Below are 288358 nucleotides of genomic sequence, written 5' to 3'. Positions count from 1 at the left end.
TTTTGGAATCAACAGTGGTTTTTTTTGTAATTTTAATAATTTTCATAAATCAGATGTAGCAAATCTCAAATGCCAGGAAGCTAATGATAACCAATAGAAGATGCAGAATCTTGTAACTTTTCCTTTTTATTGGAAATGTGCTGCTTTCCCACCTCTGCTCTTGCTGTTGGCTACAGATAGGTGGACAAGTGTTCTTTCTGATTCCTTATGGAATTCCAAATTTGAGTTAGACTTCCTCAATGTTCCTGAAAGGAGCTTTTAAAATTCTGTTCCACAATTGACTAGAATGTAGTTTTTGAAGTCTCCTTAATTTTACATCTTATTCATTTTTTTTTCATCTGAAATTTTAAATAAAAATAAAATTTCTAGTTCCAGTCTTTTTATTTGGTGGTAAAAAAGTTTGGACTGATGAACTTATTGACTTACATGAAAAAAATTAAACCTCTTGAAATGTTCCTGTGCCTGTTTTTACCCACAGTTGATCATCTTCATCCAATCTTAGCATTCAGGACTTGATTCTAAAAGTAGTGTTTCCAGAAAACCTGGTGTCTGGATGGTAATGAGACTGGTCAGTGACATTTAATAATTGGAATTTTACCCTTTAGTTTTCTGTTTTAGTCACACCCATGTGGTTTCATTGGTCAATCTAATAATCTGGTCCATTTATATTTTTTTCTCCAAGACAGAAAATTGTCTGTGTTAGCAAATGCTGTAAGTAGCCTTAGGATCTGAGCTCCCTGCTGCCATTTGAGTAAATAATGCATTTTAAATAAAAAGATTGTGTAATTTAAAGGTCACACTATAACCACTCACCTTCGTATTTAATATGACTTGTCATCCGAGATAGAGTTAGCAGTGAGATCTGGACAAAAAAAGATCCACAATTCGGATTTTCATCTGTTCTCCCTGGCAACACTTCCTGAGAACAGTGTGAACGAAATTCCAAGACTTAATAGCTAACTCCATAATATATTTTCCAGCACACTGAGAACTAGTGAGTGAAGAAAATTAAAATTCTCCTGGCTTTCTATGAAAGATTTAATAAATAATTTTCTAGTACAAAATTGAATTTGAAAATAGCCTTCATGACATTTAAAAAAAAAAATACTGGTACCAGGTTTAGAGTTAGGAAGAAAAAAACACCAAAATTATAATGGTGTTGCCACTGACATAATACATTTAAATATGAGTGAATTAATTTTAATTGCAACTAATATGTGTTATAATATTTACTGTTGGCCAGGTCCAGGGGTGAGTGCATTATAGGAGTTAGCTTCTTCCTTTCATATAATAGCCCAACTACAGAGGATATTGTGAGCTCCATTTTATAGATGACAAACTGAGGCAATAGAGGCTGTGATTTGTGTAACCCAGGAGCCAGAGTTCCAGTCCAGCTATTCTGACTTCAGAAATCGGGCTCCTGATGATGCTGGTCAATGAAAATATTAAGTTTATTTATTTTTTGTCTACATATTTGTCACTCCACATATTTATCACTTTCCACAATTAAACACATTTTCCCCAATTTTCATGTATATGCACACATGGCTTTTATTTTTAACCTTTATTCTGAAACAATTATAGATACACAGAAAATTGCTGTTATAAAACTCATAAGGCACTGTGTACACTTCACCAGCCTCTAATAAAAACATCTTGCATAACTAAGGCCCCCTCACAAAATGAAGAAATTGACATTTGTGCATTTTCACATTTTTAAAAAAAATTTCACCAGTTATATAAGAACTCTTTGTGTGGCATGGTTTGTGATAGTTTGGTAATGCCTTCCAACAATGGGAGTTCCTTGTTTATTTTGACAAAATTTTGCTCTCTTTTTCATTCTCTCTCTTCTTTTTTCCTATTATTCTGAATTTTATGAGTCGTACACACAGACTTTTTCCCACCCTCATTTTATCAAAATATCTTTTAGTATTCTCTTAGTTGTTTATTTTTTAGAATTTACTTTTATGTATGGTATGAGGCAGAACTTCATTTAGGTTTTCCCCCAAATGTTCACGTATTCATGATAATGCCATTCATTAAGAGCCAGCTCTTGCCTACTAATTCAAGTGCCACTTGTGTTATTATGAATTATATTATTATCATATAATATATAATTATATTATTATCATATAATTCATATAATATATTATGAATTATATATATAATATATATGCATATTATATATTATTATCATGAATGCCAAATGTTCAGGTATTCACGATAATGCCATTCATTAAGAGCGAGCTCTTGCCTACTAATTCAAGTACCACTTGTGTTATATACATTCATTTGTTTTTATACTCATTATTTTGTTATATTTTTCTTTTAGTCTAGTACTACAATAAGACTGTGAAATTTAGATGTGATTTTCAAAAGTATATAAATATTGCACTTTTAACATGGAAATAACACTGATGGGGGCTATGGAGAAGAAAGGTTCAGCACCCTCCTGCACAGGGCCCCAACTTAAGTGTTTCTGGAGACCAGGCAAGTGTCAGAAATGTAATAAGGTCAGTGGTAAGTACATAGAGATTGGTTTATACCATCAAAGGGCAAATGGATGTCTTTCTTAAAAGTACTCCCATTGAATGTTTTGTGTTTGAACCAAAAACCTCCTCAAGCTTTATCATTTATTAACTGTGAGACCTTGAGGAAAATTACTTAACCTTTCTGAACTGGTTTCCTCGTTCTAAAAAATAAATAATACTTACCCACTGAATTATTTGGACTAATTATCACATGAAATTTTGCACATAAAAATACTATGTATAGTGCCTTGTGCATGATTTTCATTTACTGGATGCTAGTGGATTTTAAGCAATGATTTATTAAGGAGAGAAACATGTCTTTTGATCTAGATAAAGGCCACTTTTGACATGTTAAATCCAGGCAGCTAGGTAATTTGTTAAGTACAAATTCTTGAGCTTTCCAGTGTAGCACTGTTTGGGATACTATGTGGGGAAGGAAAATGAAAATTATATGTAACTCTTGTTAGTCTGATGAAGACCCAGATATTATATAGTAGGGAATATCTTTTGCTTGCTTACCTTTTGTTTTAGTCAGCTTTTTCATCATTGTGACTAAAAGACCTGACAAGAACAATTAGAGGAGGAAAAGTTTATTTCCATGCTCACAGTTTCAGAGGTGTTAAGTCCAAGCCAACTCCATAGCTCTGGGCCTGAGGTGAGGCAGAACATCATGGCAGAAGTGCATGGTGGAGGAAAGCATCTCTGAGCATGGCATCCAGAAAGCAGAGAGAGCTCCACTCACCAGGGACAAAATATATACCCCAAAGGCATACTCCTACTGCCCTGCCTACTCCAGATACATCCTACCTGCCTATGGTTATCACCCCATTAATCCATATCAATGGATTAATCCACTGACCAAGTTACAACTCCAATAATCTAATCATTTCATCTGTGAATGTTCTTGCATTGTCTCACAATGAACTTTTGGGGGACGTCATTATGCAAACCATAACACCTTTGGAGGACTTGCCCACCCAACTCTCAATTTATATATTGGGCTGAGTTTCACCTGAAGGAAGGCATATATGTCATAACCTTGGCTTTTGGACACATCTGCTTTCTAGCTTTTGTAATTGTTCCCAATCTGGGCCCAGGAACCAAATCAACTGCATGGGTTCTGAGACTCTTGCCAGAGCTATTAAGAAAGAAAACCTTTCCGATAATTGTTATGCTAACACAACTTAAACCTAAAGCTTCCCATCAGTCCAAAAAGTAAGTAAAGCCAATAAATAAAGTGTGAGAAGGAAGACTAACATGGAAGTTGCAGAGTTGGAGGGCGGGGGAGGCCAAGGCTACTGCCGTCACTGGAACTTCCACATTCATCTGTGCCTGTGTTCATCACTTGAACTTCCCATTTACCTTTCTGGTCTATGTTAATTTGTGCTGTATTTCAGTTACTTTCAACTAAGAGTCCTAATCAATATAGCAATTCAATACAGATGTAAAAAAGCCTTCAAGGAAGCTCACAAAGCTGCATAAACATTCCATCCTTGAGGAATCTGGGGTTCCATGATCTTTCAAGGCAGGACTGTTCCAAATCTGGTTCACACACATTTCAAGATGATAAGCATTGGTGTCATTTAAAAATATCCTTAGAGATTGCAGTTCCATTAACCCTCAAAGATAATGGAACCAAGATTTAATATAGGGAATGTTTGACTTATAACCAGCCTGTATTCTGCACCCTGCAGTTTCAGCTTATTTCCTGAACACTTTCAGCATATTTCCTTGGGGGAAAGAAACAGAAACAAAATTGAACAAAAATTGGAGTAGGACAATTTTGGTGCAAGGATTAAGATTGTGTGGGGTGTTGGAATTAACTTTCAGTCACAGCTAGCAGCTACAAGCAGCTTGGATTGCTTGAAGAATCCACCTTAGTTCAGGCCTGACAGGAACACAGGAACACCTGCAGGATGGATGCTCTGCTCTAGGGAGCCGTCAGTGAAACCACATCCTCAGCACTTGTGGTCAGGGTTACCAAACTACTGGGCCAGAAAACTGAGAGTCAGGGACTTCAGGGCATGAAATCCCTGACACAGTAAGCCTCCTCCCTTAGGGACAAAGACCCTTCCAGATTGCTTTCCACTATGACAGCCGTATTTAGAGTTTCCTCACAGTGCAGTTACATTAGGCAGAAGATGATTGGCTTATGGATATTATCTTGCTTATGTATGATTGATGGGCACGCCCCACTCAAACCCTGTAACAGTCCTGTGCAATCCAAAAATAAACTGAGCTACTGGACGTCAGCTAGGTTGCCACCAGCCAGTTCTCACCAGCTCCCAGAGTCTGTGTGTTGATTTCCGTGTCTCTACCTTCCACAACTGAGGTAGCCTAGTGAGTAATTGAAGACACCAGCGACAGGAACGGTGAGGCAGTTGTAGAACACTGCAGAAGAGTGACCAGCAGAGAGGGCTTCTTTCTCCTAACCACCAAGGCTTCCTGTCATCTCCCTGGGAATATCTCTTGGGTGCTGAAAAATCTCTTCCTGCCCAACATAGTTCCCTGCCATAGAGTTGAAATCTCAGTGTCAGATCACTTTTTCATGTCACTACGAGACTTTACGTGGAGACAATGATATCAGACATGTGTAATTGTGTTTAAAATGAACAGTAGAATCCCCTAGCCAAATAGATTTTTTTTTTTTGGTCTGTGAAATCCATTAATAAAACTTCCCAGCCCAGATCTAAGCCAAGTTCTTAATCAGGTGAGGTAAAAGGGACAAAAGTGTCTGAAACAGAGAAGGATAAACCATTGTGGCCTCTGGCCTCTCTTGGGCAATATAAGAGGGCATTAAGACTCCAGTCATGACCTCATGCTTAGATTGGAAGTTATTAGGAACTCAGTATTCTCTTTTGTAAAATGGGAGTTTAATAATAACTATGTCATATGATGTTAAGAACATTTAATAAGGTGATGGCCACAGAACCAGGGCTCCTAGGTACAAATACAGATGCTCAGAATATGTCAGCTAATGTTATCATTGTCATCATCACCACCATCATAATTCTTGTTGATGTTGGATTTATTACAACAGAAACTACAGCTCTTTGAACAAGCTTCTGCTCTGGAAGCAAGTTCCATGTAGTCTAAGGACATTCATAGCCTTTTTTTCCCCCCTTGTTTCTATGAGAACATAATACATGATAAGTATCAACAATATCTGCCTTTGTTTTCTGGCTCAAGGAAACATACATTTTGGTTGCTAGCAGTTTGTCTCCTGTTTGAATTACAAGTGCCACAGTTAACAGAAGCCTCTCACTGTGAGAACACTATGTGCTGAATCTCATTCTTTTGGTCTCCACAGTTTCCATACGTCCAGATGAAGTGTAAACTATTCAGTTCATGGCTTGTTACAGAAATCCAAATGTCCAGATATTTGGAAGCACTGACTTGTGTTATTACAAACCCAGAATGTTTAGAAGACATAGTGGGGATTTCTCCCTTTGCTCTTATTTAGAAAATAGCACAAATACTACCAGAGTCAGACCCTGAGTTTCCCAGAAGACCGTTAGTTTCCATATTCAGGTGGTTTTCAAGATAGACCATATTCATGTGTGTATAATTTGTATACACACAGAAGCACAGCATAGCAAAATAAATGTGGCTTTTGAATATAAGCTTAGATTTGACTTTCATATATGAAATCTGTCAGGTTACCATATCTTTTGACACTCATTTGTCTCCTTTTCAAGATAGAGATGGTCTCTGTTTTGGCTGTGGAACATGCGGGTCATGTTAAAGCACTGTGATTTCCATGTGGAAATCAGGGAGAAGTGGGGTAAGATTTTCCTTGCAGGAAGGGGTGGAGTGCAGACATGGCAACTAGGAGAATCAAGGTATCTGCCCAATTTATGTGTCTTATATCTTATGGCCTAGCAATCGCTCTGGCTTTTGCCTATATAGTTTTGACTCACATGCATACAGAAATACTTATGCAAGGATGATGGTTAATGTATTCTTATTTTAAAAATTCTGAAACAACTCCAATGTCTTTATGTTGGGTATTGGTTAAACAAATCACAGCAAAATCGTTCAATGAATTGTCGTGCTACAGCCAATGAAAAGAATGAGGTAAGCCTGTATGTAGCAGCATGGAAAAATGTCCAAGGATACAAAGTTATACTAGTAAAGTAATTTGTAGAAGAATATTATATTATGAATGTTATATTATGACACTGTAAAAAATACATCCATACCAAACTGTCAACAATAGTTTTTTCTTTTTTCCCTAGGAAGAGGAAGTTCCTTGGAAATTTCACTGTATTATCCATTTTAGGAATGATGGAATTCATTACTATGGGTATGTATACATTTTGCTGTAAGGATATGTAAAGATTTAAATTTTCCCATCAGTAAAGAAGAAAAAGCTAATGGAGGACATTGCATGGCAGTGACATAGCACATTTAACAAAATCTCTGTGGCTGCTGTGTTGAGAGAAGACTGAGGGAGGAAAAGTGGTAGCAGTGAGACCAGTTATGGGGTTATTGAAAAAATTGAGAGAGGAAATGCTAGTTGCTTAGACTAGAGTTACAAAAGAGGGATGGACATACATCACAATGACTAGATGACCTGTGTTTTGGAGGTAGAGTCAACTGGGTCCAGCAATGAACTGTTATCTTTCATGTGAGAAAAAGAGAGGCATCAGGGATAATTGCAAGTATTTTTTGGTTTGAGCAACTGGAAGGAAGCAGTTTTTCCATAAGACTCTTCTGCCTTCCATGCACTATATTCTCCTGGTTTTCCTCCTTCTCCTGAGCACATTTTTTAGTATTTGACAAAACTGACTATGATGCACAGCCAATCAGCATATAAAATACATTATTGGATCGAATGTGTAAATTGCCATCAGAGGGAAGAGGAAAGAGGAAGTCTGAGCCAAGAACAACCACATCTTAAAGGTTTAATACCTTTGATATGAAAATCAAAGGATAACTTCATAGGCCTCAGCAAGACTGAGAAAACCCATAAAGGGCATGAAACATTCATGTGAATACTCAGAGAAGATTACCCAAGAAAACAGGTGGTTATCATAAGCTTTAGATATTTCACCAACCTGAATGTGTGTAATTGGAACTTTTTTTTTTTTTTTTTTTTTTTTTTTTTTTGTATCTGGGCACTGTGAGTTTCTTAGCTTTTGTTGTGACTCGTGTATTTCAGTAACTTTCCTTTGGATCAATTAGATTTTGAGCTTAACTATTTGTTGATGCTCCATAGAGTTTCACTTTAAGTGAGCACTTTTGAATTGTAATATTTATTTGTGCACATAACTTGTTTCTACAGTTACAAACATATGGGGAAAGATGTTGGTTTTTAGCATCGATTGGGGGATTAGAATGAGTTTTACTCCAAGTATTTAGTTCTTGACTCATTCATATAACTTAAAAATTTACTCCTGTGAACAGGTTATCAGGCTACAAAAACCAAAAAGATAAAATTTGGCGCCATCAAGTGGTAGCATTGTAAATTGCAGCATAAACCCCGCTGTGAACAAATGACTTGAGATTGGAACTGAAATTCACAGCAATATCAATAATTATAAAAAAGTATAAATTTGGAATTACATCTAATGAAAACATAGGTAATGCAACTGAAAAAGCAAGAAATTAAGAGAATGTTGACACATTCTGGAGTCCTTCATTTATAAAATGTCAATATGTTACCTACATGATGGCAAAAGCTGGAAAATTAAATGTTTTAAAGATCTAAATACCAATAATCTGGATTCTCTTCAGATTGTATAAATCTTTCACTTTTTACTAAATACCAAGTACATGTAACATTTAATAGTACTATAATAGACAGATAATATTTTTATATCACACTATGTTAAGTACCATCTTTTTGTGTATATTTGTAAATTTTTTTTTTTTTTTTTTTAGTGTTTAGTTCAACTTGCAGAGCCTTGAAAAGCCTAATTTTTCTGGAAAGTCATTCACAGGGCAAAATATGGGACATGTCTCCTTAGGTGCCAAAATTAGGGGTGAAGATCTTCACTAGGTAGAAACTCTTAGTCTGCACACAGAAACATTTTATTGAAATACCACGAAGCTCTTGACTGCCCATGTAGAATGAGAAATATACATATTAGAAACTTTTTGATGAAGAGACAACCTTTAACAAGACTACCTGGTTAGGATTTGTATTAATTAGGTTATGGGTCATTGTGCTTTAAACAGAATAGAAGCCTAGTTCCCTCTCATGTTACTATCTGGGCAGGCAATTCAGGTTTGTGGTACTGTAGCTCCGACATTGCCTGGGACCTAGGCCCCTTCTACCTGTGACTTTGAACATGCAGCTTCCATCTCAAGCCCCGTGATGGCTGCTCTGTTGCTCTATTCATCTACAGCTCTCTCTACACTTAACCACTCTCCAATACAACATGAGGAAAATGAATAGAGGAGGGTGCTCGGGAGTTGGTTGCTAGGAGTCATCTTACCGTGCCTCATATTTGTGCCACTATTCTATGAAAAGTTCTGTCCCTGATGAAATATCTGATACCAAACAATACCAATAAAATCTTTTATTAGGAAAACATTAATTGATACATTATCTAATTTACTTACACTCATGGTAAGAAGGAAAGTGAACTAACATGATTACGCCCACGGAGCCCATGGCTGAAGGTAGTGGTTCTCAACCTTGGCTGTACATTGCTGTCTCTTCGGGAAGTTTAAAAAAACAGGTGCTTGGATCTAGTAATCCAAGATTCTAGGGTGGACCGTGGTGTGGTTTGGACCTTAATATACACCTCTTCATGTGAGGTTGCGAGTCATTGTCCTAGACACTTGTAGACATCAGGATCCCCTGAGGAACTTCCAAAAGCACATCTGTACTCTCTTACCACCTTCTTCCTCAATTCATTACACCACAATTAATCTGGGCTGGAGTACAGGCTTCTGTATATATTTTTTTTAAATTCCCCCAAATAATTCTAATTATATGTTGGCGGGTGAGAACCTCTATTACATAAGACAAAGAATTTCTCTCATGAATTTTTTTTTTTTTTGGTTACTCTATGTATTGGCCTTATTCTTGAATTTATATAGCTGTTCTGTTGGATTAAATGGTAATTTTGACAAGGCAAATTGCAACCATATTAAAATTTAGCCCTCCTTATGGGAGCATCAATTCAAATCTCAAACTTCCCCCAAATTTAACTAGAATGTTAAAGTAGTGTCAAAAATAAAATTATCATTCTACACGGCTGTGTTTAGATATTATTTCCTAACATTCTTGATTGTTAGGTATCTTTTTTTTTAAAGAGAGAGTGAGAGAGAGGTAGAGAGAGAGAGAGAATTTTAATATTTATTTTTTAGTATTTGGCGGACACAACATCTTTGTTTGCATGTGGTGCTGAGGATCGAACCTGGGCCGCACGCATGCCAGGCAAGTGTGCTACCGCTTGAGCCACATCCCCAGCCCTGTTAGGTATCTTAAAACATCTTGGTTACCTTTACATGGCAAAAATGTTTCTTCATCATTTGAAAATCTCCTAGACTGACCATTTTATTGCTGGAAGCACTCTTTGGAAATCATAACCCTCAGTACACTTGGAATATTCTAGGTTGAGCTAGGAGTTCAATATACTTCCAAAGAAACTTTTTTACCCCTCACATTTCCTCTTTCCATAGTCTTACGTACCAGATAGCCCAGAGAGTGTTATCTGATTTTTGCAAAGCCAGGTGTACTGGGAACCTCAGAAGAAATGTGATCCAATTAGAAGTTTAGCCAAGAAGCCATTAGTTGGTGTCATTTGTCTACCCCATATGGGATTTCCTTACAGGGTTGTGCTTCCCAATCATACATGCAGACTGACTCATGGATTACCTGGAACACTTTTAATTTGGGGACTGAATCACAGACCTGTTGGTCCAAGCCTCCTTTAACTCTAGCTACAGCTCTATGTGCTAACTCCATATTCAAGAGCATGGCTGACAAAACATCTGAGGGTGGAGCTCTACCAAGGGAAGGTCCTGCACATGACCTTCAAGTCATGTTACTTCAACTGAGTAAAACAAAACAGCGATTCAGAAATATCTTTAGAAAATACCTATTAAAATCTGTAACTAACACTACATCTAAACACACACAACTGCCGTCATCTGCTTGAAGATGAACAGCGTATGATCCTGTACAAGACCACCCTCTGCTCTGTGCTCTGGATCCCTTCCAAGAGCAATACTGTATTGATCTCCTGTTCTAAAATCATTTTTTATTGATCTATTTGATCCTTTACATCTTGCTATAATATTTCTCATCTAAACTCAAAAAGTCTGTCTTTATACCATATCTTCTTTTTTTTATTATTAGTTGTTCAAAACATTACAAAGCTCTTGACATATCATATTTCATACATTTGATTCAAGTGGGTTATGAACTCCCATTTTTACCCCGTATACAGATTGCAGAATCACATCAGTTACACATCCACGTTTTTACATACTGCCATACTAGTGTCCGTTGTATTCTGCTGCCTTTCCTATCCTCTACTATCCCCCCTCCCCTCCCATCCCCTCCCATCTTCTCTCTCTACCCCATCTACTGTACTTCATTTCTCTCTCTTATTTTTTTCCTTTTCCCCACTTCCTCTTATATGTAATTTTGTATAACAATGAGGGTCTCCTTCCATTTCCATGCAATTTCCCTTCTCTCTCCCTTTCCCTCCCACCTCTCATGCCTGTTTAATGGTACTCTTCTTCTCATGCTCTTCCTCCCTGCTCTGTTCTTAGTTGCTCTCCTTATATCAAAGAAGACATTTGGCATTTGTTTTTTAGGAATTGGCTAGCTTCACTTAGCATAATCTGCTCTAATGCCATCCATTTCCCTGCAAATGCCATGATTTTGTCATTTCTTAGTGCTGAGTAATACTCCATTGAGTACAAATGCCACATTTTTTAAATCCATTCATCTATTGAAGAGCATCTAGGTTGGTTCCACAATCTAGCTATTGTGAATTGAAATAACCCAATCAACAAATGGGCCAAGGACCTGAACAGACACTTCTCAGAGGAAGACATACAATCAATCAGCAAGTACACAAAAAAATGCTCACCATCTCTAGCAGTCAGAGAAATGCAAATCAAAACCATCCTAAACTATCATCTCACTCCAGTAAGATTGGCAGCCATTATGAAGTCAAACAACAACAAGTGCTGGCGAGGATGTGGGGAAAAGGGTACACTTGTACATTGCTGATGGGAATGCAAATTGGTGCGGCCAATTTGGAAAGCAGTATGGAGATTCCTTGGAAAGCTGGAAATGGAACCACCATTTGACCCAGCTATTCCCCTTCTCGGACTATACCATATCTTCAACCAGCTTTTTCCATTCTTCTGCTCCTCTTGATGGCTAAATTTCTTAGAGAAGTGGACTGCTATATGTCTTCACTTTCCCTCTCTTTCCATTCTGTATTGAATCTGCTTTGTAAGTTTTTTGCCTCCATCACTTAATTTTTTTCAGTCAAAGTTAGAAATGACCTCTCCACCATTATATTTAATGGCTTATTTCAAGTCTTCCTTATCTATAAAATTGTTTTTAATATTTATTTTTAACTGACAAATAATAATTGTGTATGTTTATGGGGTACAATTTGATGTTTTATCTATGCCCACATTATGGAAAGTTTCAACCAAGATAGTTAACACATCCATCATCACATTAATTTATCTTTGTGTGTGTGCGTGTGTGTGTGTGTGTGTGTGTGTGTGTGTGTGTGGCAACACACTATCAATCTGTTTTAGCCATTTAGTAATATGCAGTATATTAATAACTGTGGCCACCATGCAGTGCAATAGTTTATTAAAGCTTACTCCTCCAGATGAACTGAAACTTTTACTCTTTAATCAAGATCTTCTCTTTTCCCACCTCTGTCCTTCCTCCTTAGCTCCTGGTACCTTTCTACACTCTGCTTCTAAGTCTTCATTGATCTTGATCTATCAGAAGCATCTGGCACATGAGACAAAGAATTTCTCTCATGATTTTTTTTGTTACTCTATGTATTGATATTTATTCTTGAATTTATATAGCTATTCTGTTGGATTAAATAGTAATTTTGATATAGGTAAATTGAAACCTTATTAAAATTTAGCCTTCCTTATGGAAGCATCATATTCTTTGTCTTATTGGTTGGGCCTTCTCAACTTCCTTTGGTGGATCTTATTCATCTTTGCAGTTCTTTTTTATTCTTCTATTCCTAACCACTTCTCCCACATTCACTCCCTAAGTGACCTCATCCTTTCTTATGGCTTAAGTACTATTTGGGACGACATCCAGATGTTTTTTCAGTTAGGCCCTTCACCTGTAGACTTGTAAATCCAGGTTCATTACTGGATTCCCCTATCAAATTTTTTTAAAAAAATATTTGTTTATTCTAATTTGTTATATATGAGAGCAGAATGCATTTCAATTCATAGGACACATGTAGAACACAATTTTTCATGTCTCTGATTGTATACAAAGTAGAGTCACATCTTTCGTGTCTTCATACATGTACCTGGGGTAATGATGTCCATCTCACTCCACCAATTTACTTAATCTCTGTCCCCTCTCTTCCTCACCCTCTCCTTTCTTCTATCTAAATTTCCTCCATTGCTCCCATGCCCCTACCCTCCATCTCCATTATGAATCAGCATCCTCATATCAGAAAAAAAAACATTCAGCATTTTTTTGGGGGGATTGGCTTAGTTCACTTAGCATAATATTCTCCAACTCCATCCATTTACCTGTAAATGCCATGATTTTATTCTTTTTTAATGCTAAGTAATATTACTGGATACCCACAGCTAATTTTAATTCTTTATAAAGTGTTTTCTTGTTTCATATAACGTAAGTAAGGTTGTCACAAAGTATGTTGTGCAGAGAAGGAAGTGATTGGGGAGGGAAAAAAGGCACAGCAAGAGCAGTCTTTTGCATTCATCCTGTAAAGCATTGACTGTATCTAAAATATTTTGTACTCGTTTTCCAGTTATGCACATACCTTCTGCTTTCAGAATAATTTGACAATTATAATTAGAGAGACAGAAAGAATGGAAGTTCTAAAATAAAATTGCGTTTATAAATCATTTGTATCAGAACATAAGAAATCTCCACCAAAGTCATTTTTTATTTGCATTGTTTCAAAAGCAACTGCATATTTTAATTGCTGACAAATGATACAACTGAAAAAAAGGTCATCAAATGCAACCTAAATTCCTTTCAAGAGCAAGAAAATAGAATAGGAAAACTGTTCACCTTGTAGCCATTATTGCATATTCAGTACTGAGATTGCTGGTTTGGTTGCCACTAAGCGATTTTTTTCCTTTGAAAATGTGAAAATCACGGTAACGGTTTATTGTCAGACTTTTGTTGCTATGGAAGTATTCATTATCTTGGAACATCTAATACAAAGGAAACAAATAGAATTAGTGGAAGCATAAATGGAATATGAACTTGTGACCCCCTTCACTGCTGCTAGAATGAGTCCTCTCCTTTGCTTTTCCTAATAGATGGTCCAAAACTGCTCTGCGAGGATATAGGATGTCTGTCAGCACAGCCTGGAGGGAGCTAAGCCAGGATTCGACTACTTCAAACCATGCTCACACAGGTTTTCAGTCTAGACAGTGGGGAAGGCAGACAAAAACAGTGAAAAGTTTAAATGTTTGGATTATTAGAATCTACATGAACAGGGGTTAGCCTTCCAGTCTTCAGGAACTTCAGGTGAAATGTCCCTGCCCCAGTTTTCCTCATTTTCTTGGTCCTTGAGTCGAATCTAGGCAACAAATGAGACATGTCATAATGATTCCATGAAAGCTTGATTGCTATCATTAGCAGCTGCCTGTGAAATGCTTCAGACAACATCCCTTCACTTCTACTAACCACGTCCACACTATCATTCTATCTGACTCCTGGTCACTGGCTGCAGATACCTATCTCACTACAAATCTTAGGTCTTACTTCCTGATTCTGAGGAGCCATTTTGGTCATGTTTTTGGGTCTCTCTGTTGATCAAAATTTTGGAATTCAATGTTTAGCCAGTGCAGCTCCAGAATTTCTATATAAGAAAGAATATGAGTAGAAAGTGGGTTGGGCAAGCAGGGCTTTCCCAGGCTTCCCTGCAAATAACATGTAAGCAGTTTGTCTTGTTACACCTGTGAAGAAGTTGCATGCCCAGGTAAATGCAATGTTTGTAATCAGCTTGTTTGTTGTAGGGTAATTAAACCATAAAGTTTTAGAAACATGATTTAATCAAAGCGAAAATAAAGTTGAGAAGATACCCTAGCCAAAGAATTTTATTTGCCTTTCTTTATATTTATGAGGACTTAGGAAGTAAAGAGTTAATGAGGATTATATGCAGTGGAGGTGAAGAATAAAGTCTTCGCATTGCCCCAAACCTCCATTTTTAACCACCACAACTTCTAGTAACTTTTTCTCCAGCCTGATATCCTTAATTGACCATCTGTTATGGTTGGGATGTGAAATGTCCCCCAAAAGCTCATGTGTGAGACATCACAATAAAGTTCAGAGGAGAAATGATTGGGTTGTGAGAGTCTTATCCCAATCAGTGAATTAATCCCCTGATAAAAATTAACTGAGGGGCTGGGGATGTGGCTTAAGTGGTAGCGCGCTCGCCTGGCATGTGTGCGGCCCAGGTTCGATCCTCAGCACCACATACAAAGATGTTATGTCCGCCAAGAACTAAAAAATAAATATTAAAAATTCACACAAAAAAAGATTAACTGAGTGGTAACTGAAGTAGTAGGGTATGGCTGGAGGAGGTGGAAATTGGGGGTGTGGCTTTGAGATACATATTTGTATCTGGCAAGTAGGGACTTCTCTATGCTTTCTGATTATCATGTGAGTTACTTCCCTCTGCCATGATGTTCTGCCTCACCTCAAGCCCTGAGAAATGGGAACCTTTGAAACTCTGAGCCCTCAAATAAACTTTCCCATCTTTATAATTGTATTGGTGGGGTCCTTTAGTCACAGCAGCAAAAAAGCTGACTAAAACAGAAAATTGTACTGAGAAGTAGGGTCATTGGTGTGACCAACCTGACTATGGGTTAAAAAGCTATTGGAGCTTTTTTTTTTTAATACTTATTTTTTAGTTATAGGAGAACACAATATCTCCATTTTACTTTTATGTCGTTCTGAGGATTGAAGCCAGTGTCTCACACATGCTAGGTGAGCACTCTACTTCTGAGCCACAATCCGAGGTCCTTATTGGAGCTTTTTGGAGTTTGTTGGAGAAATTTTGAGATATGTATCATTGCAAACTGGAAATGCTTTAGATTGGTGTAAATAGAGCTTAGGGTCAATTCTGGTGGAAGCTCAGAAGACCAGAATGCCAATAGGGTTTAGAGAAGGAGAACTTTATTGGAATTTCGAGTAGAGGCCATTTTGTGTTATGTTCTGGCTAAGAAGTGATCTGCATTTTGCCCATGTCCTGAGGCTTTCTGTGAGGCTGATTTTAAAATCGACAGACTTCTGAATCTGGTGGAAGTGATTTCTAAGCAGCACAGCATTCAGGAAGTGGCATAGATATTGCTGGTGGTTTTTAGGCAAATTTATTGTAGTAATCAGAAGGAGAAAGCAGAGCAGAGCAAAATTATTTGGAAAACCTGGACCTGAAAGACCAGAATAAAACTAGGGCTAAGGAAGTTGTACTTGTTAAAGACATTACCACCACTAAAGAAATGCTAAAGACTTGGCACAAAAACATTAAGAGAGATGGCTTAAGGGCATTTCAGGAGCTGCCAAGACCGCACCCATCTCAAGCTCAAGGGAGTAAAAGTGAAATTTCTCTTGAGAAGAGACAGACAGAGAATCCTTTTTGCACAAAGAGGCTTAGGAAGTTTTTTCAATCTGTTCAGCTGCCCAGACACTCAGTGTCTGCTGCAACCAGGGTCCTTGGAGGCTTGGCTATTGCTCAACATAGCAGCAGAGTTTGATGGTGCTGGTTCTGCAGGAATGCAGGATGCTGAAGGTGGGGGGGGGGGGCTACAGGGGTTTCTATCAAAGTTTCAGAGAAAGGCCTTGGAAGCCAGACAACATGCAGCAGGGTCAGAGTCCCTGTGGGCACTCTCTGAGAAGGCAAAGTGTGCAGATTTGAGGAGGAAGCCAAAGCTGCAGTGGAGACCCCTGAGATTAAAAAATGTCAGTAATGTGGGGGCATTGTCCTAGAAAGCTGCAGGAATTGAGCAGAGGCAAGCCAACAGAGAGGCCACTTGGGCTGCAACCAACATGGCCACAGGGTGGAGCTACAGAAGCCCTTTGGAGAGGACATCATACCCTGTGTTCCAAATGCCAGATACAAACTACAAGACCTGTATGCCCAGCTGGATATCCATCTTGCTTTGGTCCCATCACTTTTTTTTTCTGTGCCCCTATTTTTGTGACTGGAAATGTTTACTCTTTACCTTTATATATCGGATACTTGTAAATTGGTTTTAATTTTATGGAAACTCACATTGGGAGATTGCCTTGAGCCTCAGAGAAGGCTTTAGACTTGAACTTTGAGCAATTCTTGGAACTGTTGAGACTATGAAGACTCTTGAAAATGGACAAAATATATTTTGCATCATCAAATGAGTGTGTGCTTTTGGGGGCCAAGGGCAGAATTTTATTTGTTTGTATGTGAGGTGTCCCCCAAAAGCTCATGTGTGAGATAATTCAAGAAAGTTCAGAGGAGAAATGATTGGGTTGCCAGAGTCTGTTTTTTTTTTTTTTTTTTTTTTTTTTGTACCAGGGATTAAACCCAGGGGTGCTTAACCACTGAGCCACATCCCCAGCTCCTTTTTATATTTTATTAGAGACAGGGTCTCACTGAGTTGCTTAGGGCCTCACTGAATTGCTGAGACTGGGTTTGAACTTTCGATCTTCCTGCTTTACCCGAGTCGCTGAGATTACATCATGGGCCACTGCATCCTGTCAGGTTGTAAGAGTCTTAACTCAATCAGTGAATTAATACCCTGATAGGGATTAACTGAAGTGGTAGGTTGTGGCTGAAGGAGTTGGGAATTAGGGGTGTGGCTTTGGGGTATATATTTGTATCTGGCAAGTGGAGACCTCTCTCTCTCTCTGCTTCCTGATCATTTTGTGAGGGTCTTCCCTCTGGCACCCTCTCCTGCCATGATGTTCAGCCTTACCTGGAGCCCCAAGGAATGGAGCTGGCCTTTTATGGACTGAGACCTCTGAAACCGTGAGCCCTCAAATAAAATTTCCTCCTCTACAACTGTACTGGTTAAATCCTTTAGTCACAGCAGTGCAAAAGCTGACTAAAACACCATCAGAGGATCTGATGCTTAGACCTACTAGCTGTACTGGAAATGGTAGGGTATGTTACCTATGCCACAAAACCTGTGATGTGTGAGTTAGAGCTCTTATAGTTATGGGTGAAAGAAAGCCAAAACCAAGTTGGCATAAGAGAGGAGGAAAATATCTACTACAGGACAAATATAATGGAGCAGTCTTAGCTTCAGACTCACTTGACTTGAAGGGCTGGGTGAGCTCTATCCCTGTCCTGTGGCATCTCTGCATTCCACAGGTTAATGTCACTTTTACACAGACCATCACTGCAGAAGTGAGATGACTGTGGTCCTAACTTCACTTCTCCTGAAGAGTCCAGGGATGATTCTTTCCCACGGTGGTAGAATCTGGGCTCATCAGGTGTAATTGAGGTACAGAATGGGGAATGAGTTTTGATGGCAAAACAGCAACTGTCACCTCCTAGGACTCAAAGAAACTCCTATGCTGATTTTTTCCTACCTTATACTTCCACCTTGGTCTCAATTTATAAGTCATGTTTTCTGTTGTTTCCCTATCCTTCTAAATAGCTATGATGCATGAAATAGAGTGTATATGGTGTTGAATGTGGAGTCTTGAACATTAGTCTTTACCTGTCATTAAGACTTGGTAAATGTGTACTCAGTTCCTTTATGTAGGGCATTATTAGACAATACTATCCAGAAATGCCTCCTTTTTACAGACAATGGGATTATTCTCTTGGTGACATAAAATTTTGAGGAAGCTGCTCCTTGTTGACTCTCACCCATATAATACATTGGGAAGCCAGTCTCCTTCCATTTTTTTATGTCGCCATCCCAGGGACTTGTAGCTATTAGAAAGGAAAGAAGAGATTGAGAAGGCACATGTCTTTTTTTTTTTTTCATTTCCTTTTCTTTCTTTCTTTCCTTCTGTCTTTTGTTACATACTGAATGGTCTTATTTACATGAAACCCATTTATGAAAAAGATAAAATTATAAGGTCAGAAAACACCCGTGGTTAGCAGGGGGAGAGTATGGACAAGGGGGATGGACTTGAGTTTTTCTTTCCCTAACTGCAATACTGAGACTGGAAAAAGGCACCCATGAAGATAGAGTCCCCAGTATCCTAAGTAAGGGTAGAAGCACAGAAAACAACAGGCCTCCAAGGACAAGGGTACTTTTCCTGACATTTTTACTAAGAAGGTATAGGTGTTTCTTAGGAGACTTGACTCCAGAGGAGGACTTTTCCACTCACATTTCATAGATGAGATCTAGTCTCATGGCCATGTGTAAGTGCAAGTGGGTTGGGAAATAGTGTTCCTATCCACTTCTGCACAGGCTCTGTGCATGTCACAGTGTGCAGGAAAGTGCAAAGCACACACTGTTTCATTAGAAGCAAAGGTGACTTGTGTAGACACGTCACATAACACTTAGCAGACAACAAGAGTTTGTGTTCATAATAATTATGGGAACTCATGAGAGGGAGCTACCACACATTCTGAAAAGCACAGCATTATGGTGTGGTTTCAATATTAACCTGAAGGCTGGGTGCATAGTGTGTTGGAACCCCTTGACATACTGCCAGTCCTCAAACCAGGCACAGGCTGAAGCTTAGCAATTTCTGCTTACAGGTCATGTTATTCCTTTCTTCTCAGGGAATGTTCTGCTTCCTTTGAACCTCCTGGTGTGCTTCATAGAAAGGCCTGCTCACAGCACGTCTATAAGAATTGTCAGCCGGTGCTTCTGAAACAGGTCTGCCTCCAAGGTCTGAATCTCCTTCTGACCTTTTCCTTTCTCTCCTACTAACACTCATCATGAGCTTTATTCCCACTACTGTCACTCTGACTCTGGTTTACTTCTTCTCAGAGAAACCATTCAATGACCACATAGTGCCACACTCAGATGGGTCATTCTTTTCAATAAACCTTAGCAGTGAGACTACATTGCACGAGCATTATTTACAATGAGATACTGAACTATGGCATTGCACCTATCCCATAATATTAGTACAAATTAAACATTTTCAGTTTTGTAATCTGTTAACTACTTCACCCTCTCCACCTTTAGGATCACACTTAAAAAAAACAAAGAACAAAAATAAAGAATATATCATTTCAGATTTTTATGTATAGTAGAAAGTTTTCTTTTTTTTTTTTTGAGTAGGACTCAGCAGCTATCCATTTTAATGCTTTTATGTCCTTCTCTAAAGATGCCACTTACTCAAAGCAAGTTTATTCTTAGAAGAATCTCATAATTCTAAAATAAGGGCAGAGAGTCATATCCATCCAAGGTGAACTGTTTGCAATATTATGTGAACACAGCAAACACTAAGGTATATTTAATTTTAAGCCCTAAGCTCAAATTACTTAATAATCTCTAGCAGAGAAAGTAACCTGAAATTAATGCATACTGAAATAAAGAACAGGCTCTTTCTAATTGTGGAAATATCAAGGTTGGAAAATCCTTTCATGTGACACCAACCAAAGCACCTTAGTCAATGCTAGATCCCTTGATTGCTTGGCTTTCCCTTGTAACTCTTCTTTGAGTTATAGCCATTTGTTACCAAGAGGTTTGTGACAGTGGCATGAACAGAACAAAGGAGGTGAGGGCATGTTCTCTGTGAGAAGCTCTGGGACATGCTCAATGTGACACAGCAGAGAAAAGGGTGAGATACATATACACACACACACACAAACAAAAAGCACACTCACGGGGCTGGGGATGTGGCTCAAGCAGTAGCGCGTTCGCCTGGCATGCGTGCGGCCCAGGTTCGATCCTCAGCACCACATGCAAACAAAGATGTTGTGTCTGCCAAAAACTAAAAAATAAATATTAAAATTCTCTCTCTCTTTCTCTTAAAAACAACAACAACAACAAAAAAAAACACTCACCAAAGTGGTTTGAGAAGATCTTGACTATGAGAACTGAAGATTGGTATATAATTTGAAGGACCTTCCTTAAAAGAAGAATACAAAATTATTAGTGCATAAATATATATTCACCAAAGTGAATATTTTTATGAATGAGAAAAGAAATCACAAGTTGCAAATATAAAAGATGGTAAATACCAAAATTTAATATATCAAGAAAATAATGTTAATATTAATTATCAGACATTTTTCTTAAATACTTCTTTGCCTGTACTTTCAATCTTGTGATCATGTCTTCATGTAAATGACATTTGATATACAAAGAATAGAAAGATGATTCTGTATTTTCCCCTAAAATGATTCATTGAAATTTATTTTTTATTAACCATTGATAGGCATAACATATGTAGCTTAATAATGTTTTGGTGTTACTATAAGTTTATACTAAATAATCATAGAGATTGCAAGACTTTCTATTTAAGAGATTTCCATCAAAAAATACAAAAAATGTACTATGCATTTATAATTGTACAGTCAATATATTGTCAGAGAAGAGCTTCCATCACTATGTTGATGCAAAACACAATTCTTTACTTAAATTGTACTTGTGTTACAACGGGAAGTATTTTACACTGACTGTCTCTGCCCCCAAACACTTCAAACTTAAAACAAAGTCTACTACCCACATCTGGTCTTAGAAGCTGAAGGACATGTTCATGTGTGGATACGGTTCCCAGCCCTGTATTTGTGTGTCAGAACTCAGATGTTTTCACAGTGGTAAAAGGAATATTTCTGGAAGGTGTAGCTAAAAAATAATTATTTATGAAAATACTTGTGAAACACAGACACATTAAACTCAAACTAAATATATCTCTAATTCCACTTTCCCTTAGCAATATCCCCCAAATGCCTGTGGCTATTGCAATGCTGCAGTGTGGCGAGGGGCAAGTCAGGCTGGAAAGAAAAAGCTGTCTGGATTCACTGAAATTAAAATATCTACCTGTTTGAATTAAGAAAACACACATGCACACACATGCACACACACATTACTAGGGTCTATATCAGGTAGCATTCAGGAAGAGAAACAGGATCAGAAAGATATATGTATATTAAATTTATTGTACAAATGTAGTGAGTTTGAAATGTCAAGGGCAAGCTGGTAGGCAGAAACAGCAAAATATGCTGCACCCAGGTAGAATATCTTCATGACAGAGGCCTCAAGTCTGCTCTGAAAGCCTTTCAATTGATTGATCAGATCTACACAAGTGTTATCGTTTAGATGTGGGTGTCCCCCAAAAGCTCATGTGTGAGACAATGCAAGATTTTTCAAAGGTGAAATGGATTATGAGAGGTGTAAACTAATCAGTGGATTAATCCATTGGTATGAATTAACTGGGCAGTAAGTCTGGAGAGGTAGGGTGTGGTTAGAGAAGTGGGTCACTGGGAGGTGTGCCTTTGGGGTTTATATTTTGTCCCTGGTGAGGACAGGGACAATTATCAGTTCAGAATTTATATTTATTATGGTTTCAGTCTTTGTAGGTTATATTTTCCTGAAATTTATCCATTTCCAGAGTGTCCAATTTGTTGGACTGCAATTGTTCATGATAATCCTTTATGACCTTTTTCATATTTATGAGATTAGTTATAATATGTCATCTTTTATTTCTGATATTTTATTTATTTTAGTCACTTCACTTTTCTTGTCTGAGTGTTTGTTGATTTTGTTAATCTCTTTAGAGAATGAATTCTTAGTTTGATTTTTGAAGATCATTTTTCTTTGTGGCTTAGTTTTTCCCTAATCTTTTACTTCTTTTCTTTTGCTAACTTTAAGTTTATTCTTGTTATAGCTCCTCAAGGTGTAAAGTTCAGTTGTGTTTTTCAGAATGTTCTTTTTTAGTGTAGTCATTTATCACTGAACACTTCTTTCTTAGTACCCACTTGCTGCATGTCATGAGTTTTGATATGTTGTGTTTTTGCTTTCATTTGTCTCAAGATATTTTCTAATGTCTCTTTCTGTTTCTCCTCTGATTCAGGTCTTATTCAAGAGTATATTGTTTAATTTCCAGGTATTTGTGAATTTTCCCTTTTCCCTTTTGCTATTAATTTATAGTTCCATTATAATTTGTTTGGGAAAGATTCTTGGGATGATTTCACTTTCTGAGATATATTGAGACTTCCACTGTGAATAGTAGGTGACTGTCCTGGAGAAGCTCTCCTGTGCTTGAGGAGGATGTGCACCAGCTGTGGCTGACACATGTTCTGTAGGTCTATCTCACATCCATTTTATCAATAATTGTGAGAAGCTACCCATGAATTACTTGAGGGTCTTCACTAGGTATGGAAGCCAGGGAGGTTTAGGTTTAACTTTGGGAGCTATTTGTGGCTCCTCCAGGCACATGATCTTCATCTCCACTCTACTAGGGAGTCCCTCACAGTAGCTCTGGAGATGGGCATAACCCACTAGGAAATGAACAGCCCACCTTCTACCTTTTTTGGCAAAGAATATTCCATGGAAAACTTTTGATGTTCCCTGATGTAAATAAAGCAAGCATGGGCTCCGTTTTGCTCTTTTTAGTGTGGAAGCTTGATCCCTGTAATCGGCTGGCCTGTCTTGCCCCTGCTCTTTAAAAAATATCTATCCTGTGTTTTGAGGGTTTTTTCATCACTCTATTTTTCTTAGCCTTTATTCCGCAGCCAGCCCACTCCATGGAGAGGAACCCTTAATTTGACCAGTAAACTTTCAACATCTTCCAAAGCCATTTTATTGATGAACTAGTTTTTAATGTCCCTTTTTATGGATGGACTAGTTTTTTTTTTTTTTTTTTTTTTTTTGCGATTTATCAGTGCAAAGAATTCTTTTTTTTAATTTGTTCTAGTTAGTTATACATGACAGCAGAATGCATTTTGACTCATTGTACACAAATGAAGCACAACTTTTTGTTTCTCTGGTTGTACATGATGCAGAGTCACGCCATTCGTGCAATCATACATGTATATAGGTTAATGATGGCCATCTCATTCTACCATATTTCCCCCAGTACCCCCTCCCTTCCCCTCACGCCTCTCTGCCTAGTCCAAATCTCTGCCATTCTTCCCTGACTCTCCCCACCCCCATTATGGATTAACATCTACTTATTAGAGAAAACATTTGGTGTTTGTTTTTTAGGGATCGGCTATCTTCACTTAGCAGGATATTCTCCAACTCCATCCATTTACCTGCAAATGCCATAACTGATTCTCCTTTAAGGCTGAGTAATATTCCATTGTGTATATATACCACAGTTTCTTTATCCATTCATCTATTGAAGGGCATGTAGGTTGTTGGTTCCACCATTTAGCTATTGTGAATTGAGCTGCTATAAACATTGATGTGGCTATGTCACTGCAGTATGCTGACTTTGGTATATTATGGAAGTACCTCTTAATATTTTTATATATAATGTATGTTATTATTGACTATAAATCATAAATTAAAAAATTGATCATAAATATGACTTACAGTATCTTTTGCTATAAACCAAGGAGTGGGATAGCTGGGTCAAATAGTGGCTCCATTTCAAGTTTTCTAAGGAATCTTCAATTTTAATGTCCCTTTTTAATGTTTTCTATTTTTGACATTCTTATTTCAAGTCTTCAAAAAAAATCTCTTCTGGTTTCATTTGTCTCCTTAACCAGAGTAATATCAGAGTAAACTCTTAAAGAAATAAAATGACATTTAGTTCTTGTTTTTTTTTTTTTTTTGTGCCATTGACAAAAGTTAACTCTTGTAAAACCTATCCATTTGTAAGCCTTATGCAAGTTTTTAGGCTCCAATGAATCTTCTGATCATACTGATGATGTCAATATGCCTTCTTGGGCTTGCATTGCTGCTACACTTGTTCTGCATTTCTAAGTAACCCCTCATTGCTCTCATTATAGCAATAATTTCTGTTTTTATTCCCTGTAGTTTTCTTTTTTTTTTTAAAGAGAAAGTGAGAGAGGAGAGAGAGAGAGAGAGAGAGAGAGAGAGAGAGAGAGAGAGAGAGAGAGAGAGAGAGAGAATTTTTTAATATTTATTTTTTAGTTCTCGGCGGACACAACATCTTTGTTGGTATGTGGTGCTGAGGATCGAACCCCGGCCGCACGCATGCCAGACGGGCGCGCTACCGCTTGAGCCACATCCCCAGCCCTCCCTGTAGTTTTCTAACCCAACTGTTCTCTCCCTTCCTGCCACTAAATTGTCTCTTTCCTCCCTAAAGAGATTGACTAGGAGCCATGTCAGTATATTCCTGTATGTTTTAACTAGGTAATTTATTCCTCCTCAGTAGGTGTTTCCTCTTCCATTTTAAGTTTCTTCTCCATTCTCAGTCCTGTCACTTTGAATTTACTCTTGGACTCTACTAAGCCAATTTTCTACTTTTGTAAAAACTTCATTCACTTCCTCTTAATCATGTTTCTCCTGAACTTATAAATATTCTCCGGTGCAGAGTAAGAGTTCTGCTCAAGTTCCAGCCTGATGGAGATTCCTTAGAAAACTTGAAATGGAGCCACTATTTGACCCAGCTATCCCACTCCTTGGTCTATACCAAAAGATGCTATAAGTCATATTTATGATCAATTTTTTAATTTATGATTTATAGTCAATAATAACATACATTATATATAAAAATATTAAGAGGTACTTCCATAATATACCAAAGTCAGCATACTGCAGTGACATAGCCACATCAATGTTTATAGCAGCTCAATTCCAGCCTGCACTCCATTCTCACGGCACATAGCTTTAAGTCTGGACAGAGTGCAAAGACGGCCATTTGCAGATTCTGAATGGTAAATAGTAGAAGGTGGCTTGAGGAGAAACCGAATTTGAAGTATGATGGGATCACCAATAGTTCTTTTTTTCTAATCTCTTCTACTCCTGGCCTGTAATCCAGGCCACCTGAAACCTAGAAATGAGCAGAGAAATGGTGAGAGGGACCTCTCTAGGGGAAACCCTCTAGTTCAGGCATGAGGAACAGGAGTAAGGATCTTTTTGTTGGCTCTCCTCCTAAGTGACTCACTCTGAGGGGGAGGAAACTTCTTTGATTAAAGCAGTGGTGCTACCAGGAGCATGGGCTAACACTTATTTTTTTTCCTTTTTTTTTTTTTTCTGTCTTGTTGCTTGGTCCTATATAGTTACAGGAAATGTGTGGCAGAGAGGGGTGACTACAACTCCAGATTTCTGACTTGAGTGCTAAAACAATGGGGACCTAGGGAAGTAGAAAATACTGGGAAGATGCCCAAAAAGTTGTTTGTGAACTGCTGAGCTCAGACCTGAATTGCAGGCGAATAAACAGGATCCCAGATAGCATGCCAGACTTTTAAGAACTGGTCTAAGTATGTCCCAGACTGGCCACTGGGTGGCATACATGTGACTTTGGAAAAATAGAACTGACATTGAAACCATGACACATGGAAAGACTAACCTGAACTTGTTTTATCTGGATCATTTGCCAGATAAAACAAAAGTGTGAACATTCTCCCCAACATTTAAACCAGACCCAGACTATGAAAGCTTAGTATTCAGATATCTAGATTTCAATCCAAAATCACTTGTCCTACAAAAAATTAGAAAAATCTAATTGCACCGTAAAAGAAAATCAATAGATGCCAAAGCTGAGATGACACAGATGTTGGAATTATCTGACTTGAAGTTAAAGTAGTTATTATAAAAGGTGCTCAGAGATAATGAGGAAACTCTCTCTAAAAGAACAGGAGCCAGGTGTAGTGCTCACGCCTGTTATTCCAGCTATCTGGGTAGCTAAGGCAGGCTATTGCAAGGTTAAGGCCAGTCTTGGCAATTTAGAAAGAACCTGTCTCAAAAGAAAATTTTAGAAAAGACTAGGAGTCTATCTCAATGATAGAAAGCTTGTCTATCATGTGTGAGTGCCTGGGTTTGATATCCAGCATTGGAGAGAGAGAGAGAGAGAGAGAGAGAGAGAGAGAGAGAGAGAGAGAGAGAGAGAGAATATGAATATGCAGAATCTCACCAAAGAATATGATATAAAGAAGAACCAAATAGAAATTCTAGAATGAAAAATACAATAACTTAAAAGAAAGTCCTCGCTAGAGAAGATCAATAACAGAGTGGAGATGACAGAAGAGAGTATGTGAACCTAAAGCCAAGTCAATAGAAATAATCCTTCCTGAGCAACAGGAAAAAATAAGATTGAAGAAAAATGAGCAAAGCAGTAGGGGCCCATGGAACAATATCAAAAATAACTAACGTTATGTCATTGGAGTAGCAGGAAGAGAAAGTGTGGATGAGGAAAGAAACAGTTGAAGAAATGATGGCTGAAAGCTTTCCAAACTTGACAAAAGACACAAAAGTGTGCAGATTCAAGATAGTTCTTCAGTTAACTCAGAGGATAAACTCAAATTCATACTCCAACATCTAATTAAACTGCTGAAAACTAAAGTCAAGATCTTGAAATTATCATATATTATTTTCAAGGAACAGTGATTCCAATAACTGAATCAGAATCTATAGAAGGAAGAAAGAAATGGCAAAACACACTTGAACTACTGAAAGAAAAGACTTGTCAACCCAGAATTTTATCTCCTGTAAAATTATCCTGCAGAGACTAGAGGATACAACTTAGTGTAAAGTTTAACATGCCCAAGGCCCTTGGTGTGGTCCCCATCATGTATGCATCTACACAGTACATGCCTTAAAATGAAGGTGAAATAAAGACATTTTCACAGGAAGAGACATCAAGAGGGTTTGTTGCTAGCAAACCTGCTCTGAAATAGACTTTTCAGATAGAAGAAAAATTACAGCAGAACAAAACATGGGATATTGGAAATGAAGGAAAGGCAACAGAATTGGTAAAGAGATATAGAAACATAACAGAAAGTTCACCTCTTTTTGAGTTCTGTAAAGTATGTTTGATAGTTGAAAGTAAGATATAAGAACAACACACAAAATTGCTCATGTTTCTATGGATTAGTAATAAAATGTTGAAAATTGACATTTAAGATGCATTTTTAGTAACTTCCAAACTTTATACTTGAGAATGAAGCTAACAGAAACTCTACAGGATCACTAAGAGCTGTAATTGCTGATGAAGGAAATAAAAAAGGATCTAAATAAATAGCGAAATACAATGTTCTTAAAGTAGAGTACTTAAAATGGTAAGCATTCAGTTCTCCCCAAATTCCACTCCAAATCACAACAGGCTTTTTGGGACATAAATATTTATGTATAAAGTCTAAAGAAGTATAATAGAAAACATTTTGAAATAAGAATAAAGCTTGGGCTGGAGATGTGGCTCAGCGGTAGCGCGCTCGCCTGGCATGCGTGCGGCCCGGGTTCGATCCTCAGCACCAAATACCAACAAAGATGTTGTGTCCGCCGAGAACTAAAAAATAAATATTAAAAATTCTCTCTCTCTCTCTCTCTCTCTCTCTCTCTCTCTCTCTCTCTCTCTCTCTCCCCTCTCTCACTCTCTCTTTTAAAAAAGAATAAAGCTAGAAGAATCACAATATTAAAACTTATTTTAAAGCTACAGCAATAAAACTGATAGGGTATCATTAAAGAAAGAGAACCCTAAATGAATGGAACCAAGTAAACCAGAATAGCTCCACATAAATGCTATCAATTTATTTTTGACAAAGTTGCAAAGGTAATTCAATAGTGAAAGGATGGTATTTTCAACAAATACCATCCTTTCACTACTGGAAATAATTAGACAACCACACCACATATGGAGTAAAAAAAACAAAAAAAAAAAAAAGAAAGAAAAACACTGACACAAATCATGCATGTTATGCAATAACTTAAAACAAATTGTAAGTTTAAATGCAAAACAAAGAGTTCTTGGACAAGATATTAAGAGCACAGTCAACAAAAGAAAGAAAAATAATAAATCCTAATTCATCAAAATTAAAATTGTATTCTATGGAAGATATTGTTCAGAGAATAAAAAGACAAATTAGAGACTGAAAAAAAGTATTTGCAATTCAGATCCTTCAAATGTCTTGTATCTGGGTGTGTAGGATCTCTTGAAACTCAAGAGAAAAATTAACAATTAAAATGCATAAAATACTTGAAAAGACGTCTCACTGAAGAGGCTATATGGAAGGCAAATAAGCACATGGAAGTGTGTTCTAAGTCATTGGCCCTTGGAAAACACAAACTAATACTACAGTGATATTCTATAAATATCTGCTAGAATATCTAAAATGAAAATGAATGAGTATTCAAGTACTGGAACTCTTCTATACTGTCAACAGGAATGAAATGTGGTGAAATCACTCTGGAAAATAGATTTTCTTTATAAGAAAATAGTTGCTTATAAAGTTAAACTTCCCGTCTGACCCAGAAATTCCACTTCTAGGTAGAATTTTGAAAATATAACAATGTATATACATGTTTGCAGTAAGCTCTGTCCCTAATAGGCAAAGACTGAAGATAATCTAAACCTCTTATATATCTATCTATCTACCTATCTATCTATCCATCTCTCTGTTTATTTTGTGGTGCTAGGGATCAAACCAAGGACCTTCTTGTGGTAGGTAAGTACTCTACCACTGAGCTCTTCAGCACCTCCCAAATGTCTTTTTGCAAATGAATGGATAAACAAATTGTGTAATAGCCACACTATGGACTATTACTCAATAATAAAAAGGAATGAACTATCAATATGTGCAACAAACTGGATGAATTTCAAAGCCATTAATTATGTTCAGTGAAAAATTACAAACACTATGAGTACATTTGTGTGTCATTCTTGAGGACACAAAAACCATAGCAACTGCTATAGTTTGGATCTGAAAAGCTTCCTAAAGACCTTTGTGTTGAAGGCTTTGTCCCCAGCCCCTGGTGCTATTGGGTGGTGGTAGAAACTTTAGGAGGTGGGGCCTAGTGGAATAAAGTTACACTGGGGGTGTTTTAGTCAGCTTTGCATTGCTGTGACTGAAAAGACCTGATCAAAAAAAAAAAAAAAAAAAAGACGTAGAGGAGGAAAAGTTTATTTTGGCTTACTGTTCAGAGGTTCAGTTCATGGTTAGTCATCTCTATAGCTCGAGGCCCAAATGAGGAAGAACATCATGGCAGAAGAAAGCAGCTCAGGATGTTATAGCCAAGAAGTGAAGAGAAAAAGAGCTCTGTGCACCAAAGACAAATTATACACCCCCAAGCCATGCCCCCAGTGAACTACTTCTTCCACCCACACCCTGCCTTTCTATAGTTACCTCCCAGTTAATCCATACCCATGAATTAATCCACTGATTAGATCAAAACTCTCATGATCTGATCATTTCATGAACCTTCTTGCATTGTCTCACACTGGAGCTAATGGGGGCACCACATATCTACCATAATAGGGGACATGTCCTTGGAGAGGATTTGGGGATCCCAGGCCTTTCCTGTCTGTTTTTGCTTCCTGGTAGCCATGAGTTGAACAGGATTCTTTTACCATGTGCTTCTGCCATTGTGTACTGTGCTGCTGCAGGGGCAAAGCAACAGAGTCAAGATACTATGAGCTGAAACATCTGAGACTATCAGCCAAAATAAAACTTCCCTCTTTTTAAGTTGATTATCTCAGGTATTTTGTCACACTTACAGGAGACTGATTAACGCAGCAATAGAGAAGAGATCAGTGGTAGCCAGGCATTAGGGATGTGAGCAGGGTGTTACTAGCCTGAGGAAAATTTAGGAAAGATGTAAGTTTTCTGTTTCTTTGTAGTGGTGGTTGTATGAACCCTTACGTATGTTAAAATTAGTAGAAATAGAAAGAAGGTAAAATTTTCATATGTTTGTTTAAAAAAATAAAAGTCTGATTATAAGAAAAATTTCTTACACAACCAGATGGCAGATTCATTGACTTCTCAAAAGAATGTAGGACACCAGAACTTCCCAAACTGGTTTATTCAGGGAATGGGTTCCAAGAGGAATTAATAGTTGTGATGAGAAAAAGCCTTTTCAGTTTAGTTTTCCTTTTTGTTTCAACCAGATATTTTCCAGATTCTTTAATATGTTTTTGTTTATTGTTAACTCCAAGAGAGTAATCTACTATACCACATTACCCAACATTTTATAACCAAATCACCTTCTATTCTTGGATTATTGATTAATACCTCCTTGAGGTGCCAGACATCAGCTCTGGCCATTATAACAGAATACCACAGACTTTGTGGCTTAAATGACAGAAGTTTATTTATGAACAGCTCTGCAAGGATGGTCCAGGTACTGCAGATTTGGGTTCTAGTGAGGATTCTTCTTTTCCTGGCTTGCAGTCAGCATCCTCTCCCCATGACCTTTGTAGTGAGCATCCTCTCCTCATGGTGGAGGAAAGCAGCTCAGGATGTTACAGACAGGAAGCAAAAAGAAAGAGAGCTCTGTGCACCAAAGACAAGTTATACACCCCCAAGCCATGCCCCCAGTGAATTACTTCTTCCACCCACACCCCGCCTTTCTATAGTTACCTCCCAGTTAACCCATATTAATGGCCTTTTCCCCATGTGTGCTCATGGACTCTTCCTCTTCCTCTTCTTACAAGGGCCCTAATCTCATCTAAAACAAAGGCCCTGCATGGAAATACCACCACACTGGGAGCTAGGACTTCAATGTATGAACTTGGGGGTAACACAAACATTAAGTACATAATCCCAATGTTCCTTGGAACATTGGAACCACAACTTGGAAATAGCCTCTGTTTATTTTTATGGAAATCATCTTTATTGGCATGTAATTTACAAATGATTGAAAGTATAAAACTGAATGAATTTTACAAATGAATCCAGTCAAGGAACCTCAACCAAACTTAGGATATGAAATAGCTCCTTCAACTCAAAAGTTTCCTGAAATCCTTTGTAGTCAATCACTTTTCCCCAACCCTGGGCTCCTGGCAAAAACTGATTTGCACTCTGTCGACTATAGTTTTTCCTGTTTTAGAGTCTCATACTGATAGCTCTCTCTCTCTCTCTCTCTCTCTCTCTCTCTCTCTCTCTCTCTCTCTCTTCTTTTTTAATGTTTGACTTCTTTCACTTGAAATATAACAATTCCTGATATTGTTATATAGTTAAATATTTCCCTTCCTGCTCCTCCACCCCTGCATGTTTTGGTTCTTATACCACAGTTTGTTAATCCATTCACTAATTTATGGATATTTGAGTGGATTCTAATTTATGGATATTTGAGTGATTTCTTTTTTTATTTTTTAACTACAGACCTTACACATTCTAGGCAAACACTCTACCACTGAGATTTTATTTTATTTTGAGATACGGTCTTGCTAAATTGCCCAGTCTGGCCTCAAATTTGAAATCCTCTTGCCTCAACCTCCCAAGTAGTTGGGATTACAGGGGCAGTCCTCTCTGTCTGTCTTTGGTTTTGCCTCTTATGAATAAATCTCCTAAAAGTCTTAAAGTCTTTTTAGGAACATAGATTTTTATGTTTCTTGGGTAAACATTCAGGTGTGGGATTTCTGGCTTGTAATATGGAATATGTTTAATGTTGTAAGAAATTACCACATTGCTTTCTAAAATGGTTGTCCTTTATATATTCTAGAGTCCTTTATATATTCTAGATACCATTCCTTTGTCAGACATGTGATCCACAAACATTTTCTCGCCATCTATGGCTTGCCTTTTCATTTTCTTTAAGTCTCTCCAAGAGAAAATGCTTTAAATTTGATTATATCCAGTTTATCAATTTTTTCTTTGATGATTTTAATTTTATTTTTATTCTATGAAATATTTACTTGACTGAAGATCACAAAATTTTCTCTTATGTTTCTTCTGGTTTCATAGTTTTATTTCATATATTTTGCCATTTTGTACCTTATCCCTTAATGTCAGGAAAGGCCCCACTTTATCTCTGGTATTGCTAATATTCCTGCCTCTGAAATCTACATTTTCTGACATTAGTAATTCTATGTCAGAGTTCTTTTTATTAGTGTTTCCATAGCATATTTTTTTTCCATTCATTATTGTAACCTGAGTTCTTACATTTAAAGTAGATTTCTTTTTATATAGCATGGAGTTAGGTCTTGCTCTGTAGTCAAATCTGACAATCACTGACGTTTCATTGGAAGCTTCAAACATTAACATCTCATATAATTATTAACAGATTACTGTTAGAATTTACCAGTTTGGTGTTTATTTTCTATTTATCCAGTTTGATTTTTCTTTCATTTTTTCTCAAATTTTCTGCTTCTTTTGAATTCTTTTTAATAATTTTTCCCATCTATTGGTCTATTTGTTGATTTTATTATTCATTATTTCATTTTAGTGATTGCTCTAGAGTTTACCATATGTATCTCCAACTAATTGGTTTTTCTTCAAATAATGTGATACCATTTCACAATAATGTAAATACTAGTACCTTATGATAATACACTTCCATCCTCTCTATCTTTTGTGTTGGGACTCATATCAGAAGGGCTGTTGCCTGTATAAGATAAAAGCTTTCAAGGTTCAGGACCCTTTGTATCAGGCAGCTTCTACAAATGGATAAGAAATTTTGTAGAAAAGCAATTGTCTCACTAAACCAAAACAACAGACTAATCTAATCTATGAGTTACTTTTTAATGATCAAGAACATGAGCTCTGGAGTGCCCCAGGGAGTGGACCCCAGGGACTGGACCCCAGGGTACCTTCTTAGCAGGGCAGTGATTATTATTACTGAATCTCTTTTAAGCTTCATTTCCTCTTATAAATGGAATTATATGTATCCACTCATTTGGTTGTATGGACTTCATGAGATTTTGTAGAATTAACACTCAAATTTCACACATAGGCATTTAAATGTTTTTTCTTCTTATTTTATTAGTATGCAATACATTTTGTTTGTATTTTTGCCATCATATTACTTCACTCACTTATACTTTTAAATTTATTTCTTAGAATTTTCAAAAATATTCATTATGTTGGGCATGTTGGCCTATTCCTAGAATCCCAATTACTGAGGAAGGAGGACCTCAAATTTGAGGTCAATGTAGGCAACTGAGCAAGGTCTTGTCTGAAAATAAAATAAAAATGGCTGGGGATGTAGTTCAGTGGTAGAGTATTTATCCAGTATGTGTGAGGGTTTGGATTCAGTCCTCAAGTACTACAAATATTACATATGTGTGGACACACACACATACACACTCACATTCACATAATATTCTTAGATTCTGACGTATATTTTTACCACCCCCCATTTTTTAACTATTCTTTGTTAGTCATGTTTCTTTTTTCTTCCATAGCAACTGTTAGAATTTGAATTTTAGGTTACTTTCTGACTATTTGCAGAATATTTTCCACTGATGTTCTATGAAAACACTTAGAAACTCATTTATTTTCTATAAAATTTTTGCATATACATATATATGGATATCCATATATATACACATATGTACATATACATGTCTGTATATCTATATGTATTCACACATATGCATATATTCATATTATATGCACATATATACATACATACATATACATGTCTGTAAATCCATATATATTCACACATATGCATATATATGCATATATAATTCTTATATTAAAGACAGTGTAGCTTAGTGGTAGAATGCTTGCCTTGTGTACATGAGATTGATCCTGGCTTCAAGTCCTAGTACTGCAAGAAAACAATATAGATGTAATTTATAAAATGTACAAATAATACATCTCTGCTTTAGAAACTCCAACACATAAATTAATCTTCCCCATGGGATGAAGATAACATAAACTACTGGCAAAATATTATTAGGAATACTATGTTAAGAATTAAAGTAAAATAATGCAAATTCAGTTTTTATGGAGGCATTTCTACAAGTTTACATATGCCCCATCATGTTTGAATCCCTAAAAGCATATTTTGAAACTGATGAAAGATGAAAGTCTACCAGGTAAAGCCTTTCAGTTGAAAAGTGATTACTAGCAGGATGCTGAGCTCACTACAATCCTACCTTGGTGCTCACATAGCTCACATAATCTTTTGTTTTCTCAACATTCCCCTTTCCATGCCTTTTCTTCCCTCACTCCCCACACTCCATTTAAAAAATTTTTTTAAATTGTCAATGGACCTTTATTTTATTTACTTGTATGTGGTGCTGAGAACCAAATCCTGTGCCTCACACATGCTAGGCAAACACTCTACCACTGAGATACAATACCCTCCTCACTCCATTTTTGTGCTAAATAGAATCATGTTGTTAAACTTGATCTCCAGCCATGAGTAGCAGAGCTCTATAAGCTGTTCAGATAGAACTTATTAGCATCCATAAATATTCTTTCATGTTACCAACACAGTGTATTTTTGTTCCAGGGTCTGTGTTAATTACATCAATAACCTACCCAGTGGTTCCCAATTTTGCTCACCATCATTATAGGTCCCCAAAAAATTTACACAAAAGAACAACATTCAAGGGTTTTAGGGAGGGGGAAGTGAAAGATTACTAATATAATATATAAAACATCATATATAATGTACATCATGTATTGTGTTTTATATTAATATATAATATATGTTGTGTTGTATATGTATTGTATATATAAAAATATTAAGAGGATAGGTCTCATGTTACATATTCTTACAAAGTAAAAAGATGGTTCTGACTAATGCAAGAAGGCAAAAAAAATAAAAAGCATAAAGATTGGAAAGAAACATAAACAAAGGAACAATGTAAATCTCAAGGCATGTTACTGATAAAAGGAAAAAAAATAAGTACTCAACAGTGTCAGGAAATAAAAAGTCTACATATGATCTGGCAATTTTGTTTGCTCCCAATGATATTAGCAAACATATACATTATTACCAAAGATGATTTCTACTTATAATTATATTACACATAATTTATAATAAAGTGTATTCTAAAATTGATAATATTCACTTTACCAGATTTGCATAAGCAAATTATTTGAACTCATTAAATCTCAATGGGAAAATATAATCAAAGTAAAATAATTATAAGGCAGGTTGGGCTTTGCTGAGGAATCTTACCTTTAGAAGAGGACCCAGTTAGTGGAGTCTTAGGCCTACACAATGCAGAATCTTACCTATACATGTTTTTATATAGTTTTTCATATTAATTAATTTAGAGGGGTAAATAGTGTTGTTTTTATTCTGTAAAGAAGATTTATGTCTTCTCAACCTGAAAGTATGTATAATTCAGGAATTATAAACTAACCACAAATTTTTAAAAAAATTTCAGTGTATCCAAGTGTGTGCTGGCTATTATCTGAGTGTTCCATGAAGTTTCTTCTCCTAAGTTTGTTTGCTTTTTTTTTTTTTGTCCTGGGAGCTGACCTCCATGGATTACAGACTCAGAATTTCCCCTAGGATTAAGAAATCAATGGATCGATAGGATTTCCTGTTGAGTTGGGAAATCAGTGGATCTAAAGGAGTTCCTGATGAGTATCAGTGACCAAAGTTCCAAATAGAGGAATAAAAAGTGTGAATGGATCCTTTGAATGAACCATCTTTTTCCTGCTGAGATCCTGGGTGATAATGGTTCTCCAAGTGGCCTTAGCTGGGATTCTAGTCTTGGGGAGCTCACTTTGGGTACATGGATAACCTCCTTGCTGAGAGTTAGGGTGCACTGTGTTATACAATAGCTTCACCTTACCGCATTACCCTTGAAGATATCATGCAATGGAGTGCAAGGGGAAGAGACAGTGGTGAGAGCAAAAACAGCTGTGTCATCAGTTGTCATGGCAACAATGAGGCAGATTGTTGTAGATCGACACAATACTTTTACTTTATTTATTTTTATGTGGTGCTGAGAATTGAATCTAGTGCCTCACATGTGGTAGACAAGTGCTCTGCCACTGAGCTACAGTCCCATCACAGGAAAGAATAAATTTAAAGAGGATAAATTCAAAGCACTAGTTAATGGAAAATGTTAATAGTTGAATAAAGTCAGTAATGCCAAGGACTTATACTATATTTAGGAAAGAAGCTCTGAATAGCTCCACAAGATAAAAATTCTGTTCTGCCACTGTGCTGGTAGAGAGGGTAAGGACATGGATGTGGAAGGGAAACAATTATTGTTTTCAGTTTAGGCCTTGTGACAAGTTGCAGAGCACCTAGTTTTAAGTTAATTAATTCCTCTCTTTCCATCTTCTGTTTTATAATGAGGACTAATGGTGGCTGACATCATCATTTAGGTGCTAGTAGGAAGTACAAAGGAGCCAATATCACTCAGCAATGCTACTGTGGCTGATGAGACTCCATGTTTCTCCTGTGTTGAGATGGAACGTTCCTTACCCAGGCAAAAAGGTCAAGAGTGCTGCTGAGTGGCAAAGTGGTAGATTGCGCTGGATATTCTGTTTGCTCTCTTACCCATGCTTTGATCTATAGTAGGCCCTTTATCTTGAGTGCTCCAGAAGACTAACCTCTAGGAATTCCTTTACCAGGGTTCTCTTGTCCTTTGGCTTCTAGCTGGGTTTGATCAAAGGGAGTCAGCCACAAGGGACACAGAGGTGGGAGGAGGAAGATGCTGGGCATTTCCACCTCTCCCTATCTTTGCTTGGTGACAGTTTTTGGCAGTGGCTGCATTATATGGTTACAAATCTGTCCAGCAATGCCTCTTCTGTAGCTCCAAACTTTTTCCAGGTTGTGGAAACACTATTCACCATTCTTGCCTCCTTCCTTGATCCTGGGGCCACAATGATTGCCTGCTATTGCTGGTCTTTGGGTGTTATATCAAAACATTTTGCATCCTTAACCTGGCCTGCACAGTCTTTGGACAATGCTTTCACTGAACTCAATTACAGGCTTTGTGCTTGTCATTTCTGCTGACTGGTACTGCAGGGAAGGAAGAAGGAAGGAGAAAATGGAAGGGACCAGCTGAGGGTGGCCAATGACATTGAGATTCAGCTGCAAGTGGATCTGTATCTGTGCAGATACAGCTAGGGAGGTAGAACAAATAATTCATTCCATGGAAAAGCTTCAGTCTACGTGATTCAGTTTCTGAATGAATTAATAAACACTGGTTCATCTACTTCATATATTTGTTTATTCATTCATTTATCAAATGTTTAATGAGCCCTTTCTGTATTTTGAGTCCTGGGCTAAGCACCAAGGATTAAAAAGGTGCATAAAATGTATTCTCTGATTTCACATGGCTCACAACCTACCAACAGGTGAAGACAGGTTTGGATGTAATGGCAATCCATTGTGACTTGACATCTTTTTCTGGACACAATTTGCAGATACCTCAGACCAAATATGTATAAACTAAACTCATTATTTCCTCTAGAAAGTATCTCTTTTCTACTTTTCACCTGATGAGTAGCATGGCTATGATCTTTTCTCAGGGAAAAATGATATGACTCCTTTTAACTAATGGTACTGGGTTGTTCCTTAACCCAATGGAGTAGATCATCCCTCTTTCCACCTATTTTTAAAGTTCATCCTTATTAAAGCATTTCTCTTATTTGTGATTCTGATATGTAGCCAAGGCTGGGACGTACTGTATTAGATAAAAATTCATCCTAATTCGAGGTCATAGTTTGTCCTTAGAGAATGAAGTGAACTGTATTGTGTGTGTGTGATTTTTTTTTTTTTTTTTTTTTTTGCTAAGTGGATATGTGGAGCGGTGTGGTCCTTGTTGGAGATGTCAAATTTATAGTGTGACTGGCTATTCAATGAGGTATCTAAGGATACTCCCCTACTGTTAGTAACACTTTTGTTTCTTAGGGGGCTGACTTATGCAGACTGAACAAGGGGGGAGGACGCCAAATGTCACTTTGTTATAAATTTTCGATAAGAAGTACATGCCCAGTTTGCAATGTATTCTAATCTGTGCAGGATACGCCTCTGTTGGTCATGCACAACCCTCTTTGCAGATGTAGATGAAGTAAAAAAGCTTCAACTTTGGCCCATCTTTTGCAAGTGAGAGTGTGTCTGGGTATCAGAATATTCTAGTGGATAAGGAAAGCCAGAATTATAACCAGGAAGCATTTCAATGTAAGCATTTGGGTAAATGCCCTAAAGAGACATCAGAAGAATAGGGCATGATCTTTAATATCTCAAACAAGCAATTGATATTTATTTTTCTATAAAATTTTGAATTCACATTTTTTTCACATTTTGTTAAAGAGATAACCTAGAGAGTATTTTAGGCCCCCTAAATTGGATCTGCATTAGTGTCTGACACAGGGTTATGCATACTCTGCTATCCTGGATAGTGATCCTCTCTCCTCAGCAGGACTCTTTTCACTTTTTTATAAATTCCAGGAATGTCACTAGTCTTCTGTTACTGTATCATTGCTTTTGGCAGAAAATAAGCAACCAAGTTACAGTTTCTTTTAATGGAGACCTAGAAAATTCCTCAGTATCTGGAAGGAGTCATTTAAAAACAATGTCTAAAGTTAACACTTGCCCTTTATTTTGCTGCTGTCCATCTGTTTCATTTGATAGTGATATTTTCTGACTTTTTCGTACATTCTGGAAGTTACTGTACCCATTGTATCTTGTATAACAATAACATTGATGCCTTTTCTGAGGTAGGATCCAGCAATTCTCTATGAAATTTTGTAAGCCTACCAAATGAGGGAGCATGAATTACAGACTTGCCAGGGATCAGGCAGTTAAAAACAAACATGTCTCCACCCATTCTTTTCTTTTCTCTCCTTCCTTCCTTCCTTCCTTCCTTCCTTCCTTCCTTCCTTCCTTCCTTCCTTCCTTCCTTCCTTTCTTTCTCTCTTTATTTTTTGTGAGTGAGATATTCTTGCCAAATAGGTCTTGTAGAAATTGCAGGCTGCTTCTCCAAAACCCATAAGCAAATTCTGAAGTTATGAGAAGCCACTATTCAGAGCATAGATCCTGTAAAAGTAAAACCTAATGGCTATGGTCTATCTGTATTTCAAATTGATTTAAGAGCTCACAGTGAAGCTGTAGCTTGGCTTCGATTTCTCTAGGCATTAGGAATGAACAATTGTTTGAAGGTTAACCTAGCAACGTGATCTTGATTTTAAATTCCAACCTGTGTATTTACTTTACGTTTCCACTTCTTTGTTCATTCTGTAAGTTATTTAGTTGTGTGTCCTCAGATAGTAATACATGAACTATGACCCCAGATTAACAGACAAACTGGACCCTGGGTATCTTGAGGCCACATTAGTTCCCCAGGGCTGCTATAGTAAAGTACCACAATTTGGGTGGCTTGAAGTAACAGAAATGTATTGTATCATAATTCTGGACACCAGAAATCTAAAATCAAGATGTTGACAGGGCTATGCTCCTTCCAAAGGCAACAAGGAAGAATCTTTCTTTGCCTCTTCTAGTTCCTGGTGCTCCTGGAATCCCTTGGCTAGTGGCAGAGTACCTTCAATCCCTATGTCTGTCTTTACATGGCCTTTTCCTTCATATCTCTGTGTGTCCTTACCTCTCTTATAAGAACACTTTCAATGGATTTAGAACTCATTCAAATTCAGCATAACCTCATCTCAATTCTTAATTATATCTGTTAAGATCCAATTTCCAAATACATTCCAAAAGCTCTGGGTGGGCATGTATTTTGGAGGAACACTATTAAGCAGTTACAAAGCTGTTGAAGTTCTATAGATCCTAGGGACCCAGCCCTCTTCCCATCTTGGGAACTGATATTTCAGTGTTGAGTGTTGTGGGCTCAGCAGAGAGCACAGCCAGACCCTCAGGGGTCACAGATTCCAAAAGCAGAGAAGAAGCAGAGGACTTGAGCAGCAAGGGCAGCCTGTGCCCAAGAAAATCAGAAGAAACAGGAAGGTTGTTTTTAGCTGGGAACAATTTCCTGAACTTAACTCTATTCTTAAAATAGAACAGAAATATTAAAAGATTTGGGTGTTTGACTTCTTTATTTATTTTGAAAGACTTTATTTTCTCTGTGGCAGCTCATTCTCCTTGTATCTCTCCCTGGATGCAAGACTCCATCTCAATACATGAAAACGATGGCTATTTTCTCAGTCACATCCCTTACACCACAAGGAATTAATGGGCCAGAGGCATGTCTTATTTGCTCTGCTTGATGCTCCCAAATCCAAATCATCCTCTTCCTAGAAAACACTCAGCTTTTAATCACATATCATCGGATCTTAGCATTTACTTAATCCAAGTCACTCTCCTGAGTCTGAAGAATTTAGCTCCTGTTTCACCATTATTCTTTACAATAATATTACTTTCATAATTATTGACTATTTTAATATCCATGCAGATGATTCTCCTATCATCCTCACCGCTCACTTCCTTGACCTTTCCTCCATGTAACACAGCCACTCACATCCATGATCTTGTCCTTGCCCCAAATTGCAACTCCTCCATTATATTCCTTAAATATATCACTCTCCAATGCTATAGTCTACTTTTTTCTCAATACTTTAGCCCCAACAATTCCGGGGTGGGGGAAGGCCATTGCTTTTATTAACTTTTATCCATCTCTTGATGGAGAAAAGAAAGATCAGGTCCATATTTCCTTCTGTGTCTGATTTCAATTACACAGTCAGCCATTAAAATCTTCCCCTTGCATGCATACACTTGTGTTCTGCTTTTAGTTGATATAAACAATCCAAGTTGACTTTCATCTTCTCCTATTCTGTTCTTACACCTGAGATGCTAATATGGCTGGAAAAAAGCACACTGTCATGACTGGTCTAACCTTAATATCTCACCAGTACCTACAATGGGCCTCAGAAAACTTGCTTGCTTTCTTGATTTCTCTCTCTCTCTCTCTCATTGCACATTTAACTCAGGAGTCCTTTCGTACTGAGCTACACTCAGTCCTTTATATTTTGAGATAAGGTCTCACTAAGTTGCTGAGGCTTGCCTTAAACTTGCAATCCTCCTGCCTTAGCCTCCAGAGTATTGTAAGTGTGGGATTATAGCTGTGGTGTGCTGAACTGCCAGCTCCCATGAAGTTTTCCAGCAATTTTGTTACACTTTATTAATTCAATCATTCTGCTACACTTCTAGATTATTGATTCTCAGGCTATGAGGCCTTACTGGTAGCATAGCTTTACCTGGGGAAAATGTTAGAAATGTAAATTCTTGTGCCCTCCCCTAGATCTACCTCTTAGAGATTCTGCTGCACACTCAGGCAGTACATGCCAAGTTCTAGCTCTTGCTGGAATTAAATCTGGATCATTGTTTTGTCTGTTAGTTTTTAAACAGCTAAAATGAGACCTCATTCATACACTATGCAATGAGTTTATTTAAAGTATACATTTTAACAGCTTCTATTACATTCACAGATTTGTCTAATCATCACCACAACAAACTTTAGAATATTTTCATCAACACAAAAAGAAACTCTGTACCTCTTTGCTATCATCTGTCAATTCCCTCATTTCTCCCATCATTTGACAAATTTTGCTCTACTTTTTTTTATCACTTTTTTTATTAGTTGTTCAAAACATTGCATAGCTCTAAACATATCATATTTCATACATTTGATTCAAGTAGATTATGAACTCCCATTTTTCCCCCATATACAGATTGCAGAATCACATCGGTTACACATCCACGTTTTTACATACTGCCATACTAGTATCTGTTGTATTCTGCTGTCTTTCCTATCCTCTACTAACCCCCCTCCCCTCCCTTCCCCTCCCATCTTCTCTCTCTACCCCATCTACTGTACTTCATTTCTCTCCCTTGTTTTTTCCCCCCTTTCCCTTCACCTCCTCTTATATGTAATTTTGTATAATGATGAGGGTCTCCTTCCATTTCCATGCAATTTCCCTTCTGTCTCCCTTTCCCTCCCAACTCTCATCCCTCTTTAATGTTAATCTTCTTTTTATGCTCTTCCTCCTTGCTCGGTTCGTAGTTGCTCTCCTTATATCAAAGAAGACATTTGACATTTGTTTTTTAGGGATTGGCTAGATACACAACAAAATGAAACTGAATCCCTTTCTCTAGCCATGCACAAAAGTTAACTCAAAATGGATCAAAGAGCTTGATATCATGTCAGAGGCTCTGCGTCTGACAGAAGAAAAAGTTGGCTCCGATCTACATATTGTGGGGCTGGGCTCCAAATTCCTTAATTGCTCTACATTTTTATGTATAGATTCACTCATTCTGTGCATTTTATATAAGCTAAACAATACAATATATCATATGTTTTTTGTATGCTTCATTTCACTTAGTAAATATTTTCATGTTCATTCATGTTGTAGCATGTGTCAGTACTTCATTTATTTATATTGTTGAAAAATAAACCATTTTTATGAACATTTTGTTTGTCTGCTTATAAGTTGACAGATATTGACATTGTTTCCACTTTTGGAATTAGGATATTTTGGGTATTAGGATATTTTGTTATGAATGTTTGTGTGCAATGTTTCTTTTTTGGCAGACGTGCATTTTGCATTTCTCTTGGGTACCTAGCTAGGAGCTGAACTATTGAATTGTATGATAACTCTGTTTAAGCATCTGAGGAATGCCAGTCTTTTTTTCCAAAGGGACTGAATTTTACTTTTCTACCTGCAACATATGAGGGCTCCAAATTCTCAACATCTTCACCAATAGTTGTATTATTATTATTATTGTTATTACCATTCTAATGAGTATGAGATGATATCTCATTGTAGTTTTGATTTGCAATTCTCTAATGGAAAATAATATTACATTCATTTTCATGTTCTTAATGACCGCTTGCATTTCTTCTTTAGAGAATGGTCAATTCAAACCTTTTGCCTATCTCATTTTTTATGATTGATATACAAAATTTCTGTATATATTATAAATATAAGACCTTTCCTTATTAGATATATGTGTAAATTACAGCACAGAAATGCCTATGCCTGCCATCTGGCAGGAGCATCCTCACTTGCTGTTCTTTTTCTGTCCCTTTCAAATTCAATTACATCTGTTTCTGAGGATCTATACAGACTGCAAGTAACGTAATAGTCAGTTTAATGTCTTGGGTACTCTCTCTACCTTAAGCTTTCTGTTATGAACTTGCCTTAGTTGTGATTATTTTCCTAACCTGCTACTTCTTACACTGAAAAAGTTTTTTTTTTTTTTTTAAATTTGTTTTTCCTTCCCATCTTAACAGAGAGATAAACTATTGTAAGGAGTTGATTTCATTTAGTTTATCCAGACTTGGACTAGAAGGACAAAATTCTGACTCTTCTTATCTCTTCCACCTGGCAGTTTAGCTATTCTCAACTTAATCTCCAAAGGTTTACATAAGTTTACACATCTTCTCTTCTGTCAGGAGAGACTGGGGGAGGAACACTGGTTTTCTTCCTTGATTTGAGACATTAGACCCATCATGTGTTACTGAGATTATAACAAAAATTGGCTTATATTACTACAGCATATACTTTTTATGTAACCCATTAAGTATAGTGACATGTAGCTGAAAATTTATATGTCCTTGTAGACTTATAAAAGCAGTTACTAAGCAAATGTTGATGAGCAGCAGGTTCGTTGAGTGATTTGCCCTGCCCAAGGAACTCTCAACTGAAGCCATGAGTCCTGGAGACAATAAAAATTGACCCTGGAAATTCAAATTAAGTTGGAAATTTCTTGCATTATTTTCCAGGCAGAGAAGGTGAACTAGAAATTAATATTCAATGCTTCTTTCATCTGAAGGTATTGGGTAGTGAAGTGGTGGTGGTGGTAGAATAATCTCTCAGGATATCAGTAACTCCACCCACAACCTTGGTACAGGAGTTCTAATTTAGATTTAACAGAGGGTAGTTCTGCTCTTGCCTCACCTAAATGGAGTTTCAAATTCCTTGAAAGGTGAAAAGATAGGCTTCATTCCCAACAGAACTTGGGAATTAGAGCAACAATAGTAGTTGTCTTTTAAAAACTACTCTTACCTAAACTACTTATTTTTGAAAAAAAAAATCATTTGAATTTGCACCTGTAGTCCAGAGAAAGTTTTCTTTATAAAAAGTGGAATAATTTTCTATTATGGATGGACAAGAGATGATGTTATAAAAATTGCTGTTCATATAAGAAGTAAAAAGTTTTGAGAAATAAATAGAAATATCTAGGAAATATCAAATTCCTGTCTATTTTCTCATTCTCCTGAATGCCCATGTCTTTTCTCTTATGACAAAGTTGTTTAAGAACGAGACTGGGTTGTGAGTGCAATGAAAGGTGAGGGGAAGATGAGACAGGAAAAAATACTAAACCTGCTATGGTTTGGATATGAAGTGCTCCTCCAAAGAATCATGTGACAAAGACTTATTCCACAGTGCAACAATGTTCAGAGGTGGGGCTTTTGGGAAGTGATTGGATCATGAAGTCTCCAACCTTATTAGTGGATTAATCCATTGATAGCTGAATGGACTACTGGGAGGTGTTGGAAACTGTGGGTCAGGGAGCAAGGATGAAGAAAGTTGTTCATTGGGGGCATGCCCTGGAATAATGTATCTTGTCCTTGGACACATCCTCCTCTCACTCTGCTTCCTAGTTGCCACAAGCTGAGCAGCTTTCCTTCCCATGCCCTGCTTTAAGTGAGGCCCAAAGCAAAGCAACCAGTCAGCCATGAACTGACTCCCCCGAAACTGTGAGCCAAAATAAATTTTTCTTTCTCTCAATTGTTTTTCTCAGTGAGGAAAAGTTGACTAAACAAATGCCTCAACATTAGCTTTCATATACTGAGATCATGCATCATTTAATCTTGACAACCCTGTGAAGTTCTGCACTGTACTGATTATGGAAAATGAGGTTTAAAGAGGCTAAGTGACTTACTAGTGAGTGACAAAGGAGGGGATTAAGTCTAGGTTCCATTTACTCCATGCTTAAGTACCTTCAAGACCTCTCAGAGAGAAGAAAAGCAAGGAACAATAAAAGAAGAGGGAAAGCAAAGTGGTTAAAGAGAAAGAAAAGCAGTTTGAATGGCCTAGAATCAACCTTCCAATTCCAGGAACATTGAGTCAGCCCCCATTTGGGCAGCAGGCCTTTCATATTGAAGGAGTTTGAGGAGTTGACAATACAAGCTGAGTTGGGATATATTCAAGGTCTGTTTTTTTTTCACTCTCATCCATTGTTCCTTTACATTGCAAAGAAATTTCTGAGACCATCACCTGTTATAGCAAATATCACTGAGGAAAATACTCAAAATCTCCTATTTTAAAGAATGGTATTTCTCATGCACATATTTTTAAAAGAAAATTTCTGAGATACAAAGTAACCAAAAAGGGACTTGACAATAACTTTATTAGGTGCAATGATTCACAGGCAGTGGAGGGTCAACTGGAGGCATTTGAGGGTGGGCAGGTAATGCCACCCTACCTGGTAACTCTGTGTGCTTAGGACCTGCCTGAATTCTCCCTGTACCCACAAAAGTGGGAAGACTTCAGGAGATGGATTAGGAATTTGATTTTTGGATGTGTGAAACTAAAGACACAGAGGAACATTCCAACCTCATGTCTTTGGAAGAGAAGCGAATGGAAGACAGCAGTGGCGTTCCAAGAATGTTCTAGGATAGATGTAGCTAAACGCATCTGTTGCAGGCATAGAAAAGAGTAAGTGGTGGAGAAAGTTGTAAAAACAGGAGGGATGATGGCTATTTTCTCCTTGGGGAACAACGACTGGAATTCAGGTGGTTCTTCCCTAGTGCTGGGACTAGTCTTGGGAAATACATTAATAATAATCATCATCATCATCATCATCATCCTGCCAGTATTTTCAAGAGCACTGAACTTTTCCATTCACAAATTTCTATTCATTGAGTGGGGTTTCACCATATTGAGTGGGGGTTCACCACATTGAATTTCTGCTATTTGGATTCCAAAATTGTTCTAAGAACTGTCATCTGGCTCTATAGACTTGTTGCAGGCCGGAAAAATCCTCTGAAGAGTGTGTATCGGAAGGCACACGCGCGGGCAACTTTTTCCCAGGAGCTGTGCACATCTATTTCGCGGGTAACGCCCAGACTATTTTCGTCCTTCTCTGTACCCGCTTGCCTCCTTTTTACAAACCTGGTCAGTGACCGCCCAGGGATGATGGGATCCCCGCCGCTACGCACGCAGGTCAGAGATCTGAAAGGCTGACGGACTTTTGGGGAGGAGTAGGGGCAGGGCATGACCTAGTACCTGGCAGCGTCGCCGATTGGTGGAGGAGGAGGTTGTTCCCTCAGGGCGGCCTCTGATTGGCTGCAGGAAGAAGAGGCGTGACGTCTTCCAAAGTTAAGCAAACACCTCCTCCTTCCCAGCCCCCCAGCCCAATTTCTGCTGGGAACTCGCTGCCGATTCTGTCCCGACTTGGGAGCCCAGGACTGCAGGGGACCGGTTGGCGTCCCAGAGCGGACGGGGTGAGGAGGGGACCAGGGGAAGCTGATGGGTGGGTGCGTGTGTGGGGAGAGGGAGGTCAGTCGGCCAGATGCGTTTTGAGATCGCCGGAGCGATTCCAGCTGTTTGCCGGAGTCTCCCGGGAGCTGGACCTCCTGGTCCCAGAGCCCAGGGGCGACCTGGAGGGCTCAGCGGTGGCCCGGGGAAGCCAGAGAGAGCGGGTAGGGAGCATTTGAGGACTCCCTGCCAAGCCTTGTCCTGGACCATTTCCCTGCTCCAGAGGGAGGTCCGTGCCCGCGGCTCCGGAATTTCTAAATAGGAAGCGGGAAGGAGGGCGACTCGCAATTTTTTTTCCTTTCCTTTTTTTTTTTTTTTTTTTTGCGAGTGGTGATGGTGCTATTGCTGGGGAATAAAGAATTGGTTGATGTTGAAGTTGCGAAAAGAACACCTTGTTAATTCTTGCTTCTTGGGGGATGACCGCGGAGTCGTCACCACTGCAGTCTGTTTACCCACTGGGATGGTGAACTTCTCACGCCCTAGGACTAGGGCTGGTCTTTCTCCAAGACCGAGATCCCGCTGTGCTTCAGAGCCTTGTCCTTACACTAGGAAAGATAACGGGGGTGAGGCAGCGAGGCACTCCGGATGTTAGATCTCCTGAGCGCTTGAGACACTGTGCAGGCCAGGGTGTGATCACTTGCCCAGGGAGGGGGATCCAGAAGGACCTTGTTTGGGTTTGATGGTTCTGACTACTTCTCAAAGCAGAGACGTGCTTTTCAGGCATTGATTTCAGGGGCAGGGAGCGGGGTAGGGAATAGGGAGGGAGGGAAAGGAGGAGGGAGAGAAGGAAAAAAATTAATTAATTCAGTAACAGAACAAAGATTAACTTTATTTTCCCCTTTCTGTTAGGGTACTGGGGATTGAGCCCGGGGGCGCTCTACTACTGAGCTACATCCCCAGACCTTTTTATTTTTTACTTTGAGGGAGAATCTCACACTTAGGCTGGTCTCGAATTTAGGATTTCCCGGCCTTATACTTCAGAGTACCTGGGATTACCAACGTGAGCCCCTGAGTCCAGCAAGGAGCAACATTTTTTGATATTGTGGGTCATTAGTTACTGGAATGTAAGGAAGATGTATCTGTGATTATGCCCCATGTAAGCTATTGATTTGAGCAGTGACTTTTCAGTACTTTGTTAACAAAGAAAAAGAATATAAAACACAGGTGGCACTTAAATATGTCTTGGCTTGCCTATTTTGTTACCTATACTAACATCCTCCTTTTTCCCATGAAGATGAGCCATCCTAAATGATTTTAGGACTAAATGAGTTTAGGGCTATGTAATGTGCTTACCATTTTGCAAAGTGACTTAGGAGGACAAAGGTTGCAGGTGATTTATGGGGTTATTTCCCCACTCTTCTAGAAAGTCAAATTTCTTATCAATCTCATTTGTTATTCAGAACTTCACTTTAATTTGATCTATTTGCAATTGAATTATTTTTCTGGTGTCTTTTAAGTGTTAAAAGACCTTGGGTCAGGATTATCAAAGTAATTTTGCACTTTCGTTTTCACTTAACAAAAAAGATGTTATTTTTCCAAAATTTCTTTTATTAAATATCTCATAGACACAACATCACAAACAGTAATATTTCCTAGGTGAGGCCACCGAAAAATTCTTTGTAATTCATATAATCTAGAAACACTATATATTTGGCATGGGAACTAACCAAGAACATAGTTTACTGTATTCATTGAACCTAAAATGCCATCAATTGTAAGATGCATTCCTGTTTCAAAGATGCTATAATATGAAAACATGGGTCTTAAACATTTTATTAAATACAATATTACAAGGTAATTATTTTATCTTGAATATCCAAGCCTAAAGGGTGAAGTTGAAGAGTAGGCTTATCCAGCTCTAGTTTTTTCTTTTTTTTTTCCCCCTCTCCCAGAAAAACTTAAGGGAGTGAGTAAATTAATTACCACAGGTGACAGAATAGGAGAAGATAATATCTTCTGCTGGTGGTGAGGTTGTGCTCACATTTGAGCAATGAGCAGGCTTGGAGTCTTTTGGTTTTCTTAACATTTTTTTTTTTGAGTGTTTATGGCATGTAAAGTCATGCTCAGCACTTTATGCACATTAGCTCAATTAAACTTAACAGCAGCCTTGAGAGGTAGATGCTAATGTGACTTCCATTTGCAGATGAGGCTCAGACAGGTTGTTTTGGAATGAGTTCCCAGAACAAGTTTAGGTACTGCAGAACCAGGTCATTGGTATTCCTTTGAGATATCCAGTTCCTGTTATAAGCTCTGGCTCCTGGCTGCTGTAGACAGTGCAGGTAGCTTAGGCAAATGTCTATTTTTCTTCCATAATGTTTTTAGTGTTTTGTTTTCCTATTTAGTGTATGTTCATAGACAGAAAACTTATATATGTTCTAAAATTCTAATGTATTCATAATTCTAATGTTTGCAATCCACAGTGCTGAGTTAATACTAAGCTTAATAGAATAAAAATGTTAAAGAGGAAAGGGACTCAACTATCGTGTTCTAGTCTAGATGAGGAGACTGAAGTCAAGAGGAGGGACAGATGGCTAATTACATGTCTGAACTCCTAGAATTGGACTTTCCTTCATACTTAATGGTCATATGAGAAGCCACAACTATACTTATTAAAGAATACAAAAACAAATCAGCCCATTCCCAGAAACATACTGCGCTCCTCCAGAGGATGGACGCCTTGCGCCATCCACCTCAGTAGGGCCTTGCCATTGCCTGAGTCAGGGGAGGGGCGAAGCAGTTGTTGTTTTTGGTAGGAGAAGGAGGTTGTGGATCCCAATTTCATGTGTTTATTTTATTTTCTCTCTTGCCCTAGGTCTTCATGATATTTATTTAAATTTCATTATTTATTTTTTAATTACATAAGATCTTCTATTTTTAAATACATAAGGTCATAGAACATATATTAATGGGATATTATGTGTTATTTCATTATATGAATACATTATACAATGTTTAAGTCAGTTTAATCATATTTACCTTCTTAAACATTTATCATTTCTTTATGATGAAAGCATTCAAACTCCTTTTTTTTCCTAGTTTTTGGAAATATATAGTGCATTATCTATTGTGCAATATATTTATTCATCCTTTTAAAAATGTTTGATGTTTTCCTATGTGCTAGTTACTGGGAATACAGAAGTGAATAAATATCAATTCCTACCCACTTTCAGTTTAGCAAAGAGTTGGCCAAGCAAGCAGTAAGTAAGTAGTTTGGATTGATTCTAATTCAGAGCTAACTTTGTATTCCATCTCAGTGAAGCTAACTTTGTGGGTGAAAGTTCAAGAGAGTCATGGGTCTTTTGTCTTGGTCTGACACTGAGCAGCTGATGGGCTTGAGAAAATATAGATTGTCTTCTTTTGGGTATGTTTGCACTCAAATATTTAAGGTTTAGTTATATTTATTAGCTGATAATTCATCATCAGGTTTTGATTTGCATTATTTAAATAAATAAAATGACCCCGTCCTGTTCCTGTAAGACCCTATGAAAATGGGCAGGGCCTGGATTGCTGCTGCTTTATGTCTTTACCAAGTACTTATCATCATTACTACATACCCTATAAGGACCTCCAGAATATGTTGTGAGTTATGGAAAGCTAAAAGCATTCCTTCTGTGATCAATGGGTAAAATATTACATTTTGTTAACACTGTCAAGAAAATGTTCTGGGTTTTATTATATTTTATTTAAATATTAGATAATATGCATGCTAAAAATCAATGACTACCTACTTCATATTATTATATGGATTGTTAAAAACAATAGGCTGGCCAGGGCCGGTAACCCTAGAGATTCAGGAGGCTGAGGCAGAAGTATCACAAATTTGAGGCCAACCTCAGAAACTTAGCAAATTGCTATCTCAAAAACAAACAAACAAACAAACAAACAAATAAATAAATAAATAAAACAGCTCAGGATATAGCTCGGTGATAAAATTCCCCTGGGTTCCATCTCCAGTACTGCAAAACAAAACAAAACAAACAAAAAGCCCCAACCTGCTCACTATCTGAAAGGACCTTGTTAGCCACCTCTGTTCTGAGTGGTTTTTCTTGAGATATGCACTTTTATAAATGCACTTTACATACTGTGCTTTGATTTCTCCATATGACTTGGGATAATGATGCACTCAAGGGCCAGGAAATAGGGAATGGTCACTGAAAGCAAATGATGGGCTATATATGAAGTACTAACCTCTGTCTCTCCTATCTATCATCTATCATGTATCTATATCAGTAATGATTATTTTCCTCCTTGTTTTTCTTGAAAAGAAAATACTAAGAACTAAGAACATTTAAGTGTGTCTTCCCATACCCATGTGTGCAAAGTTAGGTTAAGCCCTGTATTAAATGGAACCCCTAAGCCTTTCCTCCTTGAGAATTGTAAAGACCACTACGACGGTATAATATAGAAAGTTGTCCTGTTCCTGCTGGGAGAACCTGCCCTCTGATTGTCTTCCTGACTCAGTATGTGTCTCTGTGTAGTTTTCTGTAATATTCCTTTGACTTTAGAGAGATCTCAAACTCTTGATCAGTTCTTGATAAGAAATGTACTAGATAAGAAACAGTGCTGTTCCCATTTTATAAAAACATAGAGAAGAAATATTTTAGATTTATTTTTATATTTGAAAATTTGACCTTTATGTGTAAGGGAAGACAGAGTTTGCAGGAAAAGGGATTCCCCCCTATCCCTGTATATGTCACACTATCTCCCTCTTGCTTTTCTACATCCTCCTTAACATACTGTACATTGAAATCAGGACTTAGCACTATCAATTAACCTCACTAGAGCCAGTGGACTTGCTTCCTTGAGAGCTCTGTGGAACTTATTTCCTGATATTCTTGTAAAAGACCACAAAATACAGGACAGGAAAAGCCAGAATAGCCCACAAGGATATTTCCACAAAATGCTAGGCACCTGATGTGCAACTGCAAAATTCTCACTGTTACCTGTTACCCACTTCTTGATGACCGTGGGTAACTGGAAAGTTCATTGCTGAGACCAAGTTTCAAGGTTCAAGAGGTCATGAACAGTCATACCTGCTACAATCAAACCTTTTTTCTAAGCACCCAGAAATCTGGAATTTACCTTGGCAGAGACTCAGGAAAGAATTTCAATGCAACAGAGAAAAAAGATATCAAGAGAAGCACTGCGTGCTTGGGAGGAAAACTGATAATTTAAGATGACTGTGAAGTCCATACCATATGGATCTGATTTTTTTTCCCCTTTTTGTTGCAAGAGCTGGCTAGAGTAACAGCATGTGTTAGATCTACATGGTAAGCTTCTGTAAGCTTCAGCAAAGAGAGTGTCCCAGGTGTTAAGCATTAACCTAGAAATCCTGCTTCTGTTGAAAAGCAACTGATCCAGAAGGGCTCCTTTTCAGTTTCTTCATCTGTAAAATGGGGATAATAATAGTATCTACCTAGTAAGATATTTGCAAGAGGGAAATGTGACAGTATTTAAAGTGCCTAGCATAATTAATGCAAACTATTGCTATATTTGTTTTAGAAGTGAAAGTCACAGAAATGGTCAGTTTACAATTCCTTACAAAAAATGAAAGTGAAAGTACTTTCCTAAATGAATCCCAGAAGCTCAGTCCCTGCCATTTCTTTTTTTAGTTCCCTTAGAAAGTGTGACTTTGCAAATACACATACACTGTATGTGTGTGTCTGTCTCTCTGTGTGGTCTGCTTCCTGCTGCCTCCAACCTGACCCCAGAGAAGGGAGGAGGAGGGGCTGTCAAGGGAATGAGGTGTGGCTCTGGTTATAAATCAAGATTGGGCTGTGTGTGTGTGTGTGTGTGTGTGTGTGTGTGTGTGTGTGTTGGGGGAGGGGTCAATTTAGGGCCAAGAATTGCTACTCAGAATAGAAGATACAGGGTCGGTTCAGGAAATACAGCCCCTGCTGGGAAGGGGTGTGTGTGTGTGTGTGTGTGTGTGTGTGTGTTTAAAAGATTCACAGTCTTTGGAACTGGTTTTATTTGGGAACAAAGGCATTCAGATTCCATGAGACATTGCAGGTTCTCCTTTAACTTGGGGGACACTATATATTATGGGCTTGGGTTTGAGTATAATCATCTCTCCTAAGAACAAAACCATGTGAATTAACCAAAAATTAGATGTAGTCTGCAACAGTTTTTGGTTAAAATGTTAATCATCTATTTTGGTATCTCCATTTTAGTCCAGTTGAAGCCTGAACTAATCATTAACAATTTTTCCTTCTGTCAGCAGCTTTCTCTGATTTTGACCTTTTCTTTCTAAAGCCTTTTCAGCTGAATTCCTTACTGTTTTGCTCTATTCTCTGATTCTGTTGTGAAATATTCTATAAATTGACCATTATAGGGAGCAGGCAGTTGTTTGTCCCCAGGGAATGCACTTCTATGCTTAAATGTTTGGTCAGAATTTCCTCATCTATATGGGTGCTTTTAGAGATTGAAATCTGATGTATTGGAAAAATATTTCATAAAAGTTTTGCTATGTGATGACGATAATGGGTAGGACATTTCTAGAAGATGTAAAATTATGGGTATAGAATTTCTAGAGAATATGCCATTTACATTTTCCTGCTCACCTTACATAGAAAACAGTTTTAAACTTTAAATGATCCAGCAAATCACCATCTGCAATGACGTTTGACTATAGAATATATGAAACACTTTGAGGACAGAGAGAATAAACACTACTAGATCTAAATATGTATGTGTAAAATCTTATACAAAATTTACTCTGTATAGGATGCAGATTTACTATGTATAGGATGTTTTGAATTTTTTTAATTTGTTCTTTTTAGTTATACATGACAGTAGAATGTATTTTGACACATCATGCATACATGGAGTATAACTTGTCATCCTTGTGGTTGTACATGATATGGAGTTACACTGGGTGTGTATTCATATATGAACACAGAAAAGTTATGTCCTATTAATTTCTGCTGTCTTTCCTATTCCCAGTCTCCCTCTATTCCCTTCATTCCCTTTGTCTCTCCTAGTGAACTTCTATCGCCTCCCCGGCTTATTATGAGTTAGCTTATCAAAGAGAACTTCATTAGGCCTTTGATTTTTTTATTGGCTTATTTCACTTGGCATGATAGTTTCCAGTTCCAACCAATTACCAGCAAATGCCATAATTTCATATGTCTTTACAGCTCAGTAATATTCCATTGTGTATATGTACCACATTTTCTTTATCCATTCATCTGTTGAAGGTTGATTCCATAGCTTAGCTATTGTGAATTGAGCTGCTATAAACATTGATGTGGCTGTGTCACTATAGTACACTGATTTTAAGTCCTTTGGGTATATGCCAAGGAATGGGATAACTGGGTCAAATGGTGGTTCCATTTCAAGTTTTCTGAGGAAAATCGTACTGCTTTGCAGAATGGTTGAACCAATTTACAGTCCCACCAGCAGTGGGAAAACCTTTCTGCCCACATCTATAGGATTTTTTTTTTTTGAGAGAGAGAGAGAGAGAGAGAGAGAGAGAGAGAGAGAGAGAGAGAGAGAATTTTAATAATATTTTTCAGTTTTCGGTGGACACAACATCTTTATTTTATTTTTATGTGGTGCTGAGGACTGAACCCATCGCCTCGAGCATGCCAGGTGAGCACGTTACCGCTTGAGCCACATCCCCAGCCCACAAATATAGGATATTTTTGATTGATCAGTCAGTGGAATTATGCTATCTGGGAGACAGTTGGAAAGGTGAGGTGGGCTGGGCTTAAATTCAAAGGCTGGACAACATGGTATGGAGAGATAAAGCCAGGAAAGGGGATTATGTTGAGGGCAACAAGAGGGAACAGTGAGGTTGAAGCAGGAAGCCCAAGGTAGGGGTGGATGGGAGCAGGGTGACAGTCTAACCTGGTAATGGAGGAACTGGTTTGGTTAGCTGGTTGCTTTCCTTGAATTTACAACCTGTTCAGGATGATGCTTTTGTAAAATTCAGTAACAAGGAATAACTAGGAAAATGATCATGTGATACTGCAGCTTATAAAATGCTTACTTTCTAGTTCTTCTTGCATCTCATTTCTGACCAGTAAAAATAGTCCACTGACCGACACAAGTTAGTAGAACATACCAAGTAGTGCATGTCCAGGAAATGGCCTGAGATGAAGCTGAAGGCACATTGGCGTTAAGTTGTCAAGAATCTTATATCATTATCAGAATTTGAAGCTTTATGCCATCAAAATTTGGACCACTCTATTAAGAGATGCTTTCTGTCATCTTCCTGGCTTTACATGGTAGTACTCAACTTTTGTGTTGAGTACATGTTTGGTAAAACATATTTAGAAAGGTATGTTGACTTGGTTACTGATCAGTGTCACCTAAGTAGCTCTGTACTTACTTTGGAATTAAGTAACTTCATGTTTGGGAATTTGGGTCTGTTTGGGTAAAGGTACACTTCACATGGAGGTTGCCCCTCCCTTCTTGTGTATCTTCTTGTCCCTATCTCTTCTTGTCACATTTTATCCTCATTTGGGTTGGCTGTGTTTTTCAGCAGATTTCTAAGGAGACCAGAACTGACCCATAAGCCCTCCTGTCCTTTGTTGTTCTGTTTTCTCACATTGCCTTCACAGTCATCAGGTTTCAAGATGCTTCAAATACACAGGAGCAACCTGACCCCACTAAGGGTCAGCCTCTCCAGAGCCCTTCACCACAAAGCTGTCATGGCTCTCAGACGGGAGGATGTCAACGCCTGGGAGAGAAGAGCGCCTCTGGCCCCCAAGCACATCAAAGGGATCACCAGTCTGGGCTACAAGGTCTTGATACAGCCTTCCAATCGGCGGGCCATTCATGATAAGGTGACTGTTTTCAATTTTTAAAATGTGTGCAAATGAAATGAACCTGTGTATGAAAAATAAGAAGCATCCGAGGAAAAATAAATGTGCTAGTGTCACTTTAATTCCTTTTCTTTTTGCTTAAAAGTGTTATTTTTACTCTACTCCATACTTTCTTCAGCTAAAGGTTAAAGGGTCTGCTTTTAGATGTTGATGGTTTTCATTCTTTCTGTCCTTCATGTACAACCCTAGTTTGCAGTAGAGAGCCCAAGGTTGATTAAGACACCATCCTTGAAGCCAGGGAATGCTTCTTTGAGGAGAGTTTTATCACAAGAGTGTGTCCCCAGCCCAAGAGTGTGTCCTGTCAGGCACTTTGAGAAGCCCTTTATGTTCAGAATTCTGCTGGACATAAACATTTCACAATAATATTATGATATGGGTTAGATTCTTATTCTCACTTTAGGAATATGCAAAATATATATATATTTTCCTTTCCTAAATCATTTGCAAGTACTGAATGATGCTTTAGCATGCACCTCTAAGGAGTAAATAATTTTGCTACATAACCAGTATATAATTTTCATACCTAAGAAATTAATAATTCCTTGAGAACATCTCATATGGTTGATGTTCAGATTCCCTATTTCAAATATATTTTAGTTTAATTCAAGGATTAATTGAGGGTCATTGCATGTCATGGCTATGTCTCTTTAGTGCTTTTGATCTATAACAGCACCTTCATTTCTGTTTTCTGGAGGAATCCAAGCTAGTTGATTTGTAGAATGTTCTGCTTCTGGGTAGAACTAGTTTGGTTGTTTCTTATGATTACATTCAGGCTAACCACTTGTGTCATACATATAAGCAATGTATGTTTTACACATTGTAACACATTAAAGGTATAAAATATCAGATTATCTCCTAGGAATGCATGATCATGGGCAGGGAATGTGACTCAGTGGAAAAGCACTTGCCCAGCATGCCTGAGGCCCTGCCTGAGATTGATATCCAGTACTGCAATAAATAAATAAACAAATTTAATTTTTAGAAAAGCACCCAGGGGTGCTTAACCACTGAGACACATCCCCAGCCCTTTTTTTGTTTTTATTTTGAGACCCGTCTTGCTAAGATGCTGAGGCTGATTTTGAACTTGTCATCCTCCCACTTCAGCTTCCAAGTCACTGTCACACACCTGGCTAAACTGTTCTTAAATATTAGTATGTGCTGAATTTTTAAATTGTTTTTTGTTATAACAGTTAAACATAATAGATCTATCTTTAGCTGGAGAGTTCAGGTATTAAAAGTTGCTGTCCTATTAGTTCTAATCCATACAAGTTTTTACTGCTTCAAAAAGTTGTGCTTTTATTTGCTCTACTTTTTATTAGAGAAAATATGACTACCACAAGTCAGAGGAATAATCTTTAACCAAATCGCATTTCCAGGAATACGTCAAAGCTGGTGGCATTCTTCAGGAGGACATTTCCGAAGCTTGTCTAATTTTGGGAGTTAAAAGACCTCCAGAGGATAAACTAATGCCCAAGAAAACTTATGCATTCTTCTCCCACACAATAAAAGCTCAAGAGGCCAATATGAACTTGTTGGATGAGATTCTAAAACAGGTAATTAGTGACCGATATGCATAAGTGTTAACACAGGAAAATAATATTTTAATTTAACTTCAAAGTGGGGCTTTGGTTTTCTTTAGCATCTAGTGAATCTGTCATGCTGCTTTAAATACATTCTAATGAAAGGAGACAGAGGACAAATGACATCTTATATGTCACTTGTCAACATGTGTTGAGAGAAACAATGCTGAAGGAGAATAGGAATGTGGGCCCTGGCGGAGGTGACACTACTGGATCATACAGGATGGTCATGGGGGGGGCCTCATTATGAAGGTGACATTTGAAGGCAGCAAAGGACTAAGCCATACTCTTCTGGAAAGAGTCTTCCAAGTAGTAATAGTAATGCAAAGGCTCCAGGGTCTATTTGAGTGGACAGAATGGGTCATGTAATAAAATGCATTTTTTGTCTACTCTGTGATAATAGTTGCAGATGGGAGGAGGAGAGCCAAAGTGATTAGAAGCTTGTTAGTCAGTGATAGTCTAGACTAGACTGCAAATGATGGTGCCTTTTACCTGGGTGGTGGAAGTGGAGTTGTGACATATGGAGAGTCCTGTCACATCCTGCGTTCTAAAGCTGAGTCCTACAAAATTCACTGGTGAAATGAAGGTGGACTATGAGAAAGGAGAGGAGTCAGGAATGACTAAGGTTTTGGCATGTGCAACTTGTAGGGGCCCTACAGAGGGAGATGGTGCTACTGTAAGAAGAGCAGGCATGGATGGAGAAGTCAACAGTTGAGTTTGGGACCTCAAGTTAAGTGGACTGGGGACACCAGTCCAGAGCTCAGGTGGGCAGCTCCTCCCAACATAGATTGGGAAGTTGTCAGAAAGTATCTATAATCATGGGGTTGGGAAAGTATAATGAGTGAATGGAAATAAATGAGTCATCCAAAGTCCCTGTGCTAAAGGAAGGATGTTAGAGAATTAGAAATAGACTAACTTCTGAGGATGGGAGAGGATGGGAGAGCTCACAACTAGGAAAAGCAATAGGGACAATGTATTTTATACAAGAGAATTGAATTATTTCCTATTAATTTCAAATACACTAGACCTGGGTTGTAGTTAATTTGCAATGTTTCTGAAGAACAGATTCAAAAGTAATTAATGGAAATCATATTAGAAAATGAATATTCCATTTCAAACAAATCAACCTTTAGAAAATACTTTAAAGACTTTCTGTTATAAGACTTTTGTTCATTACAAAAAAAATTAATAAAAACAGAACCAGCGGGGCTACTTCTTGGCAGTCCTTTGTAACCAGTTAGAGTTGGATGCATGTAAAATGTTCTTAAATATATAGACATAATTAAAATTATATGGTTTTTTTTCAGTGATATGAGTGGAACTCAGGGCCTATGCATGCTAGATAAGTGTGCTTTGTCTCTGTGTTTGGCCACTGAGCTTAACCCCAGCTATTAAATCATTTGATGTTTGAGAAAATAAAATAAGTGTTCAAAACATTCTATGATTAGAATGGATCAATAGCTTTTAAGCATAAATTAATAAATCTTTTCCGCAGAGATAGAAGATCCCAAGGAAAGTGGAGGAATAGCTTTTTAGAAAAGGTGAGAAAAGATACACAGGCAGTATGCACTATTTAATTAATAATTAATTCATTATAGTGGTGCAGAAATTGAACCTAGGGCTTTGCACATGCTAGGCAAATGCTCTATCACTGAACTCCATCCCCAGCATGCCTTCAGCCCCACACCCCCAAGAAAATAACTTTATTTTGAGAGAATGCTCAACTTCTTAAAGAAAGCTTACCTGTAAAAGGGTAGAAAAAGAAAGAATGAGGAGAGGAGGAAAGGGAGGAAGGAAGAGAGACACAGTTGTGTATGAACTTGGGAGGGGCCATTCTTATTACTTTTCAGGTAGAAGAGACCTGGGAGTATTTAGAATAACTGAGGAGCAGTCATTCTAATAAAAAGGAATGATGCTGGAAAGAGGTAATAATAATTTAAGAAGTATGGTCTTTGAAGACTTAGAAAAAACTTGAGATTGGCTCACAGTAATGAGTCTCAGGAGGGATTCATTTTCTTTAGGACCAAAAGGAAGAATGGGAGGATGAATAGAGGCTGTAAACGTATTTATAGATGGTGCTGGTTGGGTTGGGCTGTATGTTTGTCAAAAACAGAAAATCCTATTTTGGTCATCTCATTGTCCAGCAACAAGGCCATTTAGCAATCTCTAGGACTATTCTTTCATCTCCAATTGTAAACCTGCAGTTATCTTTTTAGTCTAACCTTTTCTAAATATTTCATGGTGCACTTCATGGAAATTTAGGTTAGCAAGTCAAGACATATATTGAAAGAAGAAAACATGGAGAATACTTGTTCATATATGTACTTTACTCATTGCAATTGAACTTAATAGGTCTGGTTGAGAAATTTTTTACCCTTTCTTCAGGAAATCCGACTTATTGATTATGAAAAAATGGTGGATCATAGAGGGGTACGAATAGTGGCATTTGGACAGTGGGCCGGTGTGGCAGGTAGGTATGCCAGGCTTTTATGTCACTTTCTAAATTGCCTGAGGAGTAACTGTGTTTTCTCTTTTCTGTGAAGAGGGAATATGAGTGTTTATTTTCACTGATAAAATTAAAATGGGAGTATGCTGAAGGCTGGTGAATATTGGAGGAATTGGGAAGAAGATAAATTATTAAAATATTTTAGTATAAATGTTGGAAAAGAAAGTAGGGGGAGGATAACACCTGTGAACAGACTGGGACATTTCAGACCTGTTTGGAGAGCTCAGTTTGGTGATGGGACATTGGGAAGTAGAAAATAGGGGAAAAGGATAAGGGGGAAAAAAAGGTCCAGGGGCACGAACCAACAGAGGAGCTTCCTTGAAAGGATGAGAGCTGGAGTCTGGGAGAAACTTCTGCTTGACTTTTATCTCTGCTAGTACTTTGAACTAGGTTTAGCTGAGAAACACCATGATATTATGACTCCATCAGAGTAGACTACTCGAAGATCTAATGGGAAAGTCATGACCTGGATATTTGTTTGACCTTGTTATATAAAATGGAAGACTTCTCATTGTGGTTTATGTCACTGCTGTTTCATCTGGACAGGTCTGTCTTTGCTCCTTGAGGTCAAACTCTTTTAAAACTGCATTTCTCAAAAAAATATGTCTAATAGTACATTATTTAATTGTGTAAAATGGAATCCTGATATGCTTCTATAAATTATATTCTCTGTCATTCATTCAAGTGATTCTCACTCAAATATGCTGGAAAACTTCTGAAGATTATATACTTTAAAAAAGTAATGATTTCAGAAAATTCATTTTTAATCTATTAGTATACCCTAATTCATACGCTTTTGAAATGGTAAAAGAAAAAAGAAAAAAAAACAAAGCGAATTTTGAAATTATAACATTCTTTTCACTTAAAAACCAATTCATTTGTATTCAATTTTAACTCCCACTTCTTTTCTTCCCTTACCCAACACACAAATAAGTTCTATTAAAGTAACACAAAATTAAATTTGATAATATAGAAGGAGTTGTAGGTGTTATGGGGAAACCTCCGTTGATTACTCATCTCAAATTTGAGATACAGATTACAGATGATAATCTCTATCTATCCTTGAAAGATACAGATTAGTGGGAGCTATCTGCATGTGTAAGGACTTGGTCTTGGCTTTGATTCCCCAAATTGTAACAACAACATCAAGATTACTAAAACCACCAAAAGAAAACAAAACATGACTAAAACTAAAAAAAAAAAAAAACAAACAAACAAAAAAAAACACTTGAATATCAGTGTACAAAGTAAATTCTACATGTAGGTGTTTAAGAAGAGAAATGCAGCATTTTATACAAATAATTTTTACATATGGATACCATCCAGAATAGGCTAGAAATAACACAAATATCTGTCAAGAGACAATGGATTAATACATTAATAATTATATAATACATAAAACTTCAGCAATAATGAGAAACAAAATACTGTTACAGATCTCAAACTATTATGCCAAGGGAAAGCAAACACCCAACAAGAGTATGTGCTTATTTTTTCATTGATATGAAGCAGTAGAAAAACCTAATGCACACAGTCAGAAAGAGCAATAGGGCCTTGATTATGGTGATAACACAGTTGAGCATATTTGTTAATAATTATCAAACTATACACTTGGTGCATTTTATTGTGTAGAGATTACTTCTTTAAAAGCTGACTTCAGAAAAAAAGGTGGAATAAAACTTGGTAGGAATGTGAGTGCATATGTGTGTGTTGGGGAGTGGTGCAGGGAAAGTTCTAGCCCTAAAAAGAAGGGGGAATGGATGCTAAGATCTTTGCTACAAGCCTGCTGAATTTTAGATGTCTGAAGGATTTCCAAATGGAGACATACAAAATATGACTGGCTAGGTGAGAAATTAAAAAGAAAAATTCTCATTGGAGGTACAGACTTGGGGTCATCCACTGGGATAAGATAAGTAGATAATACTTGAAGTTTAGGACTGGATGAGAATATTTATCAAGAAAACATAGTTATTGAGGAGCCCAGGATGTAATCCTGAGGGTGACAAGATGGGCATAGAAAGAAGAGCCCACAAAATAGCAGGCTGAAACATTTCAAGTAGGAATGCTGAAAAGAGAGAGAGAGAGAGAGAGAGAGAGAGAGAGAGAGAGAGAGAGAGAGAGTTAGTTTTTGACTGAAGAGGAGGTCTACAATGCCAAATACTTCTGGCAAGGAAGTTGAGAGATCTGAAAAGTGCCTACCAAATTTAGTGATTTAGTGATTTAAACAGCTGGTGGGAGCCCTAGGGTCAATGGCGACTTTGATTTTGGTATGGGAGAGATGGGAGCATGTTTACATGTTGATAAGAATGAACCAGTAGAGAGGGAATTCATCAAAATAGAGGAAAGATTAGTGGAGTAGACAAAGGGGATTGAGGAGGAGGAAGAAGGGACAGGAAAAGGGAAGAAGAGTAGATTGAATATGATCAAACTATCTTATGAGTACACAAGGACAGAGCGTGGTGGGTCCTGGCATTGAGTGTGTCCACAGGACATGAATTTGATAACAACAACAAAAAAGCAAACTGTAAATGGTTTGAAGAAGGATGGATGGAGTGGAGGGAGGGTGCTTAAGGATAAGTGGAGGTGGGGGAGAACACTGAGGACTAAATTGGAGTGGGTTGGGTTTCATGCTTTTGTGATTATTTCAGGGCATATCTTGGTGTTATATAAAAATAAAAAGAATAAATTTTTAAAAATGAATGAACTGGTAGAGAGGAATAGGTAGTGGTTCAAGATAAGGGAGTGGTTCTAGAGTAAATTCCCTGGGAAGAAGGGAAGGGATGGGATCTTTCGTCAAGGAGAGATTAACTCTAGGTGAGAAGAGGATACTCCACTTTATCAGGATCAACAGTAGAAGGGATAAATGATGCAGCTGGGTTAGGACATTGGATGGCAGAAAGCAGAAGAAATGGATAAGATCTACTGAGGCCCCTTCTGAATCTGAGCTACTATGTTATGCTTCCCCAGGCACTGAGCACATGGACAAATGGGCACAGAGAAAAATGTGTCCTTTCTCTTGATTAATGCCTATGAGTAGAATTTATTTTGTACATTGATATTCAGCGTCACTCAATTAATTGTCTTTCTGTTGGTCTGACTCTGCAATAGGGATGATCAACATTTTACATGGAATGGGTTTAAGGCTCCTTGCTTTGGGACATCACACACCTTTTATGGTGAGAGATATTTCTTTTGTTTATTTTTTTTGAAAGCATACATAACACTTTAAGAATAGAAAAAATATGTCAGCTACTAGACTAACTTGAATCATGTGTGCTTGCTTTCAGCATCTTGGCATGGCTCATAACTACAGGAATAGCAGCCAGGCTGTGCAAGCTGTCCGCGATGCTGGCTATGAAATATCTCTGGGTTTAATGCCAAAGTCTATAGGGCCCTTAACATTTGTATTCACAGGGACTGGTAATGTATCCAAGGTAAATTTCACCTGTCTTCCTTCTGTAAAGCAATTGGAGACATGATGTTGGGCCATTCTGTGCCTATTTCCAATAGAGAATGGACATTCTATCTTCAGTATTTTAATTACCTACAAATTTTTCTTATAGCAAAGAACAATAATGGTCCAAACATTTTCTTTGCTTTTAGTGAATTCTGCGCTATCAGAGGTTTGAAACACTCTTTCTTTCTCTTTCTCTCCTTTCTTTCTCCTCCTTCATTTCCCCCTCCCTTTCTTCCTTTCTCTGTTTCTGTCTTTCTTGAGATACTAATTGTGAAGTATGTAACATTGTCCTTAGGGTGATTTATTTTTCCTTCATTGCTGACATGTCCAAAAGTTTGGAAGTAACTCCAGTATATACATTTTTCAAGACTACTTGGAGTTTTGCCAGTAAGATATTAGAGTAATTCAAGAAAGTATTTAATACTTCCTCTTGAGGTAGTTTTAGAATACATTTGTAATCTCCCTCAGAAACTTATAATTGAAAAATAGACCTTTAATGAAAATATCTTACAAAGAGGACATCTCTGCTACTATTATATTGTGAGGTAGCCATTTGATTTTTTCTTCTGCAATGAATAAAAAAAAGAAATAGATAGATTGTATTGTATCTATATTTCTAAACACTATTGTTGCTTTTCTGAGTAACTTTAGTAAAAAAATAAAAAGTCTAAAGCCCCTTCTAATGCATGCTTTTAAAAACTGGAATAGAGCTGGTTTTCAGGCTGTGTGCAAGAAGCTCATCTGCACTTCTATGCTGCAGCTCTGGTTGCAGGGCCAGGCAAGTTCAATTATAAAATTGTGGGGAAAACAATTGGAATCTTTACCGGAAACTGCTTTGGCTCTTTTTAAAAATTGATTTTTAGATGTTTACTTGAAACATTTTTTTTACAGGGAGCCCAAGAAGTCTTTAATGAACTGCCCTGTGAATATGTGGAGCCCCATGAATTAAAAGAAGTTTCCCAAACTGGAGGTAAGGGGAGGGGGAAGACTGTCTGTACCATTTTACAGTATCTGTGTTATAGTGTTTTGTCACCATGCATCGTTATCATTTGTCACCCAGTTTGTTAATTTCTTTTTCCTCTGCAAGACCTCAGGAAAGTGTATGGGACGGTGTTAAGTCGACATCATCATCTTGTCAGGAAAACAGATGGTGTGTATGACCCTGTAGAGTATGACAAACATCCTGAGCGGTACATAAGTCGTTTTAATACTGATGTGAGTATCACATTCAGCTTGGGAGTCACTGCTTATGGAGAGAGCACTGTAGTTAGTCTCTCTTCAAGGAGAGAAATTATAAGTGTGTACATGGGTTTTCACTTCTTCATATCTCTTGCTTGGAGTCCTTTGTGAATCATGAGTTGGTCTTAGGAGTTGCTGGCTTTTACTGGTATTTGGAGTGGCCCTTCCTTAGTGGTTTTGGGGTTTCTGTGGGTATGTTCTTTGGTTTGATATCTGTTTCTACGTTGGGTCTGCCTGTGCCCAAAAGCTCTAAACCATTTTCTATGGATTGTTGATTCTGTATAATCCTGGATTAGTTAGTGCTTTTGGCAAAGTACAATGTCTATGAGGTTTGATCTAACATGGGTTTATCCTTTCTCTGGCCACAAATTGCAATCATAAACTCAGCTGGTGTATTAGCTTTCCATTGCTATTTAAAAAACACCAAGGACAGAGTAATTTTATAAAGAAAAGTGGTTTATTTAGCACAGATTTGTAGTCTGGCAGACCAAACAGCATGGCTTACACTCTGGTGGTGGTCCCCCCTTAGCTATATCATGTTGTGGTGGGAGGGCATGTGTCCCACTCTCCATGCAGCCGCTTTCCCTCTCCTATAATACCACCAGGATTTAATTTGGGGGGCTCCACCCTGTTGGCCTAATCCAATCTACTCAATTGCTAAAAGCTCCACCTATAAACACCATGGATGGATTCAGTTTCCACTCTCTAAAAAGCATTAATATAAAACATTGGGGGAGGGGTCACACTTTTGCATGAGTTCAGAGGAACAAACCATGTTTAAACCATAGCATTTTATCTCTGGTCTGCTAAAACTCATGTCCTCACATTCAACATAAAGCATTCCATCCCCAGTGGTTGCAGAGGCTTAACTCAGCCAGCATTAATTCAAAGATCCTGAGTCTCATCTGGGAGAAAAGGCAAACTCCTCCAGCTACATATTTCCAAGATAAAATGGCAGGATAGGCACAGAGTATAACTTCTATTCCAAAAGCAGGCAACAGGCAAGTGAAAAGAGATAATTGACCCAAAGTAAGTGAAATCCAGCAGGCAGACATTAAATCCTAAAGCTCCAAAGTCCACCATGGCAGGCACACTGGGGCCTGAGTTGGGCCCCTAAGGCCTTGGGCAGCTCTACCCAGCCGGCTTTGTTGGCCCACATGGCTGCATTCATGGACTGCACACTGATGTGTGCAGCTCTCCATGGCTTATGTGGCATGCTGCTCATAGCTTTCCCTAGCAGCTGTTGCACATTTTGGGTTGCTCTATTATTCTGGGGTCCTCTCTTTGGCTCCATTCGCACAATTCCAGTAAGCATCATCTTATCAAAAGTCCCCACAGAGACTTCAGCCCTACATGAAACTTTTGTCTGGTTTCCCAGGCTTTCCTTTGAAATCTCAGTGGAAGCCACCATGGCCCCATAATGCTCCAATTGGAGTATTCTAGACTTTTTCTAGCCTGCTCCTCCAAACTCTTTCAACCACTGTCAGTCAATCAGTCCCAGAGCTTCCTAAACGTATCTAGGTATAGTTATAATAACACTTGCTACTCACAGTATCCTTTTTTCTTTCTTTTCTTTTCTTTCTCTCTCCTCCTCCTCCTCCTCCTCCTCCTCCTCCTCCTCCTCCTCCTCCTCCTCCTCCTTCTTCTTGGTATTAGTTAGCTTTATATTACTACAAAAAATACTTGAGTTGACTTACTTTAAAAGAGGAAAGATTTATTTGGCTCACAATTTTAATGGTTTAAGCCCAAGATAGGACAACCCTAATTGCTTTGGCTTCAGGTGAGGACAAATGACAGGAGACAATGGTAGAAACACGTGTCAGAGTGAGCACTAACATCTCGAATTGGAAAAGAAAGAGAGAGAGAGAGAGAAGGCAGAAGACACCAAAGTCTTCATATACCCTTTGAGGGCACAGTCCCAGGGACCTGAAGACCAGGCTCTACCTCTAAAAAGTTCTGTTCCCCTCCAACTAGTGCCATGGGCTGAGAATAAGCTTTTAACTTCAGGGACATTCTACATCCAAACCATACTAGCCAGTCATCTTAAAATGCATGTGATGCTTACAAGGGGTCACGGGGAGATAGTGTGGCTACATAATCTTGTACAAGAGAGCTATTTATGCAACAAGTACTTCTTATGGGGACACACTGGTCTCATCTTCTAAAAAACACTATTTATTTATTTATCTATTCATTTTTGGTATGGGGATTGAACCCAGAAGTGCTTAACCACTGAGTCACATCCCAAACCCTTTTTTATTTTGAGACAGAGCCTCACTAAATTGCTGAGATTGGCCTTGAACTTGCAATCTTCCTGCCTCAGCCTCCTGAGTTGCTGGAATTAAAGGCATGCACTACCATACCCAGCTTAAAAAACAAAATTTATTTGTGTGTTCTATAGTCATTAGTCATGCAAAAATCCTCTTCAAAATAAACTAACAAATGAAAAATTAAGCACACTAAAAATGTATATGTATATTGTGAAAAGGAATGCTCTACATAATTTAAAATGTTTGATTCTGGTACGAAATTTAAATAGTACAGCATGGACTGATGTTATATTTGTTTACCTTCAGAATGAGAGGCTTAAGTTTCATGCAAAAATGTATGAAACTAATTTTGAGCTGAAAAAATTTGAATGTAGTAAATTTCCCCCCACTCATATGCCCTGTCATGGAGGTATGGTGATTGGATGTCTCCTGAGACTGGTAGTGACCTGGTTACCATGTTTATGCAGTACATTTCTCCATGGAGCTTACAGAAGTTATCTGATTTGATCATATAACATTCTTTTGACGAATAGTGTGTACATTATCCCCATCTAAGAAAAACAGCTCAGTAAAGCTGAAGTAGTATGATTTAGGTCACACCTTACTGGTATCCTAGGTTACTTGATTCTCTCTTCTTTTCTTTGCTATGCAATAGACAAAAACAATAGTATATTTATTTTTATTTATTTAAAAATATTTTTAGTTGTAGATGAACACAATACCTTTATTTTGTTTATTTAGTTTTTTTATGTGGTGCTGGGTTTGAACCCAGTGCCTCATGCATGCCAGGCTCTACCACTGAGCCACAACCCCAACCCTATTAGTGTATTTATTATGTTCATATTTTCTTCCATAATGAGGGTAATTATATTTTGAAATCTGTAAGGGTATTTTTATTTTTGCTTCAAAAGGTAGCTATATTCATTAGAAGTAATATTATTTCTGTAGGATTTTATTGATAGGTAGCACATGGTATTGAAATAGGCTATCTCCTGTTTTGTTGAATGCGAACTTACTTTACAGATTGCACCTTATACAACTTGTTTAATTAATGGAATCTACTGGGAACAAAACACTCCTCGCCTATTAACCCGCCACGATGCTCAAAGTCTCTTGGCTCCAGTCAAGTCCTCAGTTGCTCCTGTTGAAGGCTGCCCTGCATTACCTCACAGGTAAGAATTTTACTTCAGCACTAATGGAAGTTTTTAGTAGCAGCATACATTGTTAGGGAAGTCAAACTTATAATGTTCCTACATATCAGAGAACTTGGTTGTTTATGACTGACTTGCCCTCTTAGCAACATATGGCACAGTTAACCCTCTCTCCTTAAACTGTTCTTCTGACTCCTGCAGGGATCTTGAGGAACCTCCTCAGAAGTCTTCTCTTGTGTCCCCATTCCCATCTCTCTCATTTTTTTCCTTCCTTTTCCCTCCTAAATTCATGATTATTTATTTTCTTGTGTTTAAAATTTTCTTTTTTCCTATTAGAACTTCATTTCCTTAAAGATAGGTATCATTTATCATGGCCACAAGCACTGGGTACATGGTCTGATATAGAATAGGCATTCAAATAATTATTAAATGTTGAATGAATGAGTCAATCAGCCAATATTTGTCAAACAACTTGTCTGTTAGCACTCTGCTAAACTAAGGGATAGATAAGAGGAAAACAACATTTGCTGCTCTCATGCATGCAGCTGATATCAGGCAAATGGCTAGGGAATGGTAGGAGCAACAATATCAGGGGTGTTTAAAGAAAGTGGGAGCACTAGTAACCAAACACAAGAGTTCTCCCTTTGATGAGTGCAAAGCCCACAAGCACAACCAGGAGATAGAGAGTGAAGAAAAGTTTCTTACCTGCAGTTAGTAAGGAGAACATTGGGAATAATTCTCTGAGCAAAGAAAGCAAGAGACATTTTTTTTTGAAATTCATGCATATTCATATAGGAAAGAGTTATCATCATCATATGTAGAGGCATGCTCAGTTTGAAGCCATGCTTCTTCCTACGTCGCATGTTCAAAAGATAGAATGGGAATGCCTCTGGGCAGAGAAGCTAATATTAAAACGAACAAAGTTTAGGTCACCTAAAATGCATGGGTCAGCATGATTTGGCAATTTTGGCTGGTTCCTTGGAATTTTGTCTGAAGGATCTTATCTGAAGCTAACAAAGAAATAAAAAACAACTTTGAAGTCGTGTTAACAGTCATTTAAAGGGTCAGCATCCCTCCAGGCCCTTCTAAGCATAGTGTCCCTAATAGTACCTGTTTTGTGGCTAACACACTGGGCCCCGCAAAGCCTTACTGGGGAGAAATGAGAAAAAGGAGAATTTCAAGTAATAATGTGTTCTATTGACAATTTGCCAGCACAACTTCCAATTAAAGCTGGTAAATATGGAGCTAATGTATAATTTAAGACACTGAGTGGAGCAGTCTATCCATAATATTTATGTAGGCATGTGGTAATTGGAGATTGTATAGGAAAATTACAACCAATCTCTGAAGGCTTTCAAATGTTGGATTGAAACTTTTGTTCACAATCCTAGATTTCCATGTAATTCCATGTAAAATTACATAGTATAGTCATTTGTATCTAGAGAGAATGTTTTTCTAGAACTCTGTGAATACCACTATCTGCAGACACTCTAGTCTCTTATATAAATAGTGAATGCTTGTATATAACCTATGCATATCTCCTGTACACTTAAATCATCTCTAGATCACTTATACTACCTAATACAATTAAATTGCTATGTAATAGTACAGTGTCTTAAAGACTGAACCATATCATCGCTTGCTGAATTGTTTGGTGAATAATGACAAAGAAAGATATTTGTACATGGTGAGCAGAGGTATAATTTTATTTTCAATTATTTTTTTGAGTCTTGTTTGGATTTACAGATGTGGAATTCATGATGTAGAGGGCCCATTGCACTAAGTAAGTGGAAATAGTGTAATTGAAACTTTACCAGTTATTTAGAGATGGTTAACTGGTTTAACTATAACCAGTCTGCTGTCAATGATTTTTCTAGGGAAGGTATTTTCCAATTTTATTTTGTTTTTCACTCCTTCCCTTTCTTCTTCTCTCCTTCCATTCTTTTATTTTTTTTTCTTGTAAAGACTAAACTGTATACTGGGATGATTTTTATATCTCAGATCCTCACAGTGTCTTAAAGACTGAACTATAAGAAAAAGAACCCAAGTGCCTGGAAAATATTTGGCACCCACATTGAACATTGTTCTAAGCATCTTTCATTGTTATTCATTGTTAGTCTTGTTGGAAGCTTCAGAATTCCATCCTCTTATCTAAGAACTGATATTGATTTCAGACTTGTGGCAATATGTGACATTTCAGCGGACACAGGAGGATCTATAGATTTCATGACGGAGTGTACTACAATAGAGCATCCTTTTTGCATGTATGACGCTGACCAGCATATTATTCATGATAGGTAAGTTTGTTAAAGCAGTTAGATGGTGAAAGATGCACAATAATACATCTCTTTCTTACCTTGATTATGAGTCTGAAGTACTCAGTTTTACTTCTTTATAAAGGCATGTGTATTTGGAAAGAGATGCTTAATCATGTTAAAATTTTTGATAGAAAAACCACATGCAAATTTGAATACTTCAATACACATGTACTATATTTAAGTGGGAGATGGGTTGCTAAAGAAGGAAAAAGTTTTGTTTATATTCTTATATAATTTTGTACAGAATTATGAAAACTAATGAAGCAAATATAGTGGAGGAGACATCAGGAGAAGTTAGAGCTTAGTAATAACATTTTGTACTTCTGAATAAAGCATATTGCTTTTCATAGTGTTGAAGGCTCTGGGATTCTGATGTGTTCTATTGACAATTTGCCAGCACAACTTCCAATTGAAGCTACAGAATACTTTGGAGACATGCTTTACCCTTATGTTGAAGAAATGGTAAGCAGACTGGTTTCCTCAGCAACAACTCTGACTTTAAATAAAATTATGGAGCAATCTCATGAATGTTCTGGTCTTCTGTGTCTAAGAAATCTGTTGTAAAATGAAATGCCAGCCCATCCCCCTGATACACTTTTATTTTACATATTCTGCTTACTTGGTTCACAGGGAATGTAAGTATATCATTGCCTTCAAGCTTAATTACAAATTACACTAGTCTCTCATTATACAGTTTGTTATAAAACTTGATTTGTTATTATTATTTTTTCAGTATTGGGGGTTAAATCCAGGGCTCTACCACTGGACAGTATCTCCAGTCCTTTTTACTTTTTTATTTTGAGACAGGGTCTTGCTAAGTTGCTCAGACTGGTCTCAAGTTTGTGATCCTCCTGCCTCGTCTTCCAGAGTAGCTGGAATTACTGCATGCACCACCATGCCCAGCAAGCCTTGCTTTATTTTAAAATTCTTGCTGTCTAGGTCAATTCACATTAGGGTTTGGATTGTGCTATGATTAACAGACTTGAAAAATAGAGAATACAGAAAATTTTATGGGTACTTAGGCAATAATGCTTAGTAAAGTGACAGCTTTTGTGGCAATCTTGAACTTTCTTATGTGATCAGTGATAGACTACTGAAATAATGTGTTTTCTAAATTCCATTTTTTTTCTTTTTTACTTTGGCATTTATCTTGGGCTTGGACAAAAGTAAAGCTGCACTTTACTTTTCTTGCTAGTGGCTGCCTGCCTGTGGTAAAGATTCCAGAGCTGGAAATGGTGGCTCTTGCTGTTCTCACATTCTCACTCAGGTGTTCTCAGGCCAAGATGGGGCCATAGTCAGTGGAGCCAGAGCAAGTCAAACCTCCAGTCTATCATTGCCATCTTTGAACAACTCATGGGTTAAGAAGAAATCACAGGAAAATTTACAAACACTTTTAGTTGAAAAAAAAATTAAACACAGCATATTTAAACTTCATGGAGCACAGATAAACAGTATTCCACTTTGACTCTTTGTTTCTTTTCTTGAAACAAGCCAGCAGGAAGAAGTAGCAGGCTCTGGAAAATGCAGACAGGCAGTGTTAACATGGTTGGGTGCAATATTGCATCTTCTATGTTCAAGGCAGTGTTCAAAGAACTGGTTCTGTTTTGACTTTAAACGCTCATGAGAACCTTGTCAGGAAGGTGCTATTGTAAAACCCATTTACAGATTAAGAAATAGAAGCAAAGAGAAGTTGAGACTGTGAAGAGTTTCTGATGGGTGCTGGACCTGCAATGTGTCTTGGAGCTGGTGTTGAGGGATTAAAGTAGCATAAGGAGAGTCCATATGCCAGGTTGTCTTGGAGACATCTGCTTGCTTTTATGGCCTTAAGCACTACCTTTCTAAGCCTCAGACATTTCCTCTGAAAATATGAGGTGCTGGTAATATATCACCTTAATGTCTCTGCAGTCCTAAAATTCTGAAATTGTAAATGTCTCAGTGCCTGTATAGTATGTGTATAGAAAAAAAATAGTAAATTTCTCCAGATACTTACTATTTTCGATGCTTTCCATTCATTTCCTTTTAGCCCTATTTTCTTGCAGACTGAACTTCTTAATTTAGCACTTTTTAAAGTACAGACTTGCTGTAACAGGTTCTTTTATCTTTTATCTGAAAATGTCTTCGTATTCTGTATTCTGCTAACAAGCCCCTCCTGTGATTTAAAAGAAAATTTGAATATTGTATTTTCAGTTCTAGAATTGCCATGTTTTGGCAGTTTTTGGTTTCCTTGTTAAAAATTTCTTTTAATATTTCATGAGTGCATTTTTGCTTATTATATGGAGCATAGTTATAAAAGCCACTTTATAGTCTTTATTTTTATTTCCTTAGCTGCAGGAGAAATATTCTAAGACCCTGAGTGGATACCTGAAACCATTGATATTTCTGTTATGTTCTATGCATTTAGCTATAGATGTGTTCCTATGATAAAGGGTTTTTTGTTGTTGTTGTTTTGAGATTGGTACTTGCTATTTTTTCTAGGCTAGACTTGCCTTAGCCTCCTGAGTAACTGGCATTATAGTTGGTGTGCACTACCATATCCAACTCTGATAAAGTTTAATTTCTAAATCAGACACAGTAAGAAATTAATAATAATAACTAATAATGTAATAGAATAATTATAAAAATATACTGTAATAAAGTTATGTCAGTGTGCTGTCTCTCAAAATTTCTTATTGCACTGTATATAGCCTTCTTCTTGTCGTGATGTGAGATGATACAATGCCCATGGGATGAGATGACGTGAGGTGTATTGCCTAGGTACAGATTCATAGCAATGGATTAATATATAATAATGATTACTTGAACATAAGCAATGCAATACCACCTCAAATGATCTGATAACCAAGACAAAGTGACTTTGGAGTGGGTAACATTCATAGTGGATACAATAGAAAATGGGATGAGTCCCATGCCTGGTAGAAGGAAGCAGGACTATGTAAAATTACATCATGGTACCCAGAATGGTATACAATTTAAAATGTATGCATTTTTTTATTTCAGGAATTTTCTATTTAATATTTTTGGGCTGTAATTGACTAAGGGTCATTGAAACCGTGGAGAGTAAAACCATGGCTAAGGAGGCAGTAATGTATATAACCTTGCAACATTCAGAGTGAATTTGGGATTGAACTTTGTTGATTGTTCTTCCTTTGAGAATGGATCATGGTTTTCTACTTGTCATATATTGAGTGATTTGGGCTTGTGTCCTGAATGACATGAATGTTTTGCTGTGAAGATTCTGGATTGTTATAATTTTATAAAAAGTATTAATTTTCTAAAGTAGAATATTATCTTGGTTAGAGGCTAGCTAAAAATTCTCTCACCTGTGGAAAGGAGTAGGTCAAATAAACCTTCAGCTCTTTTATTTTTACCTGGCAAGCCTATAATCTGGCCTTTTCTTGCTCAGTGTGGGAGTCCTTAGAGATGCAGAGTAGTTTACCTAGAAGTTGGGCGGTCCTTTTTTTGAATCTACCTTTCTTGGCATTTATCCTCTCACATTGGAGGCTTGCTATGGGCCCCATCACTGTGTCTTTAAGTCAGAAAGTTGGTGCATTTTCAACATGTTTCACCCACTCATGCTGCATGACTTTTCCTTAAAGCAATGCCCATAGAAAGGGCAACTCCACGGTTGCTCTGGTCTTCCTCCCTGTTTTCATACTTCTCCACAGGCTGCTGGCTATTCTTCATTCTCTGAAGTCCCCAATGTAGTTTGTTGTTGCTTGTGTTTTGCCCGGAGCTCATTTTGTTATCTGTAGGAGTGGTGGTTTGCAAGAGCTTAGTCTTTCCCTAAAATGAAACCCTCTGGTCCTGAGAAGTATATTCAAATCAACTTGGCTCTAGCAGAGTTTTATAGTAGCCAGAAGTGCTACTGGAGAATCTTAGCTATAAGTCATAATTTTGGATGCTAAAATTATGGATTTCAGCACAATTCTTACTTAATTAGGCTAAGTTATGGAAAATATTAAATATCAATGTGTCTTGTGGATGGCTTTGACTATTAATTCTTGAATTGTCCCATTTCATTAGAGTTGCTCTAACATTGTCTTCCATTCAAAGAACTTGTTATAAGTCATTGTAAATTTACAAATTATGTCTCAACATTCTAAATATGTTTATTTATTTTGTCCCTTAGAACACAAAATTTTATTCTTGTTTGTCTTTAGTAAAAATTGTCATTCACTCAGTACAGTTCACCTCAAATGGATGTTAGGAGAAAAACGAACCAGTTCAATGAATTTGCACTAAAGTATGATTGAGAGTTAGCCCATGTAACTTATTATAACAGTAAATGTATTAATAAATACAATTTTTATTAAAGACAAAATATAAATACAATATTTTATATTAAGTAAATACTTATAAAATAGTAAAGCATCCCTGATAAGTTATATATAAGAGTACAGCATGATAACTTATCACAAAGAGACCCCTGGGAATACTACATAAGTCAAAAGTAGAACACTATTAGCATCCCAGAAACCCCCTTCTTCTTCTCCCAGCACTATGGGAAGAAGGGGGGACTCTTCTTCCTAAAGGTACCCACTATCCTGACTTCTAACAGTGGAAAATTTTGGTGACTTTTGAAAGTTATATAGATGTCCTGTGTACCAATTCATTAATCTTCCCTTTAGCTGACTGAATTATTAACTTTAATTATTTTATTTTATAATCTAATGGGAATTTATATTTGATCATTTAAAAATTTATCCATTCTCTATTTAAGTTAGCTATCTTGTACTTTTGTTTTTTGAAGGTACTAATCACAGTTTAAATTTATTTTTTGATAATTTCAATTAACTTCTTGTGTCTGTTTATGTTATGCTCTTTTCTTAGGTTTTCAAAGTCAGTTCTTATCATTTCATATGCCTGTTTATTTTTGATTGAATGATAGATACTACATATATAAAGTTTTAGAGATGATTTGAGGCTCTGGATGTGGTGTGATTTTCCTCTAGAGATTTCCTTTGTTTTTGACAGGGAACAAATATCTATATTAGGAGAAAATCACCTCAATTCAGTTAGGGGTGTAAGTAACTCAAAGCTGTGCTCCAGTCCTTTGAGAACTAATGTTCTTCAATTTACTACTTATTTTAGAATAGAGTCTTTTAGTATCCTAAATGAAAATCTTGTGTTTATTAGGCTTTCTCTTCAACTGACCTCAAATTCCAGTTTTTGTTACTCTACTGTTAAAAGTCATACAAAATCTCTTCCCAGCTTTTCAGCCTTTCTGCTGTCTTCTGCTCAACCTCTCAGCATTTCAGACACTACTTTTCTGTTGGCAACTGCCTGAAGGAGACAAAGGATGTCAAATGTTGGACTCATCTCTTTGGGCTTTCTTTTCCAAGTTAAGGTACATCAAGTCTTCAATACTTTTTGAGCCTAAAATTTGAGGCTTTTTATGTTTAGCCATTTTTTTATGTTTAGCCATTTTTTTTCTCAGTAGAGATTGGTCTGAAACTAGATAATGACCATTGCTGGATAGAAAATATACATTTAAGAAGTTGATATATTTGCACCTGTGTAAATCCAATGGTTGATAGAATTTTAGGCAGTACAGCAATCTTAAAAATGTCAGATTTTGGGTTACATTGAGGCAGGAGATACTACTTGGGTATCTGATGATTAAACCAGCTTCTTCATATTATATGTACCTATAGTTCTCCAAATAGTAGCAGAGGTATCATCTTAGGGCCATCTGTCTCAGCATTATCTTTAAGCACTGGCCTTCTGTGAAAAACAGTGAATGTCTTTATTTCATAGTCTTGATATATGTATGTTTGCTTGCCACTAAAAAAATCACTATATTGTCTATGTAGTATTTCTGATACCCTCATTGAAACTAGATTTAGAGTATATGCACTTTCCTCTTTTCCTCTAGGTTACCTTTCTTTCTTTATTCTTTCCTTTCTCCTTTTTTTTTTTTTTTTTTGACTCAAGGTCCACCCAAGCTCTGTTGTATTGCAGGATACAGGCTATCACTTTGCAAGTAATTTGGCAATTTTGTTTCAGTTACATTTGGTAGATTTTTGTTGGAACAAAGCTTGCCTATAGAGAGAGATTAAAGTATGGCTTCTGACCTGTAGAAGCATGAGATTCAGAAAGAGGACAGGGCAACTGTACAACCCTGCCATAAGCTGGGATGTGATCGCCATCAAAAAGATGCTAGTGGAGTTGTGGAGGGAGAGGGAGCTTCTTGTTGAACCAACTTAGGAAAGAGATGACACTTAAGTTGGCTTGAGTGGGAGACATTTAATGCGAAGGAGATGAAACAAAGGTAGGAATTTTCTTAAGGGATGGGTTCTGTGAGTGGAGTTGTCAAGTCTGACTCAGTAAAGATAAATGTGTTACTTTTATATTGTAAAGAGTCATGTTTATTTTTAATTTTGTTTCTGTAAGACTTTTTAAACACTAAGATGAATAGCTTGCTATTAATTTAGGAAACAGTGATGGGCTATCAAAGGTCTTATATGTTAAAGTGACAAGAGATACCCTATGATTTAGGACCCTTGTGCTTGAATTTTGTTATGATCACATTCTAGAAAGGGAGACAGTTAAATGCAGTAATTGAGCAGATTTTTGTTGTCTTCTACATTCATCTTTCTTGCCAACTATTTGGTTCTCTGTTTGGAAAAAAAAATCTATTTAGTTTTAAATAATTTATTATTTCATGTATCCAATCATTTATTTGTTGAATATTTGCCATCGTATCATGTGGCAGACACATGGTAAGATGCTATGTGCAGTTCTTACCTTGAAGATGTACTTGGAGGCAGATTTTGGTAAAGGATTCAGAGAAGAGATGGTTCTTCAGTTATATCTTGGAGGAAGAAGAGAGGGAGTTAGTTCCAGGTAGGCAAGGGCAAGCTGTTTAATAGGAATGAGTGTTTGGTAGAAGACCCAAAAGAGCTGAGGGTGTAGAGAGTCTAGTAACCATCTAGGAAGCTAGAGAATTCATATTAAAGGCAGCAGAGAGCCAGCTACTTGGTTATTTTAAACAGACATAGAATAATCAAACTGGCATTTTAGACTGGGGAGAGATGGAAGAGTTTGAGGTAGGAGGCAGTTCTCTTGGTAACAGTGAGGCCCAGATAAGGCTGTGGAATTAGAGACAAAAAAGAGCAAACAGAGGGAATTGCACAAGTTGAGTCACTGACCACATGCCAAATGACATTAGAACCTCACATTATTATTTATTAGCATCTTCTAGTCTGTGGTCACGTTGGGAGGAATCTTCTTAGAAATCTTTCCAAGAAGGGAATCCTGCAGAGGTGACTGAGAGGGAATCACTGGGAGGACCCCAGTTTTGTTGACTCCGTGAGCTTCTCACAGTATCTCTTGTCTTACAGATACACATCTTTTGTCTTTTAGAAAAAAGTGTCTGTATTCCAATAGATAGCCTGTACGTCTTATGGGATGATACATGAAAATAATTTCTATTTGTCTTAGTACAGTAAGTAAACCCTCTGTTGCTGCTAGGTACATCTTCTCCTTTTCACTTGGGTAAGGGCTCTAGAAATTGGCTTCCCTGCCAATCAGATGTAACACTGACTTATATACCCTCTATTGCTTGGCAGTATATATAAGGCTGGATATCTAGGAAGAAGGGAGGAGGACTAGAAGAACGCTTAGATGTTAATATGAGAGATGTGACTTTTGTCATTGTGTGACTCAATATTGGGAGACCGTGGGAGGAGAGTGTGTGTGACTTTTGTGTTCTGTTTCTTCAAGTCACTCTCTCCACCACTTTCAAGATGCCAATATGCCTACACATAGAGCTCATACTGTGTGTGTGTGGGGGGGGGGGCTTGCTGAGTGCAAACCCCATTCTCTACTTCCAAAGGATCAGCTTAAACCTTTGGAATGGAGGATCTCTGTAACAGAGGTCTAAAGCTTGAGGTTATTTATAATCTACTCAATATGATGCATCTAAGTAGGTGGGAAAGATCAGCTTTTGTGTGTGTTCTTAGCAAGCAATGATTGCCGTCAAAATTTAGTTTTAAAATTGGATGGAAATACCACACACTATTAGGAGCAGACTTGATTACTTGTAGAAGATTTCTATTGCCAAGTATTTATATTTAATGATCTTCAATAAATTCTAATATTTTTTTTTCAGTTTTTTGACTAATATTTTAGTATGGATACAAAGACCAAGAAGTCACCTTCTCAATATAACTTATCTCTCCTGAATCTCTTTTCTTTCAGTTATTATCGGATGCATCACAGCCTCTTGAAAGTCAAAATTTTTCTCCTGTGGTGCGAGACGTAAGTTATAAGAATTTCTTTACATGAATGTATTTTCTGAATACCATCCTCACTCCCCTCTGTCCTTTGTTCATTCTCTCTCCCTCTTTCTTTCTCTCTGGAAATTTAGGAAGAAGGGAGGAAGGCTAGAAGGATGCTGGGATGTTAATATGAGAGATGTGACTTTTGTCATTGTCTGACTCAATTTTGGGAGACAGCAGGAGGAGAGTGTGGGTGACTTTTGACTTCTGCCTCTCTGCCTCTTTTCTATTGGCCACCAGCCCATGTTTGTAGGACTGAATTAGTTGGATGCTAAAAGAAATTTCTTGTGTCATATACATTTAGGCAGTGATCACATCCAACGGTACATTGACTGATAAATACAAATATATCCAGAAACTTCGAGAGAGTAGGTAAGTACTGTTTAGATTCTCCTGTTTTATATACATTTGTTCTTGGATTTGATGAGTATTTTTTTAAAAATTCAATGGGAGTTCTTAATTTTAGGCTTTTATAGCCTGCTAATTTTGATCCTGTCGTCTCTGTAAATGTAGAACATCCAAGCGAAGTGACTGGACTTAAATAAGCAAAAGTCCAAAAGGGCTGTCATTTGAGTAGCCCCTTGTTCTTCCCCTAGCATTTCATGTGTTTTGATTCCTCAGTCATTTTTTTTCAAAGGAAACTGAGAATATTAACTCCACTGTGGTGTTTTCCATTTGGATTTTAGATGAAGGTTGGGACTCTCTTTTGTCTAGTGTGTGGTTCTGGAAAATGGGCTCTTAGAAAGACATTAAGGGAAATAGTGAACAAAGCAAATAGTGACAGGTAATTTTCCCTAGGGATTCTCATTTGAAAGAAGGCACCACATAATGTTTTAGCAAATCTACCTAAGATAACAGTTCTCTTAGGTACTCAGCTGAGACTCCTGTTTCTTTCTTCTTGGATTCTGAAAACCTTGACACTTCTTTGGAATATTCTGATTTGCTCCAGCTGATTACACTTAGTTTGTATTTATATCTGCTCCACTGGTCTCTTCACATTTAAAAACATAGCTTGTGACTGAATTCTCAGGAGAAACTAGAGTGAAAAAACTAAAATATGTCTTACTCAGTGGTTCTCCCTATAAGAAGTGAGTAAAAAATCTTCCCAGATCAAGTATTTCAAAGTTATGTCTTTCCCACATGGGTTTGCTTTATTTAATGAGGCAATGAAGCATTCTGGCAAAAGAGTGTTTAATTATTTTTTTTAAAAGAAGCTAGCTCTATAATGCCATCAGAGAATTTCCTAGAGGGGCAACTGCACTTGGTGTATCCTACAGCTTCCTCTGTCTTTTTATTCTCATTATCTGATTATCTCTTTCACTACTTATACCAGTCACATAGCTAATATGACCAATGACAATAGTATCTTCACAATGTACCATATTTCATGTAGTAGCAGGTCTCCTTGGTTCCAACTATTAGGACTTCCCCTTCTGCCTTCCCCAATGAATTCTTGTGCTAGGAGACTGATAACGAAGATTGGATTTTTTTTTGTTGTTTTTTTCTATGTTCAGTGTCTCACTAACATTAGTTCCTTTAATCCTCATGACTCTAGTTTAAAGATATGAAAACTGAATCTTGGTGGGTGTGGGGTATGGGGTGGGGTTACTTAGCTTGCTCCAAGCCACACAGTAAGAGGTACCACAGGGGTGTGAAACAGGTTCATATAAATTTAGAATATTTGGTCATATTCTAATTTCAATAATTTTTTATGAGCAGCAACTCCTTAACAAATGATTATTAATCATTTGTTATAAATACATATGCCAGTGTATTATGCAGACATTATAAAATACACATAGAATACTTTGAAGTTGGAATTTATGGTAAACAGTTTTTTAACAGTCTTGCTAATCAGAACAACTAGATGCTATCATTAGATAACATTTTGAGACCCAGTATGCATTTAGAGCATTTACTGATAAAGAAAATAGATGTAGATCTTCATTTTAAATCTTGGTAATTTTAACTTTTGGGGACCAAAGTCTCACCTGATTATATTGTTATTATTCATAAGCTCATAATGCAACCAAGAAGAAGTTTGTACTAAGAGTAAAAGAATGATCTTCAATCCTTGATTTCTTTGCAGTGATCTTTTAGTCACTTTCCATTTGTGAAAGTAAATTTAGTTTAAAGTAGGAAATACAACTCATAAATCCTCTTAACCAAGCAAATGGAAACTGTAATATGTTGCAAAATACACAAACAAAATAGGTGCTCTGTTGACCTCTCTCCCTGCAGAAACCCCACTCCTCTCTCAGGAACGAAGATTGCATTTTGAAAGGAAAATTTACCTTAGTTTGAATCCTGTCTGATTCTTGTGTTCTTTTCATCACTTGGCCCAGGGATCGTTCACCTGGAACCAGGGGCTTGGGGATCCTGAAGAAGTGAACAGGGTTAGAATCTAGGAATGAGTGCTTTAAAACATATTTTGAACATTTTATATTTATACACCAAAAAGTTTTAATTACACAAAATTTAGAAAATTTTATAGAAAGATTATACAGTAACCAATTAATGGTGATTCTTTGGAAGGTGAAATGGGATGGGAATAGCAGTTAGGGAGATCTTTTCTCATTAGTGATATGCATATGTTGTGAGTGAAGAGAGGCAGGGACATGTTATATTTATATTTATCATTTGTTAATAATGAAAAGATTCATGGTTTATAATTTGAGAGACATCCTGGCCTAAAGATTAAAACAGCTTCTGGCACTAGGCCAGCTCTATGGTTTCATGTTGATATTTGGGAATTTGATTCAAAAGACACTTAATGAGGGCTGGGGATGTGGCTCAAGCAATAGCGTGCTCGCCTGGCATGCGTGTGGCGCTGGGTCCGATCCTCAGCACCACATACAAATAAAAGATGTTGTGTCCACCAAAAAAAAAAAAAAAAAAAAACCTAAAAAATAAATATTAAAAAATTTTTTCTCTCTCTCTTAAAAAAAAGACACTTTATGAGTACCTTCCATATTCAAAGCATTAATGGGTTTATAAGGATGTCTTCATCACTGTTTGTAGGAAAGAAAGGCTTTTTCCCAGAATAACGTTTGAATTCTAACAGAACAAACTGTTCGAAAATGAAACTCCATCCTGGAATTAGCCTCAAGTTTCTACAGTAAAGCCATTGCATTTGTAATTTTAGAGCTATGATTTTGACTGCTCTCATATGACACTAAAGATACTTAGCAAAACAACTTCTAATGTGTATAATAGTGATCTCAGATTATTGTCTCTTTGCACTGTTGTGAGGATTCAAATCAAGTCCCAAAGGAAAGCCCTTAGCATGACTGAATCACATCCCCCGGAAGGAAAAACTGTAAAGCCAATTTAGAGTTATGAGTAAACCAAGAAGTGGTCCAGTGTCTGTATGGGAGGTCTACACACACAGGACATCTCAGTGATGTGAGGCTCCTGTCTTCATCCTACAAAATCTAAAATGGAAATGAAAGATCATGGTATAGGGAATTTCTGTTCAGGTTCTTATTTAAGTAGTGTGGGAGAAATTATTTCCTCATAGTCTAGGTTTTGCTTTGTTTTGGGGACAGCAAGATTCTGCTATATATAATGCATAAGATTTTAAATGATACCCCCCACCTATTTTTTCCCCCCACAGAGAACGTGTTCAATCAATTTCAATGAGTACCAAGAAAAAGGTCTTGGTTCTTGGATCTGGCTACGTGTCTGAACCTGTGTTAGAATACCTGTCAAGAGACAGAAACATAGAAATAACAGTAGGTAAATAAGCCCTTTTTTTTTTTAGGAAGAAGAAAAACTGATGTAAATTTTAGATAACAATTTTCTTTCTAAAATTATTTTTTTGAGATGTTGTATGTTACTCTTTGTCCAGTGGCAAGAAATCTAAAAATTGGACTTTTTAATTCTTGAAATAGGCTCTGACATGATGAATCAAATTAAACAGTTAAGCAAGAAATATAATATCAATCCTGTTAGCATGAACATTTGTACACAAGAAGAAAAGTTGGGCTCCTTGGTGGCAACACAGGATCTTGTCATCAGGTATTTGGAAAGAATGAGTTCTATATTTCTTTTTGGTTGTTATTTCTCTTCCCTTATTTTCTCTTGGTCTTTCTCCTTCTCCCCTTCTCTCCTCTGCTTCTCTGTTCTCTTTTCAATTGAAATATGCATCCAGTAAGGTGCATAAAACTTGTAGCTCAGTGAATTTTTAGAATGAACATATCCAAATCAAGAAACAAATGTGAGTGGTACCCCAGGAATTCTTTGTGTCACTTCCCATTCATCAACTTTGTCCTCTAGTGTAAATGCTCTTCTGGCTTCTAACATACAGATTAGGTTTTGTCTGTTTCCAACCTTGATGTACTTGGGTTCAACCAGTAATCCTTCCTTCATTCAACATTGTGATTGTGAGAAATGTTTGTTATTGTCTGGAATTGTAGTTTATTTATTTTCATGACTCTGTAGAATTCTTTTGTATGAATATACAATTGCTATTTATTTGACTGTTGGTAGATATTTAGGTTGTTTCTGGATTTTGAATTTATGCATTATGCTGTTATAAACATTTTAGTGTTTGTTTCTTGGTGACCATATAGACTACGTTCTGATGATTTTAAACCTGAAGTAGAATTCCTGGATCATTAGGTATTCATATTTCATGTTTTTGTCTATTTTTTCTTCTGGACTTGTAAGGCTTAAATGGAAAGGAGATTCTCCTATAAACATTTTAAGTCTTACATGGGAACATATCTTCCAATATAGTGATTATTGCTGCTTAAAAAAGCAGATCGAACTTTATAGATCTAACATTGATTGATAAATATACATGAGGTCAGTGTTAGATTTGAATGTCAAAGTCATGAGAATAGTGATTTATTATTAGAATACAATTTTTCCAAAGTAGGAGAAAAAAAAAACTACCTGCTTACTAATAGTGATTGCTTAATGTCCATAGTTAGATCAGATTCAAATTGTATCTTTGGAGGAAGTTTTGTAATGTCCATTTAAAAAAGTAGACTTGGAAAACAGATTGAATGAAACGTGAGTCTAATTATAGGTGGGAAGTTATGCATTGCCTCTTGATATCTTTGAATATAGGCTCACCTTGGGCACTTAAAAGTTTACTCATATTAGACATATTTTATATAAATTAATTTTTATTTAGCAAAAATTGGCTAAAGATAAATAGATCTTGTCTGGTAATGATATGACTATGATAAATAATTCTGATTCAAACTTGAGTAGTCTAACCTTAGTAAAGCAAAAATAATTTATCTTATCACACATGGATACTTAAATATGCCATTTTTCTGATAAAACAAAAAGAAAATAACATAATAAAACACACTTCGAAGGAAATCTGAAGCAAAATATGACAAGATAATGGATAAAAGCAATTTATTAATGTTCAAAATTCAAAATTAAGCAAACTAGTAGCCTTCAATAGCAGTTAGCCTTAGTAAAATCTGTTTTGTGTTTAACTTTTTTGTACATGGTGAATTTTATATGCTGAATAGTGATGATTTTATTAGACATTATTATTCTGCATTATTCCTTAAATAACTTTATTATTTTTTAAGTTGGAAAAGTTATTTTGATATAAATACAGTGTTAGGGGTTTAAGAACTAAAATGGGCAAAAATGTTTTACAAATAAATATAATAATATATTAAATTTTAATGGTTTAATTTTTAAAATTTTAGTTTTTAATGATTTAATATAAAATAGTAATCAAATTTGGTTAGTTTCTTTGAAAATCCATTTGCATTTTGAGTGTGTTTTTTACAACTGATACTTTTAATCCTTTTGGATTAATTGGGTTGAAGTCAAATGACTCAAGTTATGTCCCACTGAGTGCCCATTATATCACCTTCAAAAAGAGAGGTCAGCTCTAATCCCATTTTCCAAAAATCAAAACAATATCAACTGAAGTCCTTCCATCTAGACCTTGAGTGAAGAATGACAATTGCTCCTTTGTTTCCACATAACATATGAACAGACTGAGGGAAGAGATGGAGGTTAAGTGAGCGTCACTAAGGAGGCTTTTAGATGTGCCAACAGGATGAATTTATTCTATGAACTTCAGGGAGTCCTTGGTCATTTCTGAGAGAAGTGCCTTGGGACTGAATGTTAGTACAGATAAAGGTGCCTCAGAAGGGGGTGTGTGTTAGTCAGCTTTTTGCAACAGTGACAAACACCTGAGGAAAGTAACTTTGGGAAAAATTTGTTTTGGCTCAGGGTTCAGGAGATTTTGGTCCATAGTAGACTGGGCCCATTGCTTTGGCTCTGAGATGAGGCAGGAAAACCTGGTGAAAGGGCAGGACAGAGAAAGCTCATGACAGCCAGGAAACAGAGAGATGGTAGGGGCAGGGACAAGACATAATCCCCAGGGCATGCTCTCAGGTACCCACTTCCTCCAACTGTGCCCCACTTGCCTACAGTTTTCACTACTTCCCAGCAGTCTATTCAGCTATCAATGGACTAATCCACTGAAGAGGTCAGAGTCCATCCAATTACTTCCCCAAAGCCCTTCCTCTGTACATTGCTGATTAGGGGGGACATTCCAGATCCAATCCATAATGAAAAGAGAGTTTCTTATTCGTTTTTGCCTCTGTTTTTAAGCCTGTTGCCTTATGTGTTGCATCCTATCGTGGCCAAGGCATGTGTCGAAAGCAAAGTTAACATGATCACTGCAAGCTACATCACACCAGCCCTAAAAGAACTGGAAAAGAGGTTCGTTCCAACCATTTCCAACAAATTAAGTGGCTCTGTGGCTTTGTTTTCACTTTATATCCAACTTTTTGTTGTTCCTCTTTCCACCTGTTTGCAGTGTGGAGGATGCTGGAATCACTGTCATTGGTGAATTGGGATTGGACCCTGGGCTGGATCACATGTTGGCAATGGAAACAATTGATAAGGCCAAAGAAGTGGGAGCCACGGTGAGCCTAGTTTAATCCCAAAGTCCATTTAGAAAGACATTAAGAGGTCGTTTCTCGTGTACACAATCTTTCTATAATTGTCACGAATGATGCTGCTGCATTATAGCTCAGTCTTTGCCGGGGAATTTCAAATAAAATTTTGTGCCGTCAGTCAAAAATATCAAACAATGTCTGAGTCTTGGGTAGCAAATAATGTTTAGAAAAAATGGACATTACTACAATATTTTAGCTTCATAAAGAATTTAGACTGCTTTGGAGGTTCTGTAATATAGTCTGACTTTTGAAAGTGAGAAAAGGGTCTTTGGAATATCATCATTATGTTGGAGTATGAGATATTTGCACATAACAAAGTACTATTGAATATGTTAACTGTTTCAATTTTTGGAATATACAAATACATGTAAATTTTAATATGAACTGGAATTGATAAGAAGTAATTGATAAGAAGTTCATTTTTAAATGAACAAAATGTTAGTTACTCTCTCTAGACATCCCTTTTATTTTTAATGTTTATCAAATACAACTGAGTTAATCAAGTAGTGTCTGATGTTAAGGACATATATTTAAAAGCTTTAATACTTCAAAAGAAGAAAAATGTTACAGCAGATTTACCCCATGAATATCATTGCCCTCAATTGATGATTTAAATTCATTATTCTCCCTAGCTTATTTTTTATTCTCCCTCATCCATTAATGTTTTTATTTACAGATTGAATCTTACATTTCCTACTGTGGTGGGATCCCAGCCCCTGAACATTCAGACAACCCTTTGAGATACAAATTTAGCTGGAGTCCAGTGGGCGTTTTGATGAATATCATGCAGCCTGCCACCTATCTGCTCAATGGAAAGGTAAAGAAATAAAAAGCTTTAGAGATACAAACCTGCAATAACTGCCTAACAAAGTCCAAACTCTCTCTCCCTGAGTTGCTGCTGAGGTCCTCTAACAATGGCTCTCCTGCCTCCCCCCACCCCCATTGTCACTTCCTTCCCAGCATACATCTCCTGTACCATTTAGTGTTGTCTTACCTTCCAGCAAAGCCTGTGAGCATTCTTCTCTCTTTGCCTTCTTGCAAATTGCTTTTGGAAATTCACATCCCATCTCTACACTCATACATTCCGGTCATCTTTGCATTTATTTCAGCATTTACTAAGTAGCTACTGTTGTTGGCTGTGGGATGAGGCACCAAAGGCTGCCACACTGAATGCAGTGCCCATCCTCAGAGAACTCACCATTGGATGGGGGTGGCTACCGGTACAATTTCATCCCTAGCCGCTGTGTAACAGAACATAAGAACTCTCCATATTTAGTATTATTTTTACCAATTTATGTAAGGAAACTGGCTCAGAGAGGATGTTCAAGGTCATCATCAGGGACTCAAATTCAGTTCTAAATGACTCCAAAACCTTTCCTTTCCCCTTTTCCTAGATTGCTTCCTATTAGTGAAACAATAGACACTGGAATAAATAACTATAATATAAGAAGAAGAATTTCTAAAGTATACTAACATGCCACAGAAATACACAGAGGGCAGCTGATCTGACCTAGGTGAAGTGGTCAGTGGAGAGAGAGAAGGAAAAGCAATGGAGAGAAGGCTGAGCCCAGCCTGGAAGGATAAGAAGGTGCCATTCAGGCAGGGCGCTGCCCTTTATGAAGCAGACCTATGAAGGAGAAGTCAATTGTAGACAGTTAGGCTCAAGTGGCTGAGCCAGTATTAAATCACATGACTTGGGAGGTGGCTCCCACTTGTGTGGCCTAATTGATTGTTTCCATTGCCCATCAGCCAGGTCTTTCATGCCTATGATGTAAATCTTGGTCATAAGCTTGGCTGCATGTCAGATACCTGGGTCCTATCCTTAAAGTTCTGATTCACCAGAGTTTTGGGATTTAAAAAAAATCTTCCCAACTGATTCTAGTGTCCATCTACATTCTAGTGTGATCAGCAGACTATAGCTTCATTTAGAACCCTACTAAACAAGCAGGGCACTTTAGGCGAATGTGGGAAAGATACTGAATGCTTCAGAATAAGAAACCAAGTGCTGGCTTCCTTCACAGTGTCACCAAAGGCTAGGTAATAGTTAAGTCCATTGCATATCAGTCTCTGCATGTGTTATATAAACACTGAAATTTCATCCAATTCTCCAGTTCCATGAATCATTACGGTTTGGGCCAGAACCTCAGACCGATGTTCTCCTAAGTGCACATCCTTTCATGTGCTGCTTACTGTCTGCCTCCTGTTGCATTTCAGCAGCTCCTTCCACCTCTTGCATTCTGGAAGGACATTGGCCTGTGTTTCTTACAAATGCTAAGGCTGGCTGGAAAAATTTTTGCTTCAATTATGCAAAATGCTTATTTTCAGGAGGCTATCTAAATGCTAGGGAAGATCCAATGAAAGGCTCAGCAGAATGCCTAGTGGAAGGAGCAAGGGATTGGACGCCCATGGACCTGGTTTTGTTCTGCCATGAGCTGGGTGGACTTTGGGCTTCTTGTCTAAAAAGGACAATAATATCAGCTTCACAGGGTTTCCACAATAAGACTCAGTGAAATCCTAGAGATTGCAATCTGCTTAACAACTGATTGACAGGCATGTCATCAATCTTTAGCAGATATCAGCAAAATAAAGAAATTAATGGTCATGAGAAACAGGAAAAGCAAGAGGTTATTCTCGGGCAGCAGAAGTCATATTTGTTGAATTTGAAAGGAGTGCTTTTTCACATTTTCCTGACACTGTGAGGAATTTGAAAAAGAAAACATGATGCTTTTCTTTCTTTGCATTTTTTTCAAGGTCCTGCTTAAGTTTCTTGCGGACAGCTTTGCCTGACACTCTGTCTTCCATTCACTCTTTTGTCTGAATTCAATCACATGTCAGATGCTTAACACTCCATTGTCTGCATTTTCCTGGGCATTGTATTAGTCACTCAGTAACTCAAGTGTATCCAGTCTGTCTCCCGAGCCAGACTGTTAAACTTCTTAAAACCTCTCTTGTATTCTTGTCCTTCCACCCACTCTGCTCCCATCACCTCCACCACAGAGCCAGCCTTAAATGACATGCAGAATCTTACTGAGGGAGCCAAGTGACCTCTCTGGCTTCTATTTAAAATTGAAGTGTCAAACTTTTCCAGCAATTAGAAAATGAGTTAGGACATATTATCTCACGTCCTTGTGGTAAGTTCCAGCCACTGGTACTATTTCTAAATTCTAATCAGGTTTCTAACAAGTCTGATTGCCTTCCACCTATTTGGAGACAGTGATTCATCTTCTCCTAGTTCCTTTTCCTCCTCAGGTGGTGCTTTGCTTTCCTGCCTTGGGGAGGAAGACTGTCTTACTACGTTTGGGCAGGACATGGCAAAGTTTTGCCATGGTCTCTTTCAGCTTCCTCTCAGTCTACCCCAGATAAACACATACTTCAAGTAAAAACTGCTTCCTCTGCAACCGTAGCTTCAAGGTTAAGTTTTCTAGGGGCCCACTTTTCCTCTGCCTGCCAGCACCTGACTTCAACAGCCTTTAGGAAGTCAGGACAATTATGGCTCTCCCACTGCCCACAGCAATCCATACTTTTCAGATGCTCCACTGGTGGCACAATCAGAGGCGATATACTGTGTCAATATCTTTTCAAAATACTCATTCATAAATAAGAACAATTAAGAGGGCTGTGTGACGAAGTAGAAAGCACATGGGCATTAGAGTTGGTTAGACCTGGCTTCAAGTTTGCTCCTGAGTGACTCTCTGAGCCTCAGTTTCTACCTCTGTCAAATATGTTATTGCCTAGATGAAAGAGAAGGTACCCAAGGCACTTGAAATACTATGGGCCTGGAATAAATGACTCTGTTTCCTGTGTCAAATTCCTCGTTGTATCACTTGAGCAATTTTCATACCACATCAGTTGTCAGTCAGGATTTCCAGGATTTTAGAGTAGAAGTAGGTGACTTTCTGAAAACCTATAAGGATAAGATATACTCTCTGTGGTTATAAACATGTCAAAATATACTCTACTGTCATGTATTTCTAAAAAGATCAAATAAAAACTAAAAACTAATTACATAGGGAAAAATTTCTTGTTGCTTACTGATGAAGCAGATTGTGGTTATTTGAATGTTTGATATAAAACATTTGACAATGATTCTTAATGACTAGGAGATGTATTTGTGTGTGTGTGTGTGTGTGTGTGTGTGTGTGTGTGTGTGTAAAAAACATTTGGACTTAGAGTGGCCTGCAACATCAATGAGAGATGAGCCAGATTCTGCTGAGAGTAGGTCTTGGATGTTAGTATCATCAGAGAATAAAGAAATGAAATGCATACTCTCTGTGAAGTAGATACATCTTTCTGTCTTCATTCAAGTCATTACTTAAATATTAAACATGACAGGGTTTATTGAACCCATGGTATGTCGCTAGAAATACAACTCTGAATTGATACAAGTGGTAATGATTACCCTGTAATTTTCTGGATCTGGTTGCTTAGCCAACTGTCAGTCTCTCTAAATGAATCAATACCATTCAGTTTACAGTTCCTGATTTTCTTCCCCAGAATTCATGATGGACTTACGAACTAGCTGATTTATTTCTCATTGGTAAGATGCTGGACTTTCATCTTTCATCATTTTTATTCAGTTTTTCTTTTTTAAAAATTTCCTAACCTTTAAATAAGTAAACAGAACTTTGGAATTGCCATAGGTTATAGAAGGGAAATGGATGTGGAGACCCTAAACGTCAACATTTACCTTCTTTATTTGATTTTCAAAAAACTTTGGAATCATATCAGAAGATTTATTTTAAACAAATAGTACAGAAATGGTCTCTCTGGAAATGTTAGTGGTGCATCGCAGAAGGGGTTACAAGAAAATTAAATGGAAGGCATTCCTCACAGCAGCACAGCGTTTTAACCAGAGAGATTCTGCCAATCCTGACACTGCAGTCTGGGCAGGCCTTTTCCTCCTGGTCTTCCGCCATATTGGGATGAGATGTTGATTGCTCATGTTAAGGCACATGTGGAGCCCATCTGCAAATAACTATGGGAATAATTAAGTGTAGCCAAAGCATTGCCTTTGGGAAAATTCCTTTGAGTTCGTCCTGAGGCCCCCTGGAAACCTCTTTGTGCCTTGTCCAGTGTACAGTTTTAGAGATGTGGTCAGAGATGGTGGCTTGCTGTGCAGCCAGGACAAAATCCAGCTCACTAGGATCCCTGACCCAAAGTCTCAGCCCTGATTTTATCACTTCAGAATTCTTTCCATTATCTCTCAGATAACCACAAACCTCACAAACTAAAAGAAAATGTAATTCTCCAATTAAAATAAAGACAAAACCAAGCCAAAAAAAAAAAAAAAAAAAAGCTTTACTGCATTTTGGTTTTTTTTTTCCCACTTGCCTTTTATTTATTAATTTATTTTCTTAATTTGATTTAATTAGCTACACATGACAGTACAATGATCTTGACATATACATTTGAGTCAGATGGGATATAATTTCTCATTTTTCTGAGTGTACAGATTGCAGAATTGCATTGGTCATGCAGCTTTACTACATTTTGAATGTGCATGTGGGAGGAGGTACAGGTAAAAGATGTCCTGAGATATCAAAGAGCTTGGGAATCCATGATTAACTTATCGGCCATAAGATTATGGGTAGTACTTATTTGAGTTTCACTGTATGCTCTCAGCATTGTCTTTGTTGTGAAGGGAGATCTCCTCACAACCTCACCTGCCCTCTAACATGTACACAAAGTTTTATGTACTGGTCTGGCTGTGAGCTCTTTGTAGTTGCTACTTCATGGTTCCAGGTACTGGATAGACATCTGGTTAATTTTCAATGAGAAAAAGAGTAGATGGAAGACAGAGATTACATCTTACTCATCACTGTCCTTATTCTCTCCACAATTTGTGTGATCCCTGGACATACATAGTGCTGCTCAATAAATGCTAGCTGTGTGAATGGAATGTATGACTCATGCCTGACATGGCATTCAAGAGGGTGTGAGAGTGAAAAAAAAAAAAGAATATTGCCATGCTGATTTGAACATAGAAGCCATTTAAATAAGTATCTGTTATTTTTGCCTTTGTGTTACATAATTCATAAGTTTATTGAAAAATGTATAAATTATGGTAACAGTGAAACAGTTTGACTCTGGGATGCTGATTACGGTAGTTTCATTAAAATTTAATTACTTAAACTTTTGTTTCCTTGGGGTAGTTTATGCAGATGAACCCAAAGGGGATCAAGCTCTGCTGCAACCCCACCTGCATCTCTTCAATGTTCTCAGGTCGTGAACGTCACAGGAGGGGTGTCCTTTTTGGACGCAGTCACTTCCATGGATTACTTCCCGGGACTGAATCTGGAAGGGTATCCCAATAGAGACAGTACCAGATACGCTGAGATCTACGGCATTCCGTCTGCCCACACGCTGCTGCGGGGGACACTGAGGTATAAGGTCAGCAACTGTATTGTAGAGTAAACACCTTGCCAGTTTTGATGTGAGTGTGTGAATACTTAATTTCCCTTATTGATCAAAGTAATTGAGATGATAAACCAACCCACAGCCTCTTTTCTTTTTTGATTAACAGTTTTAGAATGTCAGATGTCAACTCAAAAATCACAAAGGAGAATGTAATGCCTTCCTTATTAGCAGTCAGGGGCAAGCAGGTTCAGGTTTGTGAGATTTGGGGGCCAAGGGGCCTCACCAGGACTCAATTTCTCTTTGTTCCCCAGCCCTTTTGGCCAGGATTCCCTGCAGTCTGGATTTCCACACAGTGGCAGGCGGGTGGTAGGGGCTTTACTTCTTGCACTCTGTCAAATCCAGTGGAAATATAAAACCTCATCTTTCTAATCATTAAAAATGTAATTTTTGTCTCTTTAGCTGGGATTTATCTCCGAGGTTGGTAGAGTAAAAGTATAGTTTGATCTATGATATTCCATATTGATGAAGGTGGAGTCAGTCTCATTCGAAACATCTGGTTTGGAGCTAGGGAAAGGGACAGGGTGAGAGGGACTTCCCCAAAGCACACCTGGAAGTTTTTAAAATATTTTTTTAGTTGTCAATGGAAATCTGTGATTTCATATTGAGATCCTTAACTTATTACATCTGCTGGTATCCACAATAAACTGATATTCAGAGTTCTGTGTGGCCATGAACTTGGGAGCTTCATCCTTTTTATCTGCTGCTTTGCATCCGTAGTTCAGCTTCTCCCCCATTCTGTCCCCTTCCAAAACTCTCCTGACCACTCTGCTGCCTCAGGATCCTGGTGACCATTGTTATTCTTTATCTGTGCATATTTGATATTTGACATTTTTTAAAAGAAGATTTCACATATAAGTGAGATCATACAGTATTTTTCTCTTTTGTCTGACTCATTCACTTAGCATAATGTCTGCCAAGTTCATACTCCTATATAATAATTATTATTATTTTTTGTGGTCTCAGGATTGAGCTGAGGGCCTTGGGCATACTAGGTGAGCACCTTGCCACTTGAGCTACATCCACAGACTCTATTTATTTATTTATTTAAAGAAAAGACAACCGTTTTATTTCTTACTTGTTGAAACATCTATTGGTTTTATGTCTCCCAATATTTACTTCCTAGCATTTTGGTATTATTTATATGTGTATTTTTATTGTCTCCCCCAAAAGATTATAAGCTCCCAGAGGGCAGGTTGGCAGTCATACTCTTATGAGTGTGATGTGCTCATTGTCCAAAGTTAAACAAGATGTCAGTGATAATGTCCTAAGAGACCTAAAAGCCCTGGCTCCCCAACAAGCCTGTAGTCACAGCAGAAATTCTTGTGTGAACTAGTCATGCCATCCCCTGCTCTGGAAGATTTCTTGATCTGTTTTTCTTCAATTAGTTCTATGTGAGTAGTAACATTTTTGGAGGTGGAGTCCAGGAGTTAGAATTTCTGGAGAGTTTTCAGTATAGTCTTTTGTTAAACATGCAGACTTAGGAATAAAGGATCTTAATAGATTTAAGTATTGACTAAAACCCTCAATGTGTATGAATGAGAGCTAAGTCCATGGAACCCCTGACCATGGAAGAAGTTGCAGTGTTTGTCTTGAGGACTGCCCTGAGCAAGCTATGGCAACCTTCAGCAACCCAAACATACTCTCTAGGGCTGGAGATAAGACACTATCATTCAAATATGACAGGGAGGCCTTGGTGACATCCTCTGCCTGCCTGTCACATGCTGTCCTTCCAGATCCAGTGTGGTAACACCTTTCTCTGGGATCTTCCTAACTCCTTGCCCTTGAGTCACCCCTTTCTTGTTTATGCCAGTTTCTGCTCCTTTGTGCTCCCATAACTATGTCCACCTCTGTCATAGCACCAATAATATTCTATGGTAGCTTGATCATCAGTGGTCACTTATAATCACTATTTATTTGCCAGGCATCATTTTTTTTTTCTGTCTTATCTGACCCTCTGCTGGTCTGCAGTTTCTTCATGGATAGGAATTAAGTGTTTCATCTCTGAGGCTTCAGCCCCTGCAATGTGCCAGCAGTTTTGCTCAGTGTTTATTGAAGACAGTCTATAAAGTAGCTTCATTTCTGGAGGTCTCCATAAAACTATTCCTGGGGCTGGGGATGTGGTTCAATGGTAGAACTCTTGTCCAGCATGCATGAAGCTCTGGGTTCAATCCCAGCACTGCAAAAATAAAAACAAAACAAAACAAAACCTGTATTTCTGAGATTAAGAAACCTTTAGTACCTGTCAGATCATTGAAGCAAACTTGCATATTCCTTTTTTTGTTTTGTTTTGTTTTTCCTTTTTGAATAGCTAGAATATTACAACCTTGTAGAAATATGAAAATTACCAGTTGACTGCACTTTTAATGATGAAATCTCTGATGGCTACCAGGAACTATTATTTATATTAAAAACTATGTTGCTTTCCAACATTACTTTCCTCTCTCTTTATCCTTGAGCTGTTATTGTAGCAGCCACTGAGTTCCCTGTTTCAGGATTCACATTCCCCCCTGATTTGCACACAGAACAAAGGCTGTTTTTGTTGTTGTTGTTTTGTTTGACCTAATATGTCAATCAAAAATTTTATTCTGTAATTTGCTCTCCTTTAGCAGAATGAAATGCTGGAATGTAGGAAAATGATGTGAGGGTGTGAGAGTAAAGGATATACACTCAGTAATATATTGTGATGATATAATAAATATAATATAATTAAATATAATTTCCTGCTTTCTATGCCTATGGTCCAGATGAACAGACACAGAATAACGTATTAATTGCCAGTGGAGGTAGTACAAAGGCTATGGATTTCAGGAAAGGGAATGTCCACTCACTTGGAGTTTCAGAGTTGGATCCAAGGGAGGGGCAGGCATTCCACAGGTGAAGAGAGGTGGTTAACATGTTGCAGACACAGGAGCTGTAGGTGCAGAAGAGCCCAGATGTTTAGGGATGGTTAGAGATGGAGAGTCAGGCTGCAGGGACGCACTGTGATGAGTTTTATATAATATACCAAGGACTTCAGATGTAACCTGAAGGACATATGCAGAACTTTAATGTAAGTAGTTGTATGATCATGTCCACATTTTAGAAACTTCTATTCTCAACCTTTCTTCCTTTGCCCTATATGCTTTAGGGTAGCAGTTCTTAATCAGTAGAATGGATTATGTGCTTTGAATAATATTTCCATAAGTTCCTTCTGCCATGATAAGAAAGAGCAAAACTGACTGTTCTATTAAATGACAGTCTGCTGAACTGACTCTATCTATATATTGCACATGGAAATTTGCTCTTATGCTGTCCGAAAATACCACTCACATAGTCATGGAAACAGGAATAAAGGCCCAAGTTTTGCAAGGTATTTTATATAAACAAGTAGAATTTTTATGACACTACTGATTGGTTTGAACTTGGAGGTGATTGTATCCATATCAGCAATACAAATGACTATTTTCAGTCTGTTTTCTAATTTAGTTACAAAGATAGATCCTCTTTTCAAAAAATCTTGAAAGTTGTTTTCTTATAAGAGAAAAATTTCATATGCTGATTAGTAATTCTTGTTTCAGGGATATTCCAAAGCTCTGAATGGATTTGTAAAACTGGGTCTGATCAACAGAGAGGAATATCCTGCTCTTCGACCTGAGGCCAACCCTCTCACCTGGGTAAGCCACTTGGGAATTGTGTGCTGTCTGCTGCTCTTCAGAAAAGCCTCCTGAAATGACCAGATGTGCAGTTGGCAGCTGAAGTAGGAAGACCAATCCTTGCCCTAAAGGTCTCCTTCTATTCACCACTACCGAAGGATGGAGAAGGCCAGGGATTGACACACCAAGCCTATTTTCCATGTTAGCTTGTACCATTGGATCACTCCTCCGAGCTCTAAAAATAGACCTACTTGTTCTCTGCTTTGGGCTCTGAGATCCTCCAACTGTATAATGGTAGCAGGAGTCACTTGGGCCCTTGAATATGATAATCTAGAAGAGATGCTGTTGTATCACAGAGTTTGACTCCTAACCCCTAATCCCGCCAATCCTCTCACTTGGCCATTCATAATCATGACTAATTTGAGTTTTAGTTACTCAGTTTATGTCCATATCTTTGATCTTAGAGTTGGAAGGGACTTTGGAGGCGTGGAACTGAATATAAAGTGTTAGCTTGTTACCAGCTGATCATTCAATTTACATGAATGTGCCCATATTTCAGCAGAGATACCAACAGAAATGTACCACAGGGGAAGAGGACCAATGTTTTCAATGTAGTAATTTTGTGCATCTGTACACCTTTTCAATTAAAGTTTTACCTATCATAAATTTACCTGTTGGATAGTAATGAGTAAATACCTTTAAAGAGAACCTGGGTTTGAGGCAGCTAGGTTGCAGAGGGTGGTGCAGGCATTCTTAGGGTGGATCCAGTATGTTGATCACTGTAGTCTAGAACAGTGGTTTATACACTTTTTAAATTTTTTTGGTAAAGGATTAGACTGTAAAAATTTTTGACTTTATGTGCTAGATAGTCTCTGTGGAACCATTCCGTTCTGCCATGGACAATACATAAATCAATGGGCATGACTGTGTTCTAATAAAATTTTTATTTATGAAACATGTGATGAGCCACATTTGGCTTGTGAACCAACTTTTTGACCCCTGATTTAAAACATGACTTTCCCTTTGGGAGCCTGGTAAAAGTTTTGTTTAGAAAGTAGAAAAGGCTGTGGCCACTGAGATTTTTTTTTTTTTATACCTGCCAGTTCTTTCTCATCTCTTGAACCTACAAAAGCACTCTGGTTGCTATTGGCAACCACAGAGTCAAGTCCCTTCCACTTTATCCTGGCCAAAATTGACTGCTGGAGGGTGGGGAAGAGTGGGCGAAAAATGTGATGGAGAGGATATATGAAAGCTAGAAATATGCTGACATTTCCTTTACTTAGTATTGAGTGTTTACCACTGAAATATCATTCTGGAATACCATGCATAGATGTGTAGGGGTGCAGATGCATGCACATTGCTGTTTCTAACTTAAAATTTTGAAGTATTTTTATCTTTTTTCCTCATTTAAATTTTTTTCTAATTATTCAGAATGACAATAGAATGCACTTTGACACATCATATATTAATGGAGTAAAACTTCTCATTCTTCTGGTTGTGCATGATGTAGAATCACACTGGTTGTGTAGTCATGTATACATATAGGATAATATTGTCAGATTCATTATCTTTATTTTTCTAATCAGAAACAACTCCTCTGTGACCTAGTTGGAATTTCACGCTCCTCCACGTGTGATATGCTTAAGGAAGCTGTCCTCAAGAAACTGGGAGGGGACAAAAGCCAGCTGGAGGCTGCTGAATGGTAGGCACTCCCCATTCAAGTTAGAGCAAAATATGTTGGACCAATGATTACTTGGTCCTTTCTAGTCAAAGAAAGGTAAAGACACAACCAAGCATTTTGCATCTGCCTTGGGTTAACTAACTGCTCTAATGTTGGTCCGCTGTGGAGAGATTACTGCATGTTCATATGGGCATAAAAAGTAGGTAAAAAGAGGAACTAAATGACACTTAAAATTTGGAAAATGTTCATTTCGAAAAACTTCTCATTCATTCCTGAATAAAGTGGTATGATTCCGCTTTCCTGTAGGAGATTTTCTGAGTATTCCCCCAATACTTTAAAATGTTTATTCACATAATTGCTGTGTGTTATGCAGGTACACTTAAAGTGGAGCAGCTAATCTGTAATCTCACAAAAAGCTTTTTTACAATGTGGATTTACAATGCATTATTTCTGCTCTGCTGCAAGGAGCAATCTCTGGGGTAGTCTGGGGAGGACTCCAAAAGGTTAAAACATCATCATTTTATAATTTAGGAGAGATCTAGATCTTGGGCAGTTACCTTGCAATTCTGTCCTTTTGAGATAAAATTTGTGACTCTCTATTCTGCTTCCCAAATAAGAACATGTATAGGGCTTGAATTAAAGCAGCCACTTCTTGTACTTTTCAGGTTGGGCTTACTTGGGGAAGATCAAGTCCCCCAGGCTGACTCCATCGTGGACGCCCTCTCCAAGCATTTGGCCTTGAAGCTCTCCTATGGTACGATGTGGGGGTCATAGAGAAGTATCCCTAAGGACAAGTCATACAATAGAATTAGAAGAGTAGATTGCCAGGCTGGAACCAAGCAGTAGAAATAGGGAGAAGGGATGTGAGGGAAAGGATACTTGAGCTGTTTTTCCAGAGTGTGAGGATTTTTAGGTAAGAATGAACTTAAATACTGTGGGAAAGGAAACAGAAATAGCTTTACTATAACTTATTAGGAAATACTCAAGGAGCATTTTTGGAATTGTGTGTGTGGCCTCTATGGTACTGTCCTTGTGACTGCATAGCCAGTGATCATGACCTCAACAAAAGAACATGATCAGAGTTTTAATTTCCTTGAGTTTTTTCCCCTTGGTTTTGGGTCTGAAAAACAGTAGGATAATGGTCTAATGACCATATGCAATGGGAAGGAAAGTTTGTGAGAGGAGAAGGAGTCAAGCAGGAAATGAGACATAATATTTGAGTTATAATGAGTTATTTGAGTTATAGTGGCATTTTTCAATGTCTGTGTTTATTTTAAGGCCCTGAGGAAAAAGACATGATTGTGATGAGAGACAGCTTTGGAATCAGACATCCTTCTGGACATTTAGAAAATAAAACTATTGATCTTGTGGTTTATGGAGATTGCAATGGCTTTTCAGCAATGGCTAAAACTGTGGGGTTACCCACTGCCATGGCAGCCAAAATGTTGCTTAATGGTAAGTTCTGTTCACTCAAGGGCTGATTCTGTCTTCATATCACCTTCAAGTCATTCAGTGCTGGACATCAGATAATTACTCTTGAGCATAACACTGGCATTGACTGAGAGTGAGCTATCTGAGAAGATCCCTTACTGGGAGGTCACCATGTGGAGAGGGAAGAGTAGGCTTTGGAGTAAGACCTAATTTCCACCCAGCCCAGTCATAAGATAGTTGTGATGGGTTATCATTTACTCAGCACCTCTGAGTACTTTCTTCATCTTGAAAGTGGGTATTGCTATCCCTAATTCATAAGGCTATTGTCATGTTTGAGTGAAATAACATATCAATTCCTGCAACATACAGGGACCCACAAGGGAATGTTAATTTCTTTCCATTATGAACCATAGTTTATTAACTTTGTATTTCAGCATGTTGTCTGTACTTAGTATTTAAGATTATGGATGCTTCTTGATTTACCACAGGCTTTCATCCTGGTGCACTCATTGTATGTTGAAAACGTCTTAAGTTGAAAATGCATCCACTACACCTAACCTAATGAACATTAACTTAGCAACTCAGTTTACTGTAGAGTATCAGGTATTCACTCTGGAGATCTCATGGCTGACTGGGAGTTGTGGCTGCCTGCTGCTGCCCAGCATTGCATGAGAGTATCATATGGCATATCACTAGCCTGAGAAAAGATAAAGATCCTAAGTATGATTTATATCACATGTGTCTATTCCATATAAATACATTAATTTATATTGAACACACCATGATAACGTTGAAAATCCCAATATGTCAAACCATCTGAAATCTGGAACCCTCTATAAATGAATTCAAATTTTAACTCTCCACTTTCCCCTTATGATCACATATACATTCAATAAGCATTACCTCTGAATATGATTAAGCATTACCTCTGAATATGATACTCCATTTGGTCTGTCTGAAAGAAGGAAGGGAGTGAAAAAACATCAATATGTGTAAATGTGAAATAATGAGCAAACATATCTACAAAGCATATCAGATAATGTCAAATTAAACTTCTCACTTGGTCTTCGAGGAACCACAGTGAAGAAGCTGTAAAGGCTAGGGTCATCATGGAAGTTATGAAAAGTGCCCAGACTTCCTGTTTCAGCCATCCTAACAGGTACTAGTGGTCAAATAATCAGATTGGTTTCTCTTCATTCTGGCAGGAATTAATGCAGTTAATGACACTGAGTTCAGCTATGTTTTCAATCCAAACTTCGTCCCTTTTTCTTACAGTGACTTGACAAAGTAATGGTCTAGCAGGGAACATATAAGCAGCTGTTTTAATGTCAGGCTTCTGACCATCTGTTATGCTGAGATTATTGCTGGGATGATATCTTCCCTTATGCTGGGGAAATTAACTTTTAGTACCATCTTTGAAATGATAATCACACTTTTATTTTCTTCCAGGTGAAATTGAAGCCAAAGGCCTGATGGGGCCCTTCTCCAAGGAGATCTATGGGCCCATTTTGGATCGGATTAAAGCAGAAGGCATTATATATACTACACAGAGCACAATCAAGCTATAATTGGGAATTTTATTGTTTTTATCTTCCCAAACAACACAACTCTCAACGTTTGTGTGATAAATATGATTGTTAATATGCTATTTTATAAAGTATAAAGCATGATATATTTTGATTAAATTAATACAATGGCTTTTGAAATGCAAATCTCTATTTTAAAATGAAATTTTTTTAGAATAGGAGAATGTTTGTCATTACCAGAGAAATTTAGTAATTCTACCATGTACTTTTTCATATATATATATATGTAAAAGTGATAATTATCATATGTTAATTTATTATGCTTCATTTTTCTTATAAGAACATATTTTCCTATAATCAGCAAATGAAGTTTTACTGTTTTAATCAGAAAAACTTCTCATATACTTATATTTTTATATTTTAAAGTGATTGTTAGATATCTTTAGATTACTTATCTACAAACCTTTTCAAAATGTTATTTTGCGCCTTTTTTTGTAAAGTTATCATTTATTCAGTGAATGCCATTTTTAATTGCTTTCTCTGGAGTGTTTGGAAAAGGAAATAGATGAGATTTAATCACAATCCACATTGATACCTTCATTAGGCACAGAAAAATTATTTAACAAAATCCAGTACCCTTTAATAATAAACACACACACATACTAGTAATAGTAGAGCACTACCTGATAAAAATACATTTATGAAAATGGTTTGTATCATGCTTAATGATGAAAAACTGAATGATTTCTCCCTAAAATCAGAAATCAGACAAGGATGTTTACTCAACCTATACTGGAGGGTCGAGCCAGGGCAATTTAGACAAGACAATAAATAAAAGACATCTACATGGTAAAAGAAGAAGCAAGCTCTATTTGCAGATAATATAATCTCAGGCATAGAAATCTAAAAGTAATTCAGAGAAAATCCAAAGAGGGACTTACAACAAAACAAAACATTAGCATTAATAAATGAATTCGGCAGAGCTGCAGGATACAAGAATAAAATGCACAAATTGATTGGTTTCTATAAAGTATCAATGAATGAACTAAAAATGATGATAAGGAAACCACTTTCAACAGCATCAAAAAGAATAAAGTATCAATAGAGTTGAGAGTCCAGAAATGATGCCTACATTTTAATTTTTGAAAAAGGTGCTAAGATTATTCAATAGGGAAATGATATTCATCAAATGGTGATTAGAAACATGGATTTCTACTTGCAAATGATGAAGTTAGATCTCTTCCTCCTACCACACACACACACACACACACACACACACACACACACAAACTGAGTAAACATGGACTTAAGACCTATATATTAAGAGCTACCTCAATAAAAGTCTTAGAAGAAAACAGGCATAAATCTTCATGATTTTAGTTAGCAATGGCTTCTTAATAACATCAAAACAGAAGCAAAAAAAAAAAAAGATAAATTGGACAGAATGAAAGTTATTTAAAACTCTTTTGCTTCCAAGGACACTATCAAGAAAGCAAAAAGACAACACTCAGAACTAAGAGAAAAAAATTGTAAATCATTTATCAGCCAAGGGAGGAACATGTAGCCAGACTATAAAGAACTGTTATGACTCAATAACAAAAAGACAAACAAACTAATTTAAAAAATGAACAAAAGAATTGAATTGATGGTTCTTCAAAGAAATATAAAGGATCAATAGCTACATTAAATATGCTTAACATCCTGAGTTATCAGGAGATACCACTGGAATCCACAATGAGATACCATGTTGAAGCCACTAGAATAGCTATACCAAAAAAAAAAAAAAAAGAACAAGCGTTGGCGTGAACACCAAGACATTGGAGCACTCAACTCTGCTGGTGGATAACCAAGAGAAGTGAAAACATATGTCAACACAAAATCTTGTAGGCAAATGTGCACAGCAGCATTATTCATAATGGCCCCAAATTGGAGCAAGTCTAAAGTTCAACAAAGTAAACAAATAAACAAAATGTGGTATGTCTATACAATGGAAAAATTACCCAGTATTTGAATGAAGTAATCAAGTACTGATACATGATACAGCCTGAATGAACATTGAAAACATGCAAAGTGAAGGAAGGCAGAAAAAATAGCCCATATATGGTGTGGTTTCGTTTATATGAAATGATCAGAATATGCGAATCTATATATAGAGAAAGTAGAGTAGTGCTTACCTATTGTTGGGGCATTGGGAGAAAAATGGAGGGGATGCTAACAAGTATAGGGTTTTCTTTTGGGGTAATGAAAATGCTGGAGAGTTGATTGTGGTAATGGTGGCACAACTCTGAATCTACTAAAACCCACTGAACTGTACACTTTGTGTGAGCTGTATGATATGTGAATTATATCTTAAATTGTTATAAGACTACATATCAAATAAATTTATTTGCTCCTTTCGGGAAATTCTCTTGCCTTTAGAGATATAAATCAATCACCTGTTCCACCATTATTGACTGTGCTCACATCCCTGTATATAGAACAAACTGATTCTGCCTTTAGAGTAAGCAGGTTCTATACAGGGAGGGGACATATGACAACCAAATGTCTTCTGAGCTATGTGAGGATCAAAATTGATTAAGGTCTGGTACCATCTGTCTTAAATAATATGTGAAGATCTCTATTCCATTAGTAAGACCTTTTTATTAAGGATTTTTAAAAACAACAATACCATGTTCGACACAATGATTTAGAAAATTAAACTTCTGTCACATTGATTCCACCCTCAATCTGGGACAGTGCCAAGATTGATTGAGAACTGGGGAACTAACATTTCCGATGGAGTGGGGGAATCTGTGAGTTCTCAATATAACTAACTGCTTTGGGCTTTCTGATAACCATCAGTGATAAAGAGGGTATGACTGACAAGATCATCTAATGTCAGTGTTGGTGGTAGTAGTCAGTAGAGGAAATGTCAGTAAGCTTGGATAAAGCTAGATACAATTGAACACTGAACTGGCTCTAGTGCTTGCACCTTCCAGATCTTTCTGCCTCTTTGGTTTCTTACAGATAATACCAATAAAGCATTTGTATTGTCCAGTTTTCCTTGTTCTAGACTTGTTAAGCACTAGATCACACTAGACACAATGTGACTGGTCCTGTGATACATCAGTCTTTCCTTCTCCAAAAAATTTGAACAATAGCAACTCACAAGATGGTTATAGACATTAATGAGATCATGTAAGAGAAATGCCTGCCACCTGATACATGTTCAAAAGTGTTGGTGTTCTTCCCTTTTTTACAATGACATTTTTGCGTGATGTTTATGTTAAGGTTAATGAGATTTTGACTTGAGATTTTTTTTCAATGTTTAGAATACCTTTGGAAGTTTCCTCAAAGACCCATGCTGTTCAAACAAGCCATAGATGTATCTGATCTATAATGAAGATCTTAAAGTGGTTGTATAGAGAAAGAACCAAACCAGTCATTTGGTTAAACCTCTAACTTTACAGTAGAGAAAATCTGTCTCACAAAGTGAGAAGGACAAGATTTAATATTGAAACTAAGAGGGCTTTATATTGACAATATTAAAACTAAGCAGACTTAATATTGAGACTAAGACTTAATATTGAAACTAACAGGACAAGACTTACTGTTGAAACTCGATCATCATTTGAAGACACCCAAAATACTTAATATAATTTGGAACCTACCTGAATTTATATAATGTCTCTTAGAGTGAACGACTTATCATGGCCACTACTAGGGCACCTTTTTGAAAATTAGATAAACGCATTATTTCTACAAGACACTTTTCTGTCAAAAGAATTATCCAAAAATAAATAATTAGAATAAAAACAATTTACTCTTTTGTGATAGAAAATCATCATAATATAGACAGCTTCAATGGCTATGACAGGGTTTTTTCCTCCTTAGATGTTATGTACAATTTGCAAAGTAATGCAAAATCTCATCTTTTTTTTTTTTTTTTTTTTTTTTTTTTTTTTTGCACACTGTCTCTTTACAAGGCTCACATTTGTTGATTGTTTGAAGGGCAGCTCCATTTACCAGACCTGCATTCCACTGGAAAGGATCCAGTGAGAATAACTGGCTGTTCTGAAGCAGTATGTACTTGTCACTGATAGCTAATCTAATAGCTTCCTTTCTCTAGTTTTGTTTTAGTGTTAGTACTCACTCTTGACTTTTATTAATGAGAAAGAATTATAAAATGTAGTATTATGAGCCCTAAATTGTTACATGAAGGGATTACATCCCTCCAACTTAAGTTGTTGGTTTAGTAAGATAGGTTTCTAGTGTTTTCTAGTTTTATGTTGGTCGACAATGTATATCATGTGACTGGATAACAAATTCAAAACCCTGGGGAACCCCACTTCCAACCAGAGAGCCTCATGAAGCTGTGTTGATATTGCTGTCATTCTTTGATTGATTGAAGATGATCCTGGGAAGCTGCCAGACAATTAGCCATACTCAGCTCCAGTGATCCTAATTCATTCCCTTTGAGCCTTTTCCAGGGTGAAACTGGCATGAGGTAAAACAAGCCCTCCAGAACCCCAATAGCTCCAATAAATAAAGAATACTGATGGAGTAGCAAATTATTGATGAGAGAGAGAGAGAGAGAGAGAGAGAGATTGATTCATTCTCCTTGGCTGAGAGAAATACTTAAAAGGAAGTAAGAGTCAAATGGGAGTTGGTAGAGGCAAGAAACTAGAGTAGATGCTGTGAAACATGAAGAAGAACAAGAGAAAAGATGAGAGAATAGCCATTTGCAAGGGCATGGATTGACAAAATAGCTTAGTAATGTTATTTGGCTGTCACAGTACTTCTATTTAGTTTACAGACTATGAAATTTGAGATTTAACATTGGCTAAAATTGTGCAAAGGGTTCAATATGTAAAATACTTACTGAAAATGGTAGTTCCATGCAGCTTCTTATCCCATCTGTTCATAAGTTAAATGTTGATATTCTTCATATGTTTCCTGTCCTCTGTTTTCTTTCTTTGCATACATCTCCCCACTCTGCATGTATTCTATCTTTGAATATCATCTTCAATATTATTTATGTCTCTAATGAATCCCAAACTTTCTCACCTAAGCTTTAGACTATGATGCAACTACCTCCTTCCTGGTCATCTGGCTTTCCTGGATTCCTTCAAATCAGGGTATATTTCAGATTCTATACTAATCACTAGGGTTTCTCAGTGGGGCCATTCTAGGAATTTTTCCCCTAAACCAGTTCTTCCACCTGATTTCCAATTTCAGGAAATGGTAATCACTATCTCCCTGATTATGCTTCCTAGTTAACTACTTGTACCTAGTAATCCTGATGTTTTCCCTTCTCTACTCCCATGTTCAACAAATCAGGACTTCTCCATTAAATCCCTTGGCTCTATCCATATCTCTCTCTACCCATGCACACTAGTCTTCTTTAGTCTGCTGCTGTATTTTTTGTGGATCATTGTGTTAACTTGTTACTTGGCTTTTCTTGTGTTCAGAATCACTCTCCATTCTCTGCACTTCAAACACATTAGTCTTTCAAAACTACAAATAGAGTTATGTTCTTCTTTTCCTAGAACCCGGCAGGTATCTCCACATTTCTTTCAGGATAAAGCTCAGACTCTATTAGATCTCTAGGGATCTGCCAAAATTCTCCTCCAATATGATGTCTCATGACTTCCCATCTCCCTGAAAAATATCATCCAACTCCAGAATTCTGTTCACCTCCCTCAACATCTCTTTCACTATTTTCTCATGATGCTTCTTTTACCAGAGATGTTCATCTCCCTTTCCCTTTATTGGGCTTCAGGTAGTAGCTTAGTCACGTTGAGATTTTACCAGCCTGAGTTAAGAAATTCTAGAGGAACTTGCACTATTTTTTTAAAAAAATAACAAATCACTCTGATCTAATTGACTAGAAGCACTTGAAAATATGTGAAGAAATTTTAGTTGACATAGAAATGTGAGCAGAGTGCACATGAATGTTGTGGGTTAGGGCCTGAGATAGTAAATTCTTACTGGAAAATACTCGACCATGACCAAGATTGACTCTTACCAGCGCACCTGCTGTATTCACACCTTCTGATGTCCTTCTGACAGTGTCTTTACCCAAGGGCTTTCTTTGGCTATATGCACAGCAGCCTAGAAATACCAGCTATTGGGAACTCCCCCTTCCATTCTCTTCAGTCAATTCACGGAGATTTATACATTTCTCCTGAGTTTTTTGGATGGCATAACTAAGATGTGTATACTTCTTATTGTCTCCCAGATTTCATTAGTGAGGTATTGTTCTAGTGGTCTATCTAAGTAACTATTGTAAAAACACAACTTCATGAACTGTTTTCCCTTCCTTGGCTCATGTCCCTACTGACAAGTATTTTCTACCAAATAAACTACTTGTACTTAAAACTTTATCCCAGATTTTGCTTCCCTGGAAACCCAAATTAGAGTTTATTATATACTCCAATATAAATTGAATACCTATGATGATACCTGCTTTAGTAATAATATTTATATATTTTTTTTCATTGTGAGTATTCAATATTGTCACATTAAAAATTATTTGAGTCATGCTGGGGTGGCAAAGGTGGAAGTGGAGATAAGTGGGGAAAAAGATAGGTTTTTGCTTGTATGTAAGAAAAATTTAAGTTATTTTTTAGCATTCAGTACTAATGCTAAAAAGGCAATTTTCTCTATCATTTGTTGCTTCTAAGAGATCTTGTTGACATTTTCTCATTGCATGAGTGTGGGAAAATAACATCAGTTTATGGCATCTGAATCAGCTCCAACTATTGAAACCATTGTGTCAAAAGAAGTTGAAATTGCCTTAGGGTCAATGATATACAGGGCTGATGTAATTAGCTTTGTGCTTCTAAAAGATTTATTTAGATGCAGCTTTGAGAATGAGTCAGGGAAGGGGAAGAGGGAGCCATGCTCTAAGGCTACTATAGTAGAGGAAGAAAGAGAGAATACTAAAAATAATGAGTGGACGGTCCCAGCAGATTTAGACATTTCTTCTCCAGACTGCTGAATCAGTGTTTGGAGCAAGGAGCAGAAACCTTTCTAGACATTGTAAGAAAAAGGCATATAAAGCACTAAGATGAAGAATTTACACTCAAGCTTGGTCCTATGGTGAAAATTTATTGATATTGCTTGAGGACAGTTGTAAGCCCTCAGAGGTGTTGTTGCTATAGAGCAGTAGTTTTGTTCTCCAATTTTAGATTGCTGCCCTCCCACCCCACAAAGTTTCTGACACAATATGTCTTAGATGGGAAGACAGGACATGCATTTCTAACAAGTTCCCAAGTACTGTTATTTGAGTATGGTTTCAGTATGTTCCTCCAAGGGTCCATATGTTGGAAGCTTGGTCTCCAATGTAGTGATGTGGGGCTTAGTGTAAGTTAATTAGGCCATTGGGTTATGTCCTTAGAAGGAATTAATGCAGTTCTCATGGAACCCTGGCTAGTTCTTGAGAATGAATTATAAGAGTGGCCTTTCCTTACTCTTACTTCCTATCTCAACCTGTGACCTCGCCTTCTCAAGTATGGTCTCTCCATGTCATCCATGATGTGAAATAGCCAAGGGGGCTCTCACCAGCAGGTGAATTGATGAAACCACCTGATCTTGGACTTTCAGTCTCTAAGTCTGTGAGCTAAATAACCATATTTTCATCATAAACTACTTGGATTCAGGTAACTCATAGCAACAGGAAACAGAAGAATATTCCATTTTGTGCTGATTGGGACCTGTACTTTGAGAAACATTGGCTCAAACAAAACTTCTCTGGTTTCCTGCTTTGACCCTTGAGCATGGTGGTCAGTGTCTTCCTTATTAGAAGATACTGTAAGACAGTACTGGCTGAGGCAGGAGATTGCGTCTAGTATCAAATTCTCTTTATTACTCGTTAGTAATGATTCTCTTTTCCTACACTTCAGTTCCACACAGGTTTTAGATGATGATTTGCCTTGACATAGGACCCCTTAATCTTTTTCCACCCTAGGATTTATAACCTCCTATTCCTGGTTTCTAACCCCCTGTCTGGCTTGACCTTTGATTGTATTGGAGTCTCTGACAAATCTGCCAGATTCTAATCCCCAGCTGGGAGCTAAACCAAAGGTTCCCAACATTTGTTGCAAGATAGTATCCCTAGTTTTTCAGTAACATTTTCATAATTCCATGTCTAATCTTTTCAGGCTGTTCTGACAAAATATCACTCACTGGACGGCTGATAAACAACAGCAAATTACTTCTCACAGTTCTGGAAACTGGGAAGTACAAGATCAAGAACATGGGTTGTCCTCAAAAGTGCAAAAGTTTGTAAGACACAGCTGGGGATCACAGCACTATAGACCCTGTCCCATCCTCCAGTCTTATTTTCACTTCCATCATTCCATTGGTTCTCATATCTACAGTGTCCTGGCACACATACCTCAGACAACATTCCAAGAGTAAACACCAACTGATGGCAATATTTATATTTATTTTTGCAATTTCTTGGATAAAAACCATTTAAACAATGTTTGGTAAGGTGTTATTCTCATAAAAACATCTTTTGAAACAAATGTATTTCTATTTTTCACAAAAGTTAAAATTACATGCTGAAATAGAGTTAATTACTTAGCACATTACGAAATCAGGAGACTTGTAGAGTAAGAATAGATAATGAACTACACATCATTAAACTAAACAATTACACTTAACTAGAAAACTGACTGAGTAGTAAAATATAAAAATCTACAATTATAAATATAAATTTGGTCTGTGGAGACACTAGAGCAGTATTTACAGTAAGTATTAGATTATTCCTACTTTAGGTGAATACTGCAGTTGTAAGATGTTGAATATCACAGGGAACAGAGTGGTTTATTTACAGTCTACTATATTAAAAGTTATATTTCTAGCAAACCTGATGATTGCTACAAATACAGCTAAAAATTTGACACTAAAAACAAACATTATCTATAGTTGGGAATTCCTAATATCTATAAATTGAAATTTTCTGTTAAAATCAATATGGAAAAAAATACAACAATTCCATTCTTAGAAATACTGTAAAATTTAATCATTTTAGTCCAAACATAATAAGTGAATGACAAGAAGTCTTTTTAAAAGGCACACATTGTTAATTATGTAAATTTGGCAGTAGAATCCTATGTCATGAAAGTTACTGTCAAGTGAGGAGAAGTAAACAAATAACAGAACTGGACTGATTTTCCTAATTTTAGAAAGAGGAAAATAATGCTCAGATGTGGGCTTCCCCCACTCTTTAGTGTTAAACTAAAGATTCTAAGCTCTCAGCTATATTTCCATCAGCCAAAGCTGCGCCATTACTGTCCAGAGAGGTGGATGGATTCTCTTCCTGCCTTGTGCTGACAAGGCTGAGGACCACTTTGTAGAGAAACTGATACTGCTCCTAGAAAACAGAGAGGGAAGTTGTAAACTGGAAGCTCAGTGAAAAATACATTTGTAAAAAGAAGGACTATTTTCAGATAGACCATCACTGATTGTAGTAGGGCATTCTGTTTAGGGTTTGCTATACTTAGCAAAGGTACACAATGTTTATTAATGTCTCTTTATGATTATATTAAGGTAGATTTTCATTTAGTGAATACTCATTGACTTAGAAAGTCAATCCTCATACATTTGCCAATGTAAGTACTCTGTTCCTAGTCACTTGCTTCCCTGAATCAGAAAGTTATGTAATGAAGTTCCATTAACTTGTGGGGAAATGCTATGGCACTAGGCTGCTGTAACTTATTCACAAATGAATTGCTTATTCTCTCTTCTGCAGTTGCAATGAAATCCAATGATTCTGTTTATGGGAGTTCTCAGCTGCAATATGCTGTCAGCCAAGCAACCCATGCAGAACACAGTCTTTCCACCAGATCTATTTACTAAGCACTCTTCACACCCTCTTAGCCTAGCTGGTCCTACTCTCTGCTCCGAGAGAAGGTGTGTGCGTGTTCTGCAGTGATCTAGTATAAGGTTCTTATCATAAATGGCCAACAAGCTGAAGGTCAGCCTATTATTTTGCACTCACCTAAACTTTTCCCTTAATGTTATTTGCACCAAGTTGCCAATTGTATTTCTACTCCATTTCCACAATAATAAAAACTTCAAAATTACTGGTTGAGAGTGGTTATCAGATATGCTATGTCTCCTCCTTGAATGCACACACTTCATTTTTTTTTTTTTTTTAAAGCACAAAGGTTCACCCATTTGTTAACTTTAGAGACTGAATTGGGCTTGTGGAAAAAGCCAATGGTTCCAACATGTAGTTCTCTGTGGTCTATCAACTGTTCTTCGAGGATAAATAGAACTTGAATTCCAGAAAAATAACCATTTATTTTGCTGGATAAATGCATTTGTGGGTACTTCAAATGCAGACATTTTTGAAAATTATAATAAGTCTGGTAAAAAGTCTGGTATAAGACATAATTTTTTTTAACCATCAAGTTTCTGGAAGACACAGCCTTGTAACTCAGCTTGAAAGCCACATGTTAATGCTATCACTCAATATGATCTTTCTTATACACAATAAGATTTCCACAGTCTCTAGGAAATAAGTAGTACCTTCTAACAAAAGTTTGGTTCACTACTCCATTACTTACAATGTCAGCAAAGACTCCTGGCCTCATCAAATTGATCATCTTGGCTACCTGGTAAACGTCCACAGAATTTTCCTTTTCTAGTTGGTGCATAAGGGTTGTCAGAGCACAGAAAGTTCCTGCTGTCACTCCTCCATGCCTTGGAGGAAAGGGGAGGAATAAAAACACTCACATTTGGAATTCACAGAGCAAACAGCCTTGAAAATTTTGCAGTAAAAACAGAAAAATTTAGTGACTTGTCTCTACTTTTTGGTGCATAGAATTATGGTTTAATTGGAAACATTGCCAAATGTTCATGACATCAGCAATGAGATACTTAACACAAGTTTAATATTTGCTTGTGCATTTGTTATTTTATGCTATAAAAGGCATCGGCAAAAAATTTTTTAAAATGACTTGGCCAAGATTATAATATTTGCCTATTTGCATATAATTCTAGTATTTTTGCTTGTTTGTAACAGAAATGCAGAAAAATCTATTGAATAAAGATTTCTCTTTCAGGTAATAAAAAGAATATCAATTTTATTAGTGCCTCAGGAAATTGGTGGCCGAAAAATATCCCTATGGTTAGGTATTTACTGTAAAATTCCCACTCTGGAAACAGTCTCATCACATAGAGTTCTCAGCATAAAATGCAAGATCAGATTCTCAGGATGGTGCACCCAACTTCTGCCTTCAACAGGAGCTTGAAGTGAAGTGACAAGTGTTCTGTGTTCTCTTGCTGAAAAGAAGCAGGCAATGTACCCTGACTGAATCATCAAAGTTAGCCCAAAGCATTAGGTTGGCTGGAAGACAGCAGATGCGTTCACAAACCCAGAAGAAACGGGTGCAAAACAAGTGTGACACTTACTCATCATGAACAATCATGGGCCCATCCCTGTTGGCAGCTTCTTCTTTGATAATACTTATAAGTTCAAAAGTTTTACTAATGGGGCTATCTGGATTTGGCCATTTGGGACACTGAAAATGCCTCACTTCTAGTACATAATCATCCTGTGAGAAGAAAGAACAAATTAATATATTTTGTTTTAAAAAGCAATATTGGTTATAGGCAGTTCATCATATTCATGGTGGAATAACTGGGGAAAATAAGGAATAAGTTAGGCAATAAAATCCAATGGCATGCATGAGTGAGCAGCAACAGCTGCAGCACATCCCTTACCTAGGAAGGAAGAAACAATTGTGGTGCCACATTTACTGTGTACAGATTTAGTAAGTTTTTTTTTTATTTTAAAAATAAGACTATTGATGCCATGCCAATGTTGACAAACCATGGAAATATGTACCAAAGATGTTATCTGTGCTGCTCAATTTAAAGTTAAAAAAGAAATCTTCAGTGCTAAAATTTGTTTGGAAAATACCACAGACCTCTGAAAACACCAGCAATACTCAGACTTCCCTAAGGAAAGGAGGAGACTTGTGCAAGACAGTGGGAAAAGGCTTGTGAGGAGGGCAGAGAGACAGGTTCAATTCCAGTCCCAGTTCTATTTTTTGCTCAAGAGTCTAAACAGACATGTAACTTGATTAAATCCCTTAAGCCTCTGCCCTAGGTTTCCTCAAGTGTACTGAATTAAATGCTACATTTAAAGTCAAGTACCAGAACCTAAATTTTGTATGGCAAGTGAAAAAGTGCCAAGACAGTCAAAATATTACCAAGAAGAAGAAGAGGATGGAGAATTAGCTCATCAGATATTGTAAGTTATTATGTGCTATCTGGATGAAGACACTATCATTTTGGCAGAGGAACTAAGAGACCAGTGGAATGAAATAAAGATGCTAGAAACAAGACTATACATAGATAGAAACTCAATTTAGGACTGAATGGATATGTGACCCAGGGTCAAGAATTACCACATGCAAAATAAAGAAACTGAATCCTTGTTTCATTTCATGAAATGTAATGTAAAAAATCAATTCCAGGTGGAAATATAAAATATTTCAAAATGATGCAGAAGATTATCTTTAGGATTTTAGGTAAGGGGGGATTTTAAACACAAATTATGGCTTCTTTAGAAAAGAAAAGGATTATTAAATTTGTGTAGATTAAACTTAAAAATTCATTTACCAAAAAAGATCATGAAAAAGCCCCCCTCTTCCCCCCAAAAAATCTAATCGCAAACTTGGATAAAGTATTTGCAACATACATATCTGAAAAAATTTAGTGTCCAGAATATCAGTATATCAAGAGACCTTCAACAAATAAATAACTGAATGATAAAGAATCTAGTAGAAAAATGAGCAAAAATTATGAACAGCACATTAAGATGACATCTCAATGGCTAATAAACTTGTGTAAAGACAATCAACTTCATTTGCAACAAGAAAAATGCAAACTCACACCACTCTACAATGCCATTTCATTCCCACCACAAGCAGTGGTGGGGATGGAGAAATATCAGATCATTCATACACTCCTGACAGATGGGAAGAACCACTACTTAGTAAAGCTGACACAAGTTGAAGATACTCATATCCATTGACCCAGAAAATGGAATTTCCAGGAATAGGCTAAAGAAAATGTTGCATAAAATATGTGTAAAAATACACATACTAGACCTGTTTATGATAGCAAAACCCCAAACACAACAAAAACAACTCCAAACAGACAAGTAACAGCCCAAATGTAGAACAGAAAAAATATAAAATTTTATAAACTGGAATATTAACAACAGAAGTAAGTGAATTTGAGTCATACCCAAATACATGGATAAATGTCAGCAATGCTATAATGAGGAAAAGTCACAAATCTCTGAAAAACACATATAACTTACATAATGCTTAAAAAAAACTAATCAAAATAGTGCTAGGAAGACAACAAAAAAGGGTGAAAGCATAAATGAAATCAAGAGGGCAATTAACTAATTCAGGAAGAGACCACTTCTGAAGGGAGGTTATAGAATGTAATGTGAGCCTGTGAGAAATGTCCAAGGTCAAGGACATGTACTTTCTCTTTAACTCAGTGGTGGGCACACAGTTAATTTTCTGTTTCATTTTTATGCTTTGAGCATACATAAAATGTTCTTTTAAATATGCAATATCTAACACATTTGAAAAATCGCCACCATGATAAATAACATCTCTAGCTTTTGAGTTCAGTATTTGAATCCAAGCTTTCTGGACACCATGAAATAAATCCTGGTCTATTCAGTGTAGACTTTTGCCTCTCTACTGACCTCAAATGCTGTGATATTTGGTGGATGGCACTTATAAATGTCTGAGGGTCATGTAACTACCCACCTCAGTCTTTACTTCTCTCTTAATCATTGTTTTAAGAATGTGGCCCATCCTTTGATCAGGTTCCTGGGTGATTAAGGTGTGGATAGCAGGTGGCTTCTACAGATGAGAGGTGTTCAATGGGGTGCTAAATTGGGGCATTCATGCATGAGTATTCTTGTTTATTTTATACATAATATTAGGAGAAAAGCTGCTGATTTCCCAAGGCTGAGTTAGGCATTAGACACGATCAGTGATCAGGAATTGGGAATGGCAAGATAAAGGTATCTCATGATTTTTATTCTTGCAATAAGCTTTTATATTAACTGGGGAGAACAAATGGGAGGAAGGCATGAAAGAGGGCAGACCTGAAGGTTTTGCTAACATGGTGAGGGTACAATCCTAGGTAGAAAGTAGCTTAGGATATTAAGAGTTGCTTCCTCTCACTTTCCAATCAAGGAATTTAAGTCACTTTCCCACAGCCCCATTGCTCATCAGCTGGCCTAGACTCAACACATTGTTTTTCTTGTTTTCCTTAATCAAGTAGGATACTATTCCACTGATATACTGTTCACATTATTAATCCATCTGTATCATTAATTATATGCATTTTGGTCATCATATATTTAGAGAACAGGAAACTTCTCATACAGCATATATGGTTTACCAGTTTCAGAATTAGAGTAAAACAAAACATTTAAACTGTTTAGAAAATGACTGATTTTTTTTCCTGAGATGATACTCTGAATCTCACATGCCTAAATCTCATCAACTTTTAGTATTCCATTGTAACTCTATGTAAGTAATTATTGACAAATAATCCAATAATAGATATATGCCATGTAAGCAAAGTTTATTAAAACAACATATTATCTTGTTGATAGCAATAGTGTCTTCTAGATAACTGAGAGTTTATTAAAATAATCCTAGATTATTGTAATGAACTTTTTCAAAGCATTTTTTTAACTTATCAATTCATTGTATGCTGGCAGAACAGTTAAGTTTGGATGGGTAACATTTTCCCTGTTTTACTTAGGAGAATACAAGATAAGAGTCTGTCTTAAAGCACAAAAATGAGAACAAATAAAATTTATTACTGTATTACCTTCAACAAAATTTCTTTCAGCAACAGAGTGGAGTAAAATGGAGAGTTTTGATTTCTTATGCATATAAAAGTCAACAGTTGTATAGTTTAGTAATGACTAATTGCTTGATTCTGTAATGATTCTGAAAATGAAAGCTCTCAGAAATGGAATATTGATTATCTGAGTAAATTATCTCAAATCATAAGAATTCAGAAGCCTTTTAATTTCTAAGAAAGATCCTTGAGTCAGCATATGTTTATAAAACATAGGTAAATGAAAACATTTGTCATGTAACTGTGTCCATACCTGTGTAGCTTCTAGAATAAAATCTTGAATTACAAGTTTTTCCTCATTAGACAGACATTTGTGTTCTTCAGCCATAAGAGTGACCTTAAAGCTGTCACAATTTATAGGCTCATCTTTATTTGGCCAGTAAACAAATTCATCTTCTGCCTGGAAAAGTAAAAACCAAAGAAGAGTGTAGGTTTTAGTAAAATAAAGTCTCAAAATTCAGGTTCTAAAATAAAATTAATTGGTTGAATCAGTTCAAATTTTACTTTGAATCGCGAAAGTCACTACTGAAATCTTTCCAATGTCTTAAATCAGATTTATGTGTGAAATAAAATATTACACTCAAGAACCACAATTTTTGCTTTGTTATTTTTGCCAATAGCTTATTAATGTCTTATATTACTGACAAGTGAGTTAGGGAGATTTAAGTAAATTTTAAGAGCTTAGCAATTTTCTAACTTCATTTGATAACTTTATAAATAAGAGCTAAATAAGTATATATGCAAGCCTAAATGAAATATTAATTTAGTTTTAGTTTCTGGGTTGTCTAAACACATAAAAAGAAGAATGGGTGTGTTTTGATTTTCTGATACTAAAAAGCCCTACATATACTAGATCACTTTATTCCAAATGAATCTTTAAAAAAAAATTAAGGACTTCCTTAAGTTAAGGGAATCTCTGAATTTCCTAAGAATATAGAGTGACATCATTCATGGCTACAATTCTAATTTTCTTAAGTAGTGTCACAAATACACATATTGAAGTTAATTTTATCTACTTTTATTTAAATGTGTCCTTACAGAAAGGAGAATGTAGAACCAAGCAAGTTCAACAGAAGGGAAGGTATGATTCCAATGATATTAGTCTATTAGTTAAAAATAAAACTACTTTGCTTGTTGGTGTGGATTTCTGGCTATTGGGAACTATTATTTTCCGTGTAAGGAAAGAACTAAAATATGAACTCAAGGACTTACCATGTTTTGACCATCAGGGATCATAACCACCAACTGGGCATTATGATCCCATATCATTCTCCAGAAATCCTTGATGGTATGGAGAAGAGGGTGCTGGGTGATGATGAATTCATTGCTCTGGTAATAACCCTACAAAACCAAAGAAAATGTAAAAAGAGACCTGGCATATGTTGTTATTATGGCCAATGCTTGCTGGGAACTTCCTATACGCTAAGTACAGACAGTTTTCTTCCTCTGAAGAAATTTACTCTTTAGGACAATATTATGAGACAGGAACTATGATCCCCATTTTATAGATGATTAAATGGAGGCATAAGAAGTTAAGTGTCATGGTAAGTTTAAGAGCTGTAGTCTAGTTTACCTATCACCTCTAGGAGCAGACTTGCCAAAATGGCATGTGGAATGTGTTCCTACATTAGATAGAATAATCTATAGCAGAATTTATAATTATCATTTTCCACAAACTCCAGTGTAAGAATGCCAAATTGTACACCTACAACAGGACACTTTCCATGTCCACTCACCCTGGCTGCCTTTATAAAACATGAATCGGATTTTGCTGCAGAAACCTGGAAATTGGTATCCTAGATTAATCACAATTTCCATGCTATTACTTGTTAAAATCAGGGCTCTTCTGGCTCCTGCTCTGAGTACCTTCAGATCCCATCTCTACCCCCCTGATGGTGACCCCTCACCACACATCTAAATATTTCCTGCATGGATATTCTTCAATAATATTTTTGTTGGATAAATAGTACAGATGTTTGGAATGGTAGTTAGGGGCCTTTAGTCTAAAGCCAAGCTCCGTTTGAAGGTCACACAACATCTATGCTATGGCTTAGATATGAAGTTCCCCGCAAAAGCTCATATGTGAGACAATACTAGAGGGTTTAGAGGTGAAATAATTGGGTTATAAGAGCCTTGTCCAAATCAGTACATGAATCCCCTGATAAGAATTAACTAAGTGGTAAGTGAAGGCAGGTAGGATGTGTCTAGAGGAGGTAGGTCATTTTGGTGGGACGTGTGCCTCTGGGGTAAATACGTTGTATCTGATGAGTGGAGTTTCTCTCTCTGCTTCCTGATGTAATGTCCTGAGCTGCTCTCCTCCACCACACTCTTCAGCCATGATGCTCTGCTTCACATGGATCCCCAAGGAATGGAGCCGACTGTCTATGGACTGAGACCTCTGAAACCATCAGCCCCCAAATAAACTTTCCGCTTCTAAAATTGTTTTTATCAGGTCTTTTGATTGCAGCAGCAAAAAAGCTAACTAAAACAATCTACTCAAGCACCTGTCGCTCACACAGAGTATCTAAATGCAGAAGGAAAATGTTTCATCTTTAGAAATCCAGGTCCCCAAACAAGCCCTGTGTGCAGGGCTAGAATGGTGCTATATATCTGGAGCGATAATTTCAATAAACTTGGGCTTTGCTGAAGCAGGTGCATCCCGGGTCTGCCAACGGGCTCTGCACTGAATGAAATGGAGCCTCTTAGGTGGGCAAGTGTGAGTTTTATGTCTACTTATCAGACCTGAATTGTGAGTTTGGGTTCCTGAATATCCCCATCTAGGCTGCTTGGGGTTCTTCAGTCCCAGCACACGAAGGTGTGGAACACTGGTACTCCTATTTGCTGCAGCAGCCTGTGCCCTGCAGTCTTTGACTTGACTTATGCCTACTAATGGTGCTGCCCCTTCTGCTGCCAACCCACTCTGGTGCTGATTCTGCTAACAGTCTCCCCAGGGATGTCTCTGACTTACCATGATGTAGGAGGCATTGATGTAGTCCGTGCCTTCCCCACTCAGGGACGAAATGCCAACCCTGGATCGTTCCACTGGAACAGAAGAAAATTCATTACAAAAAAAAATTCTCACAGCACTGTACCATCCTCCCTCAACATCCAAGTGCAAAATGTATTTCCCCTGATGGGTGTCTGTGATCCGTAAGCTATACATTAAAATATGTTTTGCATTTAGATAAAAGGAAGATTTTGTGAGTCTTTTTAAAAAACAGCTACACAATAGGTAAAATTACAACAATACAGTAATAGGTCTAACATATAATCAGAGTGAATGACACTTGTCCCAAGGAATACAAATATTGGCAAATTAGTTATAAGACTTTTATTGTGAAAAAGTTGATTTTCCCAGATTCAATATAACTTACCAGGGATAATAGAAGAAGTTCTGTTCTTTTCCCTATTGCATTGTTTCAGGGCTGTAGAATAGTCACTCTGCTGTATATTTGATTGGCTCAGGAGCTGAGTAAGGGGAAAGTACAGGTTGTTTCATTTAAAGTCACCAAATAAGCAAGCATGCATGAACATATGACCTGAACAACATGATACTTAATATGCTGGATTGATTTTTTCCCCAACTATTCCTTGAATTAAACCTGGCACTTTACACCAGGGGAGGTAGAAGAAGCAGAGAACCCTCACTAGTTCACCTTTCAGCTTCAAGAGGATCTTCCTCGTTGCTTCCTCTACAATGTGTGCCCTGTTTCCTTTACTTAAATCTAACCAGATGTTGGGAGGCGAATTACATCGTGTGGGTGTGCATGGATATATATGTAGGTAGTTAAATTCTATTTATTGCTTCTACTGCTATTTAATACTGTGATACACAAATAATCTACATTCTCCTCATCTAGTCCCCATCGAGAGCATTTGAGATATTTCCAATGTTTAGCTATTTCAAGCTTTGTAACAATGAATCTCTCTTTCATGTTTCTTATTGTGCATTTATGTAAGGGCTTCTATAGTAAATTAGCAGTCAACGATGTTTAATTTTTAATACTCATAACAAATAAATAGATATAATAATTGTTTCAAGGAAATTTTTCTTTGAATAAACTTGAATGAATATTTTCTATAGGACAGTACACATACATACTTATATTTCCCTATTTATCTTGCTAACAGGAAAGGGAGTCAAATTTTATCTCTCATTTTCTTTGGACCTTACATTTTTTTATTTTCACACTGGATTATTCTGTTTAAACCATATCAATTATTTTATGTAGCTGTGTAGGGCTAAATCATATTTAAATGAGAATTCTGCTGAAAGTAAGCGGCATACATTAAAATTAGGCCGTTAGGATGGCTCTTCATCTATGCAGAAGCCATCCTGACAGGCTGATTTTAATGTTTTACATCTCTATATTGTCTGTTTTGGGAATCCAAACTGCATGTTTTGTGTTTTTTGTTTGTTTGTTTTTTTTGTTTTTTCAACAAAAGCATTTCTTTATGACTCAGTTCTGGCTAACCAAAGCATTTGTGTTCCTGACAAGATGTTCTAAGTTTATCATCTAACCCAGTCTTCCTCTTACACCCCCAGGAGCACAGAAGGTATTGATGAGAAGGCAAAGGGCCTGAGGGAGTTCATAGTGGCTAACACTTTTTGTTACTGGCTGGGGAAAAGAGAGAAGAAAAAGTAGAATCTCAACATTTGTTGACTCTCCTGGGTTTTTTTCAGTGTCTTCCCAATTCTTCTTATATACTCTTTCTTCAGAAATTGACCCTGTTTCTCCAGGAATCCTGAGAAGTCAGAGGATAGTATAGAAATAGCGTGGAACAAAGTAACAACCAACCTTCACTCCAAAAAATTATGATTCTGCAAATCCTCCATTCCCTGCTGCAGGTCTGATAATACCTGCTTTCCAACTTCTCTGCTTACTGATTTCTGAAAGCCAGAGAGCTAGTGTCCTGGGAGGATGGCATCAAACAAAACATGACCTCTCTCTGGTGAGCTGCCTCCAGTTAGGAGTGGGAGAAACTGGGGTTGAATAGCTATTGTTCTGGTGTGGCCTGCTCTGTACTCCAAGGGTTTGAAGTGAGACACAGACTTTTCCAAAGAGCAGTAGGAACAGCCTGAGCCACAGCACTCATGTTAAAGTGGTCTGTTTTTTTTTTCCCCTTCAAGTCAAAAAGAGCACTTATATGCTTTGTATTATGAATTCTGTCTGTTCATTCTGTTAGGCTCTATACCCTCCTTCCCTAGACCATGTGTGCATTTATAAAAGTTAGTCTAGGGTTTCCGAGAACTTTTCCTCTCGCCACTCAGAATTAAGTTTCTCCATGAAATTTACTGTGTGGTGCTATAATCTGTTGTAAAGAACAAGATGATTCAAACACAAAGCTATTGCACCAACAAAACCCTCAACCTGTCCTCTTAGCCTTAGTCAAGTAAAATGAGAAGATATGGAGACAATCAATTCTGTGGTGACAACCAAGAGGCATCCAGGGAACTCACCTGGAATTGCTTCTCCAGTTTTGTTTTGCCGGTTGGTCCTGGAATGAGGAGTGCATTAACATAGGCGTGAATGTGACTATCTGGCACCTCTGTTTCTTTACTGAGTATGGCCTCCACCAGAGTATCATGAATGAAGACATACTGTTCCTGGCAAAACAATGACAATATAAACATTACTTCAGATTTTCTCATATGTATCTAGGTATGAAACTGGTATCCTCCATTGACAGACAAAAAGAGTTTAACAAAATGGTGGTAGTGGGGACATCCCACAGAGATTGTTGATTGACATGGCAAGAAGTCAGATAGAGAAGAGGAGGTGACTCAGGAAGAAATGACCTATTCTGTTCCTAGCTTTTTATATATCATACATTTTCATTTGTGAGTAGAAAGGAGGAAGATTTGGAGAGGCAAAGCAATATCCTCTGTGACTCCTTGGAACTAGACATTTTATACTTTCCGGAGGGCTTTCCTGACTCACAAACTTTGGATGGACTTGCCCTTTTCCTTTCTAACCACTCCAACTCTCGTTGTAGCCCGCCATGTACAATTTAGTTGGATTTTGACTACAGTTTTAATAGTTCTCTCATATTTCATGTATGAAAGTTCCCTGGTCTTTTGTGACCCAAACATCATTCCTTGAGGGGAGTCTGATTTGGTTTTGAAGCCCACTTAGACATTCGTTTTCTGATTTTGTTTTTCAAGTTCACATCCCTGGGTTTCAATTTCAATTTATTTTTATTTAGAAACTGCGAGAATAAAATGCAGATATGCAGACTCTGGCCTGTGTTATATATGATCAAATTACGTGGAACTAAAAAAAAGCTTGAGTGTCATTCATGCTTTTTAAACAGAACATGAATCCATTTGCTTGATATATGTATGAATAATTTGAGGATTTTGATAGTGGGATGGGTATTGATTGTTCCACTGATTCCTTTGTTACTAGTGTCATCCTAAAGATATTCTTCAATTGGTCACAAAACAGACAAAACTTAAATGACCCATCTGTAACATATCTGTTGTTACCTGGTAATGTGGATTGAACTGTGTCTCTCAAAAGATACATCAATGCTCTAACTCCTAGTACCTCAGAATGTGGCCTTCTCTGTGCACAGGATCATTGCAGATGTAATTAGTTAAGATGAGGTTGACTGGAATAGCATGGTGACTGGTTTCATTATGAGAAGAAGGAACTCTGGACACAGAGGGATGATACCACGTAAAGTCTGAGGCAGGGATTGGAGTGATACCAAGAAAGTTCCAAGGCCATCAGAAGCTGGAAGAGGCAGGAAGGGATCCTCCCACATGCTTCTGAAGGACCACTGCTCTGCCAACACCTTGTTTCCAGACTTCAAGTCTCTGGAAGTGTGAGCTAATACATTTCTGTTGTTTAAGCCACCCAATCTGCATAGTTTACTATGACCACCTTAGGAGATGAACACATCTATGTTTTAATGACCTTTCCATACCTTAAGCAAATAAAGATATATTTTTAAACCATACCTCAGTTTGCACCAAATAATTTCTTTGTGAACGAATGTGTTTTAAGAAGCCAAATACGTTGACAGTTCCCTCATGCTGAATCTGTTGCAACATACTATCTAGCACAATATATGTGCCTGTTCTTCCAACACCAGCACTGAAAGAAATAGGTCAATGTAAAACATTATTGAAAACAGATTGATTAGAATACTTTCTTTCCCCAAGCAAATAAGCCACATGATAAATTTAATAACTTAATCTTGTAAACATTTTAAGGTTAAGCACAGTAATTTAAGCAACAAATTTGAAAAGTTCGCTTTTGAAATTTGTTGTTGTAGATGAAACTGCAAAACACCCTATTTCTGTGTCAGACTTTTAAAAAATCAACAGTATTATTTATTATTCATTATAGATTATACATTGAAAATAGCATGTATCAGAGCATAGCAAACAGACATTTAATCTGAGAAAAGCATTAACTTTTCTAAATTCTGAAAAGCAAAGGTCCTTGGGTCTGTATTGTCAGGCAGCCATGTTTACAAAGGTTTCTGCATTCATGGGAAAAAGAATTTGATGGAGCTTTCAGCTGAAATATCATTTCAGTGAGATCGTGAGGATAAAGCATAACTCCAGTCATTTCTAAAGGACCATTATCCATCAACTTCTTCAAAGCCTCTATCGGGGAGACAGAATTCATAGACAGGGATTCTTTTCAAATGTTCCAACACGTAGGAAGTGCTGGAGTGGAAAATTAGCACCTGCTTTGCACAATAGCCTGGGCCTTCTCCATTTGTTAAGAAACAATTCCTGACCTTCAGAGCTATTTTTCCTATGTTTTCTGGTTTTCCTAAGAGTATCCTCAGGTGAAGAGATTTAAAAAAAAAATCCTCAAGATCAGTCTCAGAAACTTTGTCTGAGAATAGCTCCTGAGATAGGTAATTAGACTGTGTCAGATAAACTGTATACCAAAGGAAACACTTGCTTCTGCAAAAACCCAGGTACTGGTTTTGGCAAAATACTGCTTGTAGGAATGAGCTTGATTTTTGTGAACATAAAACTCAGTACAGTCAGCATTCTGAGAATATTACCTGCTGTTATTTTAACTGAGAAATATTAAATGAAAGCATCTATCTTTTTTTCTTTTCCTTTGTAATGTTAGTCTTGCTATTTATCAGCCCAATCTTGGAAACCCAAGTTCTTGGACAATGATAAATTGTTAATACATTCATATGTTAGATATATGTTAGAAAGAACTTAGTAAAAAGAGAAAGGGATTTTGGTCTAAATTGTTGACCAATATATTCAAGTTATTTTGTCAAGTTCCTCAGAGTCTGAGTGCATTGGATTCTGTAATATAAACCTGGCATGACAATTCTACAACAGAATCACTCTTAGGAATAGGACATGCACCTTAATCATTTTTTATCCTGTGGTGTTATAAGAAATATTTAACAACAAAAATGTTCTGCCTGCCTCACACAGTTAATAAATTCCAATCCGGCAATCAAATCAAATAATAGACATCTTAAAAAATACATGGTGTTCTGAAATGCTCAGCAATCAAATTCCAAGTCTCAGCATTAGCATTTCCTAGTGATCTGTACTTATGAAAATGGGCATATAATTTCATTCCTCTCATTTCATGAAATCATTATGGTTTTGGCAAAATTTTGTCCCATCAATTTCCTTTTTGTTATCATAAGCAATTCTGTAACTTCAGAAGCACACTTCTGAGACTCACCTGCAGTGTACCACAACAGGCCCCACAGCATGGCGCTTGGCATGGGCTGCCTTTCTCACGAAGGTCAGCACTGGCAACGAGTACTCTGGTACCCCCATGTCAGGCCACTGAGTGTAGTGATATTGTGTGATCACGCGCCCACTGGGTCTTCCTTTCTGGGAGCCCTGGAAAAGTTTGGACAGCTAATGACAATAACACGCACACAGAAATGCATGCACACATGCACAATTCTTAAATATCAATTCAGGAGTCACAGCCTGACACTGGTTTTTATAATGAAGCAAAAAAGAGCGCACTGCCATTTGTGATGGTCAGTTGCATGTGCCCACTTGGCTAGGCTATGGTAGTCAGCTGCTGGGTCAAACACTAATCACAATAGATGATGTTGTGAAGGTATCTTTTTAGATGTGATTAACATCTCAATCTGTAAACTCGAGTATAGTATATCACCCTCTATAATGTGGGTGGGACTTATCCAAAGACTAATACCTTAGGAGCAAAGACAAGTTTCCTGAAGAGGAAAGGATTCTCTCTAAATACTGCAACACAGAAATCCTGCCTAAATGATGCCTTGATGAATTTCAATCCTAAATCACAACATCAACTCCTACTTAAATTTACAGGCTACCAACATTCCCTACAGATTTCAGAATTGGTAATTCTCCAAGACAATTGAGTCAATCGTTAAAAAAATTCAGGGATCTATTGATCTGTCTATCCATCCATCTGTATGCCCATTCATCCTGTTGGACCTGATATCCTTGAGAATCCCCCCAAATACACTATTTTTTCTCTTTGTTTATTTCAATTGCCACTCTTTTTAGCTAGATGTTGTGATTCTGTCAGGGCTATCCTATGAAGAGGCACATGGGTCAAGAATTTTGGTTTATGTATCATATCACCTACAACCATAGGCACCATAACCAGTCTGGCTTTAAAGCCAGAGCTGACATTTAGGTACTTGAAAGAAGCCATTGGGATTGAAGTGTAGCTGTGATAAGAACTTTGATTGCTATATATATATATATATATATATATATACACACACACACACACACACACACACATATACACACACACATATATTTATGTGTATGTATGTATATGTGTGTGTATTAACCCTTTCTTGGTTAATCACTCATTTATTTAAGAAGAACTGAATGATTTATATAATTGATGACATACCTATCATTTGTCTTGTTTTTAAAATTATTTGCAATTGATGAATAAAAATTGTATTAATTTATGTTACACAATGTAAACATGTTTTGAACTATATATACATTGTGAAATAGCTAAAAAGCTAATTAACATAGCATAACCACATATGCTTTTTGGTGAGAATACTTTAAATCTTCTATAGTAATTTTTAAGTATATAATACATCGTCATCACTTATAATCACTATATTATTCAACAGATCTTTTGAACTTATTCCTCCTATTATGGTTTGGATATCAGGCATCTCCTGAAAGCTCCTGTGTTAACATAGGAACATTCACAGGGGGAATGACTGGATTTTGAAAGCTGTAACCTAATCAGTCCATCCTACTTTGAATGGACTAATTAGGTGATAACTTTAGGCAGGTGGGGCATGGCTGGAGGAGGTCACTGGGGGCATGATCTGGAAGGTTTCATCTTCCCCGTGGACCCATTCTTCTCTCTCTGCTTTCTGACTAACATCAGTGGAGCTGTGTTCCTCCACCATGCCCTTCTGCCATGATGTTCTTTCTCACCTTGAGCCCAGAGTAATGGAATCTGCTGAGTAATGGAGTGAACCCCTGAAACCATGGTCCAAAATAAACCTTCTTCTCCTAAGTTACTCTTTTCAGGCATTTTGGTCACAGTGTCGAAAAGGTGACTAACTGAAATTAACTAACACTAACTGAAATTCTTATCCTAGGACCAACTTCTCCCCAGTTGACTTCTTAGACTCCACATATAAGCAAGATCACGTATTATTTGTTTTTCTGTGCCTGGCTATGTCACTTCATCTAAGTTGTCACAAATTACAGGATTCCGTTCTTTTTTGAAGCTGAACAGTAATTTATTGTTCTTATATACATATACACACCACATTTTCTTTACCCATTCATCTTTTGGAAAAGGTTTGGCCATCGTTTGTTGACTCACCTTTTTTATCTTTGTGTTTCTTAGAGTAAAATTTCTCACAGTGTAATAAGCAAGTACTTGAACATTCTTCTGATTAACCAGAAAGTTCCCGTATTCCTCACTACCCTCAGTAGGCCAGTACTGGTCACATTTTCTCTGCAACAGAGAAAAATGAAGATGCTACTTCACATTTCTACATTTCCAATGTTCAACATGAAAGTCACACCTGAAATAAGTAGAGGTTGGAGACAGCAACAGGAATGGCTCTCTTATTCATCTAAATGTTGTCTTTCCTTTCTAAGTGATTGCAAATTAGTTGTAGAGGTGAACAGGCAAAGACTCATAGAAAGGAAAGAGTGTTCAGATGATCTAGTCCAATTGACCCCTTTCATATAAGGAGAGTGAGGCCAGAGGTACTGAGTTATTACAGGGCCTTCACTCAAGCTCAGGTCCTGTGAATTAAAATCGATTTTACTATTTGTTGCTTTTCAATGGGTCATCATTACTATTTATCACAGTATGAAGAATGCTTTTAAGAAGCAGATAGGCACTTGTACTTCTTATTTTGAGACGTGTCTCTTTTTTTATTTGCTATTTGTTATTTTAATGATGAGTTTTTGAATTCTTTATCTATATTATGGGAATTAAATTAATCAAATTTTGGGCTGGGGATGTGGCTCAAGCGGTAGCGCGCTCGCCTGGCATGCGTACGGCCCGGGTTCGATCCTCAGCACCACATACAAACAAAGATGTTGTGTCTGCTGAGAATTAAAAAATAAATATTAAAAAATTTTCTCTCTCTCTCTTTAAAAAAATAGTTAATTAATTAATCAAATTACATTTTATGTATATATAAATAAATCACAAAGAAAATCAACATCCTATATAATATGTGCACCAGTAAAAATTTTAAAAAGAAGCAGATGGCTTGGTTCACAGTGTTGACCTATAATGCTAAGTTTTCCTTTAGCTGTTATACTTGTTAGAGGGAATCCTGATTAGCTTTCATAACTTTTGCTGCTTTCTAATGCTGAATCTGCTAAAACAAATTTAAATCTCTGGGAGATGACATCATAGATGATCCACTTACCCTTCCTTTCTCCACAAGGTTTGTTATCATGACAATCACTTCTACATTATGCTCCCATATCATTCTCCAGAAGTCTTCAGCTGTGGATTTCAGTGGCCCTTGGGCAGCTATGTAAGCCTTTGGTCTGTTGTAGCCCTGAAGAAACAAAGGATTAGTATTTCTTACTATCTGAATTGCATGCTATTTTAAACTGCAGAACACTTAAGTCATTAAGGTCAGTACCCTTTTTCTCTAACAGAAAACCATGAAAAAATAAATAAATATATTTGCAAAACTAGAGAAAGAAAGTTGATAATACTACCAAGGATAGTAATTCTTTCTGGACTCTAATTTCTATAAATCCTTTTTACTTCGGCACAAACTTAATTCCCTGCATCTTTACTCCAGGGGCACTTAACCCAAGTCTGATAATGACTAGAATATGGTTCTTAGCTGGGCCTGTTGAGGCCAGGCTGAACAATTTAGTGATACCCTGTATGAAAATAAAATAAAATAGGGTTGGGGAAATAGCTCAGTGTTAGAGTGCTTACCTAGCATGAGGGAGGAACTGGGTTTAATCTCCAGTACAGAAGAAAAAAAGCTAGTCTTAAATTGTGCTCTTTGAGATGTATTTCACAAAATGGGCCTCATTTGTCTACAAAGTTAAGAAAGCTTGAGTTGTGACCTCCTTCCTCTTCTTGGCAGTGCTGGGCAGGGCTAATCATTAATAGCTATCTGTGGCCAAGCACCCATCATTGAGCAAAATACTTAGCAAACATTAACCTAGTCCTTTATCTATGCAAAATGAAAGCACCATCCCTGATTTAGAGATGAGGTACTGAGTTATCTAGTGAATGGTCTATAGTCTCTGAAAAGTACCGGTTAGTTCAATGAAACTGAAGAGTACCCAAAATGATACAGGCTGATAACTGGTTTGATAACCATGTGTTTGCTTATTAGTCAGTACTACCATGGGATTTTTTTTTTCAGCTAGGATTTCTTGACCATCTACTATAGTATGCCAGGAGTTATGGGAAATTCAAAATAAGCACTAATCTTGTCCCTCACACTTGAGGAGTTATAAACCTCTCTTGAGTATACACAGTCTACCTTGAATGTACATTCTTGGCCTGAATTCCCTCCTTTCCCCAAAGATAAGTCAATTATAATAGAGTTTTTCAATCTGAAATCCTTTGTTACAGGATCTCTTCAAGTTATTTATAGATTATTTGTAATTTTTATTATATATCAAATAACATGTATTACACACTGGTACATGTGTTACATTATGGTATAATAAATTTAAGGTATAAATTTTCATAATGTTTCAAATCATACATGCTTACATCAACATAATTGGCATTGATGTAATCAGTCAGTTTTCCATCTTTTTCAGCAAGCTGTGCAAGCTTAACCCTGCTATGATCATCTGGAATAAAAAAAGAGAATAATTTCACTCAAGTATGGACTCCTCATCAGAATAAAGGCCATTTACATATGTGTCACAATTTATTTCACACAAAATCAGCACAAAAAATTAATTCATTTTAATAGGCTTTGGGAGGATACTGAAATGACAAAGATAACAAAGACAAACAGAAATCTCTGCTTTTAAGAAATGTCTAATGGAGTAAGCCCAGGACATACCAGGAGGCAACAAACAGGTGTTGGGAAAGAGGGGCGCTACCAAGGGGGATTCGAGGGAGAAACTGCTTTGCTGTGGATTGATAATAAAAGTTGTCACAGAGGTTGGAACTTGAAGTTGGCATCTAAGATAAATGACACAGGGGCTGTGAACAGTAGAGGGCCACTTGAGGAGAAAAAAGAGTAATGGAAACCTCAGAAAGCCAAGGAATGATGGCAGCAGAGGCCTCGGAACAGGAGGCTGAGGGAGGAAGGGTCAGTAGTGAAGGAAGCGGAGGGATCCCAGGGAGGGCCTGTGAAGGGTGACCACAAAAGCTCTTTCAAGGAAGAGTTGCAAAGAGGACTTCTATGAAAGGAGACAGAACAGTTGACTAGGGACAGAAGAAGTGGATCCAACCCTGCCATTTGAAAAGGGGTAAAAACCATGAAGTGAAACACAGCATAACTATGGTAATACACACATGTTGAAATGTTGAGTGTGGGATTAACTTCAGTTCTGTGGGGTGTGCAGGAGATATTTATTAGGAAAGGAAAATGTTACAGAAGGAAACTTAGTAGTGTCTACGAAATAAGAAGTAAATACAGATCAAACCATAACAAAGTACATTACTACAAAAAGTACAGTACCGACAGTAACAGTTCACAGTGGTAGAGAGCTTATGTGAAAATAGATGCCCAGCAATGGAAAGATGAATCTAGATGACAAGCTATACTTTGGTATTGGTTCCAATATTTTTAGAATTTTGAGTTTGGTTTTTTTTTTCATCTCTAAAACTGAATTGTTATTACTTACCTTTCCAGGTTGTTTAAGGGATTAAATGAAATAATATATTTATATTGCCAAGCAAACAATAGGTGTTCAACCAATGTTCATCTCTGTTCCTCTTAGTTACCTGGTGGGTATTTTCTATATAGCTCACAGAGGGAAGTCTAACAATTTTACCCTGAGAAGCAACCAAGTTTTATGTGCAGTCAGGAGAGTTGTTTTAGTTGAAGAAGACAAACATGCAGGAGAGTTCTCTACTAAAAATAAAAGTTGGTGTAAACCTGTGGAAATGAAGGTAGTGCCTATGCACACTATTTAAGAGAAAACACAATAATAAGAGGAGGCGGGTGCAGCCCTATAAGGATTCCAGAGCTAGAGTGGAAACAGAATTCAAATGGCCCAGCTGGGAATATAGTGCTCATTGAAGCTACGGAGGAGGGATAATAAATATGAAATTCAAAAGAAGGAGAGAGGTATAAAGCAAAATAAGAATGAACAAATGTAGAAAAGAAATTTTATAAGAAGATGAAAAAAGTGGTAATTTCATAGGAAAAAATTAGTACAATCATTAATGAAAAAACATCACAGACTTGCTTACTAAGCAGAGAGAACAACTAAGAAAGAGGAAGGAAGGAGTCAAAAGGGGGAATCTAATCAATCCTTTACAAGACCCCAGGAAGACAGGGAGGAAATAAATTAAGGTAGGAGTAAAAAAAAAAAAAGTGTAAAGAGAGTGTGATGTGTGATTTGTTTAGTAAGTTCACATAAAAGTGAATGTATCCAAATGAAAATAGGACCAGGGAGTATAAATAATGGCAGAAACCACAAGAAAGAGACATACAGCCCACAGGATCTGAAGAAAGGACCAAATTAAAATTTGAATGTGTTCAGTATAAAAGAAGCAGATGTCATTAATTGCAGGATGAATTTAAGTTGAAGTATAGAAAGAAGTCTATGTATTATTAAACATAACTCTTATTCCCCAAAAACAAAGGTCCCAAAGCAGCCACACTGATCTGCCCTCTGATGGCTTCGGCACACGGAGAGCACAGCAGTGTTGATGGCGAGGTCAGCCGAGTCAAGGATGTACTTACAGGCAACGATATTGATGTAGCGGTTCTTGTGTTTGTTGTCTGGGTGGTTGGAACTGTCTGCTGTGATACCTAAGTCAGCAGTACAGCTCTGCACTTCCTGTAAAAAATCGTATGTAAACCATTTCAACACATATTCTTTCCAACAAAGTGTCTTAAAATAAAATAAGGGACACAAAACAAAAAAATCTATCCGAAAAATTTTTATTTATTTATTTATTTATTTACATGTTACAACTATTTCTTGGCTAAAAGAAAATGCAGTGAAATAATGCCTTACCTGGTAAAACTCTTTCAGTGTCTAATGAGGGAATGAATGCCAAATAAGTAAAGAAATCAAATTCCACAGCACACGACAAATGAGAAAAAAAAGTGTTCATATTAGGTTTACAATGGAAAACTATGATCATGCAATAAATACATTCGTCACATAGTAACAAAACAAAATGTTTTAAACAGCAACATGCAAATCAAAATGTCTAACAATTTAGAACCTTAAAATTATGTGAAGGAAAAAAAATAGCATTTTTAAAAGGGAACATTGGTGTAGTATGAATTTTTTTAAATGCAGATGAGAACTACCACATACTCCATGACCCATTTTGTGAGAGTGATCGGATTTGCTAATAAACAAATAAAATTTATATTACTACCATAGCTCTATTTGAAACTCTGAATTTGTGATACTTTTTTTTTTCTTTTTGTGGCTTGAGTTGTTTTAAACAGTAAATAACTTCCTATTAGGTGGTTTGTAATACTATGACATTTTGAAACAAAATTTATATATCATTATTTCTGATATTTTTAATTAGCATATCTCCTCTATATTTAAAATTCGCTGGGTACATAAAAACTATTTCTGCTAATTTTTATTTAATGAATTAAAGAGCTTTTCAGAGATGTTTCCTATCTAAATACATTTGTTTAGAATTTATAGTTATTTAGTATTAAGATAACAAATGAAAACCTTATAAATTCTGAGAAAGTATATGACCCCACAATGAATCTGATTCATTAGGAAATGGCCCAGTATCTTTCCAAATTAGTTTTTAAAATCTCTTTTGCAGCAAGTTATCCTGAATGATTAAAAAAATTAAATATATAAACCACTTAAAAGGTGTAGAATCATTAGTTATTAAACAAATTATTAAGTTACTAAAAAGTTTTGTCAAATCAGACTGTAAGCTAAAAGCAATGAAATTAAAACAAATCTTTTAAAGTAAAAATATGAGGTTATTTTCTTAATTTAATTATTAATCACTTAATAATATTTAAAATGACTTTATAGTTGTGAAAAACTGATCTGCCTTTCTGTTTATGCTGTCACCAACTTAGATTATAAATTGTGTAATTTAGTTAGGATTGTTTTTAAACATTTGGAAGATTAGACTTATCTTTCACATATTTTTCCTGCTGTTATAATAATTTTATTGAATGTTAGCCCAATAATTTCTATCAGTTAACAGTGCAGTTAGCTTAGTTAACACTGAGTTAACACTGTACCACCAATAATCTCTGGTTTATGGTAAGAAAACAAATTGATGGTTTAAATACATAACTCTTTGTAGTATATCACTTCATTTCTATTTCTTTCTTTCTTTCTTTTTTTTTTTTTTTTTTTTTTTTTTTTTTTTTTTGGTTTGGTGGAGGTGAGGGGGGAATTGAACCCAGGAGTTCTTAACCACTGAGATACATCCCCATCACTTTTTATTTCTTATTTTAAGACAGGGTCTTGCTAAGTTGCTTAGGGCCTGGCTAAACTGCTGAAGCTGATTTTGAATTTACAATCCTCCTGCCTCTGCCTCTCCTCAATGTGATTAAAGGTCTGTACCTCGGGCCAGGCTCATTTGATTTCTTAAAGCTTTCTAACTTAAAGCATTTTCCTCTTCTAACAATGTCTTAATTGATGTGACTCCTGGGAAACAGTCCCACAGAGCAAATAGGAGAGCAGGGATGAGAGGAGAGTAGATCCTGTGATAACATCAGAGCTCAAGGCCCTTCTAAGAGGAAGGTCCACAGAGCATGTTGGGGGCAGGGCATGGGAAAGACACAAAGGCAGTTTTACTAGAGTGTTTCCTAGGGGGCGTGGCTCAGGGGAGGATGAGGATTGCTTGCTTGATGACAAGCATATTGGAAAGGGCATAAGATTTAAAACTACAGCCCTGGGTTTGAAATCCCATATTGCTACATATTGGTTGTTATTTAATTTCTATGGAGTTTGATTTCATTATAACATGAAGAGAAAGAATAATAACTCCCAGAACTGAGTGAAGCTTGAATATGGAGGCACCCAGTCGATGACATATTCAGCATGCTTACCTAGGGTTGCTTTCAATTTTTTTTGTGGTGGTTATTGTTAACTTTGTACTAATGACTCACTATTTTGAAAATCTACTAAATTGATATTTTAGTTGGTCATAATAAATTTCTCTACCCTTTCTATATAGGAGTATTTAATAGAATATCACTGAAAGAGTTTTCACTGATTATAAGGCTCAAATATATTTTAGAAATGCATATTTTCTTGAGAAGATGTGATTTTACTTTTTATAATAAGAGTTACATTTGCATTGGTGTAATGCTTACAATTAGGGATTTATATGAAGTTTAGCTGAAAAATCATGAAGTTTAGTAGTTTAGTATAATTTATATAATTTAGAAAATCAAAAAGAATCAATATTTTTTTATATTTTTATTTTTTTAGTTGTAGTTGGACACAATACCTTTATTCCATTCATTTATTTTTTATGTGGTGCTGAGGCTCAAACCCAGGGCCCCGCGCATGCTAGGCAGAGCGCTCTACCACTGAGCCACAATCCCAGCCCCAAGAATCAGTATTACTAATGCAGATTTTAAAAGGAATACTAAAGATCTGTACTTAATGGGAGAGAATTAGCAATGTTTTTGATTCTTCCACTAGTACAAATTGGCTTTTAAATGGAAAATCAATTTTCTAAATTATATGGTAACTACAAAACATCTCCTAAACACGTAAGTAACTATGGAACTAATATTTTCCCCAGAAGTGAAAATAGTTTCAGTGTCTTCAGGTCAAGAAATAGCTTACTGCTGAATCTTTTAAATTTACTATTTTCTATATTACTCAAAACAGAAATATTAAAATCATACCTCAAATTCTTCAGTAAACCCACTACTTGCATGTAAATCTGCAACATGCTTTGGAAAGTGCTTTATTGGAATTGCTCCAACATCATCTAAATGAATAATAATAATAATAAAAAAAACAATGTTAGGATAATTCAGAAGTGAATGTGTCTCTCATTAATGAAGTGCCTTCTGAAAGAACTTTAAAATTAAATTATTCTTATAATCACAAATAAATCTAAAGCAAAAATTTCCAATTTTATGTATATTTATCATCAATCATAACTTGCATTTTAGAAATCTGATTTGATCAGAAATATCTTCTATACATACTTGAAAGAGAAAACAATTTATTTTCACTGTTAATATATAAATAGCACCTAAGCTTCACTTCTTATCAGTGCACTCCCTCTCTTTATGGAAAATTATGTTTAACATGGTTGGGGATTATATGTAAATTCTGTGAAAAAAGATTCACAAAATAACTATATTTCCAATTTTAGTATAATGCAATTTCAGTTTCATAAAACTATACAATTATATAGTCAGATGATTAAATTTGAAAACTTTTTTCCTTCTCTCCATAAAAATATGTTTATGTGAGAAAATATTCATTAAGGATAATGTCAAAAACCTTTGGGACTTTTAATCTGTAAAATTTTAAGAACTGTAAGTTGAAATTATGCTATGTAAACAAAGTCATTGGATCTGTTAATTAATTGCGAAGGGGCTAAATTATTTTAACTGTCCGTTTTTTTTTTTCCTTTTCTCTTTATCTGGACAGACTTTCTGAGATTAAACATTACTAGTTCACTGTATGCAATATCACAAATAATTTCTCTGACAAGGAAACATCAAACACATTTCACAAGAAACAGTTATTTACATTAACAGATGTTCAGCATTTAGGCCATCTAATATTTTTAAGCTTCAGTTACCAAGAATTTGTTGATTTAAAAAAAAATTAGAATCCATCTGTTCTCTCTGTTAGATAAGTGGACTTGAATACTAAAACTGAATTATCCCATCAGGCTTAAGAAACACTAGACAAAGGTGCAATTCCACCTTCACACCTACAGAAGGATTTTGCCTGGAAGTAGCTTTTATAATTAGACAAGAAAACAGAAATAATTTGTCACACCTAAATCATTAGTTCCAGTGAATGTCCTTCAAATCCATTGATATTTCCTGCGCAGCCCACGTTTCACAAGCAAACTAGTTTTTATCATTAGTCAGGTATATTTGTAATTTTTTTTATTAATTGGCCTGAAAGCAAGTGAGAGCTACATATCTTTTAGCTTTCTGATTTCACCTGAAAAGTGAATATTCAGGTGACAAAGAGTGAATCCTGAGAGCTGAGTACGTGGAATGAGGACACTCCCTTGACCACTCCTCTTCTGACATTCAGAATGGAGATCTTGGATTTCCTCTACAAGGTCCTGATTTTAAAATGTTGCATTTTACTTGTTAATAATGAAATCTGTTGGACTTTGGATAATATTAGAGTTAATTTGCATACCTCATGCTGATGAGGTATGTAGAAGAGATACATTTGATAGTGAAGGAAGTGAATATAACTGATAACTGAAAGCTGTCAGTCTAACTGAAACCTGAATTCTAAAATATTAATGAAAAATTGTGCTATCTAAAATAAATATATAGTATTTTAGTATGAAACTAGAAAAACAGAAATAAAATAGTGGTGGTTGAAGACTCAGAGTTAAAAAAAAGGAAAACCAGAAACCCTTTTAAGACCTATGCTTATGAAGCAAAAACATATAAGAACATAAATAGTGTATACTCTACATAACAAATATATATATATATATATATATATATATATATATATATATAAGTAGAAAATATTTCTGCTTTTTTAAGTCACAAGATTTCAAAAGATAATATAAGGAAGAATTTGGGCCTTAGCAATAATTCAGGGAGCATCAGACTGTTTAAAAAGTAACTCCTCTAAAATGATCACATTCACAAATTTTTCCTTCTGTATCCTTGGTGTAGGGACTTCTTTGTCCCTATCTCATCCTTCACCCTCCAGTACATCTTCATAGTTACATACTTGCACAGAACTTGTTTTTCTTTAATTACCCCATTTCATTCTGGGATGTTATAAAGTGTTAAATAAGTGGCCAAGGTCTTACCATGTGAACTCTGGGTTTAAGGGACATCTTAATCAAAAGGGACCTGGGTAATTTTGAATACTGTTTTCCAGGTAAATTCTGGTGAAGATATTTAGTAACTTCCCAAATATTCAACTGTTCAACATTGAGAAAAAAATGTAAGTGTCTCAAGCAAATATATATATATATATATATATAATATGTGTGTGTGTGTATACATATGTGTATATATATATATCTGTATGTGTATATGTATATATATATCAGTATATATGTATATATAGTATATATTATGCTTTTTTTGGGTTTTTGGCTTTTTTTCTACCACTACAACCACCATTTTATAATTTTTTTCTATGTAGTTAACAGGTATTTTCTCATACAGACAAGTGATCAGAAAGGAGCTACGTTTCAGCCTTATTTTTGTTATTTCCTCCTATCCACATTTACTGCACTGACTTAGTCTGACCTTTCTTACTGAGGTTTCCATAAAAGTAATGAAAATGAGTGACAGCATTATTTTTAACTAATATCTTATTGCTATAAATGCTTGTTTTTAATATATCACATTACAATACTTAAAAAATATTTTCTTCTATCTGTATGGTTAAGAATGTTTAAAATGAATAAAACAGGTTATAAATCATGATACATGATATAGTAAATATTCTGGGGAACACAAGTAATAACTAATCTACATTAAAGCTATTGGCAAAGCATGCCAATGAAAGCAAATCTTCCAACACTGTGCTTTTCATTCAGCACCTAGTGGCTACTCATGGTCACACCTAAAGCCATTACCTGAAATTGGAAAGATAGGTGTTGGAGGTGTAGATATTACTCGAGGGGAAGTACTGTCCTCTAAATAAAAGTGTGCAGTCTGGAAGCATTTTCTGAAAAGATAAGAAAGCAATTTATACTACTAGCTGCACAGATAACAAGACTATTTCTGAGCTTCTTGAAAATTATTATGGAAATATCCAGATGAAAACAAAAGTAGACATATGCCCAGAAGAGCAATCGCTGGGTCTATATATGTTTTCAAAAACAAAAAAACAAACCACAGAATATTAAAGAATTTAGTACAAATATCCAAATTTATCTTAGTTTTATCTATATCAGACTCAGAAGAGCAAGCAGCTAACGGACATGCTGAGAGCAGAAAAGGCGTTTGAAGGGTAGCAGGAACCAAATAGTACTTTGCTAATATAGGAAACATCAATGCTCTACAAACTATGTATCCCACTATTGCTAGAACCCAAAGTGTCTCACTCTGGAAAGGACCAGAGTAGAGAAGAATGTCCAAATCTATCTTCTTCAACAAAGTGACCACGTCCTTCTGAGGATATTCAGCTGCTAGCAACAGATAGCAATCCATGATCATGTAGAAATGAAACTGCATAGGGTAAGGTGATGTTTGATGACAAAAGAAGGCAACTCTATACTGTATGAGAATGCAGAAATGGCAGAACTTAAGTGAGGAAAGAATGAGCACAAAGATGAAAACAAAGGTGATTTTATTTCTGCTAGATGCTATTCTTGATGAGGGTTTTGAGAATGAATAACCTTGGAATCAATAATAAGGATGACCTACAACATCACCCAAATCTATTTTCATTCAGATAAGAAGAGTAACATCTGGTAAGAACACAGTATGAACTATTCAGAAAAGCAAAGAACCAACTGCAGCAGCAGTTGGTATAAAGTAATATGAACCATTCTTCATTTAAGAAATTTAGCTAATTAAAATGTCAACGACACTCCAATCTGATTTTTTTTATTTATTTGAAATGTTACTCATGAATGATTAACTTTAAATAACTATCTGTTTGAGTATAAATGCAATGTCAATCTCACTTTCCATTTTAGATAAAGCCAGAATTTTTTTTTTTTAAATTTTAAAGGATGTCTTGCTATCAGGCTAGCCTGGAACTCAGTCTGCCAAGCAGCTGGGAGTATAGGGGTATGCCACCATGCCTGGCTCAGTTTCTTGTTTGTTTATTTATTTAATGGAATTGAGCATTAAATTCTAGGCCTCTATTATGCTATAAAAACACTCTACCACTGGGTCACATCTGCAATCTTCTATTAAATTTTGAGACAGAGTCTCACTAAGTATCCAGGCTGGCCTTGAATTTGAGATCCTTCTATCTCAGCCTCCAGAGTATCTGAGATTACAAGTTCACTTTCCATTTTAAAATCTTTAAGCTATGGGGTTGGGGGTTGTAGTTCAGCGATAGAGTGCTTGCCTCACTTGTGTGAGGTACTGGGTTTGATCCTCAGCACCCCATAAAAATAAAAAAAAAGGTATTTTAAAAACATTCTATTTAAAAGAAAATCTTTAAGCTAATATATCCTGATGAGCTTTAAGAAAACATTTGTTCTTATGTGGTGACACACATGAACCTCAATATTTTTTCAGTAAATTAGTTCCCTGGATAAAATTATTGAATAGCTTCCACTGCAATTGGAACAATGTTCAATTATTTTAGCAAGGGATGTATGGCTTTTCATAACCTAGACTTCACCAACCTCAGTAGCTTCACCTCCCATTACTCCCTCACACAGCTCACACTGGTCCTCTCTTTCTTCCTCAAAGAAGCCCCATCTGCTTCAACTCAAGAGTGTTGGCTCTTGCTGCTCCTCTGCCTACCTGTCTCCTTCCCATCATTTTTGCACTCTCCCAAATGTTATTTCCTTTGGAAGCTCCTGATCATGCTAGCTAAAGGTGTCAGCCCATCCCTCAAAGCCACTATCTTTTGCCCTTTGGTTTGCTTAATTTTATCTTAAATACAGATGTTCCTCTACTTACATTGGGGTAAGGTCCTGATAAACTCATTGTGAGTTGAAAATACCATAAGTCAAAAATGTGTTTAACACACCTAACCACCAAACATCATAGCTTAGCAGCATATAGTACACTGTAGAGTACCTTATTTATGTGTGTATGGCTAACTGGGAGCTGTGGCTGTGCCACTGTGGCTGTCCCAGTTGTGGCACTGTCCAGCTTCTCAAGAGAGTGTTGCATTGTGAATAACTAGCCAACAAGAACAACAACAACAACAACAAAGCAATAAAAATGAGATTTGAATTCTGAAGTACAGTTTCTAACTGAATGTGAATTGCTTTTGTACCATCACGATAAAAAAGTCCACAGTCATAAATGGGGACCCCTTTGTACCATTATTAATGTATTCATTTGTTTTGCATATTTATATTTGGTTTCTCACATTAGAAAGTAAGCCACAAACGTGATAGTTTATCTTAATTGTTGCTGTGTTAGTCCTCAGTGCTGTCATGTTATAGATGCCAAAAAGTATTTCTTCATTCAATGAAACACTACAGGTAGCAAATAAGCAGTACAATCATATAGTTTGTGACCTTAATGTCCCAAGCAAAAAAAAAAAAAAAAGTCCCAAAGCAATGATTTCCATAGCAAAAAAATCAGTCCTCTGCTGGAATAGTATAAGGCTTTGATAATCAAATCTGAGGGAAGGACATAGATTGAGAGAACACAAGAATATCTTCCAAAGAGAGCAGGTGGTATAAAAGGAAAGCAGAGAGTATGGTAGACTGAAGAGGAAGGGGTGAGATATGAACCATGAGTCTCATGAGGAAGAAACTCTCCAATGACAGCCCAAATGAGCAGAAATGAAACCAGACTGGAGCAGAAACGACAGAAGAAGTTTGGCTTATCTGTGCAACCAGGGTTACCATGTTCTGACACATCATCATGGAAATACTGAACTTGGGGCATGATTTTAAGATCAGAGAATTAAAATCCCTTTGATAGCTCTTAAATATAGTTAGCCAGGAGGTGAGAAAACAAACAAAAACAAAACCAGAATCTTAAAGTGATAAGATGCATTAAAATATTTAGTGCAATTCACAGTTGATATGAAAATCTCTTCAACAGCTTCCCTAATTTACAGTTAAGGTCCAATTTGAATTGCTTCCATAACAACAGCTAACTTTTTAAAATGAGCCATTAGTTGCTAGATAGTCTTCTACTTACTGAAACTCATTCCTTTCTAAGCTCTTCCAAATCGTACACCGAGAGTAGGCCTTCTTTCCCCCTATTAGGTCTCTTTCTGTTGATATCTGAGTCCCTGCTACTTTTATCCCTTGCCTCTAGATCTGTATTTAACAGATTTTTAGAGATTGTAGAATTCAAGATTTTCAATACTAAAATCCTACTTATCAGTGATCCTCACCATCTTTGGCTTTTCTCTTTGAAGTTTGTACTCCAATAACACAGATGCAGGGTAAATTATGGAACCTGTCTTGTTTTCTTCTAACTCAGTGTCTATCTTGCTTAAAACATGATTTTTCTGACCAAATGGCTCACTCACCAATATGCCAGGCAAACAATATCATCTTTCATGACTGCTCAGAGACATTTTCTATGTGGAACAGTCTCTCATTAAGCAGATTCTCTTTCTAACCTATCTCATATAAATGTTCTTCCTACTCCTCCCAGCCCAACTTCACCCTCACCTACATAAAGACTGTTCTGAAAAATATACAAAATCAATCCAAAAGTGATCTTAATTTCCAGGACATTATTCTACATTATTTTAAATATTTTTTTTTTCTTAATTGGTAGTTAGGATAGTTATTTTCTAATATACTTGTTTTATATCTATATCCTTACTAAAATTTTCTCAAAGATAGGGCTGTCTCTTGATTCCATGCAAACTCATTTCTTACTACTGTGCCAAGAGTTCAATTTTATGCATTTTTAGTATCAAATAAGTCTCATCAACCATATGTTGTTCAACTACATCCTGGAATCTCTTGCCTACCTGAGCCTCAGGTGAAATAACTTGAAATGTCAAAACATTTGAGAGGGAAAGATGAAATTTATAGGTAGAGAAGGATGGATGGATGGAGAGATGGTAAGACCAATGAACAGAGGATGTGCCAATAACTCTGAGAGAATAGGAAGAAGGGCAACATCTGATAAAATACAAAAAAGTAAATTAACATATTAGCATTGAGGCTTAACATGTTGTTAATGCTCATCTTAGTAACTGGATAAATACCAACTCTATTTGGTTTTCACTATGGGATTAAATCTTTGGTGGTTTTAGAAGTAAGTCTAGTAATATTACTTGGCATTAATTTCTCCAAAGAACCTTATATATTACACCAAAAATATTTATTAGTGAAAAAATTAAAATCATATAGGCTAACTTATGGATGAAGGTCATCTGTATATTGCTTACCAAGCAATACATACTTTACAGTGTAGTCTTATATGGGAAATGACAGTCTACTTAAAAGTCAGTATGGCACCAGGAGATTTCCATTTGAGTGAGTAGATACCGTCAAGGATCCAAAATTTAATTTAAGATCAAGAGTGAATTAATATTGCTTTTCTTTCCACTCTCCCAGCCCAAACAACTGCATACATGGAAAGTTCTTTTTTCTGTTTTTGATAATGTGCCATTTTGCTGAATACAACTTTGGAATTTTCTAGGTTCTAACTCTTTAAAATCTCTCAAAATCTGCCCTTTTCTTTTTTATTTAAAAAGAACTATTTGAAAACCTTCCCTGTTGAAGTTATTTTGCCTCTTAGAAGCTTATGGTTTGGCTCATGTAAATTATACCTTAAAACATCTGGAAAGTACTTTGAAGGCATATTATTTAACATATGACAAGACAGTATCTATAGTCCATCTGTTCTGAATGTGCAGTGAATGTCTTCACGTCTATGTGCTAAGTGTTGATAACTGTGTCTCCTGCTAATTATCACTCAGCCATGATGGAAAAAGTGATGACTGTTTTCAACTTGTAGATGCAGGTCCTATCAATCAATGGGAATCCGATTATTTAATTTACACCTTTTCATCACAGTATTTAGAATTAATAGCTGGAAATGTGTAATTATTATTCCTTTTCTCAGGATTCTTACACAAATATGAAACAATGTTTAGGATGCTGCATTCATTCACAGAACCCTTAGAGAAGGTCTTATTGCAAATTTAATGGTGACCTAGGGAGGCCAGATGGCAGAAAGAGGGAACTAAATCATAGGTGGGTAAGTGACTTGCCCAAGGCCATATAGCAAATTCAAGGAAGATTTTATCACCTATAACTTGTTCTGTCTTTCTGCTATAATGTGCTTCCTCTCAAAGTTCATAAAAAACACAGGGTAACTCCTTAAGTTAGATTAGCTAGAGGAAAGAGAAGATTTCTTTTGCCATTTTGAGATAATTTTCTTCTAAACAATCAGGTTAGAAAAATGTTTACATATTTTCTAAGAATTCTATGGTTTTAGCTTTTACTCTTAAGAATACGATCCTGTTTCAGTTCAATTTTTTTTTGTATGACGTAAGACAAAGGTCTAACGTGATTTTTGTATGTGGATATCCAATTGTTCTTTAAACAAATGGTAAAAGATCTTAGGAACCTTGTCTAAAATCCATTGACCACAAATTTAAGAGTTTATTTCTGAACTCTAAATCCTACTCCATTGATCTATTTGTCTATTCCTGTTCCAGTACCAGGCTCTGCTGATGTGCTGTCATTTTGCAATAAGCTTTGAAATTAGGAAATGTGAGTTCTTCTTCTGTAAAATTCTTAAGAGAGTTGGGCGTAGTGGCACATGCCTGTAATCCCAGTGGTTTGGGAGACGGAGGCAGGAGGTCTAGGCAACTCAGCAAGACCCTGTCTCTAAATAAAATATAAAAAAGGGCTGGGATGTGGCTTAGTAGTTAAGTACCCTTTGGGTTCAATAATCCCCAGTATCAGAAAAAAAAAAGAATTCTTAGGAGAAATTATAGAAATAAATCTTTATGGCTTTATTTGAGGTGATACCTTCTTAGATATGATACCAAAAATATGAGCAGTGACAGAAAAAAGGATGAATTGGCTTTCATCGAAATTAAAATTTTGGTACTTTAAAAGATATAATTAGGAAGGTTAGAAAACCATCTACATAATGAGAAAATAATTGCAAATCACATAACTTATAAAAGACTTGTATCTAAAATATATAAAATTATTCACAATTCAATAATAAAAAGATAAATAACCCAATTAAAAATAGAAGAGTATTTGAACAAATATCTCTTAAGGAAGCATATAAATATCCAATAAGCACATGCAGAAATACCATGAAGGAAATAATAAAATGGATTAAAATCATTGAATTGTACATTTTAAACAGATGGAGTTTGTGATATATTAGTTTTATCTCACTGAAGCTGTTTTTAAAAGGTGTTTGAAGATGTGAATTGGAAAAATTTGTAAGGACTATTACTCTCATACTGTTATTTATATGTCATTGGATTTGTAACCTTTCCACAGAATGCAGTTTCCACAAAAGTCTAAATGTTTCTATCTTGCATTAATTACAACCGAATCTACACGAGAATTTGAGTAATTCAAACAAATCTTGGAGAATGAACTATTGTGATTCAACACTAGCTCCAGTGTATAATTACTGAAAAAAATTACACTTTATAGTGAATTAATTTTAAGAAATTGAGTAAGAGAGATATTTAACAATATTCAACAAATTTTCAGATGGATAGGCAAAGAGTGATAAATTTGTCAGAGCAATTGATAGAGAAAAATATACACCTAAACCACAAAAAGTTCTCACCTTTTAAACTATTATATTCTCTTCTTAAGGCACGTAAAGTGCTATTAGTGAGAAAAAGAGAAACGACTATTTGGTGAGATTCAAGTTTGTATATTTTCAACGATCAATTTTATCTTTTCCTCACCATCATGCAGACCCATTACTAAAAGAAGATCAGAAAGACTTCAGATTTTAATTTTCCATGAAATACCAAATCATATCAAATTAGACACTGATTTTCAAATCACACAAAATACACTTTAAATATTAATGTGGATCAAGAGACTCATTCTAATTACTGAAGTCTTTTAACTATAAACCACCTGACGTCTTTTTTGGAACTTCACATTAGCACTATTTAACATGAAACAAATTTGGTTTATTTTCCATCTTATTTATAATCTGACATCACTTTACATTAATTAAAAAAAAAGATTTGGCAGAGAAAATCAGGTTAGATAAAACCCAGCAATCTGAATAAACATAATATCAAAATGTGGTAAGAAATTTGGTCAACAAGCCCAGTGAAAAGTGGGAAGACAATCAGATGAATGCTTGCTGAACAAACATTTATGGGTTGTGTACAATTTTTGAAGCTCTCTGTGGTGTATAGAATATTCTGTAAAATAAGACACTCAATTATAGGAATCACTGGGGCAGATTTAAGAAACCATCTTTGTTTACATCTCCTATGGGTTAAATGGACTCCTAACCCATGAGTTAACAAAATATGATCTGGTTTCCATTGTCCAAATTCTAATGTGTTCTGTAAAAGAAGTCAGATAGGAAATACATTGGGTCATGAAAGTATCCTGCTTTAGACAACCAATGACTAAACTATGACTTAAAACTATGTTTTAAGCTTCACTGATTTTGCCATATCCAGCTTTTCCCCACTTCCTGGTCCTCAAGACTGCTGTACCCCTGCCTGGAATGCCCTTCTCCTCTACTTCCTGAATCCTATCTGGTTGCAGCTCTACATTTTATTTTACATTTATCCTGCCCATTCTGGCCTCTCAAGATCCCTTGTTCTCTGACCACTCAGCATTGGGTTTCACTTGTTGAAATTTTGTGTAATGTTTTATAAATTTTTCATAGAGAGTTCTTTTTCTCAAGAAGCACAATTTTCTTAAAAGTTGGTGACTCTCATTCATTTTTTACACTTTCCAATAGTAGTTAATACAGTTAGTACAGCATGGGAAATAGTCAAGTACAAGGAATATTTTGGAATTACTGAGAGAATATGTTTTGGGATAACACATAAAAAGTGGTGATATGAATTTATAAAATGATCCTGCTAAACAAAAAGGAATTAATTATAGATTTTCTGAACAGTTCTCTTTTAAAACAGGAATATAAACTACTAAGCAAGGCCTTTTCTGGTTTATAGATATATATGAATGCTTGTATCTTGAAAAGTCCTTGTCTTCCAACAGTTCTACTGACTTACATCATGTCCCTAGGAAATTCACTAATGAGCTCTGTGTTCTGCTTGCTGCAGGATGGAAAACTTATGATGGGTGCAATTATCCCTGTCTCTTAAAGATTTTAATGAGTTATTGATAAGAGTGAAGCTATATTTTACCCTCAAAGCAAGTTATGAATAAGTTTAAAGCCCCATTCATAAATAAATTCATGAACTTTACTCCCTATTTGTATTTGTATTTTAATTGCTTGACTTTTACCTTTGTGCACAGGTTATCATTTTCATTAGTATGCAGTTGATGTGTATCTTGTACAAACTGTTATTAAAAATAATTTTACCACATCCCCAAATTATGTTTTCTTAAATAAAAAATTTTAGATTACAACATCTGGTAAAAAGGTTTATGTTAAATGCTGTAGTAATGTCTGAATTTTAATTAGGTTAGTATGAAAGTGCAACCATCAAAATACCATAATAAATATTAACTGAAGTCAAAGTTCCTCCATTTTACCTTTATAAGTTTGAGTACATAGAACTGTCCACCCTTTAATTACTGTGTCTGTGGATTCACAAATTCCCCTTATTCATAGCTACCTGAATAAATTAATGGCAGCTCTCTCGAATATGCTTTGAAGACATTTCAGATGAAATACAGGCAAAATCTCAGCTTTATGAATGAAATTTTCCACAAAAGACACTCAACTTACCTCCAGTAGATGAAAATACCCACAAGAGCCACTAGACAGATGAAAGTCAGGGCAGACACGATCACGAGGGGCATAACCGCCTTCTTCTCAGACTCCAACCCCTCAGCTAGACCAATACGAGACTCATGGCTACTATTACTGGCCTCTGTAGTCAGAGAAAATCAAGAGAGTTGACATTTAAGATGAAGGATCAGTCACAACACTTTTCAATGGATTAACTGCAGCCTTCATTGCTGTTACTTACCTTAAAATTGGGACTCTTTGATGTAAAGAGTGTCTACAATTAAATGACAATTTAAGTAAAACAAAGTTAAAAAAAGAGTAAGGTGGGATATTAGAACTGAAAAATGACAAAAACCCAGCAGCGATTGGCACCAGGGAGGGGGGATTCCATAGCAAGAAGTACACCTAATGCTGCTTAGAAAAGCTTGCTCACAGGAAAGCATAAGTATGGAAATGAGAAAACCTCCCAGTTTTAAAAAAAAATGAACAGGAAAACAAAGATATTTACTGACTCTTCATATATGATTTTCTAAAATTAATTTTAATGGAATTATTTAACCCTGTAATTATGCAAATAATTGGAGCAATTAATATTTCATGAAGAAAAACCTCTTAGGATAGAATACTTTATACACTGAGATCATCTTTCAATGCAGCAAACTCTATTAATTGTAAAAATGCTATTTTTAATGTCTTTCTTATCTGCAGTTTTCATCTATCAAAATGAAATACTATTTGTTGCATGAGAATTGAATGGATACATATATCTAAGAGATTTCATTTCAAATATACAAGTGTAAATCCTGAAAAAAATCTGAACACATTCCTTGGGTTAATTTCAAAATGTGGCAAATGATTAGTTTTGTGACCAGTCAGGAACCATTACTGAAATATCACTTTGAAAAATCATTGCAACTGATATATCCTTCCAAGTCTGAAGTCTTTAAAAGACTTCAGAACTGTGAGTGTTAGTGGCAATCCTTCCTCTCTGCTGTGTGGGAAGCTGGGAGGGTTGTCCCAACATGGTGTGTTGATGTTACTACAAATTAAGAGCCCTTATCTTTTCTACTTTTGGAAGAACTAAAACTATGTTCCCTGTCAAAGTTTAAAGCCTTCCTACACAGTTGGCACATTTGATGTTTTATACCAAATCTACCCAAGACCGAGGGAATTTATTTGATCTCAAATATTTAAGAGTAAGAAATTTTAGATTGATATAAATGCACGTACATGGCATTAAAATATGTTCTAACTACAGAGAACTTAAAATTGAACATAATGATGTTCTTCTGTAATTAAGAATGATGGCAGAAAGGGCTGTAAATATAATCCACTCAGACAGGAAATGCATCAGAGGAACATAAATGACAACTGTATTTCCCCAAATGACTGCTCTTATAATTTTAAATGCATCTGTTAGGAAAAAAGTGGAATTCCAATATGAGACTAAATATCATAAAGCTGTACAAAAAGGAAAAATACTGTAAGTCCAACAAACCCTGTGCTATAGTTAATGTTCTCATAATTCTCATAAGAAAAGCCAAAGCCTCAGTTTTTATTAGGCCAACCACAGACTCTGGCCATTATGCATTCTGTGGAGACTCATCTGAACATTTAAATAAACAGATGAATACAGTAAAAATTTCCTTATCAAATTAAAAGAGCACCTTGTTTCATACATGGTCATCTTTACATTTTTTTCCTATTGTAACTATTGTTACCTAAACGGAAAGTAAGTCTTTGGGTAATAAATAATCTACATAGCAAGGTCCTTGGTACCTGGTAATCACATATGTGGTTAATTGTATTGTCTGTACCAGTCATTCCTAACTTAGGATCCTGAGAGTAGCAGCATCAATGTGACCTGTAACTTGTTACAAATGAAAATTTTGTGCTCTCCCCAAACCACACCAAATCTTATGAATCAGAAACTCTGTGGGTAAAGATAAAAAAAAATTGTGTTTTGACAAGTCCTCAAGGTGATTTTATCCATGATAAAAATTGAGAACCAATAATGTAGATTCATGTATGTACAATGTGAGCTTATATAATCCCACAGGTCTTTGATTACCAAAAATATGCATAACAATATGTATATGGATATATATATATATATATATATATATATATATACATGTCTGGTTTATAGTAGATGTATATGAACACATATCTATGAGATATGTCTTGCCATATTTGATATATATGGAATATACATAACACACAAAGTATTTAATATACAACAAATATACATAAAATTTATATGCAAGCATTATATACACACATGCACACATATGTAGTCTTTTATATAGACTTTTCTCATAAATTCTCTGGGAAAACTGACCTTAAGTTCTTTTACTGAGGAGTTAGCATGATAATGCTATTGTAATTATATATTACACAATCTAGATGCTTTATGCAAGATGGCATACCACATGAAAGTACAGAAAATCAACTAGTTACTTTATATACTGAAATGAGGAACAACCTTTTGTATTGATTTAATTTTCATTTAGTTGAAACTAATACATATATACACTTTGATGAGGATAAGTAGTGTATATGAATTCCCTAAATGATAATTATGTACTGTAGGCAATTAGGAAATAAAGAACTAAGATTAATATTTCAAAATGTTATGAGAATACAGCATTATAATTTTGGTATTAAAAGTTAAGTGTCATATATATAAATTATTGCTCTCAATAATGGAAGTATACAGTTTCTAAGAGATAGAAACTAATAATACAGATTTTTAGGCTAACTTTTGTATTTAGTCTTTGTATAAACTGTAATAACTAATCTAGTATTTGGGTCTCTGTTTACTCATTTATAAAATACCAGATAATAATATTTAACTTATTTGTATTGTTTTGAGCAATAGATCTTGAAAATTATTCTATTTCTTAGAAATACACCATGAATTTTAAGTCTCAGATTAAGGGACATATGAAGTAGATGGTGATTTTTTTTTTTTACAGATATAGCTTTAAAAACAAGAAATAATTGCCCCTAGTCTTGTTTGATCTTATTTTTTTCTTGTTTGAATATTAAATTAGCCTATCTTTAACTAGAGATTTAAATATTTTCATTAATTACATTATTTGATGATCCTGGATGTTATATTTATATTTTTTTCCTCATTAGTGGGGAACCATATTCTTAATAATTAAATACATCTAACTAATTGATTGAATAGCAAATTGTTACTTAAGTCACTAATTCTAGGTGTAACACACACATATATACACATACAGAGTCTTTTTATGGTAGTATAATATAGCAAGAACACATCTATGTCAATACCTAGTAATAAAAAGTTGATAGATTCCTAATATTACCCTTTAAAATAAATCTAATAAGAATTCAAAGAACAAGTACTATAATTGAGAACAAATAACAATTCATATATATATATATATATATATATATATATATATATATATATACACACACACACACATACACATATGACAACACTTATGAATATAGTAACCTGTGGACTCATTATTCATACTCACATGTTAGTTTAAGTGTTTAAACTGAAATGCAATGTTAAATAGGTATCAAGTCAGAATACAGAAAAACTTCTATCAAAACATACAAACTTTTAACTGGTGCTGCACTGAAAGAAAAGTACACTAATTCAAAGGATAAAAATAATGAAGAGGAAAAATATCATAATGAGCTTGATTCATATGCTGGATTATAAATATTTGCTTTGATGCAATAAGAATGCAGACTATTAAATTAGCCTATCTTTAACTAGAGATTTAAATATTTTCACTGTTAATTTAAAAATACCTTATCATTCAATAAATGAAAATTATAAAATTCTTATCATCAATTCAATGAAATTATCTAGTATTTAATGCACTTAAGGAACTGAACCTTGCTTTCCTTCCCATTGGCATTTAAAGCAGACATCTGTATTATATATGCAGCAAGTCATCTGCTCTAAGGAACATCTGGCCAATAAACCAATTTGCATAAAATACATTAACAAATGAAATGCATCTCTCCAGAAAATGTTCTAGTGTTTTATATCTTGTCATACAATACCTATACATACTACGCATATTAATATCTATTATTTAACTTTGAAAGTTATATAACAGCAAGCCCAAAGTAAAATGCATTTTGTTGGTTTACACTGCCCTCTTTAGGCATTTAGGCAACATTAAGGGAGTCAAAGGCAAGTTGAAAGGAATTATTATTATTATTTTTTATCTTCACTGTTAGCTTTCAAAACTTAAGAGCATTTCTTCTTAAAGGTCCCCAAGTTGATACTGATGTGCAATTTCTCTAATTGCTTTACATGGGGCACATCACTGGAAGGTGTTTATATCATGCTATTACTAAATAGTATAATTCAGTAGACCTAGTGTACAAATTATTTTAGAACACAAATATAAAAATTAAAATATCTCAAAATAGCACATTTTGATCTTGTTCTGAAAGTAATATATTAAAAATGTATTATCCACACATAATTCCTCCCATACATAATAGGCATCTGTAGCATTCTTCTTAAATATTGACAATACAGAAAAACTGCTTTATGTATTTTGGAGAAAAGTAAGGATCAAAATATGTTGAATATTCATTTGAAATAATGAATAAAACCATACTTTAAAACCTATAAATTGACTTGTTGAGGTTTTGATCTGCTGTTTTACCAAATATCTATTTTCCCATGCTTTTTCTACTTTACTTTTAGAGCAATAAAATCACCACACCTTTGTCTGTCCTCTTGGTCATAACTAACCTGCCTCTGAACTGTTGAACACTTCTGAGTGTCCACCAGTAGCAGATGGTGTTGAGGACCATGGGGATCCAGGGGTTATTTCTGAGTCGCCTGCTTCCAGGACCCCATCAGCATCTCTTTCATTAACATCTGGAAAACTGAAATCTGTGGATGTCTCATTATCATTAAGGCTATCTGAGGCCCCTTGCCCTGAGCCGCTCTCTTCATCACTTGTCAAAACGGCCCATCCTTTAGATTCTGGGCTGAGAGGAAGCAGGGCACTACCAGTCTGAATGTCCACATCCTCTTTTCCATCATTGTGCTTGTGGATTAGCTCATGGGTTGGTGGTGATTTATCAGGACTTCTGTCCACACCTGTTTGACTGTCTGAGGTTACACCTGTGACTTTATTTTCTTCTTCAGAATTCTCAGAGAATGAATGTGAGATTGGATTATTTTGATCCACAAGACTGTTATCCTGGGAGTCTGAGTCATTCATTACCTTTTCCTGGGATTCTCTATAGGACAAGCATGACATACACTTATTCAGGGACAAGCCATCACTATCTCTGTCATCATAATCATCATCATCATAATCAACATCACCATCTTCACCACCACCCACTAAATCAGCATCAGATCTGGCATTATGGGTCAGCTTAGAAGGAGCTTTAGAAGGAAGCAGCAGCTTCGCTGTGGTCATAGAACCATCTCTGTTGGGAGAAATGGCTGTAACAGAAATGTACCCATTTCCTAAAGGAACAGAATGATGAGTAGAGACAAGTGTATCAGAAACAAGTGTTGGAGTACCAGCAAATACCTCATCAGTAATAGAACTTTTGGTGGAGGTGAAGACTTCATCAGAAAATATAAGCTTATTTATAAGTGTATGTGGTGGGTCATCAATTGATAAAACAGGGGTTGCAAATGCATGCTTTCCTTTTGGAAGAAAGGCTTGGTTAATCTCCAAATTAGCAGTTTGGAATAACTGATCATTACTGTGCAAAGAAGGTACCTCTTGCTGGGAACTTTTGCTTTTAGGAAAAAATGGTTCAAAATATTTCTCATTTGTATAAGAAATAGTTAAACCTTGAAGTGAAGCAGAGTGCATACTAGAAGGCGGTGGTGATACATCAAAACCTGGTACAGATGTAGAGTGCAGCACGCTTTCACTTGAAGCAGAATTTGTTGCCTTGAGATGCAATATTGCAGAACTAACTTTATCAACCTTGGAGGTTTCAACCAATATTGGATCACTAGGCACAGCTGGAAGAGCAGTTTTAAGCAAGGTGTCAACATCAGAAGCCTGAAAGGAAGGTTGCAGCAATACTTCAGTATGAAAAGGAGATGAGGCCTCAGAGAATAAAAGCTGGGTTGAAGGAGATAACATTTCACTAGAAGCAGGGTCAGAGGATGCTGGCTCTGAGTTTGCACTAAACACAGGTTTAAGTGATGTGTCACCAAATGCTGGAGATACAGTATGTGTAGGTTGAACTGGAAAGTTATTTTCTGGAACTTGACTAATCTCATGATCAAAAACCTTAGTGGCAGTATAACCAAGAGACTCTGGAAGTATGCCTTTTGTGCTAGAAATGGGAAGAGAGGTTTCTTGTAAAGGCACATTCAACTTATTGACATTATCATACATGTTGGGCATGACTGTGCTTTCAGAATGGTAAGCCATCTCACTGAAAGAAGAAATTGGCAGTTCAGTCTCATTTCCATACATTATTTCATTTTTAGAAAGCAGCTTATTATCATCACCAAACACAGATGTTGTATATGTAAATTGAGCTACAGAAACAGGTGAAGAAATGTTAAAGGCTGTCAGCCCATCTGTGTCAGGTAAAAGAAATTCACTATCAGAAGAGGCTCCAGACCATTCCCCATCACCAGAGAGGACATGAGTGGACTGCAGTAATGACACAGTTGGGGTCACTAATGAAGACTTAGGCATTGATATACGGCTAGGACTCCTAAGTAAGGAACCCTGATAAGATACGTCAACAGAATCATGCACAGGTATTGCAGAACTGTAAGAAACAGTGAAGACGTGTTGGGAGCCCCCATTATTAGATAAGGCATAGGAAGGTTCAGGCCCTGAAGAATGTGCATGCACCATGACATCACTGCTGGATGGTTCGACTTGAGAAAACATAAGCGTTTTATAAAGGACACCGGATGTCTCCGAAGCAGCATGAGTAGTGGTCTGATGTGACAGCACATCAGAATATTGAGCAAGGCTGGGTTCTAACAACACATCACCACCAGCCACTGGCACAGAAGCATGCAAGGGCACCTTATCACTCTCAGCAGCTGAAGTAACTTGTGGAAGGATCTGAGAGACTGTATGCAGATGGCGAAACAATTCACTACTGAAGGAAGCAGAGGAAAATGGAAGCAAAGGTGCACCGTCATAGGAAGACAGGATGGATTCAAATGACACATCAACACTGGGGAATACAGGCGTAGCATGCAAGGCCGAATCACTACTTGAAGCAGCAGGGGTAGTGTTGAGGATCTGATTGTCAAGCAACAAAGGGGTGACTAGAGGAAAGACTTCACTACTGTAGGAAGGTTGAAGAGGTGTCTCACCATTGTATACCGGCTGAGTTGTCTGCGAGTGTACAACATTGATGGTGGAGACCGAATGTTGTTGTCCAGAGGATGGTGTGAAAGCATGAGGGGTTACCTCAGTCGGAAGGTAGGCAAAGGTAGAATAATGTGGCATTTCTATATCTGTGACCAAGGGACCCTGTGACACCACAGGGCCTGGAGAAAAGGACTCAGTTGTCTTTTTAGTTTCATCAATATGTATCTCAGTGTAATTAGTCTGGAGGAAGCTCTCTCTACCCGATCCAACATCAGGCTGTGCTGACACATCTGTGGAGCTAGGAAACCACACACTTCCATCAATGGAAGGATCCTTTAGTGAATCTTCTGAACCTGATGAAGCTGGATCTTCTGAAACATTTCTCACAGTTTCTGGCTTAAAGCCATCGTATGTGATTGCCTCTGGGCTTTCTGAAGAAAATATGTCCCCCTGGGATATGCTCTCAGAGGCGAAGGGCAGAGCAGAGGTTGCAGGACTGGAGCCTGAAGAATCATCTGCTCCAGTATCAAGCTTAAAACTGGTCAATAAACTGTCTTCTTCACTGATATCAGTAGACACCTCTTGAAAATCTGTTATAGAAATTGCATTTAAAGATTCTGCAGTCCCAGACAAGTTTATCTGTGGAAATCTAAGGACAGTCTCAGAGCTATCATTGAAAGAGGTCAAAGTACCTTCCACAGTACGCAGTGGCAGTTCAGTCACAGTTTGAGGAATCATGGAAACATCTTTTTCTGTGGCTAATTCAGCAACTGGTTGGGAAGTGGAATATAAAGACATCTTGGGAATATCACCCTTTCTAGAAAATTCGCTTCCTCTTGTTGGAGCTCGGTTGGTCTTGGCCTCATTGTACTTGGTCCCTATGTGATTATAGTGTGTCGTGGTGGAAGTTTGGGGTTCCTTTTTCCTTATTTGGTTTGTGGCACTGTCTCTACCAGGATTCACCACAGTGTCTTCTTCAGTGGCCTTTCCCTCTTCTTCCTCCTTTAAAAAGAAAACAAGATTTCAAGGCACAAAAGAAGAAAGAAATGAAATATTAATAATATATTTTATTGCTAACCACCACTTGTGGGATTTTGGGAACTTTTTACTCTTATAAAACACTTCTATTCTATTCACCATATTTCTGTATTGCATCATTTCCTATCCATTTTCTATGGGAAGTAATGAAAACCCATTGTTTACAACTGATAATGGCACGGAATGGGGAGCTATTAATTAATAGAACTTTACAAGGAAGACTCTTTGGAGTTGTATTTATATACTGAAAGTTTTATTTCATATGATATTTATTTTCTTGTTTCTTGTTTTTTTTGTTGTTGTTGTTCAGTTAATTGGGCAGCAAGCAAAATAGCAATTACTTTCTTGTAATATGAAATGGCAATGACACTATTTCAAAGATTGAAATAATTAGTCACTGAAAGTATTTAATTGTATATATTCACAATAAATCAATTTTTAAATCACCTTGGGGAAAAAATTAGGACAAAAAGAAGAGATTTTGTTTTCCTTTTGTTTTTAATATTTTACACTTCAGAAGTAAACAGATATTTCATTTTATTTTACTGGGTATCAGGGATTGAACTCAAGGGTACTCAATCACTGAGCCACATCCCCAGCCCTAATTTTATTTTATTTAGAGACAGAGTCTCACTGAGTTGCTTAGTGCTTTGCTTTTGCTGAGGCTGGCTTTTAACTTGCAATCCTCCTGCCTCAGACTCCAGAGCCACTGGGATTATAGGCGTGCACAACTGCGCCTGGCATAAGCAGATATTTTAAAGGCAACTTGTCAGAATACAATTCTAGTACAAGTTACTTGATCTTCTGTTTCCTTTAAATTGACAGTGACTTTTCAGGAGGCCAAGACTTCTCTGTACACCGTGTAAGTGTACAGGGCCCTGGAGTGCTCTGGCTAGAAGTCAACCAAGACTCATGCTGTGTGTGTGTGTGTGTGTGTGTTTTATATATAAAATTGGGAATGTTATGACTTGTTGTAGTTTTATAAAGTAAATTGCCAGAGAGGATTTTTTTTAACTTCTTGTGGGATACTATTTGGTCAGTATCTTTGTACTCAAAAAATTGTTAAAATTGCTACGTATTAGATCACTGATTAGGATTTTATGGCCATGTTTATTAAAAGAAGAAAAAAAAACAAAACAAAATAAATACATACCATTCAATGAGAACTTGACCAGTATAAGCAGAAAGAACTTGAATGTTAAACCATGCGTGCTTATGGTTATGTGTCTGACATGTGTGCAAGGCTGCTCTATATGAAATAGGCTTCCAGGCTTAATGACTGCTTCATTATTAAGTTGGTCCTATAGTATTTTCTGAGGTCTAGATGTCATATGTGAACTGAAATTTCCTTACTAGTGGTTGATATTTCTTCATGGAATTTTGCACGCTGTTTAATACCTTGTTCACAAGGACAACCTGTGGAATTTCATCAATTTCCAGAATAAAACATTCCTCTTATCTACAAGCCTAAATAATTAATGCCAAAGAAAATAAGAACATTTTGCCTTGACTTGCTTTTGGTAAAAATCTGATGGTGAAAGTTATCTCTTCTTTCCTTACCTAGAAGATCTCACAAATGTTTGCTTTATAATTGGATCCAGAGTTTGCTGAAGACCTGTGATAAGCTTAGCTGTGTGGAGTTTCCAAACTCTTCCTCACTGTATTTTCAAATCTGAGTATTTACCTAGTTCTCTAAGGTCACTCCACAATATTAACCTCTACCAAAACTGTACTTGAACTTTCTTTTTCCTAGCCCTTCCCTCAGTCTCAGCAGATGGCCTATCTGTTTAGAGAAAAAAACAGAAGCAACAGACACCACACCTCCTCCTAACACTAAAAATATGGAACCACCAACTCTCTCCTGTCCCTGTCAACTTGTTGCAGCTGATATATTGCTTCCCATACTTCCCAAGGATAATTCCTACACCTGATCTTAAAATTTATCCCAGTTGCTTTAGAAATTGAAAACACTTGAGTATTTCCCACTATTTTGAGTTTTCTCAAATTATCAAAATAATCATTCTTATCAGTTTAAATGAATTCAGTTCTCTCCCATTTGAAAGGAATATAAAGGAAACCCTTGAATTCTGCTTATTGTTTTCCCTTTCCCTTTCCTTTCTCAACTAAATTTCTCCAAAAATCATGCCATCTGTTTTAACTATATGATCCAGTAATCTCTGTGGACCCCATATCCTACCAAAGCTTTGTAGATTTCCATAGAATTTTTACTAAAGCAAAGCTATTCATCTCCTTCATCTGTTACATGTTTTTGGGGTGGGGGGAGACTATATTCAAACCCACACATATCCTATGATTGATATCCTTTCTAGCAGATTTTAAACTTTATAAGGTGTGGTCAGATAGACTTCTTGCAATTGGATGAAGGTGAGGGACTATTTACCAAGTCTTGCTAATCTCTGAGTTTATTATAGTACCTTGTGTTAGCATTTCAAAAACATATATCATTCATGCTTTATGATTATTTTATATATACATGACCACAACTATTACAATTGATAGTCTTTACTATAAGATCTTATGGAGTTATAAATCTCTCTTCTGTTGTGGTTTTGATCTGTATCATCACACCTGCAATCATTCATGATTTTTAAAATAAATTTTAGTGTAAAGTCTTGATCATGCTGGAGGTACCATTGTCTTTATAGTCATAAATTTCTATTTGTAGAGGATCTAAGGAATTTCCCTAAAACTATTCATTCCCATATTTAGGGCCTAAAAACAAGTACATTGGCAAATACATTCCTTGTATTTGCCAATCTTTGTCAATCATTCCTGGCTGAAGCAATGGAAATGAATAGTAGATGGGTTTAGCAATGTTTTCATCCCACCTCAGAATTATGCTCCAGGAAAACACATAATGACATGGATCTGCTCCAATCTAACCCTTTATTACAACAGCTTATTTCAAGAGCATGAAACATACTAATTTCCTAAGTTTATTAATGACTGCTCCTGTACCCCTCATGCTAGATCCTCATCTATGGAGTGTGAGCTGGCTCCCTCTCCTCAGCAGTGCCAATGCATTTGGCTTGGTCTTTCAAAGAATGAGAGTTGTTTCTCTGGGCAGCACCACCCTTGGTAGAGCCTCGTAAACGTCATAGATATCATAAATAACTTCTTTTCTCTTCTAGGTCATAGCCCTTCTCCCACAAGAAAAGATGATTTTTGATTCTATTCTGCCCTCTTAGAGATGTCTTCTTCTGCAGCAGGCTGCATATTCTCTATGTCTCCATTCCACTCTGCCAGGAGGTAGCTGGAAGGAGAGTGAGGCTATCTCCCAGGAGGCTTTTCCTGCCTTGTCACAGATAGCTCTGTCCCACTATAGAGGTCCCAGCATCTGCAGGGCTACTCTCTCCACACCTTTTCAGGCCTAGTACAGTCACAAGTCCCTGATATTAGTAGTCTCATATGGATAGATCATGCCTTGTTGGCTTGCATTGACATTTCCTTCACGTCTGTGAACAGGCTTTTACTTTAAACTAACCTCAGTGCCCATTTGTGTGTGGCATGTGTTTCTTATTGGGACCTGGAATTATTTCCTTTCCTCCTTCTTTGGGGCTGGGGTTGTAGCTCAGTGGTAGAGAGAGCACTTGCCTAGCACATGTGAGGCACTGGGTTTGATTCTCAGCACCACGTAAAAATAAATAAAAATAAAGGGGTACTGTGTCCATCTACAATTAAAAAATATTAAAAGAAAAGAATCTTTTTTTTAATTATAACAAGCAAGTATGCAGAAAGCCATATGAAAACACCTTCACTTTCCTTTCTAACAGGAAGATCTGCTGATGTATGCAAAATTCAGGTGTCAGCTGGTGAGACCTGAAGCACTGTGATATATATGGCCACTACTACTTCTATCAAGTATTATAACAAAAATAAAGGTAAACCAAGTCACATTTATAGCCTGTTCTTAAAGCTAAATGTTATACTAGAAATGAAAATAGTTTTATGTAGAAAATTACTAGTAATTAACATTGGAAAATTTGAAGAAATGTTTGTAAGGTTATGCTAAAGGCAGCTATAGTAGTAATATCAATTGAAAAATAAATATGGAATTGTGGTAATGGGAGTTAGAAAGAAAAATAATTGACCATTCCCTTAATTCTGTCTAAAAAGTTCATGAAGTGTGGTACATTTCATCTGACATGGAATTCTATAAACAGAATATCATTTACTAAATGGCACCAATCACTGGAACAAGGGTTTGCTTCAGTGCATTGGAACAATTTAAATTGACAACACAATAAGAAAATAATTTACTTTTTCCTTGTTTGGTTTGATTCTGTGGATCATTCTAGGCACATACATATCCACATACCTTAGCACAGGCTTATACCACACACATGAGATGCCTTAGCTGAGTTTTGGAAAAACTTATTGGAAGGTGGACTGGTTGTTTGGTAAAACAATCTCTTGTATGAGAGAATGTCCATAAGATACATAAATTATTGAAGTAATTACACTTGTGAAAACACAAGCTAATTGAAAATTATTGCTATATAATAGCATTAGCTGTTACACTTTATCATGTTGTAAACAATATGTACATTTGCACACATTCATAATGTTATCAACAGTAGCATCTGGATTAAACATATAGTTTTAGTTATGAACAGCAAATTTGGGTTTAGGATGAAATATAAGATCTATTGAACAATCATGTTCTGTCATTTTAAATTATGATAATGTTAAAATTTGCAGATATTCTCAAATAACTATATTTACTTGGAGGACATTGTGCTAGAAACAAACATTGAACAATTTGAATACAAATAATAATTAAACAGGCAAAATATACATACAATTTATATTTTGGTTCATATTTATTATGATTTTATCAATCATTGATCAAGTTATTTAAAAATAAATTATCAATATTAAGGACTAATAAAATATTATTTTAGCACTTGAGACAAATTTGAGAACTAAAATTTTCCAATTTATAGCTATATCTCATAGTTCTAATTGTTTTTAAAGTTCACTGTTTTATTTCATTATTATCAAAAATTTCATACCTCTTTTTTGGCATTAAATTAATCAAAGTATCTATTTTTTTCATAGAAAATCATGTATACCAATTACATGATTATAAAGCTTAGCCACAAATTCAATAAACAATGGACAATGTAACATTAAATTTTATTAATACCTCTATATCTAAATAACAATTTAAAATCAACTTTAATTTAAAAAATTTGAACATAAAATAGAAAGCTACAATACCTTGATTATTTCTTTAGTTCCAATTAATTCAGGAAAAAGGTCAAATTCTACAAAATTAAAAACAAAGTTATTCATTTTTTATTAAACTCTTTTAGCCTTTTGTGGATGAAAAGGGTGGAATAAACAAGAAAAACTGATGTTAGCTTTGAAAGTACAGAACCTTTCAAAATGGATACAAATTTCAAATTTCAGTTTTCAACATTACTGAACACTACATAATATAATCCTACATGAACGTATGTGTAACTAGATTCAAAACTTTGATCTTTCCCTTGCACTATTCCCCAAGACTTAGGGAAATACAGAAGGAAAGAGAGGACAATGAGATTGATATATGTAAGTGCAAAGAAATTCAAAGAACTTTTCATCAGTGCAGCTACTTTTGTCTTTACCGGGGCTGACAGAAGCAGTTGGGAAAATGCCAGGGATTTTCTGGAGAGTTGGCAGGATTTGTTTTCTTATTTGGCTTCTTCTTCCTTTTAAGTTCTTCTGACTGATGGTCAAATAGTTCTTTTTCACTCCTCAATTTGTACTAATGCTTTTTTGTACACAGTGTGTTGTACCAGGTAAAATGGACAGTGTTTTCCAGCAGGTTCTAGCCTAGGCTGGCAGCAGGAAGCACTGAGCATAATGCTTCTAGTACCTTCTCTCCAGAAAACTCAGTACTATATATGCAAAGATATCAATAACTGGTTCCACTCAAAGTCTGTTTTTCCCAACCAACTAGAATCAACATATTCCTAACACATGGATTTCTCAGCTAAAAGAAGACCTGACAGCAAATGTTAGGAACAACTAAGAGCTAGTTCTCTCCCTCCAATAAGGAGTCTAGCCACATGGCCAAATTACCAGGATTCAGAGAAAATTTCTAAAGTTTTCATCTGAGCTGCCTGGGTTATTAGGAAGATAGTAGCCAGAGTAACTATGAGTGATTGAGGATTATCATAATGATGCTCTTTGCTCTGCATTCTCTCAATACTACTTATGTTCTGATTTATGTCTTTACCTGTCCTCAAAAGAAATGCATATTCTGCAGAAACTGCAAAGCAAAATTGAACTAACATTAAATATCTCTCATACCCAGACTTGTTTTCTAATATGGACGTTTCTTGAGTTTCTTTTTATCAGAAAATTTCTAGATAGTAATTAAAATAAAGGTAAAATATGGTTCTATGCATGAATTATATTTAGGAAAGAATTCAAGTAAAATTGGCACTGTAAGCCCTAGATTTAGGTACAGTAAGTGTTCTTGACAATTTAGTTATTTTAATGTTACTTACCATGAATAACTTTCTGTGCTATAAAAGTAAAAATATTAGCTAGAGACAATCATTGTGTATTCAATTATAATTCTCATTTTTTGCTTGTTAAACTGACCAAGAAAGAGTTTGGAAACTTGCCCCTACAAAATCCTTTTCTCACCCTATATTTTTTATACTCTTCATTCTTTTTTTATGGTTTTATTTGTGAATTAGAGTTACACCTAATTAGTTGGGTTCATTTTGACATAATCATACATGCTCTGGATTTAATTTGCTCTATTTCAGTCCCTAGTGCCTCCTTTCCCCCTTTCCTCCTCCTCCATTCTCCTTCCTCTACTCTGTTGGTCTCCCTTCTATTTAATTTATCTAATTGGTTCATGATCTATATTCTCAGTGCTCCCAAACTGAAATGATTTCAATCGTCTCAAGTACTGTATCTTTGTAACCTGCAAGAAAATCAATAGATGTGAATTTAACAATTAGATGCAACTAAACTGTGACAGAAATAATCTTAGATATGATTTTTAAAAAGCTACCACTAAAGAAGTTCATGCATGGAAAGATGTCCGAATTCAGCACACAAGACATGCCTAATTTTATCAAAACTACTTCAACTTGAGACACTCTTTTCATGTACCTTTGAAATATTATAATGCTAGTAAGGAAAAATCAGAATTAAATACTTGTTACTGATACATATATTATAGTCTTTTCTCTGTTTAACAGGCTGGAGAAAATAATCTCAATAATTTTCCATTCCTTTCAGCATGCATAGAATATTTGAAAATTTAAAAACATGGTCTGACTTCACCTGACTACATATTTTCAATGGGCAAAGGTAATTTTCTTCTTTCATTGTCAGGATCAGAGTGAGGTATATTTAATTATCACACTGATGGTTAATTTCCTTTTCTTTCAATAGTCTCACTATGTGTTGCATTTGGTCCATTTTTATCCTTGTATTACAGCATTAGTATATGGATTTTGTTTCCTACAAATTAAAATGCAGGATTTTAATCCACTCATATCCCCCAATGACTTCTGCTATCATTGAGTTTGCTGATTATTTCAATTAAGGATTAAGAAAAAAATTTTGGACCTTTTTAGGCTTTGGGGCTTGTTATAGTTTTGATCTGGAATGTCTTGCAAAGTCTCATGTATACAGAGGTGGAGCATCTGGGCAATGATTAGATCTTGAGGGCTGACTTTATCAGGGGATGAATCCCTTGATAACTTGTAGGAAGTGGGTCACTGGAGGCCTGCCCTGGAAGGGTTATCTTCTTCCAGTCTTTCTCTTCTGCCTTCTTGCTGCCATGAGCTGAGCAGCTCTCCTCCACCACATCCTTCTGCCATGATGTTGTGCATCACCTCAGGCCTCAAAGCAATGGAGCCAGCTGACTGTGAATTAGAACCTCTGAAACTGTGAACCAAAAGAAACCTTCCCTCCTATAAGTTATTCTTGTCAGATATTTTGGTCACAGCAATGAAAAGCTGACCAACACAGGTCTGCATATTTAGGCGTAAACAACCCTCTGAGACCCTCTTGGTTCCACAACACTCTCATGAGTGATCACCCACCCCAATGGCAGGTGACTTTGTAGTGATAAGTATAACCTAACTTGGAAGGATCTTCATTCTGGCTTCAAACTGGACTGAACATCATTTGAACATTCTACAATAGTGAGGCCTCCCAGGAACTCTTCAGTACTTCCACTCCAGATTCAGAAGTCTTTTGTTGAGTTTCAACAATGTTGAAATAAAATAAATTTGAAAGACTGTAGTGAAATCATAGTTCTGGATCTGAGAGTTCAAGACACTAGATCCAAGACCAGCCCTGACAATTGGTAGCAGGTCTCATGTTGGGCTTCTCCTTTCCCGTAGTTTTCTCACAAATGATAACTGATATTTCAGTAACCATGGTTCTGCCTCAGAATATCAAAAAGAGTTTAAAAATTATGCTGTTTTATAGAATATTTTCACTTTAGCAAAATAGACTCCCTGAAGGCAAAAAAAAAAAAAAAAAGTCTGAGAGTGAAGACCATCCATGTCTGTTTCTTTTTGTTATTGTTTTCAGTAAACACTTAAAATTCATATTTGGGCAATAACTGACCAAAAGCTGTTGAAATATTCAGAGTTTGTTTAGGGCACATATAATGTTACTTTCTTTTAAAAGTAGTTCACTAGGAAACATTGATATGACATGACACAAAAAAGCACCACTGACATATGTTGACAAGCAAAGCTTATTTAATTATTTGTTGGTAAGCCAAGGTTCACAGGGAAAAAAGTAAAAGCAATTCAGACTGCAATTGCTTCAAACTGTGATTTTAAATATCATTATATAATAACATCAGTAGCATATGATGGTGCAGGTAGAGTAAGGACAGATGTAGAGTGATTTAACAAGACAAGTGTATACAACTGAAAAACACACAGTAATGGGGAAAACGTTGGTTTTAATTTCATCATGCATTTAAATGGAACTCACATAGTTATCAAGGCTCCAGAACATCTATTTAAATAATGTCCTGTATAAGTAAATAATCTACATTCTACATGATAGAAGAGAAAGGAACACGATTATCTTAGTTACAAAGTGATAAATCTATTTTGTGAATTACTCATTCATAAGTGTAATTTTCTAAAAAGTATTTCAAAAGAATGTACATATCTTCTTAATATTAAAAAGGGATTGTTGAAAAATTTAGTTTCTGAACATGAATTTATACATTTATTTTAGAATAGTAATTTGAAATAATACTTACTGGATGTTTTTATGGTGATACTGTTGTACACAGTAACAAATGTAACATGTACAAACAACAAAGTAATTAAATCAACAATTTAAGTGTATGATTTAATGATATTAGTGAGTTAAACGCACAATTTTGAAAACTGAGTATTCCTTCAAAGTTACTGATTAAAATGTCTGAAATCAATGAAAGAATGAGGACTTATTATTTCCACTACTACTTTTTAACAAAAGTAATGAGCACTACAGATTTAGAAAGCAAACAAAAATAACAGAATAATTCAATAAGATATAATATTACCAATGTAATGGAACATAATGATTAACAGAATGCAACAGTATTAATAAAAACTATAAAATAACCAGCACTCACAAGTTTCTATATTAGCCACATATTTTATAAAATTGACTAATCTTGTAGACACCACATCTATTTTACCCAAACAGAAGGTAGTAGTGCTGTCAAGACTTTTTATGGGAGGTTGGGAGGAGAGATACCAGGTATTGAACTCAAATGCACTTGACCACTGAGCCATATCCTCAGCCTTATTTTGTATTTTTATTTAGATACTGGGTCTCACTGAGTTGCTTAGCGCCTTGCTTTTGCTGAGGCTGGCTTTGAACGCTCAATCCTCCTGCCTCAAACTCCTGAGCCTCTGGGATTATAGGCGTGCACCACTGCACCAAGCTTGCTGTCGAGACTTCTACTGTTTATTGTGATGCCAACTGAAGAAACAGAATTTAAGGTAATCTAGTTTCATAGTGATTTGTAAATATCTGGATTGAGATGCTATTGCAGGCTTAAAAATCTGAAGGAATAAATTCTAAGAGAACTAATATAGTCTTTATTAAGAACAGAGAAATCCCAGACTTTGGGTAAAATGGAATAAACAATGAAGAATTTTTTTTTTTTTTGTAGGAGTCGTTAGCAAATAGTCTATGCAGGTTTGTAAGCCTGGGCTTTTAAGACGCATTTCATTTCAAAACATCACATCAAATAATGTCATTTACTAAAACAAAATTACTGTAAAAAGCGCTTTAAGTGAAATCAGGCATCCATGGAGATCAAATGGTGGTCCAAGCTAGCATTTCATTATACCAATGTTCATTAGTGTCTCAATCCTTTGAATAAATAGAAATTAAGTTATAACATTTTTTATTTGTACAAAGTGAATAGACTTAGTAAAAAAAATCACTCAGAAATTACTTCTGTAGAAAATATACATTTGATCTATTTTTTCATATGCAATAAGTTTTTCAAAAATAAAAAAAAGAATAAAAAAATTCACACAGTTGAGAATTCTAGCATAGTGTCTAGAGTAAATAAGTACAAACAGTCTAAAGCAATTAATTTTTATAAATCCTGGGGGCAATTGTTTTATGTACAGAAACTAGAGCAGCATAATGAATCTAAGATAGTAAAATGAGGTGAATCCCTTCAATAGAACTCATAATAAAATGTGCAAAGAAGTGTAGAAAAGATTTTTACATGCTATAGTTTGATCTATTCACGTGTAGTATTGGCTAACATAATCAATGTTGTGATGTTAATGACATTGTTTTCTGGGTGGATCAACCTGGGGACTTTGGTATTGTTGCCATTCATTGTGGTGGCAATGTGGTAAAGTATTGAAACTCACCTTTTATAAGATTTAGAGCTAACCTTCCATTTAAAACTAACCTGATTTTGAAAATCAATGCAAAATAAAGGCAATAGGAAAGATGGTTATGTGCAGGCCATGAGCAGGCCATAATAAATATTATATTGCCATCATGATTGTAGTAATAATCATTAGCTATCGATATCAACAAGAGATATGTTGGCTAGTTTTGTAGTCTGTGGTTTAGAAAAATACCAATTATAACATTTAATACCCTTGGATATATTTTCCAACTTAAAAAGCCAACGAGTTAGAACAACTCTGACAAGGTGACCTCTGATCATGTCCTTTATTTAAGCTCTTGTTGGATTATAGTCCCTGCTACAGCATTTAGGCAGCAAAGTTAAAGCAGTGCACATCAGTTTTCCTTCTGTACATAAAACTGAAATATGCTACCATTAGTATAATTTGTAACTATTCATTTACATAATAACCTGTAAACATTTTAATGAATAGCTTTATGATAGAGATGACCAGAGATATTTACACTTATGTATGCATATATATGAATGTATACATATGTATATACATATATACACACTTCAATTCTACTACGTGAAAACTACTTACACTGAAAAAAGGAAAACTAATTATGTAAATTTTTAAGCAGTCAAATTATGATACCCAGTGCTTGTTCAGTTATTGCATATGCTTTGAGATCAAAAGATTTTCCCATAATACTTAGAAAAGATTCATGCAAATAAAACACAATCAGAAACAATTTGTTTTGTTTTGGGGAAATAGTAGGAGCAAATCAACTAAGAGAAAAGCACCCCTAGACCAAATTATAAAACATAGATAAAAACATCTAAGATAAACCATTGAGGTGCTGTATTCAGAAGTTTCAAATGCCTTACATGATCTTAGGATCATGCACATACTTACTACAAAGTACTTTGGGAGCTGAAAAAGGAAATGAACACTAATGAAACCAGTTCCTAATTATCCAAAATAAAAGTCTCAATATTCACATAGCAATTTGAATTTGATGATAATGACAAACATTATAAGTAGGCTTATTGTTTTTATTTTATAAATGGAAAAGTTCAATATTAAGAATCTATTTACTGAGTGTCTTGCACAAGAGTTGCTGAATGATAAACAGTTTCATGTCTCAGAAAATTACCTGGTGATCCAAAAGAATATAAAGTTGGAAGAAAGCTCCAATGTATCAGTAATTAAAACAGCCCCCTTTTTATTTAGAAAATATAAAGGTGTATCAGGGAAGCACTTACCAGCATCATTGTCGGGCATGTCGACTATCAGTTGGTCGCTGTATTTTCCATATAAGCCATTAGTGCATATGGCTACTATTTGAAGGACATAACTCATGTTGGGTAGTAAATTATTGATAATAGCACCCTAAAAGAAAAATGTTAGTAAGTATTCAAGTGTGCTATTCTTAGATGGCTTATAAACTAGATAGTTGTCCCAGAAAACTTTTTCTTATTTTTCAATGGAAAATATATTTTATCAACTTGAAGGAAATACTTACGTGATGCTATTAAGTTGACCTTGTGATATGTGTGAATTACGAAGATATTGGGAAGCCAGGTATTTAGGTTTTTAAATTTTAAGATTTAGATTAGAAAGCTTCATAAAATGAAATCAAATTCATAAATGAGAACCATAAACTAAAAATTAATATTTTGGAGAAACATGTAATATTTGCAAATAAGGAAAATGTGAAAAATACAATGAAAAATAATTCTCTTTATCCTGAATGAATATATATATTATATGTGCATATATAAACACACAAGCAATAAAATAACTTTACCTTATTCATATAATCATGAAATAAAAATATTTACTCATAAATTCCACAATTTTCCATGTCTGAGTATCTCTGGATTCCTGACAACTGAACTAAATTGTTAAATTCTCTCTACTTTGTCCATATGCTATTAAACAAGATAATAGTAACAACTGTGTATAAATTCAGACTACCACAATTTGCAGTGCTCCAGTTGCCTGCATGTGGAGTCCAGTGTCCTTTGTCCTGCAGTGGCAGCTTCCTGATCACATACAGAGGAGAGTTTGTGAATCTGTCCCAATCTGTGGCCAACTCTTCCCTAGGAAAGCAAAACTTAATGCAGAGATGCTCAGGCACGTAAGGAATTTGTATTTTTTCTTCTTCTTTTTTTTTTTAAATTATGTGCATGGTGGAGGTAGCAGGGTGGATCTTCTGGCAGAATTACATATTTTGATAGCTCCCTAAGTTCTGGCTCAATCAGCACTTCACATGTTACCTAGAAATGTGACGTAAAAAAAGGACTTTTGAGTCCCTGCTCTAATTTTCCTGTGCTGGGACAGTGTGATGGAGGAAATTATTCATGACATTTGGGGCACTGAGATTCTGATCCCAATTCTACCCACAACTGTAAAGTCTCAGGGTGGGTATTTAGCAGTTCTCTAAGTCCTTTTACTTGTAGACGGAGGATACACTAAATGGACTTCAGTCAGTAAGACTTCTGCACGAATGTAGCTGCACTCATAAGGTTGTGTGCAAAGTCATGGTCTTCCTGTAATTCACTGTCATTTTGAGATAATTTAGTGTACTTCTGTTTCCCTGGGAGACCTTCACACAAAGTCAAAAGCAATCAAGGGTAACAGCACACAAGCATCTGTAAGTGCTTACCTTGGAAATCAATCTATAATATCACACATGAAAACAATCAATCTTATAGTTACCAAATCTTGATAGCCATCTGTCAAAAATTCATGCTTGGTTTGGTCTTCTCCTTCTAACTGCTGGTACAGGACTGCAAACTTCTCAATCATGGTATCATAAACAACTCGAGGTCTTTCCCATGTGACAAGAAGGCTGGTAAAATTTTCTGGGTCAGCCTGCACATTTTCTGGTTCTGAACTACAAACTTCAGAGGAAAAAAATAAGTAATAGTTATTGATATAACAGTTGACTTCTAGGACTTTAATAAGTAAAACACATCCTGTGAAGGTTTTTGTTGTATATTACTTCAATATAAGGCATAAGGTAATGCTTTGGCATCATGGAACTTTTGCTTATGCTTAAAATTGTATCAGTAAGTTTTTCATTATTGCAAAAAAATATCTGAGGAAGGCTGTTTTATAAAGAGAGGAAGCTTTAGCTCCCGGTTCTGGAGGCTGAAAGTCCAAAGAGAAAGACACAGGGTCTGTTGAGGGTCCCCTTGGCCATATCACGTCATGCAGGAATACATGTGTATCTTTGTGTCTGTGTTGTTCCCCTCACTGTTCTTATAAAGCACCAGGATTCAATCATGGGTCTCTAAGGCCTAATACAATCACTTCCCAAAGGCCCTACTTTCAAATACCATAGTCACTCACCCTTTTAGTAAGACTCTAGGGATTGAACTCCCGCATGGGTTCAAAATAACTGAACCAGAGCAAAAATGCTCTTTCCTTCCCTGCTATCTCTCTCTGTTTGACTCTACCTTTCCATTTAGGAAAGGTCTTGACCAAATAATACCTCCTCTAAGATACACACTGTTATCTCTGCAAAAGCGATTCTCTGTCATCTCAACTGTCTGTTTCGTTTTACCATGATTATTGTTTTATTTGCACATGTTCATACTGCTTCTTTTCTGATGAACTTAGCTTAAGGTTAAGCAAATAATTCCCAGGAATTAGAAGACTCGTCTTTCTAAAATGCATTTATAATGCGACTGGAATAACATGGAGAAGAATTACAAAATTTCATCATACTTTGCTAATGAAGCAAAGTAATAAATGCAATCCCTTCACGGGTTAGACAGATTTGCAAAACAGAGAAGAAAGCTCTCTTAGGACAAAGATTAGTTAACAAGCTCACAACCAGTCTTTGTCATCAGATGATACCTGAAGTTATTAAGCCACAAGATGGGAGCATTCGGTTGACTTAGGCCAACCAATCATCACGCATACCAAAGCTACAGGGTTTCAATGAAAAGATGCCCGCAACTGCATCTGAATGTGGTATTTTTTTAGTCTGCAGTTTGCCGCATGAACACAGGAGGGCACCCACAACTAACAATTGGCTATTTACATTGTAACATTTTATATGTAGTATTTAGTATTCCCAATTACAGCTTATGTACTCTATGGCTGCAATAGAATATGAATGATTCATAAAAACATGAATATATAATTTAAACAGAGGGGTAACTATGAGTTAGAAAATTGATTTTTCACTGGATACCTTTAGACTATTTTGTTGAGGTTGTTTCAGAAGAGCTTAGAGAGAGATGTTCCTTTGGGAATAAGAGGACAATTCTTTTGTTGTCGAAAATATGAACTGAGACTAAGAAAATGTCTTCTAATTTAGATTTAGACAATGAGCATCATGTATGCTATCTTCTGACACTTCCATTAACATCCACCAGATGGCAGAAGACCATCAAAATATCAACGTGGGCTATTCACATAAACTAGCACTGGGAACACAGGATTGCTTGACTCTTGCTTCTAATGAATGCCAAGTCCATTTTCAGGATGTGGAAAGTGATTCTACACAATATAAATTGTTGATTTTCTTCTCCTAAAATTTATCCCATTTTTTAAGAATGTGGGAATGATTTAAAGTGAATTATACTCTTCAAGATGAAACCAGTTTAAAAGTAATTAGTTTCATGCATGCACACAAAAACATAAACAAACTCTAAAGGAAAATACAAAAATATTAGTTATAAAATACCCCAAAGACTATTTCCTAAGCAGAAAAAACTACTTGGGCCGGAATGTCTATGTTTATCTTGCCTTAACAGCAGCAATCAAACAGTATGACTTCAAAGAGTATGAACAGTATTAATAGAAAATAGGACTCAAAAAGAAGTTTATTTTTTTTTTTTGCTAGCAGGTTTTCATTCCTTTACTTTCTTTATTGTAAATAGTTAAGACTTTATTAGTTGTTAAAAATAATCCAAACTTGTATTTTAATTAGAAATTTATTTTAAAGGCATTCCTTTTCCCAACAGTTTAGTAATGTATTATAAATCTGCATCTTCTTGTTTAGTTGATTAAACACAGAATTTTATGGGGGAAAGACTATATGTACCTTAGAAAGTGTTCAAGTTATAAAAGGCCTCTTCTCTGTCGGTAGTCTATGATCTTTGCTAATGATTGCCCTTCTACATGTTAGGACTAGATCTTTTAAATCACAGTCTGGTTAATCCCATTTCCTACTTGGCTTTCACACATCAAGCTGGGCAGTGACCATGGGAGAAGTGAGTCATATGCACCAAAATTTCCAGGTTTTCCCTATATTTCCTATTGGAATCCACCTACTTATCTTTTTAAAGGGATACAGACTTTATATAATATATATATATATATATATATATATATATATATATATATATATATATATATATATACACATACATACTCTGGATTGTAAAACAAAAGAAGGAATTTCCAGATCAATATGGAGATAGACATCAAGCCCCCACAGAACAGAATAATAACAGAATATGCTTTCCTTGAGAGAGGGATGTTGGGAATTCTGCTTAGGTCTCACACCTTCTTCAGGACACATCTTGCATCCTGATTCCTTTCACTAGCTACATGTGATCTGGGTCAGAGTTACTCGTATCTAGGGAACACTGGTCAGGGAGGAGAGCCTGGTTCCTGTAGGGCTCTGATTGTGAGATAGTCTCTGGCACATCCCAGGGCCCATGTAAAGTACAGAGTTCAAGGAAATACTTCAGAACCATACAAATGCACAGGATCCTACCCACAAAGTCTCATTTATCAAGAAGTTATAAATGTCCTGGTTTAAGAACATTTTTAAATTGTACTTTCTACTGCTGAGTTCCAGGCACTATTTATTTGGTGCCAAGAACTCTTGATATACAGATGCAGAAGGTGCTATCCTTCTCTTTAAGAAACTCAATCCTGTAATAGACTCCCAACCCTTAAAATTTAGTAAGTGCTAAGATGTAATGCGTGTCCTTAATTTCTAAATTCTCCATTGCATTCATAGGGGAATGCACAATAAACTTTTAAAAGAATTACTCTGTTACTTAGACAAAGTTAGGTTGTGTCTGTCAAAATCCTACTTACTTTTCACTCAAGGTTGTAAAGCTTCCCCAACTTTTCGCTGTCATAAAGTGCTGTGGCTTATCATTTATCCTCTTATTACTTATATCAAAAAAGAACACCTAGTACATAGGAATGTACTTGACTCGTGGAAAAAGTACCAAAAGATTAAAAGGCAAAGTACTGATGTCATGAGAAAAAGGAAAAAGTGAAGAGAAAAGAAAAGAAAAAAAAAAAAAAAACAAGAAACAGAGAGGAGAAATACAACTGCATGTCTTGATAGTGAAGAGGCATATCTCTTTGTTTATCGAGAAGGCTGATGCAGAGGGCAAGGGGATGCTGGGTTACATTTGCCTCCCTTGATCTCCTGCCTGCCTTAGAAGAAACACAGGAGAAGGTATAATCTGAGTTCCATGTATTATGATTAAAAATGTGGGTGGACAGGAAAAAACAGGGCAATGATTCTTGGGGAATGGCAGAGAAAAATGTCATAATTACTTGAGACTACTCTAAGTTCAGGTTACTTATTTCACATTAATATAATATTCTGTATAGTTTAATATATTTCGTGACAACAGTACTATAGGAATGGACACTTGGAAATCTACCAGATCCTTATTTGAAGTTTATGAGCCTTATTTAAAAAATATCCTTACAAGTACATTGACAATTACTATGAGAGAAGCTTAAGGATTATAGACCCAGAACATAAACACAAGGTTGAGATCTCTTGTCTGGGGGGTGGGGGGCAGGGGGAGGTGTTGGATTTTAATAAAGCTAATGTCAACATTGATACAAATGTTAAATATATTAGAAAAGTTCTATCCCTGCTCTGAATGGTTACATCATTCCCTTTAGATAAAAGACAAAAAAAAAAATTCTTTCAAATTCTACTATTTCACAATCTTCTCCAGAGACACAGAGTAACTTCCTCAATAGCTCAATTTGTAACACATAATCTAAGGAACAAATAATCTTCATTTTACTTGTCTCATTATAATTATAGTGTTTATGGTACATGTGACCTTAACAACAGCTATTCACAACTGCTGACCTTCAAAAATGTTCATCTACTAGTATATAATTCATCATGACCTTTTTTCAGGAAATGATACAAAAATTTCTCATAACTCACATACTTACACTGCAAAGACATGCTGTTATGCCTTGAAAAGCATTTTATATTTTGTCACGTAAAAAAAATAGTTCACATTCACTATATTACAGTGCTAGCAAACGAGATTTCAAGTACTCTATAATTTTGTTTGAAAAATTATTTTAGAATGCCCTGAACATGGGAAATTTGAACAGCACTCCATAGTCGCTCTGATCTCTTGCCTCTTCATCTATGCCTCCACATGACAATAATACTAGTTCTCGGTCAGGTGCATATCAAATCCAAGGCATGGGGCTGCTTTGCAAACTCCAGCTCAGTCAAGCCTCATGGCATCCCTATGAGGAGACCATCTTTAACGTTTGCACTTTATAAAAGGTAAAGCAACAGGCTTGGAGAGATTAAGTAACTTGACAATTTTTATACAACCAACAAGTAGTGGTGGTGGGGTTTGAAAGTCAAAGTCGACTGGGCTTTAAAAGCCCAAGCTTTTTTCCCACTACATTTCACCCTGCTTTTATAATGAGAGAATTAAGAGGGCAGCATGTAGAAATCTGGGGCTGCAGGGTGAGAGATAAAGTCATTCACCTTCTTTTACACTTTTACCATGTTCACATTGATATTCACACACGGTACATATTATTTAAAGGACGGCTTTAATAACTCCTTCTACACCAGATGGTTCTATTTAATTCCATGATGCCAAAAAATGCCTTGTTTGGTAGCTTTACATAGAAATGAAAAATCAGAGGCTCAAAATTCTAGTGAAATGTGTATTTATTCACAAATATTTATTGAGTGTCCTCTGTGAAAGCAAAAATGAACAAAGGGCTCATCTCTGACCTCACAGGGTGCACATACATGCACAGATCTCACATGGTTTTTCAATGATTTGCAACATATATTGCAAAATTCAATTTTAGTACACTTGTTCATTGTTGGTGGGACTGCAAATTGGTGCAGCCAATTTGGAAAGCAGTATGGAGATTTCTTGGAAAGCTGGGAATGGAACCACCATTTGACCCAGCTATTCCCCTTCTCGGTCTATTCCCTAAAGAGGGGAAAGGGGAAAATAATACAAGGGGGAGAAATGAATTACAGTAGAGGGGATAGAGAGAGAAGAGGGGAGGGGAGGGGAGGGGAGGGGGGATAGTAGAGGATAGGAAAGGCAGCAGAATACAACAGACACTAGTATGGCAATATGTAAATCAATGGAAGTGTAACTGATGTGATTCTGCAATCTGTATATGGGGTAAAAATGGGAGTTCATAATCCACTTGAATCAAAGTGTGAAATATGATATATCAAGAACTATGTAATGTTTTGAACAACCAACAATAAAAAATTCAATTTTAACAAAATATGTATATTAAGAGCAAGATTCTGACAATTTTCATGCTGGATCTTCTCTCTTGGTCAAAATGAGGATGTTAGATATTTATAATTGTAAAAAAATATAAATAATAACTTGAATGTCCAAAACTAAGGAACTGGTTTTATAAATTTTAACCATTCAGTGGGATAGCACATAAAAATTAAAATGCCAAATTAAAATAGATTTGTCACTACGTAAAATAAACAGACGTCAATACAGACAACAGAAATCAGATATGTAATACAGTCCTGTTTTGGGAGATATAATGTAATTTTAATTTAAGAGAAAAATTTGGAAGATTATTCACCAAAATCCTCATGGTGGCTCTATATGAATAGTGACACTAATAGGGAATTTTTATTTTCTAATGTGCACTTATCCTTATTTTCTACCTTCATTTTATGTAATGAAAATTTTTCTCCAATTAAATATAGTAAAGATTACATCCTGAACATAAATTCTATCTTCAATTCTTATTATCAAACTCAGTTCTAAAAACAGAAGGTAGGTGGCGTATTCACTAATAAAAGGACCACCACAGGACTGTGCACAAAACAAGGAATAATAAATGTTTATTGACTGCAAATATTCACAGTTGGAAAAGCAATACTTGTTCCAGTTTGCGAACAACAGCTCAAAAATTCTACAGATTTACAACTCCTCCTTTTCTACTGCAAATAAATAGTAGCTCACTATTTATTGTGATTTAAGTAAATGCAGAATATTTTGCAATAAGAATCTGCAAAACTTACTATATAATAACCTTGATATGATGAATGTTTATTATTGTTAAATCAATAATAATTTTAGCTGAATATTCAGTAAGTTAAAATGAAGAAAGTGAATTATGAAACTATTTCTTTTTTCTCAGTCACTAGGAAACTACTTCTTAATTTTGTTATGGGATAGACAAGCTATGCCTTTAAAATTACAATTTTTTCCCCCTGGACCATCTTCAATTGTGAATATGAATTACAGCTGTACCATATTCTTTTGAAGGCTTTGAAATTTTTTAATTATTTAAAATGCACTCAACAAAGACCTTGGTTCTGAACTGTCTGGACATCGAAGGCCATTCATCCCTCCTGTGCTTGCTGTCACCAACACATATACTCTTCATATCCCCAAAGGCTAATAAGAAAGTCTCTGCCAATTCTTTAATTCACCCATTTGCTCTTCCTTCATCTAGGGGTCTGAGAGGGATCTTACTACCAGTCAAGTACTTTATCAGGTGCTACAGGAAATATTGAAATCTGTCAGGCAGAGATCCATCAAGAAACCAAGACTGGGAAATAAAGACTTCTGAAGCAAGGTAAGAAAAAATAGGAACGGGGTGGGCATATAACTGCTGGAAGGAGATTGTGATGTTTCAGCAGAAAGGACAACTTTCAGCGATGGAGAATAGGGATGGCCTTGTGATGAGTGGTGGTATATGAGTCAATTAATATTTGACAGTGGCTCACATTAAATAAAAATGATAGTTGATTGGATATTTACCTGCACAGCTAAGATGCATCCAACTGACATAGCCTGAGTTTTCTAAAAGGCAGATGTCACTGCAACCTCAAAAATCACATAGTTTTATAAAGATGGAGCTTTAAGATAATAAATGAGCATAGAATCTGTGTACCAGATTTCTTTAAAAGGCATTCTTTACAACTTCTGGACCCTCTTGTGGAGGTATGTCTTGTTAAGTATACAGCCCTTTGATTGCTGAGCTCACTGGGATTGGAATGGGTAAGCAAGTTTTGAGGATTTAGGGTCAAGCTAATTCTTCAACCTTAAAATGACACGAAAACTGAAGTCGTATTTGGGTAGAAGCTGAGAATATGCAAGGAAGACTGACCAAAGAGCAAGGTCAGAAAGATGTGAGGGCCAGTGCTCTGGGATCCAGCAACAGAGACTGCAGGAGAGATGGGTTTGCGTTACCTATTTTAGAATAAGAACAGATGATCGTAAAGACATAAAATATTAATAAAAACTAGTATTTTTGCTTATCCTAAGGATATATGATAAAAAATAACACTGTCTAAATAATGTTTTCCAAATTGTGTATAGATTTCTTGGTGAGATGCCTAAATCTTTAGTCACAATACAAACATGCCAAAATGCTTGCTTTGACAGCTTCCTGAGGACACTGGACAATTGCTGTTCTAGGAATAGGTACCCAGTTGAAACAGCCTATGAATGTACATTTTTATTATAAGATTTATTTTTTAAAAAGTTTGCATTTTGTAACTCACTTCAGTTTAAATGAGTGAGTATAGTTTGAATAGCTATGAGTAGTTGGCTCTACTATTTAATTATTGTGGAACCAAGTCACAGACAAACAGGTGATCAATCATTTATTTATTCTTCCTCTGACAGCCATAAGAGTGTTGCCACAGGGATAGGAAATTCTGTGACAACACACACATGTGGCCTATGGAAATAAGATTGATTCCCACAAGCTCCACTCAAGGAAATTGCTTTCATCCTTTATAGGTCCCATCACAGATTTATGTAACTTGAAAGACCCAAGTAGTTTAGAAAGTGTTGCTCCTGTGTTTGACCCTAGGATTAACAAAGCACTCTAAAGCCAATACTATATGTTTTAAGATTTATGTCTTTCAGGTCATCAGTTTTTACTATAAAATCAAGTATGCTGAAATTACACTCCTTTATAAGTATCAAGAAAGGTGGAGAAAGCTTTGGAAGACTTAAACATCAGGACACCCAGGTTCAAACACTGAATCTATCCCTTTCAATTTGTGTTATCTTGGGCAACCCACTTAACTTCAGCTTCCCAGACTGTGAAATGAGAAAAATGAGGCCCATGCCACTAAATGAATGACAAGAGGTTTAAATCAAATATTCTATGCTTCAATGCCTGGTAAATTCATATAATACATGATAGCTATTATGGTTTCTGCTATTATTATTTTAAGCTTTTAACATTTAACTGTGAAACAATGATGATCTACATTAACTCAGAACTACATATAAGTGTGCACATTAAGTAATGCAGAAAGAACCCATCAAGCGTAATCTGATATGTTTTTATTACATGGAAATGGATTCTTTTGGGCATGCACTGAATATTCAGTGAATGTGAGCTTTACTTAGCTGAGCAATGGAAGTAAAAAGATAAAAAGATAAAAGTAAAAAGATTTGAAATTTAATGTCACATTAAATGCAGCCATTCGTCATTGTTGTCTTGATCTCTATTTATTTTTGTTAAAGGACAAATAATTCTTGCAAATACTGTATTAAAACATTACAAGTATACTGTTTTAATGCCCAATCTTCAAAAGAAGTCAATTATTAATTTCACATTATATGTGGCAAAAAATACAGCATAGGGCTTAGATCAAAGAAGACGGTCTACTTGGAAAAACTTTAAGTCCCCAAAGCAAAGGCCACTTCAACTATTTCTTTCATGAACGAATATAACCTCAATATAAATGAAAAGGACATGTCAGTAGATATATCTTATTGTGTCCTCTGGACATTTCTGAAGGTTTCTGACTGCTGTGTCAGCTTCAAAAGACACAAAGAACACTCTTGGGACTGCCCCTCCGTCCCCACCATCCCTGGCATTCACTCCATTGGCTGGGTCAGACCAAAGTAAACTTCCTTTCTCCAATAAAGGAAACTGGGTGGAAGACTTGTTTTTAATTCATTAATAATTCAGCACATTCATTTTCAACACCTGTTAGGTGCTAGGTTCTTCCTCAGAAGCTAGCAACACAGGGAATACTTTAAAACTCAAATCATGTGTGAAGAGTCTGACTTCAAATGTGGTTCTGTGAAGGAGGTCCCCTGATTACTCCACGCACAAGGATCTCCCCAAGCTCTGAACACCCCTATCTCTTATTAACTTCCCTATTACAGCTCTTGCCCAGGAAGATTCTGTAAAGTGAATCTGGAGGGCTTCATGTGGCTCTGTCACTTATTACTGTGTGCTTTGGAAATACTGCTCAGTTTTTTTTTCATCTGTAGAATGGGATTATTCATATGAGGAATAATGAATTTTTCTGGTTGCCATTTTGGAGATGTGGTAACTGGGATTCGGAGCTCAATATCTTACCCAATGTAATAAAGCTAATTAAAATATTTCTAAAACTCTAAAACCTGTATGTTGTTCATTATACTCAAATTACTATCCATACTGAATCTGTGAGGGTTGTAGAAAACTTCTATTTCAATACATACCGGCTTCAAGAATCTCTTCCTTTCCAGTGTATGAGGAAAACACCTGCCTAGAGAACTTGTACTGTTGTTCCCGAAAATTATTCTGTAAGTAGTCCATCAACATGACGTAACCAGACTGCTGCATGGTGAGAACTTCACAAAATACAGCCAACTAGAAAGAAGATCAGATAATTTAATATACCTGCTTCTAAGCTGTTTAAAACAGATACTCTGTAATAAAGGTAGAAAATAACTCTTTTTAAACTGCTTCAAATGACTTCATTAATGTGACTTTCCAAGATTACCTGGCTTTCAGAGATGCTAACTGTATCTTTAAGAACAATCCATTCAACAGTGTCCGTGCAGGGAGGAGATGTCAAGGAGCCATTGTAAATATAATACTTGTCAGTTGAGTTTGGTAGAAGGTTCAGCAAAATGAATGGTTCTAAGGCAGCTTGCTTCCCTACAAAGCAATAATATACATCTCAGATGGAATCCCAACACTGGAACTTAGCTAGTTAAAGCTTCTAGGAAACAGAGACACCTGCTTGGCTATGCATATAATCAGAACTGAAATTTTAAGAACTGAAATTTAAGAACATTTGTGAGATAAATCTAGCATACTCTAAATTGCCTTAAATATATCACTGTAAAGTGTTTATGTCTTATCTTTGCCATATGATGCCAAAGAGAATATTTTATATACAAAAATATTCAGAAATCATAGGATCATCTCAATCGGTACGGTTATATCATTTGGTAAAACTCAGTAATTTCAGTTCATAGAAATACAAAAGCACCTTATTTTATTCAAAAGCCTATAATGAACATCATATTTAAGGTTAACTTATTGAAAGCTTTTCTCCTAGAAATCAAGACTGAGACAAAGATGTCTTGCTATACCACTTTTATTTAACACTGAGCAATCATGTAAGAGATTGCTTATAAAAGAGATAAAACTTACAAGAATTGTAAAGGAATAAATGATGTCAGGACATTCTGAAAGTAACATAATTGTGCATGTAAAATAGAGAACACAATTTGCAGGCCGTCAGAATTAATGAATTTAGCAAAGTCACTGTACCTAAGACCTATATACAAAAATCAACTACTGTCCTCGGTCTATATCCAAAGGACTTAAAATCAGCATACTATAGTAATGCAGCCACATCAACGTTCACAGCAATCCAATTCACAATAGCTAAACTGAGGAAGCAACCTAGATGCCCTTCAATAGAAGAATGAATAAAGAATTGTGGTATATATACACGAAGGAATATTACTCAGAATTGAAAGAGAATAAAATTATGGCATTTGCAGGTAAATGGATAGAGTTGGAGAATATTATGCTAAGTGAAGTAAGCCAATCCCCAAAAACCAAAGGCCAAATGTTCTCTCTTGTAAGTGGATGCAGGAATGGTAGGGGAGGTTGCATAGGGGCAAGAAAGATGGCAGAAGGAGATGAACAACATTACCCTAGGTACATGTATGACTGCACATATGGTGCAACGCTATATCATGTACAATCAAATAAATGAAAAGTTGTGCTGCAATTGTGTACAATGAATCAAAATGCATTCTGCTGTCATATATACTTTAAAAAATAAATAAATTAATAAAAAACCAACTGTATTGCTATGTATCAGTTTCAACTAGGAGAAAATAAAATGTACAACAATATGACTTAAAAGGGCAACAAAATATCAAATACTTACAAGAAAACCCAATAAATGAGGTGTAAAACATCTATACTGGAAAACATTATTGGGGGAATTAAATAAAACCTTAAAAAGTTGGACATACATTAAAAAGTTCATCGGTTTGAAGCTTCAGTGTTGCAGAAGGTGTTGCTTTTCCCCAAACTGACTTATGGATTGAAAAAAAAATCTTAAAAAATAAAAATCCCAGAAAGGTGTGCATCTGTGCATGTTTGTGTTAAATGATATTCTGATTTTAAAATTAAAATAGAAATGCAAAGAAAAGATGAGACTACCTTGAACAGTAAAAATGCCAGAGAACTTTTCATATCAAGTAGGAAAATCTATTACACAAATCAGTGAAAATCACGATAGTGAGATATTTGTGTAGAAACAGGCAAAGGAACAATGGAATAGAATGGAGAGCACAGACTTGTATATACGTAGTCACTTGTGTGATAGAAAAATCCTTAGGTAGTATGGAATGGATGGACTAATTAATCAGTGTTGTGTTGATTGATTATCCTTATGGAAAAAAAGTGAATCAATTTCCTATTTCAAATTATAAATGCATATCAATTCCAAATAGATTTATAAGTGAACAGAAATAAAAACACCTTTAGAGGGAAAGATAACCTTACAGCACACTGAGATTTCCGAAATGGCATACAAAACTATCACTCATAAAAGGACAAAATGATACATTTTAGTACCTGTTAATCAGATTACAATCTCCAGTCTGAATTAAAGATCAATTTTTAAAAAAAACTTGACCAAACTGACAGCATTGTACAGATATGACTTAAATTTACTTTCATCCACTGGAAGGTTCACATTTATGTTTGGCTGAATGGTTAATAACTTAACTTCTAAAATACGTCCTTTCTTCCAATATCAGAATTCAGAGTCAGATTCATGTTCACAGGAATTGAGGAGAACATTTATTTTATTTTTTTTTTAATCTGTGAAGATTTTCCATTTTCTGATTCACATTTTTAGTATCTTAACATTTTTGTGAGTTAGCAATCTCTTTTCTTAATTGTCAGTGGATTGCATTTGTTCATTTTTATGAAGACAAAGTTTATCTTACAGATGTCTTGTGGAAGTGAATGTGGAAAATGCTAATTAAATAAAGTGGCAGAAATGGATTCACTATCTATTAATAGTCTCTAACAGAGTAAAAAGATAAGTCAAAGAGTAGAAAATATATTCTGCATACAATATACACATACATGTTTATATATGTACACTATTCATATATATATATATATATATATATATATATACACACACACACACGTATTTATTTATTCTTACATATTGAGAGTAGAGAATTATTATGCAAAAATTGGTAGAGCTTTCCTAAGTAGGCTGCCTGGCCTTAGAACTTGAAACAATCTAAATTTATATGTCTCATTAAATAGTCCCATTTTTATTTTTGTGTCTCTCCAACAGTGCTTGTCAACAGTCCTGTGTTGGCCACCTAGACATTTGTGTACCAGCCCTCATGCCTGTGGGAGCAATTTGCTTACCAGCCAGACCTGTCTCACTCATTTTCTTCTCCTTCTAACTACCCAGCCCAGTGCATGTCCTCTGCCCTGTCTAAGAGATTTAGGTCATCAGAAAATAATTCCCGAAGCAAATTTAATCTAGTTTAGTTGAGGCGGTATGGTGTAGTGCAGTTGTCTCAGTCACCTGGGGAGCTTTGAAACAGTGCCAGTGACTCAGACTTTAATCTAGACCACTTGAATGTAAGTCTTTAGCAGTGGGGCCTGGAATTAAGCATTTACAGCTTCTTTAGGTGATGCAAACACACAGGCAGTGCTGAAAACCCCAAGTAAAATGAAGTCTTTGCAAGGTTTTGCCTTTCAAATAACCCTTTTTGTGGGCACTATTAACAACTGAAGTTAAAGATTACTGACTCCAGTCTGAATTAAAGACTGAATCTTAAAAAACTTGACCAAATTGACAGCATCATACAGATATGATTTAAATCTAGTTTCATCCACTGGAAAGTTCACACTTATGTTTGGTTTAATGGATTAATAAGTTAACTTCTAAAATACATTTTTTTCTTCCAATATCAGAATTCAGAGTCAGATCCAAGTTCACGGGAATGGAGGAGAACATTTATTTTATTACTTTTTTTTAATCTGTGAAGATTTTCCAGTTTATGATTCATATTTTTTAGTATCTTAACATTTTTGTGAGTTAGCAATCTCTTTTCTTGATTGTCAGTGGACTGCATTTGTTCATTCTTATGCTGAAGACAAAATTTATCTTACAGATGTCTTGTGGAAGTGAGTGTGGAAAATGCTAATTAAATAGAAGCAGAAATGGACTCACTGCTAAATGATGCAGGAAATGAACTGATGCCAGAATTGCTAGTGGCCAGAGAAAGGAGAGCAAAGGTGAGACCTTGGCAGGAATGTGAAGTGGAGAATTTTCTTAAAATTGGGAAAGAGATTAAAGGGGAAAAAGTTAAGTGGAAAAAAAATAATCATAAGAAAGGAAATTTTAATTTTTTCATCTCTCTTCCCAACATAGAAGCCATTTTTCCTGTCTCTGTACCCCAGTAGCCACCATCTAGCCTCCCTATGTACGTGTTAACAATTTCATACAGTTTGTTGTATTTACATGTTTGTCCCAAGCTCCTGTCCTAGCCATTACAAGATTTTTCAATTACAGAAGTGCTTTTCAATTACTGAATCATCACCTGAGAAAAGTGGACAATGGTGTTGTTTGGGGGGGGCTTGGAAAATAAATCATGAGCTTCATCTAAATAAGTGCACAAGAGAAAATCACACCTGAGCCTACGCTGCTCTCTTTGGGCCCAATCATACATTCATGCGATCACCATTTGCCTAACTGTATATTTCAGGATTAACCACCCAACTGACCATATCCTTCTGTGGGAAGGTTGGTAGTGAAGGAAGAAAGATGGAGAAGGACAGAAACAGAGAGATAAAGACAAGACAAGAACATGCCATGCACCCAAGAAGAGGAGTTAGCAAAGACTTAAAATCAACTCCTATTAAGTAGGACAATGTTATTTAAGATAGAACCAAATCAAAACTGCTCATGAAGATTTTTTCAATATACAAATTCCTGGATTGCATTTGTGGTGACGAAGGCACCATAAGCCATTCTGTCAAGATCTCCCAGTTGATGGTCATTGATGCTAAGTGGGTGTGTCTTGCATTAGGAAAGAGTTTAACTAACAGTTCTCATTTTTGAGATCTGTGCTTGGGGAATATTAATATATATTATATTTGTATCATATAAAATCACTATTTCTCTCTCCACTCCATGGGAAGACTGATGTCTAACACAGAGTAGGTATAGTAGAAAGAAGGAAAAATTTAAAAGGGAGAGATGATAAAGGGAAAGATCAATGGAATTTGTCTTTTAGGGCTGAATGTAGGAAGTGAACAACTATCCCACATAATAATAAGATATATAGTGTAATCTAAATGATGGTTGTAAAGTTTTTTTTTGTTGTTTTGTTTTTAGATAACTCACACTGTATGGAGAAGAACAGGAAGTTAGTGCTTCCAGAGTCTCTTCTAAAAACAAGAACTGCCTTCAATTCTTAAGAACTGCCTTCAATTCTAAAGAACTGCCTTCGATTCTTCATTCCTTTGGTGATGGCTGAGAGCCAATATTGAGACATCTTCAGTTTATTGGGCCCTAGTGGATATTCTAGACTTTTAAAACAGGAGTAGATTTAATTCCATAAACATCAAAATAAAAATATTTAACTTTAGAAGGACTCAGTTTGAACAGATCATACTTAATAAGCATTCAAATGCAACTGGCAAGTATTTCATATGTGTTTTGAAATACACAACTAATATAAATCTCCTCAATATAGTGGCACACATTTTGTGAACAGATAAGGATATAAATCCTGTTACTAACACCTACCAACTGCCTAGCCTAAGGAACTTTGATGGGTCTATTGAAATATTAAATATGTGGTGGAGGGTGGAACTTATAGGCACAGAAGATCTGGGTTTTGGGAAAAAGAGGAGCTTGGAAGTTGGTGCACAAGTATCTGGGCAGAGAGATGAAAGACAGATAGAGACCTGACTAGTGTCTCAGTCAGTCTGGGATACTAGTAATTCTGCTTTCAAATTAAGAGCCAGGATACAGGCAGAATAATACTCTTAGGGCATACATATTCTCAGGGAGGTTATGCGGCAACTGTGGCTCTCAAGAAGTGCTTCCTTTGAAGGCTTGCAGACAGCAGATACTAAAACAGAAACCTTAGTCAAAAGAACAGAAGTAAATTTATTCTAAGGCACACCCTCCCAGAATCTCTCAGAAATAACTGAAAAGGTTATGAAAGAAAGTGAAGGTCTCACAGTTTTGCAAGTCAGGATTAAGTCACTTTGATCATCCCCACAGGTTGGTAGCAAGGCATGGGAACATTCAGAATTCATATTTTGTGTATTTTTAAGTACTGGAATTCAAACTAGCTGTCTTCTTTCAGTTTGGATTGAATCCCCTCTCTGACTCACTGAGAAGGAAATTAAGTGTAGCTTATAGAATTCAGCATTGAATTTTCAATCTAGTTAGATGGAAGGAGATGTCAGCTTCATCCTGCATTTGATTACACCTTTAAAAAAAAAAAAAAGGAACCTCCGCACTACAGGGGTTCACATATTCCTGACTTCTGAAAAGTTCGGTCAATTCAGATCTGCACATGTAATGGACAAAGATGAATCAATTTTTGGCCAGGCTTCTGCATTTGAGAAAAGAATCTGTATGAGCCTTGTTTCTGATTTCAAATTTTGCAGCTTTCCAGAGAGGCATAATCCTCATTTTATTGATAACTCAGGGCAGCATTAATACCAAGTGCCTGGATACTTAATAAAAATAGAACAACAATAACAATAGTTTGCAGTCTATTGCCAATGTTGTCAAAAGCATTTTCTTTGACAAATGATAAGATCCATGAGATTTTGGCAGAACAAGATCAAAGCATATTCCATCTTGTTCTATGTGAGCCTTTGCCTTCTTGCAAAAATCTTATCTCCTCACACTGGTGAATCAAAGGATTTCTCAAGAAAACTACAGGGAATAAATTTTAACTTGAATTGCAATTCCTTTTTCACTTTAAAATATATTTTTTGTAAAATTAATTGGTTTTATATAATAACTTAGAGTCTTTGGAGATGGATAAGTGCAGAGGCAGATTAGATAAATCCACTTAAATGCATAATATAATTAGATAATTTAAAAAGTAAATTTAGAAAACTTCAAGTTTCTACTTGCAATAATACTTTATGATTTTATGACAAAAGTTTCTGATAAATTGTCCTTTATGAATTGAGAAATGTATAAACTGTCAAGAGTGAGAATGTATAAATCATCAAGTGTGATAAATAGAGACTGTTCCTCCTTGAAAACATACTGTTTTTCACCTTTGGAATGAGTAATTTTGTCATATTGTAAAAATTCACATACACCCAAAGTAGAATCTTGAAGAAAGATATTTCTCTAAGTAGCTTACCAAAACGACTAACACTCTCGGCTCCCTCAATGATGGCTTTATAATCCAAATTTTCTTCTATTCCAACCTGTTAAAGAAGAATGGCACTCTAAAAACAGGATAAAATGATTGACTAACTGTTCAATAAAAATGTAAAGATTATTGAATCCATATTAAGTATCTAAAACTGTGTTCCAAACACTTTTTTTTTTTTCACAGCAAGGTAAAAAACAAACGAAAACTAGGTAGCTTACATTTTCTATTTAGAAAGTAAAATTTTAAATGTCCCAATTCACAGTTACTGCTATTTAATTTTGACACTTTACATTAACAGGTAAGCAAATCTGTGTACTTGTAAGAAGAGTCTGCTCCAGTTGGAAGAAACTCACCCAAGTAACGAAAATAAGAGTCCCCTTATATTCCTTATTATCATTTAAAAAGATGACCACCAATTACCACTGTAAGGTTGTAATAAAGTGTACCTTGATAGTTCATGTCAATATTTCATGTGATTTAAAAAGGAATTGTTTATTCTGAATCTCTATATGATGATTACCTCAAATAAAACGGAGATAGCTCTTAACCTCCCTTTTCCTTTAACCGCTTCATCAAAACTTGAAAATCGATCTGCATCAAAGCAGTAGATTTGCATCTATAAAAATAATAATAGTTTTGTTATATTAAAGGTTTTCACAAAAGTCAGGGTAGAGATTTAATAAAAAAATTGACCAATAAATTTTATTTGAAAAGTCTGTAAATGATATAATTCTATATTCTGTATATTCTCAAAGTATTTTTTATCAATTATGAGTAGACATAATCACATTTACAAAAGAAATATGAAGGTAAACATATCTAGAATAGCAATTATCATTTTGAGATTTTATCAGTGGGTATTACAGTAATAATTCAGAGCGATTATCAAATATAATAAATTATCAAAGTTTATTTTAACTATTTTGCTGGAATTTTTTGAAACATGTGATTCATTTTTTCTTGAATAAACAAGTTTTTCTTGATGGCTCTGAGATACCATTTTGTATATTATTATACTGTGATTTCTGCTAATAATTAGATTATTTCAAAAAATAAATTTAGAAAACTTCAAGTTTCTACTTACGATAAAACTTTATGATTTTATATGACAAAATTTTCTGATAAATTGTCCTTTATGAACTGAGAAATGTATAAACCGTCAAGTGTGAGAATGTATAAATCATCAAGTGTGAGAAGTAAGAGACGGTTCCTCCCTGAAAACATACTGTTTTTCACTTTGGAACCAGTAATTTTGTCATATTGTAAAATTATGTCATATTCTAAAAATTCTCAAGGATTCTGTTTCTACCTCAAAAATACAAAGCATTTTAGGTTTCCTATTTTTAATTCTCCTCTCATACTCTGCAGTCATCCTTGTTGATTTCTATGTTAAACTACGCACCTGTCTGTAACAGTCTCTATGCCCAGTTATAATTTGGTGCTCCTCAGGATGTGGGCTTGGAATTCAGGTAACTTAGCTATGCCGAGGTATAATTTAGGTAAAAGTAGAACACTCAAGGGTGATTGGTTTTCTGATGGGAGAAACAGTGTGTGTGAAGCAGAGGATGGCAAAGGCTCTGGCCGTGGGTATGTCACCAACATCTTTTGAGAGAAAGGGTTTCAAAGCTGACTCCTAAAGGATGAGGATCAATAGCTAGAGAACAGATGAGATGGGAGAGGTAGGTAGGGCCATGCCAGGGAGGTCATCCCAGCTGACACTGAGGCACTTCAGTTAACAGGAGCAAGGAGGGGTCAGGTGGGATAGGAATAGACAGAAAGAGATGGACTGGAGAGAGACCAGTAACAGCAACATTCAAATATCCATGTAAGAAACAACGGTGGTTTAAACACTTTTCTGACCTCCCACATCATTTGTGGTGAGAACTGAGAAGATTTGATTGTGGGATGTGGGAGGAAAAAAAAAAGTAAGTCCAGATGCTCTTTCGGCTGCGTACTTACAGTTACATGGAAAAATACTTTCTGAAAAACAAACAATAGGGAGTAGGGAAATGCTGAGAAGTGATATTGGCTAAATTATTTCGTTATATTGTGTGCATGTACCAATATGTAACAGTAAATCCCATCCATGTGTATAACTATAATGCACTAATAAACAAACCATACTTTTGAGGACAAGTCGAGAGGCCTTTGAATTAAAAAAAAAATGGAGCTTATTACAAAAATTCTGTAGTATTTATTTTGATTAACCAGGGATTTTGTTAATAGTTTTTATTGTATCTTTGTTTAAATGAGCAATATTGTGAGAAAGCTAAACTCTCCAAAGTAAGATGTTATGTATTTAAGGAGTTCATTTTTATTTCTTTGACAAGTCACAGTTAATAAATATGTTTTTCTTTAAGGACATTTAATATATAAAGCTCTCCAAAATCTAACCCATAAATGAGAATGTGCTTATTCACATTGTAAAAAGGTTTTTAGCCCTTTAGTGAGAATCCACCCTAGTTTTATTATTATTGATAGTAACTTTTGAATTATAAGAGTAATATAGTTTCATTATGGGCAATTTAGAAAAAGATGAGGCTTTTAAAGGAGAAAATAAGAGCATTTATAATGACATCACCTAGGAAAAATCACTTTTAACTTTTTTTGGTTTCCCTCCATTATTTTTTTAAGAGGAATGAATTCATTTTTTTCATTTAATCCCCATGGCAATTTTTAAGACAGGTAATACTACGACTATGTCAATTTCGCAGAAGAAAAATGGAAGCTTAGGTTAAGTTGAATAATTTGTTTAATGTCATGTGAGAAGGGATGGAACCACTTTCAAACCTAATTCTTTCACTTAGACAATATTCCCAGTCCCTGTTCAGGTTTTACAAAATTAGAAACAGAAGATCAGATATGCTATTTTATATTTTTTTAAAAAAAGCATTAATATGATAAACCTTTTTTGTACATCATTCAAAAACATGATTTTTTACAAGGCCTATAATATGCATTTAACCATTTATCATAATGCATTTAACCATTCTTTTTCCTTCAGGTTTTTACTATTTAAATAATTCTTTTCACATAAATTTCTGAAAATATCTATATTTTTAACTGCTACAAATTGAAAAAGTGAATACTGAGAATCAACCATGCAAAGTTCTTGATAAAAAATTAACTACTTTCCAGAAATCAACCAGAGTAAACTCTCTAAAGTATTTACTGGGTATTTAGTTATTAATTTATTTGACTACTTTTAAAGCTTAAGATTTTCTTCTCAATTTAATCAAAGGATTTAAATCAAAGAATTCTCCAATATATTGATAAAAATCTCCTTTTTTTCCCTTCCTACTTTATTTACTCATCAATATTATTGATCACCTACTAGGTGGCATTCTGGGTACATGGGAGTGGAAAATCGAAGATGGAACATATGCTCATTGAGCTTAGTCTGCTGAGGAAGGCAGATATCCATCAGGTGATCAAAACATTACTATAAATTAAAAATTAACCAAGTTATATGCTAAATATAATCTAAATGATTTAGAAAATTACATTATAATCAGTGGAACTAGCGACTTACCTCCAGTGGAAATTTTTGTCCTTCTAAACTATGTTCTGATCCATCAGATGATGTATTGCATTTTCCCCAGTGAAAAGTTATTTTGCTGGCTTTGAATACCATTTCTGAAAGTCCTCCACTAAGTCGGTAGTCATTTGTGAGATTAATTTCCACTAAAATAAACCAACCAAAAAAATCAATGAAATTGCATCTAAGTTTCTGAAAATCAAAACGATGATTTTCAACTAAATTTCCTTCTATTTAAGATGTATTAAGAAAATCATTAATTCAATAGATTTTAAAAGTTGTTCAGTGTTTGGGAAGCTGGAGAGAGAAGTACTGTGTGACTCCAACACAGAGGATGGCAGTTCACCACCCTGCTTGATGTCCTGAGGCTGGCATTCACCCAAAGCTCTGCTTCCCTAAGGTATTTGATGGTAATGAAGGGACAAAGTAAAGGCAGAGGGAACAGGGCTGAAAGAGGGAAAGCCCTCTCCTGGAGGGACACCTCCTTGTCACTGTCAGCCTGCCCTCCTCTTGCTCAGGCTGTTGCCTGGGTCCCATCTCTATCCTTCCAGGCTCCAGCCTAGGCTTCATCAGGCTCCAGAACCTGGGTCTTTGGCTGTGGCAAAGAGGGTGAAAAGCCCTTTCCTTCTAAGCGGTTTGAGCCATACCATGTTTGAAACTGTCAACCATCCGAATGATCAACTTCCCTGTAAGTGAGTCCTGCAGCAGAAGTTTTCTGACTATACTTTAAGAGTCATCTGGAGAATAATAATTCTCTTGAGAACCTAATGCAGGATTTTGAAGTCTCAGATTTTAACAACCTTCACTCTGCCAGGCAAAAGTCACTGTTGGTCAGCTAGGAGATACAAACTTCTATGAATTGCAATAATGGTGATGGAGACAAGTACAACAACTGTGATGACAGCAATGACAGTTGACATTTATCACCTAGAAGTACCATGCAGTGCATCATTTTATGCATATCAATCATTTGATCCTCACACAATAAGGAGAGAGAGTTGCAGACATGGAAGTAACTTGTCCACGTTGTCATTTGAAGGGCCAAGTAGTGAGCCCAAGCAGTGTGGCTGTATGTCAAGTCCTTGACCACTCTGCCCTCAGAAAAATAAAGCAGAGATCACCTGCCTTAGCCTTGTAGCACCCTTTAAAACTAGTATCAAAAATGTCAAGATTTGGGATAACACACTTTTGTTACTTAATTTATAATATAATATGTAAAAATTGTCTTAGTTATTCATTAAACAAATATTGAGTGTGTATGATGCATCAGGCACTGATATAGAAAAGTCCCTGCCCTCATGGGATTTTAAATTAAATTATTACATTTAAATAATTGTACTACTTAAATATGGAAAACAAAGAAGAAACTTGCTAATGATAAAACTTCCCCAATAGGTCTTCCATTATAATTTAAACATTTTTCTAATTTATGTCAAATGTGTAATTTTTTTTAAAAAATAACTTCCTGTTATGTGGTTTCATTTAAAATATACCATCAAAAGAGGAAAGTGTCACATTCTGAAAATTATTTTGTCCATGTAAATTGGATTGGAAAACTGTTTTAAAATTTTAAGGTGTTGTGTTTTATGTGCTTTTTAAAGAAAACATAGTCTCATAAATAGGCACTTAACAAGTGCTGTCTAAGGATGGTTTACAATTTTAAACTTTGTATACAGAAGGGCTAATAATTTCTTGAGTTTCAATTATAGTCAGCTGCTTTTTCATATCCAAATATTAAATAAAGAACAGAGCTGAGCAGCAATATCAAGTTATACTGCCCACGTATGGAAGTCTTGATTGACTAGGTGATTGAAATTACATTAGACATAATTACATTAACTTTTCCACATCTCCAAGTGACAGTATCACTCTTGTTAAGATACAAGCATGACACTATGACTCTGTTCATTTTATTATTTTTTACAATTTTAAAATGTCATCCACATCTCTTAATTTTCTCTTTTCCATCTGGCATCCTCTACTGATGATATCCATTCAATTCATAGTACATCATTCAAGGGAAATGACAAGAAAGAAATCCAAACATATTCTAGTCTGAAACACATAGTCAAGGGAAACAAAATGCACACTCTGTACCTGTTTTCCCAGTATTATGAATAAATGTGCTGTCCAAGGATGCTTTATCCCAACCCTGAAACTTCAGTTTCTTAAGATTCACATTCACTTGTGTAAGATCTTCATCAATATTGATGGGAGACTGTTTTGGACTATTACATGTTGGATATTTTTTCCCCCAATTTTTTTGATTCAGTGCTCCTAGGGAAAGAAAAGAATAAGAAAGTTAGTTTCTTCAATCACCATGCAAAAACTAAATTTTATATTATAAAATATTTAATATAAAAATGTAGGTGCAATATAGGAAAAACTGGGATATCACAGAAGTAATTCACAAAACAATTACACCTGGATTTAGATTCTAGGTTTTAATAACCTCTTTTTTTATCATGTTAAATCCCATAGCCTATAGAACAACCATGTCAAGTTTATGGTTTGACAATGGTTTGATTCAGCCACAAATTCTTTCAGATAACTAGAAAGTCTAGTGATCACATAAGGTAGTCATTACCGGACCAGAGCTCCAGAGTAAAGTTCAGATCCCTAGCTGTCTCCATGGGAGTGGCTCACAATGGACCCACTGTCTTTTTTCCATGATTGAGATTTAGGGAAATTTATAAATAAACACATCTTTTATACAACCCATGTCTTCCTTTTTTTGTGATAAGGGAATCAGAAGACTAATTTTAATGCAAGCTCCACCTAAGGGCCACTTCTCATAACTTAATGAAGCTAATTTGCATAACTTAGCCCAGGAAAGAAATAAGAATGAGTCACACCATGAAATTGCCTATATGGTCAGGGAGAAACCAGATAATACATCTTATAGTAGGGTATTTACCAAAAATTAGTAAGTGGTAAAAATTTAAAACCTGGCTCTATTTCTAGAGAGTGTTTTGAATATAGTGTTACTTTAAATATGTACAACGATGTATATTTTGGCTTCTAGGAATAGTTTTAATGATTTGAATAATGGATATTTTGATTTTGCTTGTAAAGAACTTTGACATGGGGACAAGAAAACACTGCTCAATAAGGTCCTTTTCACTGCTCACATTTTCTATTATAGTACAATAAATTCCAAGCACACATTGGAAGTGTCAAATAGTAGTGATACACAGAAACATGAAGTCTTATATTTCTGATGACACTGAATGTGATATATAGATCTATTCTATTTAATTGCATTTGCTGATATTTTCCACTTGGATTCTAAATGGCATCTCACACCGAATATCCAAACTGGAACTCTGGGTTTCTGCTCTGAAACAAGCTTCTCCTGCATGCAGTCTTTGCCATCTTCTGAGCTTAGAAGTCATCCAGATGCCCCTGTTTCTCCTTCAGTAAAGCCCTTATGGTCTGCCTTCAATTATACACCCAATACCCTTAATGGGATATTTTAACACAATCCCCAGGAGATCTATACACAGGCAATTTTGAGAAGCACAGGCTTAGACAACTCCAATGTTTTCAAAAGGTCTACCTATAGCTTCATCTTTTGCCCTTTCCAAAATCCAGTAGTAAGTAGAATCATAAGATTCCAAAACCCCACTCTCTGGTCTTCACACCCTATACAAGAACCTCCACTTCGGTGTGGGCGGGACCTGGGAATATGATGAGGAGTTATTCCTTTGATCAGATCACATTCTATGGCAAAGGTGAAGAGGACCTTGATGCTGTAATTATGTTACATTATAGAAAACTCCTTAGCATATGGAGAGAGGGGAAGCGTGGCAGGTTCTCCTGCTGGCCTTGCAGATGTGAGTTAGGAGGTTATGAGAATGGTGTGGCTAGGGACCAAGCCAATTCCAAGAGCTCAGAGTGCCCCAGGCTCATAAACAGGACTAACAAACAAAAAAGCAGAACCTCAGTCCTACAAGTCTATCAAGTGAACTCTGCCAACAACCTGAATGAACTGCTAAGAGGGTCCCAAGCTTTAAATGAGACACCTTGATCTGATGTTTGTAAGACAATGAGCAGAGAACCCAGCTTAGCAGTCCCTCTTCTCCAAACCCCAACCCACAGAACCTGAGGTAATAAGTATGTGTTGTTTTATCAGTATATGCAAAGTGTTTAGTTTTGCAGTCAAATAAAACCAATACAACTCAAGTAACTAAAGTAATCTTTTAAAATATGCCAAATTACATGTCATGGTTCCATCTCACTCTAAATAAAATAGAACCTCATTACCATGGGCAAGAAATCCTGCACACCACCACTCATGTCCTCATGTTTCTCATTTCCCATCACTTTGCTTAGATCTCCCTGTTATAGCCACAGTGGCCTCCAGTCTGTTTCCCTTGAGCATGCAAGTGCTTGCCACCCACTGCCACTGCTTTTTGAAATGCTCTTCCAAAGGTCTGCAAGGCTTAGATGGCTCATTTTCCAACTTCAGGTGGGTCTCTGCTCAAGTGTTTCTCACCAGAAAATCTTTCTGCAAATACATTCAGCTCTTGGTCATCCTTCATAGTCTCTGCTTACTTTAGTTTCCTTCTCCCAATATGCTAATTATGAATATTTATTTTTTTCCACATACCTGTGCCTTTAACAAAAAGACTGATACAAGGTAGCTGTTCAATAAACACTTGTTGAATCAAACAAACAAGAAATGGTGATCTTCTTAGTCACAGAGATTAAATATGAAATAGTAAAAAGAAAAACAACCCCACATGACCAATTAAGGAAACAAATTAAAAGTCAAATGTAGGGTTCATTTGACTGTTTGTTATGTGACAATTGAGTAGTTTCTACCATTCTTTTGATGATGGATATCAAGGAAGATCTGAAATCTATACTCCATGTTATCTGACATCTTATAATAGCACAATGGCTGTGAGTAACTTAATAGTGTTTTAAGGGCAAGAAAATTCTAGATCACCATTCTTGGAACAGCGTAGGTTCCTTGTGCTTCCTTAAGTTTTGAGATTGAAAGGCAAAATGAAAAAAAGCTGGAGTAAAGAGTTTTTGTTGTTGTTGTTGTTGTTGGAAAGACCAATAAACAAAAGTCTTGAAAAAATAAAAACCTGAGAGATTCTTCACGCAAAAGACTCTAAAAAGCATATTGTTTAAAAAAGTCACTAGGAGTAGCAAACCAATGGAAGTTAGCTAATAGAGTGCCAAAATTTCACACAGAAATAAAACATAGGTAACAGAAGCATTATATACACTTTATATGTCTTAAAATATTGAAATAGTAGACTAATCTTATTTTTAAGAATTATTTTATAAATTCTCAAATTAATATTTTTCATGGAACAATTGGAGACTTTAGTGCATGTAGTAGTTAAGGCTTAGGATTATGCATCTGAGATAGCCAGTGTAGAAATTTTGTTAGAATTAAACTGTACCTAAGTACATTTTTTTATTAGGGAATGTTGTGAAGAAAGAATTAGGACACTGATGAGTGTCGGCAGATGATCAGGGTGATATATCTCTACTGAGGACTGCAGAGTACTAAATGGGAGCTCTAGAGAACTAAGATAAATTATTCATTTACATATTCATCCATTTCCTTATCCATTCATGGATGCACCTGGATTAGTACCATTCCTATAAATTTCCTGTGCTAATTAGTCTATTGATGCATTCAACAGTCTGTATTTTGTCCATGAACTTGTCTACTTCATCTACACGCTGCTGCCAAACTGAGTTTGGCATATCACAGAAATTAAATGTTTGTGAAATAAACTTTGTGCATAAAATGAAAGTATTCAATATTTGCATACTGTGCACCCTTTATTCCAAGTGGAATGCAAAGCAATTCCAGACTCTGTAGTAAGTTCATTTGTTTGATTGTTTATTACATCCAAGAAGGGAGAGGTACACTAAGTAAATACACAATTGCCACAGGAGTAGCTATGATGAAGGAAAGTAAACAAGGACAGCAAAAGTACACTAAGGCAGGCCTTAATGGATGGGATTTTTACAGAGAGAGGGGATCGTGGAATATGTCCTGCTGAGTGATGAGCTGAGTAAAATTAGGGGGGGCAGAAAATTTCAGGACGTGCTCCGAGAGCAGTGAGCAGGCCAGCAGAGTCCAGAGAATGGAGTGGATGCCAAGGGATTCTACAGAAAGACGAAATGAGGACCAAACGGACCTGCACAGACCAATGGGAACTATGGAGGCTTTAGCAGAGGAAGGGGCTCAGAGCTGCCTGGTCAGACAGGTTGGTAGGAGGGAAAGGCTGCATAATGAATGATCCTTTTCATGGACATCTCGACTTGTCTTGTGCTTTTTTTTTTTTTTTCAGCATCCCTGTGCTTATATTTGTTTAAAAAAATTTTTATAAGTACACATAATAGTGGGACACTCGTTGTTATGTATTTATACATCCTTGTGTCTATTTGAACTACAATATGTCTGTCTCTTATTCTTATAATTTTAGCACCATTTTTAGAGCCCAGCACCTAGGGATTAAATAAACATTTGCTGAAAGAATAAAAGCTTTGAGAAGATATCTATAAAGTTACCCAACCAGCAATTCATGTGCTACATATATTGACCAATTAGCTTTCTAAACAGAACACATTTTACAAAACATTTTGGGTGGGCAAACATTTCCCCACCAGTTACGAACACAAAAATATGAAGTGAGGAAAACTAAAGAGTAAAATAAAGAAAAATGATTAAAATAATATAGCAATACATGTTTTTGAATATTTGAAGAAAAAAGTAAATAATCACAAATGAAAGAAAGAAAAAAAACATTCTTCCCCTACCTTCTTTTCTCTACTTTCTTATTTAGTCTTGTCTTTAAATATCAGATAAATGAATAAAATAATATTACATAAGGTAATATTAGTTATTACCTAAGACAGAGATTCACTGAAAACTCAAAAATACAAAACAGATTCAAATATTGATTTCTTTGAAAGGTTACCACAAATTGCTATTATTTAACAAGATTTTAATTTGTGGACTTCCAATTGTTCTTTGAAGAACAAGACAGTATTAAAAAAAACTCAGATAGCTCTTAATCTTAATTACTTTTGTCTGTAGTAAGGTTTTGATGTAAGAAAATGATTATATCTTCACAGTTTCATATATAAACATATTCTGAAGAGGAAAATTTAGCTGTAATATTGATGTAAAGACCTATTAATATTTGTAGTATCTATTCTTGACTTGTATAAACTTCACTCTGTAAAGCATAACCTTATAAATCACCGTGGACTAGCTTTCTATATACTAACAAATACAAATAGCCAAAATTACAAAGTCATTTAAACAGTATAAAGCTATCAGTAATGAGTCACTTTGATCCAAATTTTGGTGTATGCAAATATAAAAATGAAATCAGTGTTCTTTTTTAAATTTTTAATTTGTTATATATGACAACAGAATGCATTATAATTCATATTACACAAATAGAGCACAATTTTTCATTTCTCTGGTTGTACACAAAGTAGAGTGGCATCCTTCGTGTTTGCGTACATGTACTTGGGTAATGATGACCATTGTATTCCACCGTCTTTCCTACCCCTCTGCCCCCTCCCTTCAAATATTGATTTTTTTTTTGCCCTCCCCTTTTCCCGGTTGCCCTATCTAGAGTTCATTTAATCCTCCCATCCACCCCCCACCCCACCCGCAGCATATTATGAATCAGCATCCTTAAATCAGAGAAATCATTCAGCATTTGGTTTTGGGGGATTGGCTAATTTCACTTAGCATTATATTCTCCAACTCCATCCATTTACCTGCAAATGCCATGATTTTATTCTCTTTCAATGCTGAATAACATTCCATTGTGTATATATACCACATTTTCATAATATATATATTGAAAACAAAAGGTATTTATTCAGAACTTGCCATAACAGGCAGGACAGAAACCACACATGTTTGGCCGAGACTCAGAAGGTTAAGTATAGACCACATTTTCTTTATCATTCATCTACTGAAGGGTATCTAGGTTGGCTTCACAGTTTAGCTATCATGAATTGTGCTGCTATAAACATTGATGTGGCTGTAATATGCTGTTTTTAAATCCTTTGGGTATAGACCAAGGAGAGGAGAGGGATAGCTGGGTCAAATGGTGGTTTGACTCCCAATTTTCCAAGAAATCTCCATACTGCTTTCCATTTTGGCTGCACCAGTTTGCAGTTTCACCAGCATTTTATAAGTGTGCCTTTTCCCCCACATCCTCACCAACACTTATTGTTTTTGTATTTTTTAATAGCTGCAATTTCTGAGAGAGATGAAATCTTAGAGTAGTTTTGGTTTGCATTTCTTAAATTGCTTGAGATGTTAAAATTTTTTATATATTTATTTATTGATTGTATATCTTCTTTTGAGAAGTGTCTGTTCAGTTCCTTGGCCCATTTATTGATTGGGTTATTTATTTATTTTTGGTGTTTAGCTTTTTGAGGTTTTTATATACCCTAAAAATTAGTGCTCTATCTGATGTGTGAGGGGTAAAAATTTGCTCCCAAGATGCAAGTTCTCTGTTCATCTCACTGATTGTTTCTTTTGCTGAGAAGACTTTTTAGTTTGAATCTATTCTGTTTATTTATCCTTGATTTTAATTCTTGCACTATAGGAGTCTTATTAAGAAAGTTGGGGCCTTATCTGACTTGATGGAGATTAGGGCCTATTTTTTCCTTCTATTTGCAGGTTATCTAGTTTAATTCCTAAGTCCTTGATCCACTTTGAGTTGAGTTTTGTGCATTGTAAAAGATAGGGGTTTAATTTCATGTTGTTGCATATGGATTTCCAATATTTCCAGCACCATTTGTTGAAGAGGCCATCTTTTCTCCAATATACATTTTTGGCGCCTTTGTCTAATATAAGATAACTGTAATTATGTGGGTTATTCTCTGTGTCCTTTATTCTGTACAGTTGGTCTACAAGTCTATTTTGGTGCCAACACCATGCTATTTTTGTTACCATTGCTCTGTAGTATAGTTTAAGGTCTGATATAGCAATGCCACCTGCTTCACTCTTCCTGCTAAGGATAGCTTTAGCTATTTTGGGTCTCTTATTTTTCCAGATGGATTTCATGATTGCTTTTTCTATTTCTACGAGGAATGCCACTGGGATTTTAATCGGAATTGGATTAAATTTATATAGTGCTTTTGGTAGCATGGTCATTTGACGATATTAATTCTGCCTATCTAAGAGCAAGGTAGATCTTTCCATCTTCTAAGGTCTTCTTCAATTTCTTTCTTTAGTGTTCCGTAGTTTTCATTGTAGATGTCTTTCACTTCTTTCGTTAAGTTGACTCCCATATATTTTTTTGATGCTATTATAAATGGGGTAGTTTTCCTTGTTTCCCTTTAAGAGGATTTGTCATTGATATACAGAAATGCCTTAACAGATCATAATGAAATGAAATTAGAAATAAATGATAAAATAAAAAATAAAAGCTACTCCAACACCTGGAGACTAAATAATATGCTACTGAATGAACAATGTAGTGCAGAAGACATCAAGGGGGAGATTAAGAATTTTAAGAGGTGAATGAGAACACAGATATAACATATTAAAATCTCTGGGACATTATGAAGGCAGTTCTAAGAGGAAAGTTCATTACATGGAGTTCATTCCTTAAAAGAAGAAAAAGTCAACAAATAAATGACTTAACATTACATCTCAAAGCCCTAGGAAAAGAAGAACAAATCTACTCCAAAAGCAGTAGAAGACAGGAAATAATTAAAATCAGAGCTGAAATCAATGAAAGCTAAACAAAAGAAACAACTGAAAAAAATTGACAAAACAAAAAGTTGGTTCTTTGAAAAAGTAAATAAAATTGACAGGCCCTTAGCCTTGCTAACGAAGAGAATGAGAGAGAAAACTCAAATTACTAACATATGTGATAAAAGGAAATATCACAACAGATACCAAAGAAATACAGAAGATAATTCCAAATTATTTTGAAAACTTGTACTCCAATAAAATAGAAAATATTGAAGGCATCCACAAATTTATCTAGAGTCATATGATTTCCCAAATTGAATCAGGAAGATATACACAATTTAAACTGATCAATTTCAAGCGACGAAATAGAAGACACCATCAGAAGCCTACCAACCTATACAAGCCGAGGACTAAATGGATACACAACGAAGTTCTATAAGACTTTTAAAGAATACCAATACTCTTCGATTTATTTCCAGAAATCTAAGAATGAGGGCACACTTCCAAACTCATTCTATGAGGCCAATATCATCCTGATTCCAAAACCAGGCAAAGACACATCAAAAACAGAAAACTTCAGACCAATATCACTAGTGAACATAGATGCAAAATTTCTTAATAAAATCCTGGCAAATTTAATACAAAAACATATCAAAAGATAGTACAGCATGATCAAGTGGGATTCATTCCAGGGATGCAAGGTTGGTTCAACGTAAGGAAATCAATAAATATAATTCATCGCATCAATAGACTTAAAGATAAGAACCATATGATCACCTCAATAGATGCAGAAAAACATTCAACAAAATCTAGCACCCCTTTATGTTCAAAACCCTAGAAAATCTAGGAACAACAGGAACATACCTCAACATCATAAAGGCTATCTATGCTAAGCCCCAGGCCAACATCATACTAAATGAAGAAAAATTGAAAGCATTCCCTCTAAAAATTGGAACAAGGTAGGGATGCCCTCTTTCACTACTTCTATTTAACATAGTTCTTGAAACACTGGCCAGAGCAATTAGACAGATGAAAGAAATTAAAGGGATACACACAAGAAAAGAAGAAGTCAAATTAGCATTATTTGCCAACAATATGGTTCTATACCTAGAAGACCCAAAAAATTCCATCAGAAAACTTCTAGAACTAGAAAATAAATTCAGCAAAGTAGCAGGATGCAAAATCAACACCCATAAATCAAAGTCAGTTTTATTTTCAATGAAAATACAGCATAGAATTTAGAGCTCCAGAAAGATGGAAGGATGATGGACATAAGAAAACTTTTTTATATGCAGGAGTTTAGCTGCTTAAGAAAGGGGATTTCTCAAAAGAAACTACAATCTAAAATTACTGAATAACAAACTTGAAGTAATTATCTATCACACTAGTAAATGCCATGACACAAAGTGAATGCAGCAAAGAAAGGAGGAGTTCTGAGATAATTTCCCATGTTGAAAACAGGAATGCACAGCCCAGAGTACCTGTCTGTGTTTTAGGCCAGAGAGAGGCTTCGGGAGCTACAACCAGCAAGCAGTGTTGAAGGCTGATAATGGCTATTAGAGCTACACCAAAGGCAGATCAAAAGAAAATATAGATGTGAGCCCATATAATCAAGAACAGCATTCACCTGTATTATCTGTTCTAATGCAAAACTCCCATCAGTAGAATAAAAAATCTTCATGCGCTTAGTTGAAAGATCCAATAGACAGGGGGTTTGTCAGAAAAGGTAGTTATCCATGTATTTAGGAAAGTTCCAGCATAAATGTCCCTAGAACATGATGACATTTAAGAAAATCTTTGCGTTCAGCACAAATAGGGAAAGAAATAGACCAAAAGCTTTTCCTCATGTTCCTGTTTAAAATTCTAGGACTTTTTCAAGTTGAACATATTTCAGACAAACAAAAACCTACAAAACAGAAAAAAAAATACTGCTCTATACTGCAATAGATTTGTTTGTTAAAGAACACAGGGAGAAAAACAAAAACACAAGAGGGAAAAAGATCTAAGGGCATTACCAGAGTAAAATGCAATTATTTAAAAGATTAGTAATCAAAAACTGACCCTCTGTAGTATTAATGAAATCAATAAACCGAACAAATACTATGAGGCTCCTAATGGCTCATAATGAATCCATCACCTTTATCATAAAATAAAACAAATCCTACAATAAAAAATTTTGTAATGACAAGAAATTATGTGGGTACAACGAACTGAAGACAAAAAAAATAGAATACCATCATAAAGGAATTAAGAACATTTAGGAGGAGTCTTCTTTGGGACTGAGGAAGGAAGAAGGACAATTGACAACTTTCTAAATCCTAACAGAACATCCATGGGTGTATCATGGTACTAGTCACACTGGTAGGAAGCATGGTCAGAAAGAAATGTTTTGAATATAGTTTTGGATCTCTGGACTTTGAAACCTACATGGATGTGCACTTGGCATTCAAAGTATGGGTCTGGGAGCCATTGAGAGGTCTGGACTACAGGTAGAGACAGGGGATTATCAGCATAGAGGTAGTAGCACTATCTTTTTTGCTGTTTTTTTTTTAACTTTTAGAGGTGCATAAATGAAATATATCAAGAGAAAACTGCATGCTATCTGGGATTCTTTAACATACTACAGCATTAATAAGAAAATGAGAGTCAGATGCAACTATAAGGAATGCGATTTCCTTTAAAACAGGGGAACCATGAATATGTGTTGGATTGTATGGAGAGAAGAGTTAAAACAAGACGGAATTTGAGATTATGAAAGGTCAATGATGAAGTCTCCAAATACATGGATAGAAGATTATTATCCTAGAGAGGAAAAGAAACACAGGGAAGTCATGGAAATATGGATTCATATGGCTCAAGCTACATTTAGAAAATGAGAATGAGAAATCTGATGGTTCATGCCCCTGGGTTTCTGTTTCAGGCAAAATCACATCTCATGGAAGGAAGAAGCTTGGGAGCTGAGCTGACGTCAGTTGAGGCCCAGCTCCAGCATCACTTCCCTAAGCCTCAGCTCCCTGTTAGAACAGGAATAATAATCTCTACTTTTTGTAGTCTGCATACTAAATGAGTTAATTTAGGTAGATGGGCTGTCAGATGGTGCAAAATTTTTTCAACCATTTCTTTCTTTATTTTTTCAGTCACTGTGAAAGAGAGGCAGGTGAAAAAAAAATAGTAAAGAGAAAATAACAAAGAATGTAAAGGTGAACCTTTAGGACTGATGGAAATTGTTGAGGTCTCTAGTGATGTGGAGAGATCATGACCTGGTACAGGCTTCACTCAAAAGTGTGTATTTTTGATTTATTAATTTAAAAAGTGTTCAGAGAGGTCAATTGTCCTTGGAGATAAACAGAGAGGGCAGGTGGTTGCAGTCCTAAGCAGAGGTCAGGAGGTTGGGTTGGTGGGAGTACAAAAGGCCACTGAACTGGAGGTTCTGGCAAGAGGGTGTTGAAGTCCACCCCCCCCCCAACTCCCCGGCTGCCACCCTTTGAATGTCTGGTATGGAGAAAAAGGTAAATTTTTAGAAAACTATTCAATAATTACAACCATGGTTTCTTTTGTCATCTTTCCTTTTAAATTATGAAACAAGAGAATGATACTGATGAAGTCCAATCCTGACAGCAGTGTTTCTGTTGCCTGTAGCCTGATATCAAGTATTTAATCAATACTGGGAAAATCACAGATGAAATTGAACAAGCTCCAGGAACCACAGAGAGCTCCTATTTCTCTCATCCCCACTGGCAAGCCAATTCAATTCTGAGAAGGCCCAGAGATTAGGAACTGTATGATTCACGTTATGAACTTTACATTTGCCTGGTTCTGTCTAAATGAGTCCACAGTTTTAATATATAGGATTTAGATAGAAGGCAATGTAGGCTGATTCACTGTAGGATTTTTTTTTTTTCTGTAGCACTTTCTATTAGGTAACTTCCCTCAATAAAATGCAGGTAAACTATATAGACAGCTAAGAAAGAAAGGGAAAGATTTCTTTGTTACCACAGGCTGGTGATTACCAAAGAGATGGCAAATACAGAACCAAGACATGGTCCTGGAAATTACTCTTTGGTTGGAGAAATAATGATTCTTCTTGTAGAATAGTTTTGAAACCTGCCCTAGAGTCATCAGCTTTCCCCCTTTTCCAACCACTGATAAGCCAAGTTCACAGAGCAAGGAAGCAGCATAGTAGGTGACAATGCAGATCTCTGACAGTGACAACACTGTCATGTCTGCACTCCAGGCTTACTGTTTGCATACTCATCCAAGTGGGGCATGACTCTGTCTCCTACCTTTACAGGAGAGCCAGAGAGTTAAGGTTGAAATTGGAGACACAGCTATAATTTGGTATCCTTCCATTCATTACAGGACCTCTGTGAAACCTGCCTGCAGCCTGGCTTCATTGGTTTAGTTAAAGAGCTTGTTGCCTAAAAGACCAAAGCTTTTGCTTAATTCTTAGAGCCACAGGTTACTCCCTTCTGTAAACACTTATCACACAATTCTCTCTCATATAAGACCTCTTAGGTATGTGTTATGAGTCACAGACAAGGACCAAAGAAGAATCTGTGAATTCATTATGGCAGCAATAAATCCATTGCCTCTACCAGATATTCTATTATTTTGTATTATCTACAGGTTCTGTTCAAAGGCTTCTGCATGCAGCCTTGATATATGTATTTACTCATTCAACAAATATTTATGGAGTGCCTAGTGTGAGACAGAGTATATATCTTATTTAAAAATATCCAAAGGTAAAATGTCTAATATATAGGAACTCAAGTTTTAGTAAAGACAAAAGACTCTTAATTATAATATAACATAGTAAGTATAATAGCAATATGCATATTGGGCCAGTAACTATAAAGTATGCAATCCAAATAAGGCACAAAAATAAATAAGGTTTTCTGGATAACAAGATACTTGGAATAAGTCTTAAATGATGGATAAGTATCTAACTGAAGGAAAGGAAGGAATTCAGGGTGGAAGGTATTCAAGAAGAGAGAAAATCACCAGCACAGAAGACAGAAGGCATGTCTATTTGGAGAGAATGACAGAAAATCCAATCTACACTCTCAGGAATAAAATGCAACAAGGTGAGAGGCATAGAGATAAACGGGCAGATTGTTCCTTCTGGATACCAGGACAAAGACTTAGAAAAATTCTCCAGTATTTAAGGTATTTAAAATTGCAGGTTTCCTGGACATATTTAAGTTTTACGGTGGTAACTATGGTTACACAGGTCAAGGTAGACAAAACTGAGGGCAGGTAAATCAATTAGGAATAGGTTACATGAAGAATAGTAGAAATCTAAACTAGAGCACAGATGAATAAGACAGGAAGAGGTAGATTGAGAAAAATATGGGGAAAAAAAATCAGGTCTGGGGAGTCAACTAACCTTGAGAAGGAAGAGGTGCTGAAAATCACTTTGAAAAAACACCTTGGTGGACTCTGGTATAGGTGACTGAGGACAGTAATGCCACCATTCTGCTGTCAACTCCTATAAGATCAATTTTTTCAGATTCCACATGGGTAAGGTTATGTGGTACTTGTCTTCCTATTAGCAGGATTTCTTACACATCCATTCATATTGTTACAAATGACAATATTTAGCTATATAGGAGAAAAAAGTTCTGGTAGTTTTTGCACAGTAGTGTGACTATAGATATTAGTTATGTGCCATGTATTAAAAGAACATATAAAAAGAATTTTCAATGTTTTCACCACAAAGTTATGACTAATGCTTGAGAAGACAAATATGTTCACCCTAATTTAAATATTGTACAATGTATAAATGCATCAGAACATGAATACACAATATTCTATAAATATGTACAATTTTTTTCCTGGTACCGGGGATTGAACTCAGGGGCACTTGGCCACTGAGACACATCCCAAGCCTTCTTTTGTATTTTATTTAGAGACAGGGTCTCACTGAGTTGCTTAGCATCTTAGTTTTGCTGAAACTGGCTTTGAACATGTGATTTTCCTGCCTCAGTCTCCCCAGCTGCTGGGATTATAGGTGTGTGCCACCACCCCTGGCTAATATGTACAATTTTTATGTGTCAAAGAAAGAATAATAGAGTGATGACTGATCCCCCTTAAACGTGCATATTGCTGAGTAATAATACATGTGAGAACAAGAATCATATGGATTCTTTATGACAGAATAAAATACTTCTTAAATAATAATAGAAAAGGCAAGAATTGAAAAAAAAAAAACTGCCAAAGAAATAAAGAGCTGTTTCTGTCTTCTCCCACTATGGCTACTATACTGTGGTCCTTTAAAAGCCAGTGAAAGTTCTATAAACAGATGCTTATATCATTTGAAGAAATCATGACTAAGAATTTATTTCCTCATGAGAAATTTTTAATAAACCATGCAATGGAAGCTAAAGGAACCCATGAAATATAAAAAATTACTACACAAATTAAAGACCTGCAACAAGAAAATAAAGAAATGTTTAAGTGATAACTAAACTATACTTCTATTTAAAAATAGTAAATTTGTAATTTAGCTTTTAAAAACTTAAAGTTAACATCATGAGTTTAGTTAGTTTTTAAAATGTGATATTAAACATCTTGTCTATTGCTATGTTTCTATTCTTTCTATGTTCCTAAATCTCTTCTTATTTCTCAATTAGTTTCAGTCAGGAAACTCCTACAAGCAAAACAAGCCTAAATACCGGCCTTTTCACTTTTTTCTAAGTTATTTCTGAATGATGACATTTACAAGTATTTTAATATAAGTATTTCTCATACATGGCAATTTAGAAATGAAATAAAACAAGCTTCTAATCAATTTATTTTGCAAAAGATTTATTGCAATAGTCCATTAAACTAGAATGTGTCTCTAATTTTTAAGACTATACAAAAGTAAACAAACAAACAAAAAACAAAACAAGGGGGCTGGGGATGTGGCTCAAGCGGTAGCGCCCTCGCCTGGCATGTGTGTGGCCTGGGTTCGATCCTCAGCACCACATACCAACAAAGATGTTGTGTCCGCCGAGAACTTAAAAATAAATATTAAAAATTCTCTCTCTCTCTCTCTCTCTCTCTCTCTCTCTCTCTCTCTCTCTCTCTCTCTCTCTCTCTCCTCTCTCACTATCTCTTTAAAAAAAAGGCCAAAGAACAGAAAGACTTAAAATTGAAATATTAAGAGTCACTGAGAAGAAATTATAAAAAAGAAACACTTGCATAGATGCAAATGTATCTTAGCTTGTGTGGACCTGATTCAGACTAGTAAAAGATTTTTTAACCATCTATTTATAAGTAAGTAGATTCTGGTTTTGGATAAGCAGGCTCCCTGCTTCTGCAAAACACAGTGATGGTTTGTCAGGCAGCTGGGTGGAAGGAAGTGAAGCAGTACTGAGAATTGACAGAAATCCTAAAGAGGGCTTCAGCTTCCACAGGCAGTGGAATTGGAGGAGATGCAGGAGCAGCCTGCATTTGAGCCAGCATAACCTAGATTTTTGCAAGATTGGGAGACACAGCTGACAACAGTTTTGCATAGTTTTAACTAATCAATACTGAGAAATAGCCCAAGTTGGAAGTCAACAATGCTTTTGCAGAAGAGCAAATTTCTTTTTGCTCTGGTTTAGTTAAGGCAATAACTAAGTTTTCAAAGATGCTACTTCCAAGTAATAAAAACCATATTGCTAAAAAGGTGTTCAAAACTGAGTCCTGTGAGGAAAATTACTCAAGTATATCATTTTTTAAATTTACTGCTTAAAATAAAATGTTTAGAAGTTTATTTATTTTCAATTAATTTACTGTTTGGGCAAAACTCTAGAAAACAAAATGGAAGAAACCTGCTGGATCTAAAATCCAATTCAATCACAATTCACAATGCCTTGTACTGATTCATTTGGATCCTTAATCTTCTAAACCCAAACTATACTTTATGAACTATTATTCTGAAACCATGTTCCAGGAGTTCATGTCTAGGGCCTTGATATGTAAATGAAAAATGTGGTGTATTTCTAAATTCGATTTTATTAGAATGTCTGATTCTATTCTCTGGATCCTCAGGGGTCTGCTATTTGTCTCAGTTACTATTTTTTTTTAAATAATTTCTGGGTCTATAAAAGTCATCACAAGTTTCTCTTGTTGTATCTAGGGTGTAGAAGAAGAAGGCATATAAATAAACTAATGCAACAGAATTACAGATAGTTATAGTAAAGACATAAGCATATCATTAATTCCCTGGGGTATCAGGATGGGTTTTTTTTTTTTTTTTTTTTGAGACCAGATTTGGCTATGTTGCCCAGGTTAGCGTGGAACTCCTGGATTCAAGTGACCCTCCCACCTCAGCCTCTCAAGTACCTGGGGTTACAGCTGTGGGCCACCAGGCCTGGCTATTCAGGATTGATTTTGAAAAGAAGTTGAATGTAGAAAGTTTAGTACATGTTCCTGAGGTAGGAAAGAGCCACTACTGCACCTTACCTTCATCAGCTCACCAGCCCCTTTGATTGAGTAGAGAAACCAATAGGGTGTAGAGGTTTAATTGCAAGCCACCTGTTTGAGATTTTGGGGGGATCTTTCTTTGCCTCTACATCTATGTCTCACATTTGAGTTCTAGTCCATTTTCTATCAAATCAAATATGTTTAATTCTGATTTTCCTGGTTTCTGAATCTAGCTTATCCATAATAGAATCTCAGGATTGGGAAAAAGCATGCTGGTTCTATTTCCCATCATCGATTGACCTTTCTATACCGCATGCTTAGTAACAGGTTTTTCTGTCTCTGTTGAGACAACTTTGATGTCAGGTTCCCTTTATCTCCCTAAGCATACCTTATTCTAATTTTGGATTTTCTGACGTTAGTTATTTCCTCTACCAAAGTAAGTTCCTTGTAGCCTTTACATTTCTCTCTAAATCATAACTCCTTGGGACCACACAAAAATATTTATTTTTCCACATGAAAATAAATGTATATAAGTGCAGACACTGTAGTGTCCTGAGACTAATCTTTTTTTTTGAGAGAGAGAGAGAGAGAATTTTTAAACATTTATTATTTAGTTTTTCGGTGGACACAACATCTTTGTTTGTATGTGGTGCTGAGGATCGTATGCCAGGTGAGCGTGCTACCACTTGAGCCACATCCCTAGCCCCTGAGACTAATCTTAATGATGGAGTCATGGCTACTCCTTGTGCATGAAGACCCACCAAGAGTGGGCTTCTTTTCAAGTAGTCCCCAATTTGTCTATACTCTTGGTAAAGTTTGACACCCAGAGCTGGGAACAGATGGAAACAGGGAGATATACAGATGAGTTTTCAAGGCCATAAAAGATGCCTGTAACTTTAGAATAAAAATAACTCATATTTTTATAGTGCTCTCTTTGGGAAGTAGCACAGTATTATGCTGAAAGTGTGGGTTCTGAATTCAGACTCCCTGGGTGGAAACCCTATTCTCAGAACTTACCAACTGAACAATCTTGGGAAAGTCTCTGTACCTCTCTGTTTATCAATTATTACCACCTTAAACATACAGATCATATTAGGACCAACCTCAAGGATACCAAGTACTTCAGCCTGTGCTTTTAAATACAAAGATATTTTTCTACAAAATCACAATGCCATCATCAAAATAGGAAAGTTAACCTTGATACATTACAGCCTACAGGAGGAAATATAGGGCAAGCCATTCATAGCTTGACATATGCCACCCTTTCTCTTCTCAAACACACCACCCTTGATCCATCTCAGAGTCTTGGCAACTCATCAGATTCTTAGGTGAAATATCCACCCCTCTTTTCACCAGCTCACTCCTTTTCTCTTTCTCACATCTCAGGTGAGATGTCTCCCTTTTGGAAAGGCTTTCTTCACCTCGACTACGCCATAGCCTCGCATCATCATGTTTATTCTTTTTGTGGCAATTAACATGTTCTGCAATTATCCACTTGCTGTTTTTGCTTTTGTATTTCTCTCCCTCACAGGATGTAAGTGGCATCAAAGCAGGCACCTTATTCGTCCTTTCAGCTGCTGCAGACACAAGGACTAGTACTGAATGAACAAGCTGAGTGCCATCTATAATTACTGTTCTCATTGTTATTAACATTTATTTTATCCTTCCTCCTAGTTCTCAGGTGTGTTCTCTGAAGCAGGCAGATAAATGAATGCACATTTTCAGAATAACAGAAACATACATCAAAATGCATTTCACAAATATGAGAGGAAACATGGTCACTAAAATGGACATATCTACTACAGCTCTCCAAACATTTCTCAATAGCTATACAGAATTCAGCTCAATGGAGCATAAAACTGCATTTCATGTGCCCCAGTTTGTCGTATTAGAAAAATTCAGCATGCACATTAAAAGGAAACTCATGGTTAGAATCCAAAATGATAGTATTACCATGACATCTATTTAATTCAGACTGGATTTTGCTTCACACACAAAAAAAATTCTAACAGAGGATAAGGATCAAAATGTTACAGAGTGACCACACAAATCCTTCTTGCAACATCTCATTTCTACTTACCTTCATCAGAACTGCAAATGTAAATAAAAGGATGCACACATTAAATGATATTTTTCTGAGACACATGTATTACTTTCTAATCCAAATAATGTAGAATGTGTATAATTACTAATTGAATTATTTTGTTTTTCAATTAACACCAGAGTAATTCAATAGCTAAAACTAGTGTCATCTGAATCCTGCTTTGATGAGTGCATATTCATGAGTTCTGTGATATTATCTTTCTCATTTTTTTATTAAGCAATTAAAATCCACTTGCACTGTCAATATGACAGATCAACACAGGTAACCATGGAGCAACTGTTGAGAAGCTCTGTTTTTGCCATCCTCAACTTATCCTTTTTAAAAAGGTAAGTCCTATTAATTGCTTATTCTATACCTTTTATTTTGAAACAATTTTAAACTTACAGAAAAGGATCAAATACAGAATGAAAACTTATTTTATTGAACAATTGGAAAGGATGGTGCCAATATCTCACTGATACTGAATATTTGTCAGACTGTGCATACTAGATACAAGGACATTGTCCTATATAACCACAATACCTTCATAAAATTAGGGAAATTAACATAGATATATTAGTGCTTTCAAGTCTTTATGCTTTGTTCAGATATTGCCAACATGTCTCAATAATATCCTTTATGGCAAAAAAGATTGCATTTAGTAACTGGTTGCCTTTAACTGTCATTTCTCTTTAGTATCTTTCAATCTGGAACAGTTCCTATCTTTTCTTCACTTCATGCTGTTGACACTTTTGAAGTCTACAGTTATTTTATAGGATGCTCTTCAGTTTGAGTTTGTCTAATGTCTCCTTGTTATTAGATTCAGGTTCTGCATTTTTATTAGGAATGACACAAAAATAATGCCATTTTTTTTTCTCTCTGTGCCTCATTTAGTGGCATAGGCTTTCTATGTGGACCATTTCCATAGGTATTCACTTTGATCATCATGATAGACTAGACGATATCATGATTTTCTGCTCTACTGTTATTCTTTTTCCCTTGGAAATTAGAATGGATATTATTGAGACATGTTGGCAATATCTGAACAAAGCATTCAAGGCTTGGAAGCACTAATATACCTATGTTAATTTCTATAATTTGATGAGAATATTGTGGTTATATAGGATAATATCCTTATATTTAAGATGCACAGGCTGACAAATATTCAGTCTCAGTATTTTGTGGAGAGGTACTTCGAAACTTGTCACTATCTCAATTCTCATCAAGCTCAACATTTTAAATTCTTGATTTATATTGGTTTGAACTCAAGTTTCTTAATTTATTTAATAGGATATAATTCATTACTACAGTCATTTATTGGTGCACTATGGGACCTTTTCATTGTCATCAGCTGTCTCTTTTCCATGAAATGGAATAAAGACCATGACACTTGTTTTTAATATTAGTGCAAGGATAAATAGTTCCTAATCTTCCAGGTTTCCATGAGTCTTTGAAATTCCTCTCAGACTTATAATCTATCTCATCATTTCTGCTGGGGTACTCTTGTGGTCCAGAAAAATTTTTCTTGTCTGGGGCTATCACTACATATAGGAACATCTGGGAAGGTGCTGAGATCCTTGCTATGGCCAATCAGTGGCTCTACCTAGTTGAATGGTTTCCTACATCTTTATAGAATATCACAATGTTCTCCTCCCCTAACTCTAGTTTAAAGGAAAATTCTCATTTCAATTCCAGGAGGCTTAACTTTTCCCTACTCATGTGAGATCAGAACATGAGTATTTCTCAGGCTTCTCTGTCACTAGCAACCAGACCAATATCTAATAGTACATAAGGGTGGGTGGGGTGCAGAACTTTCTGTGAGTAAAGGAGATGTCATCATTAGGGCACAGTGCCTTCTGAATCATTCTCTGAGGGTCTGTGGCTATGCTTCATGATAATTATTTCACCAAAATAACAATCTGCTTCTTACAAACTTTTGAGAAAAATTTCCTGTCACAAATGCTAATATTCTTCCCAGGGTGATGGAGAAAAGACAGTCTTTAAACTGCAAGAGATATCTCCTGGCTAAGGAAAGAGACACAAATCCTCTGCCTGCACTGGACAAGGATTAAGACATTATGCTTGCCTTGCTGCCTCTAGGGTGTCGATGGGAAAAGGTATAAAACACATGGGAGTAGGTTTGGTTGATTGCAAATAGTAGGAGAACTCAGATGAGTTCAGTAGTTTTTAGGAGTTCCCCACAAGGATCAAGTCATTACTAGACATAACTCAATTAGGGCTTTTCAAATAACCTGGGGGTATCCTGTGAATTCTCCTAAACCAATGGGAAAAATGGAGTCCAAAGAAGTCTTTTTTTTTTTTTTTTAATGAATTTATAGTGAGGAACATGCCTGAAATCCTAGCAACCTGGGAGGATAAGGCAAGAAGATTCCAAGTTAGAGTTCAGCAATTTAGTGAGGCCATGTCTCAAAATAAACAACAAAAGGGTTGAAGGTGCAACTCAGTAGTAGAGTGGCCTTGGATTCAAGCCCCACTATCAAAAAAATATTTACAAAATTTTCAATTTTGAAATGTATCAATTTACTTAAAATGAGAAAATGGTTGGCCTTAGAACCCAGGGGCAATTGACCACTGAGCCATATCCCCAGCCCTATTTTGTATTTTTATTTGAAGACAGGGTCTCACTGAGTTGCTTAGAGCCTTGCATTTGCTGAGGCTGGATTTGAACTAGTGATCCTCTTGCCTTTGCCTTCTCAGCCTCCAGGATTACAGGCTTGTGCCACTACGCTCAGCTTGGCTTTAGAATCTTTTTAAATATATATTTTTAGTTATAGAGGAAAACGATATCTTTATTTATTATTTTATGGTGCTGAGGATTAAACTCAGTGCCTCACATGTGCAAGGCAAGTGCTCTACCACTGAGCTACAGCCCCAGCCTCTTGGCCTTAGAATTTTTATAGTTGTTCATTTACTTATGGTAATGACTTTAATGTCGACAATTTTGGAATATCTCCAGAGGAGAGTAGTCTAAAATGAGTGTACTCAACAATTATAAATAGGATGAAACCTCTATGCAAAAGAGCTTAACAAGTCACCATGAATCATTTCCTTTTCCCCCAGATATTTTAGAATTAGAGCTCTATGAGGTCCCCTCCTTTCCCATTTCTCCTGTTCTCTTTCCTCTCTTTTCTTTTTCTGCTAGCAGATAGGAGTATCAATTAAGATGTGTTCAATTAATAAAAAAAAGAATAAAATTCTCAACAAATTCAGGCTCTAATATCCACTGCAAGATTTTCAAACAAGTCTTCTGCTAAAGTAGTGAACACGACAGATAACTTTTTGTGGACAACTATCAATATTTTCAAGTATACCCACCCCCAGGCTTAGAGACTAATTACTGAGAAAAATGCTGCCCAATGATGGAAAATGTAATTTGTATGTATAACAATGAAATCATTTGTCTTCTAGAGTTGACATTATTGACTTGAAAAGTGATGATTACATGAGTTACTAAACTTCAAACAGCTATTGCAAAAAAGAATGAATAACAACACTTACCAAAACTAAAAATCCAGAAATACTTCAATTCCATTTAAAAAATTTAAAAGGAACCACTAAATTACATTACCAAAAGCCAAATGTATTAGGAGAAAAATATTAATAAAACACAGTTCATGAGACCTATTTTACTGAGGTTTAGAGACTTAAAAAAAAACAACAAAGGAATACAGGAATGGAAAAAAAACTCAATATTATCAGGACTCAGAATCTTTTGGAGCCAAGGAAATAAAAATGGCTTTTTAAATGCTTATGAAAAAGAACTTTCCTTGGAAATTGTTAGGATAAATACGTCAATGCAGGGTGAAGAGCTTGCAGGCAGACTCACTAATGAGAGACTCCTACTGAACCCACCTGGGCCAGGAACTTCCCTACATTGGCAAAGAGGCTCCATCCAGATGGGAAAAATTAATGCAAGTTCATTAACAACTGTTCAAAAACTTACCTGATCTCTTAATAAACAGATAAAAGGCTGTTAGTAACAGATAAAAGGCTCTGAGAAAAACTTTTCACATGTTATTACATATTATATAAAAGCAATACACTCTATTTTATGTCACTTTAGCTCATTGGGTGAACTAAAGTGCTTTCATATGTATAAATACATTCATGCAGATGTTTCCTCATTTTTTCTCTATCATTCATTCATTTTTTCAAATGAATGCCACATAATCTATGATTGATCTAGATTTGAGATACAGAAATATGAGGCTCCTGAGATTGAAGCATAAAGATCAGCTGAGGACTTCTTAGATATTAAATTTGCAATCTCCATCTCATACTGCTGAATCAAAAATCCTGGAATTCAGGACAGGTAATCTTTTCTTTTCAGTAATCCCTTTAGGTAATTCTGATAATTTCTGAAATTTGGGAACTATTGGTCTAGATTATGCACTATCTATATTTAGTGTTTTCTTCTTTCCTCAACATCATAATTGCTTATTTGAGATTTCAATTTGAAAAGACAAAAAAACTGTAAAAGTTTAGGAATATTCTAATTAAGAAAATGGAAACTCTAATATCTTAATACAAAATGCCTTAATAGAGATAGACACAAAAATATTGACCTGATGTGTTTTCATATATTATGGGCAAATATGCACTATACAACTGATACTTTAGCATAAATTTTAACACTATAAGCAGATAATAAATAATTTTTCAGTGATAACTTTTACAATCCTAAAATACATGGATTTTAAAATATCTTGTAATCTATTCTAACAGAGTCCACATATGGTGAAAGCTTGCATATAGCTACTTGGCAAAGTTTAATATTTATCTGGCCAACAGATGCTAGCTGTTTAATTGCTTAATATTAGGAAATTGGAAAGTGGTGTGATTATCTATTTAAGGCCAAATATTAATTAGGATCAAATAAATATAGTTCCTTAGATCTCTGTGGTATCTAATCTATATAAACATCTTGCAGTGATAACTCATAAATGATTAAACGAAGGCCAGATACATTAGAAGAATTTGCATCATATGCCAGAACTTAATTTTCTACTCAATTTACTTTAAAAAATGTTGGTGGCATAAAAACACATCAACAGGACGTAGATTTTAAATCAAGCTTTCTCTCTTGTGCTCAAGCATGAACAGCAATCACCGTTAGTGAAAAGAACTGGAGAGCTTTTATAATTTACCTAAATATGCATACTTTGGGGGCAAAGTATCACAATTAAAATAATAGAACTTCCTTCCTAAACATGCTCTGAAATCTCATAAACAGGTCCCAAACTAGCTTTCTTCATTGTTTCACAGAAATTAAAGATGAACTTATTCTCCTAAAAAGGGCACAACAGGCATTGGTCTCTGTAGATGAACTCTGTCTCTTTGCAAAAGAGAATGGGCTCTATCAATGGACACTCACGTAGAAAATGGTGAACCTGATTGGGGACTCTTTTGAAGAATAGGTCAGTACCTGTCCAATTTGAGAAGGTTTTGACTTTCAGGGGCATGTTTTGAGAGCAAATCCTGGCTATGGGTTATCTGCATAATTGCTCTGACTTCTTTAAAATCTATACTTTCTGGTAAATGATGTAGAAAATGTAACTGAGCTGCCACTGATTCAGACAATCAACTATGAAAAATTGATTCTCACTGAGCTAGGGTAATGATCCTGGATTGTGAAACTAATGCAAAGTGAGAATATTGCACCACAGCAGAGAAGAAAATCAAGTTGTGTGATACTTTAAGTGCCCTCGGTGGAATCCTGGCTAGATCAAGTCTGAGTAAAATGCAAATGTATAATAATATGGCCATTTCTCTAAAAGAATATTATCTATTCCTATACTAATGAAAATTTATTACCTACTCCTTAAGGACATACATGATTAATAGAGCATTTCCAACTTCATTGATCATTAATGTCATTCACCTGGTACAGTAAAGCAGAAATAGGACCAGACACAGGATTCTCAGCTACATAAAGAAGTACAGGCTGGGGAGCCATGAGACTTGCAGAAGACTTTCTGTGATGAAATACAAATTCTTAAATTGCCCCCAGAGTCAGAACTATTTTAGTTAAGTTTATATTATGTTAACTAGACATTTAAGTTTCCTTTTCCCAAACTCAGTTATAAAGCATTTTGGGGGGATTAAAACAAAACAAAATAAAAACAAACAAACAAAAAATTAGAAAATACTGCAAGGAAAAAGGTGAAAATAAAAGACAGAGCCACATTCCCACTTTCCAGAAATGATTGTTCTTAACACATTCCTTAAAAATACACATTGAAACTGGGTACAGTGGCACATGCCTGTAATCCCAGTAACTCTAAAGTCTAAGGTAGGAAGATCACAAATTTGAAGCCAGACCCAGCAACTTAACCAGACCCTAAGCAACTTGGACCCTGTTTCAAATAAATAAATAAATAAATAAATAAATAAATAAATAAATAAATAAATAAATAAATAAATAAAGGCTGCAGATGTGGCTCAGTGGTAAACCACCCTTGGGTTCGGTCCTAAACCCAACTACTACCACCAGCCACAAACACATGGAAACTCAGGGTGGTGGTGCATGCCTATGATCCCAGTTCTTGGGAGGTTGATACAGAAAGATGGCCAAGTTCAAGGCCAGCCTGGGCAACTTGGCAAGACCCTCTCTCAAAAATAAATAAGGTTGGGGATGTGGCTCAGTAGGAGTGTGCCCCTGGGTTCAGTCTCCAGCACACCACCTCCCTTGCAAAGACAAAAAAAATGATAAAGTAAAAAGAGACTATATTATACACAATGGCTTTGAAGTCAGCATCTTAAAAAATATCCAAACAAGAATTCAAAGCCTAACAACTTTATGCTTTTTGTTGTCCCCCCCACCCCATCACTGAGACAAAAGTAGCAGATACAGTCATACAATTCTCAGGATAGAGACCTGGGAGTCAAGACCCATGCCCAATTTCTAATCCTCTGCTCACTTTGTGATTGGGCAAGTGACTTAATTTCTCTGCTTCTTCATTTATAAAACAAGAACACAATCTCTTTGCAGCTTTGTTCATTCATGCACACACCTTGTTGAGTCCAGAGTAGGGCCACACTCTGAGAAAGGGAAGAGGAATAAACTGTGGAACCAGACACATCCTGGGTTGCAATAAAGATGAGTACACAGGAACAGGACATTAAGGCAAGGGCTCTTCTCCAGCTTGAGGGACAAGAAGATTCATGCAAAAGAAGTGAATAGGTTTGGTCTTCAGGAAAGACCAAATAATAAAGACCAAATAACAGAGTTGTTGTCCTCATCCTTGTCCTCCTCCTCCTTAACCATTTTATTTATGTATTTATTTATTTATTTTGCAGTGTTGGGGATTTAACCCAGGGCCTGATGCATGCTAAGCAAGCCCTCTACCACTGAGCCACACCCCCAGGCTGACACTTGTTTTTGAATTGCAAGAACAGCAGGAGAAAGAAGGAAAGATAATGAAGATAGATGGAACAGGATAGCTGGGCAGAAAGAGAGCATTACCAACACTATAGGCCGTACTGAAGAGTCCGATATTTTTATTCTGTAAGTGGTAGGGAGCAACTGGAGAGATTTGAATGAAGGCTCATATAGCCCATCTGTACTTTAGAAAGAACCTGGTATAAATCCTCAAAGTGCAGAAGACTTACTTTGTGTTAACTAATAGCATCATTTAGCACTTTATATGAACCAGGCACTATTCTAAGTGCTTTGCAAACACTGACTCATTGAATCTTGGCAGCAGCCTTTGAGGTAAGTACTATTATGATTTCTTTTTACAGATCCGGAAACCTGAGACAAAAGAGGTGACGCCTAAGGTGGAGCCCGGGTTTGAAGCCAAGCAGTTAGACTTTCTGACTCTACAGCCTGTATTTATTCTTACCAAACTAGCAAAATAACTCCCACTAAACCAGCTTCATGACAATATGTCCCTGTCAGTAATCCCTATCTCATGGTGAACTCCCTAAATTTGTGCGGCAACATCCATTAGCCCTATCAACATAAAATCCTCCCCCTTTGGGAGTAGGTAAAAACTGCCATTCCCCTATGTTTGAGACTCTTTGACTAGATCTTATTCTTTAGTTTATTGTTCAAAATGTTCATGTAAGATCATGCTAAACATCCCTTAAATACAAATGTTAATAACTAAAAGTTTAAGTCATTGCCAATCAAAAAAAATGGTATTATCTAGAATTTTAGCTAGGATGAGGATACCAGAAAGAATTCATGGGGCCCCAAGGAGCTTGTCTTGTCATGTTCTGATTTTCCGTGCAAAGGCAGGAAGAATACGGCAGATGCTGGAGCTCAGCTGTTTGTGTTTCACCTACACGTCTCAGCACGGCTGCTTTGTTTGCCCCGGCAATCTTCAACTATGTTGACTTATCACCATTTATATTGTAGCTCATTTTAAATTCCATTTCTCAGGGGAACTTCACAGAAACCCATAAGTTATTCAGCGGTCCTGAACCTCAAGTCACCACAATCTACCACAATGCACATAACACACACTCTGAAGATCACATTTTGTTATCATTAATGTTTACAAGTTTGAGGTTATTTCCTTTCATCACTGTACCCCAGAGTCTAGCACAGTGTCTACCTCATGCTATACATCCAATGAGTACTGATCCAACTAATGATCTCAACACTTTAAATTTTCCTTCATTCACAAGTATATAATGTCATTAAGAAAGTGCTGTCAGCTAGTTCTCATTCTGATGAAGTTTGAACCTAAAAATCTTCTCAGGAGGATATATGAAGGCACTACATGCATAAATACAACTTATTTTCAAGAACAGACTTTCGGAGTTTTGTAAAAGGAGAACTACACATAATTTATAAAAAAAAAAAAACAAGACTGTCGCAACAAGTCTTATGTTCTAGAGATGCTTTGAAATATGGGAAATATACATGTAGAAGCTACAAAAGCCATTCACAGGTTATAGGAAATCTAGTTTGGCATACATCAAATTTTGATTTCCCTTTAATACTGATTCTGGGTGGATCATCCTTTGTGTCAATTTCTAGGTGGTAGAGTGCTACAAAACATAGCCTTTTCCTATTTTCCAGTTCTTTAAGATTGTTAGCTGCTACTCATATGCTCAAATTTGCTCTGCAGTCACTGTATAATATTTATTTTTTGCATTTCCCTATTTGTTGCAAGAAGGATCTGGGATGCTAATTATGTGCCTAATAGTCACAATTACTCCCAGGTGAAATTAATTCTGTGCCTCAATGATACTGCAGGAAGTTGTACACTAAATATTTATTTTATTGAATACCTACTCTATGAAAGACTCCAGGTATAGGGAAACACTGAAGACAATTGCCCTAGTAGAAGCTTATGTCTTCTGTTGCCCCACCTTGAATTATTTATTATATATTTACCTAGAAATATATACACAAATTATTACTGAGATAGTAATATTACTGTAGTCAGGGCAGTACATATAGAAAGGGGTCATAAGAACATAAGAAAGTATAATCAGGAAGTTTAAAAACAAATAAAAGTACAAATTAAGAGGCTTGTTTTTCCTGATGAAAATAGGGAAGAGACTTCTCTGTCCTTAAAGTGGTTGCTTTAGAAAATGGATCATTGTGAGTTCTTTTGCCTCTCTCTGTCATGTATGTAAATCTTTCAAAAACTAGATAGGCCTTTTGAATCAAGATGTCTAGGACACTGGAGCCATCTTTTTGAAATTTGAACACCTAGGAAGATGGGGCCCCACTCTGTCATTCCTGTGGAAAGGTAGGAGTTTAACTTCTGTATCTCACTTGCTCTCATCTATAAAGCTACAGTCTACTATAGATAAGAGGTATGTTTTTCTTTTGGATAGAGCTAATATGCCAGCACAGATAGTCACTCCAGGAACTTTGGAAGAACTATGTGTAACCAATGTCACTGTCAAATCCTCCTACTTGAGGACTGGTTATTGTTTGCCTCGAAGATATGCATGTAAGGAGTTATAACTGAAGGAGGTGAGATTCCGTTCTGTTTCTGCAGTTTCTTCTGGGATTGCCTCTGATGTGTAGCACATGTGTTTAATGCTTATCTAATAAGAAAACTGTTTTCTTTCGCTACAGCCTTTATGCAAAGGATTGCTGGATTGGAATAAGATTCTGCTGTTCATTACATTTCTCCAACAGAAGATATCAATAGCAGTTACTTCTGGAAGATGAAATCCTAGCTATTCGTTCACGTATATGTATACACATACTTATGATTTTTCTTGAATAAGCATGGTTTTGTACCAAGAAATAAGTGTAGTCACTTTTATTGTAGGGAAAAACATATACTGTACTGTAGACACTTATGATACCCCTTAGGAAAGATAAGGGATCTAATCTCCACATTTCATAGGTCTCAGCATTCAGGGAAAATGACCAATCAGTCATTTACAGTCTTATCACACTCAGTCCCCGTAATCTGTGCATGGTCTCCTCCTTCCATGTGTCTTTAGAAGTAATTCTACTAAATGAGACAGCTGAATAACATCTCCTAAGGAAATAAAGTTTAGCCACTGAGGACAAGAATCTGATTTTAAGTTCAACATTGCTACTTCTTCCTGGAGACTGTCAGTTCTCACTTTGGCCATGGGAGGCTCTTTAATTGACCTGAATTCCTCTACAACTCCATGTGTCTGCCTTGGAACACCCAACATTGTAGTCTTCCTCCTCCCATTCTGACTCTTTCAGAAAGAGCCCACAGTTGCTTGGGCTCTTTTGTTTTCAGGACGGAGTGTGCAGGCATTTGAGAACAAGGAGGCCCCAGGTGGAGAATGACCCAGAAGAGCAACCAGGACCATCACAGTGACTCTAAGGTCCGCTCTTCATTCAGCTTCTGCCACCATGTTTCTTCCCCAATCACTGTAACTCTCTCTCTCCAGGACCACCCCCTCCACTGCTTCCCCCATTGCCTTTTCTTTGGTTTCTAGCCTCCATCAGGCCCACTGTCCTCAGGTTATCAGACACTATTTCATAGTTCTGAACTCTGCTTCTAAGTAGGGTTCAAATTCTCCTCTCTCCCTATAGAAAAACTTGTACAATCTAAGGACTAAATCTCATCTTTTTGCTGTTTAAACTCTCTTGTCTAAGAGTCAGACTTACCATACAGAAAACATAGAAAACTGAAAATGAATTAGCCTTGCACTTGGCCTTTACTGATACAAACAACAGGAGGGTGACACAGGTCAGCTAAAAATTATCCTAAGGGTGTTTTGCCTCAGAGTTTGACACATTTAAGAGAATTTTGTGCAGCAATAAAAAACTGTAGCCTAATCTTAGATGTTTAAATTAACTATTGAATTTTCTTCCCTTTTTCTTTTGCTGAAATGTATCTATTTATGAAGTAGATCCCTCCAGACTAAGGAATGCAGAGAGTGAAATACAGGATGTCTAGAAAGAAAAGACACACAATGCATCCAAATTAAGGCAAAACATTGCAGCACAAACAGGAGAAGCAAACAGGTCTTCTCATCCTGAGCTGCACAGGACTTGCCCTGTGACTGAAGACTATACATGCTGCCAGCAGGAGTAGCTATGAGGCTGCACAAGAGAACCACTGCAATTTTAATTTTATTCATGGGGAAAACATATTGGCATATAGTTTTAACCTTGGGCAAAATAAGAAATGATTATTTAATTTTTATGCTATTCCACAGCCAGTCTTCATTTTTTTCAATTCTGTAAGTGATGGTTGCAAACAAAAATTCCTAAATATATTAATCAACAAATAAACACGTGTGTGTGTGTGTGTGTGAGTGTGTGTGTGTGTGTGTGTCTGTGTGTGTTATACATCAAGTTGTTCTGAACTATTTATACATTGTGCAATGGCTAAATCAAGCATACTTATACTTAATTCTTTACCATTTTTAGAAGTTAAGAGCACTTGATATCTCTTATTTATTTTCAAGAATGTAAGTTAAGCAAGTAGTGACTTTTGATCATTTATTAAACCCTATTCAGCTTCTACAATAAGGAATACACAGTCATCATAGTTAACATAGGAAAAGTCAGCCAAGAATAGAAATCTTTAAAAAAATAGAAATCTTAGGTAAACTTTTAAAAGCATGCAGGTGATAGGAGATACCTGTCCATAATAAGCATTCGAGCGGATCGACTCCTTTTAGAAACTCTTGACAGACTGTTAGATGTGTCCAGGCTTGTTCAATCTGTTGGGGCTCAAGTTAAGACACTGAAAAATACTATTCACTTGAATCTGTAAATCAGCCCTTGCTCAAAGAACTCTCCCCCAACAATGGCAAGCATGTATCTGACTCATACACAAATAATCAGAGCATAATTCAAAAGTTTTTACAGATGAGAAAAGTGAAATGCCAAGCAATTAGCAGGCTGATCTGTCTGCAGGTCAATGATGACCATGAAGCTGGACCCTGAGTGCCATCATGCTCTGATTAGATGTCTGTGATGTCCTCTAAGAACTCAGCCAAGCAGAGAGCCTATCCTGACAGGTAAAGACATGAAGCCATAGATCTTATCTAACTACCTTGCCTTTCTTAACTAAAATTAATCCAGATAAGATAAAAATATTCTTAATCAACAAATTTGTCAAAAAAAATTGCCCCAAATAAACAGTGCACAGCATGAAGTGAGGATCCTGTTCCTATATTCTCAGAGACTTCTATAGCCTCACTTGCAGGGTTAGCCCTGCCCAACAGGCTGGTGTATATCTTACCAGGCCTTTCCTCTATGCCCATAAAAATACCAAAATTTAAATAGAAATGGGATAATTCTATAAGTAGCATTCTAGAGCTTGATTTTATTTTACTCCCAAGTTAGAAATGAAAAATGAACAATCTGTTTAATATACAGAGTAGTGAATTGAAGAAGAAAATGCAATATGTTTAAAGGATATTGCAGATCCTAGAAGTAAAGAAAGGGGTGGGCATGCCAGAAAGCAGCCATTATTCTAAGTGGATTCAAATTTTCTTTTAGTTAAGTTTGATCTATTTTATCCTAGGTCAAGAGAAGAAAAACATTGAACTAACTGTATCCAAAAAAAAAAAAAAAAAAAAAAAAGGAAAGAGAGAGAGAGAGAGAGAAAGGGAGCCAGCCAAACACTAAATCACATCACACTCTGTAGAATCTTATATTATTCACTTTCCATGAGTAGGATCTTCTAGTCATTATCAAGATAGAAAGATTGTTTAGACAGGATATTTTATTTGGGGAAATAATCTGTTTGATATTTACGCCTCCTCATTCTAGGGCTTCCAGCCAATTGCAATGGTGAGTCATATGTGGCCAGGGCTGACACAATTTGTTGTACCCAAAGGAACTCTTCAACTAAAACCTAAAAGGTGCTTAGATGTTATAACACTTGAGAATCCATCAGTATAAAATTTTAAATTACAATTTGCTTTAAAGAATGGTAAAAAATGAAACAATGTCGTATTTTATAACTCCAGGAAATAAAGATTATATTTCAATAGGGATTGCTTCTAAGCATGGAGCAAAGTACATCCATTTCTGATGTTTTTATCATTGTTTGAGGTTCTAATCAAAGATCTAACAAGTCAAGGAAAAAGAAGATTTTAACATCTTCCATGATAATCTTGAGTATGTGTTTGTGATATTTTTTTAAAAAGAAAAAAATACATAGGTTTTTTCCCCCAACTGAATTGTATTTGTTTAGGCATTGTTGTAGAAAATATAAAATTAATAAGAATAAAATTTGCTTCCTGAAACCCCTTAAAGGAATGAAGTTATTATGGAAAGAGTCAAACTTGAGTACTGACCTTCCCAGATTTACAGTTCACTCTAGTTCACACTGACAATAAGCCTGCCTTATCCTCCCTTAAGAACTTTAAAAATGGGATGGTCGTCTCTGTTGACCAACCCTGTCATTTCTTGGCATAATTACAGCATACATCCTGAATAGAAAAGTTGTTTTAATCTACATAAAAAGCACAATTAAACGAGTAATACTTTTCCACCCTCTATTTCACCACATCTAGTAGGGATTTGTATTGTTACTTCACATATTATAATTGTGTAATCTTCCATAAGCAAACTTAGCTGAAATGATTCCATTTAAATGATGCTTAATGCATCACATAATATTTCAAAATGACATGTGGTAGCATGATGAGCTTGCTTCCAAAAAGATGTTATGATGTACTTAGAATTCTTATTAACAGAAGTCTCTATGTACAAATACTCAAGTTCTTTTGCAGCTAATCAAATAAATTTAAATAATAACACAATGCAATAAGTAACACAAATATTTAGCTCACCAAGATAAGACATTACAAATGAAACTAGGACTAAATGTGGTCAAGATCAATGCACTTGAGCCACTCACAAAATTAATTACATTTAAAAATCCTAAAACTATTTGTCTTGAAATTTTTTACAGTCCACATAGTTTTTCATTTTCTAGGTGGAATAATACGCATAGATACTGAAAATACTATCTAACATTAAATGTTTATATTAAAAATGAAGAGAAATAATAAATTTTATAGTAAATAATTCATACACTATACATTTGGCTTTGGAGTGATTTCTTGAGATAGATACACTTATTTGGATAAAGGATTTTATTTATTTTCTTTTTGATACTTTAGGAATTCAGTCAAAATAAGGAAGTCACACTTAGTTGGAGCTAAACAGTTGTAAAATATCCTCCTCGCTAGTCTCTTCCTAGGATCCGCAAGTATTCTAGGAGTAATTTCCAAACCAATGGGAGACATTAATATATGATGATTTAAAAAAAAATGGTAAGATTTTACCCTCACTCCAACTATGAAACATTTTCTTATGAGACCTTTCATCCTCCTCCCCAGAGCAAATGCTACTTTTAGTTACTCCTTGTGGTAAGTAGATTGTTTCTGAAAGGACCAAAAGATCAGGATGGTGCAACTTTATTCTAAAGTACTATGTATGCCCAGACCCATTCGAGAAAGCCTGGCCAACTTACAGATGCCATGTCTATACTCAGCCCATCCAAAGGAGGATCTCTGTGGCTGAGTCTTCACATAATAAGATACTGTACAGTGGTATATACCGCTTCCATTGTATCTACTGAAATCCCTGGTGAAACTGCTATCTCTTCTGACTGGATGAGGCACAGCCAGCTGTTCTAGGACCTCAAGCTGTTGGGAAACATCACTACCATAATTCTATTAGTCAACATACATCCACCATCACATTTGAGAGTTTTGAGAAGTGTGACTTTCTCTCCCTACGATATGGTTCCTCCATATTATGATTCTTGGTTTAGTGATAATAGAGGGTACATTAAAGCTTGATTTTTATTTTAAGCATATATTCCTGATAAATATAATGGTTCTTTGTTTATAGGTTCATTGGTTGGAGAAAACCTGATTTTAGTTCTACCTCTGAAACTAGGAAGTTTGTTAATAAAAATAAACCAGGCTGTGTGGTTAAATAATAAAGCATGCATTCAATCGGATATTAGGCAGACATTAAGTATCTTGATCAGTAGGAGTCATCACTAAGATGAAGAATTACTCAAAAACAATTTCAAGAATAAATTGGGTGCATAACCCTATGTATAAAATGATACACTTAAGATAATAGAAACTTCCTAGAGAGATCTATAATTATTTAAGAGGATAAACCTGAAGGAAGTGATATTTATATTTGCTGTTATGCTTGAACATATTTTCTAAATTTTCTACAATGAATACTTACTGCCTTTAAAGTAAGAATTAAAAAAAAAAGAAAGAAAGGAAATGCATGCCTATCTACAAAAGTCATCATGCTACTGCATCTATGAAATACTGTCCAAATTGGACAGGTTCGTGGTAAAGCCCTTCTAATTTGAATCTATTTTATCAAACTACTCTTATTTCCAATGAATACCCAACTCTAATGCTCAGCAATATCCTAAGGCAGGGGGTCACTAAATATATTTTGGTTCATCCAGATTCCACCCATGTCCTTTCTATCATGCCCAGGGCTTCTCCTCTTCCCAAGGTTTTGGATCATGGCTTCTGTCCATAACCATATGTAGCCAACTTCATGATGTTCTAATTCAAGTCTGGTGAACTGACAAAATCATTTTAGACTCTGACTTCAATAAACTCAGCCCCAGTAATTCAGAAGGAAGCTCTTTGTGACAGTCAGAGTCTCATCCACATTTGTTAAATGAGTAAAACAGTCACTAACCTGATCATAACAAAAGCAGCTAACATTATTGATAGCTTTCCATTTAAAAGGAGGTTTGGTGCCAAGTGTTTTACACTTCATTTATCTTTTAATACTCAGAACAAATAGCTTTCCATTGCACAGAAGAAAACAACTGAGCCTCAGGTGGGTTATGGATATTTCCAAAAAGATGTAGCCAGAGGGCCTGGAATTCAGTTCTATCTGATACCAGTACATTCTACACTACCAAGTGTGCTTAGGGAAATAACACCAGGAATCATTTCATATTTGAGTCATTTTATTAATTAACTGGAATATTGGGTAGCCAAGCTAAACTGATATGTTGAGCTAAAGCATATAATTTCTTTTTAAACCAGGCACAGTGGTACTTGCCTGTAATCCCAGCAACTCAGGACGCTGAGGAAGGAGTATAGCAAATTCAAGACCAGCCTTTGCAACTTAGTGAACTTCTTGTCTCAAAAAAAAAAAAAAATACAAAGGGATGGGAATGTAGTTCAGTGGTAGAGCACCCTGGGTTTGATCTTTAGTACCAGAGACAGAGAGACAGATAGAAAGAAATGTTTTATACATAAAAACAGATATAAAACTATGAGATCCTACTGAATCTCATTTTAAATAGTGTGTTTACCTGTATAGGACCAGCCAATCTCCTCAACAAGTTTTCTCTGTTGTCTGTAATATCCATAAGTCCAATCTACAATCAAGAAAAACCAAGTGATCAATGTGCAGAAAAAAATACATGCCCCAAAATTTAAAAATACAAGATACCCAAATCATTTTGCAATAAATGGCTTCATTTATGATTATTTTTTTTCCAATGTCTCCTTTCAACCCAAACCACCACCATTACAGATATCATTGCCCCTGTTCTGGTAGCTACTGAGCATTTAAGGAATGCTAAAGTTTGGGCAGACACAATAAAATATTCTGTGAAAATAAGGAATAACTTAGGAGTATGATCCCTAAGAGACCACGTCAGAAAGGACAGCTTGTTATATCTGCAAATTTTTCTCACCATCCCTTAAGTTTAACATCCAAATTTCTGTTGATAAAGATACTTTTGGGTTTCCAATCCAAGTTTTATCTGCAAATGTTTCTAAGAGCCCCAGAAGTTATCATGGTTTCAAATTTGTTTCCCTTTTAATGTAAAATGAAATCAGATGTCTTGAGAAAATTGGGATTTAAATGTGTGTGTGTTGGCTGAGAGAAAGGTTATATTAGATATTGTAAGTGAACTTTTCCCTGGAGGAAGAGACATGCCTGAAAGAGTAAGGCAGTGGAAGCTTAGTGTATCACAAGGTCAGTGGACACTTCAAAACCCACAGAGACAGGCTCTAGGTCTAGAACTTGGCAGAAGGAGTAAAGGAAGGAAGACCTGGTGGAAGCCAGAGTCTCACTGCTTAATTCAAAATTTTTCTTGGAGCCATTCATACACCCCCCAAAAAGACCCCTTAATCCCAGACTGTACTAACATTAGGACTCTATTTCAACTACACTGTGGATAAAGTATGGGTTCTGTGTGCAACCTAACCAATGATGACAGAACTGTTTCTGTAGAAAAAGCTACAAAAAGTTTATTAAGTAACTTGTGGAAGATACTCATTCATAAACTGGGGCTGTCATATAGCTTTCATTTGAATACACACATTTATACACAGGCACACACACATTGTATTGATTTTTTCCTTTAGTTGGGGAAAGAAATTATTTCTTATTCACTCTGAATGGTTATTTTTTTCCTTATTGACAGTTCCCAATTACTTCTGGGGTGCAAATATCATAAGGACTTTTCAAAAATTATTTTTCTTTCTTCCATGTTATATACTCTCTGATTACCACAACTTGTACAATAATAATAATAATAACAAACTTTAAAAACCATTTTATAAAAGCCAAAAGGAAGGGCAACTGTTAGAAATTCAGTCAGAATATGCTGATTATTAAAAGCCAAAACCAACCTTGGAGAAATAAAAGTTTTATTTTCATTTAAACATTTGTTCACCCATATACCTAGGCAAATACTCTACTGGCTATGTCACATACTTCAACACAGGGGTCCTTGTAACAATAATTTTATTGAAATACAGTTTATATACCACACTTCTCACCCATTAAAGTGTACAATTTAATGGCTTTTAGTATATTTACAGAGTCGGCAACTATAAATTTAGGACATCTTCTTCATCACCCCTCAACAAACTCTACCTTTTAGCTGCCACCCCACCTGGCCCCACACCATACCTGGCCTGAGGCAAATACTCATCTGCCTTGTTTGCATAGATTTGAGTATTCTGGACATTTAAATGGAATCTTATAATATATAGTCTTTTGTGAATAGTTTTGTTCACACTGCACAGTGTTTGAAGCTTATCCATGTCACAACTTGCAACAATTCCTTTTCCTTCATTCCTTTTTACTGCTCAAGAATATCCTATTGTAAGGTGAATAAGAAAGTTAAGTTCCTCTCAGCTTGATCAACCTTAGACAGGCTTATTCCTGATTCTAGGCCCCTAATCTCTCTTTCCAGAGCTTTTGCCTTATAAATGTTGTAAATGTAAATTCTTTCTCTAGCCTGTTGAGATGTAGATATTTTTATTAGTCAACCAACCATTTTACAATCCCTGAAATTTATTTCTTAAGGATGCAGGCACCATGTCTCTGAAATGTAATCCTGGAAGATAGCATCCTTGCCTCCTAGTTTCAGTAAGAGAAGAGGAGCCTAATTTCAGTGGGGAACCTTGCTCCAAGTTGAAAGAACATGTTTACTTTTCCTTTGGATAAAGTTAATTACAAAACACAGATGGCCTATGACTTCTCCTAGATGACCTGCGGTACTTTTCCACTAGCTTATTCCCAGTCTTGAAAATCCTTAGCCACTCTGCTTCACATGAGTTGAGTTCACAGTGGGTTCTGGCTTCTCCTCACTACTGCAATAGCCTTGAATAAAGTTGCCCTTGCCTGCTCAAATTTTCCTGGTGCAACTTTTGTTTTGACTATGGATATACCATATTTTATTTACCCTTTCATTAATCAGTAGTTGCCTGGGTTGTTTCTACTGTGGGCTATTATTAATAAGACTGCTATGAATAGTCATACATATATTTGTCTCTATTTAAAAGATGGAATATTGAACTCAGAATTTATTTTCCATATATAAATATCTCTTAAAGTGGTATTAACTTCTGGGAACAAGTGGGTTTTTTTTTTTCCTTGATAAAGGAATATATATGACTAAAAGTTAGAATGAGTCTTTAGGGATAATTTGGTTCAGACTGTAACAGTTTAGAAAAAAAATGAATTTTATTTAAGAGATAAGGTAATTATGCCGAAGTAAGGTAGGAACTGATAAAAATGGAAACTACAATGCCTAGCTCTGATCCCCTGCTCCAAGGATCCCTCCCCCCAGTAGTGAGGACTCTCACACTGCTCAGCTATTAGTCACTCTCCTACAGTGCTTTTCCTAGTAAGAACCCCTGTGGCATGTTTGCTTTAGAGAGAAACAAAATAAAAACAGTACAAGCCAGAGATTCACTAACAGGAATTATCTAGGCAGTAAATTACAGAGAACTGAATGCATACTTGATTGGACCTGGCAACCTACTGGAACTTTCCTCTAAAACTGCATTAACTACAGAGAAAATATTTGTTACCATCTTTTATACCTCTCAAATGTAAACATTTTAATGATAGAAGTATTTTTATCATTTAAATGCATTTGATGGCTTCAGAAGATTGGATGCCACACAGAACTTACATTTAACAATTATTTGACTGAAATAAATACAACAGTAAGCTCTTACTTTAATGATTCATTCTAAAGGATGATAGCAAAATATCAGCCAGTTCCAGTTCCTAGCTTTCCTTGCAGGCCTTTATTGCTGCACAATGAGCATTTGTCCTTGGTTTCTAATTAGTTACATTAGGGAAGCTTTTTCAATACAAGATTCCCAGGTGTTGGTAGCTCTCTTCAGTTCCTTTATGCATTATTCCCTTAATTGTTACTTCAAACAATCCGTTACACATTCATATGCTAATTACATAGTCCTTGGGCGTGAGAGAGTACCCCACTTTAAAAATTCTACTTAGAGGTCTGATAGATGAGATATGATAGCTCCAATGAACAAGAAAAAAAGAAGCTACTTCACTTTTTTTTGTTGTTGCATTATATACTTTAAAAACCAGTAAATCCTGTATAACATAGAATCTATCCAAGTGCTTACACATTTTTAAATCCACGAAAATGAAATTATATATATATGTGTGTGTGAATATATAGATGTATATACGTATATATATAACATATATATATATATATATATATATATATATATATATAATAAACATATATAGAATGACTTTTTCCTGTTTCTGTGGATTTTAGTTTCTTGAGTTTTTAGACTTTTTATCTTTTTTTTTCTTTCCATTAAAAGTACTTGCCATTTTTATTTTCGTCTGTCTCACAGTGACAAAAGTAGAAAAGAAATTTCAGGATGGGATTGAACACATAACATACAAGAAGGTGTACATTAATGAATACTTTTAAAGCCTAACCTAAAATTTGTCTGGAAAAAAATATTATTCATGAAGTGAATTTTGAACTTACTAAAAAAACCAAAATTGTGAGAACTTTGGTTATATTAATTTAGGTAACCTTAAACGTTCCTGTTCCAAACCACTGCAACTTGCATTGACCTTCAGCATCTATATAAAAGCAAATAGGAATATACTTACATGCACTAACATATATGAACACATACATATTTCTTTATTTTTCTTTACACTCATTTAAAGGAAATGAAAGTGTTAATTGCTAACAATTAGTATTTTTTCAAGTTTCAAAATTATCTCCTTCCAAATAAGAATGAGGATGTTCATTTCTTAAGGTATCATTATAAATATTCGAAGTTCAAAATTGCTTCCGAGGGTCCCCTCACCCTAAAGAAAGTCTTTGCTATGTGTTGGTCAACAATTTATCATTTGCATCTTACTACAAATTTTAACTGCAGTGTTCTTTATATACAAACAGAGATATGGAAAATTGTGATATACATGTGTAATAAGAATTGTAATGCAAAAAAAATTACAAAGTGCATGTATAAATCATGAATTGGCGTGAACATACTAAAGTAAGTTGAGACCCAATTTGTGCCCTCATACATGTACTTTGGATAATGATGTCCATCGGGTTTCTTATCAGAGGGAGAAAGTTCCCACAAGACATCTGAACACATAAATGACTCCAGTAGCTAGACAATGTGTTCAGAGGTGTGCTTTCATCCAAAACTGTTTCTACACAAAGATATGAAAAATTGTGCTCTATATGTGTAATAAGAATTGTAATCATTCCACTATTGTGTATTAAAAAAATAAAATCAACTAAACAAAAAAGAAACCTGAGTTTCTCATCCAAGTGATACAGACCAAAAGTCTACTAGCTAAATAAGGCAACTTCCAATAAAATTAAATTCAGCCATAAGTAGAGTTTGCAATATATATAGTAGATTTTTCTCTGTGGATATTTTCATCATTCAATGTTAAAGTTGACTTTCAGTCAAATTAAGTTATCAAATAGTCAGTCCTTACCCATCTGGAATGTTAACTTCCAGTATCTATGCAAAGACATTTGTGAAATATGATGCAGTTAATTGTGGTAACTCAGTCACTATGGCTTCTTTAGGAAATAGCAATAGTTCAAAGATTATTCTCACTGTTAATCACTTCAGATGTAATCCAAGTCCCTAAAAACAGTCTGCTTTTCAAAATATACACGTCATTTCCCCCTTAGACCATCTGTTCTCCAATTTCAGCTGCTTTCGAGCATTAGAAAGAGTTCCACTAGTTTTCTCATCTCTGAAAAGGCTTCAACTTAATGCCAAGTAGGGGGCACATTGATCTGTAGTATTCTGAAAAAAAAAATAAGTTTTGAGTCTAGTTGACCTATTTAGGGATAAGATTAAAGAGATGAAAAAGTAAAGACTTGAGACATGATATGAAAAAACCCAATGGTAAAATTATCAAAGGAGATGGAAAGATTGAACACAAAGGATAATGTAAAAGTACAAAGGGAGCCATTTCTTCCATATGCTATTTCAGCAGTGAGACATCCAATTAAATACCTGTCTCATAGGACTAAGGAAGAGTTCAGAGGTGAGCAATTAAATTTTGTTGTTCTTTAGACAATGGCAATGAATGCTTTCCTAGAGAGGATCTGTATGTTGGCCATATGTTTACCAAATCCATTCAAACTTTTCAATGAAAGATCAAATCACAGGCTTGTCTTGGAAAGTAGCTAATATATTTTTCTGTATTAGGCATGTGTTTTTAACCTAATATAATTTATCCATGTTTCTAAAGTTGAGGTTTTTCTTTTCTGTTAAATAAATGTTAACTTTTATCTTTATTACCCAATTGTAATTTATGCCTGCTAAGAAATCAAATTTAAAAATACTGGTAAGCAAAAATAATTTTAAAACTCATTTATAATTCTATCTCCTATAGATAACTATTACTTATAATTTTGCATATGTATGTTTTCATAAATGTTATAAGCATATTTGGTAAATTTTAATTAATTAAATTACTCTATTCATTTGGTAATGTGCATTTTATACAAAATAATAAATCACTGATCTTCTCAAATTAATGAATATAGTTTTACAGAATCATAAGAGTTCACTTAAAGCATTCTCTACATTTTGGATACTGGGATTAAACAGTTGATTTAATTTTGGAAAATTTATTTCCTGGAATTAAGTAATATGAGTGATGACAATTTCCATTCAGCTAGCCTTCCTTGAACTTCATGAATAAATAAAGTCTTCAGGAATTTGCACTTTTTCCCTGTCAAAAGTCTTACACAACACCAGAAAAGCACTAAGACAGCCAGAACTCCTATTATCATACAGAGCTATCATTATAGCCCCGTAATTCTACATCCATAATAGTGAATTTGTTTGACCACAAGAGAAAAACCAAATTGTTGATGACATAGTGATAATAGCAACAAACATGGAAATAACGTGTAAAAAAATTTAAGCAAGAAGGAGCTAAAAACAATATTACAAGTGGGAAGAGGAAACAAATCTGTATAAGAAAAGGCATATAAATGTGGTCAGAAAACATGGAATTTATTAAGTTACAAAGGCAATGTGTTATCATATTTGTGTTAAATATTATTCTATGCTATTAATTATCTGTATAACAACAGTATATTATCATCTAGCAACATAAATAAGATTGCTGGTGTGAAGTCTTATGCCCATGTGTTTGCACTAAGATCTGGAGTTGAGCAAGAACATCTGCTGTGCCATTCTATGATTGGGATCACTTGGGATGTTCTGGACAATTGGCACCCTGATGTAAGCAATTAGAGGATACAATGGAATTCCACTCAGATTTACCATGAATGGCATAAAACACAGAGAAAGTGCATAAGTAAAAGATAGACTTATTATAAATATAAAATAAAATGTGAATAAATGAAGAGACCTACCACATTCCTCAATAGGGACATTGAATTTGGGGAAACTATTAACTCTTTCTAGATTAATAAATAGATCAAATCTCACTGTGATGTTTTTATTTGAAAAAAATATTCTAAAGTTTATATGCAAATATAAATGCAAAGTAATAAAAAAATTTAGGAAAAGTGAAATAATATGTGCTTGGTTAGCCAATATCTTTAAAATGATAAATAGGCAGATCAAGAAAAAAAGAACACATTAAAAATGAACTTAGTGTAGATGCAAGCTTAATCTATGATAAAGCAAATATCACAAATGTGAGGCAAGAATGAAAGTTCCATATACAAGGAACACTGGCTATTTGGAACAGGAATTCAAATCACACTTTCTTTGTACATACATCAAAATAAATTATAAGTGGATTAATAGTGTTTTAAAAACCAATGGACAAAAGCTATAAAATACATTATTATTTATTTAATTTATCATAAGATAGAGGATGACTTTCTATTTTTTTTAGTTGTAGATGGAAATTATGCCTTTATTTTATTTGTCTATTTATTTATTTATTTGTTTATTTATTTTTTATGTGGTGCTAAGGATGAAACTCTGCCACTGAGCTACAGCCCCAGCCGCTGGAGATTGACTTTCTATGCATGCAGGAAAGATATAAAGAAATATTCAAAGTTTCGATTACATAACATTTAAAGCTTATATATGAAATGTTTAATGAAATGCAAATTATACATGCTGCTATTGCTGACTTCTAAAATACAAATATAACTATGTATTTTATAAACATGTAGTTTTTTTAAATGCTAATATAATTAATAAATCTACAAAGAACTGTTAGACTTTGAGTATCAAAGTAAAATAAAACTTGAGATAACATTTTTCTAGGTAATAGGTTGTCAAAGTTTATTATTATTTTAAACAGTATTCAACGATGCTCAAAAAATCTCGAGATGTTCTCTGACACACAGATGGGAAAAATAACTAGTATAAAGTTTCTGGGAAGTCAGTTGGCAAGAGTTACCAACATCCTTAAAATGTTTAATATTCTTTGATACATTAGGAATAGATTCTAAAAAGTCAACTGAGGCAAAGACATAGGATTATGATTCAAAATATTTAGAGCACTGAAAGTATAAGGAGAACAACTGGAAAATATGTTGATGCACAAAAATAGGAGAAATTTAAATAATTAGTTAATGTTCATAATAAGAAATAAATATGAAGCCTCTACATTTACAATTATATTTTGGAGCCTTGGAATGTAGCTTGGTGGTGGTGCACTTTCTTAACATTAGGGAAGCCCTGGGTTTGATCCCAGTTACCACAATTAAAGCTTGTCCTTACAAGAAATTGCAGCATAGATGTAACATTAACAGCATTTTGATGTTAGGCTTAGGAAATCACAAACACATGGTAGGCATGTAAGTACTTTGGCTACAGATAATTAAAAACAAGTGCAATAGCAAAATAAGTGATGTTGCAATTTTTCAGGTCATCTTAATGGTCATGATGCTCAGATTAACTGGGTCCTCTATTTGTGGGAAAACCTTGAAACACCCTATTTTCCTTGGTGCCTTATTTCTAAATCAACACTCCTGCATAGACAAATTAAACATAAGTGTCAATACTTTAAGCAGGAAAATCTGGCAGCTTTATGTATTAGCAGCCTATTCTGAAATAGGTGTGGACCATATGTTAAAATTGCTGCCAGTATGTTGACTGATTCATTATGTAGTGATGTCTGGGCAAGGCATATTTTATGGACCCTTTTTCAGCCTATTGACTGAGAATTCGTTTTGATATGATTTGAATTCCATTTAGATTATTTTTATTAGACTAGAAAAAGAAACTTTATTCACAGGAAGGATTCTTTAATAGTAAACATATTTTTTCCAACAGAGTTTTAAGATTTTTTTGGCTTGTTAATATCTTTTATAAACTGAAACACCATACACTGTTTATTGCTGAGTAAGCATAATTAAGCAGGGCAATATTTCAAAAAGAAATCAGGGTGAGCCTGATAAATCTAATTTTAATTATTAAATACATGCAAATATTTTGTGCCTCTTTTCACTTCATCCTTGTAGAAACTTATGTTTCTACAAATGTGAAGTAGGGGCATATAGCTCCTGTTTACTTATAACAATACAGTGATAAGAGAAAGAGCATTATGCAACAATTTTAAGCTTTTTAGAAAAATGCATTTATATCAATGCATATCATTTCTCAAATACTTTTCAGGAATACATTGTTTTAAAATTTTCAATAATGATACAAAATCAAAAAATTTCAACATATATACACTCTGCGTAGTATATGCTTGCTCACTCACAAAATTATTCACTTGTTTACTGTTTTTATCTGGTTCTCAGCCTGAAGTACTCCTTAGTCATCAAGATAAGTATGAACACTCAACCTGCATGGAAAATATGAATCCTTATAGTAATCAAATGTTGAATTGTTTTTCCCTCAAGAATGACATGAACACTGAAAATAAACTATTTAAATTCATAATTAAATTTAGAGGAATTACTCTTATCCAGCTGCCTCATTGCATTTTTAAAATGAACACATTTAAAAAATTTTCACAACATTAACACTTTCCTTGTTTTGGAAAAGAACAGAAGATTATTATTTATTTCAAAGTTTGTAGTATTTACGTTTTGAAGAAGTTCCTTGATTTCAACCATTTTCCCTAATAGCAATTTTAAGAAATTAAATACCTTGATAACATCACTCATTAGTTGACTTTCAATGGTCAGCAAGCTCCTGACTACATTATATAGTCACTGAATTTTTCATAACTGCACATTTTAAAAAGATTACATCAGCTTTCTTGGTAGATTTAAGTGTTTCCTTGCCAATAGATTAACAGGTGATAATTATTACTCATCATCTCATTTTTATCCATTGTAAGGTTTATTTGGAGTGAGTAGAAACTGCTCAAATCCTATTGATAGTGTATAAGGCCCGCAGAATCATTTCATTTGCTTCACTTTCCTCTGCTTGATACTTAAACTCTCCATCCCATGCTGGACTCTTCCCAGCATCCCTCTTGTACTCTCTCTCTCTCTCATGCAGATAAATGCATTATGCTTGGAGTGTGGTTTCTCCAAGATCCTCATTCTGTGAACCACCAAAGTTGGCCTTAGGAAGAGATGACTGGATTCAACCACCAATCACAACTCTTATCTTCAAGTCTTGTGATTGGTTATCTATCCTGACTGATGACAGCACTGAGTTAGTGGCCCACTGTTGCAAGTTTTGGCTAAAACTTGAATGCTCTCTGCAGTGGCAGATGCTCAAAGTTGTTCATTAGGTTGCCTAGATAACAAAGGTTTTTTGCACTTTGAGGATCAATATTTATAAAGCCTTCTTGTTCAGTACATAATTAATAGCCTTGGAGAATACATTTCATTAGTTATATTTTACACACAATTGCAAATGGTTGGCCAGGGGTTGGATATTATTTATTTTGAAATAGTTAACTCAGTTGGAACAAATGTGTTTTCTCTCCAGGTTTACCATTTAATTTGTGAGGATGTCAAGAGACCCAACAAGTTAATGCAGTGTTTTGGCTGGGATTGCAACCAGGACATCACTGGCATTTTGCCCTGAAGTTACTGGGCCACTGGGACACCTCAAGATAATTAACATACTCCTGCAGTGTTTAATGTGATAATGGCAATGGTTAAAGAAGAGCATCTTCCAGAAAAGCATGGGGTAGCATTTTTGCACCTCAGGAGGGCTAGCTCTATGGGAAAGTCAATGTTTCTAAGTCTAAAACATAAAGTGCTTTTAGCAAAGATTTAAGCCTTGAAATTTGTGTATGATATACTATTAAGCCACAAGATATTAAAATAAAACATATTTCCTTCCATATATTTTTAAACATCTAAGTGAGCATACATTTCTGAAGTTTATACTTCTGACATTAATATCACTAATGGCAAATAATTTTGATGAATAATGTTTAATTAATAATCTACTATATGTCTAGCCAAAGATAAATTGATTTAACCTTCAAAATAAAATCTCATTAATATGCATTTTGTGCTCAAGAAGGTCATGAACTAGCAGCATTATACTTGAAGTTCTTTAACATGTCATTCAAGTTCTTTGGCAAACTAAGAAAATATTGACTACCAAAATACAAATCATTTCAAGCTACCTTTTTTCAAACCTCAGAAATAGCTTACAGAAAGTCTCAACCCCTTTCATTTTAATTGGTACGTATGTACCTCCACCTAGAATGTCTTGATTCATACAACATAAAATGAAAGTAATATTTCTTATAAAGATTAAATACTCAAAAATTTCTCTAGTTTCAGACCAAGAAGCATTAGTAGTTTGGCATTTCCCAGGCAGACCCCTGCCAGACTTTTTGAGAGCGTGCCTTCATTTCTCCCTGAACATTTCTAGGTGATACAGTTCCCAGAGGATGCTTTGATCCTCTGAATCAGAGAGTGTCTAGTGGTTTGGGATGGTGGTCCATGTCAGGGAAACCAGTGTTGTTGCCCTGACACAGCCTTCCCATCTCTCACAGAGCTCCCTGGTCACCGGAAGGAGTGTGTGCCCATTACACTGTCATGTTTAAGTGGGCCTTGCTTATCAGGGAGAAAGATGATTGCCATCTCTTCAACACAACCAACAAGAACTAATGTAATTTTATTAGTCTTTCATATGATGATGCCCATGATGTCCAGTCCATCAAATGGGAAACTGAACAGTAGTTTGGGTTATAATAACAAAACCCTGGAAAAGTTGTTATATGTAAAACCAGCATGGTGCATAGCACATGAGTGAGTAAAGTAATGAAAGTCACCAATCTCACATCATGTTCAGTTCTAGGTAAGAGAGGTTAGGCAAGTATGTAGAAAAAAACTCTTCAGGAAGAAAACAGCATTGAGGATTTCATTTTATGGTCTTCAACAATCCCATTACATTCTTATTTTAATCAAAAATTTTACACTTTATTCTTTAAAATACCACTGACCACCAAAGACATTTTAACAAAATAAATAAATAAAAATGAAAAGAGAGAGATTAATAGATGGTTTATGATTTTAATGAACTTGAGTCTCTGAATTCAAGGCATGTCTTGGGGATTTTTCACAAAAACAATCGATCTTTTTCATGGCTTAATGCCGCTGTAACTTCCTGCACACAGCCAGCAGATTGCCATGGACACACACTTGGATGCCTTTCTCTCTCACCACATCTCCAGAGGTTTATATTTGGGGACAAAAAGAAAGAGCATTGGTATCCTTTCTGTGCAAGATGCTTACTTGGGACTTTAGACAACATACCTTTGTAATACAGATTACAACCAGAAATTAATAGTGAGTTTAATAATTGTTTCCACACAAACAAAAAAATAATGCTTAAAAAAATCCTGAAAAAAAAAAACAAGCATCAATAAATCAATCATTTAAGGCAGTGGTAAACACACAATTTCAGAGGTGAGAGAGGCAATACCAGGTTTTTGCTTCTCTTGTGTACGCACTTTATAAAGAGGCAAAAAAGAAAGTACCAGATTAAAAACTGAATATAGCTGGGTGCAGTAGTGCACTCCTGTAAATCCCAGTGGTTCGAGAGGCTGAGACAGGAGGATCACAAGTTTAAAGCCAACACCAGTAATGGTGAGGTGCTAAGCAACTCAGTGAGACCCTTTATCTAAATAAAATACAAAAAAAAAAAAAATAGGGCTAGGGATGTGACTCAGTGGTTGAATGTCCCTGAGTTCAATCCCTAGTGCTTGTGCGCGCGCGCGCGCGCGCACACACACACACACACACACACACACAACCCTGAATATAGACTGCTGGATAATTCCAGGTAACGGTTCTTATTTTTCCCAACAATTAAACTACAATATTTTTGCCAAAACGTTATGATTTACTGAATTATTTATTTAATCCGTCTGTGCAAATAAGTTGAGAATAATTTTGGTCAAATATTCAATAATCTGAAATTTCTTTTACTCTTAGTCCATTGCAGTAAAAACACATTCATGAAAAATAAATGATAGAAAATTCTTCCCATACCCTATTGTGTAAGGTAAGGGAATTGTCCAAATCTCTTGATAAGCAATCCCAAGAGAAGCTTTCATTTTACTGGCATCTCAGTGACAATTTTCAATATTTATTTAATTAGCACAGGATAAATGTAACATCATTTTTTAAAAGAAATATGTATTGCTAAATAAACCAATCAATTAAAAAGCTGTAAACACAGGAGAGGTGCCAAATCAATCAAAATATCCAGATGTCTCATCTCTTCCATGCACCTTGCTGGTGTTAAAGAGGAAAACTTCCTTGGGTCAGTTCTCCTAATGAAGGCCTTCTCAAATTAGTTCATATCATGGTGCAGTAAGAAAATGATAATTTTTGCAGTGCCTTGGGTAGCACACAAGAGCTGGACAAAGGATATTAGCCATATCTGTAACCCAGCAGGGACACCATGGCCTTGCCACCCTCCAGCTCCTTCCTGTCTCAGGAACCTTGCTTAGCTGTTTATACACCTGATATCTCTATTTCCTCCTTTCTCTGCCTCCTCACACCCCTCCCCACCCCAAGTCCTTCTCATCCTTCACATGGTAACTTAATAACACTCCCTTGATACACACAGTCTTTCTCACAGTTACAACTGAGTCATATTTTGTTTAATATGTTTTAATTATTTCTTTAGTGTGCTAGACTATGAATCCCTTGAGCATCAACATTCTGTCTTGTTTCCCACTATATACTTGACACTTAACCAGGCACACTGTCGGTGCTCAAAAAATATTCATTCTCTAGAGGTAATCTTCCTCCCATGCTCTCCCTCCCTACCCCACTTTGAGTCACCCCTTATATCAGAGAAAACATTTGGCATTTGTTTTTGCAGTACACTATTGCCATGTATGTAAGAAATAAATTTAAAAAATAATATTATGTTAAATAAATAAATAATATTATGTTAAGTGGAAAAAAAAGTATCCACTGAAGAAATTCACTGAATTTCGGATTTACATTATCAGGGACATATTTCCTGCCATTTGTAATCCATTTAATCCTCTCTGTTCCTCTACAGAGCAGTGACTACATTTAATCTCTCCTCTTATGGGTAGGAACTGACTCAATATTTTGTTATCACCAAGAAAATGGAAGCATTTACACAGGATATATTGCAAGTTCCCACCTCTCCACCTTTTCACTAACTTCTACATTCCCTGACAGACCTCTTTCTCATTGTGTCTCATAGAGGAAAGTGCCCTTACTCTTTCCTATCCTACTCTACTCTAGGATTTCTTGAGCTTCAACTTTTCTCTATTCCCTGATTTTCCTCTTTGGCTCCTATAACACACACAAGTCCTGCTACTCTAAAACCATCCTTCCTCTCCCTTCCGCAACCAAACGTGCACTAGGCACAGGCACTTCCATACACTCCTCCAGTGGCAAAAGCCATCCTCCTTCTGTGAATGTATGCCTGTCTCCCTTCTGTCTGGAGATCACTTTAAGAGCTTAGAAGCCAATGAGCTACTTGTTTTGTTTTGGATTTCAGTTGTCCTCCAAAAGCTCATGTTAATGCAGGAATATTCAGAGGTAAAATGATTGGACTGTGAGAGCTGTAACCTAATCAGTCCATCCTAGTCTGAATGGACTGAATATAACTATAGGAAGGTGGATGTGGCTGGAGGAGGTGAGTCCTGGAAGGAGTGTTCTTCCTCCCTCCATTCCTCTGCTGTCTGCTACCATGAGGGTAGCAGCTTTATTCCACTGGGCCCTTCCCCCATGATATGGTGCCTCACCTGTTCCATAGCAATGGAGTCAACCATCTATAGACTGAGACTTCTGAAACTGAGAGCCCAACTAAACTTTTAATCCTTAAGTTATTCTTGTTGGTGTATTGGTTACAGCAATGAGAAAGCTCATTAAAACACCCTTCAATCTCAATAGGCACAGAGTAAGAATTCAATAAATATCTAACATAAGAATGAATAAAAATGATGACTGAATACAGAATGAGTGTAAAGCCCTGCTAAACACATTGTCGACTTAGTAAACATCATTCAGTGTCTCCCATACTTGGCTGCTATCAAGGAGCAGTGGATAGGGACATGGTATTCATAATGAAGTGCAGATTTTTCATTTTTTCATATAAAGTAGTTGCAGTTAACAATATATGAAATTAACTTCAAACTGCCTTCAGGATTTCCTAGGCTTTCTTGACTTTATCTAATACTTCCTTCTGTTCAGTTATTAAAATCTTCAATTATACATTAACCCTGTCAGATAAAAAGGAATTTGTTTTCATACTTTTGGAATATACTTCATCATGATTTTTTATTTCAAATGTAATTTCTACTTCCCTCTTCAGAATAACTCTATTTCTTGATTAGTAGCTTATGAACAGAACTTTAATTAATTCTTCCTCTTTACATTCTTCCTGGGCAGATTTGCCATTGAAATAAGTGTTGGAAGGGACCTTAGTTAGAGTGGTCTAGGTACATACAATAACAGATAGTTTTTTGAAATACTAAACTGCTCATCAAATGAAAAATATTTCATATATATGCATAAAAATCAAGCAGCTCTTAATACATAAATCTTTTTCTTATAGGATGCATATGAATGAGAGCCACGATTGTTCGAGTAGAGTTGAGTTTACATTGCAGACTAACTGAGAAAAGAATGGTTTCCTCTGTAGCTTTTCCCCTTACTTCTGAATCTCTCTCTCAGTAGTCTTCAGCAGGGGGAAAGATCTTGGAAAGTTTGGTCTTTCACAACCACACCATTTTACCACCCCTGCAACCCATCTAGGATTCAGAAAAGGAAAGGAAAATGAAAGGACAAGGAAAAGAAGAGTCAGAGATATTGAGTTAGAAGGCTGCTGTGCCTATTTGCTAAAGATGGGCATCAGAATTTATGAATGAAGCATTGTTAGATGTATTTGGTATAGAACATATGGGTTAATATGAAAGAAAGCCACAGTGTCTATGTATTAGCTATTACTACTCCTGGGGCAAGAAAAAAAATATTTCTATTGAACTGGCCAATTACAATACAATGAGATCAATCTATCATCAACATTTTCAAATATAATCAGAGTGAAATATGGAATTTAAAATTTTTTTTAAGTCCTCAATGGACCTTTATTTATTTATTTATTTATATGTGGTGCTGAGAATTAAACCCAGTGCCTCACACAATGGCAAATGTTTTACCACTGAGCCATACCCCCAACTTGAAAAGATAGAATTTTTAACCTAAAAGCTTAAACCCAGTCATAACTATATAATACAAAAATGATAAATATATGAAGAAACACTTCAAAACATACTATTCATAATAAAAATATACAACTTATCTGTTAATTAAAAAGTAATTAATTAATGTAATGTCCTTTTTAAATAAAAACTTTATTCATGTTAGTGAACTGTACTTCCATAAAATTGTTATCAACAAAAATGGAATGAAATGTTCTTTTAATTGAAAAAAAGATTAATGCATGAGCACAACAGCAAACCTTCCATTAATGTTAGACATGAGCTTTTAAATTCTAAAACACACACACAAATCCTCATTTTGCAACCTACAGTCAAAGCTAAATGATAAATTTGTTTGAAAATTTTTTATTGTTTTTTTAAATTTTTTTGTAGTTGTAGATGGACATAATGCCTTTATTTTATTTGTTTATTTTTATGTGGTGCTAAGAATCCAACCCAGTGCCTCAGGCATGCTAGGCAAGTGCTCTGCCACTTTTTTATTGTTGTTAGCTTAGTCATATCATTTTTTATTTCCTTTAAAAATCTCAAGCATCTATGAATTTAACTGAAACTTAAATATTTTTAATTCCATTTCTTCATGGCTATGAGTACTGTTCACTTCCAACATACATCAGAATTTGAGTATTCTTTATTTTTAGCTCACAAAATTAATGAAAAATTGCTTTTAGAAATAATCATATTTTCTCACCATTATGTCAGGTCTATGCTCAAAACCTGTTTCAAACCCATTCACGTCTCTCCATTTATCTTGCCTCTACTCATACTAAAACCATCATATATTTGATGAGACAAAGCAAATACCTTCTAACAGTATGCTTTGCTTTACCCACACCTCCATTTTTTATTCTCTTCCTTTCTTTATTCCTTCCTTCATTTGATTGATTCATTCCACCAGTTTATACTGTCTGCTGACTATTGAACAGCTTACTGAAACACTGAGTAGTTCATTAAAATGATAAGTTTTCGATCTACACATTTTACATATGTAGAAACTCAGGACACACTGTTGAAAACCCAACCAACAAATGACAAACATTCTGTCCTTGCATAGCTCATCTTGGGGTAAAGGAGAAAAGAGGCTTAGCAAGAAAGATGTCATCACATGCCATGTAAGAGGGTGAGAAGGCTGTGAAGAAAAGCTTTATAGCAGACCATCCAGCGAGTACCACTTTACACACGGGGGTCGCAGGAGGCCTTGCTGAATAGATGGCATTCTAAGACTCAAAAAGGACCAGTGGGTAACTGGAAGACACCTGAGAGAAGAGCAGTCCAGGCACTGGTGCAAAGCTCTCAGACAAGGTCATGCCTGGTATGGGAAGAACAGCAATGAAGCAAGAATGGCAGAAGCAGAGAGAGGGCAATGAGATTCCAGGGCATGAGGTTGAAAAAGAGAAGACTGCATTCACATAACAATTTTACATTGATTCATTGAGTTACGAATTTTAGATATTATCTTTTTAATATGCATTTACCTTCTAACTTGAATAATATCTTTCTTTCCTCTTCAAACTACCAGTAGAGATATCATATTTTAGAAACATTCAACATTATTATTATTATTCATGATCACTGAGAAAAGTATTATATTCTTTCCTAATCAACGTTTTCTTTTTCTTGTAATTAATCAGTGCTTTTTTATTGGATTGATTTTGTCATTACCAATTGCTACTATCCTCAAATCCGTAAAGCATCTGTAAATTCCGAAATGCATCCAGATCTCAGTATTGTCTGATGCAGTCAATGTCACAATCCCCACCCTCAAATGCTCCTATTCCTGTCTGGACTGGTGGCAATGCAGCCTGCTGCCTCCCTAGGATACGCAGTTTCTCTTCATTCTGACTGAAGTTTCAGTGGTTGCAGCTCTGGCTTCCTGAATCCCATGAATCCCCTTTATTGGTTTATTTCCCTATTTTAGGTGGACCCTGGAGCACTTCCTCCAACAGCTTCTGAGAAAAAAAAAATGCACGAGACAAATGTTTTGCATTCTCTTGTTCTATCTTCAAAATTCTAGGTTGAAAATAATTTTGTCCTCAAAATTTTCAAGATATGCATTGCTCCATCATCCCTTAAATTTGAGTATTGATGTTAAGGGATTGAATGCTTTCCTTTTTTTTTCCAGCCCTTTGTACATTGAGCCTGTTTCCTTTTTCTATTTAAATATTCAGAATCATCTCTCTGATGCTACTATACTGAATTTTCATAATGATATACTTTTGGATTGAATCCTTTATCACTGACTATATTGGGTCTGTTTGTGCTTTCCAATTTAGAGGCTCATGTTCTCCAGTAATGGGATATTTTCTTGGCATTTCTTTTTAAAAATTATTGAAGTTTTATTTTATTTTATTTTAAATATATTTAAAGTTGTAGATGGACAAACTATCTTTACTTTATCTATTTTTATGTGGTGCTGAGGATTGAACCCAGTACCTCACACATGCCAGGCAAGTGCTCCACCACTGAAGGACATAATTAAATTGTTTTTAATTGACACATAATTAAAGATATTTATGAGGTACACTGTGATGTCTCCTTATCTGTGTACATTGTGTCATGATCAAATCAGGATAATTAGCATGTCCATCACCTCATACATCCATCATTTCTTTCTGTAAGAACATTCAAACCCTCTCTCTGTCAACCTTAGAATATAAAGTGCATTATTATAGATTGGAGTCACATTTCTGTGCAATAGAACCTACCCCACCTAAGGTAGTATGTACAGGTTACCAGCCTCTCCCTGTCTCCCCTCCCCCAACTCTACCTGATATTTCTTTGGTAATTTTCTTATCTTTGTTTATTTTTTCCCTTTTTCTTAACTGTGTTAGATGGATATTGAAGTTTCATGATTGATCATCAACTTTTAGTTATCTTCTCACTCTTATTGTCTACATTTTGGATTTCATTTCTACTTTCAGGAATATTTTCTACTTAATAGATGTTTTCAGTTTATTTCAACAATCATTTCTTCATTATTTAAAAATAAAACTTTCTGTGGGCTGGGGCTGGGGCTCAGTGATAGCGCACTAGCCTGGCATGTGTGAGGCACTGGGTTCAATTCTCAGCACCACATATGCATAAATAAAATAAAGGTCTATCAACAACTAAAAATATATTTTAAAAAACAGAACTTTCTAAGTGCTCTTTCTTGTTATTTTTATGCCATTTTAAAAGTATATTGTGCTTATTATGGTAAATTCTTCACTTTTCTCCCTAAATATGTTACTTAGAGCTTTTATGAAATTTCAGTCCACTTCCTGAATTGTCTCAATTTTCTTCTGAGTTCCTTTTTAAATTGGTGCTATTTATTTGGTTGCTTTCATAACTTTCATCCTGGAAACTTGGGTGAAATATCTTTTCATTCTTGACTGACTTTTCTTATTAATAGTATTGCAGCAAAATATAGAATGAATGTATTTGGTTTGGGATGAAACTGAGTGGGATTTGTCGAATGATGGGCTTCATTACAGCATGATTGCAACATAAGGTACATTTTTCATGGTGAAGTTCCAAATAGCCACATCTGTTGTGCATATGCTTTTGGCATTCTGTGACCAACATGCAAGAATGGAACCGAAGTCCTAGAATCTGACACTTGACTTTCAGTTAATTCCCCTCCTACAGCCCCTACCCTCTGCTACCCATGAATCCCAAGAAGTATCACAATAATAGAGACTAAACATGTCTGCTGAATATCCTGCCAATCTTAAGTGAGTTTCTATAAAATAAATCTTCAGGCACCAATTCCATGAGAAATCCACAGTATGGATTTTTTCCATGCTCCAAACTAATTTGTTTTATATGTGCATTTTCTCAATCCTCATCCAAGAGTATCTCACATTTGTTTGAAAAACATAAGTAGTAACATTACTAGTGCCATACGTGATTCTCTTCTTGCCAGAAATGTGCTTACCAGGAACATTTTTAGGTTCTAAATGGTTATTCAATTACCCATTTTAAAATCTCAATTTATTCAAGTTTCTTGTTTTTAGGAGGTGCAGAAATAAACAAAATGACATTTCAGAGGACAGGAGCTACAAGACTGCGAGTACTAATATCTGAAGCCATGCCAGGAAAGCTGAGCAAAAAGTGAATCTGAGACAGACACTAAAGACAAAAAAGAACTCAATGCTGGATACAAGAGCATTCTGAAAAGGAAGAGATAAATAAATAAATAAAAATTAACAAGTACAGGTGATGGACATGTGGTTTATATTCTTATCCAGTGGGTCTGACCACACACATGATAAGATCTGATATTTACAAGGCACACATTCAGCTACCACAGTGGTGGTGGAACCAGGCAGGAATGTAGCTGGCAATAGGTGGCTGGACAAGGCTGTGACTATGTGGTCAGATCATTTCTACCTAACCATCATGACTTCACCCTCCCCCAAAATCTTGAAGAGAAGGCACTGGAAATTATTTAAAGGCAAATGGTGAGCCATTTTAAACATAAAACATGAAGTCCTCTGTACTTACTTGGGAACAGTTGTCACACTTGACATGTCTAAGATCAAAAGCTTTGGTTCTCCCTCCCCATCTTTGGTACCAGGAATTGAACCCAGGATCACTTAACCATTGTACCACATCCCCAGCCCTTTTAATTTTTTTATTTTGAGACAGTCTCACTAAATTGCTTTAGGGTCTCACTAAATTGCTTTAGAGCCTTGATAAAGTCCTGAGGCTGGGTTTGAACTCATGATCTTCCTGCCTCAACTTCATAAACCACTGAGATTACAGGCATTCATTACTGTATCCGGCTTTGGATCACTTCTCTCTTCAACTATTTAACTTCTTCCTTTTCTAACACAAAGACTGAATATCAAAACCAGATTAAAACTTTGCAATGGGACAGATATATTTGGGAATAATCAGTTTGAACCAAGAGAGTGGAGTTATCAAATGGTGAGTTAGTTTTATTTTCATTTGAAAAATAATACCTTAAAAATTATCTGAAGAATTGAGAATATCATTTGAAAAGAAAATACGAATTTGAGAAGAAAATATGCCTTAATTTTTTGATTAGTGTTTTATTTTAATAAGTGTTTATTAATTTTATACACGAAATTTATCCATTTTATTTGTAAAATTTATAAATTTAAAATATAATATACATACATGAGATAAATTAGATTGCTAAAATATGCTAAATATATAAATAGTTTTGAGAAACTTTGAACTGGGGCTTTTCCTCAGATTTTATTAAATAAACTACAAAATTTTTTAAATAAACTACAAATAAACCAAGGTTATTTTCTAATCATTTAAAGCATTATTCTAATCCTATAATTAAATTAAACCATATGAAAATTTGGGAAGATGCTGAGATAACTCTTTAATGCATGGTTCCTGGCCCATCAAGGAATAATTAACAAGTATCTGGTATATAGGAATGTACGAATACAGCAGTGTGAAGCCTATGATTTTACATATAAAAATATATGTTAAATATTTGCTCTTAAAGTTCATCCAGATATAAGGTAAAATAAATGACTTAGCATTATTTTTCACAATTAATTAATTATGAACATATTCAAGTTGTTCATTATGGTGTATAATTCCTCATTAATGCTAACAAGGATTTTTAAAAATCTGCCAATCAATTTAAAATCCTTTTTTAGAATTGTCATTACACATTTAATAATGGTAACATAATTTAACCACAGTTTTTTATTAATATGATATTTGTAAGTAAAAATCATTTATCTTATTATGTAACTTACTCTTCCTTTACTATGTATTTCAGTTATATTACTAATTATCAATGAAACTGAACCCTGTGAATACTGTTTATTGGAATAATAAGATATTTAGATGTTTAGATAAAACATTCACACAAAAAGAGACATAAGTTTTCCATTCCATTATCTGCACTAAAGAATTAAAACCAAGAAACATTTTTTGGGGGGGGTAAATCTCTGTAAAATTTTTCTGTTATAACAAATTATCTTCTTAAAAATGCAGTAACATAATCCATACAAACACTGAATACAATGCAAGCTTATCTTCCAAAAGCATGGATCATAAACTTCATTTTTAAAAACTAGTATGAGTGAAACTTGAGAATTTACTCTTCACTGATATCCAAGAGACAAAATTCAAGCAAACCACTCTCCAAATGGCACAGAGCCAATGAATGTCTTTAACATGCTGTGACATACACGGGGTCAGAGCCTACAGCCCTTCCTTTTCCCCATCCAAGGCCTCTCCCTGAAGCTGAGGGGAACCACCATCTGGATCACCTTCAAATAAACCTCATTTTAAAAAAACTCAATAATGAATCAGTAGGCATCTAACAAACAACAACAATCCTTAATTATGATTCTTTACAAACTGTGGAGCTTAATTTGAACTACAGAAGCCTACTGAAATACTGAGCTACATCTGCTACAGTTGAAGAAATGGATAATATTTCATAAAATTTCTCTTGTTAAGCTTCTAGTTCATAAGAAGACAACCATACACTTTTATATAAAAGCCCACTATTGAACATAAAAATAAAATAACCAGGTTGGATGTCAGAAAGCAATTAATACTCACCTATATGCTCCCCTAAATATGATATTTATATTTTGAATCCAAAGGTTTACAAGGCAGGTGACATTCCCAACATACTTTTGCATCCCTAATGTAGTCTTTAGTCAACCATAGACCTTGTCCTTTTGGAATAATTGTTTCCTTTAAATGGAGCCCTTTTTAAATTGTTATCTCCAGGCTAAGTTCTAAGATCAGAGATTCATGAATAGAATTGAGTTCTCCTGTTTCTTAGAAAAAAGTACCACTGAAACATTACAGGGAGGATTAGAATATTACCATCTGTGCAGGCAGCCACACTTCTGAGAAGCAAAGTCTTATGCGGTTGGTCAAAGTCCTTTAAAAGCCTTTTGTATAGTGGAAGCAATTGAAATGGAAAGAAGCCTCCTCAAACTGACTATAATCAGCATCTTTTGTAAATTATGCCAAAAAATCTAGGAAAGGGGCAAATCAAGGTTACAGAGCAAAGAGTGAAAGAGAGAGGTAGTGCGTTACATGATTAGGTGTTCTATAGCAGAAATGCTTCTGGGTTTCTTGTAGCACAACCATATAGTTGAGGCAGTATATGTTCAAAGCAAACCTAAATGTAAATTCATTTCACAGATCCTTTTATTTCCTTTTTTTTTCTTTTGGTACTAGGGTACTGGGAATTGAACCAGGGGTGCTTTACTACTGAGCCACACCCTAGACCCTTTTAATATTTTCTTTTTAATTTAGAGACAGGGCCATGTTGCTTAGGACCTTGCTAAGTTGCTGAGGCTGGCCTGAACTTGCCATCCTCCTGCCAATCTCCTTTTTATTTTTAAAACCCAGCTGGCCACCATTTTATAGGTGCACTTGTATAAAGATGAAAAACAGGAGTCACTGCATGCATTGACTGCAGATTAACTTTAAGGAAAATCTCCTATTTGAGTCACGTTAAATATGTCAATTTCTACTTCTTACAGAAATTTCAGATCTTTCTGAACAATTCTTATGCCCCAACACCATTTCTGCATGAATCTGTTGTAGGCTGAGGTCAGGAAGTGGGGAGAAACACCCTTCTCCATAAGCATCTTAGCCAGCAGTGGTCCCTGGTGTGCCTCCTCATAAAGGCTTGGGAGTGCAATAAGGGATGCTGCAGTAAGAACTGGCTTTTGCAGGAGTTGTTCTCTTGATAAGTCCTGGGTAAAATACTGCTTCTAAGTAATATCATTTTTATTGGTGGTTTTCTATGGAACATGAAACTCTTAGGCACTTTGTTTCACTCAAGGACCATTATCAGTAATTCAAAGGCAAGAGAAAAAAGTCTTCCTCTATATCTAGTTACACAATTAAATTATCCATAGTTCCTTTGATTAAATCAACATGAAAAGCACATCCTAAGGCTCCATTCAGTGAAAGAGCATGAAGTATTTTAAAGGCAGACATAAAATCTACATAATTATAGTTCACTTAAAAGATCTTTAACCAAATAACCTGCATAGAGAGCAAAAATGAAAATTACTTTTGAATCTATCAAAGTCAAGCTAAGAATGCAGCCATAATTCTTAGATCTCTATAAAAACTGAAATATTGCAGATTATTCAATGTCATTATTTTTTTTAGGTAATTGACAAAACAGTGCTGGCATTTGTTAAAACAATACTGTGCCAAGGCTTTTTTTTTTTCCTACCCAGCATCAATTTCTCATTATTTTTAGAAACCAAATATAAATTCTAGAAATTAGGGAAGTTATTAAAATTCTAGAAATTCTAGAAGCTATCCTTTCAAATGCTACTGGACAAAAGCAACTATGTATCTTCTGACTATAAGATCTATTAAAATTTTATTATTGAGGAATTAAATTACATTTCCTGCTTCAGGAGAATGCTGCCAAATGCTGAGTTTACTTTTTGTGTTAAAATTTAAAAAAATCAAAATTTAGAACTCAAAATTTTAACTACCATCGTCTAAGAATCTGAAACAGTTCATGAAGAAATACAGCACATGGCGAATATTCCCTAAATATCATAGAAAGAATGAAGGAAGGAGTGAAAGAAGCAGAAGAAACTAAATTCAAGGATTTGCTGAAAGTGATATGATATACATGATGGTTACAGTCTTTAAATCCCAGAAAAATGTGGTGTCCAGATTTTAAGAAGAAATCTTGAAGAACAAAGGAAAAAAATCTCAAATCACAGAGTAAGACCTCCTTTAATTATAAATTACTTTCCCTGTATTATTCCGTTAAATGAGGATGTCTTAAAGCCTTCACTTATAAATCTCCAAATGATATCCTCTTCTGGTTGTACATGTGCTTATTAGCAAGAAGGCATGCTGATCTCCAGTTCTTTCAGAAGAGAAAAGAGACACGGAGAGAAAAGGGCGGTTGTATCATTTTCTGGGTGTCCCACTTGAGAGGCGGGCTGACAGTCGATAACACTCCTGCAGGAAGAGACTATGGTGTACATCGCTGGTGATGAAGATGGAGAAGGATGGAACATAGCTGGGACCAGGGCTCCCACATCAGGGATCTATGTACTGTGACCCTCATGGGCTGGTCCAAAGAAAGTAAACACATCCCTAAGAGATTCAGCCTTGGGACCCCACCTACAGGGGGCGACATCCCCCAAAATGAACAAAAAAACAACAGCAAATTTGACTGATGCATAAAAACACAAAGATCGCACATAGTAATGAAGAGCCAGGTGATACTTTGATACATGTATACATTGTGTAATGTTTTAATCACCTTAAACATATTTTCTTCCCAAAAATGTATCATTTGGTGAAAACACTGAAAATTCTTTCATTCTGATATACACAGCACACTGTTGTCATCTATAGTCACCCTACAACATGACAGCACCCAGAAATTTTTATTGCTATCTGGCTGTAACTAAGTATCTACTGATCAACCTTTTCCTATCCCTTCGTTCCTCCAACACTCCAAAGTCTCTGGTAACTACCACTCTACTCTCAACTTCCATAAGATCATTTTATTTTTCAAGATTTCACATATGAATAAGATTACGTAATACTTGTCTTTCTGTACCTGGCTTATTTCACCTAACATAATGACCTCGAGTTCTATCCATGTTGTTGCAAATTATGGGATTTTATTTCTATGCTGACTAGTATTCCCACTGTGCATGTGTACCACATTTCTTTACTCATTCATTAGCTGATAGACACATAGGTTATTTACATTTCCTGGTACTATGAACAGTGCTACAATGAAACTGGGCGTGCAGATGTCTCTCTGACATGCTGATTTCATTCCTTTTGGATAAATGCTCAGTAAATGGGATTGTTATATTTTATGGGATTTCTATTTTTCATTTTTGGGGAACCTCCATATGGTTTTCCATAATGGCTGTACTACTTACCATTTTTTTTCCACTGTTCAAATAATGAACATGACAACAGCTTTTTAAGTAAATAAATGATATTGCAATTGGTAAGAGCTCACTAGAGAATTCTTAGCAAATTCGTGGCTACCAGAAAAAAAGAATATGCATTTTTTTTCTAATTTGATAAGTTCATCTTAAAAATCACCATACAATATGATATATGATACTTAATCACAAAGAAACAGCTGCTCAACCTTAATTAAGTGAGGCTATTATAACTGGTACTGCACTCCTACCAAGTACAACACCAGTATCCCATGAGGGCAAAGGACTGGAAGGTCTTGTTTGCCTCTGTATTCCCAGTTGTCAACCCAGTGCAAGACATATAAATGCTCTATAAGGTACACATGCATAGAGCATTCCAAGAGGAATTTGTGTGAGATAGCTGTCACCTCTGACCTTTTTGTCACGTTAAAAATGAAAACCAGTCAATTTATCAACATAAAACTGCATGGCTATGAAATACAGAAAGTGGTATTGTAAGGTATTTGCCTCATTGTGGGCATGCACATCATTGATAAATGAACTAAATAAATTAAACTTTCTTCACGACACTGAGTTATAAAAGGTTAAAGGAAATTAAGGATAACAAATTACTGGGTCAAAGGAACTTTTCTTGCCATGAGATATGCACTTTCCTAAGAATGACTCCTAGAAAGATCATTTCAATAAACAGCATTTGAAATGCCAAGTATTGGATATATTCTAAGAACACTCACCTGAACGAAAATATCAAGAGATTAATTGTAATTAAATTCCTATTTGACTTGTGCAGTATTTCCTTTATAAAATTTTAGAATATACTAGTCAAGACATTTTTTGGTAACCATATAATTCTATAATATTCGCTGAACTATTTTTTTTTAAAGTGAACATATCATATATTTCATATACTGAAACACATATACAGGAAAGATTTTTAAGGTCACATTGTTCTGTTTTCTCAACTACTAGCAATTTTAACAAAATACATCTTTTCTGCCATGATATTTACCTAAATGTAACTTTTATTACATTGCTTCTAAGTTTACATAAAATTGCCTCTTTCCTATTTTTTTTTCCTCAATCTGCGTAGGTAGTGGATATGAAGGTGATATTACTGGCACAGTTTTCCCTGAATTGTGGAGATTTCTTAAAGCGTTTCTCTTTGTTACTAGTTTTCATTCTCAAGAAACAGACACTCAGAACCTAAAGGCCTCCATGCTCACAGACACAGAGAATGGGAAACATACATAGACCTTTCCTTGGCTCTCAGACCCTTCAATCCAAGCTCTTCCACTGAACACCTCACTTCTCATTGGGCAAGCTCTCTGACCTCCCTATGAGACATACCCATTGCAAAGCACACATAGTACATCTTAAAAATATATTGTTGCAGTCAGATTATAAGATAAATGGAAAATACTGAGCAATGATTGGCACATGAGTCATGTATAAGAAAGAATGGTGGTATCGAACTTATTAATGGAGTTTGAATGCAGGAATTTCATTGCCAGTTTTTGGTATCCTAAAAACTGACCATATTGCCTACAAAAATACCTAAAGACATCTTCTGCCTCCTGGCATGTCCTTTTAGTCCTCTGCCCTTCTTCTACCAAGGTAAAGATTTAAAGCCAGGCCAGGAGAGGCATCTAAATGGATTAGGACAGTGTGATTTATCTGATCTATGTCTCAGAATGAACCAGTATATGAAAGCTGTTTGTTGGTTTTCCCTACAGACACAGGGACTCTCAAGATCTCTTTTGTAGTCCAGCATCGTTCGTATCATGTGGTGAGCTTGTGTCTGGCACTGAGGACTTCACAGAGAAATGTATAAGCAATTACCACACAGTGGGATCCAGGCAATTGGTGGGATCCAGGCAAATCAATGAAAGAAAGTACATCAAAACAAGGTGATTTCACAAAAGGGGAAACAGCCCTTTTGGGAAAGAGAAAGGCATCAGAGACAAGAAGTAGTCAGCATTCTGCTGTGAGGGGTGAGAAGCCTTGCCCGGGTTGTATTGATTTCTTCAGTTGCCAGGGCTCTGACCTTTGTGTATGCTTATGACTCTGTGTCTTTGGCATCTAGTTTCAGTGCACAATTTCTATTTACCTTCACCCTGCTCATGTTTCTTACTTCCTTCCAGCTCCCAAACTTGACCTCTGCACTCTGAAAAATAAATATGAGTTCTTGACACCTGTCTCTCAGGTTTCAATGCCTGTTCATGTGTTCTGGTCTGACTCAGTGAATGATCATCTAACCTCTGCTCAGACTCCTACCAGGTGAGTACCTATTTACAGTCTAGGGCTTTCTTCAGAAAATAGATCTTGATCTGTCCCAAGAGCAACACACACGTAATGTTTACCCATGGAGAACACTGAGGTCACACTATACAACTAGTTCCTGAGACACAGATGGCATTTCCAGAGTTTGCCTGTACTTGAGAAACTCTTTTGTTCTAAGCCCCAAACTTGATCTCCAAGAGTCCATAAAAGCACCTTTAACCCCATGTCTTCCATGTAATACTGTCTGAGGATCTGCAAGCTCCAGTGGAGAGCTGCTCCACAGTGCTGGCTGGCTTGCACAGAGCTGTAGAGCACCAGTCAGATTTCCCCAAACTAAGACAAGGATCTGCTTACAGCTCCTCACTCTCTCTATGCTCAGCTCTGACTCCCAAGAGCTCCAGAATTGAAGATTTCTCAGGACCTCAGGAAGGAGGGAGTGAGTGTGTGGGTGTGGGCTGGGGGAGGGGATGCCTTAATTATTATTCCATTCTAATGAAATCTAAACTTTTAGGATAACAAAAAACTTCTGATAACAAAAAACAAGATGTGAACTTATATAGGCAGCAGAATTGATCTTCCATATTTCAGTGTTACATGTCAAATATTACAAATGTAATACAGCAAGAAAGATACGAAATATATATCTGAGAGATCCATAAATAATATTTGAATAGATCTGCAAGCATTAGGAGTAAAAATAGTGTGAGATGTGATCGAAAATAAATATAGTCGCCGGCTGAGATTGTGGCTTAGTGTGAAATGCTTGCCTAGCTTGTGTGACACACTGGGTTCAATTCTCAGCATCGCATATAAACAAATAAATAAAATAAGGTCTATCAACAACTAAAAAATATATTAAATATAAGGAAATAAATATGGTTTACGTGAATGGGCCATGACCTCAAGCCTAGTAGGAATTGCAAAGAGGAGGAAGAAATAAGATATACTGTCATCCCTATTGTTTCAATCCAATGAAAGCCATTAGTGCTGACAGGTGTTTGAAGATGAGAGATTTTTGCTATCCTGGGAACTGAATATTAAAATAGGCTGATGGGGGAAGCGAGGAGGAAAGTAGTGGTGGCATAGTTTCTTCTGGAAGAATTTCAATGATAGCAATAGTCTGAGGCTTTATGATAGTGAATAAAAGGAAGTGTTAGATGAGGCCCGCTGAGCTCTTTCTGTGTGTCATCTCAGGCCAATCCTTCATGGACTCCACCATTAGCTATTTTGTTCCATGTCCTCCTTCATTTCTTACATATATGATCTGCATTAATTTTTTTTTCCCTTAAAGTTCAAGCAGCTACTAAAATCTCTCCTGGACTTTTTGACAAATTATAAGCAAGAACAGAAAAGACTTCTCTGTGTAATAAGACATACTTGGTGTTAAGGTAGCATCCATCTTATGTAGATTTGTAAAGAAAAGAATTCAGCAGCACTTCTTGGGCAGACTTCTCAGTTTTCTCTAATGAAACACATTCAAGAGGATTCTCTCACCTACCCAGGGAAGTGTAGTAATGTAAATGAACTTAGCACTCTGATAGCAAGAAAGAAAACACTATTTCTATAAAAGAAAAAATAGTAAAGTTTGACAGCACACTTCAGCTTCTCATGCTCTACAAAATACAATTTGAATATAACCGAGTTTATATGTGTTATATTTACATCATATCTACTCCCAAACAGCAGTTTCCAAGAAATTCCTTTTCACAGCAGAGAGAGCATCTGAAATGTGAGCAATGATGTCATTTTTGGATTAGGTAAACATGTGTCCTGCTTCTTTTGAATTCTTTCATATGGACCACCATGCATAGAGTATGAGTAAACATCAGATTCTTCCATGGTTGAAAGACATCTCTGAAGGAAATCAGCAAGCAACAGCGTCAGATCCATGCAAGATGCACATATTCTTGGATGTGTCTTAGTGCTTCTGTGGTTCATTGTTCTGCTGAGGGTTGTACTTCTTTATATGGCATCTTTTCCTGCCATTATAGCATTTAAATGTGCCATCAAAGTGCTATATCCTGTGTTTAGCAGATTGTTATTTTTCCCCCCTAGGAAAAAGTTCTTTTTACAATTTCTGTGAAATTTACCTTTACAATATCAAAAGGTTTTAGGGAAAATAATGGGTGCTAACAACTCTAGTTGAATGACTGAATGAATAATGAAGTCATGAATGGAAAAGCCTGACTTCTATGTCATGATGTTTCTCTGTATTTCTGGCCAACACCATCACTTTATGTTTCTTGGTCACTTACTCTTCTGTCCAGAGAACAGCAGACTGATTGTATGCTGCTTTGTTAAGAGTAAGATAATGTAAGATAGGCAGGAAGACCACACCTAGGAATCCTGGTGAACTGTGGGCATGAAGATGGACAGTGACAGAGAGGGCAGACTAAAACCCACCCAACAGAACCATGTGCCAAAGCTGTGAGGGAAGAGGAGTGGATAAAGGGATGGAGAAGAACAAGGACAAATGCCCACAGCCCTGAAAGCACCACAGCAGCAGGAAGCCTACACCAAAAGTGTCCATGTGGAAAGTAAGATTCTGGCCTTTGAAGAAATCATTACATTTTTTTTCTATAGAAAGTAGTTCTTAAAAATGTGTATGCAAAGATGAACTTATGCCAAACCTATTTCAACCCTTACTCCTACTACCATTTTGAGTCAAGCCCATTATCTCTGAAGGGTAGAGGGGTTAAAGGCAAAGGTTTTGGAATGAGCAAATGTGGGTTCAAATTCTGGCTCTGTTTCTGGAAGGAAGCAGACTGTACAGAAGCCAAAAGATGAACATTAATAAGAAAGACAAGGGGCTGGGGTTGTGGCTCAGTGGTACAGCGCGTGCCTGGCACATGTGAGGCACTGGGTTCGATCCTCAGCACCACATAAAAATAGAGGTATTGTGTCCATCTACAACTAAAAAGATATTTTAAAAAACATGAAAGACAATAAGAGCTCTAAAGATTATATGAAAATACAACAAATAAGAAGCATCTGTTGCTATGAATGTCTCAAGAGATTATTATTAGCAACGATATTAACTAAGTTGGTCTTTCTCTTTATTGAAGAAAAGTTGATTATTAAATAAATCCACAGCCAACCTAGAGATTAAAGCGAATTACTAATGGAGGAAAAAAAGCAGATTGAAATCAACTTATGGAAAACATTTCACTCTGGAAAGCCTGTTGCCCCAAGCTCTCAACAATCAGTGCAATCAGTGCACTCATGTAATATTTGCCTTCTGTAATTGATTTCATTTCATTGAGCAGAATGTTCTTACGCTTCAGCTATGTTTCAGCATATGATATGAATTCCCTCTTTTTAAGGGTTAAAAAAATTCAATTATATGCATATACCACATTTTCATTCATCCACTGATGGATATTTACATTGCTTCCAGCTCTTGACAATGGTGAAAAATGATTCAGTATCTAAAGTAGTCAAATTCTTAGAATGGGGAGGGGAGAATGGGACATTGTTAGTCAATGAGTGCAGAGTTTCAGATGCAACATGAAAATTTTCTAGATATATCCTGAATAGCAATGTGTTTAATTGTGTAATATTGTATTACACAATTAAAATTTTAAGAAGGTAGATTTCATATTATGTGTTTTAATAATTTAAAGTATCTACTTTATACTTTAAATAATTATAGAATCATTGATGACAATGTTTTTTTTTTTAAATATATGAATGTCCTTTAATTAACTACTGGTCATTGAGCACAGCATGAATTACATTGATCTGATAATCAGTGAGGACATCTGCACTGCAAAATCAAAATAAAGAAATGGAGATTTGTTTGGGAGAAAAAGGTCGGCACATGACCAATGATTATGCCTAGAACATTTGGCCAAAACAAAGAACTAGAAAAGGTGCAGAAAGCGAGGATATTGGCCTTCCAAAGGCAGCCTGAAGTGTTATTACCTGGGGAGGGTGGGAGAGGATACATCAGAGAGGGTGTTTTAGTACGCTTTCTCACCATTATGACCAAAAGACCTGACAAGAACAGTTAGAGGAGGACAAGTTTATTCTGAGGCCCATGGTTTCAGAGGTCTCAATCCATAGGCAGCTCACTTCATTGTTCTGGGCACAAGGAGAGGCAGAATGTCATGGTGGAAGAATGTGATGGAAAGCTGCTCAGAACATGGCACGAGGAAGCAAAGAGAGGTGGGAGCAGGGGTTGGGTGGGGAGAAAGCACCACACTTCAGGACAAAAGAATACTCCAAAGGCATGCCCCCAATGACCCACCTCCTTCAGCCACAAGATACCTGCCTACAGTGACCACCTAGTTAATCCCTATCTGTCAGGCTCTCATAACCCAATCATTTCACCTCTAAGCTTTCATGCATTATCTTACACATGAGTTCTGGGGGATACCTGATATCTAAACCATAACAGGGGGTAAAGAGGCTAAGACAAACTCCCTTTTCTTTGAGTTTTGTTTGGGTATCTGAAGAACCCTCTTTAGAATTTTCTAGAAAATTATTTTCTTCAACAGTTTGGTGTGTAATTGCCAATGCCTTCTACAGCTTTTCCTCATAGGCCAATCTGAGTCACCCTAAAGACTCTCAAATGATCTATTAAGACAAAAAAGATCTTTATGAGATTAATAATGTATAACAACCATTCATAAAAATGTAGCAATGGTTATATTAAGACATCTTATACCCTAGGCTTTTACAACGTGTGATGTACAAAATATCTACTCTGTTGTAATTCACATTTCCTTTAAAAGTATTGTCTTATGTACATTGCAATAAGCATATTTTTTTTAAAAAAGCATTGTTATTTTTGGAATAAGTGGTCTGCTGGAATACTAGTTAGGCATCAATCCACTGTCAACTTCCTAAGTGTCCACATTTTCTTAAATGAGTAGAGTTCAAGTATCTGTATTCAAAAAATGTAATTTGATCATCCCACACCCACATTACCTGATGTGAGGGCAGGATAGAGGAAAGATACAGGAGAGACAGAACAAACTGATTTACTTTTCACATGAAGGTCACAACCAGGCTTTTACTAGGCCCCTGCCAACTTTTATAGACCCTAAAACCAGGGGTATATTTTCTGTTTTAGAAGAAAAATAAAAAACATACCTTTAAAAAAACATTTGGACCTAAAAATAGCAAGATTTTAAAACAAAAGATAATAATTTATGTAAATAAAACCTTCCAAGAGCATATTTTACTTTGTCCTTCACACTCTAGGGGAGGGATTATCATTTTAAAAATTAGGGTAATACCCTCAATTAAGAGTTAACAGGAGCTCTAGGGTGTATTTCACTTTTGAGGTCTCTCTGCTTTCAGAATAAAAAAATCACAAAATATTTAGAAGTTATAACATAAGACAAAAACAATTAAACATAAGATGCTCCCTCTAAATCTGATAAAAGTATAACAAAATCCAAGGTAATGGTGGAGAGAGGTCTGAAATATATATCCTTAAGATAAAGAGTTATTTTAATTCTATAAGAAACAGCAGAATGACAACTCAATGGGATAACAGACTAAACATTTGGCCAAAAGGCAATCTGCAAGAGACATGCAAACAAAAACTAATAAAAATGTTGTTTAACCATATTATTATTCAAACAAAAGTAAACTAAAACAATAACAGGTTTTACATTCTTTTAGTCTATGAAGTATCTAATGTCAGATAGGGTTTGGCAAAGGAACTTTTCTGTACACCTCTGACATATGCATTAACTGGTACCTGTTTTCCAGAGTGTGTTTTGACAATCTGTATCAGTAGTCTTAGAGATACACAGAGGCTTTTGGTTGAACATTTTTTTAAATAATTTAGTTTCAAAAATGATTAGACAATAAGAGTCAAAGACTTGACTTGAAGTTAGAGTCTCAGGTCCATCACCCACTTACCAGCCCTGTGATCATGATCAAGTTATTTAACATCTTCTCATTTAATCCCTTTTAAGTCTTTATATCCTAAGTCATATCCCTGAAAGAGGATATTGAACTGCTGCCTAATAACATCCTTACGTTCAGTTGAGAATATAAATATATAAAATAATTAGCATACTATCTGGTACTTGATAAATACCCAGGAAATATTGGAGATCATTAGGAAGTTACAGTTACAGCAAACTAACCTGAAAGTACAGAGGTGTTCATCCACGCTTTGTGAATAACAACAAAAAGTGGTCAGAACCAGTTTAATAGAATACAATTTGGACAACGATTGTCAGTTGCTCCCTCGATTTACCATTCTCCCCTTATTGCAGAGAAACAAAATGTTTAGTGAAGTAGCTGGTCATCCAGAGTCAACGCTAAGCATCCCAGTCTTATTTGCATGGGTAGTGAAGAGTGCAACTTCTACACTGAACCTTTATTCTACATTACACATTTAAAGTGAGTGTGCAGTCCCTGCCAGGTCCCCATTTCCCCTTCCACTTGATGGAATATCAACATAACTGTGGACCATTCAGGATGTGCAGAAGAGGATACGACCCAAGGGACAGTGGAACAAGATTGAAAGGCCACAGATTTCTACACAGTAGTGTGTAAACCATCTCTACTGTGGCATCTGTAGGAAAATGGCCCGTCAATCTGGACTGATAAGGAAAAGTGGAAGAAACTGATTCTTGTAGGAACCACACAGACATTTGCCGTTTCTTTGACATTTCATGAAACTATATTTTAACTAATACAGCAAATAAAACTGATGGTGTCTATGGCATAATAAAATTTTCACTATATTTTAAATTCAAAAGCAGATCACCCAACAATTTCTATAGTTCAATCTTTGTTTAAAATATTTGCTTTCTTCCTGCCTCTTTCCTTCCCTCTGTCCCTCCCCTCCTTTGTGTGTGTGTGTACGTAGAAAATTTGTGTGTGTGTGTGTGTGTGTAATTAGACAATGTCAGGAAGAAGGTAAACTAAATTGTTAAAAATATTAATCTCTCTTGGATTATGGGTGAAGTTTAAGCAATTTCTGAACAGCTTCCCTGATTGTAATCATGAAAAATAATTTTCAAAAGAATAAGAAAACCAGTACAAACCAGAAAATGTTATATATAAAAGATATCACATTTTTTAAAAGTCTTAAACTTCTATGATATATATTACTATGATATTTATTTTGGAGTAAATCACAACTGCTTTATCAGAGAGTTTAGAGTATTAAGAGTCTCCATGTAACATTCATACACAAAATGCTTGCAGAACTTTAAATATATCAGGCAGAATGGCTTTTCTTTTTAGGGAATTAGGAAAACCAAATTAAATATTTGTGAAAATAATCATTTTGCAAATACATAGCTTTTAATACAGCTAATTATTATTTAATTATTTTGACTATGGAGAGAAAGTTGATATATTGTATGCATTATAGTGTCTTAACTGGTCAGAATTCTGTCTCTTCCTTTTATAGATAGGAACTGAATTTTGAAGAAACAATCCTGACTTCCTTCTGCAAACATTAAATACGCTAGCTCTGACATAAAAAAAGTAACCTTGAGGTGGAACTTTCTATTCTTTACTCAACACTAAAAGGCATAATATGAGAAAGCGGAGGTCATGTGGGTCTTGCTATTTATTGGGAAAAAAAAAGAGGTTGTAAACAGATAATTTTATGTGCATACAGGTGCCTTTCATATGAGAAGAAAGCTATGACATATATGTTTGATATGGAAAATAGGTTATTTAAGTATCCTTTAAACAATCACTTCATGGAACGATTCAATCAGGAGCGATCCAAACATATTTTATAAGGTTGGCTGCTGCATGTATGTTCACAGAAAAAGTAAAAAGTAATTTAAGAACTGTCTTTCAAAAAAAAATAAAATCTGTATTTTTAATATCAAGTTACTGAGACAGAGACATTGGAGGAAGCTGATTGGTGGGGGTGGGAAGAAGGCTGCTGGTGGCAGATAACGCACTTTGGGTTTGCTATGAAGTAGGATTCAAAAAAGAAGAAGAAGAAGCAATTTCCCTCTTGACAACTAGAAAAAAAATTGAAGCAGTGTATTTGTTAATGTCTAGGAGAATTGAAAATATGGTTGAAGAAAAGTTAAACACAAAGAATAAACAGTCATTTTGCTTTATGCAAAAAAAAAACAGTATGTAAAACAATGAGGATGCACAGATATAAAGTAAGATGAAGAAAAGAGGTTGAAAAACAGTAAGATTTGAGATAAAGCTAAAAATGGACTATATGAGGTTTTCAGGGTCATTTAATACAGTTATAAGAAAAAGCTTAAATTATGTATAACAATGCAACTATACAAAGAAACAGTGATATCAACCAAAATCAAGATTCACCCAAAATCAAACTGGAAAAAGAAAAAAATTTTTCTTTTTTTTTACATCTTATGTACATAGCCTAAAGGCAATTTCATAGAATATTTTTAACAACCTATGATCAAAAAGTTTCAAGATGTGGAATTTTCCATTTATTGCCAGACATTTAGGTGCTTAAAAGGTTTTAGATTTTGGAGCATTTCAGATTTTGAATACTTGGAAGGCTATTTAAATGTATTCATTCAATGAATATTTACTGAGAACCTACTGTGTACCAGGCCCTCCATGCTGGGGATTGGCACTATATTGTGAACACAGGGTTAATGTTCTAACAGGGAAAGTAGAGAATAAAATAATTTGGAAAAAAAATATACAAGTTAAGGAGGGAAATAAGAGCTGCAGAACGAGCATCTAGGGGAGTACACTTGCACTATGGGGAATTGGGGAGTCTTCAATGAAAATATGAGAATGAGCAAAATCCCAGAGATAAGGAAGTGAGTCATAAAGAATGATAAAAGAGCCAGGTGTGGTGGCGAGTGGCTGGAATCCCAGCGGCTTGGGAGGCTGAGGCAGGAGGATCACAAATTTAAAGCCAGCCTCAACAACTTAGTGAAGCCCTAAGAAACCTAACAAGCCCCTGTCTTAAAATAAAATAGAAAAAGAACTGGGGATGTGGCTCAGTTAAACACCCTTAGTTCAACTCAATCCCCAGTACCAAATATAAAAAATAAATTAAAAGATAAAAGAAAGGCATTTCAAGCGAAAGGAACAAAAAAACAAAGGCCCTGAGGTGTCTCAGCTATAGAGATGGTGGTTTTTACTCTGGTTGAAAAAGGAAACTGGAATGACTTGATCTGACTTATATCTGAACAAAATCACCTTGGTTTCTTTGTGAAGCAAAGCAGGGAGACTGGTTGGGAAGCTGGTACCATAACGCAAGTGAGAGGTAATGGAGACCTGGAGAGCAAAAGATGTCTGAGGTTTGCAGACAGTTTCAACACAGGGAGATGAGAGAGGGAAGAATTAAAGGTAGCTCCAAGGTCTGCAGCCTGAGCCACTGAATCAAGTTTCCATGTTTTGAGATGAAGAAGACAGAAGTTGGGGTGGGAAGATGGTCAGGAGATCAAATTAAAGTGCATCAAGTGTCTAAAGGGGCAGTTGAATACATGACTTTGAAGTTCAGATAAGAATTCTGGCCTAGAGATACAAATTTCAGAGTCGCTAATGTTGAGAATATGATGATGAGATAGCCATGTAAGTTCTGTTGCACAGAAAATAGAAGCAGCCTGTGTTGGCCAGCTTTCCGTTACTGGAAAAAATACCTGAGATGATCAATTTGTAAAGAGGAATGGTTAATTTTGTCTCCCAGTTTTGGAGGATACAGTCAGTGGTTGGTTGGTCCTATTGTTTTTGGCCTGTGGCAAAGCAGTACTTCATGGCATCGAGCATGTGTTGGAGCAAACTGATGATCTCATGATGACCAGGAGGCAAAAGAGAAGAAGAGGAAGAGGAAGGGGCTGGAGTCCCAATAGTCTCTTTGAGGACATGCCTCCAATGACCTAACTTCTTCCCATTATGTCTCTTACAAGTTCCCACCTCCCAATAGCATCACAGGGGCGGGGTACCACACCTTTAACATACAGACTTCTAAAGGACATTTAAGATCCATGCTATAGACAGCCTAAGGCATGAGTGTAGGGGACTCCAGTGTTTGGGAAGTTGATGAGAAGCAACCAGCACAAATGACAGAGCCAGTGAAGCAGGTGGCTGTGAAACAGCAGGAAAACCAGGCAAAACCAGGCAAGTGTGGTGTTCTGGAAGTCAAGGGAAAAAAGTGTCCCCAAACAACGAAGTGGTAATTGTCAAAAGCTGTTTGTAGGTCAATAAAATGAGTACCAAGAACATGACCATGGCATATGGAATTCTTGAGGGCACTGGCGAAATTGATAAGGGTAGTTTTTTTTTGGCGTAGTGGAAGCAGAATCCTGTTAATACAGGGTTCGGGAGCAAGTAGAGGGCAGCAAATGGAGACTGAATATGGAAAACTCCTTTCAAAAGTTTAGTGGTAAATGGAAGAATAGAAATGGAGAAGAGAAAATTTGTGGGGTATTTTTGTTTGTTTGTTTTGTTTTTATAATGACAGAAACAAATGTTAAGGAGCACTTACATTTTCTCCACATTTTCTGATGCATTTGCATTATTGTATGTTAAGTTAATAATTTGAAAAAAAAAACATCAGTGGTTTAATTATGCATGGATATAATGCAAACAAAAAAATAAAAGAATAATGCTATGGCTAAGATGTGACGGAGAGCTGTGAGTAGTCACACGGTCTTGCTTCGGGATGACAGACAGTGCCTCTAAAGAAATTCATAGCACCTTAGTCTACATTCTCTAATATTTTATTGCCCCCTCTGCTTTTGCATAGAGGATTATTTATTATCAAATACTTCTGAAGCCATGGTAAATATTTCAAGAAACAGAGACTACATATAATTTTATGACTAATATTGCCTCCAAAGGACCAAAACTACAAAGGTATTTTTTTGAAAGCTTCCTTATACTTAATGCTTGGCTCACATCTCATTTTAAATAATTTTTAAAAATTAAAGTGTTTTAAAAGCAGCATGAAAATATCTCTCCCTTAAAAATTAATGTTAAATCTACCCAATTTCTCTCTCTGCTCATAATTTTAAAACTTCAATTCATTTCTTGTATAATTGTGTCTTGAAACAATTTTCCCAAATTAAGTCCCACAGGAACCTTGATCCTACTTACATAGCTCTTTGCCAGCTCCTCATTAGATCAAATGATGCTACTTCTAGTTATTGTATAGTAAAATAACAGCTTTTAAACTTCTAATCACCTAATTAATATTCTGTCAAGCATCAGTATGTCAAGTCTGTTTTTCAATGTTCCTTAATGAAGCATCTGAGTACTATAATTATTTTCCTGTGATATATTATTTGCTCTTATTTTTCCTAAATCATGATGATTGCATTTTGTTCTGGGCAGTTTAAAACCAACATTTCAAAATAATTTCTAAAACCACTGATAATCCAATATTTTTCAGTGTAAGTGATTGTGAATTTTAGTGGCTGATTTGTCCCATTTTAATCAGGAAACAAAAAAGTTTCCACTTTTCTGAATTTCATTTTCTTATTGTTGCTTCTTCTTGTTCATAGACTCCTGTTGTTTGCAGAAGTCTATAAATAATTTCTGTCTATTAGCCTCATTACAACCCACGCTATCTTTACTGGACAGAACACTTACATCTATAGTTTCCCTTTAGACATTTGCCCCATCTTGATAGACTTTTACTTTTAGCCATCTGTTTTTTTTGTTTTGTTTTTTTTTTTCATGATCTCTTAGTGTTTCTCATGTCTCTAAGGACTCTCCTGCTTAACTGTAAACAATGTCAGCAGCCGAAAGAGGAGAAACAGCTTCTTGGCACAAAATGTTTGGTTTTAGAACATTTCTCATAGCCTTCCAAGTAGGGCAGAACATAACTCTGCTATATTCTCACATGTTTTAAGACTTAGAAGTATCAAGAACACGGGCTCTCTGTTTTAAGGAAAATAACTTTCCCTCTACAAATCTCTTATGCTGGTCAAAACTGTTAAAGCATCAGATCCACGATAAAATGCTGACAATTCAGCTATTGACAGCATCAGGTAACCCGTGGCTGTGAAATACACGGTGCTTTCTCCAAGCTTGAATCGGACAGGATCTCACATATCTCCAATCTTGTTCTTGGTAAAAAGGGATAAAAGGAACTGAGAGAAATGCTCTTGGCTGGCACTGGCTGGGATGTTGGAGGGATGAAGAGGTGTTAGCAAGAGGGATCCGGTATCGTTTTGTTTCACTAAAACCCTGGCTTGACAGGAAACATAGGGCAAACTTACCCAAAGAAATGGTGCATCCGCTGTGCAGGCCAAAAAGTAGATTCTCCCACCGCTACGTAGAATAAAGAAACTTATAGTTCCCTTTCTCTCGTGTTTCTGGCCACAGTCATCTTTCTTCCCTTCTTCTGCATTCACTATTGTACTCTATTCCAATCACTTAATTTTCTTTCTTAAAACTCTGAATGCCAAGAGTAAAAGCCCTGAGGAAGTTGTCCACGATTGTGTGCCAATTCAGTCCAAAATCTATATAGACTCTTGGACCCGGTAAAATGAGAATGTGATTTGATTGACCTACTTTTAACTTTACCTTTTTTAAAAATAAGAGGGATTGAGCAAATTTGAGGGTGAATTGAATTCTAATTCCAAATGCTGCAAATGTGCAAATGTGATCCCAAGTTTCTTACTGTGCTGAATGTCTGCTTAGTGTGCTGAATGAGCCGAGGTGGTAGCACCACTTAACATTTGACTGGAGAGATCCTATTATATTTCCTGATTTTTAAGAGATTACTTTGGAAAGAATTTCACTCATTTATGACACAAGGATTTCCTGAGCACCTACTAGGTGCTCAAGTCTTTATAGCTCAGTGGTTGAGTATCTTGAGCTCAGACTTCCTCAAGAAAGAGCAAGCCTTGGAAACAACAGCAATGCAGCACTGGTATTGCCATCATGAGTGGGGTGGGAATGGACGTAGGAGTGGCGATGTGTAAGAGAAGGTGTCACAGAGGAAGTAAGACAATCCACCAGAGAAGTATGAAAACTTGGAGTCAGAGTGAAGGAGCACATGTGTGGAGGTTCAAGGAAAGCTTGATAGCCCAAGATCAGGTTTTGAAGCACCTTTCATCACCTAATAAGGGAACTTACATGATATCAAAAGTCACATGAGCCTATGGGTCCTCCCCAATGATGATTAGTATAAACACAAAATCCAATCCATTATTTTCTCAAATATCCCCATGGTTGAAAACCGTTACATACCTCTATTATATTTCATTACTGAAGTCTGTGGCAGAAGAATTTCTGAGAATTAGAAAAATGTTCTATGTTAAAGGAAAGTTCTTCTCCTAGAACATAAGTCCCTTTAAGTATTTCAATATCCATTGCTCTAAACTGGCAAAGCCTTTTAACATTGCCCTTGGAAAAGCAATAATTTATGTCAACTAATGTCCACAAGATGTCTACTGAATTGTGTACAGCAGGCTGGTAAGGATTTCTTAGGTTAATAGCAGACAAGTTTGTTGCTATTTTCATGGCCAAGTGTGTGTGTGTGATATTTAATACGGTGGATCTTCTCAGCTGTGTTTTGATCAACTAATATGTGTATCTGAAATTTTCAGGTGAATAAAAAAAACACATATAACATTCAAAAATGCTGCTCATTCTTTGTTATTAAGGAACCCATGAGGGTTAATCAGTGGGAACTTAAACTCTAGTTGAAAAATCTTAAGTAGGGTTAGAAGTGCACATATTAATATTTTCTCATTGAAACCGCATGGTCCAGCATATTGTATTGCAACAGAATGCAATAATCAAGTGTAATTACTTCCGCACAAAAAGCCCATATTAATCTTTTCTTGATGACCTATTTTCAGTGAGTTTTCTCTAGCAGCGCAATCACCCAAACAAATCTCCAGCAGGCTGTGTGTTATAGTTAAAAAAAAAACAAAAACAAAAACAAAAACAAAATCCCACTAAAAAGCCAGCATTCTTCAATTTATAAGTGAAAACTTGCTGCATAGAGGTATACTTTACCATCAGAAGACCCAATCTACCCTGTGGGGAAAGGTTTATATGCCATTATCATTGCAGAGACACTATCTGGCTGAATATTTTATCTTCACTTGTCTGAATGCCATGGAGTCTAATACAACTTAATCACTTGTCATATTTGTAAAAATGAGAAGTTTTTTTTCCCCCTCAAATTGACAGATGCTGTAGGATTCTAATTTAAAACCGTGAAGGAAAAAGAAGAAAAAGAGGATGTCTTGTAAAGTTCCTTCCAATAGGGAACTGAAAGATTTTTTTTTTAATAGGCATTTTACCATGGGTAGAGAGATTGCTATGAAATTTTAAAGAATTTATTGGGGAATATAGAAGCATCTTGTATTTTCTTGGTTTCTTCTGCCAAGAATACTGAATAGTTTTTAAAAAATAATGAAAAGTTAAGAATAAGTTGGAATCAAAGGCACGACAGAGGCATCACTGGATATTTTCTTGTGGGCAGGATGGTACTCAGACTGTGCTGTATGTTAAAGGACTTAAGGGCAATGTGCCCTAGCCACTCTTGGCTAATTAAAAACGATTTCACTCTTTACTCTTCTTCACAGGAATCTATCCTGCAGATAGTATTGCCATCTATGTTCATAATTCTTCATTGTAGCCAAGAATCATGTGCATACTAAATCAGTCTTTGAAATTTTATCACCAAAATTTACCTTTATCACAAAATAGCAGCTGCCACCTTCAAAAATTAAGCCTCAAGTTGGGACAGGCTTCATTGCAGGCATTATGTGACATTTTCCTAGCAGTTGGCATTGAACAGAAAATTCATGAGTGTTTTAACATGCATGTGTTGCTTATAGGTTTTTCTAGTTGTACAATTATTTTAAATGTAATAGGGTGAGATATTGAGAACTAAAAAGCATTTCAGAACACAGATGAAAAACCGAATCAAATTCTGCATTCAAGTTTCTTAAGTAAATAATCTGAAATAAGTAATGTAGGCTTATGTTTTGTTTTTGTTTTTTAATATAGCACAAGGTGGGAGGGATATAAAAAGGCCTGTATCAATTAAATGAAACAGCAAATGTTCATGTTCAAAAGGAAGAAGTGCTACTCATATGCCAAAAGGAGCTTTTTAAAAATGAATTCATGTCTTTATTTTGAGTCTCCTTTTTCTGACTTTCCACAGACTTAAAATTGGATCCAAACACTCTAGTATTCATTATGTTATTCTCTATTCTGGTATGCTTCCACCAGGGCATATTTTATATCTGTAACCACATTAACTCCTCAAAAACAAAAAGTATTTCTTAAAGTCTATATACTATGTTACACTCACAGTAGCTACTCGATGAACATCTGCTGAACTGAGTCTCATTGGCCTAAACTGGACCCAACTCCTTTGGACAGAGACAACACTCTGTTCAAGTCATAGGAAGAAGCAGGTATTCTTTCTGACCCTTATTTATGTAAAAGGCAGAAACATCTGACTCAAAATTTCCAGGAATGTGCTGCAATTAAACTTAATAATTTTTACAAAGAATTTAATATTTTAATGTTCCCTATAAAGCAATATCAGTTTTAAGCTGCAGGAAAAATACATTTTTATCATACATATTCACATGAACATGTATATATATATATATATATATATATATATATATATATATATATCCTTATTTATATATAAATTTTTATAACATATTTACATAAATGGATTTATATGCCTAAACATTATATGTCATTACTCCACTCTGAAAACCATCAGATGAAACTTCGCTGCAATCAAATCTTTCTAAAGAATAACCCAGTCAGCCATACATTTAATTAGACAAAGGTCTTACATCCAACTCTTTATCACACAATATATTTTTTCATTAAGTAAGGAAAATGTGCTGACATTTCTGTCTTCAAAGGTTGCTATTTTGTTTTGTACCATTAGATTTATTAATTCACTTTTCATGTGTCCTTAATATATCTATCTTAAGAGATAAACAGTAGTTGACAAAATATTATAGTATTTTTCATAAATTAATAGAAAAAGTTGTTAAAGTCATTTTTTAAATCTGATAAGTCTAGTATATGGATTATTTTCCATTGCACTGTTTTTTATATAAAATACAAGTTGTAAGTCATTTATAAAAATTGTAGTTCATGAGGTATGTAGGACAGCTTTAAGCAACCTGAACACATGGTTATTTAAGAGAGGATCTGTATTGGCAGACTGCTGGCTGAAATGCCACAACAGCACGTGTGTTCATTATAGGAAGTACAAACCCAGGGCTTTAAAGGTGAATGAAACAAACAGTTGTGAGATGGGCACATGACAATCCTGTCCTGATATTAATAATATGTTCAAATCCAACAAAACAAAACATAAAATAAAATGTATTTTAGTTTAGTTGTGACTGTGGTTTTTACTATAATAAATCATTTTGAGGAACATCATTCCCTCTTATTGCTACTCAAGATACTGAGTGAATTAGAGGAATTATTTAATTCTTAAAAATTTGGAATTCTACCATTTAAGAAATAAGCAGACAATAAACCATCAACCTGTACTTCTCCTTCTTCTCTTCTCTCCTCCAAATTACCAGCTTCTATAGAAATGTACATAGTTGCTGCCTCTACTCTTCCTTCATGGGTGTTTGGACTCCATGTTCCCTGCTACAGTTTTCATCTGACAAAGAAAGACACTTCCTTGCTGATCAGCCTAGTCTCATTCTTCAGAGAATGGTATCAGGTCTCATCAATTACACCAACTATATTTGTATCAAGTGAGATAGTGTATTTGAAAGTGCTTGGACATAAAGGTAGTATATAAAGAGGACATATCATACTCCAAATAATCTATCAAGTTTCCACTGTGAGTGCCATGAGCTAACAGCCTTTCAGCCAACCACCCTGATTCCTTTTCTCTCCCTCTGATTCAATCCACTCTGCCCTAGGATACCTGCATCCTCCTCCTAACATAAAGACATCTCTAAAGTCATTTCACTGCTCAGAACACTTCAAGTGTTTTCCACTGAGTAATGAAGAAATGTCAAATTCTAAACTCTTCAATCAGTCATTGGAAACCTTACCTATTCTTTAAGACTGTGGCTCCAACACACCCTTCTAATTAATTGTACCCTCCCTCCAAGCACCACATTCTGACTCTTATTCCATGCTTTCTTGTATCCAGTCCTTTTTGCCCCTGGTGTTCTTTGTTCCATAAAGACCCTGAGGCCTTTCCCATCTACCTTGCAGGGTCTAAGCCCCAACTCACCACCTCCTAGAAATCTGTCCAAAGGTGAATTTAAGACTAAATATAAGCCCACAGAACTCATACTCTCACACCCTGCAAATTCTTTGAGAACTACTTATGTGTGGATTTTTCTATCTTGTAAAGATTTAGTAGACCAGTGGAGGAATAATCCCTTGGGGAATAGTTACCATGAAATGTTCAACAAAGATTCACTGAAATACTTTGCTCTTAACACCATCTCTATTGAATATGAAAATATGAGAGTGAATATTTGGACCACCTAGAAAACTTCATTGCTATCTTTGAAATCAAGTTATTAGTGCTTTTCAAAGCTCTATATAATAATAAAAATGGCCTAGACTTGATAAATAATGAAACTTTTATTTGAGAAACAACACAGAAAAAAATTGCTTAAATGAAAAAAAAATACATTAGATAAATTTTGATTCTATTTCCTATAGGAAGTAGAAATTTCTTATAGGAAATAAGAAATAATTCTGACAAATTTTGCATGAAAAAAAATGGAATAGCATGAATATGTATTATTGACAAAATGAAAGATATTGATGAGCCTGTGTCCTGATAAATGACACTTGAAAGCTCATCTCCAAGGCTGCTTCACCTGTCCTCCCACCTGCTGATACACTTGAGTCTCTGGAACAGCTCCCAGACTGTCTGGCCTCCTGAAGTCTGGCTTGCAAAGACTATAAGGTCAACCACTGTAGTCCATACTCCTCCTTCTAGGGTTACTCAGAAACTGAAACTGCCTTATAAAGAGAAGAGAGGGATGGGAAGTTTTCCAAGGCCTTTGTCCTGTGGCACTGGCTTTGTTATAAAACTTGCCAATATCTCTACCTTAAGAAAAATGAACTAAGATTTTTAGTATCATGAGGTTGGCCTAGATTTGTGGTTTTAAACCCCGGTTGTATACTGTAACCACTTGGGAAATTTTAAGAAAATCTCAGGACCCACAAATTATCAAAAAAAAAAATCTTGATTTGATGCCTGGGCATTGGTATGTTTTAGAAGTTACTCAAGGGCATTAGTTAATTCAGGGTGCTATAACAAAACACCATAGACTGGCTGGCTGGAACAATGGACTTGTTTATCACAGTTCTAAAGGCTGGAAAGTTCAAGACCCAAAGGATGGCAGATTTGATTTTTGGTGAGGGCCCTCCTCCTGGTTTGCAGATGGCTTCCTTCGTGCCCATGTCCTTACGAGGTAGAAAGACAGAGCTCTGTTTTTTTCTTCTTTTAAAAGCACTAATCTTATTCATGACAGCTCCATCCTGAAGACCTGTTCACCCCCACAAAATCACCAAATTGGCAGTTAGGAGTTCAATAGATGGATTTTTGAAAAGAAGCACACACTTAGTCCATAACACCAGATAAGGCCCAAATGCAGCCAGGACTTCGAACTCCTGACCTAAGTCGATGGCCATCATCCTTTTTGTGAACTGAAACAAACATGATGCAGCATCTCACACGTTCATGATATCCACACCTGTGTGGCATCTGACACACTTAGATAGACTATTCAAGAAAATGTGTCAGGATGCAGATAGGTAAAGATTTCATTATAGAAATAGTTTATAATCAGATAACAATATGATTGAAAGCCATGAGAAAAGCTAGGAAGTTCCTTCTATCTGCTCAGCATTTTCTGAGCATGTATTCAGGACTCTAGTTGTGATCACAATCTCTTAAAAGACATCATGTCAAAAAAAGCACCATTTTCATTGGTGCTGAGTTAATCGGTTCTGAGAAAAGTGCAAGTACAGTTCAAGACCCATCTTTAGGTAAATACGTTAGAACTTTAGGATTCAAGAAATAAGCAGTTGCGGTGGTGATAGCTAAAAGAGTAGAAAAGTATGGAGAAAGTGCTAAAAAGGAAGGAAGAGAGAAGGACAGAATGACTCTCCAAGAATGGAAAGAAACCTATAGCCTAGTCATTTTAACAGAAAAATTTTAACAGAAAAATCCTTCTTCCTTATTAATTAATAAGTTATTTTTCTTAAATATATAAGAAATACATTTCCAAGAAAACTTGTAAAAAATTTCTCTTTATAATGTGGATATAAATTGACTCATACTTATTAAATAAAACCAAAAATTTCACAACAACCAGGACCCTGAATAATTGAGTTTACTTTAATACCTGTGGGCAAATATCAGAAGGAAGAAAGAAAGAAAAAAAAAAGACAACCAGCCTATTTTAACCCATTGGAATTTTTAGTAGAAACATCTGTTAACCAATATTTTAAAAATTATGTTAACTACAAAGCCCTCCAAATTATACTAATGTATTAAAAGTACTTTTATTATAATGATAGCAAATAGCATTCATCTCCTCTCTGTCAAATTCTTTATCAAGATGCTGAGGAAACCTGAGACTATTTAAATATCTTAAATTTATGCTCAATGGAAGTAAAGATAAACAAGAAGAGGAAACAGAAAAACAACAAAAATAAAAAGGAAGGAAGGTAGATTGGTTGATGAGAATAAAATCAAGCAAAGATCCTAACAAAAGAGCATTTTTCCTTTCTCCTTCTTTTGTCACCTGTGAGACAAACTCATCCCAGCCTCCATTCCACTGAATTCAGCTCATTCAAATATATGCTGAACATCCACTCTGTACAGGGCTAAGGTAGGTGCTGTCCATCATCCCTAAGATAAAACAATATTCAAACTCCAAAACAGCAGTTACATCCACATGATGTAACTACACTCTCCATCATTTGCCTGGTTTCAGAACTGTCTTGGGCCATCTTGACTAGAGAGGACGTATCCAATCACATGGCCTTGGACAGACAATACTGTCTTGTTTGGTTCAAGACGTTTCATTTCTCATTACTGACCACCCTTCACTCTCATTTCCCTCTCCTCCCTTGGCTATTTGTTTTCATTATATTTGAAAAAGCACTAAGAACTTGATTTAAAAGATAACAATAAAGTTTTCTAGGTAGTCCAAATTCCCACTCCAATGTCTTCATATTCAATAGTGCTGGCAATTCAGTGAGTCTTTGTTGAGCATATTCTCGAAACTATTCCAGCACAGAAGAGGACACAGTGACTTGATACCCTCACACCCTGGGACATAACCAAGAAGCACTGATGACAACTCATCTAGAGTTCAATGCTCTCTCAAGATTACTCCTGCCACTACACCTGCAGTATCAGTCATGGAAGCTTTGTTTTTTTATGCACAGGTAGGGTTTATATGTATTTCTGAGAGAATCAATGAAAGTGAAGTACTGGTGCCTCAGGTGGCATTATTAGAAACAGGTCAAAGTAAATGCTAACCAAACTCTTAAATTGGGATCAATATCAAAAGAAAGAAAGAAAGAAAAATGGAAATTGGTCAATCTCAACAACCAAAAGCTAATGCTGTGTAAGAAACTTCATGGTACGATCTTTCTAAGACTTTATGCCTTAAGAATTTATTAAGCACCTACTCGGGTTCTAGGTCCAAAAAGCTAAGAATGAAATACAGTCTTCATCCTCATGGAGCTGGTCAGGGGGTAGGGGGAGATATAGACGAATTGCAAAACAATATAGTGGGTGCTAGAACAAATTTGGAAAATGTGATCTGGAAAATGACTCACTCCCAACCACCAACTGTTGAACCACAGCCTATAAAGGATACCAAGTGGCCCTTAAACTTTCTTCACCTATTGCTGCTTAATCAATGGCCACCATAATGTCTCTATGGCTGAGACTACATAAACCAGAAATAACCTTGCTACAATGTTTCAAATAATTTTAATGACTTTAGAATTTTTTTCCAGTTGTGTTTTCTCATGAGTGCTCTCCTTCATTGCTTTGTCAGTTTTTGTTGTTGTTACTGTTTTGCTCTTTTTTGTTATCATTTTGTTCTTCCTGGGGATTGAACCCAGGGCCTTTTTTGTTTAAGGCAAGCACTCTACCAACTGAGCTATAACTCCAGCACTTGCTGCTGCTGCTGCTGCTGCTGCTGCTGCTGCTGCTGCTGCTGCTGTCGTCCTCATACAGCACTGTTCAAGGGAAATGCTCTATATCAGCCCTGCTCCTTGTAGCACCCACCATAGCTCCATGGCCTACTGAGTACTGAACGTGTGGCTGGGGTGATACAAGAAGTGTGTGGTTTTATTTTAGTAGGTTTTAAATTAAACAGCCACACATACCTAGTGGCTATGACACTGGACAGCATCGTTTTAAAAGGGAAGCATTTAAGAATTGTATAATAGAATAAAATAATTTTTCCCTTAATGTCTACTATGACATACTATACATATCTCTGAAAGATTATGAGACAGAAATTGGTTTCCTTCTGTAACCTAAAGTTCCTTTGAGGGATTACTTCCAATAAGACATTTAAAATTAAAGCACAATCGAAATATATATATATATAAAATTTAAATTGGCTCTTTTACCAGTGGCACTCTTGATGGAGTGGGAAGCATTTAAAAATATTTGAGAGTTAACACTTTTAACACATTGAGAGATATTTGGAAGAGATGGTTAGTCTCAAGTAGTTGTGAACTGAGAAAGTATTTTAAGTGAGATTTAAAGAAGAGCTTCAATTTGGGGACTGAATCAGATTAGCTGGATTGCAGGCATCACAAATACCAGCAGTCTGTATGTTCATGCACCGATAAATTATTAGTGCCTAGCTGCATGATGCTTGGCAGATGTCAGCATTTAGTAAACAGGCCACGGGTGAGTAAAGTAGCACCCATGGGACTGGTTCTTGTCTGGACTGTGGGGGTTCTTACAAGAACACATGCATTTGTAAGACCTTCAGCTGATACACTGAACAAAAGGGAAATTATGCCTTGAATTTTTAAAAAGGAAAAATAAATAAATAAATGGGGCTCACATGGGAAAAGTCACATAGGGGCTCCATAATAAAGCAATCCAGGCTGTGAAGAAAAGCAGCATCACCTCCTATGTAAGCAAGTTTCTAATTCCTAACAGAAAACTGATCTGGAGGTGAAAATAGAAAACACCTCAGGTTCTGGGGTCAGAAGGAATATTCAGATTGACACAGGCTGTGTGATGTTAAGTAAGTCATTTCACTTCTCTGTGCCTGTTTCCTCAAGTTCAAAACACCTGTCACAAAGTACTCTTTGGGGAGGATGGATGACAAAATGGATAGAAAATGTTCAGTACTAGGACTGCACCAGAAAAATACTGGAGTAGATGGTCACAGGAAATAAAGCACAAGCCCATTTTCTTCATCTGACTGAGAGGGCTCTGTTTCCACACTCTGGTCTGAGGAGCTGGCAAAGGGGCACCAAGCAAAACTCTCAGGTTAAACATAATTCATCTTTTTGGAGTAAGGGTATTGGGGGAAATGCAGCTCATACTTGCAGAAGCAAAAAAAAAAAAAAAAAAGTTTTTGCCAGAAGCAAAATTCCCACAACATAAAATTTTAAGTGAGATTCCTAAGCTCTAGCGCAGATATGAGAACAGAAGTGAATTCAACGATGAAATGATTCATCCTGGCAAACTTAAAGGAGGAAGAAATGAAATAAAGAAAATTGCTGCTGTCATAATCAAAAACAATTAAATGGGACTCGTTATTGGGGAGATGGTGAGAAAATTCACTTTATATTTGGGGTAGTTTGGGAGGAAAATTGACCAAGCTGAGAGTCACAGTATGTTGAATTCCACTGACTCTATACCAAGGCTAAATGAAGGAATTAAATCTTGCAGAAGTATTAGAGACAATTTGTATCTGGTGTGGCTCCCACAGCAGTAAGGCATGACTAAAATACTGGGATCTGATTCATTACACATTTAATAACAATTCTTTAAAATCTCAATTTGATGTACCTTGTTGTACTATAAGTTACGTAAGTCAAAGATACTGTGTTCTCATTGATGGAAAGAAATGATTCCTTAAAAGCTGTCAAAACACCTAGCTCTCCTCTATGACTCACAGTTAAGCTTCCTTACAGGAAAGCCACTGCAGATTTTCCCATAAGATACACCTGTTCAGTGGGTTAGGAAAAGATCTGTTGCAGTCATCCACTCAAACGATAACTTGTCTGCCTGGAGAGTTGTGTGAAAGAAGCAACGCCAACGACCTGCCCAGATCAAACCATCAGGACACTTGGGACACAGAAAGTGAGGCTGTCTTGGCCACTCAGGCATTCTTAATTGCCAACAAGGAACACCTACAGCTCCTTCCTGGATAATAAGAATGGCAGATTAAAGCTCAAACGGTATCAGAGCTAACACTCTGCCCAGCAAACACTTAACAGTCCTCAGACTTTGAGTGAGCACCCATTACAAGTGCCAGGCTAGATGACTCTACGGACAATGAAGATGAAGAATAAATACACATAAAAACACAAAAGTAGGTGTTGAGGGAAAAATAATTGAAGTGGATACTGTATTTGTAGATAATGTACTTCATTTCTGAAACACTGTACCCCAAGATCAAGATATTCATCCCATCTAGATTGCCAGTGCCTCTAGGTCTGCCGGCAACGGTGTAAAAAAACTAACATTGTTAAAGTGGTGAAGAATACAAAAGTAGTCATCTTCTAGTCTAAAAAAGAAAGAAAGAAAGAAAGAAAGAAAGAAAGAAAGAAAGAAAAAGAAAACACATTTTGAGTTCTAATAGAAGCTTATGTTCAATGTCATTACATAAGTTTGAGATGAACATCTTAAACAGTGAATTGAATTCTTTACCCTTAAATTTTATATCATCAAATATCTAAGATAAATGTCTAATAAACCAAAGTCTATATGATTAAAACACTCTACAATAATGCTTTTCTGAGAAAAAAAATACTTTGCAAATATGGTATATTCACCTAATGGAATATTACTCAGGCATAAAGAAGAATGAAGGACTGATAAATGCTATACCATGAATGGATCTTGAAAACATTATGCTAAGTGGATGAAGCAGGATATAAAAGGCCACATTTGCATGATTCTTTTTATATGAAATGTCTAGTAGGAAAATCTATAGAGACAGGAAGTAGATTGGTGATTGGCAAGAGCTCGAGTCAGAAGCAACAGAAAATGATGGCTAATGAGCATGGTGTTTCTTTTGGAAGTGATAAAATGCTCTAGAATTAGATGTTAATGGTAGTTGTGTAACTGGATATATTAAACACCACTGAACTGTATGCTTTAAAAAGATAAATTGACGTGAATTTTATCTCAAATTTTAAAAAATTCACAATATACTCTTAGCCTATTGTTTTGGTGAGGTACAAAGCAATGTTCTAGTTTCTTTCCTTAATACTGTGAGATTTATTTAAATAATAATTCAAGTTTCAAGAGGATCTGGCTCTCTTGTTAAAATAGATCCATAACAGAAATGCAGAAATGTAAATTCAACAGGTGTGTATTCAATGATCACAGCACGTTTTAAAAAACGTCTTCCCCTCTCCAGAATCAACTGTAAGGTTTTAGCATCACCAGGAACAAAGAATCCTCTGCAAATCTTATATGTCAACTGTGTGCATAACATCACCCCTGAGCACTTTGATAAAGCTTTTGGAATTTAAATCATGTCAGTGAATATAGTGGGGTTTGGGCAGTCATCATCATACTTGCAAAGCATTTCTCATTAGGTAGAACTTGAAAATAATTTCTGTTTGTAAAGGCCACTGTGCCAAGAGCAGCACTTTTTCACTCGATGAAAATGCAGATTTAATATCTTCTTTATTATGAACAATCTGAAATTTAAAAAGTGGGATTATCTGACTAAAAGGAGTTAAATGTGTACCCACAAACCAAGGCACATTTTGCAATTTTCAGGTTAATGCCTTCAAACCATATGTTACATTCCATCTTGTCTAAATAGCCTCACGAAGGGGAGGGGAACATTAATAACATGCAAAAATCCAGTCTTACAATTCTTCTGCAAAATGACAGTAAAATCGAATTCTGCTTCCCAAGCAAACATTCAAACTGGCTTTTTCGGAAAGCAATGGCAGTGGAAGGCAGTGGAAAAAAAGTCGAATCCATGAACAAATCCATCAACCTGCAGCTCTCCTTTGACATTGGCAGCAGGGCAGAAGGCTGATATTTTGATTGAAACTTTTTTTTTTTTTTTTAAAGTGGCTGCCCAGACTTGAATGTGACTAAATTGAAAGTACTAAAAAACACTGAACAGTCAGGTCGGTGCTTGTTCTGTTAGTACTACATTTCAGGTGTGTGTGAAATGCACGACAGACACGTGTGTCTTCCATTTAAGTCCATAATACCCGTGGCATAAAAATGAAAGGCAAAACGCAACACACAGTACGTAGCCCCCTGGGCGCAGTTGTATTCCTGCTCACTTATTTGTCTTCTTATGTGTATCTAAAAGGCGATTTCCACACTTTGCAAAAGAGGGAAGAGAGCGGCGGGGACAGGGGCCCTAACAACGCAACCTCTTTTCCAGGGTCCTGAGCACGCATCCCCGTGGGCAAAGGGAAGGTGGGGAGGCAGGAGCTGGGGAGAGGGCGCGTACCCCACGCAGCTGACATCCGTCCTGCCACCGCCAACATCGCGGGATCCGAGGTGACGGTCCCTGTTCTCTGCTTGCTCTCGATGGCGGCGGCAGCTAGTAGGGAATACTCTGAAATCCCCCCAACCGCGTCCCACCGGGCCCGGAGATGAATCCCCACCTCGGTCTTGATCACTCACCAAGGCGGCAAACACAGAGGAGCTGAATGCAAGCGAGGAAGCGCTTGAGGATTAGCATTTCCAGACGGTCCGGCGCCCCTCAGCGCGCCGTTTCTCTGCTGCTGGGGGTGGAGAGGGAGGGGGCACGAAGGCAATGGTTTTTGTTTTTTTTTTTTATCCTCCAGTGTATAGACTGGTGTGAGACTGTGTGTGCGTGTGTGCGGGAGAGAAAAAGAAAGAGAATCGAGAGAGGGAAAAAAAAAAAAAAGACGCGTGGTGGCGCGGGGGACCAGCGAGCCGCTAGCCGAGGCGCATGTCGCCGGGAGGGCTAGCGGGCGGGAGTTTGCCTCCGTCGCCGGCTGCTGCGGCCAAGGTCTGAGCGCTCGGAGCGCAGCAGCTCCTGAGTGCGGGTGCGCGCTCGGGCCGGCAGTGCGCGCCGCGGCGCCCGGCGGGGGCGGGGGCTCAGGACCGCGGAGGGAGCGTGCGGCGGACCCCGGTCGCGCGCGGGGGGCGGAGGGGCGCGGCTGTGGCTCAAGGTCTGGATCCCAGGGTAGCGATTCACATACCGATGCCCCTCCCCCTGTCTGCTGCCGGTGGTTTCGCTGCCCTGGAGTTAGTGGAACCTGCTGGGGTTTAGAATCTTGGCGGAGAAAACGTCTCTTCATTAAGACTCCTTCATCCCTTTGGAAGAGAAGAGGAGGCCAGACCCCCATTGTCCCGCACAGCCAGAGGTTGACCTTTGGGCTTCACCCCTGGGAATATTTTTCATTTTATTGTTGTCCTCTCTGCAGATGCTAAGTGGGCCCAATCAGAAAGTGGTGGGGTAAACTGGATTCTCCTCCCCCTTTCCATTTTCTAAATAGCTAAAGTAGTTCCAGACCCCATTGCCTCCAGGGCCTTTAACTACAAATAATCTCCAGCCCTGATTGTGACCAGTCCGACTGCCCTTTCCCTAGACCCCAATCAAACTGTCCTGCTGTGCACAGCTGCTGGGGGAAGTTTCAACACTGTAGTGGTCTTGCTGGACAGAACGACCCTGTGCCTTCTTGCACGGGTGCATAAGGGAAGATTTTTAATTGCTTGATTGAAGAGTATACAAAAGAAATATAATACTGCTTCTGCTGCCTCAGAGCTGGAAATGCCACCCTATATGTGCTTGTTTCTATGGTGGCGTTTGTGTTTGTAAGTAGACTACAAGCGCCTGGATGTTAGGGAGTTTGCCTTTAGTATGATAACCACAGTTCCTGCAGAGTGGGAAAAGAAGACAGTAGGTGTTTGTGGAATGACCTTGTATGCCCAAAGGAATAATGATAAGACAACTGTTGGTATCCTCCAAGAACATCAATACTGAAAATTTGTAAGATTTCCACCTATTGATACCCTTCAGTTATTAGTATATTTTCAACTTATAAGACACCAATTTTAGAACCCTTTAAGAGTCTGATGTAAGGCACAGAAAACCAAGTTGTGGAAATATTCTTTGTATTCTTCGTAACAGTTTGATGTAGGTATCTGCATAGTGTGTGCTCCAGTGTTCTGTTCTCATCTCAAAAATATGGTATTCCAGCTTTACAAAGTTGAAAGAATACTTATTTCATACAAAATTAGGTTTCAAGTGTATTTCAGCCACTACTACAAGTTCTTAGGAATTCCCACAGCCTCTGAACACTTGGCTAAATGTGCAGAGGTAATGATGTAGCTTGCTATTGCTTCAGGAATTGACTATAGTAGTGTGATAGCAGATTTTGAAACTATCTATAGTGTGTATTCAGGAACACATGTGAATAACAAGAACTTGACTCTCAATCTTATTGTTCTGATGAATAGAAATGGAAATGCTACAACTTTTACAAGAAATATAATGGAAATTGATGGTTGCTCAGACGAGTTTCCACAGAGGAAGAAATTTTTGAGCAATTTTTGCAGGGGTAACAAGAAGTTTGCATATAAAATCACTGAGTTCAGAGAAAGAAAGTGTTTATTGAATGTGGACTGGAGTAGTCAGGGAAGATATAAAAAAAAAGGACTAGCAGGACAAATTGATGTCATAGGGGATGGGGACAAGAGTGAAAGAAGCAGAGGTCATACATTATTTTCAAAACAGTATGAATTCAATTTGATCAGATCAAAAGGGTTCATATAATGGCAAACACTGATTTCCTAGTAGAGCAGCCTATACCTGAACTACTAAGTTGCTTCAATAGGGTGATAATACTATGGAAATATGAAAGAAACTTTATAAAGAACTTCAACTCTTCAGAAGAAGCTGTTTGCTCAGGGGAATGTATGATTTTTCAGGTCCCAATTATCTAGAGGCTTCTCCACTAGCTTATGAGAATGATTTAGCAATAATAAAAAACCCATTCCTTCTCTCTCATATAGGCAGTAAGTCACATTACTAGTCAATCTTTAGAGTTAGATCATCAAACAAAGGCACTGTTAAAAGATTCCTTAGTAAAGAGGTCTATGGTCTCTGCTAATTTGGTTCTCAGAGTTAAGATTATCATCATCCACCTGGGAGAGCACAAATGTCACCTTGAGGTCGTAGTCATGAGAGTCAGTGACAGTGATGGAAAACTGACCTGGAGGACCAGTTGATGTGGTTCTGATAGTCCTGACAGTGCTGTGGGAGGTTGAGGTCCTGGGAAAATAGGTCACTGAAACAGCCCAGCTGTGGGAAAACAGGAGTCATAAGAAGGGTGGGAATATCAAAAAGGTACCTAATCTCACATTTCACAATTTTATTGAGGCCATGGTCATTTCTGAGATGTGTTACCCAATCAGTTTACATTAGCTCTGTGAGTAGAAGTATAAACTGGCAAAACCACATGCCTTCATCTACAGTTTGAATATGTGTATGTGTATATGGGGGGGGGGGGAGGGAGGGAGGGAGTAAGTCAGCAGTAACTTACTTTGGTGAATTAAATTCATTTGCTTCTCATCTATATACCATCCTGGAGCATTTTGTAAACTCATGCAAAAAGCAAAACTCAGGAATATTATTGTTCTCAGGATGTATATAACCTGCCATTTAATAATGAAAAGTTAAAGCAAAAAGAGAAGTGATTCTATCAGATGCACAAAGGTAAGGAATATTTCTGGAAGTAAATAATGTATAACTGAGGATTTGACAAAAATTTCACAACTCAAAATTTTCATAGATAGAATGGATTTGAGGTTCTTTAAAATTTGTTTAGATTCATTTGTTCACCCAACACCTTTCTGTTGTGTGTCCATTATGTATCATGAATGGCTTAGGTATGAATTACACTATCTCTACCATAAAGGGACACACAGTGTAATAGGAGGAAAGAACATTACTACTACAAAAGGTCTTTGCATAGAATTGGTACATCAAATAGAAAATATTCAGTTAAATTTAAATAAACAATGAAAAATTTTAAAGAACAAAATAATTTTTAGTGCACTATGTAGTACTAAATTTAATGGAAAAGTTTTACTATAGTGAAAACTGTTTAGTGCAAAACAATATTTGGTGTACTCCCATGCAATAATTGGGACATGCTTATATTTAAATAAAATCCATTGTTTACTGAAATTCAAATTTAAGTGGCTATTCTATTTTTATTTTATTTGCTTAATCTGGCAATTCTACATAGTTTATCTGTGAAATGTCTGATATTAGAGTTGGTCATTTGTGATTATTAAATGTCTGTATATTCTCATATGTTTCCTTACTCCACAAATTATTTTCAAAGCATCTCTAACATGATTAGAGGTAGATGCACATGTTTACTCTGACTCTTAAAGTCAATGGTAGTGCTATAAGGCTACCTAATATTGTATACTGACTGAATAAAATGTGGAATTAAAGAGGAAGAAAAATATCTGAGCCTCTTATATTATGATAATAATCACTGGTCCCATTTGACCCTTAGGACTCTCTGAAATTGCTTCTTTTTACCTATTGTTACTGAAAAACATTCATTTATGCTATGTGCATGTATGAATATAGCATAATAAACAACACTATTATATATAATTATAATGCATCAATAAAATTTTTCAAAAAACATTGACATAATCTTAATGGTTACTAAAAATACAAATTTGCGCAAAAGTCACTAATTTGAATTAAATATTTATAGTTTAATATAGTTATTTCCTTAGGAGTAAAAAAAATAGTTTTTGCTATTATAAGGTGTATGTCAGAACTAGATCTCATTTTACAGGACAATGCATACATTAGATGGTGAGGTATGATTTAGCTTGTATTTTGCACCTTACAAATTTTATTCACATCTGATTGACACAATGGCATCTACTTAGAATTCTTGTGTAAACTCTTGGAAAAGACTACAGAGTAATTTTTGTATTTAGTGAAATATTCAAATATTTCCTTTGGATTTGTCCTACTAGGTATTTTTCTGCTAAGAAGGAACTCATTCATACCTCCCTGAGCTTTGCATCTTTATTCCTAACTGTCCTTTTCAGTGTCAGGCATAAAACAGGTCAGAGGGTCTCATTGAAATCTCCAGAGTTGAGAAGAATGTGGCACCCTGAGTCCATCTGAAAGAGGAGTAATTACGTTTGAGAGGAAAACTACAGCATGGTACATACTTAACCTTTTAGTATCTTGTCATGATTCACTATAAGATAATTTAAACTTATTATATTCAAACTACATAATTCAGTGAGAAATTTTATTAGAGAGCACAGGAAGAGCGGAATACTTTTTTTCCATGTCAGGATATTTGGTGTAGTATGAGAGTCAGGATAATTTTTCCTCTGAGTATCAATAGAATGATCTTCCTTTGTGTATTTAAACTTAAAATGTAGTTAGAAAAAAATAACCATAAACTGAAAAATATCTGTGGATGAATGTTACTTAATTTTTAGTTTTTCTCTCTTAAAAATAAAGCATTTCATCATAACAAAGATCCTTGGTGTTGTCTAGGTAGGCTGGCTTATGATCTACAGAAATCTATTCTCACAGTTCTGAAAGCTAGAAGTCCAAGATGAAGGAGTCTGGTGAGGACTTGATTTCTGATTTATAAATGGGTGTCTTCCTCATGTTATCTCACATGGTGGAAAGATAAGGCAGCTCTCTGTGACCTAAGTCATAAGGACACTACTTCCATTCATTAAGAATCTGGCCTCCTGACCTAATTACCTCCTATAGCCCCTACCTCCAAAACTACTTCATTGGAGATCAGGTTTCAATATATGAATTTGGGTGGGGAGGGGACACAAACATTCTGTTTATAGCAGGTCTCTGAAGTATTTGATGTGTTATGAAGTTATCCTAATTTGAAATTTTTCATTTTCTTCTGGACTTCTCCATTTAACATGTTATTTAAAAGAGTCTTTTTAAGACTCTTGAACTAAACCTTTTATTTGATTAACATATTCTAAAATGATTTTGAAGTTTTTCAGTAGACTTTATTATTTTTGGAAATTTTAAGTTCACAGCAAAACTGAATGTAAAGTATAGAGCATTCTTGTCCTCCTTGCTGGCAGAGGGTCACAGCCTCCCCCATTATCAACTTCCCTTATACTATGAGCCTCCTATACTATGTTAATAATCATTGGTCCCATTTGACTCTCAGAACTTCCCATATCAGAGTGGTATATTTGGTATAATTGAGGAACATACATGGACACATTTTTTTACTCCAAATTCATATTTTACATTCAGATTTACTCTTGGTATAGTACACTGTATGGATTTGGAAAAAAGTATGAGGATACACATCCAGTATCATAATATCATAGAATAATTTCACTGTCTTGAAAATCCCCTGTGCTTTACCTGTTCATCTCTCCCTTCCCACTAGCTTTGGGAAAACACTGATCTTTTTACTGGTTTCATACCTTTACCTTTTTCAAAATATCATATAGTTGAACATGATACTACTCTCCTAAAATTGGCCTTCTTTCTGTTAGTAACATGCAGTTAAAATTTGTTCATATCATTTCATGGCTTGATAGCTCATTTCTTTTTATCACTACATAGTATCCCATTGTCTAGAGATACCATAGTTTATTTGTCTATTTCCTTCCTGAAAGACATCTTGATCGCTTCTAATTTTAGTAATTATGAATAAAGTGGCTATAAAATTGGTATTTGGGTTTTCATGTGGACATCAATTTTCAACTCATTTGCATAAATAAAATGGATGAGAATTGCTGCCAAACTGGCTTCTAAATGACTGTACCACCCTGCATTCTCACTAGCAATGAATTAAAGTTCCTGTTGCTCTACAACCTCATCAGCATTTGATACTGTCAGTGTTTTAGATTTGGACCATTCTAATAGGTATGCAATGAAATCTCATCATTGTTTTAGTTTTTAATTTGTTAATGACATGAAACTGAGCATATTCTTATATGTTTATTTGTCATCTGTATATTTTCTTTGGTGAGGTGTCTGTTCAGATCTTTGCCCGCTCTTTTAATTGGATTTTGTTCCAATTTTGATTTTTTTTAACTTTTCATTTTGAAATAATTAATAACTGAAATTTTATAGGAATAGTACAGAGAATTTCTGTATATTCTTTATTCATACTCTTCTATTGTTAACAGTTTGCCTTTGTTATTCTCTGTTTGCTTTTTTTTCATATATATATGAAAAAATATATCCCCATATTTTTGTCTACAAACTACAAAGTCCTTCTTTGAAAAGTTGTTGAACTATCTAACTTGCTTCATCAACTACTCTACAGGCAATTTTCCTTTGGTGATTTTTTTTTTGAGAGAGAGAGAGAGAGAATTTTTTAATATTTATTTTTTAGTTTTCGGCAGACACAACATCTTTGTTTGTATGTGGTGCTGAGGATCGAACCCGGGATGCATGCATGCCAGGCGAGTGCACTACCGCTTGAGCCACATCCCAAGCCCCTTTGGTGATATCTTGATCTTACCAAATAAGTTTTTGTTGATCCTAAAATATTGCGTAAGAGGCTGATTTATGATCACTAATTCAAGAACTTATTGATTCTTAGGAGACATTTTGGGTTATTCATGCTAGATCCATTTTGTTTCCTTAGAAAATTTGCTCATGATTTTGAAAATGTCTGTTCTCAGATATCACTCCCTTTCTTCCATCTTCCATTTGCTCTTTTCAGGCCCTTCCCCTCTAGCACATTGCACCTGCCTTCTTACTAGTGTATCATGCTATTAGTCTTTATGCTTTATAAATGTGCAAATTCAGAGTAATTTTTCTAAAATAAATTTCTAATGTGTATTACCCAGGAACCTGCATGAGTGGTTGTATCTGAAGATTCAAAAGTATATGCAGAAAGCCTTAATTGGGTCCTATAATGGGAGCTTTAATTTGAGGAGCCTATGAGGCAGCAGTGTGTTCATTGCTGGTTGTACTAAGGTAACTAACTGTTCTAAGAGAATGGTCTTACTGGAGTGGGGGAGGTTATGCCTCTTGTGTACAGTGTTGGTCATAAGCCAGTGATCATTACTTCAACTTCTACACATCTGATTTTTTTCTCTTTATCCCAAAACCATCTTTCCCATGGGACGTGATGGAAGAATCATGCCCTTCCTCTGAGCTTAATTTAAAAATCAATATCTGCCTATTGTCTAGGACTTTAAAAAAATGTCCAGAATATTTAAAACAGAAAATGTATAAAACAAGTTTTGCAAATCAAGAGTGTCAGCATTGGATTGAATCATTGAAATGAGCTCTATTTCAAAAGTACAAACATAAACATAATAAATAATTTTTTTTTGCCTATCTCTAGTCCAAAATAATTCACAAGCACCCTAGTAGATGATCCATTATATTTTGACCACATTGCTTATTTGATGATTAGGAAACATTGAAAACCATTATATTCACCTTTATAGTTATCCAAAATATTTGATTTAGGAACTCAGAACAAATTGCTTCCCTCTACTTATGAAAGAACTTCTGTTTTCTCCCAACCCTTAATGATGAGATTTTTTTTGTTATATGTTAATTCTTCTAACCTTGATCTGAATTCTCTGTTTTGCAGCCCATGTTTCATCAGTTATCCAAATCTCTTACTCCCTATTTATTTTTCTCATCTAACTATCTCAATCTTTTTCCATTAAAACTTTCTGTTGTCTGACTCTGTGGCTCACCTTGTAACCCCAGTGACTCAGTAAACTGAGGCAGAAGGATGGCCAATTCAAAGCCAGCCTTAACAATTTAGCAAGGCCCTAAGCAACTTAGCAAGACTCTGTCTCAAAAGAAAAAAGAAAAAAAATGGACTGGGTTTGTGGCTCAGTGATTAAGCATTGTACTCGAAACTAAAATCTCATAATTCCTCCCAAACTGATGCTTTCTTTAATCCATAAAACCTGAAATCTCCTTGGTACATCTTTCCCCATCCTTCCCAACAAGTCAGTCACCAAATCCTACAAAGTATTCTTAATTTCTACAGTATTTCTTACATTTCTTTACATAATTGATGGATCTGGCCTAATTTCATTGCTTAGCACATATTCAAATATATGAACTAATACACAGAAGAAGTTCAGCTATCAAAGCAATACACCAGATACTTCTCTTGCCTATTAATAGCAAAGTTCTGGTTAACATCTTTGATGCTTCTGCCAGTTCCTAGAGGCTTAGATCCTAAAACTATGGAGTCATCCTTTTCCTTTAACAAGCAAGGTTTTTTATAACAATCTTAGTTCATGACCCATTTGCCTTGACTTGGAGCTTATTTGGTGGTTTTTGAGTTTGCAGTTTCCTCAACTGACAACTTGGGCCAGGAAGCATCCTAGAACACCTCCAGTATATTCTTGGCCTATTGTGATTTTATACTCTTTTCTTCACAATTAATTTTTCCTCCCATGATTTCATTCATGCAGAGGACCAGCAAGACTTGAAGACTTCAAGCTTTCCTTGAAGTTTTCAGTAACTGTATTTGACCTTCAGTTGTTTTAAATTTCTAGAGCTGAGAAACATTTCTAATTCAGGGATTTTGCAAAACCTCAATATTTGTTATCTGTCATTTTCCCCAAGCATCCACTTTTCCTACATCATTTCTAGATAGCCTATCCTGTTTCTAAAAATAGGAGCAAAAGCAGAGGAGTCCTATAGCCCTGAAAGGTTTGCTCATTACTCTCTTAAGAAAGGCAATAATTCAAAGAATGTAAAAGTGAGAAGCTTGTGTAAACCAAGGTTCCAGAAAACTATATTGATTTTTTTACTTTATTTCCTTCCATCATAGCAGTGATTATGGCCACTGTTAGGTGCCACGTTGTTAGGGTCTGTA

General features: G+C 36.0%; 2 protein-coding genes across 4 annotated transcripts; one reads left to right on the top strand and one right to left on the bottom strand.

Moving 5' to 3' along the window:
* Positions 1–46761: 46761 nt before the first annotated feature.
* Positions 46762–100401, top strand: Aass (aminoadipate-semialdehyde synthase). 3 transcript variants are annotated; one of them, XM_026388739.2, is made up of 24 exons: positions 46762–46845; positions 55447–55671; positions 57087–57263; positions 59676–59760; positions 62905–62972; positions 63084–63230; positions 64145–64223; positions 64341–64468; positions 67786–67934; positions 70088–70210; positions 70582–70693; positions 78434–78493; positions 78818–78885; positions 82130–82251; positions 82407–82533; positions 85114–85224; positions 85322–85430; positions 86140–86280; positions 91686–91853; positions 95438–95533; positions 97099–97214; positions 97859–97947; positions 98472–98648; positions 100074–100401. In XM_026388739.2, exons 2-24 carry the CDS (start codon positions 55462–55464, stop codon positions 100190–100192), a joined length of 2781 nt encoding a protein of 926 aa, XP_026244524.1. In that variant the 5' UTR covers positions 46762–46845; positions 55447–55461; the 3' UTR covers positions 100193–100401. The 3 variants fall into 3 exon arrangements, with proteins under 3 accessions (XP_026244524.1, XP_026244525.1, XP_026244526.1); XM_026388740.2 differs by lacking the exon at positions 63084–63230; XM_026388741.2 differs by lacking the exons at positions 82130–82251; positions 82407–82533.
* Positions 100402–109285: 8884 nt separating this feature from the next.
* Ptprz1 (protein tyrosine phosphatase receptor type Z1) lies at positions 109286–279847 on the bottom strand. The gene is made up of 31 exons (XM_077796426.1): positions 279433–279847; positions 278980–279150; positions 225094–225159; positions 190236–190415; positions 188133–188284; positions 185121–185216; positions 184586–184652; positions 177676–177833; positions 177392–177542; positions 167385–167569; positions 165926–166052; positions 159016–159062; positions 150162–153735; positions 145394–145538; positions 136471–136562; positions 133559–133644; positions 130710–130730; positions 130433–130529; positions 128275–128357; positions 126950–127084; positions 125881–126015; positions 123748–123911; positions 122028–122163; positions 120522–120668; positions 118435–118528; positions 118029–118102; positions 116273–116401; positions 115314–115460; positions 111560–111702; positions 110713–110848; positions 109286–109514 (listed from the first exon to the last, which is right to left on the bottom strand). The coding sequence occupies exons 1-31, from the start codon at positions 279845–279847 to the stop codon at positions 109374–109376; spliced, it is 7494 nt and encodes a 2497-aa protein (XP_077652552.1). The 3' UTR covers positions 109286–109373.
* Positions 279848–288358: the final 8511 nt, after the last annotated feature.

The sequence above is a fragment of the Urocitellus parryii genome, chromosome 3, assembly GCF_045843805.1.
Source record: "Urocitellus parryii isolate mUroPar1 chromosome 3, mUroPar1.hap1, whole genome shotgun sequence".
Classification (NCBI taxonomy): domain Eukaryota; kingdom Metazoa; phylum Chordata; class Mammalia; order Rodentia; family Sciuridae; genus Urocitellus; species Urocitellus parryii.
The sequence above is the reverse complement of the archived record's forward strand: the minus strand, read 5'-3'. Positions and strand labels throughout refer to the sequence as shown.

What these genes read in the sequence shown, in the direction of transcription:
- Aass (XM_026388739.2), top strand. Translation starts at nt 55,462, where the DNA reads ATGCTTCAAATACACAGGAGCAACCTGACCCCACTAAGGGTCAGCCTC. An exon ending in ACAGTGGGCCGGTGTGGCAG is followed by an intron (nt 59,761 to 62,904) that starts GTAGGTATGCCA and finishes ACTCTGCAATAG; the next exon opens with GGATGATCAACATTTTACAT. An exon ending in AGCCAAAATGTTGCTTAATG is followed by an intron (nt 98,649 to 100,073) that starts GTAAGTTCTGTT and finishes ATTTTCTTCCAG; the next exon opens with GTGAAATTGAAGCCAAAGGC.
- Ptprz1 (XM_077796426.1), bottom strand. Translation starts at nt 279,847, where the DNA reads ATGGGGGTCTGGCCTCCTCTTCTCTTCCAAAGGGATGAAGGAGTCTTA. An exon ending in CTATCTCCGTTTTATTTGAG is followed by an intron (nt 184,653 to 185,120) that starts GTAATCATCATA and finishes CTTCTTTAACAG; the next exon opens with GTTGGAATAGAAGAAAATTT. An exon ending in ACCTTGTGGAGAAAGGAAGG is followed by an intron (nt 126,016 to 126,949) that starts GTAAGTGGATCA and finishes TCTCTGTTGCAG; the next exon opens with AGAAAATGTGACCAGTACTG.